Source organism: Cydia splendana, chromosome 9, assembly GCF_910591565.1.
Source record: "Cydia splendana chromosome 9, ilCydSple1.2, whole genome shotgun sequence".
Taxonomy (NCBI): Eukaryota; Metazoa; Arthropoda; class Insecta; order Lepidoptera; family Tortricidae; genus Cydia; species Cydia splendana.
Window position 1 is genome coordinate 13,660,154 of NC_085968.1, and position 226,466 is coordinate 13,886,619.

General features: G+C 37.0%; 20 protein-coding genes across 24 annotated transcripts; 14 read left to right on the top strand and 6 right to left on the bottom strand.

Annotated features, from left to right (window-relative positions):
* The first annotated feature begins 2,797 nt into the window (after positions 1–2,797).
* Positions 2,798–11,750, top strand: LOC134793694 (cuticle protein 19-like). Its single transcript, XM_063765345.1, has 4 exons — positions 2,798–2,905; positions 3,411–3,563; positions 10,570–10,736; positions 11,566–11,750. The coding sequence occupies exons 1-4, from the start codon at positions 2,894–2,896 to the stop codon at positions 11,615–11,617; spliced, it is 384 nt and encodes a 127-aa protein (XP_063621415.1). The 5' UTR covers positions 2,798–2,893; the 3' UTR covers positions 11,618–11,750.
* A 5,020-nt stretch (positions 11,751–16,770) lies between these two features.
* Positions 16,771–18,400, top strand: LOC134793895 (uncharacterized). The gene is made up of 4 exons (XM_063765609.1): positions 16,771–17,066; positions 17,139–17,450; positions 17,552–17,718; positions 17,805–18,400. The coding sequence occupies exons 1-4, from the start codon at positions 17,022–17,024 to the stop codon at positions 18,394–18,396; spliced, it is 1,116 nt and encodes a 371-aa protein (XP_063621679.1). The 5' UTR covers positions 16,771–17,021; the 3' UTR covers positions 18,397–18,400.
* A 3,109-nt stretch (positions 18,401–21,509) lies between these two features.
* Positions 21,510–23,187, top strand: LOC134793684 (cuticle protein 7-like). The gene is made up of 4 exons (XM_063765336.1): positions 21,510–21,610; positions 21,960–22,205; positions 22,484–22,650; positions 23,031–23,187. Exons 1-4 carry the CDS (start codon positions 21,599–21,601, stop codon positions 23,101–23,103), a joined length of 498 nt encoding a protein of 165 aa, XP_063621406.1. The 5' UTR covers positions 21,510–21,598; the 3' UTR covers positions 23,104–23,187.
* Positions 23,188–28,828: 5,641 nt separating this feature from the next.
* LOC134793683 (cuticle protein 8-like) lies at positions 28,829–30,177 on the bottom strand. Its single transcript, XM_063765335.1, has 4 exons — positions 29,931–30,177; positions 29,448–29,696; positions 29,056–29,222; positions 28,829–28,940 (listed from the first exon to the last, which is right to left on the bottom strand). Exons 1-4 carry the CDS (start codon positions 29,940–29,942, stop codon positions 28,868–28,870), a joined length of 501 nt encoding a protein of 166 aa, XP_063621405.1. The 5' UTR covers positions 29,943–30,177; the 3' UTR covers positions 28,829–28,867.
* A 4,732-nt stretch (positions 30,178–34,909) lies between these two features.
* On the top strand, positions 34,910–42,503 carry LOC134793896 (histidine-rich glycoprotein-like). Its single transcript, XM_063765610.1, has 8 exons — positions 34,910–35,186; positions 35,459–35,722; positions 36,010–36,176; positions 36,894–36,958; positions 40,591–40,625; positions 40,936–41,361; positions 41,449–41,615; positions 42,408–42,503. The coding sequence occupies exons 1-8, from the start codon at positions 35,175–35,177 to the stop codon at positions 42,475–42,477; spliced, it is 1,206 nt and encodes a 401-aa protein (XP_063621680.1). The 5' UTR covers positions 34,910–35,174; the 3' UTR covers positions 42,478–42,503.
* Positions 42,504–51,782: 9,279 nt separating this feature from the next.
* LOC134793679 (cuticle protein 7-like) lies at positions 51,783–53,614 on the top strand. The gene is made up of 4 exons (XM_063765332.1): positions 51,783–51,887; positions 52,319–52,555; positions 52,939–53,105; positions 53,349–53,614. The coding sequence occupies exons 1-4, from the start codon at positions 51,876–51,878 to the stop codon at positions 53,485–53,487; spliced, it is 555 nt and encodes a 184-aa protein (XP_063621402.1). The 5' UTR covers positions 51,783–51,875; the 3' UTR covers positions 53,488–53,614.
* A 27,337-nt stretch (positions 53,615–80,951) lies between these two features.
* LOC134793678 (uncharacterized) lies at positions 80,952–86,781 on the top strand. The gene is made up of 4 exons (XM_063765331.1): positions 80,952–81,165; positions 82,038–82,379; positions 83,600–83,766; positions 86,682–86,781. Exons 1-4 carry the CDS (start codon positions 81,154–81,156, stop codon positions 86,737–86,739), a joined length of 579 nt encoding a protein of 192 aa, XP_063621401.1. The 5' UTR covers positions 80,952–81,153; the 3' UTR covers positions 86,740–86,781.
* A 13,560-nt stretch (positions 86,782–100,341) lies between these two features.
* On the top strand, positions 100,342–104,483 carry LOC134793687 (histidine-rich glycoprotein-like). The gene is made up of 4 exons (XM_063765339.1): positions 100,342–100,524; positions 101,835–102,074; positions 103,337–103,503; positions 104,301–104,483. Exons 1-4 carry the CDS (start codon positions 100,513–100,515, stop codon positions 104,365–104,367), a joined length of 486 nt encoding a protein of 161 aa, XP_063621409.1. The 5' UTR covers positions 100,342–100,512; the 3' UTR covers positions 104,368–104,483.
* Positions 104,484–117,165: 12,682 nt separating this feature from the next.
* On the top strand, positions 117,166–119,975 carry LOC134794009 (uncharacterized). Its single transcript, XM_063765714.1, has 4 exons — positions 117,166–117,274; positions 118,650–118,931; positions 119,171–119,199; positions 119,585–119,975. Exons 1-4 carry the CDS (start codon positions 117,266–117,268, stop codon positions 119,949–119,951), a joined length of 687 nt encoding a protein of 228 aa, XP_063621784.1. The 5' UTR covers positions 117,166–117,265; the 3' UTR covers positions 119,952–119,975.
* A 5,911-nt stretch (positions 119,976–125,886) lies between these two features.
* On the top strand, positions 125,887–129,671 carry LOC134793686 (adult-specific cuticular protein ACP-20-like). Its single transcript, XM_063765338.1, has 4 exons — positions 125,887–126,001; positions 127,700–127,951; positions 128,422–128,594; positions 129,455–129,671. Exons 1-4 carry the CDS (start codon positions 125,990–125,992, stop codon positions 129,510–129,512), a joined length of 495 nt encoding a protein of 164 aa, XP_063621408.1. The 5' UTR covers positions 125,887–125,989; the 3' UTR covers positions 129,513–129,671.
* Positions 129,672–130,463: 792 nt separating this feature from the next.
* LOC134793898 (uncharacterized) lies at positions 130,464–132,379 on the bottom strand. Its single transcript, XM_063765611.1, has 5 exons — positions 132,356–132,379; positions 132,038–132,164; positions 131,764–131,798; positions 131,461–131,621; positions 130,464–130,744 (listed from the first exon to the last, which is right to left on the bottom strand). The coding sequence occupies exons 1-5, from the start codon at positions 132,377–132,379 to the stop codon at positions 130,498–130,500; spliced, it is 594 nt and encodes a 197-aa protein (XP_063621681.1). The 3' UTR covers positions 130,464–130,497.
* Positions 132,380–137,278: 4,899 nt separating this feature from the next.
* Positions 137,279–166,626, top strand: LOC134793644 (uncharacterized). Of its 2 annotated transcripts, XM_063765279.1 has the most exons (4): positions 156,565–156,856; positions 157,012–158,136; positions 165,728–165,827; positions 166,434–166,626. In XM_063765279.1, the coding sequence occupies exons 1-4, from the start codon at positions 156,848–156,850 to the stop codon at positions 166,538–166,540; spliced, it is 1,341 nt and encodes a 446-aa protein (XP_063621349.1). In that variant the 5' UTR covers positions 156,565–156,847; the 3' UTR covers positions 166,541–166,626. The 2 variants fall into 2 exon arrangements, 1 of the variants encoding a protein (XP_063621349.1); XR_010144566.1 differs by lacking the exons at positions 156,565–156,856; positions 165,728–165,827; positions 166,434–166,626 and adding an exon at positions 137,279–137,611 and having other exon boundaries at positions 157,012–157,132.
* Positions 166,627–169,259: 2,633 nt separating this feature from the next.
* Positions 169,260–171,949, bottom strand: LOC134793662 (peroxisome biogenesis factor 2). Of its 3 annotated transcripts, none has more exons than XM_063765309.1 (6): positions 171,924–171,949; positions 171,621–171,703; positions 171,451–171,528; positions 170,946–171,371; positions 170,434–170,655; positions 169,260–169,973 (listed from the first exon to the last, which is right to left on the bottom strand). In XM_063765309.1, the coding sequence occupies exons 2-6, from the start codon at positions 171,651–171,653 to the stop codon at positions 169,890–169,892; spliced, it is 843 nt and encodes a 280-aa protein (XP_063621379.1). In that variant the 5' UTR covers positions 171,654–171,703; positions 171,924–171,949; the 3' UTR covers positions 169,260–169,889. The 3 variants fall into 3 exon arrangements, with proteins under 3 accessions (XP_063621379.1, XP_063621378.1, XP_063621380.1); XM_063765308.1 differs by lacking the exon at positions 171,924–171,949 and adding an exon at positions 171,790–171,829; XM_063765310.1 differs by lacking the exon at positions 171,924–171,949 and adding an exon at positions 171,798–171,816.
* A 203-nt stretch (positions 171,950–172,152) lies between these two features.
* On the top strand, positions 172,153–173,510 carry LOC134793664 (chromatin modification-related protein MEAF6). Its single transcript, XM_063765312.1, has 4 exons — positions 172,153–172,454; positions 172,591–172,794; positions 172,872–172,908; positions 172,993–173,510. Exons 1-4 carry the CDS (start codon positions 172,308–172,310, stop codon positions 173,427–173,429), a joined length of 825 nt encoding a protein of 274 aa, XP_063621382.1. The 5' UTR covers positions 172,153–172,307; the 3' UTR covers positions 173,430–173,510.
* A 291-nt stretch (positions 173,511–173,801) lies between these two features.
* On the bottom strand, positions 173,802–176,353 carry LOC134793663 (osteopetrosis-associated transmembrane protein 1). The gene is made up of 5 exons (XM_063765311.1): positions 176,050–176,353; positions 175,489–175,796; positions 174,963–175,198; positions 174,165–174,336; positions 173,802–173,983 (listed from the first exon to the last, which is right to left on the bottom strand). Exons 1-5 carry the CDS (start codon positions 176,118–176,120, stop codon positions 173,931–173,933), a joined length of 840 nt encoding a protein of 279 aa, XP_063621381.1. The 5' UTR covers positions 176,121–176,353; the 3' UTR covers positions 173,802–173,930.
* An 11,840-nt stretch (positions 176,354–188,193) lies between these two features.
* Positions 188,194–190,301, top strand: LOC134793603 (gonadal protein gdl). The gene is made up of 4 exons (XM_063765226.1): positions 188,194–188,414; positions 188,498–188,658; positions 189,428–189,561; positions 190,034–190,301. Exons 1-4 carry the CDS (start codon positions 188,314–188,316, stop codon positions 190,166–190,168), a joined length of 531 nt encoding a protein of 176 aa, XP_063621296.1. The 5' UTR covers positions 188,194–188,313; the 3' UTR covers positions 190,169–190,301.
* A 302-nt stretch (positions 190,302–190,603) lies between these two features.
* Positions 190,604–205,428, bottom strand: LOC134793602 (1-acyl-sn-glycerol-3-phosphate acyltransferase gamma-like). The gene is made up of 8 exons (XM_063765224.1): positions 205,274–205,428; positions 204,152–204,370; positions 203,632–203,804; positions 203,040–203,201; positions 197,107–197,307; positions 196,200–196,337; positions 194,830–195,049; positions 190,604–192,225 (listed from the first exon to the last, which is right to left on the bottom strand). The coding sequence occupies exons 2-8, from the start codon at positions 204,330–204,332 to the stop codon at positions 192,149–192,151; spliced, it is 1,152 nt and encodes a 383-aa protein (XP_063621294.1). The 5' UTR covers positions 204,333–204,370; positions 205,274–205,428; the 3' UTR covers positions 190,604–192,148.
* A 3,089-nt stretch (positions 205,429–208,517) lies between these two features.
* LOC134793604 (tRNA N6-adenosine threonylcarbamoyltransferase, mitochondrial-like) lies at positions 208,518–210,012 on the top strand. The gene has a single exon (XM_063765227.1). The coding sequence runs from the start codon at positions 208,615–208,617 to the stop codon at positions 209,866–209,868; it is 1,254 nt and encodes a 417-aa protein (XP_063621297.1). The 5' UTR covers positions 208,518–208,614; the 3' UTR covers positions 209,869–210,012.
* A 116-nt stretch (positions 210,013–210,128) lies between these two features.
* On the bottom strand, positions 210,129–211,452 carry LOC134793605 (protein stunted). Of its 2 annotated transcripts, XM_063765229.1 has the most exons (4): positions 211,317–211,452; positions 211,113–211,243; positions 210,764–210,791; positions 210,129–210,241 (listed from the first exon to the last, which is right to left on the bottom strand). In XM_063765229.1, the coding sequence occupies exons 1-3, from the start codon at positions 211,343–211,345 to the stop codon at positions 210,778–210,780; spliced, it is 174 nt and encodes a 57-aa protein (XP_063621299.1). In that variant the 5' UTR covers positions 211,346–211,452; the 3' UTR covers positions 210,129–210,241; positions 210,764–210,777. The 2 variants fall into 2 exon arrangements, with proteins under 2 accessions (XP_063621299.1, XP_063621298.1); XM_063765228.1 differs by lacking the exon at positions 210,764–210,791.
* A 924-nt stretch (positions 211,453–212,376) lies between these two features.
* On the top strand, positions 212,377–225,887 carry LOC134793701 (traB domain-containing protein-like). The gene is made up of 11 exons (XM_063765352.1): positions 212,377–212,529; positions 213,049–213,269; positions 215,997–216,092; positions 216,671–216,801; positions 217,090–217,214; positions 217,437–217,563; positions 218,281–218,420; positions 219,124–219,275; positions 219,508–219,613; positions 220,291–220,413; positions 221,165–225,887. The coding sequence occupies exons 2-10, from the start codon at positions 213,068–213,070 to the stop codon at positions 220,403–220,405; spliced, it is 1,194 nt and encodes a 397-aa protein (XP_063621422.1). The 5' UTR covers positions 212,377–212,529; positions 213,049–213,067; the 3' UTR covers positions 220,406–220,413; positions 221,165–225,887.
* The last annotated feature ends 579 nt before the right edge of the window (positions 225,888–226,466 follow it).

Below are 226,466 nucleotides of genomic sequence, written 5' to 3' on the forward strand. Positions count from 1 at the left end.
TGGGTACTTTTGGCGCGTTTGTTTCTGTTCACCCCAGTTGACGGTACGAGTATGTCATTATGTCTCTATATGTCGAACAGTTACACTGTAATAGATACTTTTGAACGCGAACTTTAGATACTTATTTTTATTTCGTATCGAAGGGTATTCCAGGGTGGCAGGGTGGTGGGTACTTTTGGCGCGTTTGTTTCTGTTCACCCCAGTTGACGGTACGAGTATGTCATTATGTCTCTATATGTCGAACAGTTACACTGTAATAGATACTTTTGAACGCGAACTTTAGATACTTATTTTTATTTCGTATCGAAGAGTATTCCAGGGTGGCAGGGTGGTGGGTACTTTTGGCGCGTTTGTTTCTGTTCACCCCAGTTGACGGTACGAGTATGTCATTATGTCTCTATATGTCGAACAGTTACACTGTAATAGATACTTTTGAACGCGAACTTTAGATACTTATTTTTATTTCGTATCGAAGAGTATTCCAGGGTGGCAGGGTGGTGGGTACTTTTGGCGCGTTTGTTTCTGTTCACCCCAGTTGACGGTACGAGTATGTCATTATGTCTCTATATGTCGAACAGTTACACTGTAATAGATACTTTTGAACGCGAACTTTAGATACTTATTTTTATTTCGTATCGAAGAGTATTCCAGGGTGGCAGGGTGGTGGGTACTTTTGGCGCGTTTGTTTCTGTTCACCCCAGTTGACGGTACGAGTATGTCATTATGTCTCTATATGTCGAACAGTTACACTGTAATAGATACTTTTGAACGCGAACTTTAGATACTTATTTTTATTTCGAAGAGTATTCCAGGATGGCAGGGTGGTGGGTACTTTTGGCGTGTTTGTTTCATCCGCTACTATTGATGTAGACTGTACATTTATAGGGTTCCGTATCCAAACGGTAAAAACGGGACCCTATTACTAAGACTCCACTGTCCGTCTGTCTGTCACCAGGCTGTATCACATGAACCGACAAATACTAAAGAGTACGGAACCCTCGGTGGGCGAGTCCGACTCGCACTTGTCCGGTTTTTTTTCGATAGTTTTATAAAATTTCATAAATGTGCTCAAGATTTTGAAACGTACATACCTATGTCGTAATAATTTTAACTCGTCCTATTTACTTTAAATGTGGAGTATTTTCACCAAGTGGATTCAGAGGTCTTGCGTCAACTTTTATCAGATGACGGAAGTTCCACTCAAAAATGACATAATCCGCAACAACTTACTTATGAACTTATCTATTGCAACTTGATTACTAAGCAAACGTAGGTATGTTTAGGAGAGCTAGCACGAATTGATTAAACACACTGTGAGTGTCATTTTGTCTCACATACTTTTTCGTTTTTCGAGAGAAAATGAGAAATTATTAGTACCTATCAAGCAGGTAAAATATATGGCAGTGGTTAATGTTTGGGATTGATACCTTTACTTAAATGGGTCCTACCATTTATGAGTCGAAAATGTTCGTTAATATAATAGTCTTCAGTACGGACATCATCGGGCATATTTAATTGTTGACATTGGAAGTCTCTATTGTACGGAACAGGGTTATGTTTTTAAAATAATGGGCGTTTTTACAAGCCTTATTTTTATACTATAGAGCGTTTTTATCTCATTTTTTAAAAGAATCGCGTTACTCCCGAAAGTGCACGGCTGTGCTTTGTATGGAAAGACAGGAAAATGATCACATGATTTCCGCATGAACCCTTTTCTTATTATGTATATGTAAACTATTGAATATATTGTGCTTTCTACATATTACATAAAATACCGTAAGAAAGCTTATTTCACACCATCAGTAAATATTCACACTCCGCAAAGCGTCGCCTAAGTAAGCTTAAAAAGCTCGTGGAAGTTATGATGAAAAGGCTTTTACTGTGACTTTGTAGACTCGGAATATTTTGTTATGTGTGTCTATTGGTACCAAATTACCAATACATTTAAAACCTAATTATACGCTAACTCTACAAAGTCCTCAAATCAAAATATTAATCAAAGTAGAGATTAAATAACCACATACATATGTAGTTCATTGTCATATAATTATGTGAACAAATCAATATTTTTTTTGTTTTATTTTATGTTACCTAATGGAATATGCAGCAAAGAATGTGATGTAGTTGCATATTTAAACTGTCTCGGGCAAGGTCGTCATTATAACGGTCATTATTTTGTCTTTAGGCCACTCTTGCATATGTTCTACTGGCAACGCTCTACTTACTTCTTTACGCAGGTATCTAATTACATGTTAACAAGACAGGTTCAATCTTCAAGAGTAGTGCTAAGAGTTAATGAAAGTGTTGCGTTTTATAGCTCACACTTCGACTTGTTAATTTAATCTTGTGTTTCATTAGGTTTCTACTATTGAGATGCAATTTCGAAATGGGTACTATACCAGAAAACATTTGCCGACTGCATGTTGAAATGACAAAATAAATACCTACCTAAATACTACATATTATAGCGGTTCCTTGACTTCCTTGGTAGTTTGGCAAACGGCAGTGGTCACGTAGAATCTAATCAGATAAATATCCCAAGTAGAGAAAACAGAAAGGGTCATAAAATGTAATCGTTGTCACATCGCTATGTGATCGCTGCCATTGTGCAATGCGCTGAACGCAACCCTATCCAACATTCTTGTAGAAAGTAAACGGAGGCAAAATGCTCTAATTTTTACAACTATTGTCTAACACATGTGCTATCACCTTGAACCAGGCTACGTAATTTATACGTAATTACTTTATCATTATCAACTACCGTAGTCTTGCGTAGACAACGCACACTGCGTCGCATCTCGGCAGTTAAACCAATATAAAAGTCGGCGTCTGCGCTCTTCACCACCAGTCGTGTGTGGTCGTTCAGACGAAGCAAACCTTATTCAAACGCAAAATGATCGCCAAAGTAAGTGCCCGTGATTCACTAAGTGAAAGGATTGCTTGCGCCACGATAGCCCTTAGTGCTCTGGATAGAAGACAACCCTTTTAGACTACCTTGCGATACCTTTGGCAACTGCAGTTGTTGCTTTCCATGCAACTGGTTGATGGTGGTTTTTGTGGGGATCCACCCTTATACTTATGAAGTTATAAGTTCCAATAAGTCCTGTTTCATACAAATCGAAACATTTAGAGCTTTATTGGATTATTCCCAGCACTTACCATTCTGTTGTTTTCGATGGTTACAACTAGTTTTCATATCAGGATTTCCCAGAATATGAGTTAAAATTCGGTAGTATGACATATATCAAGTGGGTATACATATAATGGTATATATCAAGACATATAGTCATATGCCAATTATATCACAAGCAGCGACTTTACTATAACTACTGGCAAGCTTTGCCCCAGCTTTTCTGACCGTCTATCAGATCGCATCACATGTAACGTTAATACCTGTTGTTTGATTGCAGGCCGCAGTTGTCCTGTCCGTAGTCGCGTTGGCAGCGGCTGGCGTCGTCCAGCTGGGCCACTACGGCGGCGAGGAGTACGGCCACGAGGCGGTCGCGTACGCGGCGCCCGTAGCGCACTACGGCGGACATGAAGACCACCACGTCGACTATCATGTAAGATTCCTCCAATCAAATCAAATCAAATGTCATTATTTTTTAGGCAACTAAGGCGCATACATATTATTCATACCTTAGGGCGGTTTCAGACTAGCGTATTTTTCTGCGCCTATACGGTCGCTTCGGCGTTACGAGCTTACACGCGCGTTACATTTCCCTTTATTTTGTTTTTACGCGCTTACAAGCGCGTTATATTTCCCTACATTTTATATAAATATGTATGTATACGCGCGTACGCGCGTACACGTACACTCGTATAAAACGCTAGTTTGAAACCCGTCACAGACTAAGACGCCAATTCGAACGTATGTACCTACACACAATACACGTACGGACAGGTACGAGCGACATGCACGATAGCTAAATGACATAATTTGGATGTCATTTTGATGTCAGTGTACGTTCGAATTGGCCTGTAAAATACATAAAATATAAATCGTAACAATTTAATATCATCCTGGCGCCACAACAGTTATCTGCTGCGTCACCTGTTCCGAAGTAGGTTTCAGCAGATTCCCCCGGAACCGCCATCGCACCCTCAATACGCTCAATATTACACGTTCGAAGTCCCAGGCGTGGTAAAAGAAATGTTTCATATAATTCCAAGCCATAAGCCAGCATATGGCCTCTTGGATGGTAACAGATTTCCGTAGCTTGCAACTCAAGGGGTGAACATGCCCGTTGCTGGTCAGCAAAATCCTGTAAATAGTACCACACGTATAATAAATAAACATATAGGTATTTACGTTGGTCAAACAAAATTTTTTCCTGTTTTAATCTTTCTATTCCCGAAACTTGAGAATATTGGTGGGACAAATGTAGACGGTTTGATACACTCGAAAAATACGGCGGGCGCTAATGTTATTTACTTTCGACTATAGACGAGACGATTTTTGTTTTTCTGTCTGTCGGGTTATAATGGGAAAATTTGACCCCAAGGAGTAAAACCGACCAATAAGCTTAAGTTTTAATAAAGAAGTTATTTCTGGCAAACGCATTCCATGGTGCATTTCTCATATTTATAAATAAATTCAATCAACTCAATTGAAAATGTCGTTAACGTTAATGACCAGGGGATTCATGCTAATTTAAAAAATAGCGACACTATTCCGTTTGCATCCGTACTCCGTACCACAGACATTTTTAAAATTTCAAGAAATATAAATTTAAGAAAAATAAAGCACTAAATATGTGACCTTGCTACAATTGTTTTCTGCAACACCTAAACTAAGATGGGTACGTATCAGTAAGGCGGGCAGATTTCCCCATCCCGTAAAGTTTAATGTCTTGTCGTTTCATTGCATTGCGCACATTAACCTTCAGCAAATGAACATCGCGGCCGTTCCAAGCATGCGCGAGCGCCGCGTAATCGTCGCAAAGCTCGTTACAATTACAACACTACCAACAATTTGTTACATTATTACATGTTACTAATTCAAAACGCTACAATAAAATTAGATAACCATTCCCAACGACAGCGTTCAACACGCATGAAAATCTAACATAACAGATCCAATTTTCTCTTAATTAAAGCTGTTACGCCGCGAATAAACAAACGCTAATATCTCGTGGCAAGTGGAGCAATACAGCTGGTTTTGTTTCCCTGGGCCTATGTTACCCGACGATGGCGTAATACGAAGTAACGAGCTAATTGATGGCTTGCATAAACTGCGCGTGTTGTGGCCCGATTCAACACAATCAACTGCATTTCCGGGAGACGGCGCCTACGGCCCTCCCGTCCAACTTGCGTCACACACTCTTTTTGCATGAAATGGATCAATGCATCTAACAACGCAAAATTATTCAGCTTCCTTAAACGAACCTCTATCTTTGAATAATTCAACGCACGCAGACAACACTAGCGTATGAATTTGTTTCCTGTGCTATTCAATGCACGTGTGAAAACAACTGTCGGAAAATTTCATAAATTACTTGAAAGCAGCCGCATTTTACAGCATCTGACTGAATAACAAAGGACTATTTTTTTCTATTAAGTAACGCAATCTATCTTTTTCATGTGAGAAAATTAATATCGGAAATCCGTTATTACCTAAGTTTTAACTGTAGTTTCTGTAGAAAACAGCATTTAAGTAAGCGCACATATTTATTTCGACATATTTGAGCACTATTAAGCAACACCATAATGTCCCACGACGGAGGAATTAACAGACTATGTAACTCAAAGATAATTCATGGTTCAGTCTGTTGTCGCTAGTCTTTACGGGCCAGTCATAAGTCGAGCACCGCAGGTAATGATATGATATAAAGTGGGTTACATAACACTTTTGCATAGAACTTAGTACGAGTATATCCCGGTCGTGACTGCAAGGCCGATAACAGAGCGGTTCCCAGGGCGCTTGCAACATTAGCGCCCACAAATCACGAGGCCTCCGGGACGTAATGACTGTCATGATACAAGGGAAAATGGACCGTTGTTTGCATAAACCGGCGCGTGCTCTCACGCTTGTTTTAATGGCAGATGTGGAATCATTGCTGGTCGATGCTGACCTAAATATACTCGCGGTTTCGTAAAAGCTCTCACGATTAGACAGTTTTACTTTGTCACTAATCTGGATTAAGCGAAGTTTTCATTTAACTCGTTTGCTTGCGCAGTCCGTGAGCGTATCGAGCTTATCTGATCTGAAACAATGGCAAACGTTACAGTTTCCAGTCGTGTTAAAGTCAATGTAATTGTGGTGCTGATTATACAACAAATAGACACTCAGCTTAAAGACAATGTCAGACACTAATGCACCTGCTAGTCGGTAATCACATGTGAGCCCACTTGTGAAATAAAAGTAATTCAACAACATGATAAATGACTATCCGTCAACATTAACAACAAAATTCAGATGCTATTCTGTTTTTGCTTGAATTTACCAATCGAGTTTGTTTTCATTGCTCTTGGGGTATTATAGGTGTGGAATGTACATACATATGGAGAGGACATACTTCAATATATAGGTCATTGCAAAGTTCACCCATACAACCATTTCCAGTCGCCGTTACGACGCGGTGTTGACACATCTTGTGTCGACACCGTCTGTTTCGGTCACAATTCCAGTCGCAGAGTCGTCGCCGTGTCGACACAGTTACCAGAAATGGGGAAGGGTCGACACATGACACAAAGTGACATAAAGTGTGGTCGCCGTGTGCACACATTGTTTCGGGTTTGCGACTGCTTTATGCCAAAATCATTCGTTCATTCGTTCATTTTGTTCCTGTCAAATGGAAACTGTCAGATGGAAAAATACTTAAATAAAAATAAGTGACATTAATACGCCATCTCTAAAACGGATTACAACACGTAATTATATATTGTTTGCATTTATATTACAATACGACTTAAATTATTATGGGGAATTAAACTGCTCGAGTGATTTGATAAACTAAGTGTAATATAATCAACGCGCCACCACATTGTTTTAGTTTAGCCGGAAATGAAATTGTTTACTTCTCAGTGCCTGTGTTCATAACTATATTATTTGAAGCATTTTTAGTACTTCGATGCGTATACTATACTTAAATTACAGAAATAACGCTTTATATACTACGAAACTTGTTAATTATGATGTATAAATATGGTTTAAGGCTGAGAAATATTGCAGTCACAAAGTAGTTGCAATGTTTCGACTTTGTGTCGACTCTGTGTTGACACATGACACGCGCTGTCAAAAGTAATAACAAAGTTACTGGTATGTTACTGGATTTGCAAAATGGCTCCTTGTGTTGATTTGTTTTCAGATATTCTCAAAGTGTAAAAATGCCGTGGTCAGAGATGGGCATTAATCGATTAACTGTTTATTCGACTAATTAATGGAATAAAAAAAGTTAATTCTCAAATTTTAATCGCGATTAGTTTAGTCGACCTAACATAGATTGAAATTGAATTAATCTGAATATTAATCGAATAAATTATCGATTAAATCTCGATTGAAAGTTGACAGGGGGCCATTTTTGTACGTAAAAATAATAGAAATGTCTTGCATGCAGATGGTGGCAAAACACTTTGTCATAAAAGTCGAGATGGGTGTCGATATATAGGTTTTAGGGAGTGCCGATTTCGAAAATAATGACCATTTTGGAATCCGAAATGGCGGCCATGCACTGTGTCATAAAAGTCGTCATGGATGTCGTTTTATACGTTTTAGGGGGCCTCAATTTTGAAAATGATGACCATTTTGGAATCCAAAATGGCGGCCATGCATTATGCCATAAAAGTCGTCATGGGTGTCGTTTTATAGGTTTTAGGGGGCGCAGATTTCGAAAATGATAACCATTTTGGATTCCAAGATGGCGGCCATGCACTATGTCATAAAAGTCGTCATGGATGTCGTTTTATAGGTTTTAGGGGGCCCCGATTTAGAAAATGATGACCATTTTGAAATCCAAAATGGCGGCCATGCACTATGTCATAAAAGTCGTCATGGGTGTCGTTTTATAGGTTTTGGGGGGCGCAGATTTCGAAAATGATAACATTTTCAATTTAAAAATGGCGGCAATGCACTATGTCATAAAAGTCGTCATGGATATCGTTTTATAGGTTTTAGGGGGCGCAGATTTCGAAAATGATGACTATTTTGGATTCCAAGATGGCGGCCATGCACTATGTCATAAAAGTCGTCATGGATGTCGTTTTATAGGTTTTAGGGGGCGCAGATTTCGAAAATGATGACTATTTTGGATTCCACTTTTATGACAAAATACGTAGCCGCCATCTTGGATTATAAAATGATCATCGTTTTCGAATTCTGCACTCCCTAAAACCTATAAATCGACATCCGTGACGACGCAAGTTATCTTTATTTTCAGATCTAACAAATTGCTACAGAATACAAAGGACAAAAAAGAAGCGAGGAGGTAATGAAACAAGCAAAAATACAGATGATTCCTCGACGCAATTAGGTGATTCTTAAATTGTGTCCAGATTTTTTTTGTCATAAAAGTTTATATTTTTCACATATTACTCTCACAAGTTCCGTGACATTTCGACCTTGTAATTTTTTAAGTAGATGTTTTTGTTTATCTATGAGGATCTCACTAGAATAGTATAATCAAGGTATGTTTATATTTGATGAATGAAATAGTAACGCAAAAAAAAAATATATTTGTGTCTTATATTCCTTCCGAAGACTTTTATTTTACCTTTTCCTTCTACACAAGTTTGGCCAAGTAATAAGAATTTAGGGCTCTCAATTTTATTTTTACTTCTACAACAGTAAAGCTACGAGGCCATGTTTGGTATCGTTTTCGTATAAATTCGCAGTACCAAATTTAGTTAAGGTATCACATTGACACCATTCCGAAGTAAAAACATATAAACTTATTAAAATACTTTCTTTTAAACTCCTCTTCACGCTTAAACTGCTGAACAGCTTTAATTTAAATTTGGTACACATGTATTTTGAGTCCCGAGACAGGATATAATAAGTTATCTCAAAAATCATCCTTTAAAGGTGTGAAATGAGGTGTAGGGGGGAATTCAGAATTGACTTCTTGAAGTTAATACTGTTTAAGTTTAGGTTTGAAGTCATGTTTTTTCATCATTTTTAACTAAATCAAAGATGTAGACCATCCCAAATTTCATATAAATCGGTTCAGCGGTTATTGATTTCCCGTACAAATTTCCACGCCACTTTTCACACCTTCAAAAGATGATTTTGGTTATAAGATCTATCCTATGTCCTGTTCCGGGACGCAAACTATTTCTATACCAAATTTCAACGAAATCGGTTCAGCGGTTAAGCGTCAAGAAGAGTTTCAAAAAAACCGGCCAAGTGCGAGTCGGACTCGCGTATTAAGGGTTCCGTACATTAAGTCCGACTCGCGCTTGACTGCACATTTCTAATAGGTTTTCCTGTCATCTATAGGTAAAGAACTATTTTGTGTATTCAGACGGACATACATACAGACGCACGAGTGATCCTATAAGGGTTCCGTTTTTTCCTTTTGAGGTACGGAACCCTAAAAAGATTTATTTTTATTTTGTGGAATGGTGTCAATGTGATATCTTAAATGGATTCAGCACCCCAGATTTATACGAAAACGATACCAAACACGGCCTAGCACCTTCACTGATATAGATATATCAAGATAAAATTGAGAGCCCTAAATAAACTTTCAAGAGCGGATATCTCAAAAACTATTCAACATATCGAAAAAATTGACTGAATAAACTTGTAACAAATTAAATTAACTTTCATTTTGTATAAGTGGCCATGTCGCTGAGATGCATAGTTTCCGAGATATAATCGAAAAACGGGAAAATGGGACCTTCAAAGCCCCCTCTCTCTCCCCCGCTCAAGGGCTACGGCCGGGGACTTTTGATATGTTCACCTCCTAACTTGTCAAACCGAGTTACGGAGTCAAAAATTGTGTTCCGAGCATTTCCCTCTACAACTTTTGGAGCATTCGTTGCCTGACCTAAGTAGCTTATTGAATTTCTTTAAAAACTTTTCTGTAAAAGGTTGACGGGTGTTGGGTGTTTATATGGTTTCGGTCGATTATTATCATTTGCATTGCCCATGATGACTTACTAGAATTACGAGCACACGAGACACTAATAGTAGTTTGACAAACCTTGGTTTTCAAGAGGTATTTTATATTGACATTTGCTGTCACAAATTTGCTGTCAGATTTAGTCGCAAACCGCACGCAAAGTGCACACAAATGTGTCGACACCTTGTTACGGAAAAGTGTAGACACGGCGACGACACTTTGTTTCGAAACAATTCTAGACACATTGTGTGGACTCTGTTACGACACATCTGACATTTAGTTACCACTTTGTGATTCTGCGACTGGAATGGTTATATGGGCACTGTTCGGTGATTTAATGAACAGAATATCACGACACTAAATGTTAAGAGCGTTAGCATTAACGATTGACCTATTGAAACGGCATCGACATTCCAACTTTGCTCTACTAAACTTAGAATTTGTCGCTTACTCTGTCAAGCTGTTGTTTTAATTTCACGTTTACTAAGATTTTCTTTTTCAACAGGCCCATCCTAAATATGACTATTCCTACTCAGTATCCGACCCCCACACTGGTGACCATAAGACCCAGCACGAGGCTCGCGACGGAGACGTCGTGAAGGGCGAGTACTCCCTGCTGCAGCCCGACGGTTCCTTCCGCAAGGTCACCTACACCGCTGATGACCACAATGGGTAAGACGATCGCTATATCTACACGCAGTTCAGCCACAAGACTGCAAAATTATTATGTATTCTAGTGAATGCTTAACAATTTTAATTAAATAGCTAATGGGTATTTTTTGGTTCCGTGATCAACTAGGAACACTCATAGTTTTGCCATTTCCGTGTGTCTATCTGTCCGTCTCTCCGTGCCTGGCTTTGAAATTTAGCATGAATAAGTAGATAAATCATCACATTAAACAAATTTTGTCACAAATTAATTTCGACACAAATTAATTTAGTAAACAACTTTGTGCGTGTGTCAGCAATCATCCCAGGATTTTTTTTACAGTTAATTAATATAGCGGAAACTGTACTAGAATTGAGATATCAAAATAAATCGTATTCGTATTATGTACAAGCTCTGATTTTTTGTGATTTCTTATAAGAACAGTCCATCAAAGAACAAGTGACGTTTTTGGACGGTTTTTCGGTTTTTTTTTTTATTAGAGATAAATCACAATTACATAATATTTTGATCCAAAAGCATCGTTAAACCAGAATGGTTTGTCTCGATACTCCAAAGTGAATGTTGATACTAATGCCTATACATAGAGACACCACATAAAATCAAGTCCTCATATGTCTTTTAAAACATAATATTTTTATATCAATTGACCTGTAAGGTGGTGGTACTGGCGCTCCACGCGGTCCCAGTACATGTCATCTTGAAACTTAAGTCATTGTCAATAGAGGTGACAGCAGGGTGTCATCTATAGGGAATTAGCATGTCGAGCACTAGTACCACCACCTTACCTATCATTAATTTTGTAAGGGTTTTAATAATGTTTTATTTTTCCAGTTTCAACGCGGTAGTACACAACACCGCGCCCGCGCACCACGAGTACCACTAAGCGGCGGTGCCCCTAGCCAGTGCTCTCAAGTGATATGTGATATTATACCTTTAATACTTAATTAGATAGTCTTTAGTCGACGACCTTTATTGTTATAAGACTGCGGCGAAAATAAACTATTTGAAAAACTGTTTTTATGCATTTTTCCTTGCTTGAAATGAAAAGATAAACAAACGGTACGGTTATAAAGACGATGAATATCTTAAGATAAGCCAGTCTGGGTCACAATTATAATGATATAACTACTATGTAGCTTATATATTAGCTTTAGCTTAGCTTTTGAATGCGAAGACGGAGCAGGTATCCTCTACTGAACATTATACTGAAGAGTGAAGAACCCTCAAGAAATATATATATTATATCTATATTTTTTATGTAACTCCTACTGTCTCCTCCATATATTGATATATTGTTTACGTTGAAATAAATCACAAATGTACACTTGTAGCTATAGTTTATAAAGTTTTTGTATTTTAGTCTAGAGCTTGGAGCTACATAAAAATGCTTTTAAACTTCTAGAACTCTCGAATTATGGTAATACCAACTTCAACGATCCCGCCGAACGGGATGGACCGCATTAAAGTTTATGTTTACCTGCATCAATTCAGGCATTCGTAAAATAGGGAATCATTTTTTAGTGAATTACCTGAAACTTTTTAAATAGAACATCACACCTGAATCATTTTATTAAATTACAAAAAAAAAGTTAAAATTTGATGTTTTAGAAAATACGGGAAGTATTTTAAAGGAGGTGAAAAAGGGCTTAAAAACTTGTATTGGGAAAGAGTTTTATTTAGTGATCACTTGATATTTCGTAGATAAACGTAATTTAGAAAAAAACCGGCAAAGAGCATGTTGGGCCATTCTCAGTGTTGGGTTCCGTAGTTACCCTTCCGTCAAAATAGACTTTTTGCAAAAACTCAAAAACCGCTCAACCGATCATGTTCGCTATAGTTTTCTTTGAAAGTACTTACAAAGCTTTACTATAACATTTTTTTTTGGACCCATAGGTAGTTCAAAAGTTAGAAGAGATTTACCTAGTACCTTTTCACTCAGACTGTATGAACGTGTCTTGCTATTTCAGTCAGTCTCTGTACAAAAAGTACTGAGGTTGATTGAAGTAGCATGACAAATACGAACGTTTCCGAGAAAATACGATGGAAAACAATTATGCACTCCATCTGTAACATCGAACTGGAAAGTCATTACTGAAACATTTATTTTATCGGGTAAAATAAGTAAAATTTAACCTATTTAACCAAATTTTTTTTATTTTTTCATACAAAAAAAGATGACGTCATAACTCCTTTCCGTTTTTTTTTTTGGTGCTACGGGTCAAATTGATTCAAATGGCCTAAAGATTAATCGTGCCGATTTTCATACCTTTAACACCATTTGCAGCTGATTTTGGTCAACCGCTAGCACTACTATTTAACCAAAACCTAATCATGCATATGGAGCGAATAATTATCGATGCGTTAATTAGTAAAAGCCGTCACCAAGGAAGAGTTGCATATTGGTTAGAAAGCGTAAATATCAGCCGTCAGATCATGTAATAAATACCCAATAGTTCCTGAATATACATAAGTTCAGTAGTTTGTTTGTTTAAGACTAAAAGGCACTATAAAAATATTATGGCAAGACTGGGTCAGTTACAAAAATGTTAGATAAGGATTGTTTTGAAAGCAATAATGGGACTTTATTGAGACAGATAAGGATTTAAATTAAGTTAGTTAATGTTTTTCTTGTTAATAAAAAAAATATGTGATCGAAGCATCGGATTTTGGACGCACCGAGTCTAGGCATCGGAAGTTTGTTAAATTATTAGGTACGCTAGGGGTCCAGAAAACACAGCTACAAGCATAGCTGGGCACCGTTAATCAAAAAGTTAACTTCGTTAATCCGTTAAATAAAAAGTTAACTTCGTTAAACGTTAAAACGTTACTTTTCAAAAGTTTTAACGGAAGTTAAAGTTAATCGTTAATCGTTAACTCGAAATCGTAAATATACGCAATAAGAAATAAAACTAGAAGAAATAATCATAAATTTTGATTTTTATTAAAGACTAATCTACTAATTAACATGGTAATAATTGCTAATTAATAATAGCATAGCCAATAAAAATATCATTTGCTAGCATATGCCATAAGGTGCATGTTCCCCTTCATGAACATGAGTGATATTAAAATTGTCGTCTTATAGCGACGCCCGTTTTGGAGAAAAAATATCTTTTCCCGCCGAAAACAGGCGTTCCACAGCAGCACTTGAAGGTATACTAACAGTGTTATATTTGAGGCAGCGCGCGGCCTTGGTGTGAGTAGGTACTTAGGTATTAACGATTAACGGACTTAAGAAAAGTTAACGGAAGTTAACAAGTCCGTTACAGGTTTTTAAAGTTAACTTAAAAGTTAATCCGTTACTCGAAAACTTAACTTCGTTAATTAACGATTAACGGATTAACGAGTTAATGCCCAGCTATGGCTACAAGAGTAGACGTTTCATCCGGCTTTGTATTATTCGGTTACATACAATGATTAAGTTCATCTTCCCGCGCATGTTTTGAAAAATAAACAGTATAGGTACAAACCTTGACCGGAATTACTCTACTTATACTTTCCTCACTCCCCTTGGACTTCCCTATTTCCTGACCCGTATTAAAAACTTTGTTATGGTATCCACGAACCAGTCTACCGGCCCAATTCGATCAATGCTTATAAGGGCCTCTTGCACCATTCACTAAACCGGGGTTAACCGGTTAAACCTGGAATTACCATTGTTCGAATTGGACTGTAATGCTCCGGTTAACAACTTGTGGTAGGTAAGTGCAAAATCTCTGAGTAGGTACCATACTGCCCCACCACGCGTAACAACCGTAAGTGACATTGGCAAACTCATTCAATTGTTTACCGTATTCTCGCTCAATAAATTTCAAATTCAAACTTGTCTACTGTTCTTATGTGTGGTGCGACAGAATAGATACAGAACAGATGCCGAGTATACACTCACACCGTCTTGTTATAAATTATCCCTTAAGTAAAATAAGTTTTTGACAAAAATTTCATTTTTGGTACAAGCTTTTATCGCTGACTGTACTTTTCTTACGACAGACAACTAATACTCATCGAGACATTCGAGACAATTCTAAAAACCCCTAACACAATTAGGTTGCATTGTTTCATCACAGAGTTCCTACCACCTCCTGGCCACCGCCACCCACCAATGCCACCTCCTGTCTCCATCATCAGATCAGCTCGATGGTACCATAATATTGCATTGTCATTCGATTTATACATGCATGCAAAATTTCAGCTCAATGGGAAACCGGGAAGTGGATCAAATTTAACTTGCAAGATTTGATTACAGACTGACAGACAACGGGACAGGTGAAAGTAAATAAAAGCTTGTAAAAAGACATCATTGGATGTTGTTCATTCATACATCAACCTTTCGAAGCATAAGGCACAGTCTCTCATTTCCGTTCATATAGTTATTCGTACGAAATGCCAAAAAAATCAAGCTGTTTTTTTACTTAGCTTAGCTAAGACAAGTCGAAGTCGCCAATTTATTGACCATTAGTTCATTTAAGGAAACCCCTGTTAAAAATACCTAGAGGTTCCGTTTATTTCCTATTGAAATGCTGAACCGTAAAAACTACGCGTTTATTATACTTAAATAGTATTTTCATTCAACATCACCCTGAAAATAGCAACCTATTTGTAGGTCAATGTCAACTCACAATAGTAAATTCTTCCGTTTAAATCACGAAACGTATTGATGCCTACTTACAGTAAGCGCCTGAATCAAAACGAAAGCACCAATACTTCGGAAAGGCAGAAACATTTGGAGCAATTTGGCCCAAATTGGTTAGGTAGGTACCGTATGATATAGGTAGGTATGGTATCGTAGTTCAGTAGATCACAATGAAGGTTTGTTATCACAAAAAAAACTAGCTTAATTACTCCCAACTATAATTTCAAAAGCTCTAACTATGGTCTGAATTTATAGAGTCTAAATATAACCACAGAATAAATAATAGTACTAGGTACAGAAGACTCACTGTCTAACAAAACGCGTCTGTCACGATCAGCACAGATATGGCCGCTAGGTGGCGACAGCGCCACGCGCGGCTTATGGCAAACCCCAAAATTGGGGCCGAACGGATGTACTTTTAGCTACCTGCAGCAAAGCGACGAAATCGCGGAGTGAGACACGCCTGATATAACTCAGAACTTCTGTGGTATTGTTTATTTGATTGGTTCGTTTGTGTGTGCCTATTATTTCTATAAAAATTGGTCTTGTAATACATATCTTAACAGAGTATCCTGATCAATATAATTATTATAAGAACTAACTCAGACAAAACCAAAAAGCACCAATACAATATTGTTTTAATCTGTATTTAAGTAAGACACCATTTTATATTCCTAAATATTATCTTCTAAATGAATTGAACTAAATAAGTACCTCTATGGAAGCTTTGTGTTTATTAAATATTTTACTATACATATATTTTTAAATCTACATTTAGGTGCACAATTGCACATTATATATTACAGTTGTGGAATGTATGGGGCCCAATACATTCCACGACTCTTCTCTTTCCGAACAGACGATGGCATAAAGTCGACGCTTTGCTCAGACATAATATACAGGCGCAATAAAAAATAACAAAAAAAAAACACTTAGCTACTTAAAGTGCGCAAGGTCATTTGTTAAACTTTTTTAATCGAATAGACACTGGATCTGAGAATTAGTAGGTTTAACGTTATTCAATCACACCTAGTCCACTTACACATACATATATGTATTAGCATAATGAGTTGCAAGCTGTGCATAATTAAAAGTAGTTTTGACACTAAATTAGTTTAGCATATTGTTTGAAAACAGATTTCTATCGCAAGGTTAATTATGTACCTAAATAATTAAAAGTAAAAAGTGGTCAAAATCGCTAATGAATCATGATTAATGAATGATGATTTTTTTTACGTGTAAAAAAAAATATCAGAAAGAAATTGCTACGTATCATGTGACGTAAACTAAAACGATATAGAAAAGCAAGTTTGAAACAGCGTATGGTTGAAGGGATCCTCGTCATAAAGCCCACGGCATTTGAAAGATCAGCACGGGGTTAAAGAAATAACATAGTTGTTCCCGGTCACATTTCATCACAAGCCGGACTATCTGAGACAAAAGCAAATGCCACGCTATATTGCCCACTAATTGTGAGCCTCGTGCGCTGAATACTAGAGATGAGACAAGTACTAGTGTTAAAATCTTCATTAACATTTTAATTGTTCACCTCTATTCATCTAGTAATGACATTGATGGTTTGTTTCGGTATTACCGAACAGCATATTTTAAGACAAACAAAGCACCTTTTATAAGACGAGTAACTTTCTGAAAAATGTCAGTAGTGTTCCATCGATCACCTGGAAAGATGATTTTAAACGTAAGTAGGTACAGATTTTAATTTAAAAACAATCGATTTCTATTTTTTTAATAATGGTTTTTGTTGTTTTAGAGTTTCGTGGCAGCTATAGTGTTAAGTTTTGCTTGGGTAAAGTCAGTTGATGGCGGTACGTCGTACTCAAATGTGTACATGCAAAGCGGTCCAAGTCTGGGTTTCTACGGCCCTGCGGCTGTAAGAAGCGGGCAACTCGCTCCCCAGTCTGATGCGCCTCTAATGTCAAGTTTGTTACCGCCGTGTGTATCACCGTGTGTCGTTCCTGGTCAACAAGTGGCTGCCTTAACTCCAGTAGCAACCAGTAGTGCCAATTTTGTTACGTACAAATCTCCGATAAGAGTCCCAGTTGTTGTAGCACCGAGTAAAGATGTAAGTAATTTAACTTAGTAACTTTGCTTTTGCAATGTAGCCTTTCTGTGATAGAATCATTAATTATAATACAAAATAATGATTGTATTTGTTCTACTTAGGATGCTACGAGCTACGAGTATTCCTATGTGGTTTACGATGAGAACACCGGTGACCAAAAAGCTCAAAAAGAAACAAGTGACGGCTCCGTAGTGCGGGGCCAATACTCATTAATCCAGCCCGATGGATATGTCCGAGAGGTGCAGTACACTGCTGATGATATTAAAGGGTAAATAACTAACTTTTACTTACACTTAGCTTGAAATACTTACGGCAAAGTAAGGCATCTAAATCCTAAATAATACTTTGTTGCAGATTTAACGCAGTCGTTAAAAACTTTTTACCCAAGGAAGAAGCTAAATCCATCCCACCATGTCCTGAAATAAAAAGCGAACCGCTAAAAGAAGCACAAAATAAAACAGATGAAGCACACGATCTCGAGCCTGTAGCACATGGAGAAGTTCATGAAGAAAAACATGGTCATGAAGGTGAAAGTCGTGAAGAACACGAGGCCCATGCAAAACCTAAACTTGAAGAACATGGTCGTGAAGAACCTAAAATTCATGAAAAGCATGGGGGACATGAGGATCATGGAGGGCCCGCAGGACCGAAGGGTCACAAGGAGACCACACACGAAGAACGCGTCGAAGCTAAAGAGCAGAAATCCCCAGAAGAGCACACAGAACCAGAAAGCCATAGAGTATCCCATACTGCTGAGAAACATGGGGGTGAAGGAAAGGAAGAGACGAGTACAACACAGAGCTTTGAAGTGCTACCGATCGTTACTGATCCACTTGTTTCTTACAATGACGTCATTAAGTGCATACAATCTGCCATTAATCGAGCGAATACGCCGCAACCATTAGCTTCTCCACTAACGTACATTGTATTGAACAAGCCCTGTTAAATACAGCTGTACCCGTATCACGAGTCACTGACAGTGTAAACACTGAAATATACGTTAACGTCTACGTAATTTACTTTCTATACATCTCGCTCGCACTAATATGCCAGTATGAGCGAGATGCATAGAAAGTAAATTACGTTCACGGCAGCGTTTGTGTCGGTGCCAAACTGGTGGTAGCTGAAGTTGTTACATCACTATTATTTTCCAAAATTGTTATTACCGTCTAAACTGCAAAACGTAATTCAAGACCAAACAAAGTAAGAAAATGTTGCCACTTTTTACTAGCGCGTCTTGTATTTATGTAAAAATAAGTAAGTAAAAGTACTTTTTTAAATCGTAGGAGTAAAATTACTAATAAATAAATTATCTTAGCGTGATTATTTATCAAAAGGAATTTACTATTTTACAAACAAATTATTGCAGTGGCAAATCTTACTTTTTTTGGTCTTGAATTACGTTTTGCAGTTTAGTCTTCGAGTTAAAACTTTATGTTAACAAATTCCTAATGTTTTTCACTTGAACTTGTCTAATAAAATACTTAACAGAGAAATAAAGAGTTGCTGTAATTAAACCTGTAATAAAAATCGTATGTCTTCGTTATTACCAAAAACACCTTTAATTAGGTCTTGTAGGCATCATTAATGATACTAAGTTTGGTTAACAACTTCAAATCTGCCTTCTGATAGCCTAATTACGTGTTATATAATTCATTTAGGTACATTTTAAAATATTCAAAAAACCATAGGCAGTTGTTTTTGTTTTCTTTAGTAGTAAATTTACATATAGGTAGGTTAACAATGTTGCACATAATGTAATCGCATATTATAGCAATACACTTGCACTTTAATAGATCGATCAATGTCTTGTCAAATCTCTTTACATACCTATTAATGTAGGTACTTAAAACAGATTGATTGCGATAAAAAGACTGTGATAACCAAATTTTATTAAAGGCACCACTGGTCAAGTGGTCATGTCACGTACCGACTGTAGATTCTAATGTCTTTAAAATTCAATGTCGGCGACTTTTTTTGGGTTAAATATCTGATCAATCAATATGCCTTAATCTTAATCAGTAAATTAATTCGTTTTAAAACTGCGGTCATTTTTTAGAAATGTACATGTTGAAATAAAGAGCAAGATTATTTGCAGTAGTTGATGTTGGTAGGTATAGTCTTTGTAACATACAAGACAAGGTCTAATTATGTAAATTTTTAGGCTTGTGCTTTCGCCATTTCTTACCGCGAAATACAGTGATCTAAATATTTCAAGGACGTGTACGGGTAACACAAAAAATAATTACTTACCTACTGTTTAAAGAATAAGTACTTAATGTTGGTTATATTTCTTATATCAGCAAAAAATTAGTAAATCCATACATCGTTAATTTAAGCTCATGAGTTTCTTTTTTAAAATAAAATAAAATAATTCATCAATGAGTACGTAAAATTAGATGATGTTTTTGTTTACTACAAAGTTTTTATTTACCTACCAAATCTTCTTATCAAATTACATAGTTCCAGATTTAGGTTTTTGATGCAGGTACTTAGTTCAATTAAGTAAAAGTGAATAATATTTTCAAGCGGGACAACAAGTGTTGAATTTTATCACGATATGGATTTATTAAGTTCGGAAATAAACTTAGAGGGAATAAAAGTTTATTTATTATATATTTTAAAACTGAACCAAAACTATTGACCACAAAATACCTTAACACCTCTTACTCCAGTATATATGAGTCCATCAAGCCATTACGCTTCGAGCCGTGAGAAAAATAAATGTACCTAATAAACATACGATGTAAAAAAACTATCCTATTATATTCCGGTCATGGCCTATAATAGAATCTAAACAGGGGGCTCATTTAACAATCTAGAATCTACAGTTACCAACCCTCATCTATAATAAATGTTTACATTTTGTATGTTTGTATAGGGCCTTGAGTAGGTATATATAAGATTGGTAACAATACAATGCTATGATACAAATGAAGCTGATTTGGTGATGTAGACAGAAGGTGGCCATATAAACTGACTTTAGGCTAGTTGCAATCGCCCCGATGAGTAACTGTACGGTTACCATCAGTTTGTCACTGACATAAACGCCGTCGAGAACGTAATTTACTTTCTATACTTACATCCGCTCGCACTCGCATATTAGTGCAAACGGGATGTATAGAAAGTAAATTACGTTCTCGACAGCGTTTATGTCAGTAACAAACTGATGGTAACCGTACTGATGTCATAATGTTAAGGATAACTCACGCTAGACCGGGCCGGGGCCGGGCCGGAGCTTCCGAAGCTCCTTTTTCTATGGAAAGCACCACATTATCACCGATCATCCGTCATAGCAAATGACATGTCAGACGCCTAGGCCCGGGCACAGCCCGGTCTAGCGTGAGTCATCCTTTAGGCTTTCTTATATTAAATTAATAATCTTGTTCACCCATAAATAAATAAATATTATAGGACAATTTTACACAGATCAACCTAGTCCCAGAGTAAGTTCAATTCAATAAGGCTTGTGTTGTGGGTACTAGACGGCGATTTACATATATAATATACACACATAAATATATAAATACTTATATACATAGGAAACATCCATAACTCAGGAACAAATATTTGTGATGAATACACAAATAAATGCCCTTACCAGGATTCGAACCCGGGACCTCCTGCTTCGTACCCAGTTACACAATACACGCTAATTATTACAAAACAATAAGGCACAACATTGCTTAATTATTAGTTAGATACAATAACCCGGCAGACGATGAAAGCCACACCGGACTAGGGTTACCAGATGACAGGAATTTTCCTGACATGTCAGGAATTTTGGCCTTTTGTTAGGAATGGGGACGGAACACGAAAATTTCAGGATTTTTTTGAATTGACAGAATTTTTTATAAAGTACATACATACCTTTTTATCCAAATTAATCCTAAGAAAATAATAAGAAGTTAAATCAGGAATTTTGTCAGGAAATTCTAAATCTGTATCTGGTAACCCTACACCGGACACAATGATTAACCGCTTCACATTATTATCGGAACTGTGACCTTGGCGTCATGTCAAAGCTACAGAGTCAAGGTGCACACGCATTTCGCCGCCCCACCGCACGCACGCGCATGATCTATAAAACCTATACATCTGGACTGTCGACACCAATCAATAACTGATTGTTAAACAATACACCCAAAATGTTCAGCAAAGTGAGTGTGTTGGCATTAATTCTGTAGTATAATAATTTGAAACAATCAATATAATTAACATAATTATTTCTTTGTCGAAGAATTTACATGAAAATTTCTTATTTTTTTAACTGTTGCCCCTGTTCCATTTCGGTACTTATCACTCTTATCAGTTAAATTAAGTAATAAAAACATAATATGTTAATTCATATTTCATGGGTATTGTTCCAAAAAAGTATAGAACATAACGATTTTAAACGGATTATACGGCAATTATTATTCAACATCACGTTTTACCACTTGATACTAATATCTCTAGAGTATAAAGAAATCTAAACTTGAAAATGTATGAATAAAAATATTTTTTTAGATCGTAGCTTTCGGCGCACTCCTGGCTGCGGCCAACGCTGGCCTCCTCGGCCATGGCCACGCCGTATCTTCCCAAAGCATCATCCGTCACGACGAGGGCCACTATGCCCCAGCGCACTATGCCGCCCCGGCTCACTACGCTTCAGCTCACTACGCCGCTCCCGTAGTCCACGCCGCCCCTGTCGTCCACGCCGCTCCTATCGCTCACTACGCCCCTGCTGCTCACTACGATCATCATGATGAATATGTAAGTTTTTCTCTAATAAAAAATAATTAAGGTTTTTTCTACTTATTCACATGGAAGATGCTATATATTAGTTAGTTAGTTAGTTCTACTGGGCATTTTCCGCAAATCGACAACCATTTTGCCTATTTTGCGTGAATACGAGGTTGCACTACTCTAGCCACCCCAGCTCGTCCATGAATCCTAGCAGGGTCTTAAGTTTGTTTGGTATAGTCCTTCCTTCTGATGATGATGCTATATATTATAACGGCCACAAGTCTAAGAATTGCGATATATTCCAGGCTCATCCCAAATACGACTATGCGTACTCCGTGGCTGACCCGCACACCGGCGACCACAAGTCGCAGCACGAGTCCCGCGACGGCGACGCCGTGCACGGCTACTACGAGCTGGTGCAGCCCGACGGCTCCGTGCGCAAGGTCGAGTACACCGCCGATGACCACAATGGGTAAGACAATATTTATTGAATATTGTACTGTCTTAGAAAACTGAGAGGAGTAAAAGAAAAAAGAAAGAACACTCAATATACCTATCTAACTAATATACTAACTGGTGGTCAATGCAAGCAAATGAGCTTGTCGTACGGGAACTTCCGTTCACGAGCGTATTTTTTATCAATCGTTAACTACAGCACCAGTTGCTTTTGACTGCTGAAATAATCAATGCTTCGTGTTTTTTTTATAAACGCGCTCGTGTACAGAATTTCCCGCAGTCGGATTTGGCCGCATTGACCTTAATTATTGTTACAGTGCTTGGTCAACTATTAGAACTAACCTGACACACTAACTATATATACTTACCATATTTTAAAATCGCTATTTTTTCCAGTTTCAACGCTGTTGTTCACAACTCAGCCCCTTCCATCCACGCTGCTCCCGCCCACGATTACCATCATTATTAAATTATTTCAATTGAAGAATGACTGCCTAATGTTATTTGTTTGAACGCTATTTATATTTTTGTATGCGTGTGAAAAACTTGTCAATAAAGTGAATTCAATTACATAATATATGTTTTGAAATTATGTACTTAATTTTTTTTTTGGAAAAAAACATTAATCGTATCCCATTACATGGTTATCTAATTCTATATTACATTAAGTGCAAAACCTAAGATGTATTTGTTGAGGCAATGCTGACTCTGGCAAACTCAAAAGGAAAAAACGGAACCCTTAAAAAAATAAAAAAAAATAAAAATAAGTTTATTGCGCACAAAACAGGCAGTACAGTACATAAATTGTTGTGACATCGGGTGGGTGCATAGCATGGTTAAATATAGTACCGAATTTCCAGGGGTCCCCGCACTAGGCTAGGCCTGTACCGCGGGAGACCAAGTATGCATTTGTATGTCATGAGTGACAGTTGGAATAGTAGAGAAAATAAATAAATTATAAACTAAAAGTACATTGTTTGATTTGTTTGTTAGTGAAATAAATAACATTACATTACAGTTTTACAGAAACTACCTTCCTTCCTTATAGGATCACTTGTCCGTCTGTCTGTCTGTCAAGACCCTTTATCTCGGGAGCGCGTGGACATATTGAGTTGAAATTAAGACGATATGCTCAGGTATATGGTCCTTTGAAGCTGTGAAAAAATCAAACTTCTAAGTTAACGAAAAAAAAAGATACGGCCGTTTATACCACAAAACACATAGGTATATTTCGACACTCCCAAGGGAATCAAAATTTATAGGGTACTTCCCGTTGACCTAGAACTATGAATTTTGGCAAATTATATTGTCATACACTACAAGTACAGGGAAAAATCTCAAAACTCAAAATGTGTACAAAATAAAAAATAAGTTTTTGTACGGAACCCTCGGTGGGCGAGTCCAACTAGCACTTGTTCGGTTTTTGGTTGAAGAAATGTCAATTTTAACACTGACAGACCGGTATCGTAACGCTGTGACATCTTATAAGCGTTGTATGAAGTGGGCCGCTAATCTCAAGAATGATTTCAGACAGTTTTTACGTAAGCCCTTTAGGCTTCCGACCCAGAGGAAAAACTAGGTCTGACTGTCTTGATTAAATAGGTATTTATAATATTATCTTTAACTGAACTTACTGACTTAAGTTATCGAGTGTTAACTGATTTTAACATAGTTCCAGATTTTTTTCTTAGTTAACATTTCTGCGTTCATTTTCAGCGTACGTTATTATAAATAAATAAAATCTGATGTGTGGGTACCACAGGCTCTCAACCTACTCCTAGCCGAAGCCGAAGCCGAAGCCAAGACGTAGAGTCTCTTTGGAAACATTAATTAAATGTAAGATTATACACCGACCGGAAGCTGCCCTTGTCAGTGTGTAGAACGCACGCTGAGGCAGCACCCACCAAGGACTAGTCTACACTATTGAAAGTCAATCATGATTGCACATATTTATATCCTCGAGAACGCAGCTCTCGCTACTTCACTCTGGACGGTCGCAAGGCAAGCCAGAGTCATAGGGCCTCCCACGAGGCAACACGTTCGACGTGTTGCCTCCCTGTCACACTTACGCACGAATTTACAAGTGCAACGGAGAGGCAACACGTCGAACGTGGTTCGCGGTAGGCCCTCAGGACGCACACAAGGGCTATTCTAGGAGCGCTTAGGTACCTATATATAGGGTCGCTACTACAATACAACAGCCCGCCATAAGCTGAAAGTGAAACAAGAGAGCGATGGGACATTACATCCCTATGTCGTCACTAATTGGACGTAGTTACGCGAAAACGTTCCAACCCACAGCGACCCCATTTTGAGATAAACGCAATTTTGTGTTTTAGCGGTACACTTTTTCCCTGTAATTATTTCAGGCAAATACTATTGGTTTTACTGTGGAATGCCAAACTGGTTATTGAATGATATGCATATTTTTTGTAAATACATAATACAAGGGGCATATAAATAGGTAAAACGAGTTTGAAACGTTTTTGCTAAATTTAATTTTGTATGAACCTTGTTAAATAGCAATTATGCATAAACGTTCCAAAACGAATTTAAGTGTATTATTTTATAAATATAATATATCTAAAATAAATTTAATATGTAAAATAATAAATAACAATGAGGAATATACAAAAACAAATAAAAAAAATTGAAAATGTATTACAAAAAAAATAGGACGTGATCTTTTGAGCTTAGAACCTATGCCAAATAATTAAGCTACCTACAACAAACAGAAATCAGACTCTTTTATGTATAGCAATTCCCGCTTTATTCTTTTTTCAATGCTCAAATCTTTAAAACCTTTTTCCAGTGATAACGTCATGAAGATAGAAAACATTTTATCTTTATCCAATTTAATTTATTTTGTGTGTATATAACCAACAAACTTTGTTTTTGTCCGTGAATTTCTTACGGTTGATAATCTTTTTTTCCAGTTTAGTTGTACTGTAAAAATAGTTTTCTGCATTTTACACACTTGAAGTGGTTTTCCTTTTTTACAGCGCTTAATTATATCGATAAATTCTTCAGTGGTATACACTCGTTGATGATGTTTGAGGGCAGTTTCTATTTTAGAAAAATCTGTGTCATTCGGTAAAAACGTATGGCCAAACTCAAGAAATCGAAAGGATAATTGTTTTCAAAGTTGGATGGGAGCTTAAAATTGTTTTATAACAGTGGATTACATAGTGCTTCTAACGACACTGGGCATTGTTATGTCTGGGTAAAAGGAGAAGAAGGAAGAGGTGCTCAGGAAGTAGGATCATGCTTCATGAAATATATAATGCAAAAACTAAAATCAACGCTTCAACATTTAATAATATGGAGTGATTGCTGCGGTGGCCAGAACAGAAATATCAAGATCGTTCTGATGATGAAAACAATTTTAAGGTCCCATCCAAAAACAATATCCTTTAGATTTCTTGGTTCTGGCTATACGTTTTTACCGAATGACACAGATTTTTCTAAAATAGAAACTGTCCTCAAACATTATCAACGAGTGCATACCGCTGAAGAATATATCGATATAATTAAGCGCTGTATGAAAGGAAACCACTTCAAGTGTGTAAAATGCAGAAAACTAATTTTTACAGTACAACTAATCTGGAAAAAAAGATTATCAACCGTAAGAAATTCACGGACAAAAACAAAGTTAGTTGGTTACACACAAAATAAATTAAATTGGATAAAGATAAAATGTTTTCTATTTTCATGAGGTTATCACTGGAAGATTTTAAAGAGTTGAGCATTGAAAAAAGAATAAAGCGGGAATTGCTATACATATAAGAGTCTGATTTCTGTTTGTTGTGGCCTAATGGCAAACCAATTGCTCCAGCAAAATTAGCCGATTTGCAATCAATGTACCAATTTTCATACCTGAGGTGAGTCTTCAGTTTTATAGAACCCTTCAAAGCTCTGAGGAAACTGTTGATGATGTTGATGGTTTCGGCGGAGTGCCAGACTTTGACACAGAAGGTTATGAAGACGAATAATGATAATGTTGTCAACATTATGAAAATATAATTTAGATTTCCTTTTCTATATAGGTAGTTATCATGTCCCAACCCTTTCAATATATTTTTCTTTCTTATTTATGGCTTTTCATTTGTTCTTAATTCTTATGTACGTAATGAAATACTAAATTTTGTTAAATTTTTCATTTAAAAAAGGGTGAATTACTTTTTGGAACGTTTCTGCAATATCATGATGAATTAGGTTTCATACAAAAACAAACTTAGCAAAAACGTTCCAATACCGTTTTATCTAAATACATACCCTTGTATAATACATATTAAAAAAAAACTCAAAACATCAAATAATACGTGTGTATTCTACAATAAAATCTATCGTTTTTGTCCGTAGCAGTTAGAGAAAAAAAGTGTACCTACTACTAAAATGTTAAAATTGCGTTTATCTCAAAATGAAGTCTCTGTGGGTTGGAGCGTTATTGCGTAACTACGTCCATTTAATAGCAAAAATGGATGAAGTATATGTAAATCGTTTATAGCAAAAAATTTGAAAATAATATATTATAATAAAACGTTCCAATTTATTTAGAACAGTCTTCGCAGCTTAAAAAAACAGTATGGATTAATCTAAAAGGTTTCAAATTACATGGAACATTTTTGCAGAAATAAAAAATGTATAAAGATTTTGCAAAAACGTTCCAACCCACATGGATCATTTAAGAAACAATTAAATGTGCGTTTTATGAATTTATTATAATGTTCCAAGACAAGTGGAACATTATAACGATATGTTATTCTATTAAGAGTTTTTAACAGTATGTTTCAGTATGCATGTAATGTTTTTACTTTATTTTGAGTACACGTCCTTGGCATAATGGTGGGTTGGAACATTTGGGTCAAACTTTATTGATGAAACTAACCTAAAAAATACTAGCATCTTTGTGTGCACATGATGTAATATGTCAAAAATAGTACCCTGGTTATGGTAACTCATTTTCGAGTGACTTGTGGGCTGGAACGTTTTCGCGTAACTACGTCCAATTGTAATAAAAATACGGGGTAGACTCAGTCCATTAAAAGTCTGCAGCGGATTTGATAGCCCACGCAGTGCACGTGTTATTTTAAACGTCAAACTTCTATGAAATTATGACGTATAAATGACACTTTCACTGCGTGGGCTATCAAATCCGCTGCAAACTTTTCTTAGTCCGACTCTATTCAATTTATCAATTTTATAATATAGAGCAACTAACGATCTGATACTAATTTTAATATATGTACATCAAATATAAGGTATAGATATGTCAGTGTCAAAAGTGACGTTTCTTAAAACAAAAATGTCATTTTTGACACTGATATCCATATCGTATCTAGACATTATATTTGACGTATATTAAAGTTCAAATCAGGCCGTAAATAAAAGAATAAAGATTTTTTCAGAAATGAAATGAATAGCAAATTGCGTTTCAACGTGCGTGACAATGACACGAGCGCGACGAGGACATTTACTCCTGCTGTGGCGTATTCAGCTCCGCATTACAAAAAGGTTTTATTTATGGTTTGTTTTCATATATAATGTTATATTTGGTTTTAGAACCTTATCATATTAAAATATAATAATTTGAATGTATATAACCATAGCAGTCTGAAAAACGTCTTCGTAACAGTGTGATCTATATATTGTTATTTCCTTTAAATATATTTTATGTGATTCGTTTACCAGTGTTTCAACAAATATCGCAAGTTCATTACCTATACTTGCGGCTGGAAGCTGTTCTACAAATATAGAAAGAGACATTTAAATTATTTGAAAATCTTTTAGTTGAATTTATGTGTTGTGTGCAACAAAGTGATTACTACTACTACTACTATATGTTATTAGTTACTAATAAATAGCTTTATGTGTGAGTTAATATTATATAATAATTATATATTCGTAAAGTGGTTAATGCCTAGAGAGTACCTATTCAAGTACCTATTCAGATTTGCAAAATATGAAAACACCTTGATTTTTATTTCATGGCGTTTCCTTAAAATGGTTGTATTGGACTTGAAGTTTTCCACTATTTTTAGGTGGTTTTTATTCACCAGCCCTTAGTGAAAATTATTCATTAAGTTTTACGAAACGACAACAGGATGAAACATTATAAAAAACTGAAATATGCTTTCATTTGTTTTATTAATCAAGATTTATTTGTTCACTGACTTCCTTATTATACAAAAATATAAATAGTTTCCTAATAAATACTTCGATGCTTATTCCTTTTAATAATGATGGTAGTCATGGGCAGGGGCAGCGTGGATGGTAGGAGCAGAATTATGCACCACAGCGTTGAAACTGAAAAACAAAACGGAATACATTACTTACTGGCTGCATGATGACTAGTATTTGATAAAATGTTTATGAAACATAGATTAGTAATTAAAACATATTTGTTTTTTATTCTACATACCCATTGTGGTCATCAGCGGTGTACTCGACCTTGCGCACGGAGCCGTCGGGCTGCACCAGCTCGTAGTAGCCGTGCACGGCGTCGCCGTCGCGGGACTCGTGCTGCGACTTGTGGTCGCCGGTGTGCGGGTCCGACACGGAGTACGCGAAGTCATATTTGGGATGAGCCTGGAATATGTTTCAATTATTAATTTTATAGCCTTTCAATGAAATGTACCATATGTCATGTCTATTTTCTGCACTTTTAAAGGACCCCAAATAGTATTTTATGCAATCGTGATATAATGGAGAGCTTTCAGTCGATCAGTTGAGTAGGCGACGAAGCTTGCCGAGTTGCCTTAGTAAGGTACGAGATGGAAAAGCTTGATTAATTGATTATATCAATTTACTTACGTATTCATCATGCCCATCGTAATGAGCGACAGGAGCGTAGGCGGCGATAGGGGCAGCGTAGTGAGCAATAGGGGCGGCGTGGACTACGGGAGCAGCGTAGTGCACCGGGGCGTAGTGAGCCGGGGCGGCATAGTGGGCTGGGGCATAGTGACCCTCGTCGTGACGGACGATGCTCTGGGAAGACACAGCGTGGCCGTAACCGAGGTGGCCAGCGCTGGCCGCGGCCAAGAGGGCGCCGAAAACTACGATCTTAAAAGAAGGACAAAAAGAAATTATTTTATTAAAAAATATGGAAATGCTTTTATAATCTAAAAGAAAACAAGTATTGTGTGGTTATATAGGAAAAAATAATTCTTAATTGTTTTTCCAGTTTAATGATAATGAATACTGCATGTGTAACAAACACATTGTGAATAAATTGATAGTTCTATATAATTGTATCAGTATTATTTATATTTTTTAATATCATGCCTGTACGCTTACTTTGCTGAACATTTTGGCTGTTTTGCTATCTGCAATTGATTGATGTCAATGGCACGGTGGTAAGGTTTATATATTATGTAGATCACGATAACGCAGCAGCGCCGGCCCGCGCGGTGGGGCGGAGAAATGCGTACGCGCCTTGACTTTGCTGATAGTGCGTGCTTTGGGACTTAAGGATAGGATACAGAGAAGGATACGGAACTTACGAATTGTGTCCTGTGGAGTAGAATTTGTCTCAGAACTACTTAAGTACCTACTCGTCCATAGATAGTAAGCCAATCGGTTAGTAAAATCCAAAATTAAAACAATATAAAAGGTTTTTTCTATTAAAGTACTTGCTTAGGCTATACACAAGGAATTACATTAGAAATGAAATGTGCGCATGTTTCAGACCTGCTAGCGTGAGTCGCTCGACTCCATACATCTAGCGCATACTTCAAGTATGGACTCACGCGCGAGAACGCAACTCATGCTAGGGGATAGCGCTTTACCCCCTTACATAAACGCACTACTGTACAAACCTCAATTAGCTAATAATCGTTTGTCTTTATCTGTCATTTTGACTTATGTATTTGTAAGAAAGGGATACATAATTTAACTAATTCAGGCACCTAAAGTTTTATGAATAAGGGGGTTAGTCTACATCCCTATTTTCCCGCAGCGTGACCACACACGTGAGATAAAAATAAAAATAAACGTGACCAAAATTATGCTAACTATACCCCTCTAATATCATAAATACAAAATTAACTATCGGCGCGATTCGGGAAATGAATTAGAGATTCACTAGATATGAAATAGTAAAGATATGTGACGTTCCACGGCAAAAGGTACCTTATTGCGGCTGGCGCTTACCCTATTATTAACGCAGCTCCAATATTCAGCCGGGGCAATGGTACCTTTTGCTGTGGAACGTCACATATCTTTACTATTTCATAGCTAGTGAATCTCTAATTTATTTCCCGAATCGTGCCGTATGTCTCTCTGTCTATTACCTCGTCGGGCTTTAAACCGCTGAACCGATTAATATGAAATTGGTATGGAGATACATAGTTTAAGGCCCTAGAAAGAACATAGGATAGTTTTTATCAATCATCATCATCATTCCATGCACTAATTAAAAAAAAATACCTCGTATTCCAAATTAGGTAAACGGATAGGTTATTATTATTATAGCCTTTATTATTCCTTAAAAAGATTCACATTTAGTTACAAGTATATACATAATTTTTTTTTTTTTTTACAGCTTGAAGTAGTAAATACATTTCATCATTATCATAAGTTGCAAATATGCTTAATGCTATGCTGATTTTATATAACAATAGGTTACCTAATTTTTAGAGCAACAAATATATTTGATTTATAGTAGTCAAGATATTTAAATAATTTTAATAACAACATTTAGGAAGTCATGAATGAATAAAAATAAGATTGTATAATTTAATAAAAAATAAAATATAATAAAAAAGTATACCTAATAATAAATTATTTTTGGTCATAAACCGTGAAATAAAGATAATTAATTTAATAAATGAGCAAAATTGTTGTATAAAATTATTTAAAATCCGTTTAAAAATATTGAAATAATCATAATATATCTATATCACAGTCTTAAAGTTAATCATAACAAAAATAATAATTGCATTATAAAAATAGTTCACATTTTGTTTGTATTGCATTATTAAATCCAAAAAAAAGTTAAAATAAATTGTAAATAATTAAAACGCATTTCATCTCGATAAATTGTAAACTTACGATTAAAAATATAAAAAATTCAAAATAATAATAATGTAAAACATATATATACTGTTTTTTGTTAGTTAAAATATCTTCTAAGGACCTCTTCTCGAGTAAAGGCCTCCTCCATACTCTTCCAGGTGTCTCTATCTCTTGCTTTTCTTATCCAGTCTTTTCCCGCCACTCTGACAATCTCATCGTTCCATCTATCTTTCGGCTTTCCTTGCATTCTTTTATTGGGCGGGCCTGTCCATGTAGTGATTTTTTTTGTCCATTTGTCGGCGTTCATACGGGCAACATGGCCAGCCCACTTCCATTTTTGTTTCTTACAGTATTCTAGAGCGTCTATAACATTCGTTTTTTCCCTGATATGGACGTTGCGTATTCTGTCTTTTCTTTTAATATTTAAAATGCTTCTCTCTAAAGCTGCTTGACATGTTCGAATTTTGTGTTTGGTGTCGTTTTTATATATCCATGTTTGGCTGCCGTAGGACAGGCAGGGAAGTATGCAGGAATCTAGAACTTTTTTCTTTAGTTTTATAGGACGGATAGGTATTAGGTACCTATCATTTGAATTATTTATCACGTGTACGTACGTACTCAATAATACATCATTGTACTCAATAATACATCGAATGTGTCTCAACTCTCAATACCACTGACCAGTTATTTTGTCATTGTCATCATAAAATACATACATGTATGTATCCAAATATTTGTAAGTAAAGTAATAATGAAGGCTATTTACGTAATGCTGATGCAAAATATTAACTCCATTTCATCCAGTTACACAATCTCTTAAAACCTCGATTGTTAATTACTCCCAGATCCTAAAGCCATATTGGTGAAACCAATATCAATAAGCATTAGGTCAATCTGCCTGAAACCTCCAATCTTATAAGCATCTCGTTTTAGGTGTGTATCTTTGATAGTACCTCTTATGTCTATGTCCTTGACGACCGGTCTGGCCTAGTGGGTAGAGACCCTGCCTGTGAAGCCGATGGGCCTGGGTTCGAGTCCCGGTAAGGGCATTTATTTGTATGATGAACACAAATAGGTATTTGTTCCTGAGTCATGGGTGTTTTCTATGTATATAAATATGTATTTATCTTTATAAGTACATATATCGTCGCCTAGCACCCATAGTACAAGCTTTGCTTAGTTTGGGGCTAGGTTGTTCTGTGTAAGATGTCCCCTGATATTTATTTATTCTTAGGTTTACCATTCAGTATACATAAGTTATATTCAAAACCTGGGCACATAAGACATTTCATACAAATGTGTCGGTTTAAATGAGTAATCTGTTTTGGACTTTGTCCAACCTGTTTTGACTGGAGTCGGACCAAGCTAACTCTGCATGGTATTAGTGACAAAGTGTGGCAATGCCACAATTTATGTCAACTTAATGAAAATAGACGTTTATAACTGTCACAAAAATGAACTCACCGAAATCAAGATTTAGTCCAAACATGAATGTGCCCAGAAATAACTTTAATAACCTTGACTTTGTCACGAACACTGGCGAAAATGGAAACATTATAACTATTTATATAATTCGATTTCCGGAAACCCATTCTGGCAAGAGTTAAACAAATTTTATGATCGAAATAATACAATGCAATTCTCAATTTGGCATTGACGTTCGCGAGAAGTTTTTACTTTAAACTGTAAGAATTTCAACAAGTAACTAAAAACTTTTGTTAGTTAAACGTATACTACGGCCAAATTAAAATCGTTAACACACTGTCTGTCTGTTTCCTCCATAAGTGTTACTCCTCCTCCTCTTTACTTTATTCGTGTGTTAAATTAATTAATTGAATGGTATCCATATGGTTACATTTAAATTAAAACATCATACAGATGTAGGTAGTGCATAAATTGTTTTCCATCCTATTTTCTCGGAAACGTTCGTATTTGTCATGCTACTTCAGTCAAACTCAGTACTTTTTGTACCGAGACTGACTGAAGTAGAAAGACACGTTCTTACGTTCCGTGAGAATGCGAAGGAAAATAATTATGCACTACATGTGTAGCTCACTCGAGTGTGACATTTTATTTTATTTCATAATTAATGTCCTTTTATGACGGAGATTTTTTTTTAATTTAATTGGGTGTTATAGGAATGTAGGGTGACCGTAAATGTTGAGAAAACTTTTACTTAACGAAAAGTAAAAAAAAAACAGGAATTTTAAGGTTTTGCTGTTTCACTTAAATCGATGATGAGCGATGCCTTAACATTAACTGAGTGTGTAGGGTGGGTCTTGCTCAGTGCTCACGTCTCCTGAATCATCCTGTGTTCAAAACGATAAATTAAGGGTTCTAAGCCCCTAGTCAGAAACAGTTAGGAGACAAGAACACCAATACAAAAATAGGTTAGATAATAAGCAAGTATGATAAAACGATGCAAAATGGCCGAAGTAGGTCATAAACTGTCCATATGTATTAATTTGACCTCCTGTGACGCCTCAATTGTTTTTTCTGTCGACCACAACATCACAAGGCCGTGTCAGTTGTGCTTTTTATGGCGAATATAGTATGCAATAGTTAATTATTAATCCAGATCGGTATGCGCCGTAGCTGACCGCATCCTGTATAAGGAAATTAACTTTTCCGCTACTGATTACTGATTAAACCGAGATAATGTTATTAAATAAGATAATCCGTCTAAGCAATTAAATTATAAGAATTAAAATTTATGCTCCGTATAGCCTATTGATGATGATCATCATGCAATATAAAATACACTAGTTGTAAAAAGAAAACATTTGAAACAGGGGATATGGCAGGGTACTCGCAAGGTAAATATTAACGAAACTTTTATTCGGAAAGTCACAACGTTTGCATGTATAACATTTTATGATTGGGCCGGTAAATACAGGGTGGCTAAAAAAACTGCATTCCCGTTGCCAGGGAGGTTTGGGATTATACTGAGCAACTTTTACTATGGGACCAACCCCGAAATCGCGAAAAAAAAATTTTAGCTGTTTCATACATTTTGGTTGGTCCATTTTCTATGAGAGGGTATTATTTTTGACCCGTTTTCTGGGTTGGTTCCATAGTAAAAGTTGCTCAGTATAATCCCAAAGCCTCTCTGGCAACGGGTATGCAGTAATTTTTTAGCCACCGTGTATATTGTAGGTACCTTAAAAATAGGTACGACTCGATTGAAAAATACTGAAATTATTAATTTTCACACTAATCCATTCTGTTGCCCAAAGCTGTCATTGGGGTAGAATTAGCCAAACAAAAGAATAATCAAATTACACTTTTTTGGGAGCTTCGTCAATGTTACACTACGCTTCAGCAGCTTCGCATGTCCAAAAGCAATTGATATCGATACCATGACACATATTGCAATTCCATAATGGTTTTGATTCGACCTTTGTCTATTGTCGCGCTCCGCGGCCTGCACCCCACTTGTTCTCGCTCAGTGTTAATAATATAAAAACCAGCGGCCACTGATATTGACATCAATCAGCGACGAACGTTGAAGTTAACTAGAGCAAAATGTTCAGCAAAGTGAGTTCAATTAATGACGCATATTTTAATTCATGCAGTTTTCAAAACATAACACAACTTTAGCAAAGCATAAATAAATAAATTATATTAGTGCAGCGAAAAGCGTCTTCCACTCTCAAATACACCAAGCTTTAAACTCCTTAAGTTAACTCACCCTGACCTTGTTCCAATACAATTATCTCATTTCAGTGTCTCATATTAAACAAAGATACATACATAACATTGTCACATTATCATAATAAAATAACCTGTAACCTAATTTGATTTGCCAGATCTTAGCTTTCGGCGCCATGGTCGCAGCCGCTTACGCGGGTCTGATCCCTGAGTACGGACACGCTGTGTCCTCCCAGAGCATCGTGCACCACGGCGACTACGCACCCCATGGCGATTACGCCCATGGTGACTACGCCTACGGCCACCTCGCCGCACCCGCCCACTACGCGGCGCCTCTGGCCCACGCCGCGCCCCTGGCTCACTACGCTGCCCCCGTCGCCTACGGTCATGGATACGAGGGACATGAGGGACATGATGAATATGTAAGTTAGCAGAATGCAGCCACCTAATGTATGAATACCTACTTGCTCTAAAGCTGAACGTAATTACGCATAAAGTCCATTTTTGAAACAATCCGCTTCTTAGAAAGTAGTAAGATACTTACAAAGAAATTATTAACCGACTGCCAAAACTCAGTCTATATCAGTAAAAAAAAACTCATTCGCCACGCAAATGTGTTCACTTGAGAGATAACAACCATCAATACGGAGTGTGTGACTCGGCCAATTTACTGTATTTTTCAAACTGATTTCTATCTTGGCTGTTCCAGGCCCACCCCAAATACGACTACGCGTACTCCGTGTCGGACCCTCACACCGGCGACCACAAGTCACAGCACGAGTCCCGCGACGGCGACGCCGTGCACGGCTACTACGAGCTGGTGCAGCCCGATGGCTCCGTGCGCAAGGTCGAGTACACCGCCGATGACCACAATGGGTAAGAAATAATTATCACACGTTTTTATCAGGCACTCTTGACGGAAATCAATAAGTAGTTTTACTCCCAGCATATATATTACTTCCTCTTCCGTTTTACTTTTCGTAAACAATAAAAATATCTTAAATATTTTTTCGGGATAAATACTTCTTCCTTACCAAACTAGGTACCTGCATAAAATGGGCTCCTAGGTTCGTGGGTGCTACAGCTTTTTATACACCATCACAAAAACAATTGAGTTTAGAGATTTATGTTTTTTTCGCGAATAAGTAGATGAATATTCTACATTAAGCTACATATAATCGAAGATATATTCTTGCACAATATGCAAAAAACACTTCATACTAGCTTGACCGATGACTTTACAAATAAATTGCAAACTACTTGTCTAATTGATTTTGTCGCCCAAAGCCGTGGCCTAATCTAGTAAGTTTAGTGATCCAAAGTATGTAGTTGACGTAGTTGTTTGCTTCCAGTACCTCTACAAGTTAACCCCTTTATGAGGCCATGTAGGTTAGGAACATCAACAATTTTATCCTCTTTTGCATTTTTTGCTAATCAGATTTATAAAGACAAATTATGTGTCAAAGAGGCTTGGACTCGCTACAATTGCTATCTGTTGCGCGTTAATTAATTAATGCATAAGCCTAAACCCAAGTAAACTTTTTAGTGACCTCTGCAGCATACGTTATCGACCTTATTGTTATATATTTTCAGGTTCAACGCGGTCGTGCACAACTCCGCCCCATCCATCCACCCCGAGCCCTACCACGGCCACCATTATTAAGAAGATCTCTCCAGTTTTAGTGATGTTGTGATGTCTTTAACAAAATGATGAATTAGTAAATAATAATTTATTAAATATTTTGTATAACGAATTTGACTATTCATTGTTTATAATTACGAGTAATTACTCGGGTTGTTGATAATATTAATAATGTTAAATATGTGTTCGAAACGCGAAAGTTTTATATGCAATATCAGATTTTTTATGCCCGTCCCAGATAGACCAATAGTATACCAAAAGATATTTTATAGCAAGGCATCTTTTACGATATATTTTACGTACTATTTGACACAGTCCACACACGAAGCTATATAATATATATTTTGGTATATTACGATATCTTATAGCAACTTGCTACATAAATATTATAGCTCGGTAAATTACGATATATTTTGGTATCGTTATCGTGTGTGGTGCTTATCTATACTATAAGATATACATATTTCGGTATCTTACGGTATATTAATATACAGGATGATTCATGAGACGTGAGCAGGACTAATCCTGCACACTCAGTAACTGATAATGGATCTTTTTCCTATTTTCTTACTTTTTGTTGAGGGAAAATTTAATTCTCTACAATCTTGGTCACCCTACACATGACACCTAATTAATAAACATAAAACCTCTTTAACCGTAATGACACATTTGGATTACGAAGAAAATAAACTGTCAAACTTGAATGAGATACGAGTTTTCAAAAGTAACCAGACCATGATGACAGTGATGACATTCAAATTGACACAGAATATCGGTACCTAGTTTAGTATTCTAATTTTAGGGTGACCATGCATGTCGTAAATAAATAATTACCTTTTTTTCAACAGGAGTAGAGAATTAACGTTAACCTCACTAATACTGATACGAAGCAGTTGCTTATAATATACGAAATGCGGCAAATGCGCACTGTTAGTACAGTGGAAACTGGATAAGTGGAACCTGGGTTAGTGGAAAACCTCTTTAAGTGGACCCAAGTTCTCGGTTCCAGTCCCTTGGCAACGAATTACCTCTATAAGTGGAATTTTGGGACCTCTATAAACGGAATCCATTTTTTCGAAAATTTCTTATTTTTACCTCTGTAACTGGAAGCAGCCGTCTCCGAAACCTCTATGAGTGGAATAGCTCGGCGTTATAAAAATTTGTATTTTTATTAAACCGTCACAAGGAGGGTAGTTTGTTTCGTTCATTATGGTTCGTATTTTAACTACGTATTTTGTATGAGATCACACATCGTTCAGTTTTTTTTGCATTAAAGTACAATCGGTACATTGATTTATTTAACCATACTGGTTTCTCGTGCATAAATAAATATTAGGAGTGATTTAGTATTTGTAATTTTGAAAATTGTATACGAGTAGGTACTGTGGATTATTTACAGTATTGCTTTTTTTAAAGTCAGGATTACATACCTATTTTTGTTAATACATACATATCTACATACATATTTAATAAAAGATGATTATTTAAGTCTTGATCATACCATACGTGACCTCTATAAGCGACATTACTAGCATCCACAACCTCTGTTAGCGAGAGCCTCTGTAAGTGAGAAAATGTTTTATTTGAACCTGGTTTAGTGGAAAACTGGATAAATGGAAAACCTGGATAAGCGGGACTAAACAGCCGGTCCCTTGCGATTCCACTTATCCAGTTTCCACTGTAGTAGTAGTTAGCTCAAATGCCGCTCTTGTAACCAGTCTGATAGAGCAATGGGGACCGACGATCTGGCACCTATTTCACCACGATGACAATTGACACCTGACACTTCACAATTTTCTGTATATTTCCAGAAGGGCTAAGATGGCCGGCTCTTTATCATTTGTCACCATGCCTGTCACGTTCTAACAAGTATGTAAGTAGGTATGTGCGAAAGTGACGCATGCCATGACAGATGATAAAAACGCGACCGTGATACCGCTGCAGGTCGATAAGCAATATACTGAGAGTTGCCAATGTCAGGTAACAATTGACACAGTGGTGAAACAGGGGCCTGGTCCTTAATTTACCTAAGTAATATATAAGGAAAGGCAAGTACCTATATTATTTCATTATACCTGGCCTGTAATGGAGATTAAGCGAGGTAATTAAATACAGTTATAATTAGACAGAACTGTGACCCCACGCATTTTTAAGTATCGCACAATTTCATCATGTCGGTAATTTTACAATGTATCACAAGTGTTATAACCCATTTAATACATATCACCAGTGCATATATGGCTAGTTATACACAGTAGGTAAAGAAATGCAAAGCAATGAATTTTTTTTTGTAACTAACAGGGTGCTTAGAAATTAATATTTTTTTAGCTTTTTAGCTACTAGGATAGTCGATAAGGACGATTGTTAAGAAACTTAATGATTCTATCGAAGACAATATTAAAGATTCTAGTTCAATCTAACTTAAAAAAGAGTATATGCCATAAACCTATGCCTAATACTACACAAAACGTTATAAAGCCTGGCCAGTAATATATGATCATTGTCAAGAGGGTGCTGTTATTCTCATGTATAGGGTATACCTAGTATGAAAAAAATTGTTCCAGTGAAATTCCCCAACATGGCGCGTGATCATATAATCAGGCAAAATACGTAAGATAATTTTGGTCCATCGAACCGGATATCATTTGTTTTACATCAGTAGTAAAAACAATCAAGGGCAGCCGAATTAATATGTCAAATAATATACATTTACTAACTGTCGCAGGTATTTTAGATACGTACATGTAATAATATGTAATTCTAAAATATAAGTACCTACATTTTACCTACCATTATCTATCAGAACAACTAACCGTATTAGAGTTTTTATGGGTCCTACACATAAAGACAAGCCCAGATAGATTATTAAGTAATTATAATATTGTGTAATCTAGCAAGTGGTCAAATTATGATAGCTCGGCACTAGAGTTAGACCAAGATAAGTCTGCAACGATTTTGATAGCACATCATATTTAGTTAAATTATATGTATTTTACACACACAGTTTTTCAAAATGTTATGTAGTTAGAAGAACTGTCAAGACGCGACGGTGAGGTTATGTGTAACAGACTGAACACACTCGCATATACTGATTTACAAAAGTTGAAAAGCTCAAACTAATTCTTGTACTTGACACCACTTATCTTGGTTATGATTAAGTAACCTCCATGAAAGAAAATCTATCTCATTAGTACCTAATTATATTATTATCACATACATATATAAGTATTTATCTTCAATTTAAATGATAACACAAAAATGTCTTTATCTGTAGATATATGTAACAATAAAATTGGGTATTCACACCACGCGGCGTCCACCTAAGAATATCAGAAGCAAACATCGAATGATCGCGCATGCTTCTGAGACCTCATTGACCTACAATAACAAGGCAACGTTGAAAATAAGAACGGAGTAACTACGTCTAAAGCTCACGAAAGTTACAACGTTCTCCTATCAGGTTGCCTACTATCTTGGTTGGGCGTATTTTCGTTAAGTAATGATCATTCGGTTGATAGTATGTAGGTAATGTGAGAGCGAAAAACAAAGCGACGACCTTGCGCTCTGGGGACGCACTGAGAGCTCACGCCCCACCGGCTTAACACCACATCTTATAAAAACCACTGCTGCTTATCAAATGTATGTCAGTCACGCATCTCTATCCAAAAAACATGTTCACCAAAGTGAGTCGCCTATATTCATAATAAGCTACTTAAGTAGGGTTAAGCGGTCACAAGTTAATCGTTGCGGTTAATACAGTCTTAGCTCATGCTTTGCTTGAAATAGCTCAGTAAATAGAATTTAATGATACCTAATTTGAGATAAGAGCAAAGCAATAAGGCTGCTCTGAATTACTAACTTTACCTAAACCAGATTTTTGTCTTTAAAAGTGCTAAAGTTAATAATTTTAAAGTAAATACCAGCCTAGAAACTCAAAGGTTTCGCGCAAGTTATTTGCAGTTAGACACAGTTTAACCTGTTTATCTATTTCAGATTTTAGCTTTGAGTGCCGTGGTGGCGACCGCTCAGGCTGGTCTCCTGGGACTGGGCCATGGGCTCGGCCACGACCATGGATATTCAGTATCTTCTCAGCACAACGTAGTCCACCATCCCCACTATGCTCCTGAAGCACACTTCGCCCCTAGTGCTCATGAGGAGTACTCCCATGGTGGTCACTACGCTGCTCCCATCGTCCATGGTGTCCACTACGGTGCCTCTCCCCTGCTCCACAGTGCTCCCCTGATTCACGCCGCTCCCATTGCTCATGCTACCCCTCTCGCCCATGCTGGACCCATTTCACATGGTTCAACCATCGCTCACATTGCCCCCTTGACCCATGCGGCTCCTCTGTCCCATGCTCATATCGCCCCCATTGCTCATCACGGTTATGCTTCCCACCACGACGGACATGACACATACGTAAGTATTCCTAATAACAGAAATAAAATACATTTACTTGAAGTTTAGTATCCCGTACTGTTCAAATAAGAGACGCATTTTTTATAGGCTCACCCCAAATACCAGTACTCTTACTCCGTTGAGGATCCCCACACCGGTGATCACAAGTCTCAGCACGAGATCCGCGACGGCGACGTCGTGAAGGGCGGATACTCCCTGCTGCAGCCCGATGGCTCCGTCCGCAAGGTTACCTACACCGCTGACGACCACAATGGGTAAGAATCTCTCACTCTCCCTCTTTTTCTCACTTTGCGTTTTTCTCGGCTACGTCCTTCCTTAGGTAGGTACTTTTGAAGCCTGAGGTCAATTTGACCAAGAAAAAATTACCGAAACAATATGTAGTACAATTAGAACAATTCGACCTCATGATTAGTAATCTTTTCCCAACCTCAGCCATGGCTATTGAAAATTTTGCGATTACTATCATTAACTACTTGACCAGCAAGGGCATCTCAACAATAAGACGCATTGTTTTGTTACGGCAGCGTTCATTTGAGCCTCGCACTTTAACCTCTGCATAGTCATTAAATTCTACGTAATGTCCAGCACGAGTTGATGACATTGCAACTTTCCCCAAATTGCGTAAATATGACCATTTAACGAGTTGCTGGTTATATTTGACATTGCTTTCCCAGGAAGCTTTGTACGTAATACGGTCGTAACTTTACCACATGTTTACATGTTATCATATGGTGGTCAAACCGGTACCGCGCACGTTCCGGTGTCTACCGTATGAGTAATGACCTCACGCGACCCCTGCGTCGTCGGCTGCCAGAACAGGTGGTAATACTTAACAAACCCGTTCCGAACGAGTTCTGATAACGAGAACAATTGAGTTTTAAGGTCTAGGGTTTTAAGGTACTGATAAATAAACTCTGTACTATGTGTTCCCGATCGTGGTTTTCGAAACTCCGTAGGTAAGGTACGTGGATATCGGTATGTGCTTACTATCAGACGCACCGAACCTTTGTGCTATCCGGGTAAAAAAATATGTATTTTTTTTGCAGATTCAACGCAGTCGTGGAGAACTCTGGACCTAGTCACCACGTGTACTCTTCTCAGCACCACCATTACTAGATCTCGCATTAACAAATAAGCTTTACTTTTAGTCTTGTTTACGACTTGTACCTTGTTTATTTATTATTATTTTAATGTACAACGAAGTCATTAAAGATACTGATTTAAAAAAATATGTTCTATATTTAGTGTACGATTTGGTGATATCAAATATTAGTCCTGTATATAGTAGGTTGATTCAATAGATATATCAAAAAGTTTCTAAGTTCAAACACTTCATTATAAGAAATAGGAAAGAGTAACATACATTGAAGGAGCAAATAATAAACGGTCAACCTACATAACAATGTAAATAGTTACATATTAAGAAACACTTTGTACGAAGCTAGTACTTCACGGAGTGTTGCGAAAGTTTATTAAAATTCATCTCTTACCAATGAAACAGGCTGTCATAGGCGTTTTAATCAAGTCTAAGGTACCTACTTCACTGCTCTAGTTATCAAATCGATACATAGTTGCATCGACTCGATCAATCATGACTCGATGTTATTCAACAACAAACAAATCTCAGTTGAATGATTCGAATGATATCGGTGATATCGGGATTTACTTGACGGACTAACAATTTCATCGCGTCTAAATTACTCGTACTTATTTTATATAGAGAGAGATACAATAATTTTTTTAGAAGCTACGATAACAATTTCAAAATATTTTTTCCACTAATGTTGGATTTAGTGGATAAGTCTCTGCGACCTTAATCTGATTTAAATCCTATAATTTCAGATTTTTGCTTATTCTTTCTTCTTTCTTTCTTTTTAGCCCTTATCAATCTTTGAGATGTAGGCCTCCTTCAATTTTTGCCATTCTGATCTATTTTGTGCCCTTTGTACCCATTTTGATCCAGCTGTTCTTTTGATGTCGTCATACCAACGCATCTTTGGTTTTCCTTATTGTTTTGCTTATTGCTCTATCTTAAATACACAGCATGTGTATTATTTTCAATATCGGGATCTACTTGACGGTCTAACAATTTCATCACGTTTAAATTACTCGTACTTATTTTAAGTACCGTAAAACGGGGTCAACAGAAATCACGGGGTGAATAGAGAAATTTTGAACGTTTTCTTTCAAGTTGTTATATTTAAAAACGTACATCTCTAAAATTAGATTTTTGGAATAGTAGACTATTTATTCTCTACATTGATACCAAACGAACTTAATCAAACTGCCTAAAAGTTAGATTTTTTTGACTCTAAAGTAAGGTCTCGCCGAGGTAAGAAATGAAGCCTGTCTGAACTTTGTTCTAGCGGCAAATGTTTTGAAATTAACTAAGTAAAAGTTAGCTAACCTGGTAATATAGTATCTGTAGTACCTAAATAATATATAATATCACTAATTTTCTCTATAATAAAGCATTTTTTTGTAAAAAACTAATAACAAGCAAATTTACGTGATAAAGGGGTCAGTGGACACGCATATGGGGTGAACAGTTACGCCACAGGGGGTGATTAGATACAACAAAGGGGTGTAAAGACACGCCTTGGGGGTTAAAAGACACGAAAAAATAATTTTGTGTCAAATAGCTGTTTAACAGATATATATACCATTTGCCAATAGAGTATCCACATAATAATGACCAAATTCGATGCCTATGACAACTAAAACTTAATATTTCTATTCACCCCTTTCTTGTGTCTATCGACCCCGTTTCAAGGATATGGAGAAAACAGGTAGTTTTCTTTGATTTTCTCTGAATTGGGTAGGTAAAAATTTATTTCACAAATGCAAAATTGAAAAACTAACCAAGACTCAAAAAATGATATCAAAATTATTACTTTTATCATTTGGATTATTGGCGAAAATCGTCCTTGAAATTGAAAATCGTATCTTTTCACCCCGTTTTACGGTACTCAATGAAATTCTACAACCTACAGTTGTATCTAATTAAAATTCCTAGTTTTGTTGCCTTACTTTCATAATCGACTACCGTAATGCTCTCTAAACTGTTTGATCTCAATGTCGAACGAAATATTTCCTCTAGGCGCCTATGGAAGGAAGGAGGAGGAAGGATTTGTCTCGAAACTGAGACAAATTATCTTTTCTTGACGTACTTATTCTATCCTCGTAAGACCCAAGCCAATGTTTGCGATTTTGGAATTTTCTTTTATTTCCATAAGAGTTCATAACTCGAATTTAATTTGTACTTGTACAAATACGCGGGGACTTATGCGGCTATGTAAGTACCTACCTCCGTGAAAACTGTGGATATTTAATGCGAACATCTAATAAATAAATAAATAAATATTATAGGACATTCTTACACAGATTGACTAAGTCCCACAGTAAGCTCAAGAAGGCTTGTGTTGTGGGTACTCAGACAACGATATATATAATATATAAATACTTAAAATACATAGAAAACAACCATGACTCTGGAACAACTGCATAATGTATATATTGTCGACGTAAGTTCCGAATAACTCTTTGGTAGGTAAACCAATCACCCTGATAACTGGGTGAGTCAGCATTATCTAATCTTGCTCTTAATCTCCGGAAAATAAGTTCTGGTTATTTTGAACACCTCGCCTGCTTAGTAACTTTTGCTGCTGACTGTAAGAGCCAGGAAGCCTACCGCGAAAACCGAAATCGCAAATTGCGGGGATCTTTCTCTTTTACTCTCATTAAGACGCAAGGAGAAAAATGCCCGCAATCCGCAATTGACGAACTTCGGTTTTCGCGGTTCCGACGCCAACGTCCTACGGTTTGTAAGGCGCACGCCTCACCGCTTAGCTACTATCGCTACAAAACGTCTTAGTTTACCTTATGTTGAAAGTTTACATTTCTAGGTCGTTAAGTAATCCTGGTCCAGATTTTACGCCCATGCTTGATAGATACCCTATCTCGGCACCTTGTTTTCATAGATACTTTGTTTTAATCGACAGTCGCGACTACACGCAACTAATTAAACTAGAGCATTTCTTAATTTGCACAGCCTTTTACAACAACTTCATTAAGATTAACCAGCAATTTTGAAACATAAATTGATTTATAGTTTGTGAAACAAAACTTTGTATATTAAGCAAAGTGCATTTAACAACACAATCAATAGCACAAAGAGTAGTTAAAATGCCAATCACAAGTTAACGTTTATTAGTTATCTACCTACATAATTTTAATTATTATTACAGCAGTTTTAGGTTGTTTGATATAAATTAAATCTGAGTGAGTTTTGTTATAATGTAACGGAAAACTGATACTTAAACTTTGGTAATGTGATTTTATTCATAAATAGGTACTTTACCAAATTATATCGCTTTACTTACTCTGCAACAATATTCAACACACACACACAGGTCGTGTATTTTACGATAGAGCAGTATGTTCTACTATGGAAATTGATATAGTAGCTTCTAAAAAATAATTGTATTTCTAGAACCCGAATTCTAGGTAGGTACTATTAAAATTAAATTAAGTATCGTATCGTACCTATATCGTAATTGTATGTAAATAATAACCATGTCAATGAGTACTTAGTGTGGGTCAGTACGGGGTAAGTACATAAGTACAAAAAAGTAAAGGATAAAAAAAGTAGAAATCTTAATCCATCGTAAAGTATTATGTACCTACTTTATATTATCCTTTTTTTAATCGACGTTGTGACTTCTGAACAATTTTAATAACGAACTTCGATTATTGCCAAAATTGGTCTGGTTAGATTGTTGCGTTGAGCCTTCATTCAAGCTGTAATACACCGGCCTCGCGACTCTTAAAACAAATTAACATACATATTTCTCCATACTGTACAACTTGTATTTATTTACGTATAAGCTAGGTATTATAAAATTGTTTTGCTACCTTTATTAGGTAGGTACATATTAGTGCCGAAAATAGTCCAATACTTGGCGTTATATATTTTTTCATTTAAAAATACACTCCCATGATTAATACGAGTTTATTAAATAAGTAATACTTATAACAGTTATAACCTTTTGCAAATTGCACATATAGCTATAAAGCTGTGTATAGATGGCAATTATATTTCCCACGACTTGATTTATGATAAGGTAACTGTGAACTTGCTTATCTGAAACTTTAGGCTCCGGTAGACACAACTCGTTCCGAGGTACGTTTGGAGGGTTTGGTACAATAATACGCGGTATTTACGTAAATACTACTATTTACTTTAGTCTCGCTTCTAAACTACTTGAAGAAGGTAAGAATAGTACATTACTACAGAGGCCGGGACGAAAGGGGTTGCCGGCCGAAGACATATAGACGGCCGAGCGAAGCGAGACCGGATAGGTCTGAGCGCGGGCAACCCCATTTCCCGCCGAGGTATGTATAGTGCTTTTCTCAAACATGCAATGAAATAAATAAAATAAAAAATCCACGAAACCCAAGTATTATTTATAGAAAAAACTAAAAGTAAACTACACCCAAAATATAACCAACACGTACCTATATCATTATCACGCGTATGTTTTACACGAGTCGTGTATTTTTACTACCCGTATATTTTCATGTATCTTTGATTTTTTCGCCTTGTATCCGTCTGACTGTCGTTTTCGTCACATAATTTTACATAGTCTTTCATGTTGATATCATGTTTCACATACATCGTTGCTTTATGCATGGAGTAAATAAGTATAATTTCCACAGTGTTGATGAATTTGTAGTTACATTCATTTAAAATATGCCACAAAACTGTTTCTAATAAACTGTAAGCCATTTTTCTTAGTTTCTCAAATAATAAAATTGCCATAAGCAACCATATACATACTTCGTCTTTGACTTGGCGGCAGAGGCAGCAAGTTATTAAAATCAATTCTGCTTACGCTGCCAATTTCAACACCTACGATTACAATTAATATTAATTTCATTATTTCGTCGGAACTCATATTAAAGTCAAAAAATCAACAACGCACCATAAATCCAATAAAACAGAATGAATATTTTTCAACTTTACCTCCATAACAATTTAAAAAATATAACTACGCGTGTTTGAGTAGACCTTTTTACCGCTAACGTTTAGATGAAATATTTTAAATGTTAATTCTTTGTGTAGTTAAATTTATAATTTAAAATTATAGAATGTATTATTTATTAAGTTCATGTTGATTTTATACAAATAAAACTGCTAATTATAGCAAACATTGTTTTATGTTTTTTTTTTTTATAGGCGTAGTGGTAGAGTGTCATTACGAACCATAAAGCAAATACTGCCTCTAGTTTTTTTTTTAATGGATGAATGCCACGATGCTGTGTCACAAATATCTGTGAAATGAAAATTAAAAAAGAGGACTTTGCCGGCCTAGGCCTGCAAGATGTGTATGAAATTCCATTAACGACCTTATGTCCTAGCCGCACCTGAAACGTCATACTTCGCAGCCTATTATAAGGAACATAACATCAATATTTCATTGCATGTTTGAGAAAAGAACATTATTGAAGTATACAGGACGGGTCGGTAAAACCCGATCAACTTTGACTACCTATAGATTCCGATTCAATACCTACTACTAATAATCAACAAAATTACAAACAGTTCCCAACTCATCCTATTCATTCAAATGCCATTCGCCACTCTTAGTAAGTTGTCATATCACATTTAAGCTACCAAAAAAAAACTATAAAATTTATTTAAATGTATCCTAATCATAAAGGCTGATTATAACACGGACATGAATTACAATTATTAGAATTTGACAAAAGTACCTACCTCCTGACAATGACGTACGCAGGTCGTAAATCAATCATGAACACAAATCGAATTCAAATCCTGGTGCGTAATGAGATTATCTAAAATACGAGCAGTCAACAAAGACCGACGAGAAAATGAATGGGTCTCGATGTCACGGTCGATTATGTGCGGGTGACTAACCTCTGAACTCAAATCAAGCCTTTCAATAAGTTACCGCCTTGAAAATAACAAAGAAAACCTTTCCGTGTATGAAAATAGTTATCTTTATATTATCCCGCTTCCGTGACCGCTGTGGTATGGATACACTCACGACCACATAACCCGGCTCGACTACCCACAGAAAAACAATGGCATGAGATTAGTCTAGCTATCCTTCTCGAACGTACGAGTTTAAGACAGAAACAACCGTGAACCGTGAAGTAGTCTTAATTGAACAGATTGCAATCCGTTGAAAGACCCTTTATGCCGGACCTTTGCGGTAGAGTGGGTGGTAGAATAGGTTCAATAATTACAATATCTGATTTTAAACAATTAAATAAGTTATGCACAACGATCGTGCAGCATTAATACTGGCCTTTCGAACGCTGATAATATGCAGGAATGTCGTAAACGGGTGATTAATTTATGACTTAATCAAATTGTTACAGCTACTTGCAAGAAATTGATAGGTACTTAAAAAGTTTACGGCGCCATCACTAGTACTTTTATTACCAGTAGCGACCATTTTCAGTATCAATTATATTTTACAGTACATATGGTGCTACTTTACCAGTTTTACCACCCTAGGGCGTGATTAAGGACAATACGTGCCTATGTCAAACATTTAAAGGGCCATATGTACCGGAAAACGTTGTGCAATACACGTGTGAAAAGGTAATTCGCAACTCGTGTCGATTTAAAACACTCCCATCGGTCGTATTTCAATCTATCGCCGCTCGTTACGAATTTCCTACTTTCCGCACTTGTATCGTAATGTACTAATAAACAATTCTTATGGGCGATTAAAATACATGCAGCGATCTTACCACACCAAGTTAAATGTATGATATCAACTCCCTGTTTGTGATCATGTTACGAGCATCGGTTAGGAAACGGAATACCTAACGAATAGACGCCCGCGCCGCTGACCGCATGCGGTTCATATTTAGACGCAGTTCATTCGATACAACATAGTCGCAATAACATATTGTAATGCTATTATTAACTGTTTCATAAATAGTGATCATACAAGGGCAGAGTTTTAATTAATTAATTATGCAGGCTATTTAGATACGCATTGTAATTGAATTGCGGGTACCTATTGCTGAAAAAGTAAATTAATTTCGATGAAAATTATAGGTAATGAGCTTTAATAGTTCTGTACCGTTTGAAAATGCATATTTAACCTAAACTAAACCTAATATTATCCTTATTGATTCTGAATAATTTTTATGTAGGTAAATGGAAGGATTACTTACACAGGGTTTCATTTAAATTACGAATTGAGCTCATCGAGAAAGAATAGTGTGACAGCTGCTTTACTGACGCCATACATGAGGTGACATTCGGTTGTCAACTGCAGCTGCATTACCTTCTGTTACGACATTAATGACGCCGGCGGTGAACCGCATTAGTTAGGTAGGTACTGTCGCGATTGTAACTTTCAGTCCATCACTCATTTTATCAATGAAATTGGCAAAGCAGCAGCGGCGGCATGTACACGCCGCTGCTGTACGATACCTCATTAATGTCACGAGTCACGACAGTAGTGCATCTGCATTAGACATCTGCATTAGACATTGGAGCTTTTATGATGTATAAAAGAATTATAAAATAAGTTAAGAGAAGAATTGCTATATTTACCTGGGGGATTAGTCTTAATTGGGGTGCTTCTCGTTTAATTTTAAGGACATTATACATATTGGTTTGTGTTTGTGCCTCGAATTTAATGAGCAGAGGGTCATTGTGGGCATTCAGTAGCGTTTCACCTTCATGAGACACTTAATGAACCATAATTGGATTTCATTGTCACCCAATTATTGTACTAAGTATGTATATTTTAGTTAAACAACATTGCAATATACCCATTCACAATGCTCAATAAAATTTAATATACTTTGCTTTGAAATGCGTGGTTGGACTGTGAAATAAAATAGAGGTTAGAGCTTTTGTGGCATATCTAATAACCGTTGAGAATCAGAAATTTAGACGCTAATTTTATTTAGGTACCTACCTAAATACTTCACGAATGTTCCCGATATATAGGTTAGATGATGGGAGTATTAAATATCCATAATTTCGACGCAGAGCAAAACCTCTTGACGTCAGGGCAAAAAGGGGTATAAATAGTTATTTGTTTTACAAGTGGGCAAATTTGTTGTTTAACCGCTCGTGCTAATATTAATACCCGAGGAAGCAAAAGATTCCAAAATTGAACCACGAGCATAGCGAGTGGTTCGAAAAATGTAATCTTGAGCGTTGCGAGGGTTTCAAAGCACGAGGGTTAAACAAAATTTGCCCCCGAGTGAAACACAAAATTTTTCACCACACCAACCCGAAGCAAATATTAAATCAAACCAAATCCAAATGAATGTTATTAAATATTTATGACCCAAAATCATCATTTAAAAGTCAATTCCAACCAGCAAACATAAGAAAACAACTCAAAATTTGCATTTGATTACTTTGCCTCACATTTGAATTACTGATAGCAAAGTGCAACTTTGCTATCCGTTTTTGAAGTGCAAAGTAAGCCTTTCCGAGCTGGTGTGGTGAAAAAGAATTGTTTTATTATCAATACCTACTGATGTATGTATTATAATCAGGGCCCCATTACAATCAAGAAAATATGACATGTTACCTATGTTAGGTTCACTATTGATACAGTCGACGTCAAAGATATGTTTACATTTTTCGCCTTATTACAAAGGAGTAAGGTGCAAAAGTGTATTAAACATATATTTGACGTCGACTGTACCTTATGGTACTTTATGGTACCACGTCACATTGTGTCATTTTCGCGAGTCAAATCCCTATTTTCCCAGGGCCCCTGTCCTTATCAGGATATTAAGCACTAGTATTGTGCTAACACGTAAATACTTACACTAAATATACGCTAAGTATAACCCATAAATTTAGGCTTCACCACTCATAACCACCGTAACAGAATTTGCTAAATTAAATTTAACTTGGCATTGTATTGCGCAAAAATAATACGGTAAACAATTTAATAGATTTTGCAAATGTAGCTTACAGTTTCTGCGTGGTGGCTTTGTAAATCATTACTAGGATTTTTTGGCTTTTCATGAATCTGACATTTTGATTGAAGACACTTTCATATGCTTAGAGGCACTAATTTTTCCATTTCCGCCAATATTATTTAACATTTCGCAGACAAATCGCTGATAAAATTGTCACAATATCACAAAACTGACAATATCGCTACAAAATCGCGGCGTCGCATGCACTTAACGATAAAGTCAAAATCTGTTACCATCACAAAGGGCCTGATGCTGTGTATCAAATCTGGACCAATCATTGGCATTACTCACGCAACATCTATAATAACGACTAGTACAGTATATAGTGTCGCCGGAGGGCGCAGGCGGGAGGGCGGTGAATTATCGAAGGTATGCGCGACCTCGCGGTGTCAAAGTTACGGAACTGAAATGACCGGCCCCCACTCCCTAGGACAACGGCTCCGTTTTGCTTTTCATATAAAAGACATAGTCCGAGTCGATAATGGTATCAGTCACCTGCTCTGATTAAGTGCAAAATGTTCACCAAAGTAAGTCTGCAAACATTTTGTGTGAAGTTATTTTGAATAACAAGTCCTTAGAATGTCCTTAGAATTATAAACAGTAAAGATATTTAGAAAAAAAATGATAGCTGGGAAATCAGATAGAAATATTTTCCCAAGCCGAGTATCCAGGAAAATGTAGTCTACTAAAAGGTCATCAGTCTTTGTTCCATTTATCCAATGGGACGTTTCTCGATCGAAATCTATTGAATACAATTTAATATGTATTTACTCGTACCACATACCAGTAAGCTTTTCCTGAGCATTAATTAAAGATATGAGCTTAATCTACCCGCTCAGTGGGTCTCAGTTGATTCCTTATCTGAAGGAGTTCCATTTGAAGGTGATACTTAACCTGTAACGACAGGCTGCATCTAAATTGAGCAATCCCACAGCAGGTAACCTCCTTCTGGTTACAGGTGGTCGCCCTTAGCGCCGTGTTGGCCGCCGCCAACGCCGGTCTGCTGCCGCTGCACCACGGGGCTACCTCCTCGCAGAGCATCATCCGCCACGACGCTCCCGTGCACTACGCCCCGGCTCACTATGCCCCCATCGCGCACCATGCCCCCTTAGTCCATGCCGCTCCCCTCATCCACCACGCCCCCGTAGTCCATGCTGCCCCCATTGTCCACGCTGCCCCCATCCACCTTGAGCACGTAAGTTTTTAAAGAAAGAAGCCGGTTTTATGACACCGTTTACTTACGTTTAATATCTTTTTTTTTAAGTGACGCAAAACGAATTAGTATTCGTACCATTTCAGTCTAACATACTTGGACTTAACCCTATACGTTGTTCAAGCTGCGTAATAGGCGCGGTAGGTATATACTGTGATTGATACCAGTATCAGTATGTTCTAGGTATATTGCGAGTTCATGAATTTCAGATCAGAAAGGTCTGAAATTCATAATTATTTTATTTCAAAACCCACGGTGTTTTTGTCAATGTTACAACACGCAAACCGAACTGGATAATGGTAGTGGTATTGTTCATCTCATTCTGTAACGTAAAATGTATTCTAATAGCTTTTATGTACTTCCAGTCCCATCCCAAATACGACTACGCATACTCCGTGGCGGACCCGCACACCGGCGACCACAAGAGCCAGCACGAGTCCCGCGACGGTGGCGCCGTGCACGGCAGCTACTCCCTGGTCGAGCCTGACGGCTCCGTGCGCAAGGTCGAGTACACCGCTGATGACCACCATGGGTAAGAGCACCTTTTTAAGTTGAATTGTTACTACTTGCATAATGAAATCTAGTTAGATACCTACTCATCATTTCATGTCCCGGAAAACTTTTAAAGTTTTCTAATTTACTCCCAAGAGTCTAAAAAATTAACGCGATCATCCACAAGACCTCCAGCCACCACCTCTTTAGTGCATAGGTACTTTCAACCTTATGTCCTTGTCTCCTTGTATACCCCAACTGACGGGTTTGTGTTTGTTTCCAGCTTCAACGCCGTCGTCCACAAGACCCCCGGCCACCACCCCGCCCCCGTGGTGCATGCCGCCCCCCTGGTCCACGCCGCCCCCCTCGCGCACATCGCCTATGCACCCCTCGCGCATGGCCATCATGGACTCCACTACTAAACGACTTAGCTTTATTCTCGTGATGGATGACTGATGATTGTGATATTTATGTGTGCATAATGATGATGATGATGATAAATGTGATTTTATACTCAACTGTAAATAAACACTCAGCTGCTGAACAGTATTCTGTTGTCTTAGTCAAACACTAAAGTACTTACCTAACTCTTAACTAAACCACGACTCAAAATATAAGGCGTATAAATTAAACCTTCAGCTACCAATCCAATATTACCTACTTAGGAAATGTCAGTAAGTACCTAATTTAATTTCAGTAGTAAAATCTAATATTGATTTCTAAAGCTATACAATAAATACAATCTATTTGGTGACTAAAAATAGAACAAATTAATTTGATATTGTTTTTCAATTGTTTAGGTCAATAAGTATGTACAACATTAACAACAAAGTAAAAATAAAACACCGCGGGCATATAGGTATTATAATATTTCGTGGCTTTGTTCAGTGTAAGAAAAATTAGCTTGTCATTATTTCGGCATTCAAGATATTATACATTATAAAGCCGGGTGGGAATAATTAAACATTAACCTTGAACGGTGAGCTGAGGTATTAGAATAATTTGTCTAGTTACACGTAGGACGCGAGTTGCGTGCCCCGCTGGCTGTGAAGTTTCGGCGAGATAATTACACACATTATATGAACTTGCGAAATAAACGGCTGCTACTACGTATGCTCAACGGCCTAGAAATACCTTTATTAGGAACGCGGTTAATTGTCTTTATCTTTTAGTGGGTCTATGAATGAACTTACGTAGGAGCATTTCAATCAAAACAAATCAAACGTTTTCATCAACAGAAGCTGACCTTTACGGCAAGGACATTTAACTTGACATATTATGACTTACTTATACACATTTCCTTTTCCTCTAAGTCCCATACAATAAAGCCAATTTAAATGCAATCACGACTAACGACTACCAATTCGCAAGCTTACACACAAATCACAATATGAGTAGAAGTGGTAATGATACAAATTGCCACGATTGTCTTGAAAGGTACAAGCCGACAAAGGTTAGGTTGCGAAATGGCACCGCGGAGCGTAGTCATTACAGTACTGCCTAAGCTGTAGAAACAACGAATACCTATGTCACATAGACCTGTTCAGTCGAATCTATTTCTACACTCACATTGGTCATGCTGTAGGAAAACAATGCAAGCTAATGCATATCCTAAACTCATTGTTATCTTCTGGGAAAACATATCGTACATATTTCTTTCAAACAGAATCCATTCCTGATCACTGTGAGTGACTACTCGTCTCCTCCTAGTCCTAACTCTGGCGGGGTTGCATCTTAAAATTAGCTTTTTACAAATATTTGTCGTACACACTTTTTAGGGTTCCGTAGCCAAATGGTAAAAAACGGAACCCTTATGGATTCGTCATGTCTGTCTGTCTGTCTGTCCGTCCGTATGTCACAGCAACTTTTTTCCGAAACTATAAGAACTATACTATTGAAACTTGGTAAGTAGATGTATTCTGTGAACCGCATTAAGATTTTCACACAAAAATAGAAAAAACAATAAATTTTGGGGGTTCCCCGTACTTATAACTGAAACTCAATTTTTTTTTCATCAAACCCATACTTATGGGGTATCTATGGATAGGTCTTCAAAAATGATATTGAGGTTTCTAATATCATTTTTACCTAAACTGAATAGTTTGCGCGAGAGACACTACCAAAGTGGTAAAATGTGTCCCCCCCCCCCCCTGTAACTTCTAAAATATAGTTATTTGTACAACAAGAGATCAAAGTTTGATATTTCTTCGAGTGCTTATTTTGAGTCCCGTGCAAACGAAAGATTCTATAATAGATCTGATTTAGAATCTTGAGCGTAGTAAGGAACTCAAAAGCGCACGAGATGTAAATAACTTTGATCTCGTGTAGTACACAAAATTTTTCACACCTTAGCAGTGAGAACATACCTATTAGACAACTTGAAATATGTAATCCTTCTTCGTCACTTAATACCTATGCACTCATGTTTTCTTAAGATATACAAACAATTAAGTTTAATTACCGCAATCGAACACAAAAAGAAAACGTAATAGTAAATTTCAGTAAAATAATATGGAAAAAACGAACATCAACTGACACTTCTACCGACAACTTTTTTTTGTAAAAAAAAAACTTTGTAAGATACGGTCCGAATTGCGGATACGTACAATTTGTCAACTATAGTAGAAATTCTTAAAAGTAAAATAATTAACTTTGCGTGATAATCTGGGTATTTTTTGAGTTCATTATTTTAATTGTAAAATATAGTATTTTTATCAAGTCTTAAACTTTATTTTAATTAAATAATTATTAAGAATTCATACTCGTACGGAGCTCGTACGTGGTTTGGAACGATGCGTTCTGAAGTTTTTCGGGGGTCTATTATAAACAGTCAATATACCGTTGAATGTCGTTTTAACTTTTTTTCGTCTGTTTCTTTTTGCTAACAGTGTGAAAGGGACAGAGATAATAGAACCCAAGTATTTCGAACTTGTATTAGATCCCGCATGTTGAAATGACACTATAAAGGTCACTTGAATGTCATTTTGTCTCACTCAGTGAGCAAAATCGCATTTTGCTCACTATTTTTAACAAGCAAAGTACCCTTGTTCGAGCTGCTGAGGTGAAAAGAGAATTATAAAACTAAAAAAAATATATGATGTACATTACCATGCAAACTTCAACAGAAAATTGGTTTGAACGAGATCTAGTAAGTAGTTTTTTTTAAAACGTCATAAATCGTAAACCGCAATTTTATTATGTTACTTGCTGCTACGCTACGGAACCCTTTATAGGCGAGTCCGACTCGCACTTGGCCGTTTTTTTTTTAGTTGTATGAATTAGATTTTCCAAACCGAAAGGAAAACTAGATCTCATTCGTACTTCCTATCAATGAATACAGATGCCCATAACTTCCTCTCGGTTATTTAAAGGAGGATTGGGTGCTTAATCTTCTAGCTTCTTTACCTAATTATCAACAACTATTTGCCAATATTATTAAACATTAACCAACTCCTACTACGAGTATACTGAAACGATGTTTAACTAGCCTATAATAATTATAATAGTAATACCTACATTATTATGTAGCCCCCGCATTATCTTTACTTTTCGTCTACTTTCGACTATAAAGAAAGAATCAGTTTCGTTATTATCATCAAGGGACCAGATTACATTATTTGTAAAGAAGACAAATGCCGTCGACTTTTTACGATCGTGATATATGTCGCCTTTTTTTATCAGTTATCACGGTGCAATCGCATTACCGTCATTCATCATTCATCAAAATGCAAATTGCCATACATTTTGGAGGCCATTCAAATTTCCAACTTATAATATCCATAAAAACATCCCCACCGGTATTGGGACAACGGTTAATAACTTTTGATCATCCACTTAGGTATGCCTGAGATTAATCCTAAGGCTATTTTTTACCACAATCGCATTAAAATGTGTATTGTATGTTGTAAAAACTTAACTGAATGAATGAATATCGGTCTCTTTTATTGATATACTAGTAGTTCGCCCCGAACTGAGAACTCGCGGTTTGCCAACAATTATACAGAGCGATTGACTTTGTTGCACCTACTCGTACTTACTCGTATAGTTCGACATAAAATAGTAGAAAATAATTTTCAAGAAAAAAAAACCGACTTCTATGGGGGCTGGTGAAAGATTATTGTACTTCGTTTCTGTAAGGGTCGCAGCGCTGTTTTAGCCTCACGAACCCACTTCTCATATAGCAGTTCGGTTCTGTGAGGATTGCAGTTCGAATTCGAACCTAACCAAAACCACTTTTCTAGTAGCATTTCGCTTCTGTAAGGCTCGCAGTTCTAACCTAACCTAACCCACTTTTTTTCGGTTCTGTGAGGATCGCAGTTCAAACCTAACCTAACCCACTTAACGGCGCGTGCGGTGCGGCGTACGGGGGTTTGAGCGGGAGGGGCTAGTAAGTTTGGCATCATTATACTTTATAGGTACCTACATTTATTTTTATGGTAGGTAATCATAGTGGTTTATTTCGCTTAGGTATCAGTGGTTTTCCGGGTCAAGGTCCGAGTCCGGGTCCGAGTCTGGGTCCGGGTCCAGGACCAGGTCCAGGTCGAGGTCCAGGTCTAGGTCTTGGTCCAGGTCTTGGTCCAGGTCCAAGTCCGGGTCCAGGTCTGGGTTCAGGTCCAGATAAGAGCCCGGATCCGGGTCAGGTCTAGCTCCAGGGCCAGCTCCGTCAAACTCGAAATTCGAAATCGCCAAACGTGTAGTCATTGAAGAGTTCTGTTCTGATCATCATCAGCAGTTCCACTTCATCAAATGCGACAGTTTTTAATGTAAATTCTTGATTTTCTGATGAAAATACACAAATCTCTATACCCATGCCTTTAAGATTTGAGGAGTTCCCTCGATTCCTCATGGATACCATCATCAGACCTCGAGCTTGACAAAAATGTGGCCTAAAAACGTAACTTGCTTAACAAACATAACGAAGAGGACAAATCGCCAAACGTGAACTATGCGTCGTTGAAAAGTTCCGTTCTGATCACCATCAGCAGTTCCACTTGTACCTTAACCCTTTACTAACTAATCTACTTTAATAGAACTCAACCAGAATTGATTATAAATTAAGAAAAATAGATTAATTTGGCCATGTGATCGTCTAGTGAAATTAATACATTGTGAACCTTAGTACCCATCGTCTTTTATGTGCAGACTGATTAGATTTGGATTCAAAATATTACCCCTAAAATACCCTATGTAATTGTAAATATTGCTACTGTAATTTGTATATTATAACACTATCGTATGAAAAACAAAATCATATGAAGAATAAATAATAAATTATATTTTTTAGATTTTATCTCCTACCGAGCCCTACCGTGACCAGTTACCATGAACAGTAGTATAAGCCCTTGTTGTTTGTAATTATATTTTCCTTTTATATCCATTCGCTAACCTAGCTAGCTAAAGGAAAATATTTATATGTAAATGATGCAAATATTAATACGTACAAACATACTTTATCTACTGTCACGCCTCGGATGAAGTCGGGTCTCTAAACTAAATAATACCTATTTTATTTTGTTTTGTTTTTAATAGGTATTCCTAAGCACTATGTAATATTTACTTTTATCTGCGTTTCGGAACCTATTTTCAGACAAGAAGAAACGCCAAGAAACTCTTCTGAATATTCTTACTATAAATGTATGGAATACTGAAGCAATCGTCTATTAAACATGATTTATTACCCTTAGTTACCCCGATATAGAAAAGCTCAAATTGTCACTAGTGAACTGCTTCGCCTGTCACTAGCTCCCTATAACAAAATTATTTAGTATGTCCTCAAATAACTTTGTTCCCCTATCTCACCCAATATAATAATGTATTACCTTTAAATCATATCTAATGTACGAGCCTCAGTAACCCATCCATATGCTACTGAAACTAGACTTTAATTTTATTCTGTATTTTAAAACAGTTAACACTCTAATGATTTTAACACTGTGTGTAACCAAAATATATGTGAGAGAATAAATAATAATAAAGAAAGAAATAATAAATAACCCTAACTCCCAAATAATGACTCTACCCTAACTCTACCCCAATGTCCCTATTCTAATGTGTAAATCTAGAGGCGAACCTCTATCTTTACAGGGAGGAGTGTGTGTAAGAGGGACCCTAATTTAAGCTGTAAACGTTCGGCCGACAAAACCGAGGTATTGCAAACCCTAGTGTCTGTGTGATTGCCTCCCTCCGCAGTGTAGGCCGTAGCCAAGGGTACTGACGAATAAGGCGCCCTATTCCAAATATAAAATGTGAATATATAAATATATATAACAAGACCACGCTTCTTCAATTACCAACAGATTTCAGTGAGTAAAGATTACTCCTAATGATCCACACGTGAGATCCTCACATCCCTCTGTCAGACCTTGAAGAGAACGTAAGAGGTATAATCGTCACCTGTGTAGGTAAAAAGGTTGACGCCAGGCCCCTCTCGCGACCTGGACCTAACACTCTACTGGATTCCCGGAAAAGCCTGTTTATCACCGCTAGGTTAGGCGTTTCCGGTTGATTGACCGTGCAATCAGACACTAATCTGGCTCTAAAACACAAAAAACACCAAAACACACGTAAGTATTTACACTGAACTAACAATTGAACAGTCTGACAAAAAGCAGCATAGTAGCTACGTAAAGTCAAACATCCAATCGTCAAAATAACACCTTTGCTTTAACGTCTACGGGCGAGCCAGAGATCGTGACAATCCGACGGACAAAAATAGAATAACCAGTTCCCAGCTTGGCGTGGGGGTATTTATAACCATAAAAGACATTAACGAAACGCGTTTGACGCATTTGACGCGTTAGGCGCACTTCAATATAAGATCTTTGTTATTTATTTCCTTTAAACTCGAGTACCAATCTTGAGTAGTTTTAGCAAAGAGATGTGATTCCCATAAGACAAGTAAAGTCAAAAGAAACCCCTTGCCTCGGAAATCAAGACAAAGTTACTCTCTAACAGATGGCGCCACTCCCTTGATATTAAACAATTCTAACTCACATCAATGTAAAAAAACACGGAAACAAGCACATGACGATCCAAAATTAATAAAAATCATTTATGTCTATATGTAAATATATAAGTTTTATGGATATTTTTATACATTTTCATCTTTAGTTTCAATACTGCGTCAACAGATGGCAGCATAACCTTCGCGACTACAAAATTCACCGACAGTAATTCTCTATACACATTCCATTCTCTTTGGTTTCAGCGAATCACTTTTTCTGATTAATGGCCCACTACGAAACTTGACTCTGTTAAGTTTTTTGTTTGTTGTTTCGGATTTCTCGTGAGAATGTTTTGTTTTTATTTAAAATTAATTTACTGAATGCATACATTATAGTTACTTACATGTATTTATTTTAATTAACATTTGTATATAATAATTGAGGTTTTAAAGTTTATGAAAATATTATCGATTAATCAGCTGTGTCAATCATTATTTATGTTAACTAGATCAGCTAGTGCGTCTAGTTACAGTCGCCCCCTCGAGAATTTGCAATGTATGTGCATACACATACATGTAGAATTCTCGAAACCTATTCGAATAAAAATGAAAATTATATCCTTAATTTGTTGGTATTATCCCTTTTTTTCCCCCTTGTATACTAAACGTGTGGTGTATGATGTGTGTTTAAACCAATACTCATTGATTGTGATTGATTAGATATAAAACTCAGATCATTGAATTTTAATAATGTATTATGATTATCTTTTCGTCACGATTATCCTACCAGTCTAGGGTATTGGGTCGTGAATCCAATAAACTCTAGTAGCTCGATTTTATGGTTTCATCCTAGTCTATGGATCTTCCTATCCGACGACTTAACCACATTGTCCGGTTAATAAATGAACCAATAAAACCTCCCTTCACAAAGTAGAAAAAACATTTGGTATAAATACTGGGATACTCATTCTCCATTAATCAAAATCCAATCCGAATTCCATTACCAAATCATCCCTCCCAATCAAGTTTTCTTGGAAAATGTCACATACATGAACAAGATATTTGACTTCAAACTTACTCCCATATTAACAATAAAGTGTTAAAGAAACCTAAAATACCATGATAATATCCTGATACTTGTATCAAAATATTACCTTCACAAACATAACATAGGTTTAAATCAAAACTACTATGTAATGTTTGTAAATAGATCCTAATAAAAAAATTTATACATGAAAATAAAAAATAATAATATAAAAAAAAAATATTTTATATCTACCTACAGTACTATAAACACTTCACCATTATAACATATGAAAATAAGTCTTACTTGTAGACATTTTAATACATCTTTATATTTAATAAATAATAAGATAAATCCATTTTTTATATAAAACCATATCTCAAAAAGCTCTATAAAATATATTTAAAAATAATGCACCAATAACTCTTTCGCATATAATAATGTGATAATGCATGTTCGTTGACATGTCATCATCGTGTTTTGATATCAAAGATCTTATTCACGATGAGGTGTGTAATTAGTCATGGGCTTAGCTTCTTGTGGAGTGTATAGTCAACAAAAACTACCCTTTGAAATGGGTCGAATCGTCATACGATTTTAGCCTACTGATAAGAATTTGTTGACTATTTTGTGTATTATTCGCAACAAAATACCAACAAATCCTGGTTGACTGCAATCTGACATTTGCCTAACCGTAAAAATCATTCATACAAAAATACAAAATTTCACACACTTCTTGCAAAATCTCCAGATATCCATCAATCTATTATTATAATTAAATAAGTTAATAGTCTTTCATTGCCTTTCAATTGCCAGTTCATTCAATTCTTACTAGGCCATTTCTACAGATAGCCAACGTCAATGATTTGCAATCAAAATAAAATGCATCAAATAAAACTTAATTTTTTTTTTATGAAAAAACAATATTTCTGACATTACCCCAAGCTCCCTCCTATTAACAATACCAAAAAAAATTGTATTTGCAAAACTATTTATATTGAAGTTAAAAAATTCAGTTGAAATAACGTTAATACCATGTTAGTTAACGTTGCGTTATTACATCTTACTATGGCAATACAATAACTCTTTATTTTATTATGGCAACCCCGCAAAGATGCGCCTCGAAAATGATAATGGAGAGATGCATCGCGCGTCTATCTGTCCGTTGTCATTGAACAGTTTTAAATTTTACCCGATGTAGTGCAATTGGGTGTTATTGTGAAGTGTAGTGCTATAGTGAATTTTGTTGTTGAACAAATAATTGGTAAGTTTGAATGTATTTCTTACTTTTTATTTCTATATTTTATCTAATCATTTATGTATACAACTGAACTCGTTAATTTTGTATATTTATGCCAATGTTTCTGCATTATGTATATACCACATGTATTATTTTATCGCTAACTCTCGCGTGAACTATTTATTATATAGTATTATTTTTAAAGTATTAACCCCAAATATATTTTTGTTCTCTTGATATGCAGAGTAAGATAAATATTGAATTTCATGTTTTTAATAAATAGTTATTATATTTGATGATAATGTAACAAATTTTATGTTAAAGTATTTATTTAATATTCAAAAATACCATTGTATTAATATTTTATATAACCTATTTCTAAACATGTTAATTCTTTGTACATTTACACTATAAATACTAGACATGCCAAAAATATTTGCAACTATTCGGCATTCTACCTAGTCAACCACCTTTGCTGAATAATCAGTATTCAATCTAAATCACTATTCGTGATATATTTATTCGATACTTGTGTATTTTTACTATCTAAATTAATTAAATAACACTTTATCTCTAACTTTGTACTCAAAACACCACGCATTTCAACAGCAGGTAAAGATCCCTTCGAGCCGTTGGCTGATTTTTTGTTACAAACTCCAACATGTGCATTCAATATGACCCTTCTGTGTAATTCTATTGTTTTAAACGGTTCTTTGTTTATACGACCGATGACTTCAAATCCAACTTTCTAAATTTTATGACTTCAACATGTTTTTATGACAGTGAATATTGATATTTACTTAAATCCAAGTTTAAAATATTTTAAATGATTTTATTACAATTAATTTGATTGCTAGCAACATCAGTGAATACTATAAGTACTTCCCTTACTTTGTCTATGGCGTCCACAGTGGCGCCCCCTGGCATACACCATAGTTTACAAATTGTCAACTCGTTATACGCAACGAAAAACCCTCATTTGAAGTACTAGCTTGTGTTTGTGAAGTGTACACTATTCAAAAATGCGACTTAAAGAAATTGACTACAAAATATTGCAATTCCCAATAATTTGGGACATCAATAATTTATATCATGGTGATGAATTTCTAACCGAACTTGTCCGTCTAGATCTTTTAATATTGTGTATGAAAGACGAACCTCACTATAATTTTAAAATGCTTAACAAGAAAATCAGGAATTTCAAGGACCGTCTCCGCAGATTAAGGGTATATAATTTTGTTTGTATACATTTATTTAATTATATTTATATTAAATAATTATATAACTATTTACATCATTATTATATTATATGTATATTTTGAGAAATATTTTATTTTAATAATCTGTTAATTTTTATTACAATACTGTTTAACGCTAAAACAAAAACATTTTTTTTTTTGTTATAGGAAAAACTAGTCGCCAACGGACAACGATTCAGATACGTTATACAAATAATTCAAGCAGCTCCGGGGTCTCCATACCACGCTGTTATTGCTATTGAAGTAAGTATGATTAACAAATCAATAATGTTATTGCTGTATAAACATGCTTATTGCATAACTGTTTATTTATTTTACAGCCTTCACCAAGTTTGCAAAATATACTTTTTGATATCCCGGAGCAAGTAGTTGAAAACGAAGAACCTCCGCTGGATTTCAACGTAAGTTGTTTTAATTTGAAGTACATTTATTTTACTTTCAGATTCCATAGAAACTTAATAATGTTTATTTGATTATTATTTTTCAGGCCCTCATAAATGAGTCCGGACTGTTAGACGACGTGGGTGATCCTATTTGATTCAACATTTTATGTAAGTAATACTCGGTTCTTTCTACTATCATACATTTTTGTTTTAATCTAAAGAACAATGTTTTTCTAGGAATGTCAACTTGGTAGAACACGGTCAGTTCTTTCAGTACATAGTATATATTACGTAATGCTAATTTATATTTAATATGTTATATTATCCTACTGCCATTTTAATTACCCATAACATATAGATATGATTGGTAAATTGAACTCATTAGTTTACACCATATTATTTTTCTCGTTTAAAAACTTTGTTTACACTAACACGATAAGAAAGCGTCGTCACACACAGTTAAAGGAGTACCTGCTAACCTTTTTTTTTCCCGATCTTTTATAAGTGGCTGAATGCGTCTCACGATGTCTTTCAGCTATTTTTAGAACTATTGTTTTGATTTTAAGATTTTTAAATTTTTACATAATATGATTTCAGGATACGTAAGGCGTTCGTGTAAGATGATTATATGTAATTAGTCTTCCTAATTATGAGATAACATTTTCTAAGTAAGTTTGCTTTACCTAACCTAACATTTTTCAATTTTATTTAAATAAAATAATTATAATGAACTATATCGCAATAATCAAACTTTTACTGTAATTATTTTCTAATGATTTTTTTTTACAACAACTTTTTTTTATTTATTAAAAGTAATATAAATGTATGTCTTATTTAATATGTTATTGATAATTTTCATCTACTGAAATTTATGTCTACCTAAATAATTACAAAACATCTATGATCTCTGTCTAAACTGAATACTTCCCGTTTTCCAGATGTTCCACATGACAAAAGACCGAGTGTCGCTGAATGCTGTTCCTTCATTTTATTTTAAGGTAATTAAAATGCTTACTTATTATTAACATACCAAAAACAATACTATTTATAATTTATATATTTTTCAAAATGATTTAATGAATTCAAGATATTTACTTTTCATCTCTCTTTTATTTAAAAGATATTTTGATTATATATTTTAATTAATTATTTTTTTTTTATAATAATAATGAAAAATATTTTTTTTTTTTTGTGAAAATCCACTACCGCTATTTGTGCCTTCGGGTAACATTAGGTAGCCCAACCCTTTAATATACATGCTTAAAGGGTTATTGTAAATTAACATATTTCTTTTTTATGATAATTACCATTACACAAAATCAAAGTTATTACAAAATCAAAACCAAAGTTAGTTGCCTATTCTACGTGTATATGAATGAAGCGACTTGTATATGTGAATAGTGTTACTTTCACACATACGGACTACTGTTATGCCGGATGTGGATGGAAGACCCTATTCTAACCTACCTACTTATTTTTACAATTTTTTTTCTTTATTTCTAAAAATTCTTTATTCTAATTTGACACTTTGTTTTTTTCTTAATAGCTATTAAAAATCTCTATAACAATATTACGTAGTTCCAAAAATTATTTATTCTAATTAGACATTTTTTTTATTAAAAACCTTTATAACAATAATGCTTATGTATACATTTTTTTTTTCATAATTAAAAATAAAATTCTTAATGATTTCAGCTACAATACAACATTCAGCGCCTTCGCACTCGACTCGCCTTAATAGAACTTCTGTGCTACTATTCTAAACTTGGTAAGTACATTTAAACACGTCATTAATCTCTATGTTATATATTAGAAAAATTCAAAAATATTACTCAATGTCTAATACATCTATCCTTATAATATTTAACCTATTTTTTTTTTACTTTTTAATATTTTTTAACAGTTATTTTCTAGTCAAACCTTTTTATCAACATTAAAACATAACAATTAGTTCTGTTTATCTAATTAACATAACAATAAAAATACAGTCATTAACAAATGTCAGTTAAACATTACATTTTAATCAACGTTCACCGGATCAGCTATTTTTACTCAATTCGCCTTTATAATATCTTGACAAATGTATTGTATTGTATTTACCTCGGTATATATTTGTATATGGATCTACTAAAATATATACGTTTGGATAGGGAATTGCTGCAATTACATAAGGTCCCTCATAAATTGCTTCGAACTTTTTTGTTATCTTTTGCTGAGCATTTGATTTATTTAACTTTTTTATTTTAACCCAATCCCCTATTTGAAATTGAATCAGTCTATAATTTTGATTAAACTTTGCCTGCCTCATCTCAGCTGCTTTCTTTAAATTTTCTCTAACCTTTTGCCTAATGTCCGCTATGTTTTTCTTTATATGACTAATAATTTCCTTATCAAATGTTAATTGCGTAGGCTGACCATACATTATTTCACATGGAGTGAACCCTGTACTATCATGAAACGTATTGTTATATAGAATTTCTATCTTTGGTAATATTTTCACCCAACTTTGATGTCGTTTTTCACAGTAAGTCCTGAATAATACTCCAAGTTGTCTATTCACGCGTTCTGTAGTATTTGGACGAGGATTTCTAACTGTTGTATATATAGTTTTGACCCCCTTTTCTTTCATAAAACGCCTCCATTGATCACTAATAAACTGCGAACCATTATCTGTTAAAATTGCTTTTGGTTGAATGATTTTAAAGAATTTTTTCATACTAACTACCACAGATAAAGCTGTAGCCTTCCGTAACGCAAATAGTTTGATGAATTTACTAAATGAATCTTGAACTACCAAAATATAGCTCATTCCGAACTGTCCTGACGGTAAAGGCCCATAAAGATCCGCCATGACTAAATCTCCGATATCATTACTCACTATTGACTTACACGGTCCTACGTGTTTGATATTATCATTTTTCACCATTTGACAAGTATGACAAGTTCTTATTAGTTTTTTAACATCTTGCGTAATGCCCCTCCAATAAAATCTATCTTTTATGTATTTTATGACCTTGTAAGCCCCTTGATGACCCATTTCTAAGTGTATTTGTTTTATTATATCCGATACTAACATTCTTGGCAAAAATATAACTTTATTTGGACTATTATCGGATGTGAAGTACAATACACCATCCTGTAATGAGCATCTTTGAATTATTCGACCGATTCTATCACTAATATCACCATTTTCTACACCTTGAATTATTTCGTCAATTTCGGGATCTTGTTTTTGTAATTCTTTAACCTTTTTTAATTTACTTATCAATTCTTTATTTATTTCTATTTCAGTATAAAGAATCTCGGGCAGCCGTACTTTATCTTCCTGCAAAAGATCAGTTTGAGGTGGGTATCTAGATAACACATCCGCTCCTATATTATCTTTGCCTTTTATGTGTTCAATTTCATATTTAAACTGCTCTAAGTAATTGATCCAACGTATTACTCGCGCATTATATAATTTCCAGTTTTTGACAAATAGTAAAGCCTTATGATCCGTTTGAATAATAACCTTTGAACCTCTCAAATAAGTTTCGAACTTTTCTAAACAGTTAATAACGGCATAAAATTATTTTTCAGTCGTCGAATAATTTAATTGAGCCCCTCTTAGAGATTTACTATGAAACCCAAGAACTCTCATTTCCCCATTATCATCAAGTTGATAAAGTATGCCTGATAAGCCGATACCTGAGGAATCTGTTTGCAAATAATAAGGTTTGCTAAAATCAGGATGTTGTAATTGAATAACATCTACGAAAGTCCTTTTTATTGTCTCAAAAGCTTTTTGTTCATTGACACCCCACTGCCACGTCACTCCTTTTTTCAATAAATGACACAATGATTGTACATTTTCGCTTTAATTAGGGATAAATCTTCTATAAAAGTTACACAGTCCCAAGAAAGCTCTTAATTGTTTTATTTTTCTTGGAGCTGGAAATTCCTGTATCGCTTTAATTTTATCCGGATCGGTTTTTATTCCATCTACTGATACTATATATCCTAGCATGTGCACCTCTTTACATAGAAATTTGCATTTTTCTAAATTGCAAGTTAGGCCCGCTTTTCCTAATTTTCCCAACACTATATCTAAGTGTTCCAAATGTTGTTGCAAGGTACCGGTAGTAATTATGGCTAAATCGTCCAAGTAATTGACACAAAATTCGCGAACGTCATGACCAAGTATGCAATCCATAGCACGACTAAAACTTCCCACAGATGTTTTGAGTCCTTGCGGCAACACGTTATACACGTAAGATTTCCCATTAAAACTGAAACCTGTATATTTTTTACTTTCTTCCGATAGTGGTATTTGAAAGTACGCATTATTCAAATCAATTACGCTTATAAATTTCGCTCCGTGAAATGAGTTTAATACGTCCAATTGTAAAGTTGGTTTTTCGGTTTCAGATATCATGTTCTTATTGATTTCACGCGCATCTAATAAGACTCTTATTGTTCCGTCTTTCTTTAATGTAAATGTTAACGGACTACAGTATTCAGTTTGTGAACGACTAATAATTCCCTGTTCTTCTAATTCGCGTAATTTTAATTCTATTTTCTCGCGATACGCATATGGCACGGGGTACGTTCTCTTTACTACAGGTGTGCGTGATTCCATTTTTATCACATGTTGATAGCAATTAGCCCTGCCTAATTTTGAATCAAATAATGTTTTATGTTTTGTCAATACCGAATGTAAAGCTTTTTTCTCACTTTCTACTAACGGTATTCCGACTTTACATGTCACTTGCGTTTGAGATTGATTTGACGACTCTATACTGCATTGATCTTGCCATCCATTATATCGATCATGAAACGGTATCCAAGTAGTTTCACCTTTATATTCGACATTGACTCCACATTTCTCTTTTCTTAGGTCAATCGATACTACATTTTCCTTAATCCAGTCAAATCCTAATATCACTGGAAAACTTAGATTAGGTATTACTACAAACCCGATTTCCATCTGTAAATCATTTATACCGATAGGTAGTAATGCTGTAATTTTAATGTCTTTACTTTTGTGCCCTGACGCTGATTTGATATTAAAAGGCTTGATCGGCATTACTGGAATTTCAGGATATTTATTTTTTACAACCTCCCAAAATTCCTCAGACATAGCCGTCACATCGCTACCTGTATCTAGCAAAGCTCTTATAAGAAAGTCTCGCATACGTATAATTACTTCACTCTTAAACGAACTTGATTCCGGAATTTCTTTTTCTTCCTCAAACACGGACGCGATAAATTCGTCATCTACATCAAATTCTACCAATTCACTTTTTAATTTTAAAACGTTAATTAAATCATGTAACCCTATTAATTGGATCTTTTCTAAATTACTGTAACCTAATCCCACTCCTTGTTCACCATTGACTATTTCTAGTTCTATCGGCGCTCGCAACCCATTATTATTTTTTCCTAACAATTGGCCTGGCAACCAATTCATTCTATACATCATTTTTAGAATTTTGACCCTATCATCTGTTTCTGTAGCTGACCCGGGGACGTTTTTATCAGCAGATATTAGTTTTCCGAATCGTCGATAACTATTTCTTGCTCTATAACAGCTGTCGTTGCTTCTGGTTTCCGCCAATTTTGATATTGTGTCTGGTTTTTTCTCATAGTCTGATTGGATGGTTTCGAGGCCCCGGACGTTGATGGTACTGCTCGCGGCTCTTGTTTGTTTACGTCGTCCATCGCGCGTAGAAACTCGGCAGCTTCAAAGATAGTAATAATTTTTGATGACGCAAACGCTTGTTGTATATAACGAGGAAAATGTCTCATTATATCAGCAACTAATTGATTCTCAGAGATAACATATGTCAACATTTTTGCTTGTCCAACCATTTGCACAAAATAATCATGCATACTATCCACTTTTGTTTTATCCCAAACTCCATGAACAATATTCCTGCGTAATTCATTTTGTTCATGTGTCCCCCAGTAGGATTTGAGAAAGTCGGCTTTGAATTCTGCTACACTGGTCCACCTGTCTTTATACAATCTGGCCCAATCACGAACTGTTCCCTCTAAACATTCGAGAACCGATTCTATTTCATTTCCATCAGATACGACCCTTTTAAGATATATTTCTAGGTCTTCTAGAAATGTCACTGGATGCGATTTAGTTTTGCCGAACTTGGGACGTTCCATATTAGTGTTTTTAATATTGTATATGATTGTTTTCTTCTCTTCAGTAGAGAGCTCCTTTTCACTGCCTGAAACTGGTTCAATATGCTCTGTCTCTTCCATGAGTTGCTCCGATGTATCTGCAGTCTCTATAGCTTCCACTTGTACAGGACTAATTGCCGTTGCAAGCTCGTTTCGTAGTTGACTAAGCCCTGCTGTCATTTTCTGTTCGGTCTGTTTTAGCAAATGATAGAACAATCCACGTCTAACATCTGGTTTCTTCTTTATGCTTCTACGAGGTACTCGTGCTTTTTGATTTACCCGCTCAACAGTACTTCTCTTGATTGACGGCGTAGTTTGTTGTATGCTTTGACGTGTAGATTTAGACTTAGCTGCGGCCTTTCGCTGTCTTGTAGACCTCTCCATTTTAATAGATTTTTAATTAATTAACTCACTTTTTGACACTGTTTTAACACTAATTTTCACTTATTTAAAACACTTAATAAACACACTTATTTAACACTTATTTTATTTTTATAAAAAAAACACTTATTTATCACTTATTTAAACACTTAACTTTCACTGGTTTTCTACACTGTGATGATAGTTTAGTTTTAATACATATATTTATATTTATATATCCGTACATATACAAATATGCATATATTTGATTGTTAAAATTTAACTATCGCCCCCTATTTTCTTTTGGACTCGTATAACGCATTGTATTTTTAGCTAGTTTTATTTGTCTATTTATACTAATGTATTTTTATGCTTGTTTCAGGTGACGTAAATCCCTAACCCGCAAGCTACGTCAATACAATGAAGCCACGAGGAGGAGAAATTGATATTGTAGTTAGATACTAGTATATAGAAATATTTTATTTTATATTTAATTAAATCCAAATCAAATCAACTCACATTCCAGTTTTCTTACGGCAGCAAAAATGTAGCCAAAGAGACTACTTTATGAAACAAACTATTTATATATATAATCCTGGTCACTACGGCACCAAAAATGTACCTTAACCCTTTACTAACTAATCTACTTTAATAGAACTCAACCAGATTTGATTATAAATTAAGAAAAATAGATTAATTTGGCCATGTGATCGTCTAGTGAAATTAATACATTGTGAACCTTAGTACCCATCGTCTTTTATGTGCAGACTGATTAGATTTGGATTCAAAATATTACCCCTAAAATACCCTATGTAATTGTAAATATTGCTACTGTAATTTGTATATTATAACACTATCGTATGAAAAACAAAATCATATGAAGAATAAATAATAAATTATATTTTTTAGATTTTATCTCCTACCGAGCCCTACCGTGACCAGTTACCATGAACAGTAGTATAAGCCCTTGTTGTTTGTAATTATATTTTCCTTTTATATCCATTCGCTAACCTAGCTAGCTAAAGGAAAATATTTATATGTAAATGATGCAAATATTAATACGTACAAACATACTTTATCTACTGTCACGCCTCGGATGAAGTCGGGTCTCTAAACTAAATAATACCTATTTTATTTTGTTTTGTTTTTAATAGGTATTCCTAAGCACTATGTAATATTTACTTTTATCTGCGTTTCGGAACCTATTTTCAGACAAGAAGAAACGCCAAGAAACTCTTCTGAATATTCTTACTATAAATGTATGGAATACTGAAGCAATCGTCTATTAAACATGATTTATTACCCTTAGTTACCCCGATATAGAAAAGCTCAAATTGTCACTAGTGAACTGCTTCGCCTGTCACTAGCTCCCTATAACAAAATTATTTAGTATGTCCTCAAATAACTTTGTTCCCCTATCTCACCCAATATAATAATGTATTACCTTTAAATCATATCTAATGTACGAGCCTCAGTAACCCATCCATATGCTACTGAAACTAGACTTTAATTTTATTCTGTATTTTAAAACAGTTAACACTCTAATGATTTTAACACTGTGTGTAACCAAAATATATGTGAGAGAATAAATAATAATAAAGAAATAAATAATAAATAACCCTAACTCCCAAATAATGACTCTACCCTAACTCTACCCCAATGTCCCTATTCTAATGTGTAAATCTAGAGGCGAACCTCTATCTTTACAGGGAGGAGTGTGTGTAAGAGGGACCCTAATTTAAGCTGTAAACGTTCGGCCGACAAAACCGAGGTATTGCAAACCCTAGTGTCTGTGTGATTGCCTCCCTCCGCAGTGTAGGCCGTAGCCAAGGGTACTGACGAATAAGGCGCCCTATTCCAAATATAAAATGTGAATATATAAATATATATAACAAGACCACGCTTCTTCAATTACCAACAGATTTCAGTGAGTAAAGATTACTCCTAATGATCCACACGTGAGATCCTCACATCCCTCTGTCAGACCTTGAAGAGAACGTAAGAGGTATAATCGTCACCTGTGTAGGTAAAAAGGTTGACGCCAGGCCCCTCTCGCGACCTGGACCTAACACTCTACTGGATTCCCGGAAAAGCCTGTTTATCACCGCTAGGTTAGGCGTTTCCGGTTGATTGACCGTGCAATCAGACACTAATCTGGCTCTAAAACACAAAAAACACCAAAACACACGTAAGTATTTACACTGAACTAACAATTGAACAGTCTGACAAAAAGCAGCATAGTAGCTACGTAAAGTCAAACATCCAATCGTCAAAATAACACCTTTGCTTTAACGTCTACGGGCGAGCCAGAGATCGTGACAATCCGACGGACAAAAATAGAATAACCAGTTCCCAGCTTGGCGTGGGGGTATTTATAACCATAAAAGACATTAACGAAACGCGTTTGACGCATTTGACGCGTTAGGCGCACTTCAATATAAGATCTTTGTTATTTATTTCCTTTAAACTCGAGTACCAATCTTGAGTAGTTTTAGCAAAGAGATGTGATTCCCATAAGACAAGTAAAGTCAAAAGAAACCCCTTGCCTCGGAAATCAAGACAAAGTTACTCTCTAACAGATGGCGCCACTCCCTTGATATTAAACAATTCTAACTCACATCAATGTAAAAAAACACGGAAACAAGCACATGACGATCCAAAATTAATAAAAATCATTTATGTCTATATGTAAATATATAAGTTTTATGGATATTTTTATACATTTTCATCTTTAGTTTCAATACTGCGTCAACAGATGGCAGCATAACCTTCGCGACTACAAAATTCACCGACAGTAATTCTCTATACACATTCCATTCTCTTTGGTTTCAGCGAATCACTTTTTCTGATTAATGGCCCACTACGAAACTTGACTCTGTTAAGTTTTTTGTTTGTTGTTTCGGATTTCTCGTGAGAATGTTTTGTTTTTATTTAAAATTAATTTACTGAATGCATACATTATAGTTACTTACATGTATTTATTTTAATTAACATTTGTATATAATAATTGAGGTTTTAAAGTTTATGAAAATATTATCGATTAATCAGCTGTGTCAATCATTATTTATGTTAACTAGATCAGCTAGTGCGTCTAGTTACACACTTCATCAAATGCGACAGTTTTTAATGAAAATGCTTGATTTTCTGATGAAAATACATAAATCTATACGCATGCCTTTAAGATCTGAGGAGTTCCCTCGATTCCTCGTGGATCCCATCATAAGAACTCGAGCTTGACAAAAACGTGGCTTAAAAACTTAACTTGCTTAACAAACTTAACGAAGAGGACAAATCGCTAAACGTGAACTATGCTTCGTTGAAGAGTTCCGTTCTGATCATCATCAGTAGTTCCACTTCATCAAATGTATGTGCTTGATTTGTTGATAAAACACATAAATCACTATATGTATGCTTTTAAGATTTGAGGAGTTCCCTCGATTCCTCATGGATCCCATCATCAGAACTGGGTTTTGAAAAAAATGGGACCAATCTGTTGTAGCATTTACCTTGGGTTACCTCCTTCCCTTTCTGTTTCCTGTATTCCTGTTCGAACAGTTAGTTTTCCAAATCCGACCATTTTATTCTGGCTAGCGATCGCTCTGATCAAATTACGATACTCCTTGAACTATATCTGAAATTTTCAGACATTAACGTTAATGTTATAAGATTCTTAAAGTCCTCATGAACCCTCGGGTTGCATGGGAAGACTGGGACCTCTGACTGGCATACTTTGTGCTACAATTTCTTTGAGTTTCTACATGCAATGCGGCCCTACGCCACCTCAATACGTACCTTTAGGTTTTTCCTATTATCTTATATAGTTTTAGGGTAATTTTAGTACTTTTAACGCTGTATTTTCCTGTATTTCATTGTTTACAATTTTGCAAGATGATTGACGTAACCCGTCAATCACTCTTCAACTGTTCGAGTTTCACCACTAAAAAGGCTAGCATGTATACTTTCGGCAAGGGTTATTCAAAATTTTGCTAAAAATCATAACTGGTACACAACTATTTTTAACTTTGAAATTTTGTAATTCTAGTTCCTAAGATGTTCCTAAAATCAGCTATAAAAGCAGTACAACGGCCATTCTCACATCAGTTTATCGCCAGCTCTGTACTGAGCACTATTCTAAATTAAGGGTCCGTGCGGGGCCAAGGCAGGCCCCGCACCATCAAGAAACCCTCTTTCTCCTGGCGTAATTTATAAAACAAACTACTACAAATTACGGTCACCGTGCGCCCTTTCGAAGTCGCAAGCCTCCTTGATTTGGTGACCCTCGTCGCGTGCCTGAGCGCGCCGCCCTCCTGGACGCCGCGTGCCTGAGCACGCCCCCCCTGACATCGCGTGCCTGAGCGCGCCCCTCCAGACGTCGCGTGGCTGAGCGCGCCCTCCCAGACGTCGCGTGCCTGAGCACGCCATCCCAAGCATCGCGTGCCTAAGCGCGCCTTCCTGGACACCGCGCGCCTGAGCGCGCCCATCCTGGATGCCGCGCACCTGAGTGCGCCCTACTAGACACCGCGCGCCTGAGCGCGCCCACCTAGACGCCGCGCGCCTGAGCGCGACCTCCTAGACGCCACGCGCCTGAGCGCGTGAACGCGCCCCTCCAGGCGCCGCACATCTGAACGCGCCCTTACTACGCTACGTATCTACTATCTCGTGTTATTGAACTTTTAAATAATCCGGAAGTGCCATATTGACTTACCTTATTACCTGGAAAATAAACGTAACCTACCCCTGAGTTCTTACTTTTTTTATTGCTACACACACATCTCCACCTTTCATCCTTCCCGCTGCTCAGTTGCGTGCTCCATCAATTCATTGGCAGAGCACGTAACGCGACACTGTATGTAAAAAAATATTTTCTAAATCGATCCAGTAATGACGGAGATATGGAGTAACAAACATAAAAAAAATCACAATCGAATCTCCTCCTTTTGAGATTTGGAAGTCGGTTAATAAATGAGGGCGCCACTTTCTACGTAGCTGTCACATTTTTGACGTAAAATGCCTTACACATGACAACAATTTATAATCTGTCAAGCCATTTCCATCAGTAGAAAAAAGCAGCTAAAAAATATAGGCGCGAAGGGATATCGTCCCATAGAAAATTTGAATATCGCGCCTTTTTCTACTGACAAACTTGTTTGACCGACTATAGTATAGAAATTTTAGAGTTCCATTTTATGTAATTTCTACTATTTTATGTCCCACTATAGGCGACAATGGATCGCGTGGATATATTACAAGGTCTGTGGAGCCCTTAACTGATACTGTATCTGTGGTAAGCCGAAATATTTCCTGTCAAATGTCAAATACCTATATTATGTTTATTTTTATCTTGCTAATTATTTCAAAATGGTAAATTTAAAAACGATATTATAAAAGTGCAAGCCGAGCACTTTCATTTGATACCAAACTCGACCATACTTTCTTGCAAAAAGATGACCAGAATAGCAAGACCCCTCACAAATAGCTTTTTAGCCTTCTAAGCTCTTCTAGCTCAATAACCCCTTGATCGAGCCTGCTCATAATTTAATGACTAAAATATAATGCCCTCAACTACACGTTTAGCCAATTTCATTTAAATTAGAACAAATTTACTTAAGTTCTTGAGTATCAAACTATCCTCTGATAATTCAGCTTAAAAACATCGAAATGCTGGGACGTGCCCCTAGCCAGCCGCGTGTCCCAAGTCGAATGTAAGAACTTCGTTCGCTTCGCTCGCTCGTTCGATAAAACACTCTTTTCTGTTTCTTACGCAAACATAACGTACCAGCTGCATATACATATTAGTTATGCTCAATATACATAAGCTCTCTTAACAAAATAACATACTTAAGCTCTCTTTTAGCAAAACTACTTCAGCTTACCAATCTAAACAACAACAAAGCTTTGTTATCGCATCAATCGCATTAGGCGCGCAGCAGCGACCTTGGGCAGATAACATCGAGATCGAGAGTAAACTGCGTCTCCGCGCTGACCGCCTGACCGAGCTATTTTCACTTTCCTACCGCACAACGTGAGCGTCGTGAGCTCGAAAGTGAAATTCGATGAGAGAAGCTACTGTGGAAGCAATATTATAGTCTGTGTGTAACCACAGCGCATGGGATGAACTCGTGCTTTGAATCTAAAGCCTGACCAGTAACATACGAGAATGATCATTGTCAAGAGGGCGCTGTTATTCCCATGTAGGTATAGGATGACAGTTCAGTTTAGTATAAAAAAATGTTCCAGTGAAATTCCGCAACATGGCGCGTGATCATATATTCCTGGTTAGGCTTTATACCATGAAACTAAATTGTAGAGACGTTTTAATTTAATTAAAAAAAAACCTTAAAACAATTTACCATCAACTGAGCTACCGAGACTTACAGGCCTATTCGGATTTCGAGATAATCACAAGATCTTGAGACGATTTAGAGATCAACTAGATCTACATTAGATATCGACTAGATGTGACTTGGATATCTAAGTCATAACTTGTCGAAATCGTTCAAGAGGACCTCCTGAATCGCGGAAACGTCAAATTTGACATAGAGTCTGGCTACTGAAATATTACACAAATGTTTGGCGGGAAATTCAAAAAATCATGGGCTGGTCACACTTTGTGAAGTAGGAATTATAGTTTTGATACTAGAATATATTTATGATTTTCTGAATAAGCGCTGGTGGCCTAGCGGTAAGAGCGTGCGACTTTCAATCCGGAGGTTGCGGGTTCGAACCCCGGCTCGTACCAATGAGTTTTTCGGAACTTATGTACGAAATATCATTTGCTATTTACTAGTCGCTTTTCGGTGAGGAAACCGGACTAATGCCAATATGGCCTAGTTTACGCTCTGGGTTGAAAGGTCAGATGGCAGTCGCTTTCGTAAAAACTAGTGCCTACGTCAATCCTCGGGATTAGTTGCCAAGCGAACCCCAGGCTCACATGAGCCGTGGCAAAATGCCGGGATAACGCGAGGAAGATGATGAATATATTTTTGATTTTTTGTGCACACGTAAGGTACCTAAGGATATAAGTTAAATATACTTTGACGTGCACTCAAAGTCAGCTCACATAAATTTCTACCACTATGTAAAGTACAGTCAATGATAAACACATATGATAACACTATCTCACCATATACCATTGTAACAAGGCGAAAAATTAAATGTTGTGTAAATAAGACCTAGCTCAATAATACCGTAATATTAATCCATCATCAAAAAAATACATAAGTACTATGCCAAATATGCTAAATGCTAAGTATCATAATATTTATAGAGCACCAACCTCCTAATTTGTTTACATTTGTAAGAAGTTGTAAACATTGCAGTTTTTCGTTATACAACGCTACACGTCGACTTCACACATTGTCGTAATTATTTACGAGCTTAAATAATAGTTGGCGAACCTCACTCAGTATAGACATTATTAATATTATTCAAAATAAACCCCTTATAAACCGCAAACAATTTGAATAAATGACATAAATTGACAACTGACTTTTAGCTTTTTTTTTTATCATAGACAATTGGTGATACAACAACGAAATATCTGTCAACAATTTTTGGCTAGCCAGACTCTATCTATCTTACAAATATCTTTAAATTATCCGTATCGTAACTTGTTGAAGTCTAGTAGAAATCTAATTCATTTTCCGAATCGAGCCGTTACTCGTTGACTGCGAATATTTGAACCTAACCTTATATGCGCCGTAGGGGAGTGATTCTGATTAATCGATTATCCACTTTTCCTTTATTTCTAAGCATTGTGGTATCGTTTTATTTGCTATACATAATGTAAATACTCGTATTAAAACTAAAGTTAAACCTAGAAATAAAATAAAAACACAAACTATAAAATATAAATACTTACCTACAAAAACCAAACCAATTACAAATTAATTTAATAATGTAATCTTAATGTAACAAGTAAGACTTTAAATAGTACACCCATAGTACACCAATGAGCATAATTATGTTTTGCTTACGCATGTTTATACTCGTATTCTATGAGTTTCCCCGTAGCTTCGGCGTCGCAATGAATCAATTTATGAATGAATTAATATTGATGACTAGGTTTATATTTTTAGATCAGTAGGCGACATTTGGTCAATAGCGGAACTGCTGATAACAACCATAAAATGACATAGTTACTATAGTTAGTATTAGTACCATACCATTTTGTGAGTTCGGATAATTTTGTTAAAGGTTAGGTTATTTAGTTAGGATTCTTAGGCCCACTTGCACCATTCCAATAACCCGGGGTTAACCAGGGTTAAACCTGCAGTTACCATGGTTACCTGTTCAATTTGACACTGGGTTAACGGTTTAACCGCTTAACCCCGGGTTAGTGGGATGGTGCAAGTGGGCCTTATACACTTTTGTCTTCATTCATAATATGTATATTGGATTAGGTACGACTTCTGCGTGACACTTGCCTATCTTTTTCTATTTGATTTGAGACACTGCATGTATATTGTAATAATTACGTCATTAAGTTAAACTTAGTTCAAGTTAAGTATGTCTTCTCTTTGTAGTTTGTTACTAGTAAATCTACTTACGTTTCATAGTGTAAGTAAATACCACCAACCTAGTTACATTACTAGTGTGGGTCAGACAGTCAGACGGCCATATTTAAATGATAGTAATCGCAATTGTTAACCGTCTGCATTTATAGGTCCTAGTATGTATTGGTTGAGATAGTTTAAATTAATATTTCTCAACTTTAATTTTATTAAGCTTGACCGGCGGAGATAGAAACATGAAGTCTACGTGGACGAGATTTGAGAATCGTGCAGCGATATTCGTGCCGCGGCCCTTATTGCCTACCATTTTAATGCATTTGTGTCACATTGCTCCGGATTGGTGTTTCATTGGTATTTCTATTACATAAAATTCCAATCGGATGATTGTACCTATGTCAGGACAGTAGATAGGTACACAGAAAACTGAAACACTCTTGTTTAACAGACGCAGCTCGTAATTGTCAGGAAATACTTATACCTCCATATAACCGGTAACATGGTAGAGAATGCCTTCTGGCATTAAGTTCGCCTTTTGTACAATTTTTACCGTGCAATAAAGTTTAAATAAATAAAAAATAACCGTAAATGGTAATTATAAACTGAAATAAATGTCATATACTAAGAAAAAGTGACCATGGCCTCCGGTGCCCCAGGCTGGAATCGAACCAGCGTCCTCTGCTATCGCGGCAGGTGCCTGTGCCATTCGGCCACCGGGCCACAGCGGCATAGGTCGAATTTTTACAAGTAAGTATGCACTTCTTACTGATGGCTTATGGCGCCCCCTGGCCATCCCTAAGGTATAGAACAGTATGGTTCGGACCTTCTAACTGGATCATCTCAGGTGATTCCAGCCTAGGGCACTGGAGGCCTTGGTCACTTTTTCTTAGTATATGACATTTATTTCAGTTTATAATTTATATAGTAGTGTTTCTACTTGAAATGTAAACAAATTAAAATATTTTCTGAAAATAATTTAACTTGTTCTAATACTTCTAATAGTAATTGGTAATTATGTTGATACGAGTTAGTACGAGTGGTAAAGGGAGGATATATATTTGTATGGGTATGAAAAACATCGCGCTGAAAAATTAATACGTTAATTATATATATATTTATTTTACAAGAACTCAATAAATTTGCACTTAATATTATATAACAAATAAAAATGTACTCGTCAAGATAATTAATTCTTAGTATAAGTATGTTAACTCATGTAAGTGAATTGTAATATTCTTATAAAAAAAAAAAAAATTAAAAATCATTTATTTCAGACCTTGGTCCATACACTTACATCGAAAAACTAACTACAAACTAACTAAATAAATTTATGAGTAATAAATTTCTTTAAACCTAATTAAAATATTTTTAGTGAAAATCGACAGTTTCTTCTTAAAGGAAGCGCCTCATGACGAAAGAGAGCGACGAAACAACAAGGGCAACCTACAGAACAGAAAATACGAGGACTAGTTTTATGAGGCAGAGGTTACAAACATTGAATAAGCAAGATTTTTTATGCAGACAGCTATAATTTTGTTGAAATTTTTCATATTTTGTATAAGTGAATAACGGTTTGTAGTAGGTTCAGTTTAGCCAAGTCTGATAAAGTTATGTATGATTGCAAAAACAATTTTTTTTTTACTTGTGTGATTCCTTTATTGAAAACTATAACAAATTGATAAATACTCGAAAGGAACAACTCGGTCGGAAAAACCGTCGTCTTTTCTGTGGATAACGATTTGTGGATATTATAAAAGTTACCGAAAGTTTAGCTTTAAAGTCCGTTTTTTTGTTGTCCACAGCAAAGTTGCATAACCTTAACTCATACTAAAAAGTTTTTGGTGGATAAAATACATAATCTATCTAAATCTAAGTACGTATAGGTATAGTTAACTTCGGATTACCTAAGTATATAAAAATAAATCATCATAATCATCTTCCTGCATCATAACCCATCATCTGAGGTCGGCTTCCCTCTCCATTCCACCCACCTACATATAAATTAGTAAAATAAGTAAACCAACCCCTCGGTTGCGCACCCCTGCAAGCAGATGCACTCTACCATAACTTGCGCTCTAGTCACAAGCTGTTAAGTATATTATTGCAAATAGATACCAATATAAAAACCAACATACTCACCCACCGTATCATTATTGTGCTGACACCTCAAATCAAGACATCAACACTTCAACACAATGTGTCTCAAAGTAGGTTACAAGTGATATATTACAAGTTACAAGTGAAGTGCTACCTAAATTTGAGTGTTAAGTGTCCAGTTTTGTGTTAAGTGGGATTGAATGATTGTGAAGCAAAGTCAATTGCAGGCCTATGACCTCTTCTGTAACAAGACGAGTGATAGTGTATGAAAGCTACTTAAGAAATACAATAACTGAGTTACACATGCTCAACTACCAAGCAGCCAGCAACCCTAGTCAAGGCAGCAAAAATGTGTCACTGTCGCCGTTGACGGGCCCCTAATAGTGGCAAGACACAAAGAAGGAATTCTATACTTAGCAACAATGTTTGCTTTAATTTTACATTATAATATTTAAAGCCTGGTTAAATACCATACCGTAAAATGAGGTGAGTAGGGATCGCGAGGAGAGTCGGGTTATGAATGGGGAGAGAAGGAATGACAGGGTGGTGAGATGGTTTTTAAAGGCTACTGCTACCTAAATAATGTATTCCTATTACAAATGGAGCTATAGTAATATTCATAATAAAATAAATCGATTCAACAACGTTTCAAAATCACCTTTTGTATGAAATCCCATCTCACCCCAACTACGAGGGACTACGGGGTGAGGAGGGATTTTGTGTTTATCGTTAAAGTTATGAAATGGAACTACCTAAAATCATAAAAGAACTAAAATACAAACGGCCGGAACATTTATTAATAAAATTAAGTTTGCTTAAATGTAAAAATAAAATGTCATCGAGGTTTGAATGTCAGTTTTGTCCCTACTCACCCTATTTTACGGTACCTATTTAACCAAGCTTTCCCCCGAAGTGTAACCACTTGCCTTCTGGGTTTTTGCGACAACATAAAAGGAAGTAACTAAATCCTGTTTCATTTCAGGTCGTGTTGTTTAGTGTGGTAATGGCCGTCGGTCATGCCGGTTACATCGGATTGGATGCGACCTCGTCACAAACTGTAGTTCGGCACGACGAACTCGAGCAACACGGACACATTGCACATGCCGGACATGCTTCACATGCTGGTCATATCGGAGATGTCGGTGCTCCCATCTATGAGCCTAGCTACGAAAATGAAGCAAACTACGTATACCAAGACCCAGGATACAAATCTGATGATTACTACCATGGACAGAACGAGGCTTATGAAGATTACTCCGCTGGCGTCCAACTTCATGGAGCATACCAGCCTCTTGCTACATACGCGTCCGGATACAATAACTACGTAAGTTTTATAACCAATAAGTACTGTCTGGCATACTACTCCTTCATGACTTTTAACAAACGATATCAATCATCCATCTCCCAATATCAAAGTTGAAATCTAACGTGCATCAGTTCTGAGAAAAACATAATAATTTGGCAATTAAATTTTATCAAAATTACAGGCATAACAGTTCAACACGTAGCCATTTATTAAAGTGTATGAATTGAATGCATTATCTTTAAAGTAATTACCAACGCAAATGTCTTATTTGTCCAAACAGTCAGACAATTTGCGGCTGTTCTCACAACCAGTACTTGCATGGCGGAAAATGACTAGGTACCTGCCGAAAATGGGCGTGCGTTGTATTGTTACGTGTCCGGATATTAAATATTAAAAATCGAACTAACGACCTTGGATTTCAAACAAATCATTCGTTAGCAGCCGAGTAGCCGATATCGTGAGGATATGGCTAATCTAGCTGCGTTTTAGAAATTACTTATAATGGCTTGCGGTTAACCTTTTGGACGCCAATGACCAATATATCTGCAACGCAGGTTCAACGCCAAAGACCGATTAATCGGTCATAGTCCACAGAGCAACATAGACCTACGTGCATATGCATAAAGTTCAATTTCGGTTTTGACACTTGGGTGACGTGGCGTCCGAATGACAGCTTTTGTGTTTGACGCGGCGTCGAAAAGGTTAACGAAAGGTACGATAGTCACGTAACGATAAGTACAGGCGACCGTGAAACGGAATACCCAATGCTAAATAAAAGGAATTTTATATGTTTTATAATGTCGCAAGAGATCAGTGCGTAGCCAGGCTCGCGGGTGGCGTCGGTCGGACCGCTCTTTTTGGTTCACCTTCTCGGTTGGGCATTGACCTGAAAACGAAGTATTACAATTATAATCTAGGTATAGTACGGTTTGTTTGGTATAACTACCAAGTGCGTTGAGCAACTCACTAGCGCATTACAATGGCGTATGACAAAACAAAAGCAAACTAATCATAGCCACCTATTTCGCGGTGTACATAGTGTACATACAGCACCAACTAACAACAATAGCTAAGTCCGCACTTGTTCTTCTCAGTCAATTTGCCGGATTGCCTTTGTATTTTCGCGGAACGTACCTAATGTATATGTTATACTTGAAATATTGACAAAGGAAGATTTGAAGGTGGCATCATCGTTTTGTGAGATGTTTAGATTAATGAGATTTTTTTAAATATTCCAGGCTCCTCCGAAGTACCACTTCACGTACTCCGTGTCGGACCCGCACACCGGCGACCACAAGTCGCAGTTCGAGGCGCGCGACGGCGACGTCGTGAAGGGCATGTACTCACTGGTGGAGCCGGACGGCAACGTGCGCACCGTGCATTACACCGCCGACGACGTCAATGGGTAACTTTGACCACTCAATTTTTTTTATTAACACTATCATTGTCAATGCTGGGATATCGTAAACTGGAGAGACTACAAAGGTTATATTCGGATGGGGACTGCAGCTCCTCCATTGCCGCTCCATGCATTGCAGTTACATTGTAGAGACGATCATTACTAAATTTAAAGGGCTTAAGCTCTATGTTGCTGTTCTATAATTTAATAGGCCCACCAGCCAAATTAAACACTACAACAATGTACGTTTAAATTAGGTCAAAATCGTGATTTTATTTAAGTGCATAATAGTGTTCACCTGACGTTACAGCTTAGTTTCTTTTATGGGCTGCCTAACCTTATCATAATGACTACGATTGGAGCTCCTAACACCCTTAGGTACCTAATTGTAATTAGCAGTCTTATCTAGATCTAGGCTTGCGTAACACATAAATCATGTCACGGAAAACCTAAGCCATTTAATGGACCTGAATCCGGCCCTTGAGCCTACTAAAGCAAGCTTTATGTAATTCTCCGGATTACCCAACGATATTCATCGAGAAAAGTTCTTGAACCACTTTCGTGTTCCTAGTTGGTAAGTAATATAATATTTAGTCCGAAGCTTGTAAAATATAAATGTTTATGAGCTCTTTAACATGATAGGTGAATAAATTCATAATAACACTCTTAACAAATATTGATAATAATAAGGCCTTTCTCAAGAAATCCAGCCACATGTATTATACAGGCTGAGAGGCTGTTTTGAGAGGAATGTAGTTTTGTGTTTTACAAGTCTACTGCAGAAACCCCATTATCTAAAATAACTGACGTAAAAACAAAAGTTCTGGAGGAGCTTTTGGAAACCTTTCATACAACCACGTCCTTGATACAACAAACGAAAAAACAAAAGTTTAAAAGGTACAAACAACTTGTTAATTATTCAGCCGCGATATGTGTTCTTGAGAATCATAAATAGGTACTCGTAGTTCCATATTTTCTAATGTAATTACTGAACAATTGCAGCTATTCAGTAGTAATAAATCAGTTAGGTAGGTACTAGACAATCGATACCGAGACAACAAAGTTTTGACCCATGACCTTTACAAATGCACACTTACACAGGCCATTTACAATCCATTGAAACAGCGAGCGTAACCCAGTTATTGACATGAATCGAGTCATTGATGCCGAATGGCCTTGATACTGGCATCAGTTTGGGCCAAAGAACGCCTGACCGATTCGATTCGCTTTATTTGCTTACTTACATAATACAATAATACCCAAATAGAGCAATTCTCCGATTACTTTTCACCTTGTAAATACATTGACGATGTCATTATTGAACCATAAAGTCATTGATATGACATGTTATTTACAATTTCTGCAATATTATAAGTAAAGCTCGTAAATATTGTTCCTGTTTATTGCTCGTAATTTTTGGTCCAGTTATCAGATTAAATATTATGTTCTTATTTTATTTTTTGGAATTAACGCATATCATTTGATTTACGATAACATTTGTGAAATAAGGCATTAAATTTAAAGTAGACACCACTCTGTGTGTACAGTCGAAGTCAAAGATATGTTTACACTTTTGCATCTTACTCCTTTGTAATAAGGTTCGCCTTATTACAAAGGATGTAAACATATCTTTGACGTCGACTGTAGCTACTTAAGTACATTTCCGCTAACTACGGACTCTTATTTAATGGCATTTTCAACAGCCGGTGTTTACGACTAATTTAGAATTTCGGCATAATTTTAATTGGATATTTAATTATTTACTTATTCAACAAGGCGTAAACACATTTCTACGTTGTCATAAATTAGTTTTCGTTATTAGTCGTACAGTTACTAAATACTACAAGTCTTTTCACCGAAATTATCGTCAACAGATACTATCGAAAGAACCAAAAGGAATAGTTTAAAAGTAATGTTTTGTTTTTCTGTTTGCATTCTGCCAAATACCTAGTACGGCAAGAATCATCATTCCAATCCAAAATACTTAATAGTTCATAATTGTCATACAATCACATCAATATGCCAAGAAAATACGTCAAAGTTAAAACAATAATGTTATTAATACAACTTAAAACTGAGAAATATTTAATTATTACGTATTGTAGAGCTCGCTAAGCAGTCATTAGCGGAATGTCTCAATTTACAAACAAAGTACCTACCAACAACCATTGACATAGATATCTAGGGACTGGATTTACGGACAATAATAATGAGGCATGACAGGGGCCAGTACAGCGGTGTGACACCGGTAGGTACAACGCGATTGGTTAATGAGTTCGCATCACGCGCGGTATTGGTCGCAACTAGTTGCGTTAGACTGCACGATTGGCTGGAATTCGTGAGTCACACCGCTAAACTAGTACCATTTTTAGTGCCCGTAAGGCCAGTCCATAGATATATACGTTAATGCTAACTACCAGTTAACGTACTCTCGTCACATTGTCACGACTTTTCACATCGAACACATTCTCACACATATTAAAACAATCTAAATGAGACCAGTTAAGCAACGCTGGAGCTATTTGCATGTTTCTTATCACACTAAATACGTTGAACGTAAATTAAAGTGTGTTACGATTCTAGCTAGGTTTTTAATGTAGAGTGCCATGAAATCGTCCATTTGGCCGTTTAGGGTTTTCCAAATGAGAAATCATAAATATGCATAAAAGATTCGTTGACACTAATTCGTGGTTTAATTACTTTTTATTAACGGATTAGTTCCATTTTGATTTTGGTCGTATTTTAGAACCTCCAGGGCAAAGCTAGGCGGTATCAAATGATCAGGTAATCTCAAAGGTAAAATCACGTATATTAAAAGGTATTTGGAATTCTAATGAAACTAAGGTTAGATATGATAGTGAAAAGGCATCTGCGATTTTGAATTTTTACCTGGATTTTATATTTGTCTTATTAATTTTCAGATTCAATGCGGTGGTGGAGCGAACCGGCCCGACCGTTCACACGACGACTTATCACTGATCTCTTGTATTTAATTATTTTTTTATTGTATCTACCATCTACCTGAAATAAAAACTAATTTAATTAAATTAGTTGACAAGCTCCAAATATAATAGTTAACACATAATTTAACCGTTAATAATTAAATAATATGTTTCCTTGTTTAATAATCATTATTGTGTTTAATTTTATTCAACATTGCGTAATAATTTAGATAGATAATCAAAAGAAAGAGAATAAGTCCCAGCATTACCTACGAATCCGGATAATCATAAAGTTGACCGCTGAGTACTTATAACTAACTATACATAGTTTTTCTACTCGTCGACTGTAATTCCTGAATTAAGATTTCGTATACCAAACTGCATTAGGGTTCTTTTAATGTATGGGCTCCCAATTCAACTATAATATTCATTTCGATACAGTTTAGTCAACTATAATGAAATTGACCAATCACAGCTCGCCGCAGTCAAGAGGACGAAACAAAACCATAGCTCAAATTAATTATTTATTGTAGGAACAATTGCTTCATAAGTCAGAAACGCGCATGTGACACCCTTAATATAGGAACATCCATAGACTACGAAAACCGCTTAGCGTTAGTTGTTAGTCTCCATAGGCTACGGTGGCTAAAATCGAGAAAAAAACTGTTTAAAAATTTAAAAGTTGACCAACCCGCCGGGCCGCGGCCGGGGAGCGTACGAGTATGAAGGTATCGCGGCTGCTCGCGTATCTTAGCTGTATACTTTTGGTTTGTTTACCTATATGATTCTACTAGTTTAAAGTATTATTTTTGTTGACTCGTAGAAAAAGTATTGTATACAATAGTGATATAATCAAGCTTTTCAATCTCGTACCTTACATAGGCAACTCAGCAAGCTTCGTTGCCTAAACACGGTAGGTACTCGACTGAAAAGCTCTCTATTATATCACGATTGTATAAAATACTATAATTGAAATTTATTAGCTGGCCGTTAAATTAAGGACGTTTTTTTCGGGGAATTAAGGGTACATTTGGATGGAGACTGTAGCAGCGTTAAGGCCAAGCCACACCGGATGCGTATGCGTAGACGTGCACGTGCACGTACGCGTCCCGATGCGTTGTATAATACGAAAACTCATACGAGAGGACACACCGCTTGCGTGACGTGTGCGTGACGTGCGCGTACGCGTGACTTGCACGCAACGCAGCTCCGACGAGACAAACCGGCTGCGTGCTGCGTGCACGCGTCCACGCACCGGAGCGGCAACGTCGCTTCGTTGCGTGCAGTGATGACGTTGTGTTTAACTGCGTTCCCTATGAGAGGGCGAACCGAGCAGGTTCGGACACGCACAGCTCGGTGCTGCATAGGTGCTGTGCGTGTACACGCACAGCTCGCTTGTATTTATTTACAACTCGGCCGGTGCGCGTGCTGGTTTTTAATATGGATTCAGTGATAAAAGAAAAACTAATTAATATATTCGTCAATACGAATGTATATTTACAACATATAGCACAAAGATTCCAAAAAATACGTCTTATAAAAATTTGGCCTGTGGGAACAAATCGATGTTAGGTACTAATAATACTATTGGAAAACAAGGTTGTTGTATTGTTGTGTTGTGTAGAAGCGGTGGTGGCCGAGTGGATATGACGCCCGACTTTCAATCCGGAGGTCGCGGGTTCAAATCCTGGCTCGTACCAATGAGTTTTTCGGAACTCATGTACGAAATATCATTTGATATTTACCACTAGCTTTTCGGTGAAGGAAAACATCGCGAGGAAACCTGCATACATCTGCGAAGAAATTCAAAGGTGTATGTGAAGTTCCCGATCCGCATTGGGCTAGCGTGGGGACTATAGCCCAATCCCTCTCGCACATGAGAGGAGGCCTGTGCCCAGCAGTGGGACGTATATAGGCTGAATGGTGGTGGTGGTGTATTGTTAACTTAATAATAATATTATGTACTCTGAATTATCTCGATTCAAATATGAGACATTTTTTTCCTCTAATTGCAATGTCGGCATTCGGTGAGCTGCTTCTATTTGCAACAGGAGTATAATAGAATAGAATACCATTTATTTCAGTATAAGTAACAGTATAATAACATGATGTACTGTCGCAGGAGTGTATTTTATTTTACTGCACGCATGACCGAGCTGCAGTGTGCGCTTGCGTGACGTGTACAGCACACTGCGTGGCGTGCGCTGCGTGACGTGCGCGTCACCCGGTGTGACAGGGGTGCTGCGCACGTCTACGCTTACGTCGACGCACACGTGCTGCACACGCAGCCGGTGTGGCTCGGCCTTAAAGGTGAAGTTTGGATGTCAACTCAGCTGCATTACTGTTGCGGCATCGTTGTTGCCACTGCTATATCTGTCCATTTCCTTGCCAAAATGAGTGACGGAAAGAACGTCACACTCGCGGCAGTAATGCAGCTACGACGCCGCAACAAAAATGCAGTTACAGAGGGCCTACCGCCCATATAACCATTCCAGTCGCAGAATCACAAAGTGGTAACTAAATGTCAGATGTGTCGTAACAGAGTCCACACAATGTGTCTAGAATTGTTTCGAAACAAAGTGTCGTCGCCGTGTCTACACTTTTCCGTAACAAGGTGTCGACACATTTGTGTGCACTTTGCGTGCGGTTTGCGACTAAATCTGACAGCAAATTTGTGACAGCAAATGTCAATATAAAATACCTCTTGAAAACCAAGGTTTGTCAAACTACTATTAGTGTCTCGTGTGCTCGTAATTCTAGTAAGTCATCATGGGCAATGCAAATGATAATAATCGACCGAAACCATATAAACACCCAACACCCGTCAACCTTTTACAGAAAAGTTTTTAAAGAAATTCAATAAGCTACTTAGGTCAGGCAACGAATGCTCCAAAAGTTGTAGAGGGAAATGCTCGGAACACAATTTTTGACTCCGTAACTCGGTTTGACAAGTTAGGAGGTGAACATATCAAAAGTCCCCGGCCGTAGCCCTTGAGCGGGGGGGGGAGAGAGGGGGCTTTGAAGGTCCCATTTTCCCATTTTTCGATTATATCTCGGAAACTATGCATCTCAGCGACATGGCCACTTATACAAAATGAAAGTTAATTTAATTTGTTACAAGTTTATTCAGTCAATTTTTTCGATATGTTGAATAGTTTTTGAGATATCCGCTCTTGAAAGTTTATTTAGGGCTCTAAATTTTATCTTGATATATCAGTGAAGGTGCTAGGCCGTGTTTGGTATCGTTTTCGTATAAATCTGGGGTGCTGAATCCATTTAAGATATCACATTGACACCATTCCACAAAATAAAAATAAATCTTTTTAGGGTTCCGTACCTCAAAAGGAAAAAACGGAACCCTTATAGGATCACTCGTGCGTCTGTATGTATGTCCGTCTGAATACACAAAATAGTTCTTTACCTATAGATGACAGGAAAACCTATTAGAAATGTGCAGTCAAGCGCGAGTCGGACTTAATGTACGGAACCCTTAATACGCGAGTCCGACTCGCACTTGGCCGGTTTTTTTGAAACTCTTCTTGACGCTTAACCGCTGAACCGATTTCGTTGAAATTTGGTATAGAAATAGTTTGCGTCCCGGAACAGGACATAGGATAGATCTTATAACCAAAATCATCTTTTGAAGGTGTGAAAAGTGGCGTGGAAATTTGTACGGGAAATCAATAACCGCTGAACCGATTTATATGAAATTTGGGATGGTCTACATCTTTGATTTAGTTAAAAATGATGAAAAAACATGACTTCAAACCTAAACTTAAACAGTATTAACTTCAAGAAGTCAATTCTGAATTCCCCCCTACACCTCATTTCACACCTTTAAAGGATGATTTTTGAGATAACTTATAATATCCTGTCTCGGGACTCAAAATATATGTGTACCAAATTTAAATTAAAACTGTTCAGCAGTTTAAGCGTGAAGAGGAGTTTAAAAGAAAGTATTTTAATAAGTTTATATGTTTTTACTTCGGAATGGTGTCAATGTGATACCTTAACTAAATTTGGTACTGCGAATTTATACGAAAACGATACCAAAACATGGCCTCGTAGCTTTACTGTTGTAGAAGTCAAAATAAAATTGAGAGCCCTAAATTCTTATTACTTGGCCAAACTTGTGTAGAAGGAAAAGGTAAAATAAAAGTCTTCGGCAGGAATATAAGACACAAATATATTTTTTTTTTTGCGTTACTATTTCATTCATCAAATATAAACATACCTTGATTATACTATTCTAGTGAGATCCTCATAGATAAACAAAAACATTTACTTAAAAAATTACAAGGTCGAAATGTCACGGAACTTGTGGGTGTAATATGTGAAAAATATAAACTTTTATGACAAAAAAAATCTGGACACAATTTAAGAATCACCCAATTGCGTCGAGGAATCATCTGTATTTTTGCTTGTTTCATTACCTCCTCGCTTCTTTTTTGTCCTTTGTATTCTGTAGCAATTTGTTAGATCTGAAAATAAAGATAACTTGCGTCGTCACGGATTTACGATTTATAGGTTTTAGGGAGTGCAGAATTCGAAAACGATGATCATTTTATAATCCAAGATGGCGGCTACGTATTTTGTCATAAAAGTGGAATCCAAAATAGTCATCATTTTCGAAATCTGCGCCCCCTAAAACCTATAAAACGACATCCATGACGACTTTTATGACCTAGTGCATGGCCGCCATCTTGGAATCCAAAATAGTCATCATTTTCGAAATCTGCGCCCCCTAAAACCTATAAAACGATATCCATGACGACTTTTATGACATAGTGCATTGCCGCCATTTTTAAATTGAAAATGTTATCATTTTCGAAATCTGCGCCCCCCAAAACCTATAAAACGACACCCATGACGACTTTTATGACATAGTGCATGGCCGCCATTTTGGATTCCAAAATGGTCATCATTTTCGAAAGCGGGGCCCCCTAAAACCTATAAAACGACATACATGACGACTTTTATGACATAGTGCATGGCCGCCATCTTGGAATTCAAAATGGTCATCATTTTCGAAATCTGCGCCCCCTAAAACCTATAAAACGACACCCATGACGACTTTTATGACATAGTGCATGGCCGCCATTTTGGAATCCAAAATGGTTATCATTTTCTAAATCTGCGCCCCCCAAAACCTATAAAACGACACCCATGACGACTTTTATGACATAGTGCATGGCCGCCATTTTGGATTTCAAAATGGTCATCATTTTCTAAATCGGGGCCCCCTAAAACCTATAAAACGACATCCATGACGACTTTTATGACATAGTGCATGGCCGCCATCTTGGAATCCAAAATGGTTATCATTTTCGAAATCTGCGCCCCCTAAAACCTATAAAACGACACCCATGACGACTTTTATGGCATAGTGCATGGCCGCCATTTTGGATTCCAAAATGGTCATCATTTTCAAAATTGGGGCCCCCTAAAACGTATAAAACGACATCCATGACGACTTTTATGACACAGTGCATGGCCGCCATTTCGGATTCCAAAATGGTCATTATTTTCGAAATCGGCACTCCCTAAAACCTATATATCGACACCCATCTCGACTTTTATGACAAAGTGTTTTGCTACCATCTGCATGCAAGACATTTCTATTATTTTTACGTACAAAAATGGCCCCCTGTCAACTTTCAATCGAGATTTAATCGATAATTTATTCGATTAATATTCAGATTAATTCAATTTCAATCTATGTTAGGTCGACTAAACTAATCGCGATTAAAATTTGAGAATTAACTTTTTTTATTCCATTAATTAGTCGAATAAACAGTTAATCGATTAATGCCCATCTCTGACCACGGCATTTTTACACTTTGAGAATATCTGAAAACAAATCAACACAAGGAGCCATTTTGCAAATCCAGTAACATACCAGTAACTTTGTTATTACTTTTGACAGCGCGTGTCATGTGTCAACACAGAGTCGACACAAAGTCGAAACATTGCAACTACTTTGTGACTGCAATATTTCTCAGCCTTAAACCATATTTATACATCATAATTAACAAGTTTCGTAGTATGTAAAGCGTTTTTCTGTTATTTAAGTATAGTATACGCATCGAAAAAAAAATAGTTAAAAATGCTTCAAATAATATAGTTATGAACACAGGCACTGAGAAGTAAACAATTTCATTTCCGGCTAAACTAAAACAATGTGGTGGCGCGTTGATTATATTACACTTAGTTTATCAAATCACTCGAGCAGTTTAATTCCCCATAATAATTTAAGTCATATTGTAATATAAATGCAAACAATATATAATTACGTCTTGTAATCGTTTTAGAGATGGCGTATTAATGTCACTTATTTTTATTTAAGTATTTTTCCATCTGACAGTTTCCATTTGACAGGAACAAAATGAACGAATGAACGAATGATTTTGGCATAAAGTAGTCGCAAACCCGAAACAATGTGTGCACACGGCGACCACACTTTATGTCACTTTGTGTCATGTGTCGACCCTTCCCCATTTCTGGTAACTGTGTCGACACGGCGACGACTCTGCGACTGGAATTGTGACCGAAACAGACGGTGTCGACACAAGATGTGTCAACACCGCGTCGTAACGGCGACTGGAAATGGTTGTATGGGCGCGAACTACGTTCGACGTGCTCCTGTCACACTTACGTACGAATTTACTAGTGCGACAGAGAGGCAACACGTCGAACGTGGATCGCGGTGGCCCTCTGTTGACATACTTGACATCCGAACGTTACTGTTAATATTGCTTCAGCCTTTACGCGGCCGATGTTCCTGTATTGTTGGAGGGATTAAAAAGTTCAATCTGTCTGTCATTTTATTATTCGCCATTAGTCGCCATTCAAATAAAACATAACAACCAAATTTTACATTTGTGTTTATGGCAGCGGTCAAGTAATTCAAATTTTACGAGTAGAAGTCATAAATAGCAGCAATAGTCCGGTGGCCGGCTGCATGAAACAAACCTCATCAAAAAATAGAATATACCTACCCTGTAGAGGTACCTGACATTTAGTAGCTTCCAACGCACTTGGTCGGCCTAGGCTTAACCTGGCAGATTTTGTACAAATGGCAAAAACGTTGGACAAAAATTCATCAAAAAAAACCTCATCGAAAAATAGAATGAAACTTGTATGGTAGGATACCTGACCTTGAGGACAGTAAAAAAAAAGTGGTCGGCCTCACCTTAGCCTGGCAGTTTTTGCAGTCCGACCAGATTTATTGGGTCACGTGAGAGCTACAATTTACCTCATCGAAAAATAGAATGAAACAAACGGATTATAATAGCTAAAATAAACCTGTTGACGTATGTCTTGAGCGGCCTCACTTTAACCTGTCGGTTTTGCAGACTGACCAAATTTGTGGTACCACGTGACAGCTACAATTTGCCTCATCCAAAAAATAGGATGAATAAAAAACGGATTATAATAGCAAAATAAACCTGTTGACGTATGACTTGGTCGCCTCACCTTAGCCAGGCAGTTTTTGCAGTCCGACCACATTTATAAAGAATAATAATTTCTATATTGAAAATATGGTTTCTTCGCAACTTGAACTTAACTTAATAATGCTAACTGAATAAAGTCATAAGTAAATGAGTCCATGGAGGTCTTAGAGGGCTTTAAAAAAAAGAAAACATTCAGTTCAAATTTTATTCATAAATCTATCTAATATCTAAATATTTTTTATAAAACGTTGTCAAGGGATACTATTATATTGCGAGTAAAATATTAGTGATAGTTTTTCTACTTTTTTTAAACTTTTCTTTTCCGTTCGTACATGTAACGATAAATATGTAATCATATTTGATTTCCACACTGTATTAGGCTATTAAAAACCTACATGTATTGCAATTGATTGGTTACTAAATTTAATACAATACCATCGGCCTTAAATACCTGAGTGGGTTACCAAAGCGGATATACGCTGTTTAAATATCTACTCGATCGATATAATCGCATTTCAATATAAGGAACTTCCGAAACCTAATAACACATACAAGTAAGATATATCCATACTGTCGCGGTTAAATGCATCGTAGCACAGGGACCGTTACCGGTATTCTGACTACAGGTTATTATTGAGGTATAACCGGTGTAATTTGAATTTGGGTATTTATATCACTTAAGCTCCGAATAGAGGTATTCGAATACCGGTATTCAATAGTGTTATCGGTTTAGCCAATTGACAACAAATACCACTATTTGATAGTTTACTCCTAAAGCTATTACCGGTAATAAGTAAGTGCCAATACCGGTTGTAGTAGTACCACGATTCGTTCCTTCGCTACTCGTCAAGGACGTTGTCCGGCCCGCTTGTAAAGTTGTAAATACTTAAGATCCGGATCTTAGAATGCCCGTTTTCATGTTGGCTGGTAAAATTAGCTGTCAGGTGATGATTTTGAATGATAAATATTTAATAGCGTTCATTTGATTCATTTAATTGTTTTTTTTTCGTTGATTTAATTGTATTTTATTACGTATGTAGTTTATAATCTCAAATATATGAGCGCCGATTAGACGTGCGCGCCGCCGCCATAAGGAGTCCGCGCGCCGCCGCCGCCGCCGGTAGATTAAAATGCGCGCCGAATATTTTTTATAAGACAGTATTATGCAGCGTTAAAATATGTAATAGGTTATAGTCCGATAAGAAATAGTTGAAATAGGCGCCACTTCCTACGTAACTCTCACATTTTTGACGTAAAATACTTACTTAAACATGGCAATAATTACGTACTTACGGAAATTTTTTGGTCATATAATTTAATTTCTACTATTTTATGTCGCACCAACACCATACTAACTATTTATTATGTGGCAGTACAATTTACATAAAAATGTGTTGTATGTACCATGTACCTATGGGTAAAACACATTTACAAAGTATAATGTCCAGTGTTTTAACCGTTGTCGATTACAGGGCACTTGTGCCAAGTATGCGAAGAGTAAAATTATCACGTTTTCTGGTAGTTTTTATGAATATGAATTAAACAGAGGGATTTTAGGTGTTTCAAAACCTTTTAAAAAGTCATTACTTGTCGTATTGCAACGTAATGAACCAAATAGATAAAAAAATATTATTACGGTTTTTTTTTCCTGTGCGTTCATCAAGACATCAAGAGACAGACCCGATTTCATTTGAGAAATTTCTTACGAAAATATTGATAAAATTGCATGCATTGTTGTATACCATTGCTCAGATGTTGCTGCATCCTACGATACCCCGCTAAGTTTGATTTAATGTTAATAAAATGACGCCAATGACTGGTAAAATTTTACCACCTACGAGCTATAAAGCTTTTGGAAAAATATAAAAATAATAGGTTTTACTTTAGTTCATAACATAAGTTGACATTATCAGTAAGTGTATTTGTAATTAAAAATGCAATTATTCTATATTTATTTAAAAAAAAAAACATGAATTTGACAAAAAAAACCTTATGCATATAAAGTACTGTATACTAACTAGGCAACGTCCAAAATACTAGGCGTCTTTTCATTATGCGGCGTATCTTTTTATTTACACCGACTGGCAACATCCAACATATTTGACATACCTATGGTTTTTCGAAACTATTATAAATAGATTTTTTTTCATGATTTTTCTACAATAAACAACCACATAATAAGATAATAACACCAAAAAAATGATACTAACACAGTTTTTTGAGATTTTTTCCCTTGTCGATTTAAGGGTTAAGCATGGCTTTTCATTATACGTCTTAATATTGAAAAGTTGAAAAATTCCACGCCGCCGCCGTGGATTTTTTTCTGGCGCGCCGCCACCCAATTTTTTTCGACCGGCGCGCACGTCTAGCGCCGCCCAATAGGCATTTAGCCGGCGGCGGTTCGCCGGTCAAAATTGGTTGGCGGTGGCGGCGAATCGGCGGCGTAGCCTTGAAAACTTGGTTTATGCGAAGAGAATTCAAACCTTAATTCATTTGATTTAATTTCATTTAATTTATTGAATTATGGTAGGAAAAATGTTTTTCATGGCATTAACTGTAGATAAGCAGCATAATGAACATCTCTTTATATTGTGAGGTTACTGTTAATTGAATCTATCACTAATTCACTACACTTTATAAAACAAAGTCCCCCGCCGCGTCTGTCTGTAACTATATGAATGTATGTTCACGATGAACTCAAATCAAAACCTACTCAACTGATTTTCATGCGGATTTCAGCTATCAATAGAAAGACTTTTGTGGAAGCTTTAGTTTAGGTGTACAATTTGTTAAGGTTTTGTGCATGGTCTAATAAAACATGGTCTTCCATTCCCAGAGTGACACGCGATTACGTCACAATAACATTGCCACTTTATTTCAACATAACATGTTACATGGGTACATTATACCTATGGTTAATAAGTTAAAATATTGCTTTATAATTTTATAATTTTCATTTATATGTATTTTAGCTTAAATTTTACAATAACACGTCATTTTTAATTACTCGTTAGCAATATCTTCCGATTCACGAAAGAAATTTCAGACTTTCGGGTAATTCTGTTTATACTACTGGCAACACAGGATAGCGCTGTGGACATTTGACAATTCGGATCTAGATAACTTCATGCCCTGACCGTCATCCTTGTCGAACGCGTGTTAATTGTTATTTCCTTCTCGCTCAGTGTCAGCAGTCGCAGTGTTTTCCAAACTTTTCACGTCGTAAGCTTGGTAATTAATGTGTAACTGTGAATTAGTTTTTTAAACGTTTGTCTTGTATAGATAAATAAAGTTTAATTTAATACATTAGATTTGTTTTATTTTACTATGTTTCTACATAAATAACTTAAAATTAATGCCGTTAAAATAATTTTCACCGTTGGTTAAAATTCTCCCACATTTCAAAGTTTGAGAACCTGTAAACAGCATGATGACGTAGGCGCGTGTCAGTTAGGTCATACGCGAATCTCGGAATGGAGTACCAGGCGGAGTATATTATTATACCATGGTTTTGTGTAATCCGTGCGAAGTCAGTGCGGGTAGCTATAGTCAAATATAATAGTTATTATATGTACGTATCGCCAGGAGAGGTGAATGATTACACACACTGCTCGCACAGACCACCTACTAATCGCAAAAATAGTATGAATGAATCAATGAGTGAATGTGACTTAAATGTACGATATTAAAAGCCTATAAAAACCCCTTCAAGAAACTTTTTTGCAGTTGATATCAACTTGATATTGGTACGAAATACGGAACCCTAAAAAGAATATTAATTTCAAAAATGTCTCAAAAATTGTATTGAACAACTATTTACAACTAATATTGCTCGAAGGTTAACTGGAAGAGATCCCTTAAAGGCATAAGTTCGCCTTTATACTAATGACGAATGTTATTTTTCCTGTTTTGTTTTGATTTTTGTACAATAAAGTGTTTTACTACTATATTAAAGCAGAAGGAGTTGAAAATAAAGTTCCAGTTAATCCTTGTTTAATATTCGCTGAAAGTTGTTGAGCATTAGACTTTTCTGAGTGAGCACTCTATGTATTTTTTTCTTTATGTGGTTAAATGCACGTAATGATTATTTTTACATATAATTTTAATTTATATTTTTGTTCGGTAAATAAAAAAAAATATGATATGAAAAGTTTTCTTGATTTCTATTTAAAGTTAATTGTTTTTATATAAAGTACCATCTCTTAAAATATCGGTACCTAATTTGTTAGCACGTTATATAAAAGCAATAAATTCCCGATCAAACTAATCTGCATAGCATTTGCAACGACAACGTGTGTAAATATCATCATTAATGTCAAAGTTCTATGAAAATATGACGTTTATATTATAATAACACTCCCTCACTTTGTTCTGTTCAAATCGGTGCAAAGTTAGCTTAGACAGACTCTAGTATCTAACAAGGTCACGCCGATGCCACACCGATAGCGCAGAATTTTGGCGGCGGCGGCGGCGCGAAAATTTTGGCGGCGCGGCGCTCATATTTCATATGGAAATGTTTTCTGGGATTAATTATTTTCATTAATTCATTCATTAACCTCGTGCCTTGAAACCGTCGCAACGCTCAATTTTACAGGTTTCGAACCACTTGCTACGCTCGTGGTTAAATCATGAAATCTTTCGCTTGTACAGCGATCAATATAAGCATGAGCAAAAAGAATAGATAGTAAGTTACATATGTCTTTGGCATGAGGACTTAACAACAACTTTAACCTCTTGTCGCAAAGTTTTTGGTTACTCTTTGATCAAGTGCAATGAATACCGGTATTAAATACGAAAACCATTACCGGTATACTGAATACCTGTTATTATTGAGGTATTAATGAATACCGGTATTTCATTATGTCAATTAGTGTACAAATAGCGATAAAGACAAAAACGGAATGACAGCAATACCTCTAATGCGAATATAGGTATAACATTTTAACCGGTATTCGTTTGACAGTTTTTATACAGGTATTTAATAAAACCGGTTATACGGTCCCTGTCGTAGCATGCACGGGTCCTGAAAACTATAAGAATTTGCTTTAAAGCCTTGGCAATAAGGTTGTATTAAAATGAACACCTTAACACCTTGTACAGTTCGCATCAACAGTAACGGATCGGACTATGCATCAAAAATATCTACCATATTCTAATAACTTATTTTTCAGTCAGCTTGGGTACGGCGACATCGTTATCAATCACAGTCACCCTCAACGGACTCTAGCCTATTAGACTGTCCCACTGCTTGGCAAAGGCCTCCCCTCTTTCCCGCCATTTGGTCCTGTCCAATGCACATTCTCGCCACGCTATACATATACAGGTTATAAATTGCAAAATTGTATGGAGATGGCAGCTGACACCGTACCCAAGTTATTTGGAAAATACTATAACAAAATAATGTGTCTCTATAATCTATAATTACGTAAAAAAACCGGCCAAGTGCGAGCCGGACTCGCGTTTCTAGGGTTCCGTACATAAGTCCGACTCACGCTTGACTGCACATTTCTAATAGGTTTTCCTGTCATCTATAGGTAAAGAACTATTTTATGTATTATTTTCACAAAATAGTTCTTTACCTATAGATGACAGTTCCCGGTAGTTTCGGAGATAAAGGGGGGGGGGGGGTGGTCATTCTTTGGCTATTTTCGTAAATAACTTCGAACCTATGTATTTTACAATTATAAAAAAAACATGTCCATCTTTGGGTCACTAATTTACATATGACCAAATTTCAACTTAATTGGTCCAGTAGTTTCCGAGAAAATAGGCTGTGACAGACGGACAGACAGACAGACGGACGAGTGATCCTATAAGGGTTCCGGTTTCTCCTTTTGAGGTACGGAACCCTAACAATTAGTTTCTGTACCCCTAGTGTAAATTGCGTTTGAGTTTCCAAAACGTCCCGTTTGGTGTTTGGAGCGCTCTTAAAAATCCCATACAAAATGAGACTTCACGCAAACGCGTACGTCCGTCACGCTATGGAATGAAATTTACATTAGGAGTTCTGGCAATTACTTTTGAACGCTAACTGTAGAGTCTGTAGAGAATATCTCCATTTAGAAAAGTACTCCATTGCTGACTGTACGTCCCGATGCACGATGTAGGTACCTATCTGATGGCGATACAGCGTCCTCGACACATGTGCAATGTGTAGGTATGCATACCTATGCACTACACAAAACCGATATTACGATAGGGCCGTTAGCAAACCCTGTGAAATTGATCAATAGATTTTTTGCTCTAATAATTCCCACAATTAAAGTCTCCTATATAAGCTAATGAACCAACGCATAACGCGTGCACTATTGTCTTATATTCATTAGACAAAGCATACAGTATCCGCGTACGCCAAGATGTTGTCTCGCGTAAGTTGTTTTAAGAAAGTTTAAGTGTTAAGTGACTAGGAAAACAAACATACATATGTAGTTCTAATTATAGTAGGATTATAAAAGTACTATAAATTGTGCCCCCAGATACGGTGTTAAGGTTATTAGGAAGTGTTTTAATAAGGGTTTATTGTTATTTGTTTTACGAGGGCGTAAAGTGGTTGTTTAACTCCTCGTGCAAATATTGATACCTGAGCAAGCGAAAGACGAAGCAAATTGATTGAACCACGAGCGTATTGAGTGGTTCTAAAAGTGGAATCATGAGCGTTGCGAGGGTACAAACCTACAAACTCTGCTACCGAGTGAAACACAAAATTTGTAAGCACAATTACCACGCGGCAATGTTACAAATACAAATACTTACTGTTTAATTCTTCGAATATGATACAAAGATGGTCGAATTACAATAAGTGCATCATATTCTGCCTCGTAGAAAATTTGAATTATTAAGTAGGTACTTGTTATTTACTAACAATATTTGTTTAATTCACGTTAAGTGTAACGCATCGCAAATAATGTTTTATAATCATTTTTTTTTTCTTATTCAACGACTCTGTCAGTTAATTCATTAATTGTTAACGATGTGCGACAGCGCGGCAAAATGACTAGTATTGCGGTTTGCGGTCGTGGTTATAGAATCCTACTTCATTAAATCTGAAACACTGAAGCCGCGATTCGAAAGTATTTCATAGAAAACTATACAAACCAGTCGTAAGTAGTGTCGATATAGTAGACTGCCAGCGCTGCCACTGCAAATAGAATGTCTGCTACAATCACTACACCTTATAAAACAAAGTCCCCCACCGCGTCTGTCTGTTTGTGTGTTTGTATGTTCACAATAAACTCAAAAGCTACTGAACGGATTATCATGCCGGTTTCACCTACCGATAAAGTGATTGTTGAGGAAGGTTTGTGTATAATATGTTAACCCGTGCGAAGCCGGGGCGGGTCGCTATAGTTCGTTTTTTTTAGCATTAGAAATAAGGTAAACAATCTTGATGTGTCTTTTAAACGAAAAACACATTTTAAAAATAAGTTGCGGCAAATACGTAACAATTATGAATCTAATACGATCATTTATATTCTTCTGCTTTCATAAGTAAAAGTTACTGATTTTTAAAAAGCGTGATAAATTAAAAGACATGTCAAGATCGCTTACCTTCTTTCAAGTTCTTTCTAATGCTAAAAAAAACGAACTATAGTTACAAATAAAACAGTGCTTTAAAAGAATTAAGAGCAAATACCTACATGATGAGTAATTATGATATGACTCAAAAAAATTGTTCCAGGTACTAACGGCTTGCGTTCTGGTGTCGGCTTGCCAAGCTATCTTCCCGTTCCACCACCACCACCACCACCACCCGGCGATATCCCACCAGGAGCTGCAGAAGCACGACGGGCCCCACCACCCCGTCCACATCCCCATACACCACCACATTCCAATCCACCATCACGTGCCCCTGCTGCACCACCATGTGCCCCATGTGCCCCATGTGCCCATTCACCACATTCCGCATCATGACCACTATGTAAGTAAGATGAAACTAGAATCGGAAGACTTGTTTTGGAATTAAAAAAAGTGCCACGTAAAGTATGGAGCTCATATGGGATATGTACGCATTGTCAATGCCAACCAAGGCACTGCCAAGAAGGTGCAAACATACCGATATCGGAGTCTAAAGGTTTTCCCTGGATTAGATTTTTGTTATATCAGATTTACATAAATTACTTATTAAGAATTATTTCCAAATGAGTTTTCAAGAATTATGAGTCCATCGAAAACCATCAACACGATAATTATGGAAGTGTCACTTTTACAGAATGTGTATTTTTTTAACATGGTACATATTCTACAAAACTTCCATGAAAACGGTGGAAGTAAACCAGTTAACTAATTATGTTGTAAAACAATATTTTAACAAATATTTTATCAGTCACGATATCTCGTGTTCACTGCAGTTAATCAAATTAAAGCCTTTCAATAAATCATTACTAACAATCAATTAGTTCTAATCTAAAATCTGATAAAGATTTATTGGCTCCTTAAATATTCAAAAAGTGTCATACTTCACAATGTTTCCTTTCAACAAACAACTAGCCTAACATAGTTAGCTTAGATTAGGTATATATTAAATTATTATTGCGGTATTATTAATCTTTCTACTTCCCGCCAATTTCAACAAGTTTGCTAACCGATCCAGTCAGTGGTAAGACTAATCGTACTAGTCTAGCAATTATTTATTTAACGATATTTAAACAGTAAGTAAACGAGTGTCATAACACACCTGTAATAGGAAAGTCTGATGTAGGTAGGTACGAATCTCTAAACAATTAATTACTTTTCTCAAACAGTCAATAGCGATAGTTGTAAGAGTTGTATCAAAATAAATAATAGGTAAGTTAAGACTTGAATTTGTGATCAATTTACTAATAAAGAATTGCTACCATTTATCTCATGGATTTCCACACTTTCATTTAAGTGTTTATAGTGTTAAAACCTAACCTAAGATTTTAAGCAGTAGGTATACAGTTTATGAAATTTGCACGTAATGTAACGTATTTGATGGAATATACACAATCGATGCCTTTAGGACAAGGAATAGTACTCACGTTCCCTAAATATCGCTATACGCCAAAAAATGAAGGATAAACTTCAGTAGCCCGAGTTTTTGCGTTGTCCCACAAATACACGCGTGGGAATAATTCGCATTTAAGTACCTACTATTTTTATTCTTCAAAATCTATAGAGATCTATCAAACATATCATGAAAAACTGTTTATCTCCATTCAGGCGTTCCCCGAGTACAAGTTCGAATACGCCGTGCACGACCACCACACGGGCGACGTGAAGTCGCAGCACGAGCACCGCCACGGTGACCTGGTGAAGGGCGGCTACGAGCTGGTGGAGCCCGACGGTCGCCTCAGGAAGGTCGAGTACAAGGCTGACGACCACACCGGGTAGGTACCAGTTTGAAAGAAAAGCAGTTCCAACTCCTACCTGTATTGAGTGATCTTTACCTCGGCAAATGCTGCTACTCGTACCTAGTGTTTGTCGACCATGTCAAGTGGGTACCTGCAGGAGGCCGGGAAACTAGCTCTTTCACTTGAGTTATTTCAATTGAAGTGAAGACGTCGCTTCAACACATAAGCGTTACCTGTAACGCTTATGTGTTGAAGCGACGTCTGTTGACTTTGTGCACCTCAAAGGGTTAACGTCACATTCGAATTAAGACGCACCAACGTTACTCCTGCAGGCCTTGCTGCAGGAAATGTGAAAAAATAATTCATATCAAAACATTAATATTAAATTGGACGTTTCCTGCAGCAGTAGGTAAAGCTGGTACAGTCTGGATCCGAATTGTAACCGCATACTTTTACTGCAGACATTGCAGATTAGTTCCCAGAGTAGTAACTATTGACTTAGTTCCATAGGTATTATTAGTATGTATTTATTTTGTTTCAATGAATAACGCCTGTTCTATTTTTGATATGCCAGTGTAAATCTATAACTACCTATAGGACATGTTCAAATTTCATGTTCGAACGGTATTCTCAGTACCGTCGGATTCGAACTATTTTCCTTTCGTTTAATTAATATTTATTGCATAATTATTATCAGGCTCATTATTCTTTGTCTATCGCAACAGAACAATTCACGTATGTATTATGTATTTTGAATAAAAACAAATTTTTAGACTCTGGAAAGTACAGTAATTGACAAACTTGATGACGACTTCTACTATTATTCTTTACAGTTTCAACGCCATCGTCCATCACTCATCGCCTCATCATCATGTTCATTTCGCCCATCACCATATCTAAACGATGGAGGCAAAACAGGACACCCATAAGGACCGACCGATGCAATTATAAGACTGACTCATGTCTATACACGGTAATGATAGCTTTAAGAGAAATAAAATTTGTTACATTGAGCGCTAAAATTGTGTTTCAGTTCAATCTCCTACCGACCTTATTTTATGAAATTTTATATAGTTAGGTATTGTACAATTATGTTTCAAGAAACTCATTGATAAGAGCCAGGGCGGCCTATGGAACTATCCGCGCGAGCTCGGATTTATACCTACGAATCTGCTACCGTTCACGGTAGAAAAGCAAACCAGTTGGTTGCCACACGCGCTCACACACACACGTCACTGCGCGCCGCACTGTAAATTTTTACGATAGTTACAAGCTACGTAGTTACTATTGAATTTCTTTAATTAAACATGTAATGTTTATTACGACAAATGTATAAGAATATTTGAAATAGGTAGCAAATTTTTAATTTATTTTGGTAAATGTTTATTTTAACCACAGTAAGTTAACTTTACATCGGAAAGTCCCTACTCTTTTATGCTCTGGTTAACTTATAATTAATTACCTGTATTCATGGGTTCTATGTTCTATGATTTTTCTTTATTGTGTAACATTAATTTCTGTCTGGTTTTAAATTACACGAAGTTTTAAAACTAATACTTGCTGGGATCATTGCGCGGTTTATAAAACGGCGTAAACACTGCGGTTACTGCAGGGACATATGACCTTTAAAAATGAGTATTTCGCAAACACTAACGCATAAACGGAATATTAGGTATAAATTAAGATTTAGCTTTTCTTTAAATTCACTCCGCTATTTAAGTAGGTATTTATTTATCATTTCTAAGCGTCAGCAACCCTAGCGTTGTGCAGGTGCGCGCGGTGCGGGGAGCGGCGCGTTGAAGGTCACTCCATTGTATTTTTGTGTAGGTATCAAAACGGTAGGTATTTGCGTTTTTTTTGAGAGATAAGTATCTGTTCGTAAGAACTATTATATAATCTGTGGCCAGGGTTTGAACTCAGGACCTCCGGATGTTGGTAGGTAGTTGTGTTTGAATTGTTTAATACATGTAACAGTTGGGTTATTTGTTATGCAAGAGGGCAAACTACATATTGCTTGCCGTGAGGACCTCCTACATCTTCACTGAGAGAAAAATCATCACCAGGAATTAAAAAACAGTTCTGTACTGGGGAAAAAATGAAGTTTAGTAATAATTATGGACGTTTCACTATTTCTGTAAAGTTTATTTATTTCTACAAACAGCTCAGTAATCCTAAATCTAATTTCAACAAACAGATAATAGAAATTGCAAGAACTAATAGAAATTGCAAAAGTCAATTTGTTCCTATTAGTTGACTCTCCTTGTCCCCGGATTAAGTTTATTTTCGTAATCCTAAGTGTGTTTTTGTTATCCTTTTCTCTCAGTGTTCCTACATAGGTTCCTATATGAAAGTCAGGCATGAGAAAAGTAAACAAAAAATTAACCATGACTAGTAGCGTAGAGAGACAATTTTCTTTATATAATTTTAGTCAGTTGACAGAGGCGTTTTCTGCCAATTCTTACTCATTTTCTTCCTCTTAAGTAGCTTAAAGCCCGGAAATTAGAAAGGGACAATAATGGCCAACTCGCATGTTTTTTTCTTTTACCTATCTTAATTTTATTACTCTGAAAATATACAAATAAAAGGTAAATTAAAATTAGACATGTTTTGAACCTTAAATGGGTCCTCTTTTAGGGATTTATTTTAACAATTGACACTTTGTGCACTGCCGGAAATTTTCCATTATTTAGAGGGCAACCTGTAAATTCTAGGAATTTTACTACAAAAAAGTTCCTAATATTCGGGTAAATGTGATATACTACCTGCACGGATGTGAGAAACCCAGATTAAATGTGATGAAGAACCTTAAAATTACCTAAATTGTTTCGTAAGTATCGTATCACACGGTTATCGCTAAATCAAGTCAAATAAACTTTAAATGAAATATTAACAAGCAAGCATCAGAAATCATTTGATATTATAGGCTACCATGCATATAGTAGCAATGTGACCTTCTGTCGTTTTAACAAGTCGAATTGGGCCCCTGTGCGATTAATCCAACAACAATACTGCCACATGGAAAGAGCAATATGTCTTGACTAAGTAACAGATAGTAGAGTATAATCATGCAGGCGCGTGCTACGAGTAGGTACTATTCGTGTTTTCTCACAGGCCTATTCGGATTTCGAGATAATCACAAGATCTTGAGACGATTTAGAGATCAACTAGATCTACATTAAATATCGACTATATGTATGTGACTTGGATATCTAAGTCATAACCTTGTCGAAATCGTTCAAGAGGACGTCCAGAATCGCGGAAACGTCAAATTTGACATATCTATCTTACAAATATCTTTACATTATCCATATCGTAACTTGTTGAAGTCTAGTAGAAATCTAATTAATTTTCCGAATCGAGCCGTCACTAATTCTCAGTTCTCATGTTTGGCGATAGGTAAGTACCTATGTCTTCTTATTAATAAGTTTTTTCAGCAAGTTAGGTTTTAAGCAACATTTTTGTCGAAGATTGAAAGGTCGAATTCTGATGATGGTTCCCATGCGGATTTTAAGGAACTCCTCAAATCTTAACAGCATACTTAATTCGCCAGTAACTGACCACTTTTAGTAACTGGCCGCCCTAAACTAAAAATGAAGTCTATTCACCTATAAACAGAATTTATTTTAGTTTATGGTTTCAATAACTGGCCACCTTATACTAAAATAAATTATATTTATAGGTGAATATAATTCATTTTAGGTTTGGGGTGGCCAGTTACTGGCGAATTACCCTATAGCGATTTTTTATCTACAAAAACCAAGCATTTGCATTTAAACGGTGGCTATTTGATGAAATGGAACTGCTTATGAAGACCAGAATGGAACTGCTTATGAAGACCAGAATGGAACTCCACCATCACAAGTATTTAACTTCTTGGGCCTAATTGTAATTGTTATGAGATGCACAATTGCACATGGTTGTACGTAAATAATTTAAATGTAAACATTTCAAATTATTTGTTAGGTATTTTATATACAAGGTAAATAAATAAACAAACAATTTAGCCTATATTCACATATAATAATATAATATATACGTTCCACTGCTGGGCCCAGGCCTCCTCTCAAGCACGAGAGGGTTTGGGCTATAGATTGGGCTTTAGTACTTACTTAATAACAGACAGACAGATTGGGCAATACAAATGTAATTTAATGATTTAAATAAGCTCTGTTTTTAAATCCTATTAAATAGGTAAGTACTAATAGTAGATTGTTAACCAAGGGTTGAAAGGCACCCATTTCTGTCGAGGTAGTTTGGCGCTCGAACGCAGTGAGAGCGCCAATAGTCCGAGACGGAAATGGTGCCTTTCACCCGAGTTAAACACTCTACTTTTCATATCGAATGCGAGGAAACCAAACAAGACAAGGCAATTTCGGAAAATCAGCAATTGAAGTACCTAATAGACCTACGGCCATGATTTTTTTCATTAGGACTTACTTGCAATCGGAGACTTTACAAGTGTAAAGATTAATAACCCCTAGCGAAAATCATTTAGATTGCAATATTTACGAAAATACACATTTTTTAACAAACTGCAGTAATTTTAAAATGGTTTGTACATTATAGTATGAAAATCAGCGGGATTGCCTCTTACTTTTTAATTTTATACTTTTTCGTTCTAAAAGCCGCAACAGGCTACCGGACCGCACCGCGACCTTGGTGCACCGCACCACGTAATAACATAATAAAAGTATTTTAAATATTAAATAACTATTTCATTAATAATATAACAAAATTTTTATCTTGTATTTTATTTTATTTTCATGAATATAGTGCTAAATAACTTTAAAAACCAATTTAATATCGTACAAAGGTTTAACTGTGGCTGTATAAGATTTTGCCTTTGCTAATTTACGCAAGTGTAAGGTTTAAAAAAATATTTTTGGTGTATTCCTGTTGGTTCCCGCCTTACGAAATCGAGTAAATAGAATTCAACGAAAGAAACAAGAAAAAATTGTTTTTAACAATTTACTTACATCATTTTTTATAAAAAAAAGGATCAACGTGGGATTAGTAAAATTAAACAGTTACCAATTGTTCCAAGCGAGGAAATAAAGACACTATTTTTCCATTTTGTTTCCACCCAGTTGTTCGTGGGACGGGGACGCAGAGGAGTACACTACTTTTCTGCGCTAGAGCATAAACGTATCACTTTCTGCGCACCTTTTAGAACAACAACGACCCACTTTCAGAGCATGAGATATGAAAAATATTAATGCCAACTAGTCAGTACTTTGCAATATTTCTTGCGGTAAAAGTATAGTTGTTTTTTTAGGGTTCTGTACCCAAAGGGTAAAAACGGGACCCTATTACTAAAACTCCGCTGTCCGTCCGTCCGTCCATCCGTCCGTCCGTCTGTCACCAGGCTGTATCTCATGAACCGTGAGAGCTAGGCAGTTGAAATTTTCACAGATGATGTATTTCTGTTGCCGGTATAACAACAAATACTAAAAAGTACGGAACCCTCGGTGGGCGAGTCCGACTCGCACTTGTCCGGTTTTTTTTCACCACACCAGCTCGGAAAGGCTTACTTTGCACTTCAAAAACTGATAGTAGCAAAGTTGCATTTTATTCACATGTGAGGCAAAGTAATCAAATGCAAATTTTGAGTTGTTTTCTTATGTTTGCTGGTAGAATTGACTTTTAAATGATGATTTTGGATGATAAATATTTAATAACATTCATTTGGATTTGATTTGATTTTGTTTAATATTTGCTTCGGGTTGGTGTGGTGAAAACTTTTTTGTTTCACTCGGGGGCAAATTTTGTTTAACCCTCGTGCTTTAAAACCCTCGCAACGCTCAAGATTCCATTTTTCGATCCCACGAGCCTAGCGAGTGGTTCAATTTTGGAATCTTTCGCTTGCTCGGGTTTCAATATTAGCACGAGCGGTTAAACAACAATTGTGTCACTTAACTTCAAACCCGGGTAAATCCATTCGACCCTCTCAGCAAATATCTACCCTATTGCCTTTTCTTAATACCAAAATCGCATAATCTGACAGATGGATTTACCCGAATTTGAAGTTAAGCGACTCAATTTTGCCCCCTTGTAAAACAAATAACTATTATACGGCTGATTATTCGCTACATCGGTAACTCACTGGATCACAAGCAGGTATTTGTCAAACTACTCGTATTTATTATCTACTTTATTGGTACTTTAAATACTTATACCCCCTTATTCATAAACGCGCTAGTCGCGCTACAAACCTCAATTAGCTAATAATCGTTTGTCTTTATCCGTCATTTTGACTTATGTATTTGTAAGAAAGAGATAAAACATAATTTAACTGAATCAGGCCCGTAAAGTTTTATAAATAAATACAAAAGATACAGAACCGTATCCCGTGCAATATATCCCGTGCCTACACATAATGTTAACCTGGGGCCCATTTCTCGAACGGTATTAGTCTAATATTATTTGCGTGTTGTCATGGCAACCCATACGATTTGACAGTTCGTGAACTAATAATATTAGTCTAATATTATTAGTGTGTTGTCATGTCATGACAACCCATACGATTTGACAGTTCGTGGACTAATAATATTAGACTAATATCGTTCGAGAAATGGGCCCCTGCATTGGAGGTCTTATCAGTCTGTTTTACAAAGACTTCTAATCATGAGGCCTATTCGAACTTACATTTTGATGTGAAAATTTATTTCATTTTGTTATCATTCATGCGTCTCGCCCTCACCAATACATGTGCGAACAAGTACAAGCGAAATGTACGTCTTTGATAACAAAATGACATTATTTTCATATCAAAATGTACCTTCGAATGAGCCTATATATTAGTTACATACCTACTTTAACCATTAGTAGATAATTGTTCTCCAATCACAGGATGAGCCGAGACACGATGCGGCCACGCCCAATCACTTCTGCTACCAGCTCAAATTACGGATTTCCGAACAATATTTTATACTTCCCGCATAATACCCTTAAATTGATAACTGCAGAGCTAAAAAACAGTTACATAAAGACGCAGCTTCCCTTCAAAGGCGTGTAACAGGCGAATTATCAATCATAAGAGCACTCAAAAAATGAGCGAACGAAGGAAACCGTCAATTTAACATCAATAGCAAAATAGTGTATAAATAGGTAGAGAATCATCATAATCGTTATCAATTTCGTTTTACTCTTTGAGTAAAACACAATTATGTTTTGGAAGGTAACATCTTAAATTAATTCATAATTATGAAAGTATCATTAACAATTTCAAAACGACTTGAAAGTATAAATTTCAAAAAGTGATAATCAATAGTGATAATTTCAAACATCGGATTTTTTGGTGCAAAAGTGTGATTTTTAATATATGAGTGGAGACAATTCTTTATTTTACTTTTTGAATTATAATTACATTCATTTAGAAACGCATCGTAAAACATAATTATTTAGGTTCTTATAAAATAGATCTTTCAGTTGCTTTTGGTTTATTGATCATATCAAAGAATGTATTGTGATAAGTTGTCAGTACTCTTGAGGACATAAGAGTAATTTTATTGTGGCTTCAAAAAAACACAAGCACAAAACGTTCATAAAAACCCATAATTTTATAATTAGAACCCAAATGATATATATATTAGTCACATTTTCGCACAAAAAATCCGAACTGTGACAGATAATGTAGGTATTTTTGTGCAGGCGCATGGTGTGATTGTGCTGGGCCTTGCGCTTTATGCCCAGGGCCACGCCACCTCGGAGATAAACATCAAACAGGAGTTTATTCATCGCGGACATCACGGTGAGCTCGGTCATATCGGAGCTCAGTCGCCAGAGCATCATGAGGGATACGTACGTAAGAGTCACGTGTGATAATAAATTTAATTGTTCATAAACCTTTACAAGCCTCTTTTAGCTAATTTGTCTTTTATCCTTTTCTGCCGAATACGTACGTCAAAATGACAGACTAGGACAAACAACAATTAGCTATTTGTGGCTAGAGTCTGGCTACTGAAATTTTACCCAAATGTTTGGCGGGAAATTCAAAAAATCTTGGGCTGGTCACACTTTGTGTAGTAGGAATTATAGTTTTGATACTAGAAAAGATTTTTGATTTTCTGTGCACACGTAAGGTACCTAAGGATATAAGTTAAATATACGTTGACGTGCACTCAAAGCCGGCTCACATAATTTCTACCACTATGTGAAGTACAGTCAACGAACGATAAACACATATGTTAACACTTTCTCACCATATACCATTGTAACAAGGCGAAAAATGAAATGTAGTGTAAATAAGACCTAGCTCGATCATACCGTAATATTAATGCATCACCAAAAAAATACACAAGTACTATGCCAAATATGCTAAATGCTAAGTATCAAAATATTTATAGAGCACTAACCTTCTAATTTGTTTACATTTGCTTAGAAGTTGTAAACATTGCAGTTTTTCGTTATATAACGCTACACGTCGACTTCGCACATTGTCGTAATTATTTACGAACTTAAATAATAGTTTGCGAACCTCACTCAGTATAGACATTATTAATATTACTTAAAATAAACCCCTTATAAACCGCAAACAAATTGAATGAATGACATAAATTGTCAACTGACTTTTAGCTTTTTTTTCAAATCATAGACAATTGGTGATACAAGAACGAAATATCTGTCAACAATTTTTGGCTAGCCAGACTCTAGTAGTACGTTTATGAATAATGCCATTAAACTTTAGTTACCTAGGTGGTGACGTGCTAAAAGCAAACTGGGGCTAATTGGATTTTCCTTTTATTCATGCCTTGTAAGAAAAGTTCTCAATATAGTCTACTCGACAAACTGAAAACGGTGAAAAATAGAGATACTACTCTTAAAAATACGTATGATGTGTGTGTTTGTTTCACATGTGTGTTGCTGAACATTAGAGACTTTTACACTTTTGTCCTAAAAACCCGTAATAGGTCCTCTAGGTGTGTGTGAAATCCCCAACTCACATCGTAACTATAAGTAGCGTGGGGGCTATAACCCAAACCTTCTTGTAAGAGGAAACCTGTGTACAGCAGTATCAATTCTTTTCACGAATTTTTTTAGGTCACCGTCATTGAATTAAATCAAAATAGTCTCCGTTGCTCATTGAAAATGACTTTTTTACCTTTCAGGCTTGGGCGTATCCGTCATATGAATTCTCTTACAAGGTGAATGACCCCCACACCCATGATCACAAAGGTCAACATGAGCATAGACATGGGGATGAAGTGAGGGGCGAGTACTGGCTCCTGCAGCCAGATGGTAAGACACGTACTGTCAAGTACCACTCCGACAAGCATAAAGGGTTCGTAAGTTTTAATCACTATTTTTGTATTTATCAGTGTCGGCGCGGATTCGGATACTTACTTGATTAAAATGTCCGTAAAACTATTATTTTTTTAAATATAATGCTATACTGAGCAAGTGCTCCAGACTCTTTTACTTATCTTGTTAAAACAGATCTTTTTACTTCAACAGATTTCACGCTGACGTCCACTACTCAGAACAACACGAACATCGAGAGGAGCCTCGTATTGAGATTCGTGCAGAAGAACCGCGTGTAGAGGAGCCTCGTATAGAAATTATTAAACCAGTGATAGAAATCGTGGACGAAGAGCCCGAAAGGAAAATAGAGGAAGCTGAACCGGTTGTAGTAGAAAAACCGCCAGAAGCTGTTGTGGAAGAGCGTGAAGAAGAACGCCCCGAGCCTACGCACCATAAACCACAAACGCCAATACATATAGAGTACTACGTTAATAAAAAACTGCGAAAACATCACGAAGAATATGAGAAACATAATGAGGCAGTTCCTGTTGAACCGGAGGAACACCACGAAGAAGAGCATCGCATAGAAGAAACCGCCGGTGATTCTGGCCAAGAAGCTCCCACCCAAGAGGAAGAGGAGCCCCGTAAACCAGTTCACATCGAAAACTACTCAAACATTTATCATCCTATTCACAATGAACATCATGGCCACGAAAAACCAATGAAGAACGAAGAACGTGAGGAAGAACAAAATCGTCGTTCAGATCATCACAGTCGTGACGAACAACGAGGCCGCGAAGAACAACGTGGCCGAGAAGAACAACGCGACCGAGAAGTACATGGTCGAGAAAAACAATACGGTCACAAAGAATACTATGGTCACAAGGCACACAGAGGTCATAACGATGTTAATAGCTGGAACGAACACCACAGCCATGAAGAACTTGAACATAAGGATCTTCTGCCCATGTTGATGCGTCCATTTAGGGTACCTCATCACGATTTTAAAGAGAATCATAAATATCCAGAAAAACACAGACCTATACGAATTGAGGAGAGGTCCGACAAAAGATATGAGCCTCACGTTCAGCTCCAACGTATGCACAAACCTATCATCGTCCCTGAACATGCCCGTCATCCTCGGTACCACCGTGACCACAATAAGAAAGTAAAACGCAATAGGATCGCAAAGAATGAGAGTTAGATAGGTAATTTCTGTAAGATGCGCTGCCTTGAAGAATGAATGCTAGTTTGATAAATAAGAGAAATATAACGAACTAGGTATTCAACGTTCAAATGAAGCATACTTATCGCACAATAGGGAATAATTATTGTAAAGCGACAATAATGGTAAATGCAAATAAAGAAATGCTTCCTACAAATGGTCTTTACTATAATAAACAGTATACATAATCTTTTTTAACCCTCATGCATAGTGTAGTATGCAGCCAACATTAAAACAACATCAAATTTGATGCAAAATTAACTAACATCGATTTGTTCTTACATTTAACTATTTAATCTGTTTTTTTTTTGACGTGATTACGTCTTATAAATCGATGAACACCGGTAGCATGCACGAAAAAGTGTCACGTTGTGGACAGATCTCCATGGTAACGTTACGTAATGTAATGGCAATGTTTTCTTATGACGTTATCACGCAAAATTATTGTCCGTAAACCGGCTTTACAGACAACCATTATTTTTATTAGATTATATGCCTTATAAAAAAAACTACCCTTATTTTTAGACGAAATGGCGGAGAATTAAAAATAAGCCGAAAGCTTATGATTTTTGGTACCTAGGCAGTTGTTTTGGACTAGTATCTATTATTTAATATTTTAATACTTTATTATATATGTATGTATAATATGTACCTACCTACTTAATAAATAGTGATAAGTATAATATCACTGACTGATGACAGTTTTCATAAATGTTATTGTTGCATAAATGGTTATGATAACGTTACAACATCTGGATTAGTTATGGATCTGATCTGTCAGTCTTAAAAGTTACATTTCTTCAACCAAAAACGTCACTTTGACACTGACAGATCAGATCCATAACTAATCCAAGTCCAATTCATAACCTTAACAGGTTATGTTACACCTTGACAATTTTTATGAAGGTTGCAGTTTTAACTTAGCTTAGCCTACCTATTCTGGTAGCAGCTCGGTTCTGTAAGGGTTGCAGTTCTAACGTAAATTAAGTCACTTTTCTTGTAGCAGTTCGTTTCTGCAAGGGTCGCAGTTCTAACCTAACCTACTTTTCTGGTAGCTTTTTAATTCTACAAAGGTCTCAATTATAACCTTTTTTTTTTTTTTTTTTAAGTGGGGAAATGCGTTACGCATACCACCCGGCGCGGGGACGGGCCGGGATGGTTATGTGGGACTCCCTGTTGTGGGCTAATGAGACCCCAGGTTTACCCACTAAAACCCCTCTGTTGGCCGCCTCAAGGCTATAAGGCGGGGCACGGGAAACGACCGAGAGCATGCTTCCGAAACCCCGCCAGCGGCTGTCCGATCTTTGGACTCGACTTCGGAGGGAGTATTCCTCTGTCACTTTAAAAAGGTGCGCCGTTAAGTCGGCGTACTGGCCATCCCAGGGACCCTCGTGTAGGCGACAGGCGTCCCCGAGCCTGCCGCCCACTCGCAATTATAACCTAACCTAACTTAGGTACTTTGCTGGTAGCAATTAGGTTCTGTAAGGGTCGCAGTTCTAACCTAACTTTAGCCAGAAGGTAATGATTTCAAACAATGGTTATAATTATTAATGTTTATTAATGTAATTTAAAATTAAATGTCCGTGTACTACGGCTCCCCAAACGATGGAGCACATGTTATCTTGTCCAGCGAGCCCGCATGCCAGATATGAGACCTCCGTGATGCGACACACAGGGCGATAAATGTTGCTACCTTCTGGTCCCGCACAGAGGCGCTACCGCGAAAACCGAAATTCGCAAATTGCGGGGATCTTTCTCTTTTACTCCAATGAAGGCGTAATTAGAGTGACAGAGAAAAATGCCCGCAATTTGCGAACTTCGATTTTCGCGGTTATAGGCCAGTTTCGACATCGACACGAAAAGAAGAAAATAAATAAATGAATTGATTTCCTATTAATATTTTATAATAAATAATAATATATGACTTTTTGTCAGTTAATTGTTTTGTCATAGATATGTCGTCAGGTGACAAGCAAAACCGTGAGCAAAACTCACTCATTACTACCACAAGTTAATAGCCATAGTAAACCATATTAATACCCAAATAAGGTTGATTTTTGTTTAATATTTTTTTAGTAATTAGTGAATTTTGCTTGTCACCTGACGATGTGTTAGTTACATAAGTGAAGCCAGAGTTATAGGATAGGGGTGATTAAGGCTCAACTCTTAGCCCCCTTCTTTAGAATAGAAGAAAAAGAAGAATAGAATAATTACGGAAAAAAGTCATATGCTACCTAATGTTTACAGGCAAAATCTATCTATCTATATCTATTCTATATATATATATACATTAATAAAGCTGAAGAGGGTCGAAAGTCTGTACATGGAAGATATTTGAAAAATAGTTGGCTGGGGATACTTAGAATCGATAACAGAACACGTTCCAACAGTTTTTAGAATTTTTGTCTGTTTATTTGAACGCGCATCACGTGAAAATGGCTGAACGGACTTTACTAATCGAAAAATCGCCAAGATCCCCGAGGGGAATATTGCGAAAAATAAAAACAGAATTTGTGACTTTGCCTTCAAGAGTGCCAAGAAACTCAGGTGGGCCACTAATCTACACATTATTTTGAGTCATAACATTTCCATAACTTGTGTTTTTAAAAGTAGTATTAAAAATGTTGTACGATTTGAAGTTTTTTTTAATTCAATTTTCAAACTGCCAACACCCTTTTGGCCCACCCGTATAAATAGAAAATCTGCCCCAAATCGCCGTCTATTGACAACGTGCCCAAAAGACTGGCAGCATTGCCACGTTTGTATGGCAATGCTGATTCGCTGTGCTAGATATGAATCCCTCCCAGCCCAGCCCTCTGGTCACGCGTCAATTCCACTAACCCGCGACTACACTCATTGCAAATCTCCTTAATTATTTTAATTTCTAACTTGTAGGTACCGGTAAAATTGTTTAAAAAAATATGTTAGTTTCATAGCAGTTTACTAAAACACTTATCGACATTTTTAAAGCAGTCTATATTTATCCAGGTATTTTAGGTATTTTATTAGTATTCAACAGACAAACTTTTGGCAGTAACTACTGAGAATAAAAAATCTCAGTAACAATTTAGTGGGAATAACCCATCATATGTTCTGTAATAAACTAATAAATAAAACTGAAATCTGAATCTCAATAGTAAAATCTGAATACCGCTCTTACGTGCATGCTGTCAATTAATCAAATTAAATCACGAATAAAATCAACCTATTTATGTATTATATTGAAGGATGCGTCAATCGATGTAATCCGGAGATATTGGCCACATCATTGGCAATTAACAGTACTGCTATATTAGATTCACACATTGGTTTAAGCGCCGTCAGTTGAATAACATGTTGCAGGTGAGTAAGTGTTATCTTACTTATCTTATTTATTAAACGTTCGCCTTTTTAACACTCTAATATGGGCTTTACGTGTAGCAATGCACTTAATAGAATCTTTCGAGTCGGTTTTAGCCTAATTGTGTTTTATAATCGGGTACCAGTAGAGTAGGCCAATTTGAACTATGTTAATAATTATACAGCGTGACCTTAGCCATTGGACAAACCCTGAAATCCCACGTAGGGTTACTTCTCAGAAATGCTCGGTAATATTTTTTAATTAGAACAAAAGATAAAAAAATAAATTATCAAACAAAAGTTATTTCCAAAAATCGACAACAAAAAGAAACATACTGTATTTATCATTGGCAGTGCTTTTGACAATTTGTTTGAAAATGTGCGGCAATGATGACATTTGTCAAAAGTCAAAATCTTATTAATGTCATAAATAAAAAAGATAATCAAAACGGTCGAAGAAGGTTTCATACTATTTATTACCTCAGGAGCTACTAACACATACAGGTTGCTCCAAAGTAAAAAAATCGTTGTTAATTTCTTTGTAACCGTTTCACCGATTGTAATGATACTTTGTATGCTGGTTCTAAATACCCTAATGTATATGTACATTTCGGCTTTGTCCAATGGCTAGAGACACCCTGTATAATGTGTTAATATAATAAACATAATTAATTATAGAATATAAGACTAGGGAACAGACCTTAAATAATAGTTATAACTATCCTATCTAGTTTTGTTTGAATACTGGATTAGCCTGTCAAAAGTATAAATGTTATCAAAAACATCAGGACAATTACTAAAGTTCTATTATTTTTTAATAACTTAAAATATTTTGTCAAGTTATTTCCACAATATTTGATCTATCCTGACTTAGATTTGCACAGGAACTACGCAAAAACAAATCCTACATTTGAAAAAAAATATGTTTTTTTAATATCATAATTTTATTTAAAATTGTCCCCTACACTTTTTTTCAAATTTGGGATTTTTTATGTTATTTCTATTTCTACTCAGAATCATGAGCTCTTTTGATCCTAATAGGAGAAAAAAGTATCCTAAAATTTCCATACAATTTTCGATCTTTCCATTCCGTGACCGCTATACAAAGTCTATGAAAAATGGCAACGGAATGGAAATATAATATTCGGACACTTTTTTTCTCCTATTAGAATAGAAAGAGCTCTTGATTCTGAGTAGAAATAACATAAAATTTCACAAATTAAAAATAAAAGTGTAGGGCTGATCATTCAACTTTAAATAACATGGTCCATATAACCCTACGTACCAACTTTATACACCAAACAGTTTTGATAGTTTAAGTTTCGGATATGCCTGCGGTTTTTTTTTAATGAACTTAAATACTCCTTAATTTTTTCAGTTACTAGTAGTGGCGCTCTTGGCATCAGCTGCGGTGGCCGAAGAGGCAGAGCCCGCGGAAGCGGCGGCAAAATCGGTGCCTCTGGAGGCGAAGCCGTCTGAGGATGCCGAGCAGACTGTGATGAAAGACGCGGAGTCTATCCATCGTAACCGTCAATACCTCGACGACTATGACCATCACGACAATAACAACCTTCTCTACCTCAAGGCTAAGCTTGACGGGCCTGAAAGCCATCGTGAAGGCCCTATCATAGCTCGCAATCTTCCCAATTCTCACGAAAAGGTACCTTTAAGTATATTGATTGTTTAATGCTTGCTTTTGATTTTTGAATGTCGTTTCAAATTCTATGAGTCTAAATCTTACTTAGAAGGAATTTCAGAAATTATAATCAATTTAACAATATAATCTATATAATTAAAAAAATATTGAAATTTAAAATCATTGCTACATATTTTTTGTTTTCCTTGCATTATTTTTTTATCACGGATTTTTTATACTTATTACATCTGTTTATTTTTTAGGGACACGCTAACATTGCTGAGCAAGATGAGTAAGTACCTATTCCAATCTCAATTGCCTACCTATTAATAAAATACCTATACTATATATTTACGTATAGACGTAGTAACAATTTTTTACCAAAAGCATAAGAAGGTAAGCGATTAAGTGCACTCTGGACATGCTATCCAAGACAAATAAATAAGGTACTTAATTTCAAGTTAATATAAGGTATAATAATTAACCCACTGCACTAAAATATAATACTACGCGTGCAAATTGCACAAGTTAATTTTGCAGGCACAGTTACGTGGATTGCCTAATCAGTTGATGCGAAAGGAATGCAATAATCAAACCAATACCTACCTACCCAGCCCAATAATTCAAAATCCGAATACACAATTTTACAATACTTCTCAACATTTTGTTACTTTCAGGATCATCAAGTTCACATATAGCCCTGCGTATTACGAACCTATTTGGGTTCTGGACTACAGATTCCTAAAGTCAGGTGGCAGGAGGTACACGCGTGGACCGGGAGGACAGGTCCTTATTCTTCCGAGGAGCTACAAGCATCACAAGGGGGACGGCACCGGTGACTACGACCAATTGGTCGAGTTTTGGCGCTTGAAGTTGATTGCCGAACAAAACAAGAGGATGCGCGAGAACGGATTGGGTGTTCATGCTGGACATGGACATGGACACCACGGATATGGAGAATATGAACATGTTGACATGGGAAGAGAACCAATATATAGGGAAAGAGAGAATTTGCACCGGGAAACGGGACACGGATATCATTAATGTCAAACCCACTGTACTAATCGTTTTTTTTTTACTATTTGGACAAAATGAAATGAAATAATTACAATACTTTATCATTATTTTTATTTAAGTTGAAAATTATAAAGACTCACCTTTTTCTACTCCCCTTAACCTTTTGAACGCCAAACGGCGCATCCATTTGCCGTGCCACTGCATGACGCCACGGGGGTAAAATTTAGTTTTGTGAATAAATAGATAATATTTTCACAGATATTTTTCCTATTGCTAAAAAAGTTATCAGCAATTTAGAATCAGACCACTTAGGTCAATTAATGGTATTTGAGGCATTAAGGAAAAATACCATGAGAAAACAAATAACTTTTGTACCAGTAACCTCGGACCGCGTGGAAAGAATGAAGCTAAGTTTAGTTCAGGCGCTACCCTTTTTGTCTTCCGATATGAGTCCTAATAGTATGTATAATTCATTCTTTCACACTTTTATGGATCATTATAATGCGATATTCACCTCAAAATCGGTCGTAGTTAGTGGTGCATCAGTTTTTAGTGAGTGGGCTACTGCGGACTTACATCAAAGAAGACGTGAACTGTATGCCTTATATGAGGAACGGCGGTTTAATCAGAGTGATGAATTTAAAGAACATGTGAAGGAGTATTCGAAGAAGTTTAAAGTAGATTGTCATATAGCTAAGCGAAATTATCTAAGTCAGAAAATAAAAAGTAGTTCCGACATTGTTAAAGCAACCTGGAAAGTTATAAATGTGGAGACTGGTCGCTCTAAACACACAATTAAAGAGCTTAAACTAAACATTGATAACAAAATTATAGATTCCAATTTAGAAGTAGCTACAGAATTTGAAAAATTTTTCACCGAGGTACCAGTATCCACAACTAAGGATTTAAATTCATCACCCTCATCTGCTGTTACATTATTAAAACATAACGCTCCAGAGTGTTGTGGAGACCTTCATTTTGAACATGTTTGTACCTCAGATGTAATAAAGGCGTTTAAATCAATTAATGTCAAAAAAACTAATGACCTCTGGGGAGTCTCTGTCCATGCTGTCAAATCCTTAGTAGAAATTGTAGCGCCTGACTTGGTAGTTATATTTAACAACAGTGTTGATTGCGGCGAGTTTCCTGATCTAATGAAACATAGTAAAGTAATTCCTTTATTTAAATCTGGTAACAGCTCTGACCCCACTAACTTTAGACCGATATCTGTGCTACCAACATTTAGCAAGATTTTTGAAAAATTAGTTCTTTCTCAATTAGTACGACATTTTAACGTTAATAATTTGATGCATAATAAGCAGTTTGGTTTTACACGGGGTCGCTCAACAACCGATGCCGGTGTTGAGCTAATTAAGCATATTTTCGATGCTTGGGAGGAGTCACGAGATACTTTAGGTGTCTTCTGTGATTTATCTAAGGCCTTCGACTGTGTTTGTCATGAAACATTAATCAGGAAACTTCATTATTACGGAGTTAGAGGATCGGCACTGAATTTACTTAAGTCCTACTTAAATGGTAAAATACAAAGGGTCGATGTGAATGGACAGCGATCACCTGGGTCATTGGTCTCTATGGGTGTACCACAGGGGTCAATATTGGGGCCTTTCCTGTTCCTTATCTACATAAATGACTTGCCATTCCTTGTTAAGACCCACCATGATATAGTATTGTTTGCAGACGACACCTCACTTATTTTCAAAGTCAAACGACAGCAACAAGCTTACAATGATGTAAACAAAGCCATTTCAAAAGTAGTAAATTGGTTCAATGTTAATAATTTATTGTTAAATGAGAAAATACTAAATGTATTAAGTTTGTCACTAGTAGTAACGTAAGGCATGTGCAAACAAGTGTCATTGTGAAGGATGAGGAATTGGAATTAGTTGATAGTACAGTTTTTCTTGGTATAACTTTAGATTCTAAACTCCAGTGGGGTCCCCATATTGCTACTCTTTCGAATAGACTGAGCTCTGCAGCTTTTGCAGTGAGCAAAATCCTTCAGTTAACTGACGTGAAAACAGCTCGATTAGTATATTTTAGTTACTTCCATAGCATTATGGCATATGGTATTTTACTGTGGGGCGGTGCTTCAGAGATAAATACCATTTTTGTTCTGCAGAAGAGGGCTATTCGAGCAATATACAAAATGAACCATAGAGACTCACTTACAGATAAATTTAAGGAAATTGACATAATGACAGTGCACTGTCAATACATTTATGAGAATATTCTGTATGTACATAAAAATATTGTAAATTTTAGGAAAAATTGTGAAATTCATAATATTAATACTAGAAATAAACATACGCTCGCAGTGCCCTTCACTCGGCTCCATAAAATTAAAAAATCATTCATGGGTAATTGTGTAAGATTTTATAATAAACTTCCAAACCATATTACTGAATTATCTATTAATAAATTTAAGAATTATGTAAAGCGTAAACTTATTTCTAAAGCTTATTATACCACACAAGACTACATGAATGATATTACAACGTGGGATTAATTGTTATTCGAAATGATTATTTATTTATTAGGTATATTTGATTATTGATGAGGAAATGGATATTCCGATGTAATACTATCTACTTCTTTTGTTACTTATGCTTTTTTTTTGACATTTAGATTTTATTCTAGAAATTCTAGACTAGTATTTTTTTATACAATCTTTTTAATGTTTGACGATCCTTTTGTGAAATTCTTAGTGTTAAATTTGATATGTATAATAATCCAATTTTATTATGGAATAATATTAACATCAATAAATTGCTCTCATAATTAGATTAAGATTAATTACGATTCATAAGAGCTTGTTGCTAGGCCTACATGAATAAAGTATATTTTTGATTTGATTGATTGATTGATTGAAATAATGCCAACCTAAAAGTGGGGTGTTATTCAGTAGATTTTCATCAAAAAACGATCGACGTCAAATGCCGTCTTTGGCGTCGTTGTCACGATTTTGCGTCGACGTCAATTACCGTCTGTGGCGTTCAAAAGGTTAAACAGGTACTCGTAATTCTACTTTGTATTGAATGCGTGAATATGATACTAAATAGTACGATTATTATAAACATAAAATTAAAGTAATAACGGTTTTAAAATTTAACTTTTGAAATTCCTCTGTATACAGGATGATTCATGAGACGTGAGCAGGACTAACCCTGCACACTCCGTAACTGATAATTGATCGATCACCGTCGTATTTAGGAGAAACAACCACACTTTTTCCTATTTTTTAACTTTTTGGTGAGAGCAAATTTAATTCTCAACAATCATGGTCACCCTACATGACCTAATTAATAAACATAAAACCTCTTTAACCGTAATAGGATTTTGATTACGAAGAAAATAAACTGTCAAACTTGAGTGAGATACGAGTTTTCAAAAGTAACCAGACCGTGATGACATTGATCACATTCAATTTGACACAGAATATCGGTAGTTTAGTATTCTAATTTTAGCGCGACCATGCATATCGTAAAAAAAATTAATAACTTTTTTTTTCAACCCGACTAGAAAATTAACGTTAACCTCACTAATACTGATACGAAACAGTTGCTTATAATTAACGATATGCGCAGTGTTAGTCCTGCTCACGTCTCCTGAATCATCCTGTATATGCGAGAACGTGTCGTAGTAGAGATTGTTAATGCCGTGGTATAGTAAAAGAGGGAGGCGAACGGTGCGGAGCCGTAAGTTAAACAGCCAAGAAATATAATTCCAACCCCACGGAAACGTAATGCTGCCAGAAAAGTAGACTAGGCTAGGTTTAAGAACAGTGACCCCCTCAGAATCGAACTGTTGACGAAAAAGCAAGTTAGGTTAGGTTAGAACTGCGACCCTCTCAGAATCCAACTATTGACAAAACGCGAAAGTTAAATATTATAATGACAAAAAATCAGATTAGGTTAGGTTAGAACTGCGACCCTCACAGAAACGCACTATTGCCAGAAAAATAGGTTAACTTAGGTTAGAATTCACTTAAAAAAAAAAAAAAAAAAACAGGTTAGAATTCACTTGCCGGTTCCTATCTTTATCGCACACGCATGAATAGGGTAATTGCGTCAGTTTACCGTCCGGTGTCAGTTTCCGTCCACTTGACGGATTAGTAAATAATAAATTTCATTTATAATTTGCTACTTGCGAAATATAATTTTTATGTACATAGATAAATTGTTTAGATATTAAGGATGCAATAAGTCCAAATTTGTGCAACAATGAAGGTTTATATTCAAATTTCGTCAAGTGGACGGAAACTGACACCGGACAAAAACTAGCACAATGACCCTATATTGCTACCCAGCCTGCAGTGTCATTGAACGCCGTCATCATGGGCGGGATAGCAATTAATATAATACGCGCGAGCGATAGATATAGGAACTCATTGGTTTCTTGCATAGGAAATGTAGTTGCATAGGGTAGTAGGGTAAATAGTAAATTATTAGGCACTGTTTCATAACTGGTAAAAATGAATTCTGTTCACCTATAAACAGAATTCATTTTAGTATAAGGTGGCTAGTTATTGAAGGGTGGCCTGCTATTAACACCTTATACTAAAAATGAATTCTGTTTATAGGTGAATAGAACTCATTTTTAGTATAACACGTGAGTTCGGATTTCGACCGCAGCTGCACTACTGCGTCAGTTTTGCAGCGCGACATTACTGCCACAAATGTCAAAACTCCGGGCAGCGACATCGTTTTTGACACCTTTACCCTATGAGTCAAGGGGCCCACAGATTACCAGTTCGCCGGACGATATCAGCCTGTCAGTTGTTCGGAGCTGTCAACTTTTGCGTTTAACTGACAGGCTGATATCGTCCGGCGAACTGGTAATCTGTGGGCCCCTTTAGACGGTCGTCAGCTAGGTGGGTAAGTATCAGCATAGAGAAATATAAGTAAGGAGAGAGTGGTAACTTCATACTCAGTATTCTTACCAAAACGTTAGTTATTTCGTGGTCGACATTTAGCGTCAAGTAGTGGATTTATTAGTACAGCTACTTGACACCAGATGACACAAGTGTCGCTAATAACGAAAAATGTAGTACTGTTAAAACAATATTAGAAGCAGAAGGAGTTGATAATATAGTTCCCAGTTAATCCGGTTATAATGTTAGCTGAAAATTTGTTGAGTATTAGATTTTTCGTTCGTCGCGACATCTATTGTCAACTAGCAGTTCTGATAAATTCCGCTACTTGACACTAGATGTCAACTACGAAATAACTCGCGTTTTGGTAAGAAAACTGATGTATGGAGTTACCACTCTTTCCTTACCTACCTACTTATATTTCTCTATAGTACTCGTAGCTAACCATGTTTTATGGTGAAGAAACTCGGCTTATATGTATGTGGTTTAATCTCGATTTTTAGTCTAAAGTCACTTACAGAAGGGAAAGGACAGGAAGATTATGACCGTAGAGCATACCGTGAAAAGGTTCGCAACCACCTACATTTAGCATCCTATCTTAGTACCACGAAAATAAATGTATGACTTTGTTGTGTAGGTACAGTTACCTATAATTGTGTTTTTCTGCAACTTTGAACAATCATGCTTAAAATAGCAGAGAGTTGCATACACAGCATATACCGGCACCGGAATGTTTACACGCACACTTAAATGGATAACGATCAAAGTGCTTAACGGTTCGTGACGAGTCCTTGGAGTCGAAGACGAGACCTGGATTTCACGGAATAAGCTCGTTATAGTTAATTGTCTACTGGCTGTGTATTGCAAATGCTTATCGATCAAAGGCGAGGTAAGAATTTAGGCGGACCGATGTTACTACGGCCAAATCGTTATACCTACGTAATCGGAGAGCGCATTTTATATGTACCTATGTACATCGAAGCGTTGATATGCCTAAGCTCGGTAAGCATCCAGAAGAACATCCCTGTAGTAGGGTTTAATTACTTTAATTAGCTGTCCCTACTCATTTGTAGCGCTCCACAAATTTGGCAAACAAACCTCTTTATAAGGTGATGGCTCATTGATTTTTTACGTAGTTGTAGTCCTGCACACGATTAGACAAGTCCAAGTCAACATGTGGTCCCAGGTTAGCTCATTGTGCATACTTGTCAAGCTCACCATAAAGTATCTATTGCTTTCTTTAAAGCGTTGACGTAGTGATCAGTTACTATTCGAAATTGTTAAGTGAAATAAAGAAATGGTGATGATGATGATTAATGATTTGAATCGCGTGATTGAAATATATGGAATAAATTAACTCCACACATCCGAAAACAATAACAAAATAACGATGTGTATATTATCTTATCATAATTATACGAGTATGGTAGCTACGAAATATACCGGGTGTGGCCAGTAATACGAACAAATAATTAAAACATAGATTGTAACCTACTCCTCAAAAACTTAAACTATTATACAACTAGTGTCATTTATTCGTCATAATTCCATAGAAGTTTGACGTTTAAAATAACACTAGCACTGCGTGGGCTATCAAATCCGCTGCAGACTATTCTTGGTCTGGCTTTAATATAAATAGTATTTTCAATGTATGCCATATTTTTTATTTATTTAATCAGTCTAATTGACGTGGCTTGTTATGCTACAAACAACGAATTTTGCAATACCTACATTGTGTCTTTGAATAAACTTTAAAGTGTACTAAAAATATAAAAACAAGTTATTTATAAAAGTCTCTGTTTTTCCAGCCGTTACTTGTTCGGTTTGAGGAGTACAGCTTGCAGTTAAATTGTTTGCTCCTATTACTAGCCTCACCCAGCCATAATTACCTAAGCAAGCAAAAAATGCATGTATAATTTAAAATATTTCAATGTCTTTTATGCTCTGTGTAAAGTATGCAATTACACGCTTTTTACAGAGCCGTATGATAACTTTTACATACTCAACGGGGCCTTTACCCGTTTTCGTAAACAGATTCCTTGCTATTTTATTAGTATTACCGTATTAGGGTCAAACAGATCACTGTGTTATGTCTTTCCTGTAGACATACACAAGAGTTAAGGGCTATGAATATGAGATAAGTGTATGTAGTCCTGTATGAAATAAGAGAAAAATGTGCTGTTCGCGATAACACGCTAGTTTTCTCTCCTGTGGGCAATAGTTAACAGCTTGTGGGCATGAAAGCAATGATTTTATCATAGTTCTCTAAATAAAAGGAGGACCTTTTCACGTGGATAAGGGTTAAATAAGAAAATTAACCTTTATAGCCCTTAACTCTTGTGTATGTCTACAGGAAAGACATAACACAGTGATCAGTTTGACCCATTACCTACCTATATTAAACAAGCGCGCGCGGTGGTAGCCGAGTGGATATGACGTCCAACTTTCAATCCGGAGGTCGCGGGTTCAAATCCTGGCTCGTACCAATGAATTTTTCGGAACTTATGTACGAAATATCATTTGATATTTACCACTAGCTTTTCGGTGAAGGAAAACATCGTGAGGAAACCTGCATACATCTGCGAAGAAATTCAAAGGTGTAGTCCCCAATCCGCATTCGGTGTTATTGTCAATCTCCATAGTAAAATGAATGGTAGTGCAGCTGTCGTTGGAAATGGACTGTCACCTTAATGCCGCAACTGTTGCAGCTACAGTTGACATCCGAATGTTACCTTAAGACCAAATTGGATTGAATAGAGTTGGTTGTTGCTAAACTTGCTAATGGCCTACAATCCTACAATTCCTACATCATAAATCTACCTACTATCACGTTTTGGTTTACCTTGCCCCTTATTTAATTGTACATTAACAATACTAATTCCAGATTGTAGCCCTCTCCCTGCTCGCCGCGGCGCACGCACACCCGGTCGCCGTATCGCACACATCCCGTGTGGACCATCTCGGCCACCATCTCAGCCATATCGGCCATCTCGGCTACGCGGGCCACCTCGGCCACGCCGGCCATCTCGGAAATCTTGGCAGCTGGGGAGGCTGGGGCGGCAACTTGGGCGCTTGGGGAGGTCACAACCTTGGCATCGCTCATGGACACCACGGAGGTTGGGACCATGGCCATCACGTAAGATGTTTTTTTTCTCTTTAATCTCAATATAGATAGGTTCACAAATTAAAAATGAGACCTAGTAAGTAATATGTCGTACCATCGTATATTGTGAATTCATATGAATCGAAATATATAAATGTTGGTCGTATAATGTGTACTTTAATGGTGCTTATTTGAACTTTGCACCATCAACACAAATTCAAATAATTACTAAGCAAAGTAAAACAAACCTTAGGTACGAAGTTCACAGTCTGTATCATTTGACGTAAAAATACCAACAATTATTTATTTTGTTCTGTAGAATAAAAAATATACTTTGTGTTGTCATCTTAGAGAACAGTTCCAAGGTTTTTGACCCAGATGATATACAATGGGAAGATTGGGAACTTAGTTAAATTCAGTTTAGAGGTAGTTCCAGAATCGGTAAGCGTACAACATTTAGCATCATCGCAATTGTTTTTAATTTTACATATTCGTTATTTCAGGCATGGGCACATCCTAATTACAACTTCGCGTACTCCGTGTCGGACCCGCACACCGGTGACCACAAGTCTCAGCATGAAACCCGGCACGGGGACTATGTGAAGGGCTCCTACTCGCTGGTGGAGCCCGACGGCAACCTGCGCTCCGTGCACTACTCTGCTGACGACCACCGCGGGTAAGTTTAGCTGCCAGTTGATAAACTTTGACGAAACTGGCCGCGTAGCCAACATGCCAATCGCTTACGCTCCGTAGCGATCGAAACGCAACTGTCACTGTCGCACTAATTTGGAAGAGTGATAGAGAGACACAAAGCGTTTCGTTGTCGAAGCGATAGCGATTGTCATCTTGGCTAGGCCGGCTGGCACTTTTGTATTTTGAGTATGAGGGTATGCTTACGATGCGAATGATGCGATATGTAAATTACTCAGAAAGAGATTTATAACCGGAAGGTGACTTACCCCTTTGGTCCGTGTCCAGATTTTGTCCTCGCCAACATATTTCCAATTTATTCTTGAGCGTGACGATGCAGACAGGTATAGAATTAAATGGATAACATAACAAAATCGTATTAAACAATTATAAAAAAATAATTATGTCAGTTATCAATTTTTCAACCGACGAAAAAAAAAAACGGAGGAGGTTCTCAAGTCGACGCGTATATTTTGTATTTATGTCAGCGTCTCGTCTCGCCGGCCAGTTAGTCGACTCCCGAGTCGCGAGTTATACAAAAAAAGTTGGTGCCCAATGGGAATTTAGGGCAATAGCGCCACCACCAGTTAACAACAAGGCATGCAGGTCATGTGATAGCGTAACCTGGTGACAACTACAACAGGCCATAATGTCACAGAAATAAATTATTGCGACATAAAGTATCAAATGTTATGCAGTATTTACGGGAAATCCCCTTGAAAAGAAAAAAAAAACTCCCTTTTTTATTTCACCTCCCTGCTTTAAAACGGTAAAAGCTTAATTTTGTGCAGATGTTTATAGGCATGCTATAATTATACAATTCTAAATTCATGTTTATAATTCCAGATTCAATGCTCATGTTCATCACACGACGGCCCATCATCATTTGCATCATCATCATTAGACTCAACAACCTACCGAAACTGATCTCGACCCTTGGCCCTTATTTATTCTTGTGAGGATGGCACCTCTCTCGGTGCCACAACTACTACAAATCGTGAAACTTTCCCTGCATTTTCCCTCACGTTTGGAATGCCAGCGCTGACGATTAAAAGCATTTTTAAAAACTTCGTTGTTTTATTTCATTACATTTATATGCAGCGACTAAAAACAATATTATTTTTAAATAACAGATTATTTGATATGTATATTATATTTCTGCTATAGAGAGTTATTCTGAATGACGGACAAAAATGTCCTATTTCAAAAAGGTGTATATACTCGTATTGGAAGCAAATTTTCTGCTTTGGAATACATGATAATAATTCATCAGGTTTAATTAGGTATTTCCTAACTTAAAATTACTGATTGATCTCGACTAAATGACTACCACGAATGACAAGCCTGCGCCTAAACCTACATATACTATTTCTTCAATTAATAATCTATACAATCAATTTCTTCACTTCCATTTCGTAACTTATGCACTTTTGCAGCTCGCTGTACATTTCTTTATCTTAGTTGCCTAATGCACTTTAAATAGCATAAGTACCTCTCACTCTGACATTGCTGCGTTCCATAATAACCAATCGCTAAATTAAGTCGATCAGACCTAAGTTTTCAAAATTACGGGGATTACAACTAACTACGTAAAGTACAAAAAAGCATTGGTTTTGCCATTCATGCCTTGAATTTATTTTCACTAAACAGTATTTAATCTTAAAAATACTTATTAAATTAATTACTTCGTTAAAATACGGCCCGTTAAGTCCCATTCAGTCAAATATAATGAATGTGTTAAATGCTCGTTATTATTATTTATAAATACAACGACTTCAACAATAAATACTTACCTAGTAGTTGCATGTTTGTTTTTCAGTTTGAGTTACAGTTAAACTGTACATACTCTTACGTACACATTGGCATCGCTGTTATAGTTTTCTTCGTCTCTAGTAATTATAATTCTCCTCGGGACCTTGTAGTCCAGAGACATGGTTGACACTGAAGCCCACGTTAGCGTTAGCACTGCTGCTGGGCCCGTATCGCGGGCTGGTTGGCAGGGTCTTCTCAGGGAGGTACTGTTGGCTATCGGGGTAGTCTCTGCTGGCCAGAGCTCGGCTGCGGGATTCCGGCAGACGAGGGTGCTGCAGCTTGGTCTGCTGGTGTGGCTCATCGCGACGCACAACGGCGTTGAATCTGGAATGGCATGCATTGTTGAAAGTTATTAAAATTATTTACGAGTTAACTCATAATGTAAGTGCACCTTATGGGGCTAACTTTTAAAGCGGGAAGCACTTCATACTGTGGCAACAAATGATTCTAGTTTTAGATATGTATTTGCAATTTTCAAAATTATCCCGCTTTCGAAGTTACCCTAATGCACAAAAATAATAAGTGAACTTTTTGATTTATCCGGCAGTCGAGGTTCTTCATCTAGGAATTCTAGGGACACATACAAGTTAAAAAACATTCTCGAAGAGTTTTTCAATATTTAGCTAGTTTGCATGAGTACCTAGTAACAATTAGTAGGTACCTAGTAGCATTACGCCCCACGCACTCCCTCCTCCTAGCGTCTAATGTCTCTTCGCCGACCTGCTTGTCACCCCTCTACTACTCACCGACGTAAAGTACGAGTAAAGTAACTCACCCATCCCATGGACTTTGCATTGTATTCGACGGTGCGTAGCGCGCCATTTCGCTCATATATTGGGTACCTCTACGCCTCGCACTTTATCACCCTCATGCCGTCTCCAGTAGCTTCTGTTGTCCCTAAGTTCTACTACTCACCCGTGGACCGCGTCCGCGGTGTACGAGTACTCAACGGTGCGTATATAGCGCGGCATGGGGCTCATACAGGGAAGTACGTGCCACGCCGCGCCGTCTCCTGTTAGCCCTTCAGTTCTACCACTCACCCGTGGACCGCGTCCGCGGTGTATTCGACAGTGCGTAGCGCGCCATCGGGCTCATACAGAGAGTACGCGCCCCGCACTTTGTCGCCTTCGCGTCGCTCCCAGTGACTCTTTCTGTCGCCCGTTTGGTGGTCTGACACCTCATACTTATACTCGTACTTTGGCTAAAATAATAAATTTACCTATAAACACACACTTCTTTTAACAATGATTTAAATTAAAAAAATAAAGGTAGAGCCATATTTTACATTGACACTTTACTAAGGACAAAATTAGTTTTAGTAGTTAGCTAGGTGATTTACTTACTTGAGTTCTGCTGTACTGGTCTAAAGAAGATATAGCTGCAAAAAAAGTGCATATTAATAAAAATTACTAAAAAAGGGTAGTTTGGAACCATGTATCAGACCCAAGTGGCCTAAAGTACATTAAGAATTTAGTATTAGTTACATTTTAGCATCTTCCGAAAAAGAATAACGTATACAAACTTGACTAAGAGTAAGGTATCTATTTGATATTTTTAAGTTTAAAATTACGATATTCACGTACAAACCACTAGCATTATACAAATACTTATAATTACGGGTGGTAGTGGCGGGCAGCGCCGGCTGCGCCTGGTGGAACACAATGCTCTGCGAGGAGGTAGCGTGCTGCGACATGGCCACAGACGAGCCCTTGATGAACAGCCACCCGTTCAGCAAGATCACCACCTGTAGAGAATCAGACGAATTACTTACCGCATCGGTCAGCAACAGGCGGCCCGCGACCCGCGGCCCCCCTGACTATTCTGTATGTATGTCAAACGACAATGTCACACATATTAACAAAGGTCGGCCCGCGTCAACTTCGTTAACTACAATGTGGCCCTTGGCTGCTAAAAGGTTGCCGGCCGCTGACTTACGGCATCGCATATTACAGCATACATTCTAGGACTAGAAGTCTGTACCAGCAATCACGGACTGCATTTATGCCCTGTAACGGCCGAAACAGCCATTGGAACACCAGTTTGAATTTTGTAGTAATATAAGAAATTGAATGGATTTTCCATCGCCTCTCTTAATATAGGTATAATTGCACTGCAAACTATTTTGACTGTTTCGACAAACGTCTTCTGACAACGTATCTGACTTGATTTTCTAATTTCAACACTACATATTGATAATGATACGAGCCTTTAACCAAACGATATCCATGTTTCACTTATAACGGACGATTGCTCCCGTAACGTAAACTGTTCTATTGAAGGGACTCATCTCATAGAGCCCTCGTTTTATAGGGACATCTCATCAGATAAGTGAAACAATGTGATGTCGGCGGATGTACCTATATGCACCGACAAAGGTCCTGTTGTCAATTAAAATTGTTGATGTTACTGTATGCAAACCTTAGACGAGATAAATGAGGTACTAAAAATTCTTACAACGGTTTCTATTCATGTTGGCCCATTATATGTTCATTAGGAACGTCAATCTTTTATGCTGATGCATATTTCAGTCCATCATAGTACAGACGGCAGAAAACTAGAATACCTATTTAATATTCAGGCATGTTATAAAATGTTTCCAGTCTATTATTTACTTAATTGTTATCGGGGATCTTCGATCATTTGATAATTATTAGGAAGGCGTTAAGTGTACGGGTCGTTAAGTAGTTTAATTACTTATTACAACTCCTAAAATTTATTAGGACTTTTGTAACAAAAAAACCTGCACGTATTGCGTGACAGTTGCCTTTGCTTGTTTTACAAAAAGTTAGTGCTATGGAGCAATACAAGAAAGTAACGAAAGGTGACACAGGTACCATGTATATTTATGATACAAATAAATATGTATAAGATAGGGTTATCGAATAGGTACTTCGTTTTTGTAGCAGTCACCTTCTGTTACTTTCTCGAGTCGAATTGGGCCTAGTCTAGTTATTTATAAATGCGGTTTCCCTTCTGCGGCTGCGGCTTCCCTTAATAATCAAATAAGTAACGTACATAAATGTCCCTAATTGATAATGAGAATCTCATTTTCATTTGATAAAACATGTAATTTGCGGTTTTGTATGACAGTTAGAGTCGGTCCATAAAAAGTCTGCAGCGGATTTGATAGCCCACGCAGTGCAAGTGTCATTTATACGTCATAATTTCATAGAAGTTTGACGTTTAAAATAACACTAGCACTGCGTGGGCTATCAAATCCGCTGCAGACTATTCTTGGTCTGACTATAAGTATTTGGCAACGAACGAGAGGGAAAATGTATCGATTAACGATTAACCCTTAGGTTCACCTGACACTATAGCGTCTTTTGAGCGTCGGCGTCTAGTCAGCGCTATGGAAAATGGCGTCGCTGCGCAGTTGCGCCAAAGTTGCGTCGAGCAGTATCCATAGAGTTCACTATAGACCGACCGCTTAACTGAGTCCTCGCCTGCGCGGTACGCGCCGTACGCCTGCCGCCCGCACCTTCCCCGTCACCCTTAGTCGTCCTGCCCCGTCGCCCCCGTACCGCGCAGGCGAGGACTCAGTTAAGCGGTCGGTCTATAGACGCCGACGTTCGGGAGACGCTAGTGGGGGCCACCCCACTCTTAGGATCGGTTGCACCAAACCGTTAATATTTTAAGTTTTTGATGTAGGATTTTAGGCTTCTGTTTGCGACCTTTTCAATTGGGGTTCTTAAGATTCTTATTCTATGTGTCCAATATCTTGGTCCAATGTGTATTTGCGACTCACATTTTGCTTAACGAGAGAGTGAGACGCAATGCACATTGGACAGGTAGAATACCACCCAGTCAGTCTTTAATGTAATGTGCCTTGGCATATATAAAAACGGGAACACCAAGAAAAGAAAAATAGAAAGAGAAATTTATATTATAAGTATTGAATGAGCAATATTGATCTCATTTGAATATAACATTGTTGAGGTCCAAAACCATAAAAGGGTCAAAAACAAAACTGTGTTCGCGTCTTTCCTGTAGACATACACAAGAGTTAAGGACTATTAAGGTTAACTCTTGTGTATGTCTACAGGAAAGACGCGAACACAGTTTTGTTTTTGACCCAAAAGGAAAAGTCGACCGAGTATTCTTGTTGGTTGTGGTTGGTGGCGGCTATTGAGAAGTATTTTGGCATTTTTGACGTGATAACGTCTTATAAATCGATGAACACCGGTAGCATGCACGAAAAAGTGTCACGTTGTGGACAGATCTCCATGGTAACGTTACGTAATGTAATGGTAATGTTTTCGTATGACGTTATCACGCAAAATTATCGTCCGTAAACCGACTTTACAGACAACTTTTTTTTTTTTGCATATAATTGCATAGGTACGTGACTACAGCTACATCTATACGATTCCTACGAAACGCTCGCGCTCCTTGGCGTAGCATACTTTCGAATGTATTCGCACCAACAGCATTAAATACCTACGTCGATATCCACCATTCTAAACAGTAAGAACGTACGTCGCTAGAGGGCGTCGTTAGCAATAATCAAGCTAATATTTAAAAGCCTTAATTTTTCAGTAGGTAAGTAAGTACATTCTATATAATATATGATTATTGACTTCCAAACCGAAGGCATGACTTTTGTTCGGCGGTTTGAAGTTCAAGCCGAGCTTCGTACAAACGTTCTTGGTTGAACTCATGTACGAAATTTCTTCGGTGAAGGAAATTACCGTCAGTAAACGTATGTTTTTACTAAACACGGAAACTATTAAAGCAGTTCTCAAAAACGGGAATTATATTACGATACCTAGATACAAATTAACTGGCAGTCAAAACTTAACCCATTCAGCGCTAATCACGAGACGTTCGGCCCGATTCGAACTTTAAGATAGGTACGTCAGTTAATAGATCTAGAAACGATATGGATTAGATATATCAGTGTCAAATGACTCAAATGTGACGTTTCTTCAAACAAAAACTTTTGACACTGATACATCTAATCCATATCGTCTCTAGATCTATTAATTGAAGTATCTTAAAGTTCGAATCGGGCAGTAGTTGTAGTTAGCCAGTTGTCCTTATAACTCCCATAAAATCGGTGTTGATATTTGTTATGTGGCAACTTCATGATTTCGTACTCAAATAAATAACATCGTATACCTAATTACCTACCAGTAAATTAAGCAGAGTACTCGTTTGGTTTGTTGCTTATCTGAATCTCATTAATTTATATGGAGCAAAAATAACATTAATTTACATTTGGCGAGGTTCGTTTTAGGCACATATATTTTGTTTGTAACATCCGCTGATGCAACTTGTACGAACGTGGACATTTACAAATTAAGTACCAAAAGAGAGTTCCAGTTTTGAAAATACGATCTTTATTTGACATTAGATAGTCAAAATGTTTGTACAATTTATTGTAGGTTTTAAATTATCAGTAGATTGAACTTTCCTAATTTGTTACCATTTTTAATTAAATAATAATAATGAATGAATTTATTGTCTAAACTTAAATATAGATACAAACTAAATATGTCAAAAATAACTTCCTACTAAAACCCGTCCCGGGCTGCCCCCGACACAAAGGTGACCATCACGCTCGCTGCGTTGCCGCGTTGGATTGCGATGGACAGCCTTTGCATCAGGAAAAACCCGGAGCGGGGGTCAAGGCCTCTTTCAAACAGGCGACGACCCATATTTTTTAATATTATTGTATTGTATACTAAAATAGATTAACTGAAAATAATCTACAGTAGTTTTGTTAATCATTAGATAATTTGGTGAAAAGAATTGAAATTGAAATTGAAAGTGACAACGTCTAATTTGCACAAACTTATTTAGAAATGCTCATTAAAGCCATAGAGTAACTTACTATATATACTGAGATTAAAGCGACGAGCCAGATGTCATGAAACTAATAGTAGTCATTATCAAATCAAGATCGTATCTAAAAAATTGGAATGCTCCTGCTGCTAATTTCCAATCACAGTCACACAGCTTTGTTTGAGTCCAAACTGTGGTCATACATGTTACAGAGAAAGTAACGTGAGAAATGTAAAACACTTAGTATATGTTTAGGTAGGTACCTATGTAACGTGTTGCATGCCTTTATTTTGTCCGCTACGATGTATTTCCTAGATCTCTTTCCGCACAGACTCTAGTATATTTTGCCTGAAGGCAAATACGTATATACAAGGCCAATGATCAGTTAAGCTAAATTGCTAAGATAAGAAGGAGGGAGAAGTGTCTTTCTTTTTGAAAATGTTTACTGTTTGGCTCAACTTTATTTTTTTCACTGAAACCAGATTAAAACCTCTTTTCGTCTTATTTCGTTGACAGAACACGCCTTCATTGACAGTTTTCACGAGAAAGTATGCCTCTCGCGTCGAATGATGGTCCTTAAGACAGTTCCTTGAAGAGTTTTTTTTATTGGGCTTAGGTTTAAAAATATTTATTTTGAGTTTTTGATTAATTAAATTGGTAAATAATGTGCTAAACTGCCAAAAAAATTATACATACATTTTACGTTACAGCTGCTCCACGTAAAATTTAACTGACATAGGACTCATAGGGACCATCATTCCACGCGCGAGGTATAGTAGTAGAAGTAGAAATCATACAGACTTGGCAAAATTGTGCCAACTTTTTTGGCCAGACTGCCATGAAAATAACAAAAAAAAAGTACAAGTTTAAATACAATTTACAGAAATAAATTCATGGACTGGAGAACAGACTAAGTTACACAAATGTTTAAAACAAACAAGCTTCGTGGCCTTAACACGGTACTGACAGAAAAGCTCTCCATTATATCACGATTGTATAAAATACTGTTACAGTTTATTTACACAACGCGCCTACACTCTACATATTATTAGCATTGTTTGCCACTTTGCCAGCGATCGGAGTAGGTAAGTAGGCAATTGGCGTCAAGTCGTGAACAAGATAATCCATCAAGCCACCGACATACGTGCTTCTTTTGCACAACATTGTCTTTCCAATTTTATCATATTAACCTTTGCGGTTAGGAGTCTATTTGTCTTTGAAATTCGAATGTCACGACCAAAGGTGTGTAGGAACGTTTTGTTGTAATGCGCTCTATATTTGAATTTCATGAGATATCGAATTGAGTAACACAAGGGCGTGACTCCACACGATCAGAATCTGCATTGACCTTTGTTTTTGTCGCAAGTATTCGCAAGGATGTGTCAATGAAAGTATGGCTAATAAGTATGACTCATTCAATTTATTCTAATGCAATTGTTTAACCTTGAATTCGATAACTAATTGAAGCGTTAAGAGCGCTATTACATTTCGGCGTTGAGCGAGTTTAGGTATTTTACGCGCTGCGGCAGGCCGTGCGAGCTCAGTACGCCGATCCCTTCTACCACACTCGCACTACAATGATGGATTAAACATTCTTGATCCTTCGCGAAGCATATTGAAATCAACCATAACAACACTAACTGTACTTAACTTTTAAAGTTCTAAAACTGTTATTTGGTAAGTACGAAAATACTAAATGCAGTGCAAATGTACATAGGGGCTGTTCATAAATTACGTCATCTATTTTTGAACCCCTCAAATCATCCAAAAATCAAGCTTCGGATGAATCTGTTTCCTTCTACGTCATGTTACCATCATCCGATGTCCAGACCCCCCCACTCCTCCCATTTGAAACGACGTAATTTATGAATAGCCCCATACTTGTACTTATGAAGGTATATTACTCGAAAGAAATTATAGGTACCTACTCGCTTATTTACATGTTTCGTCATTGCATTTGGTACCTATAGGTTGTAAAGTTTGTATCAACGAGGGTTTAAAAACGAACTGGTACTGAGGATCTGATGATGATTAAGGTTGTCACGGATACCAATCAACCATGTAGTAACATGATTAGGCTCGTTTGATTCGTCTCAACAAGATCTTTGACACTGAAGATACACAGGGTCTGATGATGGAGCTTGAAGGTGGCCACGGGTACCAGTCTATCATGTAACTAAACAACTTCGTGTTTGGGCTCGTTTGATTCGTCTCAACAAGATCTTTGACACAAGACAGTACTCAGGGTCTGATGATGGAGCTGGAAGGTACCATTACCAATCAACCCTGCAACTAAACCACATCGTGTTTAGGATCGTTTGATTCGTCTCAACAAGATCTTTGACACTAGGTGATACTCAGAGTCTGATGATGGAGCTGGAAGGTGGTCACCGGTACCAATCAACCATGCAACTAAACCATTTCGTGTTTAGGCTCGTTTTATTCGTTTCAACAAGATCTTTGACACAAGATAGTACTCAGGGTCTGATGTTGGAGCCGGAAGGTGGTCACCGGTACCAATCAACCATGCAACTAAACCATTTCGTGTTTAGGCACGTTTTATTCATCTCAACAAGATCTTTGACACAAGGTAGTACTCAGGGTCTGATGATGGAGCGCGAAGGTGGCGACGGGTACCTGTCTGTCATCATCAGCTCCATCATCAGACCCTGAGTAGTATCTTGTGTCAAACATCTTATTGCGACGAATCAAACGAGCCCAAACACGAAGTGGTTCAGTTACATGGTAGACTGGTACCCGTGGCCACAGTCCAGCTCCATCATCAGACCCTGAGTACTAACTTGTGTCAAAGATCTTGTTGCGACGAATCGAACGAAGCCAAACACGAAGTGGTTTAGTTGCATGGTTGATTGGTACCGGTGACCACCTTCCGGATCCATCATCAGACCCTCAGTACTACCTTGTGTCAAAGATCTTGTTGCGACAAATCAAACGAGCCCAAACACGAAGTGGTTCAGTTACATGGTAGACTGGTACCCGTGGCCACAGTCCAGCTCCATCATCAGACCCTGAGTACTAACTTGTGTCAAAGATCTTGTTGCGACGAATCGAACGAAGCCAAACACGAAGTAGTTTAGTTGCATGGTTGATTGGTACCGGTCACCACCTTCCGGATCCATCATCAGACCCTCAGTACTACCTTGTGTCAAAGATCTTGTTGCGACAAATCAAACGAGCCCAAACACGAAGTGGTTCAGTTACACGGTAGACTGGTACCCGTGGCCACCTTCCAGCTCCATCATCAGATCCTGAGTACTATCTTGTGTCCAAGGTCTTGTTGAGACGAATCAAACGAGCCTAAACACGAAGTGGTTTAGTTGCATGGTTGATTGGTACCGGTGACCACCTTCCGGCTCCAACATCAGACCCTGAGTACTATCTTGTGTCAAAGATCTTATAGAAACGAATAAAACGAGCCTAAACACGAAGTGGTTTAGTGGCATGGTTGATTGGTACCGGTGACCACCTGCCGGCTCCATCATCAGACCCTGAGTACTATCTTGTGTCAAAGATCTTGTTGAGACGAATCAAACGAGCCTAAACACGAATTGGTTTAGTTGCATGGTTGATTGGTACCGGTGACCACCTTCCGGCTCCATCATCAGACCCTGAGTATTATCTTGTGCCAAAGATCTTGTTGAGACGAATCAAACGAGCCCAAACACGAAGTGGTTTAGTTGCATGGTTGATTGGTACCGGTGACCACCTTCCGGCTCCATCATCAGACCCTGAGTACTATCTTAAGTCAAAGATCTTGTTGAGACGAATAAAACGAGCCTAAACACGAAGTGGTTTAGTTGCATTGTTGATTGGTACTGGTGACCACCTTCCGGCTCCATCATCAGACCCTGAGTACTATCTTAAGTCAAAGATCTTGTTGAGCCGAATCAAACGAGCCCAAACACGAAGTGGTTTAGTTGCATGGTTGATTGGTACCGGTGACCACCTTCCGGCTCCATCATCAGACCCTGAGTACTATCTTGAGTCAAATAAATACATATAGAATGTCAGGTCGTTTCAAATATTTTTAATCCTGTCCGGTAGTTTATTAAACTGTACCATTATAAATTATAATACTATAAAAACGGTGCTAGGATCAAAGTCTCTCGTTGCGGTTTACACGCACACAGTATAGCGTTTTACACGGCGCCCGCCGCACACAATGATAAAAAACCTCGTCGTCGCCGTTGAAAATGTGCGGAGCCGACCGACACACGTCCTGCCTCTACAAGCTCTGCCGCGGCACTGAGCTGGCGCAGCGCGCGTCATCGGTAATATAGAGTAGTTTTCAAAAAATTGCCAAAAAATTATAGTAGATTTTCATAAACACTAATGTATACCAACAGTATAAGCAAACGTTGCAGATTGTTTGAGTATGAAAATGACTTCGATATTAAGTAGATTTTCGTAGGAATTGACACTTGTTTCGGAGAGAAAATCGAGTTCGTTTTACTTTGATTTTCTCTTTCTCAAAGGTATGTAGGAAAAATATAGTTTGATATGCCTAAAGTACAGGGTATTAGTAATACAAAATAGCCAGGTTTAGCAGAGTAAAATTCTCAACATTTCCAAATAAGAGCTCGCCATTCAGTGCTTCACGGGGTTTTTCGGAAACGACCATCAGAAAAAAAATCATTACTAATTTAATAAGTCCTTTTTCTAATATTTACAACGATATTTATAAAGATAAGAAGACGCTTTTACTGGAACAAGTACTCATTGTTTCTAATAATGAGCGCAAAGTCCTGAATTTCGTCGACTAGTATCATCAATTTTGCATTATTTCGACTTTTCTTGTAAGAGCGCTCTTAAGTGACTTCAATTAGATATTATCGTAAAGTGACTGCTATTACATGTAAGTGCTGGAAAAATAATATTGATTGCTCCAGTTAATGCAATTATTCTGTAGGTACAGTCACGTCTGAAAATATCGATACGGACAAAGTGCCAAAAATATGTTATTGCCCCTATATTAAGGTAGTGTATGAATATTTTTGGCACTTTTTCCCTTTCTATATTTTCAGACGTGACGATCGTGACTGTACTGACAGTATTACAAACGTCAAATATCTTTGAAAATGTTGTGTGATGAGCAGTGATCGTACATTTTCCAGCATTTTTGGTGCACGAAGTGTTGTTAACGGAATTGGTATAAATAATTTCAACCCTAATGATTAATTAGCGTTAATTACGTTAATATTAACCTTAATTTACCATTTCAGTTGAAATTATCTATACCAATTCCGTTAACACCACTCTGCTGCACCAAAAATGCTGGAAAATGTACGATCACTGGCTGATGAGAAACATCAATCTTTAAAGTTTCAAGTTTAACTTACGAATAAGTTAGAAATATTCTCCTCGTCAGTAATTAAGGATTGGAGAAGAGGCATTATCTTATTAACATTTTTCATGTAGGTACATAAATATTTATATTTCAAATGGTCGAGATAATTTATTTATGGAACAACTTAAAACAAAAGAAATAAAACTTAAATAAACGAACTATAAGTAATAATTAAAACTATACTATTATAAAACATTAAATAAGGTCGTCTTTATGAGTTAATTGTGGTGCTCGGAAGACTGGCAGCGTTACCACTTTGGATGGGCCGACTTATTCTCTGGCCGAATTAGCTGCCCAAATTAAAATTATTAGTTGATAATATATAGGAATCTGAAAAACCGCTGAACGGTTTTGGAAGGAAATTAAGCGTATACACCCACTTGCCAGAATTTCATTTGCCATAATAGTCAACAGCCATTATATTGTTTCCCATAATTACATATGCAATACTTATTGTTTACTATATTATAGGGTAGTAAACGAAGCAAGTTGTTGTATGGAGACCCATGCATTAATTCCTCAGTCGATGAAATGTTGCTTGGTTATTGTATAGTATGAGCCGAAACTATCATTATAAATATCCAAAAAAAAACCGGCCAAGTGCGAGTCAGACTCGCGTTTCTAGGGTTCCGTACATAATTCCGACTCACGCTTGACTGCACATTTCTAATAGGTTTTCCTGTCATCTATAGGTAAAGAACTATTTTGTGTATTTTTTTGAAAATTTTAGACCCAGTAGTTTCGGAGATACAGGGGGAATGGTCATTTTTTGGCTATTTGTATTTTCTTAAATAACTTCGAACCTATGTATTTTTAAATTATACAAAAAATATGTCCATCTTTGGGTTACTAATTTACATATGTGTACCAAATTTCAACTTAATTGGTCCAGTAGTTCCCGAGAAAATAGGCTGTGACAAACAGACAGACAGACCCACGAGTGATCCTATAAGGGTTCTTTTTTTTCGTTTTGAGGTACGGAACCCTAAAAACACTCCTAAGTTAGGTATTTATACGTAAACATACAAAGCTGTTTATTTATTTAACCGAGTAATTCCTCCGTCCGAAATTTTTTTACCAAATAAGTTATTGGTATTTCTGCTGGGATTTTTTTTATTGTTATGTCATATATTGTTGCAATAAGTTACATGAATATTTGCGGTGGAGATGAAAGTTTGAACGGAGCATTTTTCCGTAAAAAGATATTAACGATTTAAGACTTTAGGTATTTACTTAAATACTATTACTATTATTCTTTGGATATTTATACAATACTTTTTATTTATTGATACTTTATCATACTGTAAAGTTTTTTCTGGCTGAGGAATTACTGCGGGGTCCACTACCTTTATTTACTACACTATTAGTCACGTGCCAGAAACTTTGTTTCCCATAAAATCAATTTCAATAATATCATTTGTCATCATCATTGTAAGCCATAATTATCACTAGCCATAATATATTTTTTTTACAGAAACCAAATGCTACTAGAAAAATGGGTTAGGTTAGGTTTGAACTGCGACCCTTACAGAAAAGTAATGCTACTGGAAAAGTGGGTTAGGTTAGGTTTGAACTGCGACCCTTACAGAAAAGAAATGCTACTGGAAAAGTGGGTTAGGTTAGGTTTGAACTGCGACCCATACAGAAAATAAATGCTACTAGAAAAGTAGGTTAGGTTAGGTTTGAACTGCGACCCTTACAGAAAAGAAATGCTATCAGAAAAGTGGGTTAGGTTAGGTTTGAATTGCGACCCTTACAGAAACCAAATGCTACTAGAAAAATGGGTTAGGTTAGGTTTGAACTGCGACCCTTACAGAAAATAAATACTACTGGAAAAGTGGGTTAGGTGAGGTTAAATATTCTATTAAATAGTATTATTACAATTAATAATATGGACAACAACACGTATGGCACTCGTACGTTCTGGAATCTAATAATCGGGTAAACAAAGAGTATGTCACATCATTTTTATGGTAAACATACAATTCGGGCAAATGAAATTCGGGCAAATAAAATTCGGGCATATGAGTATTATTTTATATAATTTTCGGACAAACAATAGACAACCGAAATTTAGTAGGTACAAAAGTACCTGAAATAATATGTAACTTGATTTTTCAACTATATGTAAGCTAAGTTATCCCAGCAACCTAAAGGGTTGAAATCGGGATTAAAAGGATAATACACAGACGAAGTCGCGGGCAGAAGCTAATTTACGTAATGTATGAACCGCAGATCTCATTGGCCGATTAGTTGCTCAATATCCATCAGTCAGTGGCACGTCCGATCCACGTTCCAGATACGGTTGTCCCAGCACACGCGTCTCGTGTGAAAACCAACCCTGATACACGGCCATAAGAGTCTCTAATAAGCAAACGAATGTATTTCACGAATTCCACCATTCGCTCCTTCTGATATCTATAACGATTCGACTAGATGCATATTCAGATTTTTTTATGATACCTATTATGATATCAATCCCAAGGTGCCCCTCAGCACCGGCCAGGATTCATAAGTTGCAATCGTAGAATGAAGAAGAATCGAATCTGCCTACGGGTAATATGTTGTGCTACTGAGAAGATGTCACACGTGTCCTTCGTAACGCACAATTGTTTCTGATATTGAGGTCTCAGGTTATCCTGGTTTGTCTAAGTCTTGTAAGAGTCTTTACTCGGTAAGTAATGGGAGTAGACCTGCACTTATGTCAGCTATCTGAACAATAAAATTAATAATGTACAAACAGCAACACTCCTAACTGTACATCGGTGGACCTTATTACAATAGGCATAAGGTCCACCGATTTAAGTAGTTAACAGTGTGGGCGATGGTACCTATAGGTAACCTCTAAATAATGGCAAATCTGATACAGATCAAATAGCTCTATTAAATTTAAATAGACTGACTTGCATTACTGATAAGGATAATTTGTTTATCGTATGTATCGTATTTAAGTGACACGTTTTGGTAGCATTAGTAAGTATAGTATTTAATGAGTGCAAGTAGCAAGTAGGCATACCTATACTAAATTATTAGGGCGAGCGAAGCGAGCCCTATCACTATTCGACAAACTATGCATTCTTGTGGTACACTTTACGGAAAAACTATCGCACTGATAGGTTTGAAATTTAACATAGTAATTTAAATTCATGTCTAGATGTGTTATCAAACATAAAAATATCATTTTATAAAATAAAATAAATAAATATTATAGGACATTATAAACCTAAAAAAATAAAATAAAGGAATAACACTTTGTATTACAACTAGCGCCATCAGTTAGAAAAATTATGAGTTAAAATTCATGCTAATGTATTATGTGCTAACAACGATGAATACAAAAAAGAGTTAATATTTTGGATTCTGACCCATCTCGCTTCGCTCGGTTTGATTCCGAATTTAGAAATTAAGTTTCTGTGAATACTGGAACATTCAATCTTGCTGTATATTGCGAAGGTCAATTTTACTCGTATGTTCTGTGACGCTGATGAGATAAACTGATCAGTCATGTTGTGTTAGCAAACTTAAATCGGGTATTTTCAGTTCGAGAAACAGTTTTAGTGTTACTATTGCTTAGAACTGCCAAAATTATAAATAAAGATAAGCATATTACAACCCGACTGCAACTTGTATGGAAACTGCACGCCGACTGCACGCCAATTGCAACGTCGGCGTGCAGTTCAACAAAATAACCCAGAACCCTGGCAGTACCTAGTGGAACTCAGGTTTGGTGCAACATAGGCACACGCTGTTTTAGTAATTCGACACGTCTTGATGAGCACTTGGGAGAGCAGTACGATAGAGCTGATGCTGAACCCTGACTGTACCTAGCGGAACTCAGGTTTGGTGCTACATACACTGGGTTGGACATCCGACTCGTCATGATGATCACTTGGTAGAGCAGTACCCAAGATAGCTGATGCTGGACCCTGGCAGTACCTAGTGGAGCTCGGGTTTAATACAACATATGCACACAATGTTTTGGTCATCCGACTCATCTTGATGAGCACTTAGGAGAGTAGTACCCAAGATAGAGCTGATACTGAACCCTGGCTGTACCTAGTGGAACTCAGGTTTGGTGCAATATAGGCACTCTGTTTTAGTCATTCGACACGCCTTGATGAGCGCTTAGGAGTGTAGTACCCAAGATAAAGCTGATGCTGAACCCTGGCTGTACCTAGTGGAACTCAGGTTTGGTGCAACATAGGCACACGCTGTTTTAGTCATTCGACACGTCTTGATGGGCATTTGGGAGAGCAGTACCCAAGATAGAGCTGATGAGCTGATGCTAAACCCTGGTTGTACCTAGTAGAACTCAGGTTTGGTGCAACATAGATACACGCTGTTTTGGACATCCGACTCGTCAGAATGAGCACTTGGGAGAGCAGTACCCAAGATAAAGCTGATGCTGAACCCTGGCAGTACCTATTGGAACTCAGGTTTGGTGCAACATAGGCAAACGCTGTTTTGGTCATCCGACTCGTTTTTGAGCACTTGGGCGATACCCAAGATAGAGCCGTAGCTGAACCCTGTCAGTATTTAGTGGAACTCAGGTTTGTTGCAATATAGGCACACGATGTTTTGGTCATCTCACTCGTCTTGATGAGCACTTAGGAGAGTAGTACCCAAGATAGAGCTGATGCTGAACCCTGGCAGTACCTAGTGGAGCTCGGGTTTGGTGCAATATAGACACACGCTGTTTTGGACATCCGACTCGTCATGATGATCACTTGGTAGAGTAGTACCCAAGATAGCTGATGCTGAACTCTGGCAGTACCTAGTGGAGCTCGGGTTTTATACAATACAGGCACACGCTGTTTTGGTCATCCGACTCGTCTTTTTGAGCACTTAGGAGATACTCAAGATAGAGCTGTAGCTGAACCCTGGCAGTATTTAGTGGAACTCACGTTTGTTGCCACATAGGCACACGCTGTTTTGGTCATCTCACTCGTCTTGAATGAGCACTTAAGACGAAACAGGAGCTGAGTTTTAAATATTTTAGGTAAATATACCCGTCTCGCTAACGGAAGCGGCACCTAAAAGTAGTGCGATAAGGACAAGGCGAAAAATCCTGCGTAAAAATCTCAAAAATCGAGGTTTCGTACTCCTCTGTTTCCTCCTCCAAAACTTAACCAATCGTAACCAAATTTGGAAATCTAAATGATTATGAAATTATCTGTATCGGACCGTTTTGCTTTTTTGGCTAATTGATATCAGTTTTGAATGCCACGCCTCTCATTGCGGCATAGTCAATTAGGCCATTTTGGCCATTTTTGAAGGGCTCTAGCGCCTTAAAAAACAAAAATATCAAAAAAAGCAAAACGGTCCGACACAGATATTGACAATATTAATCTGTGTTGAAAAAATCATTGCTCTAGCTTCAAAAACCACGGAGAAAAACGAGGAGTACGTTTGTATGGAGAAATGACCACTCCCGTTGGCTCTAAGAGAGCAAGTTATACGAAAGTTTATGTGCGGAGGAGCATGATTACCGCCAGTAGGTGTCCAGACGGGATAGTTTTACGCTCAATTGTTTGGTGTGGACGCATAAATAAATTCAAGGACATTGGCTCGCTGACCCAACATTATGTAGGAAAGCCAGTTAGCTTCCTTACAAAAAGTACTGGGCGACCGTGTAGGATGTAATCCCATCAAAAACATAAATGTAAAAAAGGAGAGCCAAGTTCAATACAAAAATTATGCTTGGCTGTGGGGTTCGCCGCAAAAAGAATGGAGATCTAAATGAGTGCCAAGTTCTATGCAAAATCCAAATATGTATTTATAAGAACAAAATAACATTATAAACAAGTATTAAACTCTATTTCTTTGCTTTATTGGATACCTATAACAATTGCTGTTATTTAAAAAAAATGTGAGATCTTAAAGCAGGTTAGATTTGACTTGGCCAGTTTTCATTACATCAGTCATTTTATAAAGTTATTCAACATATATATATATATATTGTAATTCTGATAAAAACTAGCCAAGTCAAATCTAACCTACTTTAAGATCTCACATTTTTTTTAAATAACAGCAATTGTTATAGGTATCCAATAAAGCAAAGAAATAGAGTTTAATACTTGTTTATAATGTTATTTTGTTCTTATAAATACATATTTGGATTTTGCATAGAACTTGGCACTCATTTAGATCTCCATTCTTTTTGCGGCGAACCCCACAGCCAAGCATAATTTTTGTATTGAACTTGGCTCTCCTTTTTTACATTTATGTTTTTGATGGGATATCAATACTTTTTGTAAAGAAAACAAGGCAGGTATTGAGATTTAATGTTTTTTCTTGTGTTTCCGCCGCATGTTTTTTCACTTCTGTTCTTTGTATTAATTATGTGGTGCCGCGCGCCGCCAACGACACACCGTTGGCCGGTCGTTTAGCGCGTATTACAAGTTTTTTGTAATGGGGACACCACTTATTTTTTGACTTAACTTTATTTTTATATTTCTTTTATACAGCAAATATAATAATACATATATTGGGATAGTTTCAAATATCTGCTTGTAACGGTTCCAACGCTACAATTAAAAAATATTTTTTTGTATGGGGACCCCCCCTATTTTTTACCTTTTTTTATTTTTAGATTTTTTCCTACGCTTACACACAATTACCGAGCTGGATTCCAAATTTCATCATTCTAGGTCATCTGGAAGTAGGTTAGGTTTAGGTACTATATGTCAGTAACAATAAATAAAAAAATTGTATGGGGACCCCCCCTATTTATTAACTTTTTTTTATTTTTAGATTTTTTCATACGCTTACACACAATAACCGACCTGGATTCCAAATTTCATCCTTCTAGGCCATCTGGAAGTAGGTTAGGTTTAGGTACTTATATGTCAGTCACAATAAAAAATGTTTTTTTTTGTATGGGGACCCCCCCTATTTTTTAACTTTTTTTTATTTTTAGATTTTTTCCTACGCTTACACACAATAACCGAGCTGGATTCCAAATTTCATCCTTCTAGGTCATCTGGAAGTAGGTTAGGTTTAGGTACTATAAGTCAGTCAGTCAGTCCCAAAATTTACGACTTTTTGACCTTCATATCTTTATAACCGTTTGAGCTAGCTTCATGAAATTTAGGCTTCTAGATGTCCTTATGGATATAATTAAACACACGTAGTTTTATGTGTTTACGTTAAATATGTTTTGAGTTATAGAAGGGTCAAAAGTGGCACCAAGTGGTTCGTGTAAAGATACACTCGGCGCTGGCTAGCCAGTTCCTTTGCTTGAACTTGGCTTGACACGCTGCCGCGTGTCTAGATAAACGCTTATGAAATTGTATATTACGTGTGGATGATATTGGCAATTTGATTTTGTCGTCTGGACACGTTTTAATGGACAAATTAAAAGCTGTAACAGACAGACGTACCGGACAGCGACCGGGGTCCAATTAGTAGGTATATTTCTTTCTTGCTCTCACTTATAGCTGCATCCTTAACGGACTTATTACGTACCCACTCGATCGAACATGGAACAAGCCTCCGACTGGATCAAAGTCGCGGTACGTTTAGGCAGAAAAACTCCGCGAGCCCTTACAAAGCTCTGCTTTTTGCTAGTATGAGTATCTAAGTCTGAAAAATATTAACTACATGAAAGTAATGCAAAATGAGAAATGATAGTCAAGAGAGAGTCGTACATTACAGCGTGCTCGAAATGCATCGAATGTACCTAGTGTACCAGAGACTAAGAGACTAAATAATGGTAATATCGTACGTCATGGATAAAGTTTTTTTAAATGATATATCTGATATACAATTTATTTTTTGTAAAAAAAAGAGCTTGAAATAAAAGTGTCGGTGTTCCGCATTGTCATAGTATGTCAATTCATACGAGTAGTAATACATTATCACAACAAGGTAAGTTTACATATTTATTGGATATATGATGTTAAACATTAGGACGTTGGCCCTGGATTCCTTTAAGTAAATTACAAATAATAATATGAGAATTTTGTAGCTTTAAGAAAATTATTTATTCCTTATTATCTTACCTACATACACATAAGTACTTAGTTAAATCAGGTTAGGTGCATTAAGAAAGTGCAAGTCAATGTTAATAATTACATCTGTCTAACTGGAGCAAAATAACATGTGCATATATTCTAAGGAATCGACAATTCGGACACTCATTAATATGTCCTGTCCTCCGACATTTGAATAAAGTGTTACAAATGACCTACACCATATATGGTACCTACACTTAGTGTCCTTTATCCAGAAAAGGACAAGTCTCTATGCATATGCAACCATTCAAATACTTTAGGCATTGTCGTTCCGTTCTATTTTAACCCTTAAATGCATAGTGTTGCCAAATGTCTACAGAGCATTAGACAGCTCACAGTTAAAAAAAAAAGGCTTACGTTCTTGAACGCACCTTTATACCAAACGTCAAGTAGTAGGGTAATGATTTAAGGGTTAAATTTACGCAATATTTTTAATTTATAAAAATTATGTTCGTTTTAAGACGAAAAGTCGGAAAGCTTGGAAAAATCCAGAAGTTGATAATTTTTAGTATGTGATTTTGAACGGTGTTTTAGGGGTTTGTAATTATTTTATATTTAAAAACTTTATCATAGATATATCACAAATACTGTACCTTTCTAATGGTAGTAAAAAAATCATATATCTATTACTGAAAATTACATATTTACATAAATATGATTTAGCCAATTCAACTTCTAACACTGATTTCGCAGTGAAAATCGAAGTTATATTTTTTTTACTATTTTTCCTAGAATCGGCAAACAATTATGTGATACATACACGGTGTAACATGAGGAAACCGAATAATTTTAACCACGCATTTCTGAGGTCAAACCAAGGAAAAAATTTAATATGAGTTTAGGTCAATTTCGCCAAAAAAAAATTTTTTTTTGTTTTGTTTTTTCACTTTTTTAAATGTATTTGTACATAAAAAATAAATGTTATTGGTAAACTTGTCACTTAAAATTGATTATTACATGTTTTTTTCGTAAAACCTACTTTTTGCAAAGTGTTACTTGTCACTTTTTGACATCTATCAATAAGGATATTTAGACCACGTCCCATAGCAGCAACATCACCATCAAAAAGTCATTTTACACTATGTAACAATAAAAACTTGCATTTTTTTAAATTAATAATATCTCTGAAACTAGGCGAATTTCAAAAAAGTTTATAAAATATATATATATATAAAAAATAAAATGCGTTTATTTTCAGACAACAAGGTCAGGTTTATAGGACATTTTTGTCTCTAAATATGATCAGGAATACGCTGTTAAAATTATTCGGTTTCCTCATGTTACACCGTGTATATTAATTTCGGGCAAAAAGAAAAATCATGCATTTAAGGGTTAATATTGTATATAGGTACTAGGTAAGTATTAGGTACCTAAATTTAAATAAGTAGTTTTACCCAGACTTGTAGTGTGGCAATTTAGTGCGATACGGTGAATGAGTGAACACAGTGGGAATCATGTACCAACCTTACATTACATTAACCAACCTTATTAACACCTGTGTATATCAACTAAGTTACAGACAATCAAATTTTCCGCGAATGCAAATTCGCTGTGATACATATGAATCATATGATTAGGTATAGGTACTTAAGTTATGTCACGATGCACGTGGCCTGCAAATTTCTTGAACTGGAACGTTTGAGCTTTTCAATTTCGATTAGGCGTAAACTAGGAAGTCAGCAGCTTGCGACAGAGCTGGATTAATCGCTAATCATGGGTGTCGGTCCAATGAGCTGGTTGCATGTTGATAAACTTACAAGATAAGTGCTGGACAGTTTACAAAAGCATGTGTAAATTTGTATTAAGTTTACAGCGCCTAATGGCTAGCGCGGAGCGTGAAATGAGGCATTTGACTGGGAGCTTGCCATGCTTGAGCATTAACGATAATTAATGCTTATTTATGAGGGACGCTATGTTCATAAGCTATGATCAGTATTGCTATGAATTTCATTCATATATACCTAACCTAGCGATTTATTGATATTTAGATAAGATTACTATTCCAAATCTTTCTTCACTGTTTATGGTTTACTATTAGGTATTTATGGAAATGAGCGTGACATGAACTCGCAGACTACAAACTCCACGCTCTGTAGAGTCTGTATCACAAAAAAAAACTGGAGAATTACTCGGAAATAAACACTACATTAACTAATTATGCATACACAATTAATTACGTGGTAAAAAAAAACAATATAGCATAAAATTTACATAAGTAGAAACATTTGCAAAATTATTATTTTGAAGATACGTACCTCCCAAAACTTTATATAGTGATATTACGTACTTAGCTGTAGCTATACTATTTGTGTGTTGTTATGATGTCATTAACTGTAACTTTGTGATTGTGACAAATCTTGTAAGTCAAGAAACGTAGGTAGGTAGATGAATAGGCAGAGGTACTTCGATCTTTTACGAAGTTGCAATATAGCATCAGTATAGTGACATGTGATAAACTAGATACTTATTTTTCATCTAGATCAAGATTATCTAAGTGGCTTAAACTTGTGGCTCTCAAGTTCATATTGAAGAAGTGTGTCAGTACAGAAAAGCTTCAATGCGCTTATGGATTAAACACCTTACAAGGGCTCATTACTCGGCTAATACCAACTAGCACTTAGACTTACATTCATTATGTAATCAGGACTCTATGCTGTCAGCAGTACTTTAATGTTTTCAATTTAGTTCGCAACCGCGAAGAAATAAAAACGGGCTGGTGAGGTCAATAATGCAAGCGGATTGAAAGGTTTCCTCCTTTTAATTAATTTGATAGCTCCGACCTCGCCGAACACAATAAATTGTCCCAATTGCTGTGCGAACCTCGCACCAAATTACGAAATACCGTAAATGTTTTTTTTTTCTTTAGAGTACTTTAGAAAGACTCGATAATTGGAACACATCTATTAACAATCAGGTTTGTATAGCTCGTGGGGCTATACTCACATGTCGCACAATTAGAAGCCCGATGGCAAATCTATATCACGGTGACCGGGCCTTATCTCCTAATCAGCGAATTGCGAATTGTATTACTGTCTCTGCAACACTTAGATAGCGAGCCTCATAATTAACAGCTCAGTGTTGACAGTTGCCGGTCTCATGCAGGTATAAAACACGATATAAAGCACTTAATACATATATATTATGTAAGGAGTCTAAGCTACAGCCAGCACCATAAGATTGAATAATAAACCAAACTAAATTAGGGGGTCTGTTTCACTCGAGAAAGTTACAGAAAGTGATGTTACGGCTACAGTAAATATAGCTGTCAAAAGCAAAAGCAAGCATACTAGCACTAGCACACATAAAAAGTTAATTATGTATAAAGCAAACTCAATATATGCGATTCGATTAGTTACTTGAAGGCTGCTATTAAATAAGTTTATCCGTAACCTACGAAATTCCTGTCCCTACATTTGGTAATATCCGCTTCTCTGCTCCAATTCAATTAACACTAAACGCGCCAACGCCATTTGAATGGTTTTAGCCGTTCAAACGGCGGCGAGCCGGCGGCCCAGCTAATGTGTCCGAGTCCTTCCACGAGCATGCGTGGGGTGTCGTAATTTACATGTAAGCTGTAAAGAGCTTAGGGGCTTGCAGCCTTGTGCAAGGCGCCGCCAAACCTCTTTTAAACGACGTAAATTGCCGACTGGAACATGTGCGTTCGGCTGTTAGGAAACTGTCTCACTATAACAAGATAGATTTTCACAATCCTTACAAAGCTTTCAGTTGCGCAACTAGTTTTTATGCAAACATGGTAATCTTAAATAAATGAATGAAAAGAACAATTAGTCGATGCGATTAATCTCGTTTTTCCCTAATTACTTTGAACTTGACGTGGGAATAGGTACGTAGCCCTAAGCCCTTACCAGATTAATTGATAACCTTTTATCTCGAGCGAGCGCTAATGATGGTCTACGAGCTAGCTACGGAAATAGGTTTGCAATTTATAGAGCACCGAAATCCCTCTAGTTAGTGTGCCATACTATCATTATTAATTAATCCGGGCGCCTGGCAGCTGTTCAGCGGTGGGTGTGACAGTGGTTGGGCAACAAAGGGGTTGTAAAAACAATTGAAGGTGTGCAATTTATAGAGGGGACCGAAAACGGGAACTTATAGTAATACCTAATAAGGTCCCGTTTTCACCCTTTGGGTACGAAACATGATAAAATTTGACCCAGTAAATGAGATGACTTGGCACTTTTTCGCGCATCTTGGACGTCACCTGGCACTACTTTTCCCCCAATAAAACACCTGGCAACGTTATATTCGAATTAAATAAATAATTAGCTATTATATCACAACATATCTCAGAGCTCTTGCTCTATACATTGCAAACCTATTTCCGTAGCTAGCTCTCCGTCTATGAATTGTGTGCCATCTGTCATATCGACCGACCTCCGATCTCAGTACAGATGCAGTAACTGATACCTATGCAGCAACAGTGATTACCGGATTATAACCACCAACCTACTTATTTTACAAGTTGCATTACACTGAAGTTGATGTATAGGTTGTCATGTTGTTAAAAAGTTTAAATGTGTTTTTATTTCTTTTTTAAAGAGTCGGGCAGCAGCGTCCCTCAAATTCGGTGTACTCGACTGCGATCGCCAACCCGCCTGCCAAGCGTGGCGATTATGGCATACACCCCCCAAAGGGGGAGGCCTATGTTCAGCAGTGGACGTCTTATGGCTGAGATGATGATGATGATGAAAGAGTCATTTTGCGTAATCATTATATTATATACCTATATATTTCTTGTTTAGCATTTTACGACCAGGATTAGACCCGCACTATACTGCATGTACAGTCCACTATCTCTACAGCTGACTGTACATTTCAGATGCAAGTTGTGAATTGTGCAATGCAGTTTAGATCAATCAGTGAACTAGTTGGTAAAAGCAGGTAGGTTCAGATCAGGCCTATGCTTACTTACAGTATAGGAGTATGAATCATCAGATCATCACCATTCTATTATTCTGTCATAGGAGTTTAATTGCTAGAAATTTTAAAATTGATAAGTAAGATCTCACACCAATCCACACGCGACCATATTGAATTTAATTGAAATGTGTGTACGTTATTACAAATTTAATAAAATATATTTTTGTAAACTTACACAATTATTTATTAGTGCTTAGTATGCACAAACTTAATATAATACATACCTAGAAACAAAACATGACTAACCTACAAAACTTAAAAACTAAATCTAAAAATAAATAAAACTAATCGTAAAATAAATAATTACAAACTATCCCCCTGCGGAATGGTGCCGTAGATGCTGACAGCATTTCCTCGCTGTATCGCAATACTTATTCTTTGTGCGAGGAAGCTGATGCCAGCTCTACGATCACCAGTGGCGTCTGCTATCCTTTTAGATAAATCCTTAAAAATCGTAGACGCGTTCGGACCCCACGGTGCGAACGCGTCTACGATACACCAAAAGGTGCGAAATCGTATTCGGGGCCGAGACCCCTATATTTGGTCTTTTTTAATTTTTCGGCCGCCTCTGCTGCCGCGCCGGCTTTTGCAGTAGTGCCGTGGAGATGAGACGGGGCTAGGGTGTGCACACAGGTGGCGTATAATAAAATAATTGCTCATCGTAGAATAAGGAACATGAGCACAAATATGTGGGACTGCTATTGTGGATGCTAGGTCTAATGAATGATATCTAAAAAAATTTTACGGGAAAGTGGCATAAAACAGATGTGTTTTGTAAATTTTTTAAGAGCATCTCGGATGTTTTCACTTTTTGAAATTAGAAGCCACAAAGTCTTTAAATGTTTCTTTTAAGACTTACTTCTGAAGGAACCGGGCATATTATTAACTGTAACAAATCTTGATTCAAAATTTGTTTTTAAAATGTATATTTTTTGATTTGGTCGTGGCAGCTGCAAAAACAAATCAAATATAATATAAAATACTCTTTTATTTCATCATGGATCAATGTACCTACTTACGAATATAATTAATATGTATACACAAATCTGTCCGCATTAATGTCTAATCAAAGGGGATTAGGATAATGTGAGCGTATTAAATTATCCGCACCTGTATTAGCAAACGTAATATAAAGTCACTTTATTATACCTGTGAACTATAAATGTCGCACACATTGCATACTACTCATATGTTCTTAAATCGTAGGTAATAACCTAGTTTTCGTATCCACGTTAAATGTAATTATTAGGTTTATGATATGCCGAATGCGCTCTGGCACGAATGATATAGGTATGCAAAGCAGTGCGTGTCGATACAGAAATAAGGTGAGGTTATAGGACCAAGCACGACTTCACTTGACCACCCTCATCGTAACACAAAAGTGTATTTAAGAGGAAAGTAGACCACCGGGATTTTTGAAAAATAACCCGAAATATGTTCGAGTAAAATGTTGCTTGTGGTTTGTAAACAGACAAGACGCGAAAGGATTAATTGCCGCTCGGGCCGATTTTAGCTCAATAGTATAGCCAAAAACAGTCAGTTAATTTTATAATTCCCAGTTTACTCTTTCCAAATGCCAGTAGAAACACTTCCTTTAAAAATAATTAAAAATAGTGTCTTCGTTTATAATTTTTATTTTCCTGAAATAGACTTACTGAGAGTCTAAACTGGGCGCTCTGTAATTCGTCCATTGTTGCAGATTTTGGGAAACTCCTAATAGGCTTAGATTGACGGTATGTTAAGCTAAGAAACAGTATGGAAACATTTTCTATAACGCTCCATAAAATCCAAGGAAGAAAAAGGGGACTATATTTGTATGGAGGTAACTGTCCACTACCCTCTTAATGCATCTATATAAACACTAGTCCTTTTTACGCCTTATTGCAGCATAACTTAGACACAAATTGATTGTTAACAAGTACAATGATTTCATTAACCAAATGGCAAATCCATGCCTCGATAATGATGACAAAGGACGTGCTTAAAGTTTATTGAAGGACTTTGTTGAACTTTGACCCGTGTTGGAGCCCGGTCGGGCTGCGCGCTTGTGTGTTGTGCTAGGTCGGCGGTCGGCCCGCACCGCGCGGCGGCCGCGCCCACCGGCGCAAGCGAACGTGAAAAAGTATGACCCGTTCTTACACATATGAGATCGCTATATAAGTCTTAGCCTACTCACTTTGCTCTCATTTCGGCTCACGCTCAACTTTGACTAATACATCAATATATTTGGCGGAATCAACAAATTTTTTATGAGATAAAAAAATTGTATGATATAGATTTTAGGCAAATTTTACCACTGAGATAAAAAAACTAAATATGAATACGGTAAGCTGGATGTCAAAATAATATATGTATTACTTTATAAATAGCCCTTTTTGAATACTGCCAAAAACCATAATGACCCAGTCCTGAATGCAGAATAGTTGACACACATTCAGTGTTTCTTTTGTCCCTTCAAGTGATTCAACTTTTTATTGCAGGTAATATTGGCGGTCGCGTTGACGCTTACGAGTGTGTGCGCGTATCACGATCCGGATCTTAACTACCACTTGAGCCAACTGCAAGCCGCCCCGAACTGTGACAACGGCCACACGGGCTCCGGTCCCGGATACTCGTATCTGCCACCAGCCGTTCAGCTCACCACCTCTGGAGTAAAAGTGGCTGCTCCTGTAGTCTCGCAACAAGTGCTCTCAGCCCCTGCATATCAATATTCGGGATCAAGCAGCTATCAAGCGGGAGCTGCATACCAAGCCGCAGCAGGATATCAAGCAGGAGCAGCCTATCAAGTTTCTGCACCCATTCAACAGCAACTTACACCGGCATTCCAAACCTCATCACTGATCTCGCACGCAAATGCTGCTCCTGCATACTCAACCCAAAGAGAATTTCACGGCTACGCCACCTCCGCCGGCTTATCTGCAGCAGCCTCTTCTGGGAAAACAGTGACACCTCTCGCAACCTACGCTCAGGCGCCCATCATTGCCAAAGTGACAGCAGCTCCGCTGATTGCCAGATTTGCACTCGCTGCGCCCAAAAATAACTTTGTGTCCCAGAACTTAGTATCGCAACAGGCGTCTTACGCTGCCGGGTCAGCAGCAGCGTACAGTTCGGAGGAAACGGCTAGCCCAGTCGTGACGCAGGTGTATGCGGCTCCATCTGCTGGGTACGCGACGTCGCCCGCCCTAAGACAACAGACTCCCCAACTTTTTGAGCCGTCACGATACACTGTAGCGCAACCTGCTGTATCTCAGTATAGAGCAGCCCCGATTTCTGGATTGACGCCCGTCGCGCCGGTGGCCTCGCAATACCGAGCGCCAGTGATAGCTCAATACCAGTCTGCTCAGCTCGCCCCAGCTGTATCCCAATACGCTGCACCAGCAATTGCCCATGTCGCGCCTGCAGTAACCCAGTACGCTGCTCCAGTCATCTCCCAGCACGCGGGTCAATCGGTGGCGTACTCCACGTCGTCCATCAGCCATCACTCCGGCGGCAGCATCGCGCAGTACGCCGCGGCGCCGGTGGCCGTCAACCACAACATCGCCGTGGCCGCTCCAGCGAGAATCGCTCATGTCAAAAATGTTCACACGGACTTCCTGCAGAATTATGTAAGTTCTAACTTTTTTTCCTTATTTCGTAGGTAGCGATCCACTTTTAAATCATCAGTAGTACTAATAGTCGATGGTGGAAGCCCTAAACCACGGCGTTGCATGAACAAGAGATTTCCTTTGGCAGGATTGGTCATTAGGACCCAAGGATAGATTTAAGAAGTGGAGCCATCGAGATTTTTGATGTAATTTTTGAGGGGGGGGGGGGCTCTCAACTTTATCTTGATATCTATATCATTTTAGTTACTAGGCCAAGTTTGGTATCGTTTTCGTATAAATCGGGGATGCCGAATTCATTTATGATATCATTCCGGCACCATTCCGAAGTAAAAACACATAAAATATGAAAAAACAACTTTTTTTTTAATTCCTCGTCACGCTTAAACAGCAAAACCAATTCATTTGAAATTTGGTATAGAGATGGTTTGAGTCCCAGAAAAGAATATAGGATACTTTTAATCTCAAATATAATCCCTAAAGGGTGTAAAAAGGGAGGTGGAAATTTGTATGGGGATTCAATAACCGCTGAACCGATTTAGATAAAATTTGGTATAGAGATAGTTTGAGTCCCGGGGAAGAACATAGGATAGTTTTTATTCCAAAAAAATCCCTTAAAAATGAAAGGTAAAGGTGTAGGATTGTATGGGAAATCAATAAAGGCTGAACCGATTTGGATGAAATCTATGTCTACATCTTTGATTTAGTTGAAAATGATACTAAACTTGGCTTAGAACCTATAACTTAAAGAATTATTAACCTCAGACGTCGCAGACGCTTAAAAACCCCCCCACCCCCCACCTGCATCAAAAATCTGGGTGGCTCCACTTCTTAAATCCATCATTGGGTCCTAAGGACCAATCCTGCCAAAGGAAATCTCTTGTTCATGCAACGCCGTGGTTGACCTTTTTATGCTCTGAACACACTCAACTATAATTGACATACATTTTTAGGAGTTTCATCCATGGTTTCTATGCACTGATGTGCAGTCCTAATTTAAAAAAAATCTATTTTTGAATTTCCACGGTTTTGCTTTTTATTCTCGAAAAATAATTAAAGCTTAATAGTTAATTTCTCGTACCTTTTAATCTTTTTAGCTCTGCGCTATCGCTTTAACAAATATTTATAGATCATTTTACCGCAGAAATATTTATTACATAAGAATTCTTCTATGTTTAATTTACGCATAATTGAAACGCCTGTCACAAAAAAATTAACCATCAATAATCGCTGCTATTTATCGCTGTCGAAGTGTTTGCAATTATATCAAGTAGGTAGATCTCTCCAATTAGCCAAATCTTCTTCACCGGTTAATCTGCCACTTATCAATTAGGCATCCTATGATTGATAGAATATATTACACGGCACAAAATGCACCTAATCACCGCGTCCCGGATTACAGCACACATGATATTACTTCATATCCCGGCTAATAGGTGACGTAACAGATTTGATCGACTTCATTTGACTCCCAGGACGAGTTTTGCGCACGTCAAAATCTTGACCAATTACCCTGTACCGCAACGGTAGCAAATTGTGCAATTTAAGTACCTACAGAGGACCTACTGATTTACTTTTGCCTTCTAACAATGTTAGTCACGCTGTTTGTTCTAGTAAATTAATATGCGTTAAAAAGTTATCATCATTACGGTGTAGCTTCAAATGGGGTCATGGGGTGTAGCTTCAAATGGTTTAGTTAGTTACCCAATATGGTAAATCGTCGAATATTCTTGAAGTGTCGTTTCGGTTTTTTTAAGCCACGAATCGCAGTTACCTGTGTAGGCAGAAGCGATCCCTATTCTCTTTATTCGGTATTTTATTATTAGCTTGTCTGGGAAAAGAATACCACCAGTAGTTTGCGATAAATTTAGACCATACTAGTAAGTACCTAGTTGGATACATTCAATTATTCAATATAAATAATGTGATATATAATCGATTAATCGTTCATGTCATTCGTCCTACTCAACACTGAACAAATTACATTTAGGTTTATTATTGTTATTTTTTCAATCGATCAAGCGCCGCCTTGCACGGTTGAAATCAGCACACAATGCACTGCAAGCGTTCATCGATCTTTATTTCAATAAATAAGTCACGATTCAAATTTATCTCTCATTGTTCAGTGTTCATAATGTTTCTCTAGTGTTTCACTTTCATTAAATCAAGTGAATGCATTAAATCAAAATAGTTCCTCTTTTATTCAATTTGTGCCTGCATCAATTAACTTAATGGATAAATGACGTGGAAACATCAAAATTAATGATGTATCTACGCATAACATTTTTTTCATGCAGCCGGTTTATTACGATCCATGGTAGTTCCATCCAGTGAATGTGACAAAATTGATATTACGAAACACCACGTCGTTCCTTAAAAGTTTAAAAGTATTAAACTAAATCGTTTGAACTAAATTCAAGTTTTTTAACGTGCATGATGCATAAAACCGTTGTTCCGTAAACTTAAACAATCTCAAGTGAAAATTCAACTTGTTTTATTAAAAGTTCGTGACATGGCGACCATGAGGCGACCATTGACGACTCTTGTGTAAAGTCTGTGAACTGTATAATTTTGCTAATGGATAGTAAATAATTGTCATCTTAGAAACTTGAGTTATCATGTGACATGTAAATACGACAGAATGTATGCAATGTTACGGATTGTCAAAGAGACTCAACCGAATATTACTTCAGTAAAATACCGTGTTGCAATCGCTCCGACGCATCTCACAAACACTTTTTACTCGCGAAAGACGTATGTAGGCTTTAAGTTGACAGAAACTTATTCCATTTTCGAATTAGGGCTATGGCCGCTTGGAAAGTACAAACAATATACTGCGAATTTTATTTCAACAATAAAAGTCGAGACAAAAAGGCAGTTCTCGTTACAATTCCCGGTTATGCGTAACCAATGTGCTTTTCTTATTCCGTCGCTGGTTTTTGTAGGTACTTAATCGTGAGCCCATGTGGGAGTTCGCTTATACAATTCCAATATTACCGAATTTCCGATTGCCAATGGTACCTAACTTCTAAACGGTTACATATCAGAATACCGAAAACTGATTTACCTAATGTTGAATCACCTATGCTTGATTCACCTATTTTTAAATTACCTATCGATCATTTTACCTAAACATTGACTGACCTAAGTTTATAATACCTAAGCTCAAATAACCCAATGGACGAAACACCTAATGCACGATATACGTAATGCACGTTTTACCTACTGCACGTTTCACCTAAAGCTATTATACCTAAAGCACGAATCACCTATAGCTGATATACCTAATGGACGATACACCTAATGAACGATGTACCTAAACTTGATTTACCTAATGGACGAAATACCTAAAACTGTTAAACCTATCGCTCGAAATACCTAAAGTTGATATACCTCCTGAACGAATTACCTAATGTCGATATGCCTAATGCACGGAATACCTAAAGTCTATATACCTAGCACAAAATTCATATAATTTTGCCGAATGATCAAGTGGCAACTCCACCCAATAAATCGTATGATTTCCCAACCTTACAGTAGAAACTGTTTGTTTGTTTAACAACTTAAAAAATACACTTTTTGAAACGCTACTTTTTAGGTAGTAGAATGATTTCGTAAGTCTAATACAAAATTAGTTATCTTATCTTATCTTATCTTATCAAAAACTTAATTTTTGTAAGTTAACATCATGACAATGAAATAAAAGTCGGTTTTGGCACTGTTTGGTCGCAGTTAACCTAACACGCTCCTCCTCGCTTCGTCGCTCCTATCTCGACTCTGTCAAATGACTAGACCTTATATTATAATAAAAAATAGTAAGCCAATTGAATGATTTGGCTAATAAATTTATACTAAATATTGTATGTCCTAATAATATTCTATTGAACAAAAATTACATTTTTGATTTTAGGTATTTCGTTCATTAAGTGCATCGACTTCAGATATTTCGTGCATTAGGTGTATCGAATTTAGGTACTTCGTTCATTAGGTATGTTAACTTTAGGTAATTCAATCATTAGGTATACCGACTTTAGGTAATTCGTGCAGTAGGTATGTTAACTTTAGGTAATTCGATCATTAGGTATACCGAGTTTAGGTATTTCGTGCATTAGGTATATCAACATTAGGTGTTTCGTGTATTAGGTATATTAGCTTTAGGTATTTCGAGTATTAGGTGTTTCAACTTTAGGTAAATCGACCATAGGTATTCTGAGCTTAGGTAAACCAACTGTAGGTGAAACGTGCAATAGGTAATTCGTTCATTAGGTGTTATGAGCTTAGGTTAATTGATCATTAGGTATTAAAAAAAATAGGTGAAACGAGCATAGGTGATTCAACATTAGGTAAATCGATTTTCGGTATTCTGATATGTAACCCTTCTAAACAGATATTTCGCAGCATGCAAATAAATTTTGAAAATATTTCGTAACGTAGAAAACGTACCTTAATAGCGTATCTTAGGCAAACCTAACTCGGCATTTAAAATTTTTTAAATTTGCTTAGTCAATTCTGAAGGAAAAATGTTTTCGTTCAGGTTCAAAATTGCACTTTGAACATTTATCGTAGACAATTATACTTAGGTTAAGTTACACACCTAACCATATGTGTACTCTGCCCTATTTGTAAAACATCTATGCAAAAACAAAGGTCTAAGAACCAGAATTTCAATTCCGAAGCCAGAGTTTTCTTTTTTGTCATACAAAAGACATCAACTAGCTCAAGTTCGGGTTGCATCAGCAAAACAACTATCGCGACTTTAAAAGAAAAAGGTCCCAACTGCAATGGAAACTTATTAGTAATTTCAACTTTATCTAACACTTTACAAGACTTATTTTTCAATGTGTCTTATATTTATATGTATATCCCGTGTCTAATTACCTGTTCTTCATATAAGTACCTCACCAAAATATCGGGTATGGTTTAAGTAGTACATCAAATTACGAAAACTTTTCTCCATAACATACATGAATGCGATACTTACCTAGTCATGTATTTCATTGCCAGTAAGTGTCAAATATCAAACTAGATATCATGCAATAATATGACTTTTTATGATACCAAAACGCAATAGCATGTTCAAGTTTTACTGTAATGCCGCTTACTAAATATTATGATACGTTAGGTATACATATTAATGTAAATAAGGTATATAAGTAAACATATGATAGGTACCATGAAATTATATGTAAGTAAGGCATATATGGGACAAATAGATAGTCCATAATTTAATTAAATGTATAGACATATATATTAATAAGTACCTATACATATGTAGTAGTAGCTATTGGTATATTACCTACTCCAATTAAAGCCTAAACACCCGCAATTTGGCCGGGTCAACATTTTAATAATTAAATGGTAGAAGCAGGTAGGTATATATTTAGATCGAATATTGATTAGTATCAAATAATCGAATATGATTCGTATATAAATGTATAGTCGCCGATCTTCGCGTCCTAGATTATTTTCTGAAAATGAATAAACGTTACGTGAAACTACCAAACAAAATTAAATATTGTGCCCTATAAGTGCCGGTAAATCTGAAGACTGTACTGAGTCACATTTATTCATATTAAAAAAACTAATCGATTTTTTGTACTTCACCGTACCTACTATTTTAATCGTGACATTTTACTTTAGATTTTGACAATCACCTTAATTAACTCTCTTAACTAATATGACATATGACACAAAGCCTTATTAAACGACTACAATTAATTTGTCGGCAAAAAAATTACAATGTAATCCTATTAAGTGCTAAACGTACGCTTATCTCCTATTACGTTCGAGACTGTGCATAATGTAACAACTAATGTCTGGTAGCGTCAAGAAAGTAATGGAAGTAGCTATTAGGTACATTACATAGTCTAATAAAACATGGTCTTCCATTCCCAGAGTGACACGGGCCTACGTCACAACAACATGGCCGCTATATATAGCGCTATCGCATATTATCATATAGCGCTGTCGCATGATGACGTAGGCCCGTGTCAGTTAGGTGACCTAGAAAAGACGGGAATGGAGTACCAGGCGGAGTATATTATTATACCATGGGTACATTACAACAACGTTATCGTGTCGTGCCAATAAAAAAAGTGATCAAGTTCTAGAGCTTCTAGTAGGTAAGCCAAGGGTTCCGTAATAATAACATTGATTTATATGTATATTGTAGGTACTTCGTAAAGACGGGCCTTGCGGGCACTACGAAGTGGCGGGCCAGTTCGTTGGTGCACAAATCGCGTTTGCAGTGCAAAACTTTGCACATGTTCGTTGATACACACATGTCATGTTCGCTCGAAACGGAATGACATGAACGGGCCGGGCCTATCTTTACTTTTGAAATCTTTGAATGAAAATGAAAAACCAAACAAATTATAAGTATTATAAAGAAAGAAGAAAGTAAGAACATATATTACCGTACCTAGTAGCATATTATTATACGTAGGTTGAAGGTAATTAAGTATAAATAAACGAAATTGAGATTATGCGTTTGCATGCAATATTGCAATGTGATGTGCCACACTTTGTAAATGCAAATGCCATACAGCTTAGCCTGGTCCGATTCTAGCCCTTTTACAACACCATAGTTACGATCAGTTAAGCAGCTTAACCTTTTTATTTCTCAATTAATGAACAATTCGGTAACAGGTGGGTCAGGTAGTATAATGATCAGGCTTATAACGAATTAGTACAACAAGAAACAGAAATGATAATTTGATTGCCAAGTAACAATCTGCAGCATGGTTGTGGTTTACGAAAGCTCGATTAAACTTTAGCTGGCATTCCCACGGCATTATCCGAGATGGATTGTGGATCGAAATGCGCAGGCGGCCCAAGTAAGCCTGTATAGCCTCGCTCGCGCTTTTCACGCATCTTAAATATGTTTTATTGGTTTGCCAGCATGCCCTTCGTTGCAATGATGCCGGATCTTGATTGACAATAATTAGCTTGTAGGTAATGAATTAATAAAGGTGTTGTTTGTAGATCGATTATGATATCATTATTGATAAAAGTACTTAAGTAACTTGTAGGTAATGAATTGATAAAGGTGTTGTTTGTAGATCGATTGATATCAATTGACAATCAATGACGATCAATTTTGGGTCAATATTCGTTTTAGCATATTCGCATTTTTTTGCTCATATTATTTTACCTATTTTACGTTGTTTTATTATATTAACGATATAAAAAGAAACAACATAAAATTATTCATCTAAATACAATCCAAACAATAATGATTTTGAAAGTTGTTTGCAGTATCAAATATACCGATCAGATTATTTCCACATATGTAACACTGTTTGTATCAATAATGTGCTGTCTATTCGTTGAACCGAATTCGAAAAGTAGTACATTCGAATGTAATAGGTATTTAGGTAGGTAGTCAAAATCAATACGGAACTTGCCATAGAACCGAACACAGCAATCTCGCTGTTATAAATATAACTAATTTAATCAACATCAGTAGCGTTCTACCAGTAGGTAGAACAGACAATATAACTTCTATAGCTTTTACTAATTAAGCCCTTATGGTAGGAATCTTATAATATTTTATTATGATAGCGATGATAATGATTTTAATTATCATTCGCAGGACGCCCATCCTCGCTACGCGTTCGAGTATGCCGTGAACGACCCGCACACTGGTGACATCAAGCACCAGAAAGAACAACGGGACGGAGAAGTCGTCAAGGGTAACGTTATGTTATGTTAACGTTGTGTTAATAAGTGACAGTCGTTACAGGACGTGCAGTCTCGCTCAGTGTTCGAATACGCCGTGAAGGATCAACACATTAGCGACATCAAGCACCAGAAGAAACAGAACGACGGAGAATTCGTGTGACAGTCGTTACAGGACATGCAGCTGCCCTTGGTGTTCGAATAAGCTGAAAGGTTTTGAAGGTTTCATATTTCACCCATACCTATCTAGCCACTACTTGAAGTCAACCTGGAGCACTCCTGAAATACTAAGTGTTGGCATGTTTCTCATACTGCGTCCTTAACATACAACGATATTATAAAAAAAAACTATTAAGGGTAAATGAGCACTGATGTTTGATGTGATTATATTAATGACAGAATTTGTAAAGCATCTACCTACGCTAAATGTTCTGATTGAGATGTGATGATATAATATGATAAATGTGATATTGATATAGATAAATTTGTTTATATTAATGACAGAAAACATTTAAAGCGTAGGCAGATACATTTACACCAATTTACACGATCCTTTCTAAATTGCCGCTTTCGGCGCAATGTGTCATCAATCCTGTCAATAAGTGTGTCTCATTATCCAGGTCAGTACTCGCTGGTGGAGCCGGACGGGTCCGTGCGCACCGTCGACTACGTCGCCGACTGGGAGACCGGTTTCCACGCCAACGTGCGCAACGACAGACACCACTAGTGCCCTAAATGGACGATGAGGGTTACGTCAATGGATTACAATAACAGTGCAATTGAAAAACTGACCAAGGAAAGCTATTTACAGAGCTTTCCGTGTAAAAGCAGTTCTATAGGCAAAAGAGTATCAGAGTAACCTCTAATCTCTAATTAAGTATATACGTAATAATTTTTCGTATGAAGCTTATAAACACTTCCTTATAGGTTCTTCTGAAGTGAACGTTCACTTCCGCTCTGTAAAAAATGAGAAATAGGCACAGGAGCATCAATTTAGACGTACTATATTGGCGTCCATAAGAGTACCTATACGCAAAGTTGTTGAGTAAGGACCTTGGCTCTAATCGCTGAACAGTTTAGTATTATGGTTTTCTATGGTTACCCAAGACTTTAAAACTTCATTCTCTCGTGTCTATGATTAGAATGGGTGCTGTTTGTTTTATGATGATGTCCGATGATGAAATATATGTGCGAAATTGTATCACAGCTCCAATTAGATATGCCAAGGTAATAAACAACTTAAGCCGACTAGTACTACTACAACTAGTAGTAGTAGGTACAAAATATCAAAAGATTATCTTTCAACCCTTCGTCACGAAGTAATACCTATATCTTTATCCTTCCGACATGTAGTAAAAACAAGTAAAATAAAGGCTTATTTTAAATTTTAGCTCTCTTGGGCTGACAAATAGTTTTATCTGATGTCGAAAAGTCGGACCTACTTGCAAGCTACCTATGTATTTTTCAGTCCCTGCAAAATAAAATTGTAACGAATATATAGTTCGATTAAATTTTCACATTAGGAACATATATTCAGCATTTAATAAAACTTCAATTGAATAACATAAGTGCAATGTAATGTAACAGTAGTATGTATGATGACTTTTAGAAATTGTTAAAATTTAGGTAACTACTGAATCTACTGATGTGTGAATTCTACCGTGATTTTTTGTTATTAGGTATGCTAGTTTTCCTTTTAAATTTCGTAAGAAAATGCAAATCGTTTTTTTATTAAAAATTTTATGTGGATAGGCTTGTGCCATAACTTCTGGCCCTTTCCAAAACAGGACGCGCTAACTTTTTAATTTATCTCCGAGTTCCGATAATCAATCAGTAATCAAGTGACATGGCCGCAATGTTTGTTTTAATTTATAATTAATATGCATTGCGTGTACGCAATAAACCGCACATGTCGTTTCTACTTGAGAAATAACTTGGTAAGTATGTGTAACAAAACATAAATTTGAAGGTGCCGGCGCCAAACTTAAATGTTCAACGCCTGGAGTTCTTGAAAAATCGTATCGCTTTTTTAGATGACAATAAGGTTGCCAAAAATTTAATAAGCAATCTTGAGGCTTTTATCTAGTGACTTCATAGATTGGAATCCTGATTTTTGACTCGATGAAAAAAATCACGAACCTTGGTCTAAAACGCACTTTAAAAAATTGTAACAGAAAGTGTCCGGCAAAAGGATAGATATAATACCTAACCCTTTATGGAAATCTCGCAAACCCACTACGCTATTAATTCATTTATTTTTATTAATACTTTTACCATGCGCACCCGGAGTTCCATTTAATTAGCAATTTTAGTTAGCAACTCGAGTAATCGTAATCCAAACTAAAAAGTTATTTTCTCAAGTTATTCTAATAGTTACCTAGGTGTCAAGGTGTCCTAGGTAGTTTAAATGTGCTCTTTAGTTTGTAAGTAATTTTAATGTAAGTTTTTATGTGTATCTCATCTCATGTAAGTATTATGAAGTAGATATATTATACATACCTACTTACCCCCTTATTCATAAACGTCTACTAAAGTTGACAAGCCGATAATAATCGTTTGTCCCTTTCCGACGTACGAGGGTCGCACTGAAAGATTCGGGAATGGGACACTTAGAAATAACATAATAGAAACAGGTATATAATTTATAAAAATGTAACTCTTTATAAAACTTTTAAGGTATATTCCATTTGGTTGTCATTTGTATTTAAGAATTACTGGCAATTTGAAAATTGTATGTCGAACATTATTTGAATTTTTGGCCAAGTGATTTTTCGGATCATATTTTTAAACGGTTTTCAATATGCCCTCAGCGAACAAATAAAAGTTACAATGGGCTTCTGTTATTTTTTTATGAACTAGAGTTCATCGTACGCTCGTTTGCAGTTAAAATTAAATATGAAAGTCACTTTCATTTTATCCCATGGGTGATCTTAAAGAAGCATGTCATTCCGAAGCGACGTCAAAAATTAAAATCGCATTTGTGCTGTTAATTAAAAAGACTGCCAAAAAAGTTGCATATCGGCAGATTTCGACATTCCTAAATATTCATATGACAACAGTAAAAAAATCTTTTATATATATATATATATGTAAAAAAACTTCAATTCCGTTGGCTACTCCACGAATTTCATACAAAACCACTAAGGCCCCAAAATCGCCATACAAAAAGGACTTTGGGATTATGAGCCGTGTGCATTACAGAATGATTACTTTCAAAAGAAAATTTATATGCGTGGTCAGTTTGAGTTTAAGTATGCATTACAATAAAGATTGACTGTCTAGATGCGACAGTTTTCTCTATTCCCGACATTTTCAGTGCAACCCTCGTATTGGTATGATGGAAAGGCACAAACGATTATTAGCGGCTTGTCAACTTTAGTAGACGTTTATGAATAAGGGGGTTAGTATATTGTGTACGAAGGTAACGATAGAATAAAACATAGCTCTTTGTAAACAAAATACATATATTGTACAAATTGTAAACAATAAACAAATTTATATTACCATTTAGTTTTATAACAAGTCACCGATACTGCCCCCATAAGCCTAATAGCGGCATCTCAAAAGCAAATGATTTTGATAATTTAATTTAAGATAAGAGATTTTAAAGTGTGTTTACATACATAAAAGTATTAGCAGAATACCCTCGAAAATAAGGCCGGCATCGAAATACCTACATACGAATACCAACTACTCTATGTAATAAGAAAATAAACATAACTAGATACTTAGGTAGGAGGTAGGTACATAAATAAAATTCGATTCATAAGTAAAATTTGTGGTGTTCCTCCCACACTGTGAAGACTTAGTTGTTTAAATTAAATGACTAGGTATTGACGTCAGTTGAATGGACCTTAATAATTAAATTAATATATTTTACAGATAAAACCAAATTATACAGTTTTTACTTAATTACATGGTAACTAAGGTGTTACGAAATATTTGGCCACACTATCCATTTGATGCTTACTGTAGGTACCTTATTTGTCATTACTCATTAGTCCACACTTCCACAGCTGTGAAATATTGACACCTCCACCTCATAAATCAATAAAATGTTAATTTCTCTTTATCGTTTAAGCCATTGTAAATCTATTTATTTCCTTTCCTTTATAATAGCACTTAGGACATGCAAAGTCTGGATCTAGCGTTCTATTGGTCTGAAAACAAAAGAGGGAAACTATTAAAACACTTGCCCAGTTAATTCACAAGTATTGCATTAAGTATCTGAACAGTTTATGTACAGGTTTCAGGTGGTTTATTTATATTGAATAATTTATAAATCAAGTATGTTGGCAACCAAATTTCATCATTATTTCAATCAAATGTACCTAGTGTTTAATTTTTTTCAATTATTTATTTAATTCGAATCCATAGATCCATAATTGTTAGTACAAGAAATCTTAAAATTAAGTAAGGTTAGTGACATTAAAATACAAAATAATGTATGGACAGCCAATTTGATTTCTATTACACTTCACGTCAAAGTGACAATAATTATGAAAGCCATGAGAAAAGCACATTCTTGTCAGTATGACAAGGAATTAAATTGACTGGGAACAAATTGTTTGTCTGTACATAATCAAAAACAATCTTACATTCTCACAAAGGCAATCTTACCGATAAGCAGTAATAACAGAAGATATGTGAGCAGCCCATGGTATGAGGTAAAACCGGTTTGGTAGAGCAACAGGCACATAAAGTGAGGTGGGTCATAACGGGTGGCCCTGGCTTTGACACTGGCTTCACATGCTGCCGCCACCACACATACTTCAATATGTTGCTGAGTCGTCTTCGGAGACCAAAAATGTTCATCAAAGATATGATGGTACCTATTAGTTCCTGAAAGAAAAATAGAGGGGCTCCTGTCAAAACAATGATAAAAAACAAATTGTTTTGAACCAAGCTTTTCGAGTTAAACACAAGTATGTTTAATTTTTATGAAGTCTGTTGTTGCAACATCTTTCTAAAGTATTTACTGCACTAAAAATATGTATAGGGATATGCAAATGAATGGATTTTCAAATGTAGATGTTTAAATATGCTTGAAATGGCAGTATTATATATTGAAAATTTGCAGGACTTGTTCAGATTGATAGTATGCCAAACAAAAACAGCTTTAAAATACTTACAATAAAATTATGCCACAGAAGTTCTCTTGTCCATGAAAAATCAGTCAGGTCCTCTCTGGTGAGCTTATCAGCCGTCAACTCCAAACCCAAAATAAAATCTATGAGCACTGGATATTTGCCACTTCTTATAAACCTCAGAAAATTTAAAATGTCTCCAAATAACTGAAATGTTTCTAACTGGTGCACAAAATTCTGTACTTTAGTATTAGAAGTCCAACTGTATATAGCTCTATCTTTTAAATATTTTAATCCAATTGTGTACCCATAATACCAGTAAAGTTTAGACTTGGAGAAGTTATTTGTGTTATACTTCAATGAAAGCATTTTTTGGCCAAAAGTGCATTTGTTGTCATAGACTGAATATTTGAATATCCATGTTCGGAGAAGTAGTTCTAATTCTGGTAGTACTGGCTGCAGAATACCTGGCTGAAATCATTATATTAATTTACTATAGTAAAATTCAAAGTTCTAATTTAACAAAAAATTTATGGAAGATTAAACAAACCTCTAAATATTTTGTAGCATTAAATAATTGTTGTTTAAGCAGCTCTTCCAGCTGCTCATCTAACTGGCCCGCGTCCAACTAGAATGTAAACAGTACAATGCACTTTTTGCACTAGAGAATAAACATATTGTTCAAGAATATTATTGTCGATATTGTTTTGTATATAGTACCTGTGTCACACGAGGAATATAACTTATAGCCATTTCTTAAGTGTCGAATCTATCATATCACCCTTAATTTGTTTGTCTGAAGTCTGAAAGGTAAAATGGATAAGATGATATACTTAAACAACAAACCCACTTTCAAATAGAGAAATGTGAGACGAAATATACACCATACCCACTTACAAAGAACTTCGAGTGTTATATGATCGACAAGTAGAGTATAGTTCACTTAAATTATTAGTTATTTCATTAATAATATAAATATTAGTGAAAAACACGGGAAAAACATACGATAAATCAGGTACAAACCTTATCAAATTTCATTTTCATAATACTTGATAATACCTACCTACTGACATCCTACTGAGTACTGTCACTACTGTCAGTTGTATCAATTATCAAAAGTTCAAAACTCCTCTGTTCAGCACAACCATTAAAACGCAACACTCGACAGCACTAAAATATTGCTCAAATAGAAAAAAAAACATTCATTCTAATCATTCTTCAGTTCGTTCACCCATTGCTTGTCTTATCTGTCAAATCAAAAGCGAAAGAGAAGAGAGTGCTTCTTGGAAATGGATATTGTGTGCCGATTTTATCGTTTTATGTTGTGATATAAAGTTTTGCCGTATTTATTTGATCACTGTTATTGATATTTAATTATGAGCACGTAAATAATCACCAAAAAACGATATGGTTGTGTCACCGCAAAGCCCTGTTGATGAAACCCAAAGTGTACGCGCTGCTAAAATCAATATGGCGTCAAAACAAAGTTCTGTGTCTGTTGCTGACACAAGAGCAGAACTTGCTGATTTAGTAAAGAGAAAGGCTGAAGTGGCTGTTAGTATGCATAATTATTCTAAAACATGTATTTGTAATGTCTTACAATATTATTTCCTATAAATGACACCTCATGACGTTCACACATCATGAACATAAACATACAGAGATGTTTCTATAAATTTACTGTTTTTAGGAGACTCTGGCTAACTTGGAACGGCAAATATATGCCTTTGAAGGATCCTACCTAGAAGACACGCAACTGTATGGGAACATAATCCGTGGCTGGGACCGATACCTAACTACCAACAAGAGCACCAATTCAAAAGCAGACAAGCGTAATCGGAAATTCAAAGAAGCTGAACGACTGTTTTCTAAATCTTCCATTACGTCTATGGCAGTAAGTTCCTCTCTACATCTACTAGTAAACACTTAATAGTAATAATATTTCATTTATTGACCCCAATGTTTTTGCAGGCGGTCAGTGGACTTGTTGATCCAGCGGAAGCAAAGAGTAAGTATATTGATATTTAAGATACCGTAACTAAACACTATTATCAAGATAATACTTAATGATTTTGTTACCATGTCTTTACAGGTGAAAGGCATAGTGAAACGGAGTCTCAAACTAATGAGGATTCATCAGACACACAAATCAGCTCCAACTTGAACATTGGCAGTTTGAACCACACAACAATTCATGGTTCTACAGAAAGCATTGCCTCAAAGCCTTCTGGCAAACAACATACTAATGGCATAGAAAAGGTCATCAGCCATTCACAAACTAAACAAAATGCTACCCAGAAAATAGCTGCCTCTTCTGGGATGCTGCAAAAAGCATTTGGCAGTGACAGCAAAATGCTGTCTGCTGTCGGCCTGGACAGCAGACCTGGCACCCCAAAAGACAAAGATTCAAGTATGAACATGTTGAACAAGGGCGACACAACACCAAACTCATTAAAACATAAACTAAATAATAGCAATAGTAGCAGTAGTGTGAAGAAGAACAATAACAAGAAAGCGAGACACAGATAAAACATTTTAGATGAGTTTTAAAATGCAATAATATTACAATGTACAACTACAACTCTATGAATGATGTGCCTAAGGACAATCTTAAGGCTTCGTCACACAAGCGCGTTTTCCGGGCGGATCGTGAGTGGGGCGCGCCGCTTTTACATATAAAACGCTTAAGCCCCGCCCGTAAAACGCGCCTGTGTGACGGAACCTTTATACCGGCATGGCTAGGACAAATGGTAATGTTATCATGCAACAAGTAATTTTTCATCACCTATCCAACACAGCATATGAAGAATCTAAGCCTTGCTGTGAAGTCACTGCCAATTGTGATAGCCTTTCTGGAATGCAACAATAAAATACAGATGTTAACAAAATAATGTCTTTTATTTCTGAATTCTTTGGCATTATTTTACAAAATATGTTTGTTGCTTATATATAATTACACTTTTAATACTGCCAAGCTCCCCAACTGCTATACAAAAGAAACAGCCTAGCAGGGTGCTGCCACTGAAAGTGTTAATTAATCCTCCCAGTACTAGACCTCATGAATGTCTGCTTGAATCTGGATTCTGGAATTAGAATATGAGCAATCAAATTAAAAGCATGAAGGAATATTTATTAAATATTCATACCTACACATATAAATAAAGATTTTATTCTAGCACCTTTCGTAAAAACTAATCAGTTTGTATAGTTAACCTTACTGTATATAAAATTCCTTAAATTTTACATATTATTTACTGTACTTACGTTTCAGAACATTAGGCAAGTCCCTTATTGGCCCACAATATCTCATGGCTAGGTAGAAGAGTACAGGCAGTGCTGATATAATAGCAGAACAACACAAGAATACTATTTCTGGAGCCCTTCTTAACTTGCAGCAGTCCAGGTCTTTACTCCACACTGACCTTGTAGTATTCATCTAAAAAACAGATTATAAGTTTAAGTATGACATGATCAAACATAAATTGAATACTGATGAAGTCTGTGCTGAAAGAGAAGAGTTGTGGAATGTAAGGGAACCATTCTATGACTCTTCCACACAGACTCTATTTAAACCAGGGATCTCCACCTGTGGAAAGTAAGTTAAAGTGCCCATGACAGCATCAGCAACCATTAAAGCTTGCTAAAACTTATTAAGCATGATAGCCTTTAAAAAAACCGGGCAAGTGCGAGTCGGACTCGCGCACTAAGGGTTCCGTACCATAGTGAAAAAAAAAAACGGTCACCCATCCAAGTACTGACCACGCCCGACGTTGCTTAACTTTGGTCAAAAATCACGTTTGTTGTATGGGAGCCCCATTAAAATCTTTATTTTATTCTGGTTTTAGTATTTGTTGTTATAGCGGCAACAGAAATACATCATCTGTAAAAATTTCAACTGTCTAGCTATCATGGTTCGTGAGATACAGCCTGGTGACAGACAGACGGACGGACGGACGGACAGCGAAGTCTTAGTAATAGGGTCCCGTTTTACCTTTTGGGTATGGAACCCTAAAAAAGATTTATTAAACAGTTGTATTCCTACATTGGATAGAGACAACTCACCAAGTCCACCACATCCATGCAAACACTATTAACACCAATGCCATCAGGGCTGAGTGATTTGTAGAACTCATCCAATTCTACATACAGTTGCATACAGTTCTCACACACCTTGTCTGTGTTATTCCCATATTTATTTATGTTATCAACAATACAATCCATAGTTTCATTGTGCAATTTGTCAAACTTTTTTGTATTATTGGATGTCATAGGGATACTTCCATCCCAGTCAAAACAATCTGAAATATATTATAACCAATACATGCAAAGTGCAGTTTATACTCTACAGTTCAGCATAAAAAAATATATAATAGAGATGATGGGTTTTGTATACCTCTGCGGGATTAGTTTCCCATTCTCCAGATTCTTGTTTTACTGGATTGACTTTAGTATGTCACAATCTGAATAGACAAACAAGAGTCCGGTGAATCGGAAACTAATCCTCTGGGGCCTGTTGTACCTAAAATATCCACCCACAAATCTTATCTCTATGTGAAAGATAATAATGTTCACTAAGCGTGATACTCACTGTTACAATTTCCTTTATCCCAAACGGATGCTATGTGAGTCTGAAACTCAAGCACCGCATCTAATCTATCCTGAGATATAAATAAAGATCTGCAAGTTGTACCATTATCCTCTGCACTCAATAACTCATTGAAATCCAATACAAAATTAACATATTCATTGACACACTTCTCACAGAGCCGTACAGGTCTGGCATAAATAATGGAGCACATTGTCAAATTGGAAGCAGAATGAGCAAATGCTTTCAGAAGTTCTGTGCATTTGACTGAGTCATTAGATAAACCACCATTTCCACTGTAGAGTAATGACCTAAAAAGATAATGCAATTAAATGGTTGAATAATAAATTGTATTAACTGCTATTACACTGTAGAGTAATGACCTAAAAAGATAATGCAATTAAATGGTTGAATAATAAATTGTATTAACTGCTATTACAGTAAGTACATATACATGTTTACTAGTTTTTTCAACCGAATGTTTGGTCAGAAAGTATGAAAAAAGAAAAAAATGGTCAGTTTAATTCAGGATATGTAATCAGCAGCAAAACAAGTACTACTTACAATGGCACATCAGCTGTAAATAATTGGAACTTCAAGATGAAGACAACGCAGATAAAGCAATTTCGGTACATTTTGGTTGTTATTCCTGAATGAACTGGAGAATTTAACTGTTATTTTTCAGCCATGGAAATTTATATAACACATTAAAAACTCTTGATTACAATTGCACACCAACAGATTTTGCTGATGAAATTAATGTAAGTATTCTTCCGAGCTTTAAGCTTGTTGAAAACTTTTGGGATTAACACAAAGAGCCTCGGAGTCTTGAGTCTGTTTTGATATGGTTTTGATTATCACGTCATTGTCAGATTTATCCCGTCAATGTCATAGAGATAGAGCGCTCCCTACATCTCACCCGCATTTAGGTACATTCGCGTGCGAGCCACGAGCCGAGCCGCGAGCCGAACCACGAGCCGCGAATGTAAATAAGCGTTCAAATATCAAATCCCACCAGAATGAGACAAATATATATTTACTTCTCTTTCTCATTATTTGCTCATGCCGTTTGAGATCTTTTCTAAAACGCTAAAAATCTATATACGCTTTCGTGTTTTGATGTTTTTGACAGTTTTGTTAACTTTTTTCCATGGAGTTATAAGAAGGAGTGAACTGTCACTTTTTTTGCCATACTAAATTGAACCTTATCACAGAGCCAGAAAGGCGTTCGTACCAGTACAGAGAAAACGGTCCACTTGAGATAGCAAAGGTGGGCCGCGGTGTCTCACTCGCACATGTTGCCAATGTTAAAAATATACCATTGTGGTAGTATTTATATCAATATACTACTAAAATTAAATACCTTCTTATATTATTTAAGTGCTATATTCAGAGTACGGTTCTGATATCTTTTAGGAAATTTGTAAATAATTATGATGTCAATATTATTAACTGATTTAACCAAGCATGTGCACAACAATAAAAAACACTAATTTTGATATGGTAGACATTGTAGTAGTAAGTTTGAATATTAATTGGTATCCCTAACCTGATGACATATTTACAAAACACGTGAATGCAAAATTTCTTAAAAATGGTGAAGAAATGTTGCGTTAAAGGTTGTGGGAGTGAAATAATTTCTAATTGTGTAATATCGTTTCACAAGGAAGCCACAATTATTACATTTTACGATAAAAATACAAGTTAGACATTGTCAAACTCATTAGGGTGACCATGATGTCGGCACGATGAGAACCAGTTTTACCACTTCCTTTATGGTTTTACACAATTCTTATTACGTACTTAAACGTAAGTTTTCATAAATAGGTATGTATTTATTTCGGCATGTTTAAATTGGTGAAATGAGAGCAAATACAGAATAAATAATTGCAAAAATTGAAATCCAAAGTCCTTAAACATTACAGACAGATTTATAAATTGTTATAATAATAAAAAAACACATAGATAATAAAAGAAAAATAGAAGTTTATCGTAATTTACTGACTTTTGGGACGATACAAGAAACGTTACTGGGAATTTAGCCCTCATAAGTACGAGCGCTTTTTCAACGCGCGTTACAAAAGGAGTTGAATCCGTTCACACGCTAAATTCGATTTAACGACCAACGCTTAAAGTCGAAAAAAAAAACAAGGCTTGATAAAAAGCGCCACCACCATCGTGTGAACAAATACAGATGTTTCCATTTGTTTCATTCTAACGCGCGTTGAAAAAGCGCTCGTGATAATGAGGGCTTACCCTCTTTGGAAAATTTACTGAACACCGAAGTTCGCAAATTACGGGCATCTTTCTCTTTTACTCCTATAATGGAGTAATTACAGTGACAGAGAAAGATGCTCGCAATTTGCGAACTTCGGTGTTTATGGTTTTCGGTGACGCCGAAATAATTTTTAGCTTGTAAGATTTTTACTATTGTACGTATGTTAGTTTGTAAGGTATGTATCAATGGGCCTTAGTCTCCTGATAATAAATGATATTTATTTTTTTAATTTAATTTATGCTCCAGTGACAAGCGTCCTACTTAAAAACGGGCGTAGCGGATCCACGCGACCCTGAGGCAGTGGCGGATTTGCTCTAAGGCCGAGTAGGCCCGGGCCTAGGGTGGCAGTCTATATGATGGGTGCTGAGAAAGGGGCGTCTAGTGCTTGCTACAGGGCCTGGGGCCTAGGACGGCAAATACTGTAAATTCCCCACTGCCCTGAGGGCCTACCCCAAACCACTTTCGACATTTTGTCTCTCTGTCGCACTTGTAAATTCGTATGTAAGTGTGACAGAGAGGCAACACGTCGAACTTGGTTCGCGGTAGACCCTCTGGTTCTGTCACCATATCTGTCTCTCTATCTCTCTCACTCACCGTGTTCTTGACAGACGTTACGGCGGACCACATTCCTGACGATCCACCATGTTCGTGGTCCAGTGCGCCTATTAGCAACAGCTTTTAGAACAACTAAATTAAGTGCCTAAGGTTGTGTGAAGCGTTTTACAGAAGAGAAAAAAAAACTATATCCATCCCTTTTCAGGCCATAATACTAGTACAGCGAAAATACAGTATGATTCTCTATAACTATGCACGAATAAGAAAAGATCCTGGCCAAACTATATATTCAATGTTATCCTAATATCCCACATACATATGACTTAGGCCCCGTTCGCACGGCAGCTTTTTCAACGCGCGTTAAAAAAGCGTTTGAATGACACAAATGGATAACCATGTATGTATTCACACGAAGGCGGTTTTTAAGCGCGGCGCTTTTTTATCGAGCACTGTTCGATTTTCGGCGCTGAGCGTTGGCGTCAAATTGAATAGACCATACGGAAATCCGTGTATCTGTTCTCACAAGCGTTGAAAAAGCGCCGGCGCTGCTGTCAGTTGGCTGTCAAGTGTCAATTTTTGGTGTCAATCGTCAAGATTATTATTAGTTTCACCTTAAAAATGTCAACTTATGCTTACAAATTCCTGAAATATTCAAGCTATATTCAAATAATACGTCGTAATAGCAAATAAAGTATGGCTTTGCTGAGATGCGTACGTGGCAGTACGACTCACAAGTGATTTTTAAGCGTTCATATGAACACAAATATTGGAAACGGTAAAAAAGCGCCAACGTCGGGTTGTACCGACGTTGATACAAAATGCTAAGATAAATTGATTGCCTGAATTCAAGTTACTTAAAGATTATAAGACCTTATTAAATTAAATATGAGTTTACTATCAACTTGACATGTATACCTTTATCTTAATGAACTCATTTCTGCTTCGCTTATATTATTGGGAGAGAGGTCAGTTATTCTGTGGATAATGTGGTTCATACCTTATTATAATGATGAGTATGGAGTAATTCTCCCTGTTCATGAGCTCCAAGCGTAGCTGCCAGCTCTATCAGATCATATGCCACCACCTGTGTAGAAAATAGATTTATGACCATGGGTCACTAAATTATCCCTAGCCTGTTTCATATTATAACACATATATAATATCTCAAGGCAAATGTAGAACATTGTAACATGTAGGTATATGTAGGGATAGATAGCCAGAAATTCATATTCATAGTAAGATACCACATTGTCCCGCAGGACTCAAATATACATATATATAGGTATGCAAGTCTGCATAAGATAGCCACAATTCTCTATGTCTCAGAAGGTCTCATAAGTTAAACCTTTGCACCAGATAAGGGGTGCTGTGACCTGGTCGCAACCAGTCACATCTATATACGGATCTGGTGGCACACAGTTCTATCTGTATTCGCAAACCTAGCCGCGCTAGCCGCTACCAGTCGGATCCACAGCCCTAAGGTATATATATGCATCCCAGTCGCAACCGGATACATCTATATCGATCCCTTGGCACACATTAGGGGTGTTCGCAGCCTAGCCGCGCTAGTCGCTAACCAGTCAGATCCACAACGTATATGTATCCTGGCCTCAACCAGATACATCTATATATTGGCATTAGTTGGGGGTGTACTTGTCCCTCGTGAAGGGATAGTGGTGCTTAATCGCAACTAAGCACCCCAAGCCTATTGGTAAACTTTTAGACCATTCTCTATATAAGGCAAGGCACAAGCCGGCAGACGCATCTCCGACCTGTCCTGAACATATGCAAGTACACCCTCTGCCAGTAACACAGCTATATAAATAAATATATGAAAATATGTGCATGGGACTAACCAGTCCTCTTTTAAATACATATACTTAGCTTTGAAAGACGATGGTCTCGCTGTACGAAGCTGGCGTCCAGCACACGTACCACTTTATACAAACCACTTTATATTAAGGACTTTTATTTAATGAATCAATCATAAGTTTACAAACTAACTCACAACTTTCATACGAGCGAAAAAAGGAAGTGTGGTTTTCTTACCATAGACAATATAGAAGCTGTTGCCAGGTGTAATATATAATACATCGCGGAAGTCCGCGACACACCAACCGAGGCGAGCTATTGCGACGTAGTAAGTGTCGACATTAAATGGCGAGTCCATTCCTGAATTCTCTTCATTACCTGGATCGCCGCCGTCCTTTTTTGCCTTTCATTATTCTCGTTAACAAGATCATCTGCCGTTCGTAATATATGCATCGCGGAAGTCCGCGACACACCCGCCGAGGCGAGCTATTGCATTGCGAAGCCTCAAGTTAGGGTAGTCATTAAGTCTTAACTCCATATCAAATTTTGCTGTATCTACATTTTCATTAGTAACATCAGTGTTCTCCTTTGTCCTATTTATGCTATGTGCCGTGTCCGTGTCCATGTTATCAGTCTTATCCATGTTCCCATCCGTTTAAATATTGGAATAGTCTTCCCTTTGTATCACTGGTAAGTCGGAATCTTCATCAACTTCCATTCTCTCACTCAGTTGAGTTTGGTTCAAATTCGACTTCAGATCGGTGACCTAAAGGGTACTATAGTGCAATATAGATCTTGTAAATATACTGTCATCAACACATGGTTCATCGTGAGATCTGACTCTTGGTAGTTTAGTTGAATGTTTGTAACGTTTCCTTAGACTTCCACGAGTACTGATCCATGAATATGTCTCTGTATTCCTTCATGATAGTCTCACCTCGTCTCCATCCTTCTATGAGCTTTTGTTTAGTTGCAGTGGCTGTAACTGGTGCCTTAGTCACTGACATCTGGAGTTCGAGACATCTTCCTGGTGTTAAGAAAATGGCTGGTTTCAATACATGTTCCAAACCAGTACTCATACAAGTCAAATCAAGGGTCTTGTGTTCACAACACTTTCCACTTTTCTTTGATGATGGTCAGTAAATTGGTTATAGTCAAGCAGACGTTTCTGTAAAGTTCGTTTTAGACAGTGTTTGACACTACTGGTACTAAACTATGTTCAGGATGTGAGGTACTCCCTCATGGTAGTTGTTTTCATATGCTTTCTTTGTGGTACATACTTGTGGTAAAGTCACAATCCTTTGGCAAAAGAATCGGATGTTTCGCGTCATATGATAAATCAGAGTGCGTCAAACGACCGCTACATCTAAGGATTCTGTCGACATCTTGGAACACACAATCCTAGATAGCGAGTAAGATGCGTCTCCTTACCGTCAACTTCATCCAGGTAAACTGTCTCTATGTACTTTTTATTTTTTGTACTTCTGAGCTTATTCTGTTATCCTCACTTGCCTGTGTTTCTGAACAGACTTGTCCGGTTTCCGTCTGATACTTTGACTCTTGCTCAAGTCAATATTCTTTTTAAGCTGATTTTTTCCGTCCGAGTTCAATCCAACTTTCTGTATGATGTTGTTCGACAGACCCTCCCCCGCTCGAAGAGTAACATCTCTTGCGGGTCGGCATGGCCAGTTGTGAGAATCTTCTGTCAGAAATTCTTGACCGCTGAGGCATCGTTGAAAATCTTCTGTCGAATTAGTCTGTCTACATCAGCTGAGTTGTATTCAGACGGGACATATCTTACAGTCCATTTCTTATTTTTCTTGATTCTTTCTATATCTGGTGATGTTTCATGACATATGGATTAGTCTGCTACCTATTAAAACTCCTAATAGTTCCAATTTAGGAATCTTCAGATTAGTTTGATCTTTTAAGGGTATTAATCTTGACTTGCCAATAACGAAGTTCACCTTGTCTCCTTGAAGTAAATATACTACGGCTGCATACGCTGACAGACGAATCTGTGAAACCGTGAAGTTGGCCGTCTTGGCTATTCGCCATGTTCTTAGGTAGGCATATGCGATGAACTTGCTTAATGTTTTCTAGGATAACTTTCCATCGGCTGCCATTTTCTCAGATGAAGTAACAATTTAGCTGGTAATGTTATTGGTGCAGCAAAAACCACATGGTTCGTATATGGCAGCTATGGTCTTCAGAAACCCTCTTTGTGTAAGCATTAGCGTTTTTTATCTTTAGGCAAATCGTATCCTTTTCTAAGTCCCATTTTAAATCAAGAGTTTTACAGTTTTATCTGTTATGTATCTGCATAAGTTCTATATCATTTTACTGTTTTTGTACAGACTCATCACTTCTTTGACTCCGTTCAATCCTGCCAGATATTATGTACATAGATGTCGCTGGTTAGACTCTTTAAACGTTCATCATTGGTACTGAATAAGTGATGTTTGATGGTAGCATTATAGGTAGGTAGATTTGATTACAAAGGGTACACGTATAAATCTGTAATGTATAAGATTCTCTTCTATAGCTGGTTTAGATATATCTTTCAGGCACAGGAATCTTGTGACGATGACGTCTCTGTTACCTGAAGCAATTTCGTAGGGCACAATGCTCTATTATGCTGATTCCTTTCACCACAGTGATGGCAGGTGTGTGTCTTTCTACAGGTAATTTGTTTATGGCCAGTTCTCAAACAGATGTAACAACGGTTAGGTATTTTACCTTTCCTTTCAGCCAAGGTCTTAAATTTCGTGCAAACGTCATTGTAATGATCCCCTTGACAAAATATACATTCTAATTTCCTTCGTTTATCAGATGCCTGCGCATTATTCGATTCACTATTAGCCTCGTATGTTCTTTTCTTAGGCGTGAATGTATTTGAAAAGGTTGATGTATTTTTTCTAAATTTATTTGGTTTTTCCCTCATATTTATAACTCTATGTTTGATTCTCCTATCGTTGGATTTCTTCGCATGTTTATCTCTTATGTGTAAAGTTTCAGTAGTAAAGGTTGTTTCCATATCTTTAGTCTCAACGCTTATCCTCTTGGCATCTTCTTTTGCTGATATGATAGCGTTTAGTTGTTTTCTTATTTCTTCGATGGATTCAGTCTTCAATTTTAGTTTCATTTCATAAATGACGTCTTCAGGGAACTTTTCCATGAAAAGAAATCTTAAATGGTTTTGATTTGTGTCCTCTCCTAGGGACTGTAAGACTCTTAGATGTCTCTCGAGTTCATCTAATGTCTTTCTGCAATCTTCTGGCTTCGTGGCCTTCTTAATCTTATATAAGGAAGAATAGTGAGCGTCAACAATCTGCACTCTGTTGCCGTATCTCTCTCTCAGAGTATCTATGGCAATCTTATAATTGTCATTCGTGGTCTCTAAACCATCGATTATGGTTTTGGCTTCATCCTTTAATGATGCTTTAAGGTAGAGTAGCTTATCAACGTCTCGTATATTCCTTTGATCAATGTTGGAACTAAATTGGTCCCAGAATTGAGTCCATTCTAGAACGTCACCATGAAAAGATATTAAATCCAACTCTGGTAACTTGCTCCTATTTTTTGTAGGATCAGATTTGACTTGTCTTGTATCCTTATCGGCTTGAATTCTTGTATTAAGTTCAGCTAAAACTTCATCACCGTCTAGCTGTATCGCAGTTACATTTGAAATCTCATCGGCGTTAGGATCCTTGGACAGGTTGAAGTACTGATAGAGATCACTTTGAAATCTTCCCAGTATAGATTGTAGTTTGGATGCGACGATAGCAGCTTGCTCTAACTCATCCTTTCCCCATGGACGACACGCACATAGCTCTGATGCTTTTACTTGATGCTCTTTGATGTTTGTGGCAAATGTGGACAGGCGATTCAGCAGGATAGCTTCCATCGGGTTCTCACTCTCGTTCTGGAAACGCATTTTTAAACAAGTTATCACAACAGAACTCAATAATGTTGTCAAGTACTTTATAAAATTTTCATATTTCCACCGAGTGTGAATCACTGTACCAACAGGAATGTCATCATATGACAGATAAAATATATATGTAGGTAGTTGTTATATGAACATTATTCAAAATGAATTGAACTTTCTAATAAGTACAATATGACTAACATGATGATGATGATGAACATAGCATCATGTGTATTAAAACATTCTCAAATTACTCATGGAATACACCAAAATTATTTATTGGTAGAGTTTCATATACACCACACACTATGGCATTATTCAAGTATACAACTTGTTCTCATTATATCAACTAAGTGTAGTTCCTACTTACAGTACAAGCCTGTACTGTATGTATGGGTATCTGTACATACATACTCACATTCAGTATTTACTTTACCAAATGTGTAGTTTACCTGACACATTCCATATGTTTAAAACACAGACTTCATATCATCAAATATTTATCATAATACTGTGTAGTTATTATTTGAATATCACTCTATTATTTCATCATCACTGTAGAACAATATTTAGTACTTATTGTCATATATGTTGCAAGCGCCATCTATTTCTTACAGATGTAAACACTGTATAAGGTTAATGAACTTAGCTGGACACGCTACCGCGTGTCTACATTTTACGAGTAAACGATTCAACCTTTGATGAATGCAATTTGACAGTAATAATACCCAATATTATGGGCTGTATACCAAGTTAACACTATATTAATCGTGTTTACATACCTTATGTCTTTGGTATAACAATCTTTATCCTCCTCCTCATGTAGAGAAGTAGCTTGGCGTAGAGACGCCTTGGTTTCACGCTCGACTCGAAAATTGTCAGTTCGTACGCTGACTACGCTGTATTTCTTGAAATTCCTATTTCATAACAATATATTAGTTGGGTTTCGTACTCAAGTGCAACAAACAATAATTTTGACCTCTGACCCAACGATAAGTACCTAATTCCTCTCAGGTATACGAATTAGTGCTTACGCATTAAATAATATAAACATGTCAAGTCACATAGAAATAAGCCATATTTCCTTTATGTAAGATCACATAAATATCTAATTATTACGTAAATTATCACTGTATCTATGATCCCGTGGGTAAGCCCTCACGTCTTTATTTATTTATTTATTTATTTACGCGTCGTAATGGCGTAATTTCTTGTAACAAAGTAATTGCGTGACGATTTCTTTGCTATAATAGTGCATTCGTTCACAATCACAAAGGATGCCCAATAATCCTCGTACAGGGTTTGTTTAATTAACATAAAACGAAATAATATAGATCGATATTTAAAATCGATGATTCAAAGTGGATCCTATACCGCATAGGTATTTACCTGTCACGTACTCGATTAATCCACTTCCTCAAAATTTCACACATTCACAAAGTACTCACCTTTGTTTTATTAATAACTTTTCACTTGTTTTATTACCTTTTATCACTGCACAACAAACAAATAACAAACACTCATTAAAACGTTTTTCAGTTCTCGCACTTGTTCCGCCATCTTGTGAAAACGAATGAACTACGGAAATACGCTCGCGCCACTCACATGAAAAATGGCGCGACAAATTGAATCATCAAGTCGTAATTAGTTTTGAGTCATAAATCTCATAAAAAATGGTACTTCAGATTAATATTTTAAATCATAAATACGTAATTTGTTCATTACATAATATTCAAAGTCGTGATATCGTAATTACGGCTTTCGCGAAATAAATTCGGTACAACTTTCAAACGCAATATTCATCCTGTAAAGTTCAAAATCGTTTAGCAATATACAAACAATTTATATGTACGATATGTCAATATAGGTGGCAGCGGCAGCACTGTATGAACAACACTATCCACAGGGTGACCTTTGACCTCTTAAGAATTTGTATTTTATTATTACAAATACTACAATTAATCATGATTATTGAATATTCATGCAGTATAATACTAGATTATGCACACTTGAACATGTTTTAGTATGTTTTGATCAGTTTATTTTACCATTTCTTTGTATATTTTAGTACAGATTTGGTAAATGATTTATAAGGTAATTTCATGAATTTATGTGATTCTGAATCAAATCCAAGACACTCTTCCACCAATTCTTGTACCGACGTTGATACAAAATGCTAAGATAAATTGATTGCCTGAATTCAAGTTACTTAAAGATTATAAGACCTTATTAAATTAAATATGAGTTTACTATCAACTTGACATGTATACCTTTATCTTAATGAACTCATTTCTGCTTCGCTTATATTATTGGGAGAGAGGTCAGTTATTCTGTGGATAATGTGGTTCATACCTTATTATAATGATGAGTATGGAGTAATTCTCCCTGTTCATGAGCTCCAAGCGTAGCTGCCAGCTCTATCAGATCATATGCCACCACCTGTGTAGAAAATAGATTTATGACCATGGGTCACTAAATTATCCCTAGCCTGTTTCATATTATAACACATATATAATATCTCAAGGCAAATGTAGAACATTGTAACATGTAGGTATATGTAGGGATAGATAGCCAGAAATTCATATTCATAGTAAGATACCACATTGTCCCGCAGGACTCAAATATACATATATATAGGTATGCAAGTGTGCATAAGATAGCCACAATTCTCTATGTCTCAGAAGGTCTCATAAGTTAAACCTTTGCACCAGATAAGGGGTGCTGTGACCTGGTCGCAACCAGTCACATCTATATACGGATCTGGTGGCACACAGTTCTATCTGTATTCGCAAACCTAGCCGCGCTAGCCGCTACCAGTCGGATCCACAGCCCTAAGGTATATATATGCATCCCAGTCGCAACCGGATACATCTATATCGATCCCTTGGCACACATTAGGGGTGTTCGCAGCCTAGCCGCGCTAGTCGCTAACCAGTCAGATCCACAACGTATATGTATCCTGGCCTCAACCAGATACATCTATATATTGGCATTAGTTGGGGGTGTACTTGTCCCTCGTGAAGGGATAGTGGTGCTTAATCGCAACTAAGCACCCCAAGCCTATTGGTAAACTTTTAGACCATTCTCTATATAAGGCAAGGCACAAGCCGGCAGACGCATCTCCGACCTGTCCTGAACATATGCAAGTACACCCTCTGCCAGTAACACAGCTATATAAATAAATATATGAAAATATGTGCATGGGACTAACCAGTCCTCTTTTAAATACATATACTTAGCTTTGAAAGACGATGGTCTCGCTGTACGAAGCTGGCGTCCAGCACACGTACCACTTTATACAAACCACTTTATATTAAGGACTTTTATTTAATGAATCAATCATAAGTTTACAAACTAACTCACAACTTTCATACGAGCGAAAAAAGGAAGTGTGGTTTTCTTACCATAGACAATATAGAAGCTGTTGCCAGGTGTAATATATAATACATCGCGGAAGTCCGCGACACGGGTTTTAACGCAACGCTTTTTAAGCTGTCGTGCGAATGGGGCCTTATGGTCACCCTAATTAGAAAGAGATGCAACGGCCCACCTTGACTTCTCATGTGGACACACTTTTTGGCTAATGTACTCTGTCCGGTTTACTCTCTAGGTCCGTGCTTTTTTCATACTTTTTTGTTTTTTGCTCAGTTCTCATACTCGGTTTAGACTCTCGCGCGAGCCACGAGACGAGCCGCGAGCCGCGCCACGAGACGCGAGTGTGAACGGTAGGCTCGTGACTCGTCTCGCAGCTCGGCTCGCGTGGAGGAGCGGTTTTTTGGGCACGAGTCAAAGGGGCTCGCGCGGGACGCGCGCTTGCGTTCACAATCGCGTTCGACTTGTCATTCGATTATAAACCTTATGCCGTGCCGTTAGTGTTTAAAATATATTAGCTCGACGAGCTTACGCGCCATGAGACGAGCCTCGAGCCGAGCCACGAGGCGAGAGTGTAATCATTAGCTCGACGGGCTCATGCGCTCAAGGCCACTCGAGGCGAGCCACGAGACTTGCACGAGACGCGCCGCGAGACGAGCCGCGAGCCGAGAGTCTAAACCGGCTATCAGAATGTCAGTTTGTTGTGAATTGTGAAACTTGTAAATTTATGGTTAATACTTGATTTGAGGATTTCGTTCGTGTTTCTCATTTTCTCTTCTCCCACTCAATGTCGTTTAATAAGATTAGCAGTAATAGGAGTAGCGTATAGTATTTTTTTATTTAGTCTAAAAGTTACATTTATCTACTTTAATGTAAAACAATGGAGGCAATAGAATTTATTGAACAAACACCAGAAGTCTTGCAAAGGAAACTGTATTTTTTATTGGAACAACTACAAGATATGGCCAGGGAGCTCCCACCGTAAGGATCTGTGTTCCAGCTCGATTTAAGCCACTATGATACTCGTAGTAACAATAACTTTATCATAACCTCAATCCTTTCAGAAAGTACCAGATGCGAGTGCCCATTGAGCTTCTTTCTGGGCTAGCTAACTGCCTTTTGAACGACACTGTTTTTGAAATAGTCAAAGGCTTAATGGAAATACAACATGTAACTGAAAAACATTTGTTCCAGCAAAGGTTGCAAATAATAAGCAGACATACATGTAAGTTACTTATAAATAAATAAATAAATATTATAGGACATTTTTACACAAATTGTCTAAGCCCCACAGTAAGCTCAAGAAGGCTTGTATTGTGGGTACTCACTCAGGCAACAATATATATAACATATAAATACTTAAATACATAGAAAACAACTATGACTCAGGAACAAGTATCTGTATCATCATACAAATAAATGATCTTACCAGGATTCGAACCTGGGACCATCGGCTTCATAGGCAGGGTCACTCTTATGACTTGTTTTATAATTTTAGAAGTATTTGCTGTCTTGCAAAAATGTGTGTATAATTTCCTTTTAATGTGCAGTCAGCATCAAATAGTGACGGCTTAAGTGCCCAAAAATATCATAACACACCTTTGTTACCATAGAAATAAGCATGTGCACCAATATATTACGACCGGTCTGGCCTAGTGGGTAGAGACCCTGCATGTGAAGCATTTATTTGTGTGATGAACACAAATATTAATTGGGTGTTTTCTATGTATATAAGTATGTATATCGTCACCTAGCAGCCATAGTACAAGCTTTGCTTAGTTTGGGGCTAGGTTGATATGTGTAAGATGGCCCCAGATATATATTGGGCCAGTTGGGTGGTCACTATCCATTTGACGCTGTCTGTACAAAACAAAGAATTTGCCTGTGTGTTAGTCAAGCCTACATAAAGTTTATCCCACTTTAAGTTGTTTTGAGAGTGATAATATTTATTGAAGTACTTACTAAAATAACCTCAAGAAACTATATTGTTTCAGTGGAAATTCAAAATATGGTCAATAGTACTCCAAGTCAAGAAGAATTAGAATTGCAGAGGGCAATCTTGTTAACAAAACACAAAGAAGAAATTAAACAAACAGATATGAAACTTGTTATCCAGTTGGATCAAAAAGTAAGTGACTATTAAGCATACACAATTTAAAATATTAACTAGGAATAGTAAAAAAACAGGTAGCAGCATACAACCACTTTAAAAATATTACCAATAACACCACCACTTTTCTACTGACCAATTGACCATATGTTTCCAGCTATCCCAACACCCCTATCTATGTGGCTTATATATCCCATATTTTCAGCTAAAGTTGCAGACCTCCATCTCCTCTGAAAGGAGTTAAGAGGTTTGCAACTTTAGGTATTGTTGGTTAAAGAGCAAATCCCTAATGCCCTTGAAATGGAGTAAAGGGATGTGATATTTTAGCCAAGACGTGCCTCGGCCGAGGCGCCGCGCGCGATGCACGTCTACACTGGCCGTTTTGTGCGCAAGGAAATAGCCACGCGCGTATGTTCGCTCTGTGTCTACCCGGCTAATGATATGTTGGACATTTGTTGTCATTATATTTTTAATGTTAATGATTTTGCAGGTGAGCGATCAACAAGTGACACTGGAAAAAGCTGGAGTGCCAGGGTTTTTTGTCACAAATAAACCTATTGAAGTTAAAGTGCAAATGTATCTCCTAGATTTTATATTGAGGCTAAGCAAGATGGACATTCCTTGACAATTGTGTTTTTCAATATGGATAATATTTTGTATGGGTACCATAAATAGATGTGACAAATATTGAATTTAGTAACATATTATATTTTAGTTTATCGGATGCTTTGATGCACTGTGACTCATGTCATGTACCTATAAAATTTTGATCATCATAAAAAGTTAGATATATTATGCTAAAACTTCCTGAACTCTGTCAGAAGCACAAATATTTTATTATGTTGGATAATTTGGTAAGTAATAAAATATTTTTACGAGTGTTAGCATTATTACAATTTTAAATTTATCTCTACATGAACTGCAGACATACATATCAAGAACTTATATGCAACCAACTCTTATGAATCTCGTAATACTTAGTATACTTACTATTTTTTTAATTTACACAATTAACATTATCCTTGATTTTTTGGATACGGGAATAAAAAAAACTACAGTCCAAGATTGTAACCATATAATAAAAACAATAAATAAACACAATAATACAAATAATCTATCACAAATCTTGTGCTTTTTACGGTACTGACATGATTACAAAAATAGGGTTATAGGTAAGTACCTAAATCTTTATTTCAAAATTTTTCGCTTTATTATTTTTGCCAAAACTATCTTACTTACGTTATTAACGTTAGGTAGACATTAGAAAATATTTGAGTACGGATTTGTAAACCATCTTCAGAAAAAACGTAAATATATTGGCTTACAGATGTAGTGCATACCTAATTGTTTTCTTTCGTATTTTCACGGAAACGTACGAACGTGTCTTGCTATTTCAGTCAGTCTCGGTACAAAAAGTACTGAAGTTGACTGAAGTAGCACAAATACGAAAGTTTCCGAGAAAATACGAAGGAAAACAATTACGCACTACATCTGTACTTATAACTCCAAATCCCACCACTAAAATTGGTTTGGCTATCTTTCTAAAATACTGTTGGCTTTTGACCAAACTCACTGATATATTCCTAAAATCGTTGAATAACAAAATAAAGAGTTAAAATGTCGTTTCCAGTTGGACAATTTCAAACACCACAAGTCTTATTCTAAAAAAAATCGAAGGGAACTATGAATCTATAAAAATACTACATGAATATTCACGAAACTATGTGGATGCAATTATATTTATATTTTACAAAAACCTGTCCTGTTAGGACATATGTATCAGTCTTTAATATCAGCTTAGCTAGGATGAGTGAAGTTTTAGAACTAAAATAAGCCCACCTCGGGCATTTGTGCTGGTAGTAATACATTGTGCGAGAAGTAAAAATAATGATTGTTCACATGTAATGTAAGGAATGCGCTCAGCAAATCGATAAGTAGATTTAAATAGTTAATTGCATCCATTGTTTCGGATCACTTGCTTTCAATCAATAGACTTTATAAAAAAAAGTATCTAGGTGGGAAATTTAAAACACATTTTATGAAATATTTTGAAAATTTTAGGACATATTACGCTCAGAAATGATATTATATAATTCTAATAGTCCACAGATCGGTCAGGTCGACACTTTTACATAGTACATTTTCGTTTTGGTTTAGTTGTTTATTTACCAAACATATATCATACGTAGGTATGTCTGTGGACAATTATGTACTACTAGAATATAAAGTAGGTACTCCTCAGTATTCTAAGTAGAATGTAACCAAAAATGTAAACCGTGTCAATTAAAATTAAAAAGTAACTTTTTTTAAATTTCCCACTATCCCAAGTATCAAATTAAATGTTTCATTAACCGAAACAATCAAATTTAATATAAACAGTTTAACCCCTTACGATATCACCAAATATAATACATCTACGAATAGAATACCGTTGTGTTTTGTATTGCAACATTTACAGCTACAATACCAAGTTAAACACGCCCAGAAAAGGCCGATTGTTAACTGTACAAAACATTATTTATATAAAGAATTTTCGTAATTTGATTTTATAGTATAAACTATAATATTCCTTGTGAATACTGTAACAATATAATGTACCTAACGTTTATTTTTTTTCAGTCCCATAAGATGAGCCTTCGCTAATTTTTGACATGCCTATAGACTTCTGCAGAATCACGTAAACTGAAACAAAAGAGTACACATATTACTATTTCTGTGACCCAGCAGGGCGAGAGTCATCCTAGCTTTAACCTGTCACTCTCACGTCCAATTTACATAAGAGTGGGGCACAGTGGATCACTATTTTTTTTTTGGAAGAGCTGTATTAGGTGCGCCATATCTTAGCTTAGCCTAGAGTATACTACCATGTACAGGTTGTTTTTTTTTTACTCATGGCAATATTTTGCGAGATGAATACCCATCCCTACCCATCACGGTAGTTACCCATCTCTAGACTTACAAGTGAACTCACTCTTGCAAACATTTTATAAGGTGGGGTCTTCGGTATTATGTGGTTGTATAAAAAAACAGTACCTAAGTGTCACTAAATGTGCCAATTATACCCAATTGTTTGAAAAGGTGTCCAAATATAATAAATTGAATGGCGTTTACTATTTGTCCTATACAGCTGACTGTTTTCTGCATAACAATAAAGTACTTATCTGGAGAATAAACTAGAACTCGGCGACTATCAGCCTCATTTTGCTAATCAAAGCCAGACCTATAGATACGAAATAATTAAATCATTGATACAATCATATACCTACCTACAAGTGTGCGTGTTACAATTATGTAAGTAGAAAATTGAAGACTCGGTCATGTTATCAATTATCGTTATTTAGATGGTATTAGGTATGTTTAGTTATAAATTATCTAATCAAGTTGATTTACAACAAATATATATTAATTTCGCGGAAGTTAATACGTAAACGTAACTTACGCGACGGCCTAGCTGTACGAGTAATTTAATCAAATCACCGTCTTATCGTACTAAACTACAACTATAATAATCCTTCTGATTAGATACTATTTATGTTACAACCTAATAGGTTAAATATTAGGGATTATTATAATTACGTTTTGTGGCGTTCCGACAGCTCTTGGAGATAACAATTTTACTAATTTGCAATTCTATCAGAGATTAAAACCAGTTAGATAACTGTCATATGAAGGGCTCGAAGATAGTATGACATTTACAGAGTACCTTTCAATCATGTAATGACCTATCCATAACGAACCAATCCATCCGTACGTCAAGCTGGTAATGCAGATGTAATGACACTAGTTATAGTATAATACTTCTTATTATATGACAATGGTTTCCCGCGCTTTATGCTTAGTTCAGTCCAGGGATGTTACGGAGCTCCGGTTCCGTTTCCGTTAAGGCGGAACTTCCGTTTGGTATTACACATCCGTTTCTGTTCCGGTTCCGTTATGTTTGAAACGGAAGTTATAACGGATGTCAATGCTTCGCGCGGCGGCGGCGTACATCAAAAAACCGGGCAAGTGCGAATCGGACTCGCGCACGAAGGGTTCCGTACCATAATGAAAAAAAAAAAACGGAAAAAAATGCAAAAAAACGGTCACCCATCCAAGTACTGACCACGCCCGACGTTGCTTAACTTTGGTCAAAAATCACGTTTGTTGTATGGGAGCCCCATTTAAATCTTTATTTTATTCTGTTTTTAGTATTTGTTGTTATAGCGGCAACAGAAATACATCATCTGTGAAAATTTCAACTGTCTAGCTATCACGGTTCGTGAGATACAGCCTGGTGACAGACAGACGGACGGACGGATGGACAGCGAAGTCTTAGTAATAGGGTCCCGTTTTACCTTTTGGGTACGGAACCCTAAAAACAAACAGGTTCATACCAGTCATTCGCTCATCGCCCCGCTTGCCACGTGCTACGCTAATTTGTTGTTTGTTTGTATACTTTGTTTTATTCGTGTTATTAAAATTAAAAGCGGTTGTGTTCTGTTGTGTACTGACTACTGACTGTGTGTAGTGTGTGTGGTGAATGTTAGTGTGTAAAAAACGCACAATGAAGCCGAAATCAAGTTCGATTTGGAACTATTTTGATGAAGTTAGTGGGGACACGGCTAAGTGTAAACTTTGTCTGAAGGTTTATTCTAGAAAGGGGAAAACGACTACATCGTTAAAAAGTCAGGCTCCGATTATGGTTCCGTTTCGGTTTTCGGTTCCGTTTTCGGTTCCGTTAAACTAAATTGAAAACATCTGTTTCCGTTTTCGGTTCCGATAAAACCACATCCGTTACATCCCTGGTTCAGTCCTAAGCAAGTAAGCATATGAAACGCACAATTTATAAAATTAGCTCCTAATAAAAGACAAATGAGTTACAGTCGTTTAAAAAAAGAAACGTAGGTGTATATTAGGGTTGAAAACGGGTCGGGCATGTGACGCTTCTAAAGTTGCAGGTTCCGTGGACTAATGTAGAAGCATGTCGCTATGGTCTATAATTTCGATGGAACTTACATATCTCCAGAGTAAATAAAGACTTCAAAGAACAGCAAATTTAACTACTATGTAATAGATCCGTGAAATAGTAATAAATAGCGCAAATAATTATAATCCTACCACCATAAAATGACGTAGCAGCATGATTTAGTGCTATAAATTATAACTTAGAATATCACATATTACGGCCAAAGCAGTGCCCTGTAACTAAGTGGGGCGATATTATTCGTAAGGCAGCAACGAGAGGAGAGCTGAAGGCGGAGCACAGCAGTGTGCCATGAGAGACTGATGCAAGCTGATGATACTTACATCCAAAAAATATAGCGACACCAATGGAAAAGTACAGCAGTCTCCCACTAAGTAACAGTCCCATGAGGTAGTACAGCATGGGTGTGAGCGTGATCACGGCCCAGCCGAGCGTGTTGATAAGCGAGTAGATCCGGACAGGGTACTGGAACGGCTCGATACGTTCAACGCCAGACTCTAGGAAGAAGTCGCCCGTGTTCTGGAAGGATTCCGCCATTTTGTCCTGAAAAGATAACAAGATTTTCATATGTATTTGCTAAGGGCTTTTATACACTACGATTTTTTGCAGCGATACGAACGCGCGTTGATTGGCAGACGCCTGATTGCATCGCGACGTCGGCGGTCTATTAATTATTTATAATTTATTGCAACGGGCGTTACATGCTTTACTATTTCGCGATATGATACTAATGGTAGTTAATTAATGCTAACCGGTTGTATATAAAGGGCCTATTCGGTGATAGAGAGCGCGTATTAAAAACAAAATTTTAGCTTAAAAACTTTTAAAGGTTATCTAAATATCAATAACTAATTTATGACTTGCAGTATATCTCCGATTAAAATTAATATCGTCGCTGACAGTCAACACGCCTTACGATAATGTCGAGATAACACAATTTTGGGCACAATTTTTGTATACAAAGTATTAAGCGTATCTTCATCTACAGATAACTTTCTACTGCACTTGGGTAATTATACCTACAGCGCAGCCTATCAACATAAAGCGCAATTCCTTTATGCAAAAATATCAGATCATAATATGTATGTCTAATCAGATTATGTCACGTGTACCTATAGATAGCACAAAAATAACCACGATGACTCTTATTTTGACGATCTCTATAACTTTGCCGAGGTTTAATCAAGCCAATTTGTAGTATTTTGGATTTAATGCTTAAACACTAAAGGATTTAAAGTAATCAGGCAATAATTTATAAGTTTATCTTACTTCAACAAGCGACACTAATACATAGTTACACAGTTACGCAAATTAAAACGCAGTATGATAAAATTTTAATCGAATTTTTCACAAATGGCCGGGACGTAAAACACCCTAATGTCGGCACTCCATCAACGCAGTTACAATCTAATTTAAAGCAGCAGTGGTGAGTAACCCTTTGGACCTTTTGGACGCCAATGACCGATATATCCGCACCGCAGGTCCAACGCCAAAGACGGATTAATCGGTCACAGACCACAGAGCAACATACACCTACGTGCATATGCAAAGTTCAATTTCAGTTTTGACTTCGGTGACGTGGCGTCCGAGTGACAGCTTTTGTGTTTGACACGGCGTCGAAAAGGTTAACGAATCGAATCCAAAAAAAAAAGGAACAAATACAATAAACAGTTTTATGGCATTTAGAAGTTACCTTGACGACGAATAAATCGTGCACCCACTGCGAGGCGGCCGCCTCGTCTTCAGGGACGTTTTCCACTGGGATCCGCTCGATGTACAAGTGTGCGTGGACTTGCTTGCCGTACAGCAGGCTCGTTATGGTCGGGGGGTTCTACACAAAAACTCCAATTCATTTTGGATTTCCAAAAAGGCAACGGGTCAATTATCGCCAACGGGTTAATTGGCCTGCTAATTGTTATGCTAGCCTTACTGTAGTTCCAAATTTTCGGGAAAACAAAAGCAGACAGCAGATTAGATTAAATGATAAAGACAATACGCCCAAGTTTAGAATCTAAACTAGTATTTTGCACTTGGGCGTATTGTCTTTATCTAAACTTTAGATTGTACATGAAAAGGCAATTTTTCCGTCCATTGTAAAACTAAACCGTATGTACCTAACCGTAGCATGGGATTACGGGAGCCGGCGCCACATTTATGTTAAGAGGATAGTGTAGGAGGGGCATTCCACGAGACTGTCGCTTACATAACGCAATTCTTCTAATACTTCTGGAAATGCTGAGTAAGCGATATTGGGTCAGGTAATATTTCATGACTTGGCTAACAAATTGGCAGTATATTCTCGAGATTCACGTATTTTATTGAGGTAGCTGCCATACAAGGCAAAAGCGTCATGTAAGCGACAGTGTCGTGGAATGCCCCAGGATCGCTTTTACATACAAACGTAAGCCCGATTTTCCTATCTACATTTTTAGACAGTCACCAAATGATTTGGGTGACTGTCAGTGCGACTAGTACCAAATCAAGACGAATTAAACTATAATAATAGCTTAAGGGAAGTGGGTCAAATTGTTTTCAAGGGATGGTTATACAGATATAAACTGGGAAAAGAGATTGTAAATAAAATTTGTAAAAAATAGTACCTTGGCGTCTTTGTCAAATGCCAGCTGAATGTTGTAAATAGCTGGAATCTTCCCCCTGAAGTGCGGCAGGCTGGTGGTGAACCCTCTCGTCCGAGGCGTCAGGTGATGTTTGAGGAGAGGCAGATTCTTCTCCTTGGCGAACTTTAGGGAGGCCTCGTGTTTCTTCTTTGTGAAGCGAGTTCCTTCGGGAGTCATCAATAGCTGGAAACAATTATTTATGTGATGTTTAGAAATATGCTACAACCGAGCTAATACCGAAATATTGCTAACCAAAATGAATGGGAGTCATACCCCTCCCCTCTTAAGGACCACGGTCCTACTTGTAGTACTGAATTACTACAATGAAATCTATAAACTCGACTTTATTTCGTCTTAGGCTTCTCCTCCCCTAACGCTCTTGATTTGACAACATTCCCATCTTCACCAGGTAGATGTGTGTCCTCAAATGTGCGTTTCTCCAGAAACTTCCTGGACGCACAGCTAAACTGTGGAATGAACTGTCGCTCGCGGTATCCTCCTAAGGCCCAGCCATACAAATGAAAAATCCTAAATTTGCCATTGAAATTTGAACCTATAGTGTTTGAAATAGAGTTGATTTTGCGTTGTTGGATAATTGAACGAAACAAAGCAAAAGTGACTCTGTTCCAATTAAATAGGATTTAAATTTCATCGAACTGAAGAGGTACTATAGGTAGGACCTATACTATAGAAACGACCTAAGAAAAGAGCGTACTCCCATCTACCAGGTCGACAACGCACTTGCAACCCCTCTGGTGTTGCAGGTGTCCATAGGCAATGCGACGGTAATTGCTTACCATCAGGCGATTCGTCTGCTAGTTTGCCTCCTATATAAAAATACAAACACAGCAATACAAAGACAGCCCACCGCACAAATGTGTCCATCCTACAAGAAGTGGGAGTTACTGTCAGGCTGTCAACCATCTGTCTTCGTAGAATTTTTGAATTCTTTGGACAAATAGCCAGAAAGAAAAATGACAACCTGGAAATGCTTCTCGTAACGGGGAAAGTCCAAGGAAGGCGACCACGTGGAAGAAGCCCAATGCGATGGACAGATCAGATCCGCGAAGGCACTAATCTAAAATCCACACTGCTGAAGATCGCAATAAGTGGAAGGAGTTAGTCCACAAAATAATTCGTGGAGGCCACGACCCTCAGCAATGAGGAATACGACACAAGGAGGAGGAGAAATACAAAACCTCTGCCAATTTTTCTTGTAGGTATGTGGGGCATAGGAGGTCAAATATGACAGATATTTTGGGCTTGTAAGCTGATGGTATGTCTATAGGTACGTTTTATCGAATAATCGCTAACCAGTTTTAAATACGCATTTACAAAATGTTTATATTTGCACAAGTGTTATTTATTACCCGTGTTAAACAAGGTCAACCGACTAAGCGAAACAAAGTTCGCTTTTCAGAGACCGAGAAAACAATAGCCTATTAAAAGTTATTGGCTCCAATCGGTATTGTATTTTTAGAGAAAAACAAGTAAATGTATGCCAAATTCAGTTCTATAGAATTTTAATACCTTTACGTTTAATTTCGACTTATTTCGAGAATCAATTAATTATTAGGAAATGCACACCGGTAAAAATATATGTAGAAATTAGTAAATTGCCGGTGAATATAATTCTCATACTTGAAAGTAGGTAAAATTCATTACACGTCCTTTTTTAGGGTTCCGTACCCAAAAGGTAAAACGGGACCCTATTACTAAGACTCCGCTGTCCGTCCGTCCGTCTGTCATCAGGCTGTATCTCGTGATCTGTGATAGCTAGACAGCTGAAATTTTCACAGATGATGTATTTCTGTTGCCGCTATAACAACAAATACTAAAAACAGAATAAAATAAAGATTTAAGTGGGGCTCCCATACAACAAACGTGATTTTTGACCGAAGTTAAGCAACGTCGGGCGGGGTCAGTAGTGACCGTTTTTATAGATAATGGTTCGGAACCCTTCGTGTGTGCGAGTCCGACTCGCACTTGGCCGGTTTTTATTAAGATTCTGAACCATTAGGTGCTTGCTAAATAGGTATCGCTATACCTATATTTGCTATCAAAGATTTGAAGCAGTAGCCTTTTGGAGCCTAGGGCTTTTTAAGTTTAGTCGTTCCACAGCCGCGCAAAACTGACCGTGAAATTCGTCTTGAGCTGCCCCGCCCGGGCCATGGCCTTTTTAACCCTAGCTAGTGTAAATACTCCCTTAATTGACGGGAAAAATACGTAATATACTTATCATAAACGTACCTAGTTACCTACCCAACCATGGACTTTGCTCGTTTTTCTTGGACGGTGATAATACTATTCGTAGATAAAGATTAGAATACGGATGTACTCTTATATCCTGTTGTATGTTCTGTAAGCTATGCCCGCAACTTCGCCTCTATTTTTAACCGACTTCAATTTCATAGAAGGAGGAGGTTCTGTATTCGGTTGTGGCTATTTTTTTTTTTTATTTTTTTTTTCTATGTACGTTCACCGATTACTCCGACATCCGTAGTCCGATTTGAGTAATTCTTTTTTTGTTTGAAAGGAGCTACCTCCGAGTTGGTCCCATTTTAATTTGGTTCTGTTCTGATGATGGGATCCATGAGGAATTGAGGGAACTCCTCAATTTTTAAAGGCACATGCATGGTGTTTTGGGCGTTTTCTTAAGCAACTCGAGCATTTTCTCCCGAAAACCACTAATTTGATGAAGTAGACCTGATGATGATGATTATTTTGATGATAATGATGATGATTTCTTTAAATGTAAGTATGTTCACCGATTACTCCGGCACCTGTGATCCGATTTGAGTAATTCTTTTTTTGTTTGGAAGAAGTTACCTCCAAGGTGTTTCCGTATTATTTTTGGTTCTGGTCTGATAATGGAATCCATGAGGAATTGAGGGAACTCCTCAATTTTTAAAGGCACGTGTTAAGTGATTTCGGGGTTTTCTAAAGTAACTCGAGCATTTGCTTCCGAAAACCACCAATTTGATGTACTGCAACTGTAGCCTTACCACGAGTTTGACATTGACATATTCGCTAACGTCTTATGCATCTAAATGTAACTTTTTATGCATCTCGCTCACACTAAGGTTAGTACGAGCGAGATGCATAGGAAGTAAGTTACACACATGCTAGCGAATATATCAATGTCAAACTCGTGGTAAGCTGGTAAGGCTACTGATCGGGGGTTAGGGTTAGGAGTTAAGGGGTCAGAGATTAACGGGTCGGGGAATGGCGGTTGAAGGGTTGCTAGTTCAGGATCGAGGGGTTCCTGGATCAGGGGTTGATGTGCTGTGAGGTTGAGTGATCGGGGGGCTGAGGGATTGGGTCAGTGGCGGGGCGGGCGGATGGATTTAGTTGACAGGAATTATAATTTCCCAGACGGACTCGAGAAAATTCCTGGTTCAGGGTCGAGGGGTTCCTGGATCAGGGGTTGATGCGCTGTGAGGTTGAGTGATGGGGCGTTGAGGGATTGGGCCAGTGGCGGGGCGGAGGATGGATTTAGTGTAGTAGTGACAGGAATTATAATTTCCCAGACGGACTCGAGAAAATTCCTGATTACATACATATTTATTAAAGTAATAGACCTATTACTTTAATAACACGAATTTAGACATGATCTTGTTTTTCATTCATGCGTCGCGCTCTTAACAATGCGTTAAAACTAAAAATGGAAAAATAAAAACTTTTTACAAAAAAAAGCAAACCGACTTCAAAAAGGATGAAATAAAATATTATCCTTTTTGAAGTCTATGCGTTACCAACTGATATGTTTGAAGTCGGTGCCAAGCCAAGTAGTAACAATACCAGTCAAAATAATCAGCTTTATGGCTATAAATCCCATTAGAACTGCACTAATAACTATTACAAATGTGTAAGTAATTTTGTCTGCCTCTTTGTCGCCTTTTTAAGGCTAAACAACTGAACCGCTTTAGGTGAAATTTGGCAAGAAGGTAAATTTCTTAAATTGTTTTATATTTTGAAATGTAGTCCTCTGGATAAAGGACGGGAAATTACTCAGTCCCAATCTCACACTTGCGTGCTATAGACTGTTCGAGCATTAGTAAGAAATGCTCTTTAAAAAATACGACGAAAAAATGCATTGGATTTCCACTAAATGTGCCGACAAACATGGTACAGACTGCGCCAAGAAGGGTTGATCGTGTGTTCTGAGGTGTGTTCTTAAGCCTCCTCCACACTCGTGCGCGAATCGCGGCGCAAAGCCGCGAACGCGAGTGTGGAGTCCTGAACGCAGACCTGCGAAATCGACTCCACACTCGCGTTCGCGGCTTCGCCCGCGATTCACGCGCATAGTCTGGAGGGGGCTTTAGATACAATCGACGTCAAAGATATATTTACACTTTTGCACCTTACTCCTTTGTAATAAGGCGAAAAGTGAAAACATATTTTTAACGTCGACTGTACCTACAGAAAGTACGTTCATTGTCGTCGTGTAACGTGTAAGGCAATCCAACGTAGGTACATCCTTATCGAATCGCACCAAAATCATGGTATGCTTCAAAATTTGGCTTGGCACCGACTTCAAACATATCAGTTGGTAACGCATAGACTTCAAAAAGGATAATATTTTATTTCATCCTTTTTGAAGTCGGTTTGCTTTTTTTTGTAAAAAGTTTTTATTGTTTTATACATAGCAATGACATCTGGTATAAATTTACTTATTGTTTTAATTATAATCAGACAATCATGCACCATAAGAGTTCATAAGTGCACCGACGACAAGTATGTCCGTAAGTTAGGAGTTCCTACATACCAAATTTTATCAAAATCAGTTTTTAAGTTTAAACGTGGAAAGACTGATAGACGGACAACGTTCCTTTGGAATTTATAACTTGAATAATTATACTAATTATTTATATTTAAAGTCCGGAACCTAGATAAAATGGTAACTACCCCCAAGTCATCGACCGCTTTGCAACTCAACACGTGCGGTCAAAGTTTGCGCCGCCGCCACAGACAGACCGATAATGCTTTTATAAAACAATATATTACACGCAACTGTGATTACGATAACCTGCGAACTTATAGTAGTCTGGACCATTATCTACTACAATATTCATAATACAGTCTACTGTAGGAAATATAACTTGACCTGAAGATACGTATAAATACTATACTTAAACGGAGACCATTTGTAAGATTAGTTTTGTTAAAACGATTCTCCTGTTTAGCGTTAGGCCGTTGGTGTAACACCCGCGTCTGGTTTGCGCGCTCGAGCCGTTAAGGTCAACGCACTAACAGGCCTTAATACAGGTATGATGTAAGGTAAATATTATGCAACATGTTGATGCTGATGAGAAGATTCTCGAATCAAAATGTTTCAAGGCAAAGTGGATATGGGTTAGCTATATATAAGACACGTTTATGTTTTTCTTGACCGTGAAATACTTAGGTTTAAATTTCAATAAATTTGATTACGTCAGTATGTATTATTAGTCTTTGGTATTGTATGTAAATGAGACATACAAAAAAACATGATATATTTCAATAAGTTTATTCAAAGAGATTACATTGTGTCTCATGTAATATGTGAAATAAATATATAAGGTGTAGGGGGACAATTTAGACTGCGGGATAATTTAAACTAATCGCAATATTATCCATATTTTATATTATTATCTAGAGTGCCATATATGTCCAGATAGCGAAAAAGATGTGTTGTGTGTGACTCTAGTTAATAATGTAAAACATGGAAGATATTTCCATTAGTTTAAATTACCCCAGTCTAAATAACCCCCCCTACACCTTAAATATTTTGGGGACAATCTTACTACAGGTGCAATTATCAGTAACTTATCAAAATATCTTTATTCTGAGAAATTAAAATATGCTTATAGTAGTAGTAGGAGTTATCAGTAATTTTATTGCTATAAAGGGTAAAGTATAAATAGTTGACTCACCCATACTGGATCCGGATAGTCACATATTTCTTTAATCTGCTTCTTAATAATCTCCTTATCTTTATCAAAGGACCTCTCCAAAAATACGAATTCTGAGAACTTCCACATCCATCCAATGGGCGGCATGTACTGAATGGACTTCTTTGCATATGCTTTGCAATTCTGAAAGATTTTAAGTCATTAATAATAATACAGGTAAATTATCCCCAGGTTTTAGTATTAACATAATACATGATATATGTTACACATGTTATCCGTTAGATTTTCTGAATTATAATAAAAACTATACTCAAGTTAAACACCATCCAATAGTGTGATACATTTTATAGACTATCAATCAAAGACCTGACCATAAAGGTTTTCTTTTTTTTTTCTTAGCCCGTTAAAGTGTCCCACTGCTGGGCAAAGGCCTCTCCCCTTGATGTCCACAACTCCACAAGGTTTAACTTTACTCATTTAAATTTGAGGGCAGGAGGGCACTCCGTATATAGGAAAAGCAACTTGACAGGCCTTCAATAATGTAATGATCCCCATCCTGAGAGAACAGTCTTTCCCTTTAAAATATTATTAGTCAAACTAGGCTAGAACTTACCCCTAAAACTTGGATCACATCACAGAAATGCCAGCCCATCAGCCAGTCTATTTCAAAGCTGTGGTTCATAAAAAGGTAACCATGCTCTTTGCCATAATACTTATCATATTCATCCTTTTTTATATAGACCGACATTTTTGTTCTTGCCCACCATTGTGACATGAACACCAACTCTGAAAAAAAACATGATATATTAAAAAATACTTCTATTCAGGCTTAACCCCTAGCATCACACCTCCTAATACTAGTATTAAAATTACCTACAATGAAATTTAAATAATTATTAGGTAAATGAAACAGAGTTTGTTGTTTGATTTTAAAACAAAACAAATTCAATTCTATTTTCTCATACCCTTAATTTTGACTTTGAATTTTAATTGTATGGTGGGCCACTAAAGGTTAATGTAGGAACATTCTGTACTGAAATTATGTAAAGTTATTCATGCAGTGTACAAGTATTGATTTTCATATTTTAAATATGCTTAACATTTATTTATAAATTTATTTAAGGTCAACTTACGGCTATTTAATGAGTATGCCAGATAATAATTTATTTTTCTGTACAACCTCTTGTTGAATGGTCTGAGGCTAAACCATAGGGTTGCCTGCACCATGCTGAGTGCCAACCCTGACGTAAAGTAGGATATGGCGAAGCAGACATGGATGAAGGTCGACTGTTTAATTATATCTAAACTTATCATTTTACAAATTTGTCAGCTACTTGTAGCAGTCATTAAATCTGAAAACAAAAGTATGGTCAATGTGGCTAATTCCGTCATAGGGCCTATTCAGTCCACTAGTGTTTTTCTTGAACAATGAACAACATTAATAATTTCGTTGACAAAGCAGCAATTGCTTTTAGTTTCAGCAATCAAAAGCAAAAGGTTTTTTTTCCTACAATTGAAAATTAAAGAAATATACGCTCGTGGACGGAATAACCCCTATGACGGAATTAGCCATTGACCTTATGGACAGAACATTTCAGTGATACAACTGCAACTATTCAAAATACACAAAGAAACACAATGGACACCTAAAGTGGTTTGATATTGTGAGTTTCTCAACTGGACTTTGTATTGATGATAATAGCATGCTAAAGTAAATTTATTTCTGCAAGCTTACTTGCAAGGCACAAAGTACTAAAATACGTACATAAAATTCGGTTTAATCGTATTACTTGCTTTGTACGTAATTCGCGTCTGATCAGAAACCTTGAAGTTTTCGTAGTGTCCCTTAGCGATTATCATGCTGACTTTATTTAACAGTATGGAGTTAAGTAGGAAAAGACAGATTGTCTTTCATCACATGGTGCTGCACGGTACACTGCGTGGGCACTATTTATATCAGTTTCCGTCCGCTTTCAGCAACAAAGTTAATAGAGAGGCATTCATTCATAGAAGCGGCGTATAAATGTACCACTGTAGTACGTATAGTGTAGCAAGACCATACCTACAGGTAGTAATATTTTAACTGCTGTTATTAATACGTAGTAGAAACTAGACACAACTTTAAAATTACAAGGCATACATAATATAAGCAAACCTCCGGTTCAAAATACAACTTCGCGAATTTTATTACTGTCGAAAATATTATACAATACACGTTCCCCTAACTGGATTCCATTATTTTGTCTTGTACTTACCGATTACCAAATGCGGTAGGTAAATTCCATCAAACAGGTTAATACGAATCACTAAAATAAACTGCGGAATTTAGATGAGATTCACCATCACCATTAAGCACATGACAAACGATTGACTGACCGCCCGAGTGAGTGAGACAGGCTGGCCGAACCGAACCGGACAGACAGGTGCAATGCAAGATGCAAGCAAGCAAAAGACCATAGAAAGTAGCATCCTATAGAAGTGGTATACGCGTGCCTCCGTGAGGGACAAAACATACGCAATGCGACAATATTAAAAACACGTTTTAACATTCCTGGCAATATACCAAAAACGATCTACGTAATTCGGTCGGATTATTTGTTGCCCACCATAGACCGTACTAAATGTATGGTAGGGAACAATGAAAAGTGAGACTGTGACAAGGACAAGCAATAATACCGCTTTCTCTGCTACTCCTACTGAAAGTTCTATAAGTGTATCTCGTTCGGTCATTTGGCCCCTCCCCCGTTTCATCTCTATATTATTGTACCTCTGCCATACTCTGCAAAAGACGAAGTAAAAAAATAGGGTTGTCTGATCCGTGGTTTCGATATCAATCGTTAGGCCCCGTTCGCACGGCAGCTTTTTCAACGCGCGTTAAAAAAGCGTTTGAATGACACAAATGGATAACCATGTATGTATTCACACGAAGGCGGTTTTTAAGCGCGGCGCTTTTTTATCGAGCACTGTTCGATTTTCGGCGTTGAGCGTTGGCGTCAAACTGAATAGACCATACGGAAATCCGTGTATCTGTTCTCACAAGCGTTGAAAAAGCGCCGGCGCTGCTGTCAGTTGGCTGTCAAGTGTCAATTTTTGGTGTCAATCGTCAAGATTATTATTAGTTTCACCTTAAAAATGTCAACTTATGCTTACAAATTCCTGAAATATTCAAGCTATATTAGTAGTAATAGCAAAAAAGTATGGCTTTTCTGAGATGCGTACGTGGCAGTACGACTCACAAGTGATTTTTAAGCGTTCATATGAACACAAATATTGGAAACGGTAAAAAAGCGCCAACGTCGGGTTTTAACGCAACGCTTTTTAAGCTGTCGTGCGAATGGGGCCTAACGAAAAAATATCGAAAATTGGTTGACAAAAAAATCTACAATCGAATCAGAGTTAATAAATAAAAAATTCCGTGCCATAATGCAAAAAAAAAAACAAAAAAAAAAGCAAAAAAAAAACGGTCACCCATCCAAATACTGACCACTCCCGACGTTGCTTAACTTTGGTCAAAAATCACGTTTGTTGTATGGGAGCCCCATTTAAATCTTTATTTTATTCTGTTTTTAGTATTTGTTGTTATAGCGGCAACAGAAATACATCATCTGTGAAAATTTCAACTGTCTAGCTATCACAGTTCGTGAGATACAGCCTGGTGACAGACGGACGGACGGACGGACGGACGGACAGCGAAGTCTTAGTAATAGGGTCCCGTTTTACCCTTTGGGTACGGAACCCTAATAATAGGGTCCCGTTTTACCCTTTGGGTACGGAACCCTAAAAAATAAACAATCATAATCGATTACACACACTATCGATGTGCATTACCCGCGATTTACATTCGCGTGCGAGCCACGAGTCGCGAGTGTAAGCGGTGAGCTCGTAGCTCGGCTCGCGCTCGCCTTGCTCGCGTGGAGGAGCGGTTTTTTGGGCACGAGTAAAAGGGGCTCGCGCGGGCCGTGCGCTTACTGTTCAGCTGTCATTCTGTTACAAATCTTAGGCCAAGCGCGCACCACGACTTTTTGTCGCGCGATAATTTAGTCGCAGAAATGTAACGTATGTGTGTATATGGCAGTGCACGCATATGCGACAAAAAAAATCGCAGCGATTTTAAAATTGTGATTTGTCACATTTTTCCGCGACTGCTCGCGACGCGATTGTCGCAAAGTGAATTGCGGCATACGGAGTTGTATGGCCCCGCGCGCACTGCGATAATAAAATCGCACCCGGACCTCAGTCGGCATATCGCTCTCCAAGCGTCAACATGTCGGAACCTGCTGCTGAAGACGCTAGATGTTGACCATTTAATTATGGAAATAGAAGGAGATCACCTTTGTGGTATAAATACTCAGTCATACAGCGATCACATATTAAAGACAACGTTTCATGACAAACGACTGGTACGAAATCCATGTTGAGAATGAACAAACCGCGACTCATTCATCGCAGTGCGCGCAGTGAATTTTCTGCGATATATTACAGCGCGATTCTAAAATCGTGTCGCAAAAACTAAAATCGTGGTGCGCGCTTAGGCTTATACCGTGACGTTTGTCTTTAAAATCGATTAGCTCGACGAGCTTACGAGCTGTGGCCGAGGCACGAGGCGAGAGTGTAATCATTAGCTCGACAAGCTTACGAGCTCGAGGCGAACACGAGACGAGCCGTGAGCCGAGCCACGAGCCGCGAATGAAAATAAGCTTTAAGACGAGCCGCGAACGTTTAAAGTGGTAACACACTATCGCACCGCACCGCGACCTTGGTGCGTCGCACCCATAAGTGAGAGCGAGAAAGAGATATCTGTTACTCGCTCTCACTTATGTGTGCGACGCACCAAGGTCGCGGTGCGATGCGATAGTGTGTTACGGCCTTTAATAAGCTTTTACAAGCGATTTACATTCTTGCGCGAGCCACGAGCCGAGCTGTAAGCCGCGCCACGAGACGCGAGTTAAGCGGTGGGCTCGTGGCTTGCCTCGCAGCTCGGCTCGCGTGGAGGAGTGGTTTTTTTGGGCACGAGCCAAAGGGGCTCACTCGGGACGCGCGCTTGAATTTACACTCGCGTTCGGCTTGTCATTCGGTTATAAACCTTATACCGTGCTGTTAGTGTTTAAAATATATTAGCCAGGAGACGCGCCGCGAGCCGACCCACGAATCTAAGCCGGCCATTACGGAGCGATCCGAGCGATAGAGATGTTGCTAATTGTTACAAAATGAAAGAACATGTATTACGAGTATACGGTTACATTCTAACTATAGCTGTATAGTGTATCTCTATCGCTTATCACAACTCGCGATGATAGATCACAGTCAAAATTGTTGCTTTTATAGGCCTCTTCAACCTCACGGATACTTGAATGTAACGCAACTGCTTGCACTGCATATGTAACGCGAATCGCAGGTAATTATCGATGGTCATGTTGAGGGGTCTGTGTATTTGACAGATGTCATACGATATGTCAACCAACAAATCTGTGTTTATAGGTTATAGTTAAAACAGTTAAAACTATAGTATTTATTTATTGCATATCGAATTTACTTATAATTTATATTAACGTTTCAAAATAACATAGTGGATACGACCATTTTTTAATGTTCAGCTATGTTTGGTTTGTGCTGTTTAACTTTAAGAAGACTGCATGTAAACAAATCAGTGAGGTTAGTTCACCGTAAGAAACACCATATTTTCTCAGAAAATACCCTAGTTTTAGGAATAGAGACATCATGCGATGATACGGGCTGTGCTATAGTTAATGGTGTTGGTAACATATTAGGAGAATCATTATATTCACAAAATGTAAGGCATCTAAAATATGGGGGAATAAATCCAACAATTGCTCATGAACTACACCGTGATAACATTGCAAAGGCGGTTAACGGAGCACTAGATACAGCATCTATTTGTATGGATAGCATAGATGCTATAGCAGTTACAGTCAAACCTGGTTTAATGAACAGCCTTGAGGTGGGTGTCAGATATGCAAAACATTTATCGAGATTGCATAATAAACCCTTAATACCTATACATCACATGGAAGCACATGCACTTGTGGCCAGGATGTACCATGACATTCCTTTTCCCTTCTTAGCCTTGTTAATATCAGGTGGCAATAGTCTTCTAGCAGCTTTCAGAGATGTTGATGATGTACTCTTGCTTGGTGATACTCTAGATAATTCACCGGGAGAAATAATGGACAAGGTTGCTCGCCGCATGAAACTCAGAAACATCCTGGAGTACTCACAAGTTGCTGGTGGGAGAGCAATTGAGCTAGCTGCAAAAAAGGCTGACAAGCCTTATATGTTTGAGTTCCCGTTGCCATTGGTGAAACTTAGAGATTGTAGTTTTAGCTTCAGTGGACTGAAGGATTTTGTTGAAAGAAAATTAAAGGAGAAAGAATCCGAACACAGAATTATAGGTGATGGAATTATTCCAGAAATAAACAACTTATGTGCAGGTTTTTTGCATGGTGTAGCTGAGCATATAGCACACAGAACAGAGAGGGCTGTGGCATTTTGTGAAGCTAACAAAATTATAATTTCTAATAAGAGCATTGTAGTTGCAGGTGGAGTTGCTTGTAATGATTATATATTTAATTCTATCAAGGTTATTGGTGACAAAAGAGGGTATCAAGTTTATCGCCCACCACCCAGAGTATGTACAGATAATGGTGTAATGATAGCCTGGAATGGAATAGAGAAACTGAAACTAAACAAAGATTGTGCCATGTTGAATTCTGATGTTATAGTAGATCCTTATGCAACACTTGGAAAAAATATTACAAATGATGTTAAAGCTGCTGACATACAAATAAGGGTCACAAGAATCAGAAAAAAAATGCCACATTTAGCCTTCTGAGACCCAGAAGCATTTATTTTGTTTTTGAATTTGGAACTCTCAGTTAATCAGTAAAATTGTGGAACATTTACAAAAAATTGTACACAGGGTCTTAGGAGGATAAAAATAATTGTCTCTGTTACTATATTTATTTTCCACTTTCCAAAGTAAGAGGAGAGCAATGTTATGGAATGACTATTAATGAAATAATTGCATAAGGCATTAGGTGTACTATATTGCTGTACATTATGTATATAAAAATAAATAAAAAAGTATTGTTATATATGGTTTTTAATAAATTAAAACTATCACTTGCTGTAATTACAATTATCAATCATCATGCATGTTTGCCAGTGGTTCCATTAAGTCTACTTGGGTGCCGCCTGTTTTGCATCTGCAATAATAAATGATAAAATTAGCATTTTGTATAAATGGATGGTGAAATGTTAGTTGAGCACACATACACACACATTCATTGTGTTTGCAATCAACTCGAGCAAAGATTTTTAAAATGTGTAGCAAACCTCCCTGGGTATTAATAATAATTAATTAAATTTTGATAAGTTTCTTAAAACATTCAAATACTAGGTAAGATTTGCTAGCATTTTCTTTTTTTCTATTTTGTTAGTCTTTCAATACAAACATTTTTATTTTAATCATTGGGACACAGTCAATAGGCAATAACATTCACAGTCTGATGTACTAAGAGTTACTTTTATTTCAAATTGGACAAATCACACAACTCAATTAGTTAAAATGTAACTAGAGTTAGTAAAGGTTTAATTAATTACTATTGCATATTATTTTATCTTCATTTGAGTGGTCTTACTACTACATAAAAATAAGACCAGAAAATGGTTACTATTCAAATAAAATAAAGCATCTAAACACATTTCTGTTGCATCTCCTGACTTACACTGTATACTTAATTTATAATTTTTCATCTGAAAACAAATCAAATATTTAAATCTAATTCATACAAAATTAAGAGCATTCAAGGAGTCCATATGGAGGAAAATTAAGTCCATAGATTGAGTACACCTGCATTAAAAGACCCAGAGGTTTTGATGAAAACAAAAATTCAAAAAACGACGAAGCACTTCGAGAAAAGGTTGGTAGTGCCCTTGCGCTTCGCTTTGCTCGTCTTGGCGGTTGCACTACCGTGCCCCCAGATACCAAATAACAATGTGGATCAACCTATATTTTGCCCTCAAGTCCATACAAAGAAAAAAAACCTATATTTTGAGGGTAGAATGGATACTCACGAGCTGGTTTGCCATTAGCCCAAGGGGTGATGCGAATGTGGGATTCATCTCGCTTGAATGCTTCAGCTCGGAACTCTGGTTTGAGGGCCCGACGGAGTACCTTAGCGGCGATGTTGGAGTAGTTGATGTAGCTAAAATTAAACAAAACTATCATTGCACTGTTCCTCAAAGAAACCATTTTCCAAGTGAAAGATCATAACTCACTTAAGACCAGCTGCTCTCCAGGCACTCATTATTGCAAGATTTTAATATCTAGTTTCAAGAGTAAGAGATGAAAATTCCCTGAAAAGTGGTCTTCTCCACAGCAAGTGATGTAACAGTTGGCATAGACTAGCTAGAGTTAGACAGGACGATTAGGTTAGAATACAGATAAAATAAAGATGAAAACATAGACAATAATCACAATTTGTAGCGGTTATAATTCAGTCTTAAATAGTCTGGATCAAGTTCAGTGTTACCAGGTTATGAAAAAGCCTCTAAAGTGATTAAAATTGCATTTTTTTTAATACCTTAATAGCCGGTTTAGACGGCTCGTCTCGCGGTGCGTCTCGTGGCTCGCCTCGAGTGGCCTTGAGCGCATGAGCCCGTCGAGCTAATGATTACACTCTCGCCTCGTGGCTCGGCTCGAGGCTCGTCTCATGGCGCGTAAACACTAACGGCACGGCATAAGGTTTATAATCGAATGACAAGTCGAACGCGAGTGTGAACGCAAGCGCGCGTCCCGCGCGAGCTCCTTTGACTCGTGCCCAAAAAACCGCTCCTCCACGCGAGCCAGGCGAGCGCGAGCCGAGCCGCGAGACGAGTCACGAGCCTACCGTTCACACTCGCGTCTCGTGGCGCGGCTCGCGGCTCGTCTCGTGGCTCGCGCGAGAGTCTAAACCGACTATAACAATACTACCACAGAATAATTAATAGTACTACCGTACAGAAAGGAAACTTCCTACAAAAACGAAGTTTGACAGCGGTTCAGGGTCGAATCATGCTGTCCCTTTCTAATATATGGCATTATCCCTTTCGGCTATTTAGGGTTGCCAAAAATCAAGTGATTATCTTATCTGTGGTCGTGCACGCAAAAGGAAATCAAGTGGTGCCAACCCTAATAATTGCTCGGAGCAATGCTGAGCCGAGCGGAGCCGAGTTTGACCGAAGTCAGGAGTTTCACACCCCTGATACTACATAAATACTATGTTGTAATTGATTGAAAATTGAAGGGATTTTTAGTTTTATTTGGGGCAGCACTGGAAACACAAGTGTCATTTTTCGAAAAATATTCCAGTGACGTTGCGTTGCGTTGATCGTTTCGTGTTCATGTCGATATTTTCATTTTAAAAAGAGTTGGAATTCTCTTTTTCCCTACATATTTTTGCTTCTTGTTACATATCTAACCCGCTTATGTACATTAACGCCTGCGCAAAGAGTAAGTGCTGTAAAATTGTTACAAAAATACATTTATTCGATCATTATACAATTTTAATAAAAAAAATTTTATTTAAAGGAAGTTTAGCCAAAATTGCGTATTTCATATAGATATGTCTCTCACGGTTGCGTTTTATTATGTATATTGTCGCAGTACTCGCAGTCGAGTATTATTGCAACATAATGTATTTCAAATCATTTTCCGTACATCATGGTTTAAAAATGAAAATAACACGTCACTACCACCAATCACAAGATACTTGTACTTATTCTGTAAGGATGTATGTAATTTTGTGTTTCCTGGCGCCTAGTAAGGTTGCTAAAGCTCCCAAGAAAATATTTTACTTAGAACAAGATAGGTACATACAATAAATGCACTTGATCCACCTTTGACATGCCACCTTGTGCCAGTCATATACTCTTTTGCTACCATTGGTGTACAAATAACAGAAGTACAAAATATACAGGATTTTATATTGCTATCATAGAGGAGTTAAGCTAAAATAATGTTATTTTTCAGGTGCCTACTTTAATATAAAATGGATGCTGCTGACTCCCTGCTAAGTGACAGTGTGACTGGCAAGCAGGGCCTGGACGAGGAGGAATTGTTATTAAAGCCTAATCCTAAACCCAATGTGAAGAGTGACTTGGTCAATGAATGCAAAGTGTTCATAAGGGCTGAAGACGGAGGGGGAGATACACATCTCAATATAACAGGGAACATGGGCCCAGGGACTAGCGGTAATGTACATTTTTTAAATTCTTACATCAAGATTATGAGATCACTGAAAGCTATGGATTAAATAAAAAATCATTGATATTTCTCCTACTGCATTGGGGTAACTTGAAAAGCAGAGTTTTTTTGAAAATTGCTAATATCTACTAAACAGAACTACTTTCTATTGTAGCAGCAGATACCAAGATACCATGGTAAGCCTTGCAATAGCATTAGTTTAGTGTTGCTAAAGTATTAACTGCTACTGTTTTATAGCAGATATTAGCCATTTTAAAAATCGCCCCGCTTTTGAAATTATGCCAATGCACCTTACATCTGTTGAACACCTACTATGAAGATTTAAAGTCCCAAGGGATAAGCCCTAGTATTGCTAAACAAAAATCATTCAAAATCTTATGTCTGGTGTTTTAAAAACAACAAAATATGAAATTATTTTGTTGTTGTGGTTTGGTTTTATTTTGTATATTTTAGTTTAAGTTACAATATGCATGTTATTTATTAAATTGCTATTCATTTTAATAGTGTGTAAGTAATATTTCCGACATGATTGTAAAATTGTTATGGAATAAATTATATTATCTTATCTTAAATCTGGTTTGTTTAGCTAAATGATTATTTTTGGGAAACTAATGTCATAATTGTCCACTTTGGGACTACTCTCCGCTCCGCTCTGGGTCCGGATTATCAAAGATCTACGTTACTTTGACTTTCCACAAGCAAATTTATGGCCTGTCTAAAACAGTGATGACTAGAAACTTTAAGGACTTTACAATCTACTCTATGTAAATTAGAGAATAGTTTCTAAGAGCAATAGATGCTAAGTACAAACTAACCACCACTATTCCATTGTACTGTAACCGTACCATGCAAATCCTCAACAGCATAATTGTGTCCATAAACATGTGTCACCAGCAATAATATCTTGCACAACAGACATATAATGACACACTTTTATTGCTATAAAAAGTCAATAGTGTCAGGCTATGTACCTGAAGCGGTAGCACGCAACCTTTGCATAATAGTTTACAAGGCATAAAGATATATCTGTTGACTGCTTACTTACAGATAGGTACTTTTCTTACTAGGTATATGGTGTGAATGACCTAATGATCATATTCTTTACGGCTATTAAGACAACTAAAGGGCAAGTGTAAATAGCCGGGTACTGACTGAGCGAGCAGCCTCGCGAGGCAGCCTCGGACGATTGCCGCGCAACGTTTGCCGCGCGAGGCAGCCTCGGTCAGTAGGATTTGTTGCACGAGGCTGCCGCGCGCGGAAAAGCCGAGCCACGGTGACGCCTGAGCCAAACATCGAGCGCTCAGTTTAACGTGAAGTCGCACAGAGACCGCGCGTGTCATTAGGCCATTCATTCCAAAAGCTATCGCTACCACTGCGTTTCTAATAATTCTACGGCTTGTCAAAATTTCGGCTTTTTTTCTCTCGACTTTTCCCTCCTGTAAGATCCTAGCAAGGACTCCATCTTTTTCTTTAAATCACTTATTGGAATGTTTATTTCCTGGCTTATATTTCTCCACGCATCTTCTCTTAGTCATCTATTAGTATAATCGGGACATTTCGCATCCCATAATCGTCTATATTCACCATATAGTTGTATCAATTTAAGGCACTGTTCTTTATCCATGGTGCTAACATGCGGGTACAAGCGAGGCAAAACACAACCGTCTTGAGTGAGCGCGGCAAACTTACTGAGGCGCCTTTGAGCATGGACAAAAAACCGACAACGCTTGGCTCGGGCCGAGGCGCGCTCGGCCGAGGCCGGACATGCGTTTGCCTCGGGCGAGGCACGTCCTGACTGACCGAGGATTTGCCTCGCGACGCTGCCTCGCGAGGCTGCTCGCCCAGTCAGTACCCGGCTGTTGGTGTACTCTTGCAAATAAGTTTTGGGAGCAACACAATTTCAATTAGTAGATTCACTGTGCTAGGTCCGTGCAGCTCTAGCTTGCGTCCACTTGGCGGAGTTGCTACAAAGATTTGCGAAAAATTTTATATAAACCTACCATACGGCACAAATTTGGACTTATTGCAATCCTTAATGTCTAAATAACATATCTGTCTCCATAAAAATATTATTTCGCAAGTAGCAATTTTATATTTCTATGTTTCTACTCCATCAAGTGGACGAAAATTAGAGCTGGACGGAAACTAGCGCAATGACCCTATGTTTATTTACAATCGTGCAGAGTAAATAGTAGAGGTACTAAAGAAAATTCCAGAATTAAATTACTTTGATGTAAGGATGAAAAAGAAACAATTTATTTTCATCCTTACATCAATGTAATTTGACCCAACTTACTTTTAACTACACAATTTACACTAAGACCATACGAGTAAGACCAGACTAAGCCAAAAACTTATAACAGATTCTACCGTGAGTAGATAATCTAATAAGTGTATCTTGCAATCCAAGCTGATGCACTGTTAGGGCTTCTCCGCAGTTGAGTGGGTAAATAAAAGTTCAGTAGTGCTACAGCTGACACTTGACACACTTCACAAAATGTCTTTAAAAAGGAAAAACGCAATAAGAAGAAGTAATCATATAAAAAGTAATTAACATTTTTGTTTAGGTACACACAGCAACACTCCTGACTATACATCAGTGGACCTTATTACAAAAGGCATAAGGTCCACCGATGTACAATTAACAGTGTGCGCGACTGTACCAAAAACAAGTATATTACCGAAATACTTTACAATTTAATGTATTGTTACAGAGAAACCTAAGTTTGTGACTTCCACGCCAGATCAGAAAAGAGAGAGCCCTTCAGATAATCAGATTGCTGATTCCAACCCAGAATGTGATATTGAAGGTAAATTTAATTATAAAAAGTTGTGATTTTTATCTTGTTATAGACTGATTTATTGTATCTATAATATGGTTTTTTTTCAAGTAGTTTTTACGCCTAAGACCCTAATCTCTTAAACAAAAGCCATTGTTTATTTTATGACGAGCCCAAGCTTCCAACTTTGGCGCGTGGCAAAGCAACAATGCCGTTTAAAAAGCAACTGTATCGCGATAGTACTAAAGTTCAAATACGAGCGCTGTGTATTCTCGCCTTCATTGGGGTTGTCGACCGTACTACATTTACCTAAATATATTATCTCGAATGAGCTGTTACAAGCTTATCAAGGCTCAGATGAATCTACAAAATAAAATAAAAATTCTGTCTGTTCTTATAATAAATTGTGTATGATAAGAAACCTCCGGCACCTGCATAAGGCGAACGAATCAATTAATCATAGACGGCTGTTCAACAGTTATTACTTCGAATTTAGCTTGATGCGGAAAATTTTCCACTATTCCTAAAGTTCTACTATACTACTATAGGTACTAACTATGCCTTAAAAAATTAGACCTGACATGGTTAGCACTGTTTCTACATTACAGGAGTCCCTGACTTGCCCTTGGACGATGGAATGCCCAGCACTGTCACTGTGTTGGATGCCCCTGACGGTGGAAAGGTTTATTTGGTGGGCACTGCCCATTTTAGCTTGCAATCTCAAGAAGATGTGTCCAGGGTAAGATATCAATAAAGCAAAGAATAAAAAGCGCAATAGTGGGTATATTGCATAGAGAAAAACTATGTCAAATGCCTTAATTGATTACTAAAATAGTGAAGTTAAAAAACTTTTGTGCAGACAATATTAAATCTTCTGTCAATATTACTTAGTGAATACCTTGATTGCAAAGTTAATATAATCATTTAATAAAAAATAATACATGTAATATAAGCAGATTAGAAAAAGTGCCTTTTTTTTTCAAGTTAAGCTGATATTTTGCTTAATTAATAATCTTGTTTGTTTCAGGTAATACAAGAAGTGAACCCGCATATTGTAATGGTTGAGTTGTGTGAACAGAGAACAAACATACTATTGCTAGATGAAGAAATAATTTTAAGAGAAGCTAAAAATATTAATATTAAGAAGATAAGGTGAGTTAATATTCAAAAGTATGTTTTATTTACTGCGTTTCAGTTTGGTTTGTTTACATTTTTTCAACTCAACTTCAGCACTGGTTATTAATACATATGACTCCTTACTTCTATTTTCGATAGCGAGATCAATTTTTTTTTTAGCTACGTGATTGCATCTGTGCGAAATCTCAGTATCTGTTGACTGAACTTTGACATCTCAAACGTATAAAACATTTTCAGGGCAACAATGGCCCAGAACGGAGTGTTCAACGGCCTCATGTACATTCTGCTCCTGAACATGTCCGCGCATATCACACGCGAGCTGGGCATGGCGCCCGGCGGCGAGTTCCGACGTGCCATGGCCGAGGTGAGTGTGACATCTCAAGCGTTTTCAGGACAACAATGGCCCAGAACGGAGTGTTCAACGGCCTCATGTACATTCTGCTCCTGAACATGTCCGCGCATATCACACGCGAGCTGGGCATGGCGCCCGGCGGCGAGTTCCGACGTGCCATGGCCGAGGTGAGTTGACGGGCTGCTTGTGTCATTTCACATAACTGATAAACTTTATCTCGTTGCAATAAGAATTAAAACTGGTTAGTTAATTGTTCCGACGAGGGCATGATGGATTGTTCGCAGCATGAAAACAAAGCCTGGCAACCTCATAGTTTGATTCGACGAACGAATAGGGGAACGACCAAGATCGAGAAAAAAGGGCAAAATTCATATGAATTTAGATGGTCTATTAAGAGTTGTGTTAATAATATTAGAAAAACCGTCCAAGTGCGAGTCGGTCGGACCCGCGCACGAAGGGTTCCGTACCAATACGCACAAAACAGCAAAAAATATTTAGTATTTGTTATTATAGCGTGAAAATTTCAACTGCCTAGCTATCACGGTTCATGAGATACAGCCTGGTGACAGACAGACAGACGGACAGCGGAGTCTTAGTAATAGGGTCCCGGTTATACCCTTTGGGTACGGAACCCTAAAAAGGCACTTATAAAATCTTGAAACATATGTATTAAAAAATTGTGATTGAAAAACTGATTTAATACTAGTTAATAAATCTTATTTTATACAGGCCAAGAAGATACCCAACTGCATGGTCCAGTTAGGCGACCGAGCAATAGATATCACTCTGCACAGAGCCATCGCCTCCTTGACCTGGGGGCAGACCATACGCTTCGTATGGCACTTGCTCACATCCAACCAGTCTATAAGGTGAGTCTGGTGAGTCCATACGAAGAAGACGCCTCGCGAGGAAACTGCCCAGCAAAACAGAGGGCCCAGCGCGAATACATACACTACATACAGTATATCAAAAAATTAATTTTTGACGAAATTCTTATTTATTTTTCGATTGACCCAGTATTGTGGCAGTAATTTGCAGGTGATGAGTGAGTATTACGCGTACAGAAGTGGCTTCTTCCAAACAAACAAGTCCCTCTATTGATGACAAAATGTTGTAATACCTACAACATAAATAAATACTTCAAATGTTTTTTTTCTTTGATAGTAGCATAAATATTAATATGTAAATACAAAATGACGAATTGTTATAATTAAAAAACCGGACAAGTGCGAGTCGGACTCGCCCACCGAGGGTTCCGTACTTTTTAGTAATTGTTGTTATAGCGGCAAAAGAAATACATCACTATCACGGTTCATGGTGACAGACAGACGGACAGTGGAGTCTTAGTACCTTAAAAAAATATTAAAATTGGTAGATCGTTTAGTACGTCGTCCGGTTGGTACGACGTAATATCAGCGGTCCCTTGAGGGTCGTTACTTCCGGATTGTACCGTACATTCAAGCCGACGCTAGCGGCCGCTATGAAACTCAAAAGTAGGTAGTCACATTTTTAGGTTCCGTATCCAAAATGACAAAAAACGCAACCCTAAAAGTAATTGTTTTTTTTTTTCAGCGTGGAGGAGGTAGAGAAATGTAAACAAAAGAAGATGCTGGAAGACATGCTAGAAGAGATGGCAGAAGAATTCCCAGCGTTGAAGCGTGTTTTCGTGCTAGAGCGCGACATGTACCTCTGCCACTCGCTGCAGGTCGCGGCGCTGCAGCCTAGTGAGTACTCTAGTTAAAGTTTAGTACCGGCTACAAACCTTCCCCGACAATCGTAAGCGATTTGTTGTAAGATCTGTAGAAGCCTTGAGATTTGTGGCGATTAGCGATGCATTGCGGCGTCACTGCATCGTCTGCATTAAACGAGTCATTCTTTAACGTAATACTAGTCCTTATTCTGTGAGTATTTAAGGTTATAAATCCAGAACAAATGTCATTGCGCGGAATGTTTCAGGGCGAGAGCCGTGCCGCATAGTGGGCGTGGTGGGCATCGGCCACGTGGCCGGCATCGTGCAACATTGGGGCCAAGTGCGCTCGCAAGACATCCCGCCGCTACTCAAGTCAGTACCAATCACAAATCCTGTTGTTTTATGCTTCGTCACGCTTGTGGACCTACACAAGCATCCGTACCGTTCTATATGAATACAGAACGGTTTTTTTTAATGGGGACATGAATTTTTTTAATGATTTTTTTTTTCAAGCAACTAGTGGCCCGTACATAAATACCTTAAAACTATTTATTTATTTGCCTCGATACTCCAATACCCATCGCGACCACCGTCACTGCACACCGACATCGAATACATCGTGGTATTCCCTCTATTCCGATTCTCATGCGGACGGACATGGTCAGTCAAGACTGACCATGACTGAAAACTCAGTTCCTTGAGGTCGAGAATCGATCTATCCTTATGTCACTTGCGTGCCTTAGCACAGAATAAGTAATAGTACTACCGTACAGAAAGGACACTTCTTACAAAACCGAAGTTTGACAGCGATTCAGGGTCGAATTATGATATCCCTTCTAACTTATGACACTATCCCTTTCGACTATTTAGGGTTGTCAAAATTCAAGTAATTATCTGTGGTCGTGCACGCACGGACGTCAAATTGTGTCAACCCTAATAATTGCTTGGAGCAATGCTGAGCCGAACGGAGCCGAGTTTGCCCGAAGTCAGGAGTGTCTCCCCACTGGCCATAGACAACTAAATACAGTAAAAAAACTTTGTATCCGCAGGATCCCGCCAGAATCACTGTCAACTCGCATCATCCGCGTGTCCGTGCGCGTGGCGTGCGTGGGCGCGCTGGTGTACGCCGGCTACCGGCTGTGGCCGCGCCGCTGGCTGCCGTGATGCACCGAGTGAGTACCTGTCCACCTGATGTACTCGCCTGTCTAAACCGGGGGTCTCCAAACCTCGGAACCGGTTTTTTCAAAACCCCGATATTTTTAATTATTTTATGCTCTTTACGTAGGACTGAATCATGTATTTAGGTAACAACTTCGTATTATTAGATTGTCCCATTAAAAATTTAATAATAAACCAAAGAGCAAAAAACAACGTAATTTTACCGGTATTTTTTGTATGAAGAAAAAAACCGGTTCCGAGCCTTGCTCCAAACTGCGGTCCGCGCCGTCAGCGGGTCACATTCGACCCACGAGCCTGCTAATCCGGCCCGTGAATAGAACCATTCCATACAGTCGGGTCCGCGAAAGAAGGCCTGACTGTTGACTTAGAATCAAACATTTTGGAGATCCTTAGTCTACACAGACGACCGAATAATGAAGTTACCGAATCAAAGAAGTCAAGGAATACTTTGTGGATATTATTTTGACAAATGAATTCGATAGTAGTATCAAATACGTAGAAAGGCTAATAGGTTTATGATTACTCAAACTGTCTGCCCTAAATAGCGTGACGTCCACAGAAATATATTTCCACCTACTGCCTGCTTGTCTTGTCTTATAAGCCTTATAGCTCTTAGCTTACACTCACCTGCTTATAAATGTATTAATTACTTCGTATCGATAATCAAAGTCAAGGGGCGAGACGTAACAATATCAAAAAATCTATACTATCAATCTCGAGTTAAAAATAATAATTTCTTTTCAGAATCCCTAATTGGACCATCGGAAACACACACATAATAAATTTAGGAAGACTAAACTGTAAATATTATTGGATGAAAACTCGCTCATCAATTATATGATTTATTATTTTATTAATGAATAGGTTAGGTGCGAACATGAGTCTCTGATTAGAAAGTTTAATTGCTAAAATTATTGTAGTGTGTATAAACATATTATTGAGATATTAATTTGCACTCGTTCCTTATAAACCCGTAAAATCTTACGGGCTGTAGGTACCAAATTTACATTCATTCAAATTCTAAATACTTCGTGGTACTAATAAATTTATGTCCTAAAAGTTGTACGAAGAAAAAAATCCTTGGCAAGAATGATATTATTTACCCAATTTTCACGCGCTTGTAAATTTGGCTGTCCTTCCATAACTTTAATTGTAAGAACTTAAGCCACATTAGTTGACATTAGTATCTGATTGGTGGATCACGGACGCGAGGGTGCATCCCGCTCTTGCGGATATGTCAGCGGCCGATCTTAATATCCGCCAGATCATGAAATTCCTAGGCGTATCGTGAAACGTGAAAATCATCGTCTCGTTCCGTGAGTCGCGGAGCTCCTATTTCTGGACAGTTTGCCGTTTGGGTATCTGAAGCAACCTAACGAATCTTATCTTAACTACCTAAGGCTATCTATTGGTTTAATGTGACTACCGTCAAAACATTACTCAGGAACTTTACGATCCGGCGGATTTTACGATCGGTCACCGACAGATATAATACTGACAAGTCAGGAAAGGGCTTTAGCTCTAGCATATTTTGTTGTTCGGCTCCTTTTGGCCAAACTGTGAGCTTTGTTTGTTGGTATCAAAAGTAAAATATTGTAAATATTCGATTCATAATTGGAATTTGATGTAAAATATCGAAATGTACCTACGTGCCATGTTTTGGTTTTGTATATGTTGTTGTAAAAAAATCGATATTTTAAATTATTTATAAAGAAAATGCTTTTAGTTTATTTTGTTTCGTTGTTATAAGTCTTCATTGTTGAAAAAGCAGTCCGTGTTATTTTGTTTTAAATCATTGATTAGTACCGACATTTTTAACGCAATAATAATTTTCACTGATGACATTCTCGATCTGAATTTGATTTATTTCTTTTTCAAAACGATGGTTATGCTTATTGTTTATCTATTATCTTTTAATTCCACTCAACTTTAAATATATAAGTTTTTCATTGTCATTATATTAATATTCAACTTGTTTACAATGATATACATGTATTTACTAAGAGAAAAACATTTATTACCTATGCGAACGCAGTTATAAAACTATTAACCTAGAAGATGGGTCTAGAAAAAAATAGTTGGCCTGCCTGGCCGCATTGCCACTTTAACGAAGTACTAGCTAGCCCTCTGGTATTTTGCATTTAATTATCATAGTTATGAAATTTACATCTTTTCGTTACCTACATCTACATTTGTTTAATTGATTAATTCGATGCATTTGGACATTTTTTTATTGACATAATATTTAGGGTTTTTGTACGAATCTGCCTGTATCATCGTAGTGCGTTAAAATATGTTTGATTGAGTTAGACGAAGAAATTCAGTCAGTTTCATCACACGCAGTTTAACAGCACACGCAGTGCCAGTGTTATTTATACGTCATAATTTCATAGAAGTTTGACGTTTAAAATAACACCTGCACTGCGTGTGCTGTCAAAATATCTGCAGACTTTTCTTGGTCTAACTCCAGAACTGTTTGATAGTTCTATATCATATCTGATGATAGCTGCAGCCGCCATAGTCGCCATACTTAATGTTAATCAAATGATCATTCAGTTTTGTTGATTGTGCGTGGTGGAACCCACCCTTAATATACCTAACTATTATAATCGTTAGGTCATTTAAAATTCTTTCCGTTCTATAAATTAATTTAATAAGGACTGTGATAATGTCAGAAATTAATTATAAATCTCCATCCATTTATAAAATAAGGAAATAATATTCGTGATATAATAACACGTGTTCTTGTCATTCGATAATCATGTCACGCTTGTTACGGTTGCGTTCAAAATATAAACAAGGATGACTATCAGCTATCATATGTTAAAATCAGCAGTCAGTTTTATTTCATTTGCTTCAATAAGCAAAAAACGAGTTTACGCGAATTCGATAGTTAGTAGTTACACAGCTACTAGCACAATAGAATAGAATGAAACTTATTCAGGACGCTTAGACAATAAAAAATTAACAAAAACATGTCACAAAAACGGTTTAAAACGTCACTGAAAAGGTTTCCACAGCTTGGTGGTCGCTGGTCTTGCGTCGTTCCGTTCCGTTTTCGAAAACGTTCTCTGTTTTGTGTGGGGAACGTTCTCGCTCGGGAATATTGCTCATAGTAGTAGAGAACGTTCTCGAGAACGGCACAACTCTAGCTATTAGGCTTCGAACCTGCGGTATGAGTTTCATAGAAGTTCCTTGTATACCGGTGTAAAGTACGGCAGACTCCTACGTCGCCATTTATGTCTTAAGTCCTTTTTCGAGTTTCATAACATAGGTCACGAAGTATAAAACAAAGGGTTTAACTGTTTATATTTTACTAGCGCAATCGCAACAATAGTTTAGAATTTTGACTTAGACTTAGCATACAAATATTATACGTTAATTCATTATCAAATTACGGCATAATAACGGTTCCACTAGACTTATATCGACCGGGATATGAACCGTGATTACATTTTGTATTATTTTCGAGCTCCCGATATTTCGACGCAGTTACATGCATCTTGTTCATGGATAACTAAAGATAGAGGGTGGGCGTCAAAGTCAATATCGGGAGCTCGAAAACAATACAAAAGGTAATCACGGTTCATATCCCGGTCGATATAAGTCTAGTGAAACTGACCGTGAATCATTCAAAACCTTCGAGCAACACGGAAGGGAGGCGGCATTCGCACTATTTCCCCTCTGCCGAGGTACAAGATTAGCGCGTTAATCTAATTTAGCGCGGGTAATAAAACTAGTTGCACTTGGATTTTTCACTAGACCGAGTCCAGACGCGCGCGTGAACACTGCTGCACAAAAATGCCTGTTTGCTCGGTTTTTTGTTATAAAAAGAGGTCGGGGACATCAAATGTACAAAAAGAAAGTGTTACATTTCACCTGTAATATTTTTTTTTACATATCATACGTTTAATTACATTCAAACACAATTATTATATTTTAGTCTCATGTAATCGTTGGATTTATCGATTTTGCTCGCTCAGTACAAATTGCGGATCGGTCGAGCGACAAATCCGACTTCTCATCTCTCAGAATACAATAACATACTTCAACGAAAACGTGTTAGTGTGCGTGTTGTGACACTTGTCACTCGTCCGTACACAAAAAGAGATCGAGGTTTGCAAGATTTGTCTTTGACGTGTGTCATTTTCTATGTATTTGTGTCGTCATTACAGATTGGATTTTGTATGTAAGTGTGTGAGAAGTGCGACTGTGTGCACCTTTCCCCCCGCGAAAAATGGCAGAAAGATTTGTACGGTGAGATATCGCTTGGGCCCCTCCCTTCCGATGTGTCGGAAGCCGGTGTTGCTCGAAGTTCAAAACTGTTATAATAATGGTTATATCAATGTTCTTCTCTGCACACGACACGTTGTCACTATTATAAATAATATCATCTAATTTAGTCGGGGTCACTCAGGGTCAAAATACGTTGGTGATCACAATTGTTTACATACATAGTTATGTCATAAATATTGGTTTAACTTTGGATGACGAAAATTGCTTGAAATGAAAAATTTAGAAAAATATAAACTACCTAAATATATATTTACTAATTGTGTTATTCATAAACGCGCAACTAGCTTCAATTAGCTAATAATCGTTGTCTTTAACAGTCATTTATATATATTTGTAAGAAAAAGATAAGACAAAGTCTAATTGAGGCTTGTAAAGTTTTATGAATAAGGGGGTTAGGAGATTCAGCTGAATTGTCAAACTTAGTCAAAGTTTACTGCAGTGCGCGTCTTCATCATCTGGAGTTAAACCAATATATTTTCTTATAGTCGGTAGTTGCTCATGAGTTCTAACGATTTCAGAGCACGTAATATGTACAGTCAGCAGCAGAAGTTGCTAAGCGGGCGTGGTGTTCAAAATGATCTTGACGCTACTTTATTGTTAAGAGAATAAGAGCGTGTCAAGGTAATTTTGAACACCTCACCCGCTTAGCAACTTCTGCTGCTGACTGTATTATTGAACTCTGAAGTAGTTGGACCTCACGAGCGGCTGATTCTTTTAGACATATATTATATATAGTTATAAAGGTATGATTAAATAGTGTGTGAAATGGTGATCGCTGTATACAGTCAGCGGCAGATATATCTAATCTGGCCAGATGTTCAAAATCATTTTAATTTTGAACATCTGGCCATTTATTTTCTTAACAATAAAGTTCTGTAAATGATCAGATTATTTTGAACACCTCACCCGCTTAGACTTCTAATCTGTACCTAAATTTGTAACCGAATTATGTGACTTTTCATGTGCTTGTTTCAATTTTTGCATGTGTTTCGAACACGAGCGTATTTCATAAACCAACGGTACCTATAAACTTAAAAGAAACGATTTTTGAAAAGCACTGTTTAAGTTTAACGTATGCGGCAATTTTGTCGTTGAAAGAGTGAGCAAATATATTCTGCTTTACATATTGTTATTATTAATGTAACGAGAAATTAAAGAGACTTGATTTAAACGACTCGCGTTTATTTTGGACCATACAGCATGACCCAGTGTTACGGATTTTTTTTGACGTGATAACGTCTTATAATAGGGAATATTAGGCAAAGCTCTGCGTAGGTGGCACCTTTATGGCACATACAGTAAACAAACCACATTGACACATTGCTTACCGCGAAACAAGAAAATCGAAATTTCGTTATCTAATCTCTCTATCACTCTTGCATATTCGAGCGATAAAGAGGCAGATAACTAAATTTCGATTTTCGCGTTTACCGGTCGGCCCTTGTTAACAAACCGCCTTGATACATCAATGTCATATTTTATTGTCTGTGAAAACTTGTCAAAAAACAGTTTAAGGCACAGTATGTATAAGTTAGTCTATGAATTTACTGAGTCGGTAGTGCTGCACTCTGGCGGCAAAACATTGCAGTAATATCCCCTATTATAAATCGATGAACACCGGTAGCATGCACGAAAAAGTGTCACGTTGTGGACGAATCTCCATGGTAACGTTGTGGACAAATCTCCATGGTCACGTTACGTAATGTAATGGTCATGTTTTCTTATGACGTTATCACGCAAAATGACTTTA

What these genes read in the sequence shown, in the direction of transcription:
- LOC134793678 (XM_063765331.1), top strand. An exon ending in CGTCCGGATACAATAACTAC is followed by an intron (nt 82,380 to 83,599) that starts GTAAGTTTTATA and finishes TAAATATTCCAG; the next exon opens with GCTCCTCCGAAGTACCACTT. An exon ending in ACCGCCGACGACGTCAATGG is followed by an intron (nt 83,767 to 86,681) that starts GTAACTTTGACC and finishes ATTAATTTTCAG; the next exon opens with ATTCAATGCGGTGGTGGAGC.
- LOC134793694 (XM_063765345.1), top strand. An exon ending in ACCACCACGTCGACTATCAT is followed by an intron (nt 3,564 to 10,569) that starts GTAAGATTCCTC and finishes CTTTTTCAACAG; the next exon opens with GCCCATCCTAAATATGACTA. An exon ending in ACCGCTGATGACCACAATGG is followed by an intron (nt 10,737 to 11,565) that starts GTAAGACGATCG and finishes TTATTTTTCCAG; the next exon opens with TTTCAACGCGGTAGTACACA.
- LOC134793605 (XM_063765228.1), bottom strand. Translation starts at nt 211,345, where the DNA reads ATGAGTGCCTGGAGAGCAGCTGGTCTTAA. An exon ending in TGGAGAGCAGCTGGTCTTAA is followed by an intron (nt 211,244 to 211,316) that starts GTGAGTTATGAT and finishes GTTTAATTTTAG; the next exon opens with CTACATCAACTACTCCAACA. An exon ending in GGCTAATGGCAAACCAGCTC is followed by an intron (nt 210,242 to 211,112) that starts GTGAGTATCCAT and finishes TTATTATTGCAG; the next exon opens with ATGCAAAACAGGCGGCACCC.
- LOC134793602 (XM_063765224.1), bottom strand. Translation starts at nt 204,332, where the DNA reads ATGATAAGTTTAGATATAATTAAACAGTCGACCTTCATCCATGTCTGC. An exon ending in GGCATACTCATTAAATAGCC is followed by an intron (nt 203,805 to 204,151) that starts GTAAGTTGACCT and finishes GTTTTTTTTCAG; the next exon opens with AGTTGGTGTTCATGTCACAA. An exon ending in ATGTGATCCAAGTTTTAGGG is followed by an intron (nt 203,202 to 203,631) that starts GTAAGTTCTAGC and finishes AAAATCTTTCAG; the next exon opens with AATTGCAAAGCATATGCAAA.
- LOC134793895 (XM_063765609.1), top strand. Translation starts at nt 17,022, where the DNA reads ATGTCAGTAGTGTTCCATCGATCACCTGGAAAGATGATTTTAAAC. An exon ending in TTGTAGCACCGAGTAAAGAT is followed by an intron (nt 17,451 to 17,551) that starts GTAAGTAATTTA and finishes TGTTCTACTTAG; the next exon opens with GATGCTACGAGCTACGAGTA. An exon ending in ACTGCTGATGATATTAAAGG is followed by an intron (nt 17,719 to 17,804) that starts GTAAATAACTAA and finishes ACTTTGTTGCAG; the next exon opens with ATTTAACGCAGTCGTTAAAA.
- LOC134793701 (XM_063765352.1), top strand. Translation starts at nt 213,068, where the DNA reads ATGGATGCTGCTGACTCCCTGCTAAGTGACAGTGTGACTGGCAAGCAG. An exon ending in CCCAGAATGTGATATTGAAG is followed by an intron (nt 216,093 to 216,670) that starts GTAAATTTAATT and finishes TCTACATTACAG; the next exon opens with GAGTCCCTGACTTGCCCTTG. An exon ending in GACATCCCGCCGCTACTCAA is followed by an intron (nt 219,614 to 220,290) that starts GTCAGTACCAAT and finishes TTGTATCCGCAG; the next exon opens with GATCCCGCCAGAATCACTGT.
- LOC134793687 (XM_063765339.1), top strand. An exon ending in TTCCGCATCATGACCACTAT is followed by an intron (nt 102,075 to 103,336) that starts GTAAGTAAGATG and finishes ATCTCCATTCAG; the next exon opens with GCGTTCCCCGAGTACAAGTT. An exon ending in AAGGCTGACGACCACACCGG is followed by an intron (nt 103,504 to 104,300) that starts GTAGGTACCAGT and finishes TATTCTTTACAG; the next exon opens with TTTCAACGCCATCGTCCATC.
- LOC134793662 (XM_063765309.1), bottom strand. Translation starts at nt 171,653, where the DNA reads ATGGCTATAAGTTATATTCCTCGTGTGACACAG. An exon ending in ATATTCCTCGTGTGACACAG is followed by an intron (nt 171,529 to 171,620) that starts GTACTATATACA and finishes TTTACATTCTAG; the next exon opens with TTGGACGCGGGCCAGTTAGA. An exon ending in TTCTGTGGCATAATTTTATT is followed by an intron (nt 170,656 to 170,945) that starts GTAAGTATTTTA and finishes TTTTTCTTTCAG; the next exon opens with GAACTAATAGGTACCATCAT.
- LOC134793686 (XM_063765338.1), top strand. An exon ending in GTTGGGACCATGGCCATCAC is followed by an intron (nt 127,952 to 128,421) that starts GTAAGATGTTTT and finishes TCGTTATTTCAG; the next exon opens with GCATGGGCACATCCTAATTA. An exon ending in TCTGCTGACGACCACCGCGG is followed by an intron (nt 128,595 to 129,454) that starts GTAAGTTTAGCT and finishes TTATAATTCCAG; the next exon opens with ATTCAATGCTCATGTTCATC.
- LOC134793898 (XM_063765611.1), bottom strand. Translation starts at nt 132,379, where the DNA reads ATGTATGCTGTAATATGCGATGCC. An exon ending in GCTGCCCGCCACTACCACCC is followed by an intron (nt 131,799 to 132,037) that starts GTAATTATAAGT and finishes CTTTTTTTGCAG; the next exon opens with CTATATCTTCTTTAGACCAG. An exon ending in ACCAGTACAGCAGAACTCAA is followed by an intron (nt 131,622 to 131,763) that starts GTAAGTAAATCA and finishes TTATTATTTTAG; the next exon opens with CCAAAGTACGAGTATAAGTA.
- LOC134793684 (XM_063765336.1), top strand. An exon ending in ACGATCATCATGATGAATAT is followed by an intron (nt 22,206 to 22,483) that starts GTAAGTTTTTCT and finishes GATATATTCCAG; the next exon opens with GCTCATCCCAAATACGACTA. An exon ending in ACCGCCGATGACCACAATGG is followed by an intron (nt 22,651 to 23,030) that starts GTAAGACAATAT and finishes TATTTTTTCCAG; the next exon opens with TTTCAACGCTGTTGTTCACA.
- LOC134793663 (XM_063765311.1), bottom strand. Translation starts at nt 176,120, where the DNA reads ATGTACCGAAATTGCTTTATCTGCGTTGTCTTCATCTTGAAGTTCCAA. An exon ending in GCATGGATGTGGTGGACTTG is followed by an intron (nt 174,337 to 174,962) that starts GTGAGTTGTCTC and finishes TCTGTTTTTTAG; the next exon opens with ATGAATACTACAAGGTCAGT. An exon ending in CTTGCCTAATGTTCTGAAAC is followed by an intron (nt 173,984 to 174,164) that starts GTAAGTACAGTA and finishes TTCTAATTCCAG; the next exon opens with AATCCAGATTCAAGCAGACA.
- LOC134793603 (XM_063765226.1), top strand. Translation starts at nt 188,314, where the DNA reads ATGGAGGCAATAGAATTTATTGAACAAACACCAGAAGTCTTGCAAAGG. An exon ending in ATGGCCAGGGAGCTCCCACC is followed by an intron (nt 188,415 to 188,497) that starts GTAAGGATCTGT and finishes CAATCCTTTCAG; the next exon opens with AAAGTACCAGATGCGAGTGC. An exon ending in AATAATAAGCAGACATACAT is followed by an intron (nt 188,659 to 189,427) that starts GTAAGTTACTTA and finishes ATATTGTTTCAG; the next exon opens with TGGAAATTCAAAATATGGTC.
- LOC134793644 (XM_063765279.1), top strand. An exon ending in CGGACTTCCTGCAGAATTAT is followed by an intron (nt 158,137 to 165,727) that starts GTAAGTTCTAAC and finishes TATCATTCGCAG; the next exon opens with GACGCCCATCCTCGCTACGC. An exon ending in GGACGGAGAAGTCGTCAAGG is followed by an intron (nt 165,828 to 166,433) that starts GTAACGTTATGT and finishes CTCATTATCCAG; the next exon opens with GTCAGTACTCGCTGGTGGAG.
- LOC134794009 (XM_063765714.1), top strand. An exon ending in TTCCCAATTCTCACGAAAAG is followed by an intron (nt 118,932 to 119,170) that starts GTACCTTTAAGT and finishes TTTATTTTTTAG; the next exon opens with GGACACGCTAACATTGCTGA. An exon ending in AACATTGCTGAGCAAGATGA is followed by an intron (nt 119,200 to 119,584) that starts GTAAGTACCTAT and finishes TGTTACTTTCAG; the next exon opens with GATCATCAAGTTCACATATA.
- LOC134793896 (XM_063765610.1), top strand. An exon ending in ATGAGGGACATGATGAATAT is followed by an intron (nt 35,723 to 36,009) that starts GTAAGTTAGCAG and finishes TGGCTGTTCCAG; the next exon opens with GCCCACCCCAAATACGACTA. An exon ending in ACCGCTGACGACCACAATGG is followed by an intron (nt 41,616 to 42,407) that starts GTAAGAATCTCT and finishes TTTTTTTTGCAG; the next exon opens with ATTCAACGCAGTCGTGGAGA.
- LOC134793683 (XM_063765335.1), bottom strand. An exon ending in ACGATGGGCATGATGAATAC is followed by an intron (nt 29,223 to 29,447) that starts GTAAGTAAATTG and finishes AACATATTCCAG; the next exon opens with GCTCATCCCAAATATGACTT. An exon ending in ACCGCTGATGACCACAATGG is followed by an intron (nt 28,941 to 29,055) that starts GTATGTAGAATA and finishes TTTGTTTTTCAG; the next exon opens with TTTCAACGCTGTGGTGCATA.
- LOC134793604 (XM_063765227.1), top strand. Translation starts at nt 208,615, where the DNA reads ATGTTTGGTTTGTGCTGTTTAACTTTAAGAAGACTGCATGTAAACAAA.
- LOC134793664 (XM_063765312.1), top strand. Translation starts at nt 172,308, where the DNA reads ATGGTTGTGTCACCGCAAAGCCCTGTTGATGAAACCCAAAGTGTACGC. An exon ending in CTTCCATTACGTCTATGGCA is followed by an intron (nt 172,795 to 172,871) that starts GTAAGTTCCTCT and finishes ATGTTTTTGCAG; the next exon opens with GCGGTCAGTGGACTTGTTGA. An exon ending in TGATCCAGCGGAAGCAAAGA is followed by an intron (nt 172,909 to 172,992) that starts GTAAGTATATTG and finishes ATGTCTTTACAG; the next exon opens with GTGAAAGGCATAGTGAAACG.
- LOC134793679 (XM_063765332.1), top strand. An exon ending in CCCCCATCCACCTTGAGCAC is followed by an intron (nt 52,556 to 52,938) that starts GTAAGTTTTTAA and finishes ATGTACTTCCAG; the next exon opens with TCCCATCCCAAATACGACTA. An exon ending in ACCGCTGATGACCACCATGG is followed by an intron (nt 53,106 to 53,348) that starts GTAAGAGCACCT and finishes GTTTGTTTCCAG; the next exon opens with CTTCAACGCCGTCGTCCACA.